Genomic DNA, 288,358 nt, shown 5'->3' with positions numbered 1-288,358 from the left:
GATATTCATGTCTGCAGAGAGGCCCAAGACTAGACCTATGCCAACCTCAGACAGGAAGAAACTTTTTTGTCTCCGGAGGGCTGCCAGAATCGAATAAGGTGCCTATGCATTCGGTTGAAGTAGTTGTGTATGGGCATTAGGTCCATCTGGGATGGATTCTCCTCTCCTGTACACTCCAGATATCTTTTTTGCAGACCTTCATGACCATCTCCAGAACATCTGATTTTATGGATGGTTTTTCTACTATTCATCCTCCAAACACAAAAAAAAATAGTTTTGGTAAACTGAGCCTCAAGTGTTTGGCATTACTACTTCTGATAAACTACAGATCCAAGAGCTCAAAGCAAAAAAAAAAAAAAAAAAGAACTTAGAAAAAAAGATTGCATGCTGAAGGCTAAAAGTGGTAACTAGGAAGCCACATCCAAACTTATAAATATTACATGCTAGGTAGGCCTAATGCAAATAAATACATTAAAGAAACATACATAATTAAGAACATTGGTTCATCATGTGCATCTTTTTGAGACCAAAGAACCAGCCTTTTCTGTTGCGGGTCCTACAATTTGAAATGCCCCTACATGAAATAATCCAGATTCTTGCCTGCACAAAGTTTTAAGAAGTTGTTTAAAAACACCTATTTATTTCTGTTGGCTTTTTCTGATTCAGACTGATTTGTTTGTGTTTTTTTTGTTTTTAATTTTTTTTTTAAATTGTGTCTGTGCCTGACCTTATTTTACTGATTAATTTTGTCCATTTATTTAGTTTTAAGTCTGATGCATGTTTCAACGTATTATATTTTATGTTTTTTTAATTGTTTAAATGTCATGCTTTGATTTTTCAAAAGCCTTTTTAATGTATTTTATATTCTACTTAATTATGTCTGCACTGGATGTGAGCCACCTAGAACTGTTATATATAATATAAATGTTAAAATAAATACATAAAACATTTACCATACTGGGTCAGTATCCGTTTCTCTACCACAGATTCCATCATGCGCAGCCCCTCTCCTCGGGGTTGCTTATGTCACTACTTCAGAGATTCAACTCGGGCTTTCCCCATTCCGTGGGACAGCCTACGTCATCACACCACAGCCTCCTTCGCTACGCAGCTCCGCCCCTCGGGACTGCCTCTGCTGCGTACCTCCAGACGTTCCTGTCTTGCGCTCCCCACTCCTCGGGGCCTGCCTAGAGCTTCTCTTTCAAAGGTTCCTGCTCTGGCACTTGCATCTCCAGTTCTGCCTGTATACTGTGGGTTCCCTCTGAACTGTGTCTCTTACCCCGCTCCTCGGGATCCCCCACAGTACTCTCTCTACTAGCTCCTGCGATCATGTGGCTGTGACGCAGGACGCTCTGTTCCTTTACTCACTACTGTACCTCTTGCTGCAGCTGACCTCGCCTCCCGACGGTGAGGACCTGTGGGGCTCCTCCCCGCAGGTGGTATCAACCCTCACTTCGGGCCAAGGGTCCACGAAACCCACGAATCCTAACAATTTCAAGGTATTTTTTTTTTATTTGTATATACAACTTTCTTTGCCATTGACAGGGATAACATGGAATCTTACTCAACTCAATCTGTTCTTTACTTACAGGCACATGGGCCACATTTGTTTTTATGGGAATCTCTCTAATAGGATGCCCTAACTCCCCTGCTATTTTAGTATTGGTTCAAAAAATCCAAAACTTCATTGGCGCAATGGTCCAGCTTGTTTAGACTGAAACTTTACTATTTATGGCTATGTTTAAGACGTTTATACCCCTTAGCATGCCTAGCTTATTATGTTCAAACCATTTTGATATTTTGGTTTGCTTTATGAACTTATTAAATGTCATCCGTGCATGCGGGTATAGTTCTCTTTAAACAAAGCCCTATGCATTCATGAAAGCTTGTGAACTACCTCTGTTGATTATTTGTATGTCAGACCAATAAAAGGCATCACAGAACACAAAGAATTCTGATTTCCCCCAGGCCAATATGGCTACCATCCCTGACCCCTGCATAACCAGTGATAAAGGGTCCATTACTCTGGGAGGCTGCGATGTACTGGCAATCTGCTTTCCATTTTATGTCTGTAATTAAAGTACTTACTACACCTGGCACGTAGTGCTTAGATTATGAAATATACTTCCAATGGAAATTACTCTGGCCATTTCAATAAGCATTTTGAAAATTAAAGAAAATGGAAGTGTTGTGTCATTGCCCAGAGTTAGAAAGAGAGACAGAGAAGATAACACAGGTTTACTTCAGAGCTCATGGACTGCTCAAGTTGCTTACAGAGATGCAGACCAAGTGGGTCCCATAAAGCACGCTGTTAAAACAGACTATAAGAACATAAGAAAATGCCATACTGGGTCAGACCAAGGGTCCATCAAGCCCAGCATCCTGTTTCCAACAGTGGCCAATCCAGGCCATAAGAACCTGGCAAGTACCCAAAAACCAAGTCTATTCCATGTTACTGTTGCTAGTAATGGCAGTGGCTATTCTCTAAGTGAACTTAATAGCAGGTAATGGACTTCTCCTCCAAGAACTTATCCAATCCTTTTTTAAACACAGCTATACTAACTGCACTGACCACATCCCCTGGTAACAAATTCCAGAGTTTAACTGTGCGTTGAATAAAAAAGAACTTTCTCCGATTAGTTTTAAATGTGCCACATGCTAACTTCATGGAGTGCCCCCTAGTCTTTCTACTATCCGAAAGAGTAAATAACCGATTCACATCTACCAGTTCTAGACCTCTCATGATTTTAAACACCTCTATCATATCCCCCCTCAGTCGTCTCTTCTCCAAGCTGAAAAGTCCTAACCTCTTTAGTCTTTCCTCGTAGGGAAGCAGTTCCATTCCCCTTATCATTTTGGTAGCCCTTCTCTGTACCTTCTCCATCGCAATTATATCTTTTTTTAGATGCGGCGACCAGAACTGTACACAGTATTCAAGGTGTGGTCTCACCATGGAGCGATACAGCGGCATTATGACATTTTCCGTTTTATTCACCATTCCCTTTCTAATAATTCCCAACATTCTGTTTGCTTTTCTGACTGCCGCAGCACACTGAACCGACGATTTCAATGTGTTATCCACTATGACACCTAGATCTCTTTCTTGGGTTGTAGCACCTAATATGGAACCTAACATTGTGTAATTATAGCATGGGTTATTTTTCCCTATATGCATTACCTTGCACTTATCCACATTAAATTTCATCTGCCATTTGGATGCCCAATTTTCCAGCCTCACAAGGTCTTCCTGCAATTTATCACAATCTGCTTGTGATTTAACTACTCTGAACAATTTTGTGTCATCTGCAAATTTGATTATCTCACTCGTCGTATTTCTTTCCAGATCATTTATAAATATATTGAAAAGTAAGGGTCCCAATACAGATCCCTGAGGCACTCCACTGTCCACTCCCTTCCACTGAGAAAATTGTCCATTTAATCCTACTCTCTGTTTCCTGTCTTTTAGCCAGTTTGCAATCCATGAAAGGACATCGCCACCTATCCCATGACTTTTTATTTTTCCTAGAAGCCTCTCATGAGGAACCTTGTCAAACACCTTCTGAAAATCCAAGTATACTATATCTACCGGTTCACCTTTATCCACATGTTTATTAACTCCTTCAAAAAAGTGAAGCAGATTTGTGAGGCAAGACTTGCCTTGGGTAAAGCCATGCTGACTTTGTTCCATTAAACCATGTCTTTCTATATGTTCTATGACTTTGATGTTTAGAACACTTTCCACTATTTTTCCTGGCACTGAAGTGAGGCTAACCGGTCTGTAGTTTCCCGGATCACCCCTGGAGCCCTTTTTAAATATTGGGGTTACATTTGCTATCCTCCAGTCTTCAGGTACAATGGATGATTTTAGTGATAAGTTACAAATTTTTACTAATAGGTCTGAAATTTCATTTTTTAGTTCCTTCAGCACTCTGGGGTGTATACCATCCGGTCCAGGTGATTTACTACTCTTCAGTTTGTCAATCAGGCCTACCACATCTTCTAGGTTCACCGTGATTTGATTCAGTCCATCTGAATCTTTACCCATGAAAACCTTCTCCATTACGGGTACCTCCCCAACATCCTCTTCAGTAAACACCGAAGCAAAGAAATCATTTAATCTTTCCGCGATGGCCTTATCTTCTCAAAGTGCCCCTTTAACCCCTCGATCATCTAACGGTCCAACTGACTCCCTCACAGGCTTTCTGCTTCGGATATATTTTAAAAAGTTTTTACTGTGAGTTTTTGCCTCTACTGCCAACTTCTTTTCAAATTCTCTCTTAGCCTGTCTTATCAATGTTTTACATTTAACTTGCCAATGTTTATGCTTTATCCTATTTTCTTCTGTTGGATCCTTCTTCCAATTTTTGAATGAAGATCTTTTGGCTAGAATAGCTTCTTTCACCTCCCCTTTTAACCATGCCGGTAATCGTTTTGCCTTTTTTCCACCTTTCTTAATGTGTGGAATACATCTGGACTGTGCTTCTAGGATGGTATTTTTTAACAATGACCACGCCTCTTGGACATTTTTTACTTTTGTAGCTGCTCCTTTCAGTTTTTCTCTAACAATTTTTCTCATTTTATCAAAGTTTCCCTTTTGAAAGTTTAGCACGAGAGCTGTGGATTTGCACACTGTTCCTTTTCCAGTCATTAAATCAAATTTGATCATATTATGATCACTATTGCCAAGCGGCCCCATCACCGTTACCTCTCTCACCAAGTCCTGTGCTCCACTGAGAATTAGATCTAAAATTGCTCCCTCTCTCGTCGGTTCCTGAACCAATTGCTCCATAAAGCTATCATTTATTCCATCCAGGAACGTTATCTCTCTAGTGTGACCCAATGATACATTTACCCAGTCAATATTGGGGTAATTGAAGTCTCCCATTATTACTGCACTACCAATTTGGTTAGCTTCCCTAATTTCTCTTACCATTTCACTGTCCGTCTCACCATCTTGACCAGGTGGGCGGTAGTAAACCCCTATCACTAGTCTTCCCCGACACACAAGGGATTTCTACCCATAAAGATTCAATTTTGTATTTAGTCTCATGCAGGATGTTTATCCTGTTGGACTCTATGCCATCCCGGACATAAAGCGCCACACCTCCTCCCGGGTGCTCCTCTCTGTCACTGCGATATAATTTGTACCCCGGTATAGCACTGTCCCATTGGTTATCCTCTTTCCACCATGTCTCTGAGATGCCAATTAAGTCTATGTCATCATTTACTGCTACTCTGCTACTCTGTAATAGACAAAGTCTATTACAGTATAAACCATCAAAAGATTGTCCACAACTCGTTTGTGTCTTAAAACAGTCAGTGGCTACAAATATAATTTCATCATCGATACGATGCCATTGGCATGTATTAGCACTCCATGAGATTTTTAAAGAGACACCGCTCATTGTCACTACGCGTGGCGCCAACATCAGAGACAAGCTGGTACATGCTCAATTTGCCACAAAAGTTCACGTTCCAGTTAGAGGACATTATAAGTGCGGTCAATGTTCTCATTGCATAAACTGCATTGAAGGCTTAAGCTGGCAAGAACCAGTGACAGGGTATTTGATACACCGCAAATATAATACAACATGCAACTCAGACTACGTGGTTTATGCAATCATTTGCCCATGCCCAGGTTTATATATTGGCAGGACCACCCGCAAAATAAGAGTGAGGCTGAATGAACATAAATCAAAATTAAACACGTCCACTTTATCTGCTCCAATTGTTGCACATTGTGAACAGCATGGACACTCGTATAGTACTTTGAAATGGACAGTTATAGATCACATACCTATCACGTCGAGAGGAGGGAACCGGGAAGGTTTGTTGAATAAACGTGAAGCGTTTTGGATCTTCACTTTGAACACGCAAGCCCCTCAGGGAATGAATGAGGCTCTTGATTGGGGCTCTTTAGTTTGAATGAATACGCGATGACGTCGCGGCGATGTGGGTTGTGATTGGTTATCACATCATCTGTGCCTCTAGCTTAAAAAGCTTGGATCGTTGGTGAGAGGTTTGCAGAGAGTAAGAGCGCTACATGGCGTCTGGAAAACTTTTGCCTTGACAGAAAGAGCGCTGTATGGCGTCTGGAAAACTTTTGCCTTGACAGATGATTTTCAGCTAACGCGGTATACCTGACTGCTCTAAAAAGAACATATCCCCTGAAGAAAGGTTCCGGCGCGAACCAGAAACGTAGCTACGTCGGGTGGATTAACATCGTCAGATAAGTCGGGACTTTGAAATTACATTGAAGGAGGCATTAGAATTTTATAAATAACATTTAAGAAAAATTGGTTTTAAGGGATAAAAAAATTGTGTTGCAGTTTTCACTAGGGTTTGCACAGAATTTAAAAAAAACCCATAGGTGGAGGAGGTTTGGTTGATGATTATACTTGAAAATCTAACAGACCTTATGCTGGGCTGAGAAACCGATATATGAAACCCTTCCTCTACCTTTTCAAAAATTTTGTTGTTGAAGTATTGGGTAATGTGCAAGGGTCTCACGACACTTTGCAGTTTACCTTTTAAAATAACATGCAAATCAAGACTTGATCGTGAGCAAAGAATTATTTTTGATATTTGGTAAAAAATTAAAATACACTGGGGGTTTGTTTATATATTAGATTATCATTTACTGCTATACATTCTAATTCTCCCATCTTACTTCTTAGACTTCTGGCATTAGCATACAAACATTTCAAAGTTTGTTTTTTGTTTGTATTATCATTCTGCTTTTTAATTGATAGGGATAAGTTTGAATTTTTTAGCTCAGGTGAGGTTTTAGTTACAGGCACTTGGACTGCTTTTCTAATTATTGGAACCTCACTGTCGGGATGCCCTAATTCTAATGCATCATTAGTATCCTTTAAAGATACCTCTCTCCGAACCATGCGCTGCTGAGCGACTGTCGGCTTTCCCCTTTGTTCTAGTTTAAAAGCTGCTCTATCTCCTTTTTAAAGGTTAGCGCCAGCAGTCTGGTTCCACCCTGGTTATGGTGGAGCCCATCCCTTCGGAAGAGACTCCCCCTTCCCCAAAAGGTTCCCCAGTTCCTAACAAAACTGAATCCCTCTTCCTTGCACCATCGTCTCATCCACGCATTGAGACTCCGGAGCTCTGCCTGCCTCTGGTGACCTGCGCGTGGAACAGGGAGCATTTCAGAGAATGCTACCCTGGAGGTTCTGGATTTAAGCTTTCTACCTAAGAGCCTAAATTTGGCTTCCAGAACCTCCCTCCCACATTTTCCTATGTCGTTGGTGCCCACATGTACCACGACAGCCGGCTCCTCCCCAGCACTGTCTAAAATCCTATCTAGGTGACGCGTGAGGTCCGCCACCTTCGCACCAGGTAGGCATGTTACCAGGCGATCCTCACGCCCACCAGCCACCCAGCTATCTACATTCCTAATAATCGAATCACCAACTATGACAGCCGACCTAACCCTTCCCTCCTGGGCAGTAGGCCTTGGGGAGATATCCTCAGTGCGAAAGGACAATGCATCACCTGGAGAGCAGGTCCTTGCTACAGGATCCTTTCCTGCTGCACCTGGTTGGTGCTCTCCCATCATGAGACCTTCTTCCTCCAAGGCAGCACCAGGGCTGCCAGTCTGAAGTTGGGACTTGACTACTATGTCCCTGAAGGTCTCATCTATATACCTCTCTGTCTGCCTCAGCTCCTCCAGGTCTGCCACTCTAGCCTCCAGAGATCGGACTCGTTCTCTGAGAGCCAGGAGCTCTTTGCATCGCATGCACATATATAACTTCTCACCGGTGGGTAAAAAATCATACATGTGACACTCGATGCAAAAGACTGGGAAGCCCCCCTCTTGCTGCTGGACTGCTGCCTTCATCTCAATTTTGATCAGTTCAGACTATGTGCTCAGCGAGAAGGTAACCTGGTATCCACCTAGTGACTGCAGCTAATATTTACTTGTTAGACTAAATATGCAACAGGAAAATCCATACCTATTCACTGCATATGCATAATGAGGTAAATTTTCACACGCTTGGTGGGAGTTACATAGGTAGAATGGCTGAATCTGCCGAAGGGGACTTTCAGCTAGATAAAGGTGCACGCATGCTTTCACCGCGTATGGACTTTTAGCCTTAGTAAAGAGAAGCATTCCTGGGACTATCAGGGGAGAAAACTATGCATGTTTATTGGGAGGTCCATAATCCAAACATTTGGCTGGATAACTCAAAAGTTGGGAGGAGCTGAGTTAGTTGGCTAACTTATTTGGCCAACTCTGATCAGAGTTTGAAAATCTGGTTGGTTTGTCCAGGACGAAAGGCATGCACATACTTTTGGCTTACTGAACATTTACCCAATATAATAACTAATGTGGTTATCTTCATTCGGTTTTACTTCCATCCCTTACTATTTAATCCCTTGCATGCTGGGAGATACACAGACAAAAAGGGGGAAAATTTCCATTAAATTACAGTCATCAAAGGTAAAATAGCATGAAAAAACAGAAGTGAATACATATGCAATTTGCAGAGAATTGGACAGACTTTCCCTAAATCGGATGTGCGAGACCAGTGCTACCTCTATTAGGTAGCAAAAAAGGGGAGCCTAGAATGACAGGCTGCAGGGGGTGGCAACTGGCAACAACCACCAGCAGACCTCCACCTCGGTCATCCTTCCCCCTACTCTGCTCCCACCCCCCATCCCCACTATATACTTACTCTGCGGTGGAGCAGTCCCAGACCCCTCGCTATGCACGGGGTGTAACAGCAGCAACAAGCCCTCCCTCTCTGGGTTTGGGGTTTGCAAGTGAGCACATACGCTCCCTACGCAGAGGGAGGGAGGGATGACTGCTGGTCCTCTGCCACTGCTGCTATTGCCATTCACTGATATTAAAGGGACTGCCCCATGGCAGAGCAAGAGGATGTGTGGAGTACCAGGGAGTACCAAATACTGATGCTGCCTAGGACAACAAAATTCCCTGCACTCACCCTGTGGAGGAATTACTAAAGGCTAAACAGTATCACTTATTATTATTGATGTTCCTTGACTGACTAAATAATAGATGATGATCAAGAGATATGCGTCTGTCATTTGCATGAAAACAAGGAGGAGTTCTTTTATTTCTGAAAAATGACTGGCTGAACTTCAGAAGGCTCTTTCCCTTCTTTTGGTTTGTTACAGACAAATTAGGCTCATTTAAACAAGATTGCACTTGATGAACCAGACTAACTCATTTATCTAACTATGAATTAGCCCTGCTGCAGAAACGAGACACACTGGCAGCAAATTATTTCCAGGTTGGCAGAGCAGTGAGGTACATCTGTGGGACTTCTGTTATAGTGCATCCTAAGCTTAGGCGGATGAGAAACCTGGTTGTTAGATTTTAGATCAAGGAACTCCTGATCCCGCCTAGAGGTGGGAACAGGTAATGATAGCAAACGTTATTCTTCCTTTAAATGGGGGAACTATGATGCAGGAAAAATCCTGGAACATGTTTAAGACCTCTGTTAAACAAGTCACTTTGGAAGTCAATCTTCAAAGGATATAGATACCTAAATCTGGACAGAGAAAATAAATTGCAGGTCTAAATTTAGACTGCTAAGATTTAAGCTCCTAAATCTAGGTGAATTTTCAGCTGAAAATCACCATACATTGATGTAATCGAAAAGATTAGACCCTGAGAAGTTTTTCAGAATTGATCCTTTTATCTTCCTGTGCCTTTGGGACCCATTTAAACACAAGGCATCCATCTTAATCTGACTTTCCAAATCGGCAAACTAATCTTTTATCTTTACTACACTACAGCATGGAGGTATGACGACTGCATTAACTACATTCATCAGAGGGATAACTATGTTAGTCTGGTGTAGCAAAAAATGACAGGAGTCAGGTGGCACCTTATTGACTAACCAATTTATTGAAGTATTAGCTTTCAAGGACAGTGTCCACCTTCCTCGGATACATTCAGAAAAGCACAGCAAACAGAAACCTACTGCTCAATATTGAGCTGCAATTGCCCTATAATATTTACAGCACTGAAACAATATAAAACTGGCCATGCTGTGCTAGAGTGCATAAATGACTACATGTGCCCTGTTACATTACACCTCTGGCAGACAACCACAACAACCTTGCTTTATATTATGGCACTGAAACATGGCAGCAGCATAGCACATCTGCACTACCTGTGCCAAGAGACAATAAGGGCCAGATTTTCAAAGGGGTACGCGCGTACCCCCGAAAACCTGGCCGAAGTACCCCCTGCGCACGCCGAGCCAATGTTGAGTAGGCTTGGCGGCGCGCGCAAGCCCCAGGACGCGCCTAAGTCCCGGGGCTTTGCTAGGGGGGGCATGTCGGGGGGAGTGTCGCAGCGGCGCTTCATTTGGGGGCGGGGCGGGGGCATGGCCGAGGCCTCCGAAATGGCTCCCGGGCCTGGGAATCGCGCGCCAGCAGCCCCTACCCCCCCCCCCCCCTCTTGTTGTACAAGTTACGCCCAAAGCAGGCGTAACTTGTACAACAAGAGGTAGGGGGGGGTTAGATAGGGCTGGGGGGGTGAGTTAGGTAGGGGAAGGTGGGGGGAAGCGGAAGGAAAGTTCCCTCTGAGGCTGCTCCGATTTCAGAGCGGCCTCGGAGGGAACAGAGGCAGGCTGCGCGGCTCGGCGCACGCAGGCTGCTGATTTTGGGCAGCCTTGCGCGCACCGACCCCAGATTTTAATGGCTACGTGCGTATCTATTAAAATCCCGTGTACTCTTGTTTGCGCCTGGTGCGTGAACAAAAGTATGCGCGGGTGCAGATTTATAAAATCTACCCCTAAGTGTATTACCTCCACTATATTAGTACAGCAGCAGGGAGCCCCTGCAATCAGCAGACAATGAAGGAGTGAATAAATTTATGTTAAGTATCAGACACTTAATGTTAATGTATTCACTACTTCCCTGCCTGCTGATTGGTCCCTCCAGAGTCACGTGTTAGTGAAAGGACCAATCCCCTTTCAGAAGGTTGTACGGTAAGGTTTTCTCCAGCAGGAGTTCCCCAGTGGGAGAGAGGATTTAGGAGGTTGAGGAGTTGCATGGCCCAATTTAATTTTCTCAGAAAAGCGAGAGGGGGCTGAGAATAGGACCGATCCGGACCTGGACCTGCTAGCCGACTTTGCTTTAAAAAAGTGAGTCAGACAGACCTACTAGTTGACTTCATTTAAAAGGTGAGGGGAGAGCTGGGAGAACCCCCAGACCAGGACTGTCTGGCCTGCTGGGCCAGACTTCAGTTTTGTGAGAGAGAGTAGTGGTTTGGCATGCTGGAGAGATCAGAGAACTTGGGTTTGTTTGAGGTTTTTCTTTTTAATGCAGTTGGCATGCAAATACAACACAAGTCAAAAAAGCAAGCTTTTTCAGTTTAGCATACTTTTTTTTTTTACTCCTGGTTTATTTCCATGGCATTAGCTTACTATATCCTGCAAGAACCATGCTTTTTAACACCCACATTAAATAAAACCTGCACTGCAATCTAATTCCAATTTTAGTGTGGGTTTTACTATATCAATCCCTATGTTATAAACCCTCAAACGGGCTATAACTTTTCAGGGAGGAATCTGTGCAGGGGTTTTATGCTACAGAATATAGCCTTAAGCATCAGTCCCAACAAAATTGAAGAAAACGTGTTTTAGAATAGTTGTATTATGGGAGAAGTTCTTCATTAGTTCAGTAGAGTTAGGCGCATGCATTCTGCAGAAAGGATATGCATTCGTTTGAATTGAAAGTACAAAATGTGACAATTGGGCCCATTTTTGTTTTATTTGACATGAACCAATTTAAAAAAAATTAAAAATCTAGAAGATTTTTTATTTTTGGAAAACAGTGCATACTTTTCCCAATAATGAAAAAAGACAAAAAATTACTCTATAACAAAAATGAACAAAAAAAAAAAATCTCTAGACAAATAAATGAAACAATAACAAAAGGTTAGTGGGCACATCCCTATTGTGCAGTCAAGGAACAGTGACATCTGCTGGGTGACATCATTAGTTAACTGCAGTACAGAGCTGCTAGGATTCTCTCTGTCCTTTTATCCTAAGGTTTCTTATGTTTAATTCCTGTTATGAAGTAATGAGAACTACAGGAGTTGAATGGCAAGCAGTTTTGGGCTCTGTGTCTTCTCGAAACACAATATCAAACAGCATCACTACCATAAGACAAAATAGTTTGTTTTTCTTTCTTTAAATCTGAAACACTATTACTACCAGCTTCCTGCGGGTGATAATTTGCAGCCAACCTTAGCACACAACTGTGTGCTACCCACATGGAAGTAAGACTGCAGTGCTATCTGCTTGAAAGCTATTTTGCATCTATCTGCCACACAATTGTTTGACCTCACAAACAGGTTCTCCGGCACCCCAGCCCACTCCTTTCCCCTCCCCCCCAAAATTATTGCCCTCAGCAAGTCTGGCTTATAACTTAACAACAACAGTGCATAGACAAAGCTCATGTCAGCAGCATTTAGATGAAAAAAATTCTTTTACAAGCTTTTCTTCTTTCATGTAATGTGAAAAGCCTAACACTCAGCTGTTCAGTTTGTCAATCCATGTAAGGCTTTATTTTAAAGTAAAATACATACATTGGGCCTGATTTTTTTGTATTTTTTATTTATGAAACTTTACAATATTTTAACAAAGCATTAGAACTTTGCTAGAAAATATGTGGACATTTGTATAAGGTCATACGAGAAAGGTAACATAAAAATGATTAATAGCAAAAGAAATACTAAAATCCATAACTAAGTCTTACACCGGATGAAGGGGAGTCTATGAAAATCAAGGAGACAATAAGAATACTTTATAGTAAATAGAATAGCATGTTGCGGACTGTAAAACTGACAAACCCATAATAATAATTAATTGGCAACTGGAGATGAAGTTAAAGGTCTTCTAGAGTCCAAAAATACTTTCAATTGTTCGGGGGCAAAAAATGAAACAGTCAGTATTATATCTGAAAAAACAACCTAAAGAGAGAGCCTCCAGTCTAAAAGCAAGAAAGCTCCTCCTTCTCTCCCGAGTCACACATGCAGAGTCGGGAGTAAAGAGGATAGGCTCCTGAAATACTTTCGTATCACACTGCTCAGATCTTGAGTAGATATAAAGGAAACTAGCAATGTAGACTGTTCTATATTTCAGGGGTAGAACTCTGAAGGAAATTTTGCAAATTCTGAATTTCAGAAAAAGATTCATTGGAGACTTCTTGATATACAGCAGAAATATTCCCAGGTAAGCAATACAACTTTTTAACAGAAGGCAATTGGTCAGGCTGATATTTTAAAACCTCCCAAAAAATATTTTTTTAAAAGTAAGATGTGGAATTTCCCCCATAACCTTAAGAAAATGTAAGAAACGTAAATTTAAATATCTCGTGTGATTCTCAAGGTATTCTAATCTGCCTAGAAAGCACGCTGTGATCCTTTACAATCACAGAGTTGAAAGACTGAATATCCTTAATTTCAGTTTCAATAGCCGCAACCTTTAAGGTGAATTTTGAAAGCCTAGTGCGCACCAAAACCGGGAGATATGCGCACAAGTTGGGCCGGTGCGGGCTGAGCAGATTTTAAAAGCCATCCGTGTCTGCACGTATCTCCTGCTGCGTGCACAAATGCAAAGTTCCAAAAAAGGGTGGGGTGAGGGTGTGGGTGTGGTCTGGGAAGGCATAGGCGTTCCGGGATTTCACCTTGAAATATGCGTGAACTGGACGAACTTGAAATGAAGTGCTAAAACTGGGAATGGCATCGGCGGCCATGTCTTTTAAAATCCCCCCACTTACGTGCTAGAAGCGGCATCTGCTCACATAGGCATGCGTCTGCTTAAAATTGTTTGCACAAGTGCAGGCAGTCAGGCTATTTTAGAACATGCGAGCATATACGCAAGTGTGTTATAAAATGGCCGTGTCCTTAGCTGCGGGCTGACGAACACACACACGTGTGTGCCTGCATGCCTGTTTCTGTCCCTGTGTTTAAAGTAGACAGTTGGCCATCATAGTTGTCAACCAATCAAATTTAGAGGATAAGGCATTAGTCTTAGAAGAACAAATATTTAAAAACTTTGCAAAGCCTGCTGTTAATTCCCAGAAGGAATCTAGTGTCACAACCGCCGGCCTTAAGTGAAGGACTCATCCTTGGAATTGCCCCGAGAAGAGCAGCACATTCCTCATGGTGACATACCCACAGCGCTCTTACCTACACATATTTTGGATGGACTAACCCCCGTTTATGCATCAGGAGTTATGGACGCGCGTTGAAGTGCACGTTGAGCCGTGCGCTGAGACCAACACACAGTATTGCATTGGCCTGTCTGCGTGTATGGGATAAAAGCTTAGTAAATCAGGCCTTTGGGGTGGAGGCAGGGACACCAAGCTATAATAAGCTCGAACCCAATTTACTAGAGTTCAAAAAAAGGTTAAAAACCTGGCTCTTCAGGCAAGCTTTCCAATAGGCACCTCCTCCTGACTTTCAGAGCCAAACATTGCAGGGTGTCACCAACACCTTGCCACTTAATTTTCATACCGTACTTGCTTATTCGCAATTCTAACAGTCATTATTCACCTTTATATAACCGTCTACTGCAGACCATATTCGCTACTAAAGTTCTTTGTAAAAAAGGTTAAATCTGTTAAATGCTATTGTTACATTCTATGTTACTTGTAATAATGTTCAATGGTTTATTGTTATTGTTCCATGTTCTATGTAAAAAAACCCAGGTCTAACTTCCCAGACCAGGGCAACCTCTTTCGTTACTTGTAAACCGGACTGATTTGTATTGCATACAGGAATTCCGGTATATAAAAATTTAAAATAAATAAATAAAATAAATAATGCATTGCAGTAATGAAAGCTAGCAAACCGAAAAGCTTGGAGTATTGTCCGGAAATCACTTGCCTCTAACAAAGGCCTAAGATTCTTAAGGAGTTTGATTTTTTAAAAAGTTGCTTTTCTTACAGCATTGACTTGTGGTCGCATGGAAAGATTAGAGTTAATGATGACATCAAGATTTTTAACTTGAGGGTCTAAAGGAATCTGATGATCCTCAAACACAAAATAAAGGTGGCATATCTGGTGTTGGACCAGTTTCCAGGCTCATAATTTAATTTTTCTCCAGATTCAAAATTTTATTGTGAAACAGCCTTGCTTTAACTGATGACAAACAGAATGAAACCATTTGAACTGTATCCGACCAGGTGGAGGAAACTAGGAAAAAGAAATAGATGTCATCTGTGTGCACCCGGTAATGGACACCCAAGCACGAGAACAATCTATATATCAGGGCAAAATAGATATTGAATAGGGTGGGAGAGAGTGAAGAGCCCTGAGACACACCAGTATCAATGTTATGCCATGATTAAGTCGATGAACCAATTCTAATCTATTGTTGACAATGAGATATGTAAAAACGAAACCAGTCTAAAACTGTACCAGAAATGCCACATTCTTGTAATCGATGGATTAAGATCTGATGATACAACATGTCAAGCGCTTCTGAAACATCTAATAATATGAGCACAAATTGTTTACCTGTATTGAAGCCTCTATGAATTACATCTAGACAATATAAACAAGGTTGCTTTGAATTCTTAGACTAATGGTCGCAGTCACATTTTGGGCCATTTCTCATCTTCAATTTGTACAGCAGGTGTCTGCATTGTCCATGCCCTGTGCATATTCTATTAGGGCTATCCATTGTCTTTGGGATGAGTCAAAGCAAGGAACCTTAGTTGTAGGGGCAAGAATGAGATGTATATTCACTTCATTGCATGCATCCCACAATTCCGGCCATTGGATAATGGGTTTGTCCCAGCAACACTGATTGTGGCTACTGATTCCCAGAATGGCTGGTATAATTTTAAAAGAAAAAGAATACCTTCTAACAACCTATTCCATGCTGGAGAAATAAGTGACCTTCATAAAACAGATATCTTATTATGTTTATGTGCTTGGCTTTCTATTTCATTTAAGAATTTTGTTTTACTTGCAACTGATAAAAATTTTAAAAGCATGAAGTAGGAGGTGCCGGAGAGAGGAGATTCCTGACTGAGCCCTTTATTACCTGCTGGAGGAGAAGGTGGGGTGAGACGTGGTTCTCTGGCCCCAAACGGACTCACAGCTTCAACTTTTTCCTGCCGCTGATGTCATCAAGGGGCGACTGGCTTTTTGCTTAAAAGCCAGCCCCCTGCAGCGATTCTCCGAGGTGCCGGAGAGAGGAGATTCCTGACTGAGCCCTTTATTACTTGCTGGAGGAGAAGGTGGGGTGAGACGCGGTTCTCTGGCCCCAAACAGACCCACAGCTTCAACTTTTTCCTGCCGCTGATGTCATCAAGGGGCAACTGGCTTCTTGCTTAAAAGCCAGTCCCCTGCGGCGCTTGCCGATGCCGGCGCGTCGCCAAAGGGGTGCGTGGCTTTGTTGGAATTTTCTGGCTCAATCTCAAACCCTCAACTTCGGGCACCAGCAAAATCGTGAGTAAATGGTATAAATGATTTATTATATATATCTATCTCCTCAGACTTCTAACCTCCCTCCAGGAAAGAAAGCATTTTTTAGGAGTGTGTGTTGAAGAAAGAGTTTGGATTTTTTCCTTATAAACTAATATGCCTCATACAAAAAGGAAGGCAAAAATAAGGGAGATGACCACATCATCTCCCCTGACAGTGCCTTCCCAATTACAGATACCTGCTTTATTCTCTCCAGCACATGATATAGAACCCGGTGAGAGGGCTATTGAAGAATTAGACAGAGCGGATGCCTATTCTTCCAGCCGAAACATCTCTGAGCCCCGGGGCTCCGAGAACCCCTCCCCCACCTCAGTCAATTTCTTCAGACCTTTTAAATTCACAGATTGATCAAAAGGATGTGAGAGGAGGAGACTTGGCCAAAGAGGGAATTGGAGAAGTTAGAGAAGAAAGTGCTATCTCTCTACAATTGGAAAATCCTGTACAAATAACGTTGGAATCTCTTTGGCCTGCTATCAAATCACTAGAAAAGGCTATTCTCAATTTAACCAAAATAACAACTGAATCTAAACAGCGATTCATAGATATTGAAACTCATATTTCAATATTGGAAACAGGAAAAGAACAAATGGAGGCCAGAATGGTTAAATTGGAAAGTTGCCATCAAAGACTAAGACTCTTTATGATAAAAGATTGGAATCTATTGAAAATTCATTAAAATATTTAAATCTCAGAGTATTAAATTTTCCCAGACATACATTAATAACACCACAAGATATGTTCAAAGAATATCTGAGTCAAACATTGAATATGCCACAGCAGGTTCTTCCTGCCTTCTCTAAAATATATTACATTACAGCTAAGGAAGTATTATCAAATGGTAAACCAGGAGATAACTCCTTAAATTTAACAGCTATAATCGAGGCTACTCCTGAGACCAGTATAAATACTAGAGCAACGTTGCATGTCTCTTTTGTTTTTGCCTCAGATAGGGATGCGGTTTTTCGCCTCTACATGCGAAACAGATCTAAATCTTTCCATGGAGAAAAAGTTTGGATATATCCAGACTTTTCTAGAGCAACTCAAGTAAGGAGGAAGAAATTTCTCGCAGTTAAACAAGAAGTGGAGAGTAAAGGTGGCAAAATGATTATAAAATTTCCATGTCGATGCGAATTACTGTTTCAAAATCAGAAATATGTTTTCTTTGAAATTTCACAGCTACGATCTTTTCTAGATTCCCAAGCCCAAACATCTTTGGCTAATGGATCAGAGCAAAAGTAGAAATTCATGTGTTCTCCTAATTTTCAATTGTTTGTTAGGGTTTCCTTCAATTGCCTTTATCCGCTTTTAATTTTCCTTTTCTTTTCTTGGAGATTTCCTCTATAATACAGATCAAAGTTGCTTTTCTGGTTTAAATTTGTACAATGATATATATTATATTACAATGTATCTGTATTTCATTGAATTATTGTTTGTGTGTGTAATATTTGAAATTGCATAAATAAAAAATTTAAAAAATAAAAATAAATAAAAGCGTGAAGTATAAAATAAGGATTAGTATCTGCAAAGACCGATGATTATATATTTAGAAGCAATTTATCTACAATGGGGCAGATTTTAAAAGGTACGCCCGATTTTATAACATGCGCACGCAGCCGCACGCATGTTATAAAATCAGGGGTCAGCGCGTGCAAGGGGGTGCACACTAGTGCACCTTGCGCACGCCGAGCCCTCGGGGAGACCAGCTGGCTTTCCCCGTTCCCTCCGAGGCCGCTCTGAAATCTGAGTGGCCTCGGAGGGAACTTTCCTTCCCCCCCCCCACCTGTCCCGCCCCCCAGCCCGGAAAAAAAAAACCCCCATACCTTTATCGCACAAGTTACGCCTGACAGAGGCAGGTGTAACTTGCGCGCGCCAGCTGACTGCCGGCGCACGATTTCCCGGCACAGCAGCCATTCGAAGGCTTCTGGGCACGCCCCCTCCCCAGCCCCTTTTGCAAGTCCCGGGTCTTACACGCATGGCTGGGCCCTTTGAAAATTGGCCCGGTGCACGTAAGGCCCAGCTACGCGCGTGTTTTTAAATCCAGCCCTAAGTGGCTATGGTGGCTCTTTTTTCTGCACACTCTATTTTTGCAGGCCAGTGACAAATATTTTCTTGTTTTGCTAGATATGAGCTTTAATGACAGTTCCTTATTTAAGGTATCAGCTTTGTTCACCCACCAGAGGCCTAAAAGTTTTCAGTGAATTGAACACATACTAATGAGACAATGCATATTATCCATGATATTACTAATGAATAAATCTGTACTCTTTCCATGCCAGCTAGATTGGGTAACATGATCTAGCATAAACTATAGACTAATGAGATAACATTTCAATTTTATTTCATAATTAAAGTGCTATTCTTCTCCGTGACACATAAAATTACTCGGGGGGGGGGGGGATCAATCTGTTTCTCAGTGGGGCTCGATCATTTTGAAATGACCCTCACCCTATTTTATTGGTCTCAATGGCATACACAGTAGGGATGTGCTTTCGTTGTAAACACTGAAACAATAATTGTTTTCAAAATGAAATGAAAGAGAAAAAACAAACAAGATTTTGTCTTTTTGTTTTTCGTTTTAGTGCTTGTTAAATGGTTTTTGCTAACACTAAAAGCATTTAGTGCACGTGAAAACCATTTCACATACACTAAAACATAAAGCAAAGAAAGAATCACAATGAAACAAACACAAACCTGCTTAATGAAACAAAATGAAAAAAAAAAAATTCCCTGCATACCCTTAACATAGTTTATAATAAAAATACCCCAAAATACGCTCCTTGCACAGAGCTTTTAACCCCCTCCCCCTGAAAGGCACCGCTCTTTTACCACCACTTCCCAATTCCATATCATTATTAATTTACCCCTCCAGTCCAAGATCCTACTGCCTACACACATCCTCTGTGTACAGTTTCTTATCCAATTTTTTGTACTGATATTTGCACATTACCACCTACGCTATCTTCCATTGAAAAACATACTGCAATGTACAGTACAATATAACACCAACGCATTAAAGCTGCAAATTTAATCTTTTAATATTAACTAATTTAGAGTTTGAGTGTCCAATAAATCCCAGAAATCCATCTCTCCTGGACATATCATGGGTAGTGGAAAGAAAGAAAACATCACAAGCAATCATACTTGTTTATATTCCTGGTCTTCCTAGTAACTTCCCTTCTTGCAGGTTGAAGCCAGCAGAGCTGTAGCCAGGCCATTTGGCACTTACGGCCATGTAAAAATGTGCACCCTCACCCTGAACACAACATCCAACTCCACAAGCTGGGAGACTCTGCTACTTGGAGGGGGCTTTCATTTTTGTGTTTATTTTACCCCAGCAGTTTCCTCCTGCTCCTTTGGGCTTCCAGCTCAATCGGAACCAGTACAGGGATCCTGGCAACATCATGAGCCTTCATTCAAAAACTGAACTGGAACCCCCCCCCCCCCCTTCCCAGAAGGGAGACCCTGCATGCCATGCAACCCCAAAGAAATAGAAACATTGCCTCCTGTACTGTGCAAAACCAAAGATATCATGAGCTGCACATTCCCAAAGCCGACATATTCCATTCACTAAACTGAATATAAAATGCTTTTATCTGTCCTTGCTTTCTGGACATTTTATTTTTGTAATCACTTTTGGCACTCATTTCCTCTTCTTGGTCTCCTAACTCCTTTATAGGGTCTCCTGTTCTTTTTCTGTTTTATTTCTCTCCTCCGGTCTTCTTCAGGTCCTCCCCTACACCTCTGTCTAATACTGATCTTTCCATTTACTTTTCTTTTGTCTTCATTCTTTTTATCTCTGTCTCTCTATCCACTCACCTAAATATCATCCCCCTTCTCTCCCCTCCAGTTCTCTGTGCCAATCCTATACCTTGCCAACTCCCTCCTGTCACTCTGTCATCTCCCCCTCCTTTTACCATCTCCAGCTGTCTGGCCCCTTGAATTTCTCCTCAACAGCTGCATCCTTTCTTGTTCTCTTGATACCCCCTCACCCCCAAATCCTCCTTCTCACCCTCCCCTCTCTCATCTTCCACCGTCATCTGCCAACAAGTCATACCTTCCACTCTTCTCTAGGGCCAGGTGAACCATACAGCCTTGCTCCCCCCCCTCTCCACATACAACTAAAAATTGTGCATTTATAATAACAGATTTTACATGAGAAAGGACTTTTTGAAAATATAATTTACAGAATGTATATTATATTTACATGCACTACTGTGGTACCAACCAGAAAACCTTGCAAAAAAGTAAAACAAGACACTTGGAACCCATATGGTATTAGGTCTATGGTAACACATGTTGGGTGTGGGTTTGGCCCCGGGAAAGCCACGAGTAAACTGAATTTCAATTACAATATGGTAAACCTTCCATAAAAAAGCAGCCCTAACTGCTAGCACTCAAACAGTAACAATTCTACCTATGAAAAAGCATGAGACAGATTTGCACACTTTGGAACCCCAGGGCATGCAAATCTATCATATGCATATTCATTGTGGCAAGCCTGAAAACTCGACTTGGTTAGGTGTGCCTGCAGGCGAGGGTTAGGAAACACTGAGCTAAGGCGTGTGTTTTTGCTTACACAGAGACAGAATCACAGAGAGATTGCCACCTTGTGCACGTGAGTGTACCAAATTGAATGTACTCCTAGCTAGGATATGCTCGTTTGCCACTTAGCGACTGAAGCTAACCTGTGCATGGGTTACCTGAATATAAACCCACCCCCCCTCTCTGGTTTTGTTGAATTGAGAGTTTCTGTGATTGACCAGACTTTGTTAAAATTGGAACATTTAGACCTCATCTATATATTGTCTTGTTCACAGATTCCCTCACACCATTGGTCTTATGAAAATGATAATGAAGTCAATCATTCCATGAGGAAGAAAGGAATTCCTGCAACAAAGGCCTCTCAAAGGACTTCTCTCAAAGGCATTCAGAGTAGCACTCAGTGCACTGACCACCACGAGACACCTGAGAAACAAAATTAAACGTCTACATTAAAGAAAGGATCAGTTTTCATCTGAGGTACCACTGATAGGACCCGAGGAATATGGACAAATTGGGACCTCTTCTTTTTTCAATGTAATCATACAGACGGAAAACTAAAAATAAATTGACCATCCTGATATATCACAAACAGAATCTTTTTACATTGGGAGAAGGGAGGGGGCCCCAAGTTTACCACTCCATTAGGTGAGTGGGACTTGAGTTAACCGATTGTGTGCTGATCTCCAGTGCTAAGTGGCTACGTTAACAAATCTAGCTGTTCAAAAGTTGACCGACTAACCAATATTCAGCTGCACTTCATCCAGATAAGTGGCACTGAATATTTGGAGAAGATAACCTCAGACTGGTACCTTTTACTGCTTTTAGGAGAGATATTCCCAAAGCAGTTACGGGCGAGGTGGGTAAACTACAAGTGCAGACTTGATTTTCCAATCTATATGCATTATTTCCCAGGCAAACTCTGTCCGCAGAAGAAGCAGGTGGAAAATCCATGGGTCCTTTGTACCCAGGAACAATTTTCCAGCTGAAATAATGTATGCAATTTTCCTTTTAAAATTAGATGCAAGGCCTGTGGGTGCAAAGTATCCAAAGACTTTATACCTATGCAGACTGAAGATTGTCTCCTGTGTCTAGTCTAAGGCGCTAAAAGGTACATGAATGAACTGGTCAACGAAACAGAAAAGGAGACAAACATGATCTGGAGAACTGAGAAGCAGCAAACATATAATACCGTAATCTCAGCAGATGGGACAACTCGAAGGAATTAGCCCAGGATTCCAGAGCCTTTCACCTCTAGGTTGACTGTGTAAATGCAGCCCAGTTCAGTGGTAAGTGAAAAAGACATGACACACCTGAAAGCTGACTGATGGCCTACGTAAAATGAAATTGCTGGTCTCAGTCCTCTTCCCACTCGACAAGCATCCACATCACCAAAACCACCATCACAAGGTGGCACTACTTGGCACAACTGTTGGCGATCTCGGAATTGTGGTGAAGGAAGGTGCAGGTGTGCGGACCTGGAGGTGGTCCCTCCAGAGCAGGGCGCAGACACATTGCCAAGGCAGCTTGGGGAGCCTTGCACTGCCACTGCCCGTGCAAAACCTGTTCTGTTTCTACTGCAGTTAACCTGCCACAAGAACTAAATGTACTAGAGAAAGGAATTTGTGTTTTTAAATGATGGTCTCAGGAGAGAAGCAAAAGTTAATAAACATTTTGTCTTTGTTCGCTGTGTCTTTCTAACCTCAGAAAACTGCTTCAATAAAATGTAAAAGAAGAAAAGAGCTGTATCTCATACTGAACTTTCAGATGTAAACTTAAGAAATATAAGAAATGCCATACTGGGTCAGACCAAGGGTCCATCAAGCCCAGTGTCCTCTTTCCAACAGTGGCCAATCCAAGTCAAAGTACCTGGCAAGTACCCAAACATTAGATAATTTAGCAATTTAATGCTCCTCTGGTTCTTCCTTTCCCTCTCCCCATCCACTCACACGAACAGACTCTTCTCTACTCTCCCCCCCCCCCCCCCCCCCCCCCCCCCAAAAAAAAAGGATTATGTGGCATATGGTGAACAATTATCTAAAATGAGCTGATCTCAGAGTCTTACTACTGTATCTTGACATAACTCAGTATGGAGATCAGCACTCTTGGTTTATTGTGCAATACTAGTTCAATCTGCGAGATCAAATACATGATTATATATTGAATTAGGATTAAAGTTTCTCAGGATAGGATAGTACAAGTTGTCCTCATTCATCTCTTGATTTTATGAGTTGCTTTGCTATATATACAGTTCCCCTATCCAACGGAGTAAAGCTTTCTTTGCAGCTTATTTTACGATTCTCATTACAGATCCTGTTCTTGCACATTGGCTGCCGGGTTATTATTTGCTTTTTCATGTGTGTGTTATTATTCCAGCTTGCAGTTACAACCTTCAAATTTTCATTACAGCTTTCCTTACACTACATCAGCCATAAGGATGAATTATACAAACATCTCCTGTTGCATTCCAGATTTATTGCACAGACTGCTCGGAGTGTAGCATTTTCCTGAGTACATATATACAGTATATGATTTTATTTTCCATGTTAAAAAGAAGCACGCATTCTCTCACTGGGAGGTTATTAGAGGTACTACAAAACCTTCACAAGGGGGAGGAGCCACTGCTGGCCTGATCTAGTAGATGTGCTCAGGTGACATCTCAAGGTAGTGGCCTTGAAAAACATTACTAACATGACCTGCAATAGAATGGAGTAGGCAGGGTCAACAGGGCAGACTGGGTGAGCTAAATTATCCTTACTGCAGACATCCATGTCACTCTGCTGCTTCGATCATTCTCTCCTAGAAAGGGTCGACTTATGTTCTATATACTCCAGTTGCTCAGTATGATCCCTGCTATATCCTGAAGCTGGTCCTCATGGGATATGGAGTTCATAAAGAAGAGAAATTTATTGCCAAAACAAATAGAGCTAAAGCAAAATAAAAAAAGTCTAATGGAGAATCATGCATTAGAGCTTTTGATTTCTTTATTATGTTCATCTCGGGATTTCTCCTACATTATCTGTGCATTCAATTGCCTTAGTGCAATACCCTAGCAGGCCTTGCCCAGACTGGGAGACTCTGGCTGTTACTGTCTGTCTTATGTTGTGGGCTGAGCAAGGAGGTAGCTACATGACCATACAGAGTGAAACTTAGTATGGAAGTTCTAGAGTGGTGAACCCAACGTTCCAATAACTAGTCTAGATGTATCATTTTTTTGTGAAAAAGGATATTTGGAGTACCAATTAGAATGTTAACTGTCAATACATGTCTTAACAAGCTCTTTAAATGCGCCAGTCAACAATTACTTATCAAGCTCCTTGGCTTTGATCAGAAGTGAACTACCTGAAATTCCAGAAACTGGCAAAGTCCTGGATGTTCGATTAGGATATATCAGTTTATAATTTTATAGTAGAAAAATATTGTAATATTTTGATTTATATTTTTATGGTTAGTGATGGGTTCTGTTTTATATTTTTCTTGGAATAATTGTTTTAGTTTTATCTCAGTTTTACCTCCCCAACTCAACTATTAAGCCGTTACAGATGATACAGAATGCGGCAGCCAGAACTCTGACCAATACCAAGCGAGGAGAACATATTACTCCCATCCTCCATTATCTACACTGGTTACCAGTTAACTACAGAGTTCTACATAAATCACTCTCTATAATACACAAATCCATCCATAATCACCTGCAACTTGATCTCGAAATCCCACTCAAACCTCATACGTCAATCAGACCGATTAGAGAAATCCATAAAGGCACTCTACAAGCCCCTCCTACCAAAGCCACGCGCCTCATTTCGACCAAAGACCGAGCCTTCTCAATAGCAGGCCCAGCCATGTGGAACAACATCCCTTCAGACCTCAGGCTGGAACCTTGCCTACTTACATTCAAGAAAAAACTCAAGACTTGGCTGTTCCGACAAGCCTTCCCAGATCCATCGGACACACAATAGATGATTAACACTTTGACATCCTTTAACTCCCACAAGCACAAGTCTCTTCTAATCTAGCACTAACCATGTTACCGTGTTGGTTTTTATGTTTACTTAACTTTATGCCTTCTTAGGCCTTTCTTTCCAGCTGCTTAAGCTTCCAAGTTTTTACCATCCCTGTTGAATGTAACTTTGATTCTTCTGTTTATCCACTTATTTAAATATGTATTTTCTGTTACTATCCCCTTGTTCGATGTAAACCGACCTGATATGGTATTTAACCATGAAGGTCGGTATAGAAAAATACTAAATAAATAAATCTCTATTTTATGATATGTATATGTGTGCAGGAGTGTATAAGAAACTCCCTCAGAACATCTTAAAGGACCAGCCACAGCTATCTGGCCCAGTCCTCCTTAAGAACCAACTCAGCATGAGATTTTGGGCCAGGGAGAATCCCTGAAGCCTTGGATAAGAAGGCAGAGCCCAGAAGGCTGGGGAAATCCCAGAGAAAAGGCAGGAAGTTAGCTTAAGTAAGAACTGCATATATTGTATTGTTGTGAGACTGCTAAGTGGCCTCTGTGCTATACTTTTGGGTTTTTAATTGTAAATAGTGTGTGTGGAATCAGCTGGAGTTTGGCCTCCTTTTTGTACTTCTAGCTGTTTCCAAACTCATGGCTGTGCCTAAGCAACCACAATATGCCTGCTGGCAATTTTATAAAAGGAAGAAAATCTTAATATTGTGCCTTTATGTTTTACAATGGGTTCTGTTGTTTTGTGATGTTATTATGATTTATTTTATACTGAAATAATTGTTTTAGTAGGTTTGTCTATTTTATGAATTTATGTTTTGTTTTTTAATTAGATAAGGGCAGGGGGCCAATTTAAAAGTTTTCAGGAACTTCAGGCTGCATTTTACCTTGAAGATCACACATATTTTGTGTATTCACAATTGCAAAGTGCTATTACACTGCGACCAGAGTGTGAGGGGACACTGCGCCTCTGTACAGGTTTAGAAGAGCAAGTTTGCTTACCGTAAACTGTGTTTTCTGTAGATAGCAGATGACTTAGCCATGCTGTCTGGGTACGTCTTCCGTGCCACTAGGTGATGGAGCTCTCTCTAAGTCTAGTAAAATCTTCCAGCCAGGGGCTCCCTTCTGCCTGTTGCTAGGATTGCCTCAGGTTCCTCAGTCAGTATCAAAGCAAGTAAGTTATGTTAGAACTGTCCGGGGAGGCGGGCGGGCCAGCATGGCTAATTCATCTGCTATCTACAGAAAACACCGTTTACGGTAAGCAAACTTGCTTTTTTCACGTAGATAAGCATCTAAATTAGCCATGCTGTCTGGGAGTCCCCAGCTGACGTATTGAGCAGTTTTGTTACGTTCAGAGTGCTTGATGTGCTCAATACTAGAGGTAATGGCGGACAGTTCCTATGAAGGCTTCTTGTTTGTGGATTTTGTACTCTTCTGGAGGATAGTCCGACCCATTAATGCGTCATCCGCTGATTGTTTGTTCAAACAATAGTGGGATGTGAAAGTGTGTAACGAGGACCATGTCGCTGCTTTACAGATATCTGTGATTGGTACTTCATGGAGGTTGGCTATGGAAGCTGCCATTGCGCATACCTGATGTGCTTTTGGTGCTGCAGGTAACGTCTGTGATATTTGAGCATAGCAAAACTGAATGCAGTTAGTTATCCATGTGGATAAAGTTGTTTTGTTACTGGCCATCCTTGTGAATTTAGAGTGATGAGGTTTTGGATGAAACATAGGTAAGGTGATAGTCTGGTTAATATGAAAACTGGATATCACCTTTGGCAGAAATTTCGGGTGTATCCATAAGGTCACTTTGTCATGGTAAAATTGAAGATAAGGAGGGAAATAAACCAGGGAGTGCAATTCACTTATCCGTCTCGCTGAAGTTAATGACACCAAAAAGAGCACCTTCCAAGAGAGGTAACGAAGGTGACAGGTTTCTAAAGATTCGAACGGTGGAAGCATGAGTTGTTCGAGAACTGTGTTAATATCCCACAGTACTAGTGGTTTTTGTAAAGGTGGACATAAGCATAGTACTCCTTTCATGAATCTCGAAACTAAAGTATGACATGAAATAGGGTCTCCATTAAGAGGGATGTGGTAAGCTGCAATAGCGCTTAAATGTACCCGTAAAGAAGAAGTGGCGAGTCCGTCACTGTATAGCAAATGAAGGTACGAGAGAAGTTGTTCCGGAGAGCAAGTGAATGGATCTGTTCCTGTTGATAAGCACCAGGAAGTATAGCGAATCCATTTTCTTTGGTAATTTAATCTTGTGGAAAGTTTTCTTGAGGACAGTAGTATGTCCTGGAGAGCAGGAGAGATGCTCAAATGCTGATATGCGAGCCTCTCAACCTCCATGCTGTAAGATGCAGGGAAGAGTGAAGGGGATGTAGTAGTGATCCATTGTCCTGTGTAAGAAGGCGATCGCTGTCCCCTAGAGGTACTGGATTGTAAATCGATAGGCGTAGGAGGTAGCTGTACCATGGTTGCCTTGGCCATGCAGGTGCTATGAGTATCAGATCTGCTTGGTCCTCGATACATCTCTGAATTGTTCGAGCGATGAGAGGTATCTGAGGAAATGCGTATAGGAGATTGTTTTTCCAACTGATTAAAAAGGCATCCGCAGTGAGTCTGAGTCTGTGCGGGCTCGGGTAAATGGAGCAAAAGGTCTTGATCTTCATGTTGATTTCTGTTGCAAAGACATCTATGGATGGGAGACCCCATACCGAGAATATGTGACTGATCACTTTTGGATTTAGCTCCCATTTCTAGGGATGAAAAATCCTGCTGAATCTGTCTGCTCTGGAATTGTGAATGCCTGGCAGATAAGTTGCCTGCAGGGAAATGAGTCTGCAGTGGGCCCATTCCAGAATCTGAACAGTTTCTTTGCAGAGGTTCTAAGAACCGGACCCTCTTTCTTTCTTTGTTGATGTAAAACATTGTAACTTGATTGTCCGTGTGAATCATTACAATTTTTCCCCGAAGGTAGCTTTCGAAGGCTCGAAGGGCGTAACGTACTGCTCTCAGTTCCAAGAGGTAGATGTGAAGTGTCTGTATGAAGTCCATTGACCTTGTGTCTGTAAGTGGTTCAAGTGTGCTCCCCATCCTGTGGGGGACGCATGTGTGTTAGTATGAACTGATGTCGTAATGGGCGTAAGGGGGAGCCCGTTTGTAGCGTTCCTGGAAGTATCCACCATTCCAGGTCTTGTTTCATACTATTGGTTAATGAAATGGGGGTTGACAATGGTTGGAGAAATTGATCCCATTGATGTTTCAAGCCCCATTGTAGACGGCGCATATGGAGGCGCGTATTTGGAACCACGTAAATGGATGCAGCCATATGGCCAAGAATTATGAGGACCTGGCGTGCTGGCACTGTCGTAGTGTGAAGAAGAGTTGTAGCTAACGTTGAAAGAGTTAACGCTCTCGGATGCAGTAGGAATGCTTTCTCTTGGACTGTGTCTATGAAAAAGTATAACAACGCAGTGTATTGTGACTGCCAGTGAATCCAAAGCATCTCAGACCCTGTGCAAATAAACTGTGAACAGGGCTTTCTCAGCTGATCTTTGCTTATATCCTGGACTCTGCAAACATACATTATAGTTTACTTTTGTCTTTCATATTATATTTTATCTGAAATCAGAGGGCCTAACCTTAGAGGGGATGAGATTGTTGTGCATTTTACTTATTTGTCTCCTCGAGCAGAACTCCCAACACTCTTTCTAGGAAGCAAGAGGGTTACAGGTATCATTGGTGCTAATTGAGAAGAATTACACAGGGGCAGATGTCATCATTGGCTGCAGACCAGAGCTTGTGGTTGCTGCAGCAGGTGCACATGTTTCCAATCAGGAGTCATTACTGGGATAGAATAGACGTAGTTACCTACATTTTAAAGACAACCTGGAGCTTCCAGGAGACATACTGAGTATTTTCTTCCCAACAGAGAGTATAGACTAATTCCATAGCTTCCTGCTAATGCCATAACTCCCTGTTGACGAGGGCTCAGACCAGAAGTAGGGACAGACCAGAAGTAGGGACATCTTTAGACTGCTGCAAACAATACAATTACACCAGGCCCTACAGTTGGAGGGGCTCCACAGAAGTCACATCGCATAGGCCTAAAGACAGCCCTGCAGTGCAGACCACCTGCAGATGAAAGATATGGCTTTCACAGATCGGGTGGAGTGAAGGGAGCTGGCCAAAAGAAGAGCCGAGGAGAAGGAGAGCATATCTGCCAAATTTCATATCAACCTCTGCACTTCTTCCCTCCTTTCCAGCACGTTCCCCAGCACAACACCCCATTCCACCCCAACACTGGGTCCACTCCTATCTCCAATGCTAATCCATGTTTCTCTTCCCCTCCTAACCACACTAATAGGAGGAGAGCAGCATTTCTTATCTGCTTCTAGTCTCCTTTACTGCATGGCTTGGAATATGTAGGGACCCTCAGATCTCACACTATTTTCACAGATGCCACTGGCTAAGCACAACCTCAGATTGGGACAGATACTGCATGGTAGGAGGAGGCTAGGCTACCTTTAGCTGTGAATTGTTGCTTTCCTCTACCAGCAAGTTGGGGAGGATCTGATATCAAGGGCTTGAGGTGAAAAGTAGTGAGGACCTGGCATTGTTGGGCAAGGAGGGAGGGGGGAGTAAAATGCAGAAAAAATGAAAGGGACAGGAGAGCAAATGGGTGGGAAAGGCAAGGGATCAAGCTGGATAGAGGAGAGGGGAATGTGGATTGAACTGGAAGGAGGAGTGAGAGAGATGAGTGACATGGGGAGAGATAATATATTGAGAAAGATTCAGGGATGGGGATAAGAGATGGAAAGATGAAGGAGAAATAGGAATAAGGAAGGCAAGAGATAGGGAGAGATGGAGAAACGGGGATAGAGAGAGGGGGCTATGAGAAAAGAGAAACAGGGATGGGAAAGGAGGGCATAAGATGAAAAGATGAGAGTCCAGAAATCTGAGACATGGAAGAAAAAATAGAGGAAAAGAAGCATCAGGAAGAAGACAAGAAACAGGCTGGAGTAATTGAAGAGAGGCTGTGCTATGTAAGGGAAGAAGGGAATAAGTTAAAGATGGCCAGCTTGAGAGGGAGAGGATAAGGAAGGCTGGAAAAGGAGAAAAGTAGAGGAAAAGAGAAGGGAAGGATGACAGAGAATCTAGGGCTCCCTCTTAGCTCTTTAGATAGATGTAATATTTACAGGACCAGGACCCAAAGTGAAAGCTCTCAAGCACAACAAATAAACTATTCTTTTCACTGTGTGACCTCTGAATAACTTTTTGGATCAATATAAAAAGTTTAATAACAGACAGTATTATATTGTATTATATTTTCTGCTTATTATTCCTTTATGTATAATATATTGGATTTTTTATATTGTACTATTTATTATTGCCGATTTTGTTTCGATGATGCTGTATTTTGTTAAATGTTAATAGGGGTGTGCACTTTTTTCATTTTTGTTTCCATTGTTTTTTCATTTTGCTCATGGTTTATTTCTAAATGTAAAGGAATGAAAAACACAAAAAACCAAAAAGTGAAAAGAGGAGGGCTGGAGTCCTACCTCCCCTGTCAAAAAAAAAATCTTCACAGGCATGACAAAAACACTTTTTTTTTTTTTTTTTTTTTTTTTTTTAAATTAAAAAATTCCACCCAGGCCTGCCTGCTCACTCCTCCAAAGCCCCCTGGGCTCATCTTACTCCCATCTATGGGTCTTTAGATATCCAAGGGGGGCAGAAGCGATCCCCTCATCGCTCCTGTCCTGCCTGGTCCATAGTCAAAATGGTGCCAGGTGGTCCTGGGGCTGGCGTCAATTTGTTGTACTGATGTAGAGAGATTTCTACATGCAACAAAGTGGCACCAGCTTCAGGGCTAGCTGGTATCCTCGGAGCTAGCTGATGCCATTTTGAATAAGGCTCAAAGGAGGCAGGAGTGACAGGAGATTGTTCCTGCCCATTTGGATTTCTAAAGACACACAGATGGGGTAAGTTGGTCTGGAGGGGGTGTAGGGGAGGGTGTGATCAGGTCCCAGTGGGGGGGGGGGTTACATTTTTTTTATTTTGTGATGTTAGTGCAGGGTATTTTTTGGCTAGTAAGGGGACCAGGGCTGGTGGCTCCTTTGGAAAATGAGATGAAATAAAAATGAAGAAAATTGTATTCATTTTGCTTTCAAAACGCAATGAAAGCACCTCTCTAGCTGTTAACAGTGTTGAGCTTCTGAGGAAAATTGACTTATAGTTTGTTGGTTGATTGATTAAATAGAATGACTGGAATTCGACACTGTCCGGGTATGTTTAGAAGACTTGGCTCTCATTATAAAAGACAGGAAAAACAAGGAAAGCTGACTTCAGGAGGTCTGTGTGTCATCACCCCTGCAGAAGCAGCCAATTCATGTCCCAGATGCCCTGTCATCATATGCACAAGCTAATGGGAATGGTACAGGAGGATTCGCTCTCTCCTTATCATGAGCGGGTAATGAGGTGTGCAGCCAAATTCAGGTTCACAGAAATCTGTCAGGAGTCATGATGCAAATACATCTGCTATGTTGCCCACAAGAATTAGCACACTTTACACAGGCTACCCAAGCTGGGATCCGAACCAGGAGGTGAAAGGCTCTGAAAAACTGCAACCATTCCCCTGAGCCATTAGGCTGCCCACATAGGAGTTGATGAGAAAAACTGAACTGGGAATCATCTTCGTTAAAAAAAAAACAACCACCTAAGAAAAATTTTTTTTAAAATCAGTGAAGAAAACAAACTATCCATTTTAAAATTGTGTCATTCATAAATCCCTGTGGCCCTCTGTCATATCAGTTAGTAGTCTGTGCACTTTATTTTTAAATAACTCGTTTGAAGATGACTGAATAACAGATCATTCAAAATTTTAATTACTTGGATTATAAAAATGTTTCCCTTGACTTCGAAATAAAGGCATTATTGTTTCACATGTCGTCTCTCGGTTCCAGCAGTTCTAGCTTGAGCTTACTCTCACATAAACATTCATATTTGCCCGTTAGGTATTTATACAAGGTTATTATTAACCTCCCCCCTTAACTTCCAAATTTTGTAGTTAATATCCCCAGCCTGTATATAATAAATATGCCCATTCCCTTATAATGTCTTTCCCTCTTCTGACATGATCATTATTATTAGTAGTATTATTACAGTTCTTAGCTGATGGCTTTGTCAAACATGACTTAATAAAAGGCAGTGGTAAAGATAGTTACAATATCCACTTGAGTAGGTGGGAGAGTAGCAATCAAACCAGAAAGGAGAAAGAAAAAAAGGAGAAGCTAAGTATAATTAGACAAGAAGGATGATTTTTAGGTGAGTTTTAGAACACTGAGAGGAGTAGTAGGAATGTTGAATGGTAGGTGGGTCCTATTGGATGGAAGAAGCCATGCAGAAAACGTGACCTTCACTTCATGACATAGCCAGCGTTGGTGTCGTGATTGAAGCTCCTTGAGACCAAACAGAGAGAAAAATTGCAGAGTCTACGAAAAGTCACTCCTGGAGTGCTGTGCCCTGCCCTGCCACCTTATTATTCATATTATGGGGGTCAGTTTTCAAATGGTTTGTCCAGCTAAGTTTGGAACTTAGCCAGCCACATAGTGGGTTTTCAGAATTCCTGCTCGCTGACTGCCTCCAAGTTATCAGACTAAGTTGTTAGCCCAGCCCTGGAATGCCATAAATAAGTGTGGTTTTCAGGGTAACCACAATGAAGACGCAGGGAATAGATCTGCATAGAATGGAGGCAGTGCTTGCAAATATACCCCATGCATATTCATTGTGGATACCCTGGAAAATAGATGTGTTTGTGGCACTCCAGGAACACAGTTGCCTACCCTTGTGTTAGCTGGGGTCGTTCAGAAGAGACATTATGTTAGCCGGATAAGTTGCCTGCTCCCCGCGCTGCTGAATATCAGGTTTACTGTTATGAGGCGGTATAGGGCATAGCAGATATATGCAGCGCTGCACAGAGGCACGTCGTGGTCAATCTTTACTTCTTGGTACTTATCATTAGTCAAGACAGACAGGACATATAGCAAAAACAAATCAGAGGCTTTGAGTTAGCAAAGCAAGGGCGTGACTGAGGAAATTTGAAGTAGGTGATTACATGTGGGGTTAAAATGAGGATTTTGATCAATATTTAAAGGAAAACCCCGATTATAGATCAGCCTGTTCCTATTTATTTATTATTAGCCATTTTTATGAAGAGATTCACCCAAAGCAATGTACAGCAAGTTAAATCAGTCATTGGAAGATTAAGATAAGGTAATAGTCACATTATACAATCATGTCAGCAGAGTACACATTAGGACATGAACCTAGACATTCATGAGCAGGACATAAGGTAGCAATTACAAACCAATAGGGGTAGAACATATAAATGTACATAAAACAAGATGGGGTCCATATTCAGTAAGACGTTTAGTGGGCAAGTTATCTGGCTACAGGTAGCCAGATAACTTTTCCCGTATATTCAGTGAGATAATTGTCCCGTTTAATATACTTGTTTAAAATTATCCGACTAACCATAGCCAGATAACATTACACATAACTGGATATTCTTTATGAATATTGCCGGATATATATAATCTATATCTAGAAATCAAAAATGAAGGCAATGTGTGTGTATATATATATATATATATAATATAGTTATTCAGCAATGGTTAGCCACCTAACTTGAGACTTAACCAGATATATTCAAAAAACGAATATAATCCGATTAAATTACACCGAAGAAATAAAAAATCCTGATATGCCCTGTTTCCCCCCGCCTCCCTCCCACCACAACCCTTTCCCTTCTCCCACTCACCCCCCGCCCAGTACCTTTATTTAGAGTTGACGGCCAGGCATAAAGATAGATACACAGGCTAGAGTCACCATCGTCCCACAGGACAAAGTTGCCAGATTGACAGAGGCCTTAGCCAGCATTGGCAGGGCAAGGAAGTTTACCCCGAGGGCGTTTCAATCCCTCATGAGGCTCCTAAAAACTTTGCCTGCTGGGCCATGCTGATGGGGAGGGTTTCCATTTGCTGGCTGGCTATGGCCACAGCAGGTATAGTAAAGAAGAATCCACGTATTTGTGTCTCTTAAGGTCCATTAAGCTCTGGAATATTTCCTATATGATGTTAATGGACTGACAACGTGGTAGGACCCACCCAGACCCAATTGTGAGCTAGAATTCTTCCCGGATTGGGCATCAGATCTAGGACGTCTTGGTGCACTGAGGTTATGGCCTCCTGACTGGCATGCGTCTGGGACCTCCAGGGACTTAACCTTTCTGGTATTGTTCCCCATAGACGTGGCTCTAAGGATTTGAGGAAAAGATCTTTGTAACACGATGGTGGTCCAAAAGATGCAAACAGAATGCATTGCAATGGCAGGGCTATTCCCCAAAACCCACATTGTTTGGTACTGCATCGTCACCAGGCACATGCAGCAACGCGAGCAGGCCCATCAGGTGACAGGAAGGACTAGGAGGAAGATCAACAAAGGTATGCAAGTCTTCATGCCTATTCTCCAGAGCCTCTCTGACCTGATAAATGAAAGCTGCTCAGGGTTGCTCCGACCAGATGGACTGCATTTGTCAGACACTATCCTGGATATATATTTAATAGCGCCTTACAAAATAGCTCAGACGCCCTAATAAGCTCAGTACAGCCGCAGTTCTTAGTGGGTGGGAGGGGCCCCCTTTTGCAAATGAGAAATCATTTCTTGCGGGGCTGCGGCAGGATGGCCTGCTTGCCAGGCAAATTCACAGAGAAGACAGCAGATACAGTGGCACACGGTGAATGCCTGCAGTGGTTTCTACAGCCGCTAGCAGCGGAACGCATGATGCAAGCTGAATGCACACTCACAGCTTGAGTGGCACTTGGGGAAGGATGGCAACCACTTTAGTACTTGAACTCCCTGTCTCTTTATAGAGCATGGACACTTGAGCAATGCAGGTGAGTAACCTGGACCCAGCGCAATGGCTTCTACTGCCAGGTAGACAGGCAGACAATAGTCAGAGGCGGAGGTAGATCAGTGGGTCTCTCTCTTGCTGGTTCAAGTTTCACAGTTTTGGTTGTTGCAGTATGGCTTGATGGTTTATAGTTGCACGTTTTCAGTAATTGCTCCATGCAAGACTGCAGCCCTCATTGTTATTGTTGAGAATGTAAACCGAATTGATCAATAATTCTGTTATTGGAAAGTCGGTATAGAAAAATGCTAAATAAATAAATAAATATCCCCATACAGAAGTTTTATTTCGACCTCAGACTGTTTGGTTTATTGATTGGGGAGAGTCTGGGGCAACGTGATAAGGGAGCAGTGGAGTCCTCAGTGCACATGTTGAGACTTTTGAAAAGTAAAGGATGTGTAGAGTCCTTGCATTACAGTGTTCAAGGACTAATTGAAGACTTGCCTGATTGAAAAATGTCCTTCTTGTGTGCACACATTACAATCCAATGGAGAAAAGTCTGTAGTGTGTGCGGTATTAATGCAACTTTATGCCTGATTTTAGAGTCCCATGCGCAAAAGCAATCATGGATGGTCAAAAAAAAATCGGGGAATAGGCTCAACATTTTCTGGTACCATCACAAATTTGATGAGATATGTTGGAATAATGTAACATACAGGTATTGCACGATTTCTCTTCCACATTTTCTCTCATAACATGCAGCAAAAATTCTGTTAGAAAAACACTGTTTTTGTAAGTTTTATTAATGCAGTTATAAGAGAGACTCCAACTAAAAAATCTGTTTGCAAGAGCTATTGGCTCATTTCTTAAATTCAGCAACATAAGTACAAAGTCTGCACAAACAAAATAATTGACTAAGGAGTGATTTTTTTTTTTTTATAAAACATCTTTGCCTAAGAGCTGATAAAAAGCAGACATGCACTACGGTTAGTAAGCTTACAAAAAATGACTGAAAGAAAGCCACTTTCATCTTTTCTAACCAAATTATCCAGAAAAGAAAATTTCAGGTTTGTGAAATTGCATAAAAGATTTCCGGTTGTTATAACAGGGAACTGAACCAGGTTTGAAAATCCTGCAATTGTGCTGCAGAACCAGTCCAAATGTCAATAGAATCAATACATCTTTAGCAAAGAAAGATGTAATCATGAAAAGGTAATGAAACTGGCCAGTGCAACTCATACAAATTTGCAACATCAGGAGCCATGGCTGTCCCTTTAGTCTGTGAATAAAAAATCTCAAAGCAAAAAAAGTATTAACCAAAACCAATATTTAGAACATCACACATGAACTGTGCTAGAATACGAGAGGGTTCCTTTCTATCCACCAGTGAATATGAAGTATAAAAATCTACCCACAGAAAAGGCAAGTGCAAGTGACTGCATGGATTTTGTATGCGCAACAAGCTTCAAGGCAAAAGCATGTGAGTATTTTCTCTTTGAAAACTCCGGCAAGGCTCATGATTAAAGAATACACACAATCTTTGTTCTAATGAAGACAGTTTGAAAATTCCCCCCTCTCCGTCCAAAGTTACCAAACAAGCTTGTTCTGGTACAGAAGGTAACATATGCAAAATAACGATCTCATGTGGAAAATCAGGTATGCATGATGGGACTATCGGTACAAAAGGCTTCAAGAATATGAGAACCAAAACTGAAAGAGGCTCCAGAACCGACCCCTTTCCAGATACTACAAGGGTCTGGGATGCTGCAAGAACTAGCTGTTTGCTGGGGTTTTTTTTTTTGATACTTATTAATATGTGTGAAAAAGAATATAAATTCAATAAATTATGGGGCAGACTTTTTCACATATTTGTATAGAGGATTGGAGAATTATTCTGTTTATTTTTCCCATAGTGCTGCCAGACCTCTGCAGCATCCTCAAACCCAGCCTGCCCAGGGAATGGAAGATCTGACCTGGCAGCCAAAATCAGGTTCTCCACATGGCAGGGTGCAGTCAATCTGGCCTGGCCAGTGTACATCATATTTTAGAATTTGGTTCCCTCTAAGGGGATCCCTTATTTAAGAAATGTTTCAATTTGAATTCTTTGCCATTAAGTATGTGCATTGATGACCTCTTCATGTTTCCTCACTTTTATGAGCTGGGTTGTAAGGATTTTTATATTTGTGAGTTTCCTTGTAATTGCATCAGTGCTAAAAGCACAGACTTGATTTATGATGGCCAGAGGATGTTTTTTAATTAACATTTTTTTTATTAATGTCAGTAAATCAACAATAAGAAATCATACATAATAAAAAAGGAAATATATCAGAAAAATCCAAATACACAAAGATAAATGTATTCCATGATAAATCCATCATAAGGGGGAGAACATACAATATTAATGCCCAAACCAAACAGAAATTGAATAAATCATTCCTCTAATAATAACTTCCAGTCACACAATCTTTCCTTAGAATCCTCTTTGACTCTTTAAAAATTCAGAAAGTTGACTATCCGATTTTGCTGGTGGCTGAAAAGAAGCGGTGAGTATCGCTTTACTGGGTAATTTGGGGAGGAAGAGTGAGATTGCGGAGTAAACTAATCTTTAGTTTGTGTGTTTCATTAAAAAGAAAAGGTAGGTAATTCTAATTGTGTTTGCCTGTTAAAAAGAAAAGAAAAGGTAGGTCATTCTATGTGTCTCTCTTTCCCTCCCACATACTTCTAAGCAAATTCTTTAATTTATAGTCTCTTATTCCATTTAAAACAAAAAGTGACATTTTTACACCAAAAGTCAATCAGGAAACAAGGGAATGACCCAGTCCTTATCAGTAGTTTAATTGTCTCCTTGAGGTCTTTTCCAAATTAATATTAAATGCACCTTATTAATTTAAAGAACTTTAGTTTACTCATACCTATTCCTTTAGCAACCTAACCCCTAGATTCATCAAAATGTGTTAATGTATTGATAACGCCCTTGTTAAGAAAAAGGAGTGTGTTTAGGAAAATTCTAGAATTACTGCACCATGTGGTAACTTACTGCTTTGCACTGGTAAACTTATCACACCTTTTTTTTTTTTTTTTTTTTTTTTTTTTTTTTAAGAGAGAGACTGACTATCTACAAGGCCCTCATAGTAGTGATGTGAAGTATTTATATCTGTACAGGAGGGCCATCTAATAGGTCGAGGTGAGGTGTTGGTGGTGCTTTAGGGGCCACTTTCTCATGTAGAGTGAGATGTACGAACAGCACAGTACACACCTTGGTGAAGATTTGACGTCCTTTGAAGTGAGGAAAATCTCACAAAGATTAAATTTCTACTGTGTTCTCTCACCCTAGCTTGATGGACTCTATAACAGGGTACCATCAAGCTAGGGTGAGATAAAATGTCATCTTTGTGAGACTTTTCTCACTCCAAATGATGTCAAATCTTCACCAAGGTGTACTGTGCTATTTGTACGTCTCACTCTACATGAGAAAGTGGTCCCTAAACCCTAAAGCACCACCAACACCTCACCCCTCCTATAGAGATATAAATACTTCGCTACTATGCAGGCCTTGTAGATAGTCTCTCTCTCTCTCTCTCAAATTGTGTTATGGGCATATCACACAGCCTAATGCCTGGAAAAAAGGTGTAGTTATTTCAAGCATTAAAATTGTGTGAGAGCATGTGTTATGGTGCAATATTGCCTAAATCCCATCCCTCCCAAAAATTTGCATTACTGTTCTTATCACATGCATTAACAGATTTTGATGAATGATCCTATGAATTAAGAACACAAAATTAAGATGCAGACTCTAGTCCAACAGCAAGATGGCGGCCTTCTAGTCTTTTGCACTGAATGCCACATATATGATTATCTACCAAATGGTGAGAGGTTGTATGTCTGCACCCAGTGCAAAGAGCTACTGGCTCTCAGAGAATGAGTCCAATCTCTGAAGGCTAAAGTGGCAGATCTGGAGGACCTGAAGCAGACAAGTTATATAGAGGAGACCTTCAGGGACATAGTAGCCAAGTCCCAACTCCAGTCTGGCAGGAGGAGCAAGGTCACTCGAATGGAAAGCATCAACTTGGTGTAGTAAGAAATGATCCTGTAGGTAGTATGCCCTCCAGGTGATGCATTATACTCTCACACAGAGGATGGGTCTCCAAGGGCTTGTGCCCATGAGAAAAGAGTTAGGTCGTCCATCATAATTGGTGATTCGATAATTAGCAATGTAGATAGCTGGGTGGCTGATGGACATGAGGGTCACTTGGTAACTTGCATGACTGGTGTGAAAGCAATGAACCTCACAAGTAATCTAAATAGAATTTTAGACAGTGCTGAGGAGGAACTAGCTGTCGTGGTGCATATGGGCACCAATGATATGGGAAAGTATGGGATGGAGATTCTGAAAGCCAAATTTAGGCTCTTAGGTAGAAAGCTGAAATCCAGAACCTCCAGGGTAGCATTCTCTGAAATGCTCCTTCATGTGTAGGACCCCAGAGGAAGGCAGATCTCTGGAGTCTCAATGCATGGATGAGGTGATGATGCAGGGAAAAGGGCTTTAGTTTTGTTAGGAACTGAGCAACATTTTGGGCAAAGGGGAGCCTAGTCTGAAAGGACTGGCTCCATCTTAACTGAAGTAGAACCAGGCTGCTGGCACTAACCTTTAAATAGGAGAGAGAGCCGTTTTTAAACTAGAACAAGGGGGAAAGTCTTCAGTCACTCAACAGCGCATGGTTCAGAGGGAGGTATCTTCAAAGGATCCTAATGAAACAGGAGATGTAGGGCATCCCAACACAGAGGTTCCAATAAAAGCAAAAGTAGTCCATGTGCCTATAAGTTCGAAGAGGGCTGAAAACATGGCTAAACTAGGTTGTTACCGTAAGCGAGGTACACAGCAGATACACTCTCAACATTTTAATTGTGTGTGTAGATTTTTGTTTTGTTATGTTTTAGTTTTATTTTAGCTGATGTGTATTATGATATTGATTTATATTGCTTTGAGTGATTCTTAAACAGGAAGAGAGAGATTCATAAATGCCTTTTAAACAAATAAAAGATTCCATATTATCCCAGTCAACTGATCAGGTTGTTAATACAAACAAAACACACACTTTGAAGTGTCTGTATACCAGTGCCAGAAGTCTAAGAAGTAAGATGGGAGAGTTAGAGCGTATAGCACTGAATGAAGAGGTAGACATAATTGGCATCTCAGAGAACTGGTAAAAGGAAGATAACCAATGGGACACTGCTAAACCAGGGTACATGTTATACTGCAATGATAGGGTGAATCAACTTGGAGGTGAGGTTGGCGCTTTACTTTCAGGATGGCATAGATTCCAAATTTTTGGGAGGGGTGGGATTTAGGAAATATTGCGCCAACAGTACAAAGATCCCACAGGAGACTAAATCTTTATGGGTGGAAATTGCATGTGTGATGGGGAAGATACTACCAGGTGGGGATATACTACCACCATCCACCTGGCCAAAATGAAAAGAAGGACAATGAAATGCTAATGAAAATTAGGGAAGCTAACAAATTTGGCAGCATACTAATAATGGGAGATTTCAATTACCCTAATATTGAGAGGGTAAATGACATCTCAGAACATGTTAGGTAAATAAAAAGTTTCTAGATGGAATAAATTACTATTTCATGGAGCAGCTGGTCTGGGAATGGACAAGATGGGGAGCTATTTTAGACCTAATTCTTAGAGGAATACAGGATGTGGTGCTGCTTGGCCACAGTGATCATAATGCAATTAAATTTGAATTAATGACTGGAGGGAGGACATTAAGCATAATCTACTGATCTATTTTAACTTTCAAAAGGAAGACTGATAAAATGAGTAAAATAGGTAGAAATAAATTAAAAGGTTCAGCTACAAAGGTGAAGCATTTACATCAGGTGTGGATATTGTTTAAAAATACCATCTTGGAAGCCCAGACCAGATGTATTCCATGCATTAGAAATGGTAGAAGGAAGGACAGCATGGTTAAAAGATGAGATGAAAGAGGCTATTTTATCCGAAAAGACATTCAATTTTTGAAATAATGATCCAACTGAAGAAAATAGGTAAAAGCATAAGCATTGTCATGTTAGATGTAAAATATTGATAAGGTAGGCAAAAAAGGTAATTTGAAAAGAAGCTGACCATAGATGCAAAAAAACCAAAATCTTTTAAAAATATATCCGCAGTAGGAATCCTATAAGGAAGTCAGTTGGACTATTAGATCATCGAGGGATTCAAGGGGCATTTAGGAAATACAAGGCCATAGCAGAAAGACTAAATTAATTTTTTTTATTTAGTGTTTACTGAAGAGGATGTTAGGGAGGTACCTGTGCTGAAAACGATACTTAATGGTGATATTTTGGAAGAAGTGAAACAAATCACAGTGAACCTGGATGATGTAATAGGGCAGACTGATAAAGATTAGCAAATCATCTGGACCAAATGGTTTATACCCCAGACTTCTGAAAGAATTAACAAATAAATTGCAGATCTATTACTAGTAATTTGTAACCTATCATTAAAATTGTCTATTGAATCTGAAGAGTGGAGTGGCCAATGCAACACCAATCTTTAAAAAGGGCTTAAAGGATGATCCAAGAATCCATAGACTGCTGAGCTTCACTTCAGTGCCAGAATAGTAGAAACTAGTCTAAGGAATAAAATCACAGAACATTTAGAAAAGCATTGTGCCCCCCGCCTCCTTGGTCTGGACTATGAATTACCCCAAAGCTTGGGATGGGGAGTACCACATGAGAAATTATATTTACTAATATGATTTATCTTCAGGTTTGTAGCTTGAGTAGGGGATGAGACAGGGTCCCAGGCATCTCAATACCACAATTCTGTGGTACCTTCCTAAAGAACCTCTCACTGCAGACCAGATAATCTCATCACATCAGAATAAAACAGTAATTAACCCTTTTACTAGTACTGTGTAGGTAAGCAGCAACAACCAGAACATTAACTAGAAAAAGTACAGTAGTGAAGTATAATATAAATTTGAAGTTTTATTTTAAATCAAGCAATGCAAAAATAACACTGGGTATGGCCTGTTAGCCAGGGCATATGGATAATAAAAAAAAAAGGAACGCTAACAGAGAAAGGGTGGGAGAAAAGCAGTGAAGAACACAGCTTTCAAAAATTATCTTTACTCCTGAGTACTCAAAAAGGGGGGGGGGGGGGGACAGATCTACCCCAATGTCAACAGTTTGTAAAGGGTGCATCTGTCCCAAACCCAAAATTGTATGGGGAAAAAAAGCAATCAAGAAAATGAAGAAGTCCCTCTTGATGGTGGAGCTGGCTAGATGACAAACCAAATAGATGGGCACTGCAGTGCGTGAAAGGTCTCTCTTTCCTGGGGAGCTTCCCCCAATGGTTTACTTGGTATTAAACAGAAATCTTGCACAGTTTCAGTCTCTTTCAGAAAGACCCAGGTCCACCAGCTTTTCTTTCCCAGGACCTGCCACAGCAAGGGTTTATGCTTGACTTTGGCTGAAATGCTAAAGCAGTTAAGATGAGATACTGAAGTTGTCACAAAAGGCAAGAAAATAAACCTGCTCTCCCCTTCTGCTAAGATACTCTCTGGGCAAAGTTTAAATTATTTAACTCAGTCTCTTAAGAGGGTGATCCAGCCATATGCTCCTGGGCCTGGACATCTCTGGAAAGCAAGTCTCTCAGTTTCTCATCTCCTGGCTTCTCTGTCCCTTGTTGGGATTTTACATGTAGCTCAGCTATGAAGCACAAACAGCTGTCTGTCCCTCTATTTCCTCAGAGCACAGACTTTGTCTCTCACTCTTGATAATTAGCTCTTCCGGAAAAGACCGGATTGTAGGGCTGCCAGATACACTCCTCTCTTCCTGGCTCCAACTCCTGGCCATCCCACCCTGCACACACAAAGCCAGCCAAATTGCACCTTTTTTACCTTAAATGGTCTCCCAGCATTCCTTTGGTTTCCTCTTCTGGGCAGGCTAAACAGTTCAGCCCTTTTCCCAAATTGTTAACACTGTGAGTGCTAGATGTTGTCTCTTGCGGAACATTTGTCATTCACAGGAGAGCACACAGAGGGTTTTGATGTATTTTTATATTCCTCCACCTTGGATGTGGCAGCTTGCAGTCTCTGTAGGGTTGAAAACCCCTTTTTGACAGGTCCAAAACACATCACTCAGATCCAGATGCAGCTTGGTTCACATTGTAAGGCTCCAGCACATGATAAGCTCGTGGGGACAGGAACTTGGTTTATAGTAACTTGTTATACTTAGTTTAATAGGACACAGCCAGCATGGACTTAAACACGAGAAGTCTTTTCTCATCAATCTGCTACATTTTTTGAAAGAATTAATAAGCGTGGATAATGGTGATCCACTGGATATAGTGTATTTGAATTTTCAGAAGAGATTGACAGAATCCCCCATTACTAATGCCTGAGAAAAATAAAAAATCAAGGGATAAAAGGCTATGTCCTATTGTGAATTACAAACTGGTTAAAAGATAAGAAACAGAGTGTAAAAACAAATGGTCAGTTTTCTCAGTGGAGAAATGTAAACAGTGGAGTGCCTCAGGGATCTGTACTGGGACTGGTGCCTTTTAATTTATTTATAAATGATCTCAAAAGGGGAACAACGAGTGAGGTGATAACATTTGCATACAACATAAAATTATTCCAAGTAGTGAATTCACAAGTGGATTGTGAGAAATTGCAGGAATAGAGAAACTGGGAGACTGGGCATCCAAATGGCAGACGAAATTTAATGTTAAGAAATGCAATGATGCACACAGGGAATAGTAACCCATACTGTAGTCACATGATGATAGATTCCATATTAGGAATTACAGCCCAGGAAAAGGATCTGAGTGTCATCGTGGACAATATCTTGAAATCCTTGGCTCAGTGTATGGCAGTGATCCAAGAAGCAAACAGAATGTTAAGAATTATTAGGAAAGGAATTGAGAATAAAATGGATCATGTCATCATACCTTTGTATCATTACATGTTGAAACAGCACCTAGAGAACTGTCTGGTTCCATATCTCAAAAAAGATATAGCTGAAGTGGAAAAGGTACAGACAAGGAGGATTAAAGTGATAATGGGGATGGAACGGCTCAAGAAGTTAGGGCTGTTTACTTTGGAAAAGAGATTGTTGAGGTGAGGTTTATAAAACCATGAGTGGAAGACAACTAGTAAATGTGAATTGTTTATTTACTCTTTCAAATACAAACATTAGGGGACACTATGAAGTTAGTTAGCAGAACATTAAAACACATTAGAGAACTTTTTTTTCTACTCAACACACAAACTCTGGAATTCATTGCTGAAGAATGTGGTAAAGGCAGCTAGCACAGATGAGTTTAAAAAAGGTTTGGACAAGTTCTTGGAACAGAAGTCCATAAACTGTTATTTACCTAATAGACTTGGGAAAAGCCACCACTTTATCCCTGAGCATTAGCAGCATGGGATTCTGCCAGGTACTTATCACCTGGATTGGCCACTATTGGAAATAGGATAGGGGGCTTGATGGACCCTCACTCTGACCCAGTATAGCAATTCTTAATCTCTTATGTTTCTATAGCTAAAATAAAAAAATATATAGATACCTATCATGTTGATAGTAAATGCAGCATTTACATGGGAACATAAAAGAGAATATGGCACCCAATGTAAGCACCTGAGATTTTAACATCAAACTTTGCGTCTACATGCCTGAGTTTCTATAGTAACATTTGGAAATATTCACATTATTTGTCCATGAAATTTCTTATCACATCTGGGAAAAAATGTGAAAATTCAATTTGTGATTCTAACCATAAAGTTACCAGTAAAGTTGTTTTCCCTAATGATTCAGGCAATAAATCTAAAGAAACTTCCACGATAGATGTAACCTGCTTACTATCGTTAGTGACTGGAAATTCATCCATCTTTTTCATAGACTACTTTCTCCCTCTATTAGGCAAGTAATAAGCAGGAACAATAGGTAAAAGAGCAGTCTCAGGGACTTCCAATACTTCTTTTAAATAACTCGTAAATAAATCAATACCTGAAACAGCCTCCACTGGAAAATGTACCAAACGTAGATTTCTTTTCTTTAAAGCATTTTCCCGTCTCCTATGAAGTATAATATTCGTTTTAATGAATGCAGTACACATATCCTGAGATGAAGAAAGTGTGGTTTCAAGAGATGATACTTTCATTGCATTTATCCACAACTGCCTCGTATTTAATGATCCTGTCCTGATGAGGCGTGCCTAAAGTACTTGGCACCGGGGTGGATACTTCCTTTGGCCCCGATTCAGCTCTCCATCGCTCCTCCCCATTCACTTCTCCACCCCTCCTCGCCCAGTGATCTCCGGTTCCCCTCTCCCTCACACACCCCTGCACATGTACACACAGTTGCCACCCTCACACCCATACACACACTCTAACTCACACACAGACACAAACACACTCTCTCCCACTTCTTACCCCGCTCCCCATCAGAAGCACAGCAGCAGTTTCCTCCTTCAGACGGGGATTCTTCGTTTTTCTTGAGGCGGCACGGGGGGGGGGCTGGTGTGGTTCTACTTCCCGGATCTTCGGTGGGGAGCTCTGCTGTTGCTCTTCCTCCTGCTTCGGGCCGCGACTGCATGACCTTTCCTTCTTCCCGCCCACGCGGATCCACCACTTCCTCTTCCGGGCCGCGGGGAGAAGAAAAAGCTGTGCGGTTGCCGGCTCCAGACCCGTGAGGCTCTAGGCGGCAGCCCAGTGATCCCAGCGCTCGCGGCCCGGAGGCCTCTCTCTTCTGTCGCGAGCAGGATGGGCTCCGTTCGCGGCCGCTGACCTCCCGCTCCTGGCGATCACCCGGGGTGAACTGCAGCCCCCCCCCCCCCCCCCCCGTCCTCAAACTTTACAGCCACTCCATGCTGAAGTTCAATTTTTGCTGCTACTAAAGCTTCAAGCCTAGCAAGGACTTCCAATAAAATGTCCAAACTTTTCTGATGAGACTGATCTTCAGGCAAAAAAAAGCTTCTGAATCTTGTAATTTTGTCCCAACAGTCAAAAGTTGGTATTTTGTTTTGTTTTGCTCTTTTTAACATAAGTCTAAAGAAAAACCAAACAAAGACAGGAAGTCCCAAGGTTGTTTCAATCTTTCCACAGAATACAGATTTAGTCTGAATCACCTTGTCTTCCATCTCTGGAGAAACACAGCGCGCTTGATCTTCAGAAACAGTTACACCAGCCTGGTCATAAACTGAGACTGGCTGTGTCGTGGAAATGTATTGGTTCTGAGAAAGCTGTCACAGTCGGCATTCATTTAAAGTCTCACAGCAGTTGGAGAGCTTCTCCTGAAGAGCTGTTTGAATCACAATACTTTCCTATGCTTCCGTGTTATAATCCTGATGCAGGCATACCTTGTCAAAACGCGGTGGAATAGTTTATTGAAAATTAACCCCTTTTATCTACAGAGTTTCTGCAAAAGCTGCGCTGTGATTCAGCATATCGACTGACACTTTCTGGGAAATGTTGATTTCTTTTGAATTTTTAAGTCATGTTTTTCTTTTTAAACACTTCATTTTTGCATTGCTTAAAAATAATTTTTGCACTTTATTTAAAAATATATAGCCTGCCTATCTACAATTCTAAGCAACTTAAAAGAAAGTACTAAAGTTAATATTCAAAAGTGTTTTTCTAACTAACTTCTAAGTTAGCCAAACCCAGAAATATGAAATCCCTGTTCTTTTCACCAATGAAATTTTAATCAGCTAAGTTATTACAAGACTAAAATGTAACTAGATAAAATGAGAGGCAGGGCACTGAAGGAAAAGTGACATCAACATTAGGAGTTGGGGCAGCTTCCCCGCGATGCAGAATTTAAATCGAAACATGGATTCATGTCAGAACCCCTATGATAAGTGCAATTTTGCATTAAGGGACATATGCTGGTGTGGAAGAAAAATGATGGAATAAAACTGGACCTATGATTATAAAGAAGAAATGCATAAGGCAAATCCAGTGAAAAGTGTTACAGTTCTTCCATAGGTGAAGGTCCAAAATATTTTATGTACACTGTGCTCTTACATTGTGAGTTATGAATAGCGTCTTTTTCTATTGCTCCCAGCTGAGCGAGACAGATTAGTGGGATGTCCCCTTCTGTCTCTTGGCTATTTACAGCAGATCATTCTGTTGCTGAATCCTCTCTCTACTTAGGAAACTGTACCAATACCAGTAAGTGTTCAGGAGATACAGAATGGCTCTGAATTTAATATTTTTTTTTTTAATTGGTGAATTTACATTCCAGAGCAGATTATATTCAGCCCTAAAAACATAGCCATTGCATTTATTAGCCTGTTCTCCTTGGTTATTTACTGTACATATACTGTATATATTTTCAAGTGATATTAGCTATTAATAGACTGCCCCAAATATCCTGACCCAGCATATTTTTCCTACAAGCTTCAATTTCACGTCCCCTGTTCAGCTCCTGTTTAGGAGTACTTGCTTTCCTAATCACAGTTTGTTTATTTATTTATACTTTTTTGTATTTTATTAAAATGTATTGATCGCTAACGCCAGAGCCCAAAGAGATTTACACATCAACATACATAATCAATTTTGCAGTATATCTAGCACATTCCCTTTCACAGGATTCATGGATTAACTAAAATACTGAATTTATGGAGAAGCAAGCTCCAGGACCAGGCGCATAGCCTTAGATGCAGAAACGCTTTCCTTTATGGAGAAAGAAGACTTGTGAGAGAGACAAAAATAAATGAGTTTATAGACAGGTTGTACCTCATCAGCGAGGGAAGCTTACTAGAAATGTTGGCCCATTATGTGTGACAGATATAGGATGAGAGAAAAGATTTATTAATTGTTGACTGCTGAGAGGCATGGAGACCCCATTTTCACCAGGACATAGACTGACGTGTGACAACAGAAAATCAAACAGAGAAGGAGTGATAGATAGCTTAATTATCAATGATGGCATTCTTATACATTATTTCACGCAGGGGACTATTTTACCTTTTTGGTAACAAGTATAGAATCTACTAATATGTTCCCTTAAGAATTTTCTACCAATTATCAGAACAGCTGGGAGACATTGAGTAACAATTATGATAACATTTATCATCATAGAAAAAGCAATAGCAGAAGCAATTAACATTCTTCTCTCACAAGCTATGGAAAAGCAGTCATCTGCCCAACAGAGCAATACTGTTTCTCACCCCAGACTTCCTTAAATATCACCTACAAAGGGATGTCCAATCCCTGATGATACTAGGGGATCCTGGGGGTCAGCCAAACTTCCTTCCATCTCCTCGAGGAAGAACTTGGCATCTTGCTTCTGGTCTGTGATGTTAGTTCCTCGGTGGTTTCTCTCTCTCAGAATACTTCTTAGTGTGCCGTCTCTATACCCTTTCAGCTCCTAGTGCTTCCTTGGGAACTGCGCAGGCAGGGTAGCTTCCAAAAGTTCCATATGCCATGCATAAGACAGGGGTGAGGGTTTACATTTGGAATGCATTTTTTATTTAATTATTCGCCTTTCCAAATTTGAGCTGAAGGTAAAGGACAATCAGGTACAGTAGGTAGTTTCCTTCCCCAAAGGGGCTTACAGTCTAAGGGGCCTATTTACTGAAGGTCTTCTCCCCTTGTGTGTCTAGGAGAAAAATGCTTAGTAAATAGGGCCTGAAGTTTGTACCTGAGGCAATGGAGGATTAAGCAACTTGCCCAATGCCACACGACATGTCTGGATGAAGTGGGATTTGAGCCCTGGCTTTATCAGAGTCTCAGTCTGCTGCTCCAACCACTAGGCTATTCCTCCGCTTCTAAATATATTGCACATGTTTGTCAAATTCTCTTATCAATCTCAGTCAAAGCTTGCATTTCAGCAAATTATCATAAAATATGTGGTTGAAGCTTAAAGAGCATTTTGCACAAACTTTTAACAAAGTTTTAGGACTTTACTCATGATAGGAATTGAGGGCAAGGGGAGAATGTTGACCACAAGACGTTTCTGAACTTTGTTTATGTGCCCACTGTCTCAGCTCTTCAGGAAAGGTCAATTAGGAATTTTCTATCTTCTTTTAAACATTATTTTCTTGCTTCTTACTGCAAAACCCATAGTAGCAGCTAAAGCATAGGCAACTATCTAAATTCCTCAGGGTCAAAGGAATTTAGGCGCCATCAGCTAGAAAGGAGTTTTCAGGAGTCTGTCACTCAGAGAGATCCAAGGATCCTTCAGAAGGAATGGATTCACATGCATTCCTGCGAGGAGGAGGGGGAATGTGAACCGTGGCACCCATCCAGAGCAAACCACTGAAAGATGATCAGGAAATACTGCAGGAAGTGGAATTAGAAGTAAATATCTGAATTAAGTTAAGAAAAGTGGGACTGCTTTCTATGCCATCTAAATCATGTGAAGTATTCTATTCCACCTATTTTAGGAAGGGCCTCCAAAAGCGGCCCTGCAATTGGGAAAGGCTGTGGAAACAGAAAATCAATGTAAACCATCAGTAAAGAGTCACAGCATTATTGGAACTGGAATACACAATGGATTGCATTAAACCACGACTTGTATACTGTTATTCAGATCTATTTAAAATCAGCTATCAGTAACAACATCCAGTGTCCAGCGTGATTATTACTGTAGACCTTAAGAACCATGGGAGCAATGCTCAGGGCCTTGCTGAGAAGTCTCCCCCACCTCCTACAGGGAACCCTGGAAAGAGAAGGGCTTAAGGGAATGATGGGAGGTTACGACAGCGTAAGCCCTTGCAGCGGCAGTGGTCCTTGGACTGAGGTGAGGACATCAGTCCAGGGGTTACACTTGCAAGGATCCAGTGGTTTCTTACGTTCCTGTAAAGGGATGGAAGAGGATGCACATGTACATGTTTAGTGAACCCATTTTGTCTTGAGTTTTGCACTTCATGATATTTCAAGAGCACTTTCATAAATTTTTTAAAACTTGCCTTGAATTCCTCAGCCATGAATCCAGCATTTTGGCTTTCTCTAGCTAAAAGAGTTGGAGACCACTGGGCAAAGAATTTTTTTGTACCAAAAGAATGTCTGCCAAAAGCAGTAGGATCTCAGATTTCTCCCTTCCACAATGGTTTGAAAGATTTTTCAATTATTAGAGCATAGAATTAACCTCCCAAAAAAGGAACACTTCCAACCACTATTCTCCTGTCAGTGGAAATCTCTGCTACTTGGATCAGACTCAAGCAGGAAGTTGTCACCAACATAACGGGAAACCCAATGGTCTGAATATTAGAATGATGGCCATGCAGAAATCCTGTTAAATATGCTGCATTCAGAGCTAAGAAGTCTGATTAATGGGCATGCCAGACATTTGGCTGCACTAATTCTTAGGGGATGTTGGTCTCTGGCCTGGAAAGGACAGGTCTCACCTGTACTTACATTAGACCTCTGTATATTTCTCCGGAACATTCTAAGATTTAAATACTTAGAAGACTTTTCCAAATTTTCTACTCTTCTTGAAATTACAGTTTCTCCTTGTATTAATGCAGTTTGAGTGTTCTGAATTTGAGATATTTTGAGTTCAAATTCTTCAATTTTAAATGTATGTGCCAAAACCTCCGGTTTTAGTGAAGCAAATTGACTTTGAGAATCTTTTAAGGCTGACGTCAATGAAACAATTTAACTTTCTAAGGTAGATAGGGCCTTCCACAAAGAGTCCATTGTTACAACGAAGGTTTAATGAAAAAGTTACCATTGGGGTTTTCCATCTTTACTCTGGGACTCTTCCAAGAATTCTCTCCCTGCTAGGGTAGGTTTCCTCGTTGGAGTTCCCAACTGACCTGCCTCCAATCTTCCCAATGTTAGAACTGGCTGCAGTGTAGATGTCCAGATTCCACTGCGGCTGTCGCGAGACGCAATTTCGGCTGGGGGGGGCCTCTCTCAAAGACGGTCCTATCGGCTTCAGGCGCCCTCCGCCCTGCCTGATCACCCGGTCTCTCAGCTGCATCATGCGATGGTGGCAAGGGAGTCATTGGGGCTCCAGGGCTCAGAGATGTTTCCTCCCAGGGTGCAGGAGTCTGCTTACCTCCTGCCCCAGTGGTGCCAGTCTCCAGAGCTTGATCCGCAGCGGTGCAGAAGCCCTCAATCCTTGTCCGGATCATTGCCGACTGAGGGGTAGTCGAGGTAGCGTCCCTCAGTTGGCCTTTTCTCTTTGTGTGAGGCATGTTCAAAAGGTAATAAAAATATATGTGACACCATTTTGGTTCTTCCCCTCCAGAACGTTCTAAGTTTAAATGCTAGCGCTGGTATATAAAATATTTCTCTCAAATATTGCTGCTTAACAGGCTGAAGCTGACTGTATCATGTTTTAGTCATAGCTCATGGGAACTATTACCAGTTTAACCAAGGTACAGTATTTGCCAAGAGAGGATTTGATAGACCACATTGCACATGTGCCTGACTTGGGATTGGTTTCTTTTTGGTGGTGTTTGTAGAATTCTGTTCCTTTGTACATTCAAAGCATTCCAGCATTTGTAAGTTTATTTTCACAGCAGAAAAATTAGCAGTCTCCAAAATGTTATAAAGCTTTTCACTAGGAGTTCAAGTTAAGACCTGGAAAAACCTGCCCCTAGTGACTAAGCATTATGCACTCAGTATAAGAAGGGCTTGTTAGGGCAAAATGCTTATCCTGTACCAAAGGACTATTTCAAGAAAACGGGCAATGTTCTGCAGCACTCAGAGGATAACTTTCAAACAAATGTGTTTGGTGGCACATACTAGTGTCTATGGTCGCAAGCATATATAGAAAGGGGTAGATTTTAGAAAAGCACGCCCGTGCGTACTTTTGTTCGCGCACCAGGTGCAAACAAAAGTATGCCAGATTTTATAAGATACGCATGTAGCCGTGTGTATCTTATAAAATCCAGGGTCGGCGCGCGCAAGGGGGTGCACATTTGTGCACTTTGCGCGTGCTGCCCGTTCCCTCCGAGGCCGCTCCGAAATCGGAGCGGCCTCGGAGGAAACTTTCCTTCGGCCTCCCCCCACCTTCCCCAAACTAATCCACCCCCCCAGCCCTATCTACACCCCCCCTACCTTTATTGCGAAAATTACACCTGCCCACCGGTCGGCCACTGCCGCGCGATTCCCCGGCCTGGGAGTGATTTCGGAGGCCTTGGCCATGCCCCCGAAACGCCCCGGGCTGGAACCATGCCCCCCAGAATGCCCCAAACATCACGCCACCCTCCGACACGCCCCCCCAGCAAAGCCCCGGGACTTACGCGCGCTGCCGAGCCTATGCAAAATAGGCTCGGCGTGCGCAGGGGGGGTTTTAAAGGGTTACGTGCATAATTTATGCACGTAACCCTTTTAAAATCTACCCCAAAGTTTTTATAAGTCTCGCATATCTCATGCATGAGTTATAAAATACTTAGATCTGCTTACAGCTATATACACACGCATATGCTGTCGCACATATTTGTTTGAAAGATTTATAAACTATCCATATTTCTACCCTGCAGCAAATGCACATATTTAGGCTTACACGCAAATACATGCAATGCATTTAAACCATTTATATCAATACATTGAACATGCATACTTTTCCTACCTATTTTAAAAATATATGCATGCATATTTTATGCACATAAGTAAAGTAGGACTTACTCGCATAAATCGGTCAATTTAAAACATGCACATGTAAATGAAAACATCCAATTTACAAATCAGTCCGCCAGTTCATCCAGTCCTTCTCCAGCTCATCGAGATTTTCTGGTTCTTCAGCCTGAATTCCCTCCAGTTCACCCAGACTTCCCACCCAGTCAGTCCTACACAATAAACACGTTTATTGTCACTTACGCCAGATAATTAGCAGGTGCAAAAATACACCAGTAAGTTGTAAAATGTACATGCATCTTTCAAAATAGCAACTTACATGCATAAATGTTGGCCCTGCTCTGGAATGCCCCTAGACTGCCCCTTTTTTAACACACATATATGTACTTGTGAAGGTAAAAATGTGTGTATTTTTTTACTTTTATGGAATACGTGAGTAGACACTACTTACTCACATATATGCTAATTTTTACACTTGTAAAGTTTTGAAAATCCATCCCATAGTCTTTACTAAATACAGTATATTAACTTAGTAATATTCAGTGGCCTTCCAGCTCTTACCTAAATGTGTCTCTCAATTCCTGCAGAGCTTTATCAGCTCACAGAACATAGGTCTCCCTCAAAGGTACCAGCATTGGGCCACAGGTGTTCCTAGTTGACCCAAATTATAATAAAGATACGTTTAAAATAATTTTGCTTTCTGAAAAAGTACAATCATTTAACCCATAGCTCCTGTGCACATTGTAGCTTTACACATTCATAATGAGAATTTCAGCACAGGAATCCTCTGACCAACTTTACTGAAATGTGAATTTAAAAGCAGCAGCAGTTGAAAATCTTTTCAGATCATTCAGTTGGCTGTCATTTCCCAGCCTCGGAGATCCTCATTTTCCTAAGTTTTGTTCTCTTCCTAAGTGCTCGATATTTTTGAGAGTTCCTTCTACTAAACTTCTCTCACCGTTTTATCTAAGTTCTGTAACTTGCAAGGCAGACATGCTGGTCCTCATCAGAACCCTGTACAAGAATCATAGTAGCAGATGGTTACAACCACAGCCATTGCCTACAATTGAAACAAAAGCTGATGAAAGTTGATTTTTAACAACAGGGACAGGACCATAATAAAAAGTGAACAATTTTTATTTTCTGAAAGTGCAGAATGATTAGAAATACAAATATCAGGGCTGTGAGACAGTGCCCCTAGTGTTCCTCTATTTAAATGTGCAGGACCAGGCTAGATGGCTGGTCCACCTTAAAATCCTTAAGGAGAGTATGCGGGGCATAGCCAGAGACTGAGGAATAAGAGCTGGGATCCAGGTGGGATAACCAGACCAGGCCCAGATCTCCAAGAGGAAGGCAGCTCCTGTAACATAACACTGTCCAAACACTGAGCTGAGTGTCAGAAAGCTCTGTTAATAAAGCTGGGATTTAACAATCTGTAGTTATTTAGAATAGTTGTGGGTGGATCCTTGAACCAGTGGCAGATGACCACGCCCTCGGGGAAATCCCGAGAGGGGCCACTGGTCAGGCTTAGTGTAGGAGACAGAATCACACTAGTTCTTTTATTAGACAATATAGTAAACCACCAAAGGTGGCAGTAGTGAGCTGGAAGCGCCTGGCTGGACTGTAGTCCCTCAGGTTCTGGAACAGCGATCTCAAGGTGGCTGAGCTGTAGAGAAACTAAGAAAGTGAGTAGGCAAAGCATGCGGCGTTCAGGAACAAGTCCTTGATGGTAACACTCCCACAATAGTCTCTTAAGGCAGCCCAGGAGCTGGTATACATTAGGCCCTCAAGGAGCGAGTACCTGGTTCCAGGGCACGCTCTGAGAGTTAGATACAGACTCGCTGATGTTAAGCAATAAAGACTTCTTAGAAGCAATATATTAAACCACCAAAAGTGGCAGTAGTGAGCTGGAAGCGCCCAGCTGGGCTGTAGTCCCTCAGGTATTGGAACAGCAATCCCAGGGTGGCTGAGCTGTAGGGAAACTAAGAAAGTGAGTAGGCAGTATATGCAGAGTTCTGAAACAAGTCCTTGATGGTAACACTCACACAATAGTCTCTTGAGGCAGCCCAGGAGATGGTATGCATTAGGCCCTCGAGGAGCGAGTATCTGGACCCAGGGAAAGCTCTGAGAGATAGATGGAAACTCACTAATGTTGTAAGCAGCGTTGACTTCTTAGCAGAAGTGGTATTCAGGAGCAAGTCTGAGACGTGGGCCCTCGAGGAGCGAGTACCGGTTCCGGACTGTGACCTGCAAAGAAAAAGAGAGAGCAAGGCCCCCGAGGAGCGGGTACCTCTAGTGAAGTCCAAGGAGGCAGAGTAGCTGGGTTTGCGGAGAGCGAATCCCATCCGCAGTGACCAGGAGGAAGCGAACCCTTGCTAACTCGTCTTGTTAGCGAAAACTGAGACCTTAAATATCTGGAGCTGGTGATGTCATCTCAGGGGGATGCCCCTGAGGTTCACGCTAATGCTGGTACATTAGTCGGGCCGCGTGCGCCCTTAGGTATCTGGTCAACATGGCGGCTTGCAGCGTCCAGCCGGTCCGGGAACGCCGGAGGAGGACGGCCTGGAGATGCCGCAGCAGCTAGCCTTCCATCAACCCCGAAGGAAGTGACCAATGAGGTAAGGTGGGCGGAGCAGAGACGTCGGACTGCGACGGACACAACACTGAGACGAACTTGAACTGTGAGTACTGAGGGAAGCAGTACTGAACTGTAAGGAAAGAGAGTACCACATTGTGTGATGGTGAAGCTATAATAAAAGTATTTTCAGAAAGGCTAGAATCAGACTAGTTTGTCTCCAGGCCTGTGGGAATCACCGTTCATTCCCACAAGGACATTGGAAAAAAAAAAAAAAGAAGAAGCCTAGGAATAAAACTAAAAGAGCCAAGAACCAGGCAAACTGATATACTGAAGAATCCAGTTAATGCTGCTGCCTTGAAGGGTATCTCCTTTCTTCTAACAATAAATGTCACTCAACAAAGCTCTATGGAATCCATGATCCACTCTGGGACTTCCTGATCAAATTTGCTCAGTATACTAATTAAAATAACTTTTATTTTACACACACTTCATAAACAAAATGGCTTATGAACATCAAGCTGTGCCCTGCCTACTCATGACATCAAACAATCTGTTAATAATTGTCTGGTGCTGTCATGAGCTGGAAGAACACAGCTGGAGTTGCATAAATCATTCCCTCTGTGCAGTTACAATCTGTGGAAGTGAGCTTTAGCCAGCAAACTGTGCAAATATGACCTGGATGCACTGGAGCAGATGCACATGCAAGCCAAGCCATCTCATTTTTCACAGAGCAATCTGCATTCCCATTCATGTCAAAGTTTTACACGTCTTCGGTGATCAGCGCGAGTTGATGCTGTTTAAGTAAAGTGTCTGCATTTATCACAACATCCGGCAGAGATGTCATCAAGATAGGGGGGGGAGGTAGAAAACTAAGTGCAGTATCAACTCAGCCTGCCAGGAAAACAATGCTGCAATAATGCCACTCATACCCACCCAAATCCAGCCTACGAAATGTGCTAGTCAAGGTCACCTCGTTCGGCAGTGACAGCGAGCAGATGAGGGGATTAAAGCTGTTGTTTATGGTGCACACATCTTTGATGCAAAGTCAAAATGCAACTGGCCTTGCTCTTGCTGCATGACATTTCCAGAGGGTACAACTTGTTCTGGTTTCTTTCATACAAAAGGCCTAGGAAGCTGAGCTCTGGTCATCACAAAATGTTAAAGCAGCAACTATGTTGAAAACTACTGTATTTGAAGACAAAAAATTAATATTATATGTATATATATATATATATATATACATACACACACATATATACATATATATAATAAACTCACTAGGACATTTTTGACAGATTCATCCATTTCTTCCATAATCATTATTTGTTTTCTGCAGTTAAGTTCTTAATCTGCACCACCCTGTTTTCAAGGATAACAGCCAAAATGTCAAATTCTTCTTTTTTGAGACCCATCTGTGCCTTCTTAGATCTTGCAGCTTGTAATCAGGCCAGTCTTTGTGCTGTCTGCAGCAGGCAATATTTTTCTCAAGGCTGCAGCCTATCAAAGGGATTCTGATGGTGTAACATGCGGACAGGGCTAGCTTGGTTCATCTGCAGCCACCACAGGAGGCTCTAACTGAAAAGCATGCCAACTAACTTTCTAAGAGTCACAGTGCCATGTTGTCCATTCTCTTAATAAATCTGATTCACTCAAAATGATTTGGGCTCACAGATATGTCCACAAATACTGATGTTTGCTATGGACATTTATACTATTATTATTAATATTTACAAATGGTGTCAACAACAGAACATAACTTTTTATCACTTTACAGGAACTTGTAATGCCCATCCCCCATAATATCCCCAATTTTGGTTGCTCAGGGTTTTCATTCTGCCAGGTCGGATTCTCTGTCATATAACCAAGCAGTATCTCAAGTACTTGTAGTAACCCCCAGTTCATTGCATGGACTGCCAAAGTACTTGCCATCACAAAACACGTCATGAAAACGTCATTGCACTTCTACATAATTGTTCAATGCTGCTCCCCAAGGGGAGGAGTTAGCAATTTGTAATACTCCATAGGCGGAGTTAATGAGCTGTTGTGGGTTGGTTCCCACAGAGTGGCAGTCCGTATGATACCGCTCTAGTAGTGTAAGGAATAAACACTTAATGGAAATTGGTGAATCCTTGGGCCAATGGCAGATGACAGCGCCCCCAGGAGGATATCCTGAGAGGGACCACCGGCTAGGCTGGAGTACGGAGACAAACACAGATAGTTCTTTATTAGACTGGAAGTAGAACCAACAGAGGTGGCAGTAGTGAGCTGATGTGCCCGGCAGGGCTGAAGTCCCTCAAATACTGGACCTGCGATCTCTGGGTGCTGAGCTGTAGAAAGAGACTATAGGTAGTGAGTAGACTGGGTATGCTGGATACATAACCAGTAGTAGATACACTCACAATTGTATATATCTGTAATGGTTTCTATGCAACAGAGAATCTTCAGTATATTCAGGAACAGGAGCCGTAGGCAAGTACTGGTTCCTATATGCAGTCTGGAATAAGAACTCACGATCTCCGTACCTGTGATAACGTCATAAACAGAAGAGAGTCTACAGTGATTAGGAACATAGGCCCTCGTGGAGCGAGAACCAGTTCCTATCTATAATAGAACTCACAGTGTTCACATCTGCGATCGCTTCCAGGCAGTAAGGAGTCTTCTGAGCATTCAGGGACGTAGGCCCTCGAGGAGCGAGTACTGGATCCCATCTTAGCAATCTGAAATCAAGAAGAGAGCGCGGAGCCCCCGAGGAGCGGGTACCCCTGGTAAGTACAAGAAGGCAGAGTAGCTTGGGCGAATCGTAACCAGGAAGAGTATGATTCGAGTCCTTGCTAACTCGATTCATAGTTCAAGCAAAAGGCCTTTTAAGTTGGAAGCGGATGACGTCACTACGGGGGGGACGCTCCCGCGGTTCGTGCCCTTGCCGGTACAAACTCTGGAGCGCATGCGCACGCCCTTACATCATCAGGAACATGGCGGATCCGCAGCGTCAGGCCAGCCCGGGGATTCCGGAGAGACGCAGAAGGGAGACGCCGCGGCAGCAGTTGTCCCTCAGACCTGGAGGGAGTCGCCACACAGGTAGAGAGGGTGGAGCGAGGGCGAAGAGCAGGCACGAACACAACAATAATGTTGCAACTCTGCACTAGAAATATCTCCTCTGTCTCTATAGATATTAGCTATACTTGAAGAGAGATCTCAAGACATATTCTCCCACTCAAGGAACAGCAGGAACTCCAAAAATGTTGTCTGTATGCCACATCTGCTAGCACTGATACAAAAATACTTTATCACCCAGAGCTTTTCCTCAGACGGTACATGACAGTACCTAGCACTGGATTAATGGCCTCAAAACACAAAGCTGCAAGCTTGCCTTCATGCAATGCGGCACCAAAGTATTACTGCTGTCTTGGTCCTGAAGCAAGGCACCAATTATGCGCTTTGCTGCAGCAATTCTAGCCCCAAGCACAGGTGCAGGACTAACTACTGATGGACAGAGTCAATACCATACCTGGGAACTTTGGAGTTGTGGTCACCCTGGGGGAGAGGTAGGAATGGAATGTGTATCCGCTTTCTTTCTACCACCCCCACCGTTTCTCTCTCTTTCTTCCACCCACCACTATCACCTGCCCCTCCTCCAGAGATGATTCCAGCATACTTCCCCTTCTCTCTCTCTCCCTGACCCCAGCATCTTCTTTTTCCCACCCCCTATAACTCTCTGCTCCATGACTTATGCATCCTCGTTCTACTCTTAGCTGAGTGAGTCCCCAAGTCCTGAAATCACAGCTGCAGACTGAGTTTTTGTGTGTGTTGAGCCCTTCCAGTTTCTCCCCATATGCTGCTCACAGTGACTGATCCAGACTCACCCCACTTCTGTTCTCTGCAAGTTTACTGAGGAAGGGGGGTGGCTGAGCTGTATCCAGAGATACCCTGAGGTTTCTAGTATTTCCCCCAAGACCCTGCAACTGAAGGAAATTCCCTGAGTCTCAGGGTGAAATCCTGAGAGTTCCCAGCTATGGTCGATACCCTTGCCTGAGGTCAGCATGGTAAAAAGGAGCAGAGACTATGCAAACATGGCATGCAGTGCAGGAGAGGAGAGAAATGAGGGTGTAGCTGGGTGTTACTGATTGCCAGCTAGCCCAGGCACTGGGTTACTGCCCAAAAGGAGCCTGGAGAACTGCATTCAAACCTGCCCCCTCCCAATGTCTGTTAGTGACTGGAGCTTTAGCACGAGAAGCACCAGGCCACTGGGGAGGGAAACTCAGGGATTAAGTGGGAAACTGGCATTAGGAAGGGAAGGATAAAGGCCTAGAGAGGGGGACTTAGGTGTGGTAGGGATTCCAAGAGAGGGGACATAATGGACTGGGCAATGCACTGAGGGCCTGGGTGGGAGAGAGAGCAGGGACTCTGGGATTTGGTGAAGTGAGCAGATGTCAGTAGGAAGTGGAGGATTGGGTGGGAGAGTGGGAAATTGGGGATGCGGGAAGTGAAGAGTCAGGGATTAGGTGCAGTTGGGGGTGAGTGGGGTACTAATGGAGAGTGGAAGGAAGAGAGATTCAGGACTGGGGTGTGGGGATGAGGCCTCGGAAAGAGAAAATGGTATTCAGGGATTGGATGGGAGGGTGACAAGGATCTGGTACATTGAGTGGTGGAGAGCAGCCCCCAGCTGGGAAGAGAAGACTTTGGGTACTGGGCGAGAGCAAGTGAGGGACTGAGTGGAACAGAAGGAACTCGGGGATTGTAGGGATCAGAGATTGGGTCCTAGGGATGGCAGGAGAAAAAGATACCTGGGGAGGAGACAGCAGAGATTAGGGAATTAGGTTGGGGGAGATCAAAGTGGGAATTGAGTCAGAGGAAGGGGAAAGGAAATCCATGTGATATAGAAAACAAAAAGGAGGAGTTAGACCTGGCATAGCATATTAGGACACATATGGTGAAGTACAGCACTTCCTTATAAGAAAACGCAGAAACAGATAAAACGTGACAGCAGAAAAAGACCATATGGCCTATCTAGTCTGCCCATAGACACCAACTACTCAGCTCACAGTCCCTCCCTCCCTCAGAGATCCCCTTGAATGAGGCGTTACCTCCATACTCCTTGCTCCCAGTACAAGTTCCCTGCATTGGGAGTCAGAGGAAGTCTCCAGAGTTGCTGTCTGAATGAAAGTCAACAGGAGCTCATTTGTTTTTCTTTTAGAGAAGTGTTTCTGCTTGAAAAATTTTTTAAAAAAGATCTGTACCGAGTAAATCAGTGCCTATAACTGGGAAGTGCAGGTAGGGTCCCTGCTCCAAAGAGTGCGTGGTTGCCGAAGAAGCCCCCAGTTCTATGCGCAGGTTTGCACTGACTGTGATTTTTGGACTGTAGTGTGTATTGTCTTTATGACTTTTTATGGATTGCACCGTACCACAAGTATATACTGTTTGCCAAGTTATTCATGTGCATCAAATACCTAAGTATAAGGATTTATTTTTTTGGGCAATACCAGGTGCGTTACTCCTACTGGAAAGTATTACAAGAGTTTCCACCAGCCCCAGGGTCTTCAAGGACTTATCGATCCCCTCGTTTCCATCCACCACTCTGCCCTCCCTCCAATCAAGAAACAACCCCGGGAGGGTGGGTCACAACCCCCCCACCCCCGAACTCCCCGGTGAGGAGAGCAGTTACACTCCTACTGCTGGCAAACAAATGAGACCAGATTATGTTAATGCTCCTGTTTCCATTTTAAAAATCCTGGTTCTTAGTGAATGTGATTTTCAATTCATTAATTGCAACCCTGTCTCTTAAATACCGAATCCAAGGTTCATTAATCTCCCTCTCTCAAAGAGACAACCCGGCGTTTGATTATTATTCAGCAGCCGCAGCCTCTAAAAGCCAGGCCCTGCCTGGCCATGCAAGCTGTGCTCTCAGCATTCAAATTTCTTCAAACTGACCTAGAAAGAAGACACAGAGATCAGCTGGTGCATTAAACACACTAATTGACAATTAATGGCTGTATTTCCGACTTGCTTATTATTTATTCAGGATCCCTGGTGACCAAGACACTGGCACCATTTCCATTATACATGTAACAACAGCAAACTGTAAGAAAGAGGAGGGAGGCCGGGTACCCTCAAAGGGCTGCTTGAGACACTTCTGGCTTTTCTGAGAGAATTTTTTAATAACCATTTTCAGTATTTTTCCTAAAAAAAAAAACCCTCTGAACATTTTACATGTGGGCCTACAACTCCCGAGGGATGTAAAGAGGTCACGTTTCAAAAGAGCCAATACATGCCGTTTGGACACGACGTCCTCAGCTTTTTTTCCCATAGAAACGTGAAAAACCTGTTAGCACATCTGGCCCTATAGCAATTAACCATGTCTATTTCAGCTGGAATTCTCTGCAGCCGACCTCCTGGACGGTCATCCAGGCTGAATGAACACTGAACACCCTCCAGCATTCGGATTTCGCTCGATTTTCAGGGAAGCTTCACCAGGCCCATTTGGTGTCAGGCCTCGCATTGCTACCCAGAGGCCAGCATTTTTCACCTCTGCAATCTTCAGACAGAGAGCACAGCTTGTCAGTCAAGAGGCACGAGTAACAGAATATGCATATCTGCTAGTTGATGGCTAAAAAGACAAATACTTTTTTTTTTTTTTTTTTTTTAATGATATATACCTATGCAATGCCAAAACTTCCCCAACCACAGACAACGAAAACAAGAGAAATGAAAACCAAGTGAGCTAGCGATTAGAGCAATGGGCTGAGATTAGAACCAGGGTTCAAATCCCACGTCCCTCACTGATATTTCTTTGTGACCTTGGAAAAGTCACTTTATCTTCTGTTGCTCAGGGCACTTCCTTTAAGGTGAATTTTCAGAACATTATGCATGTGAAAATGAGCAGGTATGCTCGTAAGTAGCCTCTGCTTGCGCATTCTGCATTTTATAAAAGTCCACAATACACGCGTATTCCCACTTTCACATGCACATATATGGATGTAAAAAAAAGATGGCATTCCCAGGCAGGGCCAACAGTTATGCATGTAAGTTGCTATTTTAAAAGACACTTGCATGCGAGCTTTTTCTAATTTACTCCCGTATTTTTACACATGCTAGTTTATCTAGCCTAAGTGATATTAACCATGCTTATTGTGTAATACTGACGCGGCGGACCTCAAGCTGAAGAACCAGGAGGGCCTCGATAAGCTGCAGAAAGTCTGGGCAAACAAGTGAACTAATGGATACAAGCGGTGGTTTCATCGACACGCACATGTTATAAAATGCAGCCGCTTAGGAACAAAATCGGGACTTAACGCGGGTAATTCCTATTCTACTTTCACACATACAATGTACGCACATATATTTTTAAAACAGGTGGGTAACGCACATGCGTTCGATGCATGGATATGCGTGGTTTCAATGCATTGCATGCATTTGCGCATAAGCCTAAATACGCACATATGTTGAGGGGTAGAGATCCGTGTATATCATATGCGAGTGTTATAAAATACTTTAGTAAATCTGCGCATGGCCACATACACGTGTATATGCCACTGCACACAGTTGTTTGAAAGTTAGCCTCCCTAATCATAGGTTCTTTAGGGCAGAGACTTATTGTACGTGAATTACTAATAATGCTGTAAGTCACCTTGAGTGTTATTTGGAAAGGCAGGCTAAAAATCTGTATTATTAACTACAGAAAATGCATGCCTATTAATTTCCCTTGTAGGCCCGGCATTCAACATTTTCAAGTTTTAGTAAGACTAAAATCAAAAGCTTGATCTTATGTCTATTAACTCCCTGCTAAGAAATGGACATAGGGCAAGCATATAGGATGCCTGCAACTTGAAAAGCTCAGGTGCCATGCTACTGATCCATTTGTACAATTTAAACATTCCCTAATTCCTTCCCCTCGCTGCAAGTCAGTGGATATAAATGTGGGTCAGATGCCTTCCCTGTGAATATAAATCTTACACTCTGTATCAATGAATTATATACACTCTAATTGTATTGTTTCTGATCTGCAACAGCAGTAGCTGTGAAACTAGAAAAAGTAACAGCAAAGTTCTCCTGTGAAAAAATACTGTGGAACGCACCCGACTTCTCCCCTAAATTCACACATACCTAACCTCATGGTTTATTCATCTCTCTCACGGGTTTTATAATACAATGCAGACCACCAAAATGTTGCAGGTTTCTGAGCAAAATAGGTGTGGGCCTTCCACGATTGACTACAGGCAGTCTGCAGATGGAAAGCAGAGAAATCTGCGGTCTCTTCCTGCATCTCCGTTACACTCCTATAGTCAAAATCTAGAACGTTATACTACCTACCAAATAGCTCTCTCCTCCAGGCATCAGCCAGACACCCACCCTATGGCAGGCCACTTGAGTAAGCTCTGAAAGCCAAGAAGGTAGAGGAATTAGTGCAAAAAAAACCCCAAAGATGAGGCTCTTTGATCTTGTGTCCTGCTAAATGCTGCTGCATAATTAATATGTGATGAGAGGATCTGCACGTTTACAGTGGCTCATAATGCCTGAACCCCTGAACACTTCCTGGCTCTGACAGTACAGTAGAAGATAACATCCAACAATTGTTTGCTACAGCCTGAGCAGGCTGTGTGATACCCACAAGGATGGAGAACGCAGGATAGAGAACAAGTGTAACGTAGAGATTTGGGGAAAGTGAAACGCTAGCAATACAATACTCAAAATCTTGTCTACCAAGTTATTTTCCACATTCTGTACTACAGGGTGAATTATCAAAAATTAAACTTATATGCACATAAGTAGCCTCTACTTGCATATTCCATATTTTATGAAAGTCCAAATTACACAAAAGTTTCGCTTTCACGTGCACATATATGCACATAAAATGGGGCGGTCTAAGGGCATTTTAGGGCGAGGCCAACACTTACACACATAAGCTGCTATTTTAAAAGACACACGTGTAGATTTGCCAACTTATTTGCATAATTTTACACCTAATGATTATGTGGAGAAAATTATATTAATCCTGTTTATTATGTAATACTGAGAAGGTGGGAGATCTTGATGAACTGGGGGGAACCAGGAGGGTCTTAATGACCTGGAGAAGGACTAGACAAATTGGTGGACTAATTGGTAAAATGGTCATTTCCTTGATGCATGCAGGTTTTAAAATACACCGATAAGTCCTACTTTATTATCACATGTAAAATATAAGTGCATATATTTAAAAAATAGGTAGGAAAAGGATGCACATTCAATGCATTAATATATGTTCTTTCAATGCTTTGCATTTATTCGTACATTTGCACATATGTTGGGGGTAGAGATATGCATATTTTATAAAACGCGTATATATCATACACACGTGTTAGAAAATACTAGTGTAGATCTGCTCGTGGTCATATAAGCATACATATGCCACCTCACACATTTGTTTGAAAGTTATCCTCCCTGTATTTATACTAATTCATTCTGCAGGAAAAAAAAAACAGGAGAAACAGGAAGGAATTTATTGGTGAAACCAAAATAAAATCATGCAGACCATCTAGCTCTTTGCTACTGCACAGGGAGTATTTGCAAAAGTAACTGTTTTCACCAACAATGAAAATTCATTACTTTGTAGACTCTTGTTTTAAAGTTGCCACACCTGATATGGTATTGTTTTATTGGAAATTACACTTCTGTAATTCTTGCACACCTTTCCCCCCCCCCCAGTATGACTGAATGAACCATTTGTGGCCTAGCTGGTATTCCCAGATGGGTCCAGTTTGAATTTCTATGAAGATTTCCGCAGGTCTAGCCTGGCTTGGAACAAAAGTTGCCTCAGCATTTGGCGAGAGCCAGCTTGCATTTGCCCACCTTGCCAGGTGAAAAATGAACAGGATGATTCCTCTTAACCTAAGTCACCGTATTACCCAACCTATAGCTTTTAACCACAATCATCCAAAAATAGAACATGAGCATCCAATTCCCAGACCACTTGTTCCCTGTCAAGCTACGTCAAAAATAGGAATGGGAGTCAAAGTAAGATGGGTTGGTTTGATAGTGTCCCACAGGAAATCCAACCTGGCTTACTCCTCTTTTATTTTCTCACTTAACAACTTTCCCTCCAGTTCAATCTCCATTTAAGATCAGTAACACTCAAAACATCCCTTATTTTTGCATCTAATGTAATCAAATATAGGGCAGCTACTAAACTGGTCAATGGTCTTAATCATAAAGCAAATGGGGGGGGGGTGGAAAGTTCTAAAGATGTACACTCTGGAGGAAAGGAGGGTAAAGAGAGATATGTGAGAGACATTTAAATACCTCCAAGGAATAAATGCACAGGAGGCTGGCCTCTTTCAAAGGAAAGGAGGTTCTGAAATGAGGGGTCAGGAGATGAGGGTGAAAGGGGTTAGACTCAGATCTAAGGAAAGATTTATTTATAAAAAGGGTGGTGGTGACAGAGAGTATCTGAATTCAAGAAAACATTGGACAAGCATAGGGGACCATGGAGGATGAAGATAGGACTATAAAGCTGGGCAGACTGGATAGGCCATATGGTCTTCATCTGTCATCATGTTCTATGACCCACATATTCAGTGTCCCTTAGCTGTTTAAGTTCAGACTTAGCTCGTATGAACAGAACAGTACACTCTTGTGAAGATTTGATGTCCTTCAGAGTGAGGAAACTCTCACAAAGATGAGATTTGTACAATGTTGTCTCAACCTAGCTTGATAGACTCTCTACCTGGGTAACATCAGGTGTAGTTATTTGCTGCACTAAAACTGTGCGATATGGCTTCGCAAATTGCAAAGCCAGCCAGCCACTTGGCCAGAAATCCCGCCCCAAACTCCACCCCTTTTCTAAATTAGCATCGCATCATGGCATGAATATGCTAATGGTGTGTGCGTAACTGCTTTGAAAATTCACCCCTCCGAGTTTTAGCCACTTCACCCTCCATTGCCACAGGTAGAAAGTGTGAGCCCAACTGGGGACAGGGAAATAACCACAGTGCTGGAATGCAATCTGCTTTGAAGTGCCTGAAAAGCGTAATAGAAATCAAATAAATCAATAAAATAAATAGTGCTTTTTTTTTTTTTTAACATGCAAAATCTAACAGAATTAAAACTAAAAGTTTATACTAGCATTATTCCCCTCTGTACAGGGCATGCATTATTCTGTCAGGGTTAAAAGACCTCAACTGTAAAGGCCCTGCCTGTAAAGGGATAGTGCTAACAGGAGCCTATGGTGGTGTCAGAGGGATGGCTCAGACATTTCCTGAAACAGAACAGCTCAGCTTTACTTTGTGGTCCCCAAATGTTACAGAATAACTAAGGCAAGGATTGAGAAGAAAAGGGATGCCTCCTCCAGACCAAACCAAATATATATTAGCCTTAGACTGGATTCCATGCATTGCTGCTCTGCCCGTGGGTTAGGGTTTCTTTCAGAACATTCTCTCTCCAGTGAAGCTCCAAGGAATTTTTGATAAATCCAAAAGCTGACTCGTTTAGCCAGCTGCATGTGGATCGTCCCAAGATAACTCTACTAGCGTAAGGGAAAGAATTTGAGGTTTAGACACTAACCGCATTTGAAAATAGCAAGCGTAATCTTATGCAATAAGTACATTCAAGACACCAGTGAAGATGAATCTTATTTATTCATAAATAAGAATATTGAAATATTTCTGTAAGGAGAAAAAGAAGGATCTTAAATTTACATTCCTTTGCTTCTTTACTGCCATCGAGCAACTTACGACTCCTACCATGATAAACCATGACAGAAACGCACAATCTTAGCGCTATGGCATGCAAGGCTAAGCAGTTTGGTGTCAGCCGAATTAGACTCTCAGAAGTAGCACACGAGACTTGCCAGCTTTAAAGCCCTAAGGAGAATGTTTCAGAAGACGGGAATTGGACGTCCTCAGGGCCAGATATAAGGAACGGGCAAAACAGCCAGTTAAGGGGCTGAATATACAAAACCTTGGGGGTAGATTTTCAAAGGGTTAAGCGCGTAACCCCAAAAACCTGCTCCTGCGCACGCCGAGCCTATTTTGCATAAGCTCGGTGGCGTGTGCAAGCCCCGGGACATGCGTATGTCCCGGGGCTTTGAAAAAGGGGTGGGGTTGTGGGCGTGGTGCCGATCTGGGGGCGGGACTGAGGCCTCCTGCACAGCGGCTGTGCCGGGGGTTGGCGCGCCGGCAGCCAGCCGGTGCTCACAAGATACGCCTGCCAGAGGCAGGCGTAAATAAGTAAAACAAGGTGGGGGGGGATTTAGGTAGGGCTGGGTTAGATAGGGGAAGGGAGAGGAAGGTGGGGGGAGCAGAAAAAAAGTTCCCTACGAGACATTTCGGAGTGGCATTGGAGGGAACGGGGAAAGCCATCGGGGCTCCCCTTGGGCTCGGCGCACGTAAGGTGCACCCCTTTGCGCCTGCCGACCCTGGATTTTATAACATGTGCGCGCACAAATGTACCCCGCGCGCGCAGATTTTAAAATCTGCCCCTTGCCGTTTAGACAGATAACTCAAAGTTATCTTTCTAAATGGCTTTTGAATATCGACCTCTGGGTTTTTTCCACAGTAAAATTAAGGTTTGGGCAAACAATGCACTATTTCCAACTTTACCATATGTCAAATTACTTTGCGATGCGGAATAGCCTGGCAAATGGCATTTGCAGCCCAGCTTTTGTAATTTGCAAGTCAAATTACGCTGTCACCTCACAACCGCTTCAGGTCAAATTCAAGAGAGCCTCTGGTGATCCTTGTAAGTCTTGTCCCAGAATGAAAGCACATGAAATGTCAATCACAGAACAAAAATGCTATGGATAAACCCAGACCTTGGTTACTGGAGAAAACGTACTTGTTGCCTGTGACAGCCTATTTATCGAACCACGATTTGCATTACTGTGTTTTGTTTCGGCTCTCTCGTTACTTGCAGGGGAGGCTTATTTACTTATAAAACCTGTTACTGCCCATTGCAGGTTGATAACTAGACCCTTGTAATTTATATAATTCAAATTATCCAATGCATTTGGCTGTGGAATGTTATGTTACTTTTTTAATTTTTTAATTTTGAGTTTGGGCACTAAATATCTATCTTCAAAACGGATGAATGATCTAAAAAGGACTGCTTAAGCCACTTTAAAGTAATATACTATCTTTCTACAGTAACACCTCCTCTCCCACCCCAACCCTTAGTGCATGCATCTTAAGAACATTATAATCTGTATATTAACAAGAAATTAATCTACAAGCTTTGATTCAGGTCGATGACGTTACTGTGCAAGGAGTAGTAGGAATAACCCTGTAATTGACAAGGCCTCTCTGGCACTGACATCTGCACGTTTTACCCCAAGAATATGAGGCTACCATTACCCATTCGGGGAGGCAAGGAGAGCAGGTTCTATTTCCAAACATTGCAGAAACACAATATATCGAGGGGGGCGCGGGGAGGGCCAACTCCGGTCCTCGAGGGTCACAAACGGGACCGGTTTTCAGCATCTCCAAAACGAATATGCATGAGATGGCTTTGCGTGCACTGCCTTCACTGTATGCAAATCTATCTGATGAATATTCATTGTGGATATCCTGACAATATAGACCTGTTTGTGGCTCCCAAGCTCCAGAGTTGGCCATCTCTGCAAATATATATCATCTCTAAAGAAAGAAGAAGGAACCGTCTGTCCACAAGGGCCACTAACTAGAAGGATTTTCAGGATATCCTATCTTATGCATATGCATTAGGATTTGCAAGCTCAGTCTCTCTTGTGCATATTCAGTAAAGATATCCTGACAACCCAACTGGTGTGCAGCCTTTGAAGACTGCCCTGCTTTAAAGAAAAGAGCATTAGAATAAGGCACAGATCACCAAACTGACCAATCTTTTACCTTTTTTGGGGTGGAAGCATCAACACACACAAGCAAACTGTCCAAGATCATGGGTGTGTTTTGGGGGCTAGCCTTGATTTATTTTTTTTTAATTCCCATTGCAAGGCTTTCTAGAATCTGTAATCCGGTTTTATTACTAGGAAAGGCAAGACATGTGATATCCGGACAGCCTCGAGAAGGTAGCTATAGCTGGAGGGATCTTCAATCACAGAGGCAGCCTCATGTCATTTTGAAAGTCCCGTTTCAAAATTTTTTTAATATTGAGAAATTTCCAAAAGGGTTTGAAAAAAAGAATTGAGAAACCAACACCAGCTTACTGGTTCCTTCTGATCCAGAGCGAGTGGAGGAGTAGCCTAGTGGTTCGATCAGTAAATTACAACAACGAACCAGGGAAGTTGGGGTTCAGATCCCACTTCTTCCACAGATGCTTATTGTGATCTTGGGCAAGTCACTCACCCTTTTCTATTTCCTCAGGCACCACTCATCGGGGTGGGCAGTTCCAGTCCTTGAGTGCCACCAACAGGTCTGGTTTTCAGGATATCCATAATGAATATGCATGAGGTAGATTGGCATAAGAACATAAGAACATGCCATACTGGGTCAGACCAAGGGTCCATCAAGCCCAGTATTCTGTTTCCAACAGTGGCCAATCCAGGTCACAAGTACCTGGGAAGTACCACAAGTACCTGGCATGCACTGCCTCTGTTGTATGCAAATCTCTCTCATGCATATCCATTATGGATATCCTGAAATCCAGACCTGTTTGTGGTCCTCAAGGACCTGAGTTGCCTACCTCTGACTTAGATCGTAAGCCCTCTGAGGTAGGGACCTACCAATTATATCTGATTGCACCCACAGATTTGGAAAGGTGAGTAATAAAATCCTAATGATGGATTGTGTTATCCTTATTCTATAAACGTGACTGTGGGAGTGATCTCCCCAGTGTCTTTTACTGGAAAATGAGAGACAGTTCTTGCTAGAGAGATTTGCTCACTTTTTCCACAGAAAATACCATGTCACTAGAATTTGATAAGAGTTCATGATTTCTAGAGCTATCTTTCTGCACTGGGAGCTTAACAAGATGTCGCAAAACAGGGACTACCAGTAGAATTTAACTTTTGGCCTATAAACTGATGCAACTCCCTACCCCCCATTTCAACAGTACTTTACTTATTTTTTTACAGGGACCTTGATTTTTGCCATTGCTAAATTTATCACTTAATAGGCAAAATATTTCCCATGGCTGTTCCCCCCCCCCTCAGGCACCAACACAGCAAGCAAATTAAAGTTTACATGGATACTTACTCCCATTCCTTCCGCCTTGCTTGTGGCGTGCTCTGCATCTTGTGGGCCTCGTGTGCCTTGATGATATCCCGCTGCTCGATCAACCCGCCTCTTCTGCGTTTGATAATATGGGGGCTCACCGGCATCTCGGGGTCAGCGCCCGACGTGGGCACCTGGAACATGCTACTCCCCTCGAAGGGGAAGTGAGTCTCCGTCTCTCTGGCCCGCAGCTCGTACAAGGCATCGTAACTGGCAGTCCGCGAAACAATAGTCTCCGAGAGCGTCTCAGGGTCCAGCAGATTGCAGGAGCGGGTGGCTTGCGTCAGCCCAAGGCGGTGCTTGCGCCAGGCCTCGGCCTCAGGAAGTGCCAGGACATACCTCTGAGACTCAGCCTCCAACTCGGGTATCCCAAGGGTCGCTGCCGGGTCCGGCTCGGTCAGAGCATGGGCGCTGGTGGAGCATGAGCTTAATTCCAACATTTTTGGCACCATCAGAACAACACATCGCTCTGGCTAGGGAAAATTGAAAAAAAAACAAAAACAAAACACACAAGTGAGAGAATTTAGCAAATGAAAAAATTAAGAAGGACCCGCAGGGAGAGCGAGATGCTACCACCAGGCTCACTCCCATCTCGGGAGTGAAAGAGACAGAGCGGCATCCTTGTCGCATGGCAAGTAAATTTAAATATTTCTGGGTATTATAGCCCTAGAATGCAATTTATATTCTGACAAATTTCAGGCCAAAATAATTAATAAGGTTTTTATTTAAAAAAAAAATAAATAAATGAATAAAATAAAGACAAAAACATTCTGGTCTTCCTTGAACATCTCAAGCAGGTGGTTGTTTGGAGTCTGCCCCACACATGTCCTGCTGAACTGGATTTTGTAAACATGGGTGAAAACAGGGGTTACTTACAAGACATAGGGCACCTATGATGGACAGCCTCGAAGATGCAAAATTATTCCTACTGTTGGCACAGACCAGTCACAAATGTGCCTTAGGCCTGGTGGCAAGCATCAAGCCCTGGGCAGCAAGGTCTTAATTTAGTCTCTCTCTATAGGTTTCTCACAAAAATTCAAGTACAGTAACAAAGAGCATCATCGCTCTTTAAGTCCCTTCACCCTCCACTGCTTCAGGTACAAACTTAAGACAGTGAGTTCCCAGAGGACAGAAATACCTACACTGCCTGAAGGTAATCTGCTTTGAAGTGCCTGAAAAAGCAGAATATAAATGAAAAGCAACTAAATAAAAATAAATAAATGTAGCCTGTGTCACTTCCGCATGGCATTCAACCTAAACCACTACTGTAAATCTTGTAACAGCCAGGGTTAAAGTTATCAGCATTTTTATTACAAAAATCATGATATGGAAGATAATGAGCACTCAGCTGGCTTGTAGAGTCCCGAACTGCTAATGCTTTGGCAAAGCTCAAGCAATTGGCATGCAGAAGGAACGGGTCTGAATGTATGTTTCCCCTAGTCATTTGTAGTCTCTCTATATAATGGGCTGGGTTTTCAAAAGGTTACGCATGCCGGGCGCCTATTTTAAAAAGGCGGTCCGGGGGCGGGGTCAGGCTCTCGGCACAGCGGCCATATTTGCTGCTGTGCCGGGGATCGCCCGCCGGCAGTCGGCTGGCAAATGCAAATTGCACCTGCCTAAAAGGTAAAACTAAATTTTTGAGGGGGGTTAGTGTAGGGCTAGGGGGGGGGGGGAAGGGATGGGAAGGTCAAGTTAGGGGGGAGGGAACGGGTAATGGAGCACGGCTCGGCGCATGCAAGGTGCACAATTGTGCACCCCCTTGCGCGTGCCGACCCCTGATTTTATAACTTGCGCGTGCCTGCGCACCCAAGTTATAAAATTGGGTGTACATGTTCGCGCGCTACTACGCCCACGCGCAACCTTTTAAAATCTACCCCAATATGCTTAGGGCTCTTGGTGCGGCGTGAGGAGTCTGTTGGAGACTGTAGAGGGGGTGCTGTAGTGGTGTCGGCCAAAAGGGAGCGCTATGTGCCACCCAATGCGCCTAGTTTGAAAAGCCACAGCACCGAAAGGAAGGAAAGGGACTGTTGGCCTAGAAGAGAGAGGACGCTGGTGCATGCTACTTGCCAACCTGTGGGATCAAAAAGAAGCAGGCAAGGCCAAAACTTTAAGGATATGAGGGGTAAAAGGGGGAAGTGTTCAGATCAGGACCGGGGTGGGGGTGGGGAGGGCAAATGACAGTTGCCTGGCTAGGTGAGAGGTAGGGAGGAAAGCATTGGGATCCATACGTTTCTGGTGAATATTCGTTAGATGACAGCTAGTAATATGAGAGAATAACAGTCCATTCCTTAGACAGAGCACTATGACCCCAATCACTGAACACACAAACTGTCAAGAGGATCTGTCCCCATATGGTGAGGATTAGGCTTTCTAACTTATTTTGTGGGTTCGTCACATGGACCCAATGGGAAGCAAGGGGGCAGAATACTTTTATTTTTTTTGGCTATTCAGGGAGGGCATCTCCTATCCTCCACTCCATGTACCTGGTCCCCCTATTTCTCAGTTAGTGCTGGCACATACTCCACTTACAGGCTTCACCAACACTCCAAACTTCGTTTTTCCTGGATTTTCCAGCCAACAACTGTGTTCATGTTAGCAGAGGCTAAACAGTCAGTACTGAATAGCCAGAGTTCAGGGAATGCAGAGTCATAGGAAAAGATACACTGTAATACAACTATCTGGTACATCAAGGGTTAAAGTACCATACTCCCAGTCCCCTCTCTACAGCTTCTGGGACAGAGTGTACATCCCTAATATCCCTCTGGTCGCACACATCTGACCCCAAGGGCTACTCACAACCTCCTGTCCTCAGGAACCTGTCTTCCTTTGTCCTGGGCCTCACACTTGAACAATGTGCAGGATTCCCCCATCTCCTCCACGCTCAGGTTCTCCGTGGGGTACCCCTCACCCGAGAACGCCCTTTCATCTCCTCATCCAGGCTCTCTCTTTCTTAGGGGAAGGAATCACCGCTCCTCTTCCCAGTCAGTTTCTCAACGGGAGGAATCTCAGGCTCTCCATTCCTCAGCCTTGAGCCTTTTCACTGGAGGGGAAAAACCCCTGCTGGGCCCCACCAGCCCACAGGCTGGCGACTCCAGGACAACTGCATCCTTGCAGGCCCCTCTCCTCCCCAGCTCCATCCTAGAAAGGGCAGCACCTGTCAAACTGAGTGAGAATTTATACCTTCCTAGGCCACTCCCTCACCAATCAGAAACCTTAATAACGTTCAGGTTACAGGACTGCAATGCAATATAATCCACAGCTCAGCACTCTGCTCGATGCCTTCCGGTGGCCATCCCGCTGAACTGCAGGCCCAATCAATAAACCCTCAGATCAAGGGCACCCCCAGGGTCCCTCCCATCCAAAATGCCTTGAAATAGTAACTCGTGGACACAAGGGGTGATCCCGTCACGTCAGCATCACAAGGAGCGGTTCCATCATGAAGGCAATAGTAAGGAATCCCAGCGGCTCTCCCACAGTAGCCTGTGCACACAGTTGTCTTTCCCACATGTGCAGAACATCTCAAAAGCCGGGTGCTCATGAAAAGAAGCCAAACAGGACTATCTGTCCAAATCCGATATCAAGCACCAAAATGAAGAAGTCAGCGGATGTTTTAATTAACTCATTAAAGCCAGTTCTGAACGATGTCTGTCTTTCCCCCAGTCACACAGTCCTCTTTCCTGATCAACCTGACAACTGCCATCCTCCCCCATCCCCCTGCCCGTGCTCCACTTTGCTCCCAGTGTCCCTCCCTTACATTTCTTTTTATATACAGATCACTAGTTAAGGTTTACACTATCTTTAGCCAGCACTGGAAAACTTAACATTTTCACATCAACACACAGAAGCAGGGTTAGCCCAATGGCCCAGTAGTCCAGCTGTGCAAGAGATTTGTGTTCAGTTCCTGCTTAGGCTAGCAGGTCCTGGAAAAGCTGCACAGGCGGCACTCACACCCGCTAAGGCAGGGGTGGCCAGCTCTGGTCCTCAAGAGCCACAAACAGGCCTGGTTTTAGGGTGTCCACAATGAGACTGCATGAGATAGATCCGCATACAATGGAAGCAGGGCTTGCAAATCTATCTCCTGCATAATTCATTGTGGATATCCTGAAAACCAGGCCCGTTTCTGGCGCTAGAATACCGGAGTTGTCCTCCCCCTGCCACCGGCTGGCTCCAAAGTGCACTTGTGCCCTGTTCTTCAGGGACCTGCAGTCTGCGACTGGATTGTCACTGTGATGGTTTGTCTGGATGAGGAGGGGACGAGAGACAGAGTCAAATGGAGTAAAACAGAGGCTTGCTCAGTCCCAGCTGGAGCAGTTCTGAGTCAGCAGGAAACGGAAAAGAAAAGGAGCAAGTTGCCAAAATAACAAACAAACCCCACTACCTTGAAAACTAAGAAAGCTTTTGAATTATTCTAAGTAAATTGCTGGCTACTATTATTTCATGTTCTGTTAGAAACCTTTTGGAAATGATCAACGCGATCAGAATTAGAAAGTGAGGAGTTCATTCTCTCCTCACCTACTGTCACAGAGAGATGACTACTGGTATTTTAAATGGCAACAATAGAGTAACTAATGCAAAGGGCAAGTACCTACTCTGTGGAACTGCTCCCCGAGTCCAAAGATAGTATTTTCCTGGAATCACAAGGACACGTCATGCAAACGGTCATGTAGCACTTTAAAAGGTTTCCCACATTTACAGCACTAGAAATGTCAGAACTCTGCTCTGCTTGAGGTACAGAACCACCAACCAATTGCATGAACCAGCAGCTCTCGCCAGCCCATACAACTGTGGACAGAGCTGGCACAAGGTTGTTTGCCTTCATCCAGCATTTAGAAAAGAGAGGAGAGGAGCATGAGCTAGGCAAAGTGAAAATGTAGTCCAGTCCAAACAAGTTATGGTAAGCAGAGCCTTACAACCCCAGTGCCTGAAAGGAAACACTGAGTTACCGGCTAAATCCAACCAAGGAAGAGGCAGCTTGGCAGCCCCCGTACCATACCCCTCTCTCACTCACACACACACACACACATTCTCTCTCACACATACACACATAAATAAAAGAAACCAGTGGAGTGTCTGTGCTACCTATAAATCTGATTACGGAATCAGAAAAATTATTTGCCAACTATTGAGAGATCACACATAGAAAATACAGTTTCCAACAAACAGAGATACAAAGAAAACAACATTTATTATTATTTTCTTTTTGCTAGTATTGGCAGGAACCAAATCTTCCAAGCTAAAAGATTCAAAAGCACTTTAAGCTAGGGATCAATTATTCAACTGCTTAACTGGCCAACTTTAAGTTAGCTGGTTATCTCTCTCATTTTCAAAATTCCTCCCCCACCCCACTGAACAATTACATTGAACCACTTAAATGCACAAGGTGGCCAAATTTAGCCAGGTAAAAAAAAAGGGTGGTGTCTTGCTGGGACAGGCCTAACCAATTTCCAGCTCTAACTGCCTAAGTTTAGCTGTAAGGGATGTGCATTTGGATAGTCTGAATACACTATTTTCCAAAAAGAATAACCCTAGAAATTCAACCACCACACCCCAAAAATTAGATTGTGTTGGAAAATGGACCAAAAATGAATGACCTGAACTGAACACAAAAATAAAAGGCTGCACATCCTTATTATCCAGGCAATCCCAACTGCATAAATAGCGGTCCTAAGTCTAGTCAAAGCTTAACTGGCTATGTGCAGGCAAATCTTCAGCCCAAAACCTACCTAGGTGGGTTTGGCTGAAAATTTGACTAAAGATAATTAGCTAAAATTAGCTAATTATCTGTGCCGCTTAGTGGCTTTTGGAAAATTGACCCCCAAACTGATGATAATTATTACAAAGTATAGCACACACATATAAAACTTACTGCTAAAAGGGAGCTAACAGGGACATAAACTTTCAAAGAGGCTCATAGGATGCCCATTGATGCATGTGTGTCGCTGTGCACCCAGGAACATGGCAATTTTACAACACACGTGTGTATCTTATAAAATAGCCTGGGTGCGCCCGATTTTGCATCTGGATAAGAGCCACACAAGTGGGGGAATTTTATAACCGGCGTGCATCCTCTCCATGACCAGTTTCACCAATCTGTCCGCCAATTCACCCAGGGTAGCGCTAGGTCTTCCAAACCCCCCCAGTTACCCCAGGCCCTTTAAACCCCCTCAGGGATGGCTTTTTTTCTTTAAACTTACACCTCCTTCATAGCAGAAGTAAAGTTATGCAGCACTGGGCCTGGCACGTGCACAGGTGCGCGAGTATTTGCACGTCTGTCTCTCGGCCCCGCCCCGGAATGCCCGTGCCCCACCCAAACCATGCCCCTTTCTGAATCTGAGATTTTTGCACATTGGGAGATGCGTCCACATGTAGGCGGCTTTTAAAATCCACTAGGCGTGCACATCTCTCAATTTTGGCGCTCGCCAGGCTTTTAAAAATTTACCTCACAACTTTTAAGAGCACCATATAAGTGTATTGGGAGGCACAAAAAGAAAAAAATGTGTTATACTCCATAAGTAACTCCAACAAAGAGGCAATGTAATCAGCAAGTGAAAACAACACTATAGACAAAGAGATAGAGGTGTGCAACAATAGAATATAAAAGGGAAAGAAGTGGCTTTCCGGCTGCAGTTTTATATATCTTTTAGCCCAGACCTCAAAGATTATCCACCTGCACCTGACTGGGATCAAATCGGAACAGCACTGGGAGCATGGGCACTTCCATTAGTGAGAATGCTACCTGTATCTTACTGTCCCTCATCTACATCTATGATGGAGGGTGCTGTGCTGTGAGAGCCACTACATTTGAAAACTATGGTGGGTGAGTCTGCACCGAGGAGTGTTCTGGGGAATGAACGCTACCAGGAAGGGGTTGTCTCAGAAGTTGGCACTTCTAAATTTTGTTCTTCAATTTCCATTGGGATCACCCCACTTTGGAAAAGGGCACTGGTGAGACCTGAAGTAATTACTTTTCAGTTAACTCCTTACAATCCAGTGGGGTGCAAGATCCCAAGCAGCATGGTTTTACCAAATTACCAAACAGTACAGTGGCATCAAAACCCCAAGGTATAGAGTGTGGGGTATGGCAAAGAGCACAGTGGCATAAAAACTCCAAGGAAATCAGGAAAGGAGTAAAGGGCACCAACAACAGTGGCATGAACAGTCAAAGGCACTCAAAGAGCAACAATAACAGCCTCATGAATACCCCAAGGCATTGTGAAGGCACAGAATGGTACCAGGTATGACAGGGGTTCTTCAAGCCACCATGAAACAGCCAGGAGCTGGCTGAGCTATAACAGTTAAACTACATAAAACAAAAGCAGAAGCCCCTTCAAAAATACCAAAAGACAAGGGGGAATTTCTATAAAATTAACAAAACTCAAACAGATTTTTCATACAAATACTATAGAACTCAGCATCAGAACAATGGCATTTCATTAGTTTACATCCACCACCTCTCACCACACAATGGGCCTCAAGTGGTATCAGCAGTACCCACCTTCAGTTTCATTCATAAGCCGGTTCATTAAATGCTGTATAAAAAGCTAGTTTATTAAAAATTCTATATGAAAAAGCAATAAGATCTTTCATATACCCACTGAAACAAATAAACAAAATATTAAGAAAGAAATGCACTCATCTTATGTAGACAGGCCATTTACAACTTCCCAGCTGACTCACAGAAAAGGAAAACCCAACATGAGCTCACGTTTCTGCGGACACCACCGCCTGCCTCAAGGCTGACCACTCAAATCGGAACAGGCACAAAGTTTAATTTGTTTAAACGCCCATCAGAAGGACTGCATATCAAAAACGGCGACTGACCTCGGCAATGCATCAGAAAAAATGGCGACTGATCTCGGCAATATATCAGTAAAAACGGCGACTGATCTCGGCAATGCATCAGTAAAAATGGCAACTGACCTCGGCAATGCATCAGTAAAAACGGCGACTGATCTCGGCACTACATCAGTAAAAACAGCGACTGATCTTGGCAATGCATCAGTAAAAATGGCGAAACTAGCCGGATAAGTCTAAAAATAAAAGCTCTACTTAGCTGGGTAAGTCTGAAAACACTCCCCATCTGGCTAAGTCAGTAGTCATTTTTGAAAAACGGATCTTAAGTTTATAGAGGGAAAGGCTGCTTTGCTGTTGGGAGCTTTTCTTTATTTTGTTTTTCTGTTTTTGTCTCCTACCCATCCCACCTTCTATTCTTATTATATAGACTAAACCACTAATTAGGATGTTGGATTGCACAGAATAACCTGACATTGGTTGGCAGAGAAACGTAAGCAAGTACTTTAGATTAATTGTTAGTCATTTATAAAAACAAAGTTCAGGAGGAGCTTAATTAGTAATAACATAATAGATCTTTCAGGTAATTATTTTTAGTTGGTCTGTTCTTATGTACTGAAGGCAACAGGATTCTTTATAGACTATACACCAGATGGCTAAAAAGCACACACATTTTCTAAACTAAAATATACATTGTTGTAAAGGAGTGCATGTTAAACCCTCCTTAAAAGCCCAGGACTAGGCATTTAGCCTGCTTTACATTAACGCAGCCCAGAAGGGATTCCTGGCTGCAGGGCATTTCACATGGATAAGAAGTCACGCTCCAGAGAGGAACACAGGCCCTAGATGAAAGTAGAAGAAAGAGTTATGCTAAACTACTTACCTGTAAGCTGCTGTTGTCCTGTTTCTAATTCTGCTGAGGTAAGCAGGCTTCTGTTTTGTTAATTTGCTTGCAAATAATAAAACTCTGTAGAAGAGTAGCCAGAGTCCATACTGCTTTATCCTCCAGCAAGCCAAAGACTGCTAACACTATGTTAACAATTACTCTGTACTTCATAATTACATGTGAGCAAGCAAACAGACCTATACAAAGGGAATCAATGTGTAAGTACTAGATTTCACAGAAAGGAAGCCAGCTAATTGAACTTGCATGTCTGCTGAGGTCAAGATAGTGATTTGGTAGGTCTCTTTTTTCATTTTTTTCTAAAGGTCTCAAAGTCCTAAGATGAGCAGAAGGATGGCTGGGAAACATTGCACCAAAGCAGCTGCCACCAGAGTTAATACTTCTGCCTCCATCCACACAGAAATCTTGAGCCACAGTGAGAAACCAGTTCAGGGTTAAAGATACCAGAGGTTAACTCACTCATAAAACAGGTGGCAGAGCTGAGAGAGGAGGCAGTGAGGCTCAGAAGCATCCATGACAAAAAGGACTACAACAATGAATGGAATGCTTCTTGAGGCATCTAAGATGAAAAACTCCAGTGGAGAAGGAGAAACTGGACCACAAGATGGCAGCTGGACAGAGATTACTAAAACCAGTAGAATCCTCAACCAGAACCCACCTTTTCTTGAGCTGAAGATCCAGTATGCAGCCCAGGAAATAGAAATGGAGAAACTATCCCAGGATGAGGAGGAACCTAAGCTCATGTGCTCCAAAGCTGCAAGGTCAGCAACCACTATGTCTAGGAAGCAAAGCTAATGATGCTGGTGACTCTTTTCTGAGGGGCATGGGAGGTGACTTTCTGCTAACCAGATGTAACAAGCTACTATAAACCAAGTTCCTGCCCACACAAGCTTATCATGTGTTGGTGTTGCGACCGTTGCTGCTCGATGCCCTCACTCCGCCCTCTTTACCTCTGTGGCGACTCCCTCCGGGTCTGATGGAAGGCTGGCTATCACGGCATCTCCATGCTGTCTCTCTCCGGCGTACCCAGACCGGCTTGATGTTGCAGATCCGCCATGTTGCCTGAAGACCTAGGGCGCGCGCGCTCTGATTGAAATACCAGCAAGAGCGCGAACCTCAGGGGTGTTCCCCTGAGATGATGTCATCTGCTTCCAATATTTAAAGGTCTCTATTTCACTATCTAAGTGAGTTAGCAAGGAAGGGGATTGCTTTGGCTACACCTCCCAAATTACTCTGCCTCCTCGGACTTACCAGGGGTACCTGCTCCTCGGGGGCCTCGCTCTTTTCTTTACTTTCAGATTATACAGATAGAAACCGGTACTCGCTCCTCAAGGGCCCATGTTCCTGGACACACTGAAGATTCTCTAGTGCCTGGAAGCTATCGCTGTTACATACAATTGTGAGTTACCATCGCTCTTTCAGAGCTTTCCCTGGAACCAGGTACTCGCTTCCTCGAGGGCCTAAACCTTTCTAGCACTGAGCTTCCTTGAGACCTTGTGAGTTTTGTCATCTAGTTCTGTTCATGAACTCTGCCTACTCGCTTTCTACAGTTTCTCAACAGCTCAGCCATCCTGGATCGCTGTTCCAGTACCTGAGGGACTACAGCCCTGCCGGGCATATCAGCTCACTACTGCCACATCTGGTGGTTTCAAAAACCTGTTTAATAAAAGAACTAATGTGTGTCTGTCTCCATACTCAAGCCTAGCCGATGGTCGCTCTCGGGATATCCTCTCAGGGGCATGGTCATCTGCCACCGGCCCAGGGATCCACCCACAACTATATCAGATTGCTGACTCCTCCTTCTTTAGGAGCCAATAAGAACAGATTGCAACTCCGCAGTCTAACTAACAGCAGATTTATTACAGATTGCTACTCCCAGCTCTAACACAGAGCTTTCCTAACAGATTCCTAACAGTCGTAGCCTTACAGTGTGGACCAAGCTGTGTCTGGATCTGGGGATGATGTTTTAAGGACTACTGAACAGAGATGGGATCCACCTATCAAAGATGGGGTGAGGCGTCTTTGAGGACAGATTAGAAAACCTAATGAGGAGGGCTTTTAGCTAGAATCATCAAGAATGAGTGAACAAGGTGCTCAGGTAATTAAAACATTTAATACTTGAAGAGTAATAAGAATAAAGGACAACATCTGGAAAGCTATGTACACTAATGCTCATAATATGGGAAATAAGAGTCTCGGAACTAGCAGCAGTCATGGAAGAGGCTGATTTGGATGTAGTGGCTGTCACACAGACATGGAACACAGAAAACCATGACTGTGATATAATTATACCAGGCTACGATCTATTTAGGAAGGATAGGGTAGGAAGAAAGGGAGGAAGAGTAGAGCTATATTTATATATAAAAATATTAAAACAACATAACTGCAGGATTTATGAGGTAAGGAGGAGACACTGTGGGTTAATCTGGAAAGAGGGAATGGAACATCTATTTATATTGGTGTAATATACAGACTTCCATCACAGTCAGAAGAAATGGATAGAGATTTAATGGAGGATATTCACAGGATTGCCATGAAAAGGGAGATTCTATTGCTAGGGGATTTCAGTCTGCTGACTGGAATATCCCAGCTGTATTCTTTTTTAGAAATAGGGAGATCATGGATTCTCTGCAGAATTAAACTGTTCCATCAACTGGTAACAGAACCCACACAGGAGGGGGTGATACTGGACTTGGTGCTTACCAATTGGAATGCTTTTGATGTCGTAGTGGTGGTTATCTGGGATCCAGTGAACACTGGATGATGTGGCTCAGTATTAAAGTACAGGAAGTGATGGCTCATGCTAAGGTAAGGGTCCTAGACTCCAGGAAAACTAATTTTGTTAAAATGGAAGAGTACCTCAAAATGTCATTAGCTAGATGGGAGGGTCTATGGGAAGTAGAAGAGCAGTGGGCAAAACTAAAATCAAATATTGTAACCTTTTTGTTAGAAAAGTAAACAAAAGGAAGAGAGGTTACTATGATTTAATAAAGAAGTAGCTGAAAAGGTAAGAAAAAAAAAGGTTAGCATTCATAAACTACAAGAAATTGCAACATGGCCAGGTTTGGGATGCAATCCTTCGTCAGGGACCGCAGCACACTCATGCAGACTGCCATGTTTTGAGGCTGGCAGCACCGCATTGTTGAAGAGACCCAGAAGCTTTCTTCATTTAATATGCTGCGACCCAACGAAGGATTGCATCCGAAACCTGGCCATGTTGGGAACAACGAGCAGCTAAGAATTTGTTTGCCTTAACTATATGTGGTTCTTTATGAGCATCTACGGTGCTGACATATATTGAGATTGAAATATGATTAGAATACAGCATAAGTTTAGGGCGGCATTATAAACAATTTATTTCCCACTGTAATATTTTATGGGTGAAGCATTTAAAAATTAAAAAAAAAAAACGGGTGGATGGTGGTATGTTGATGATTACAATAAGTCTACTTAGGTAACCTGGATGGTACCTTCAAAATAGCATTACATATGAAACTATCACCTTCCTCTCTAAAAAGCTTTTCAGAGGGATTTCTCATAGCAAAACCAACAAATTTTGAATACACCATATTAGGTATTGACATGTAGATTTCGATTGTGGTGTTGTATTTGGATTACCCTACATTAGCAGTTTGGTTTGTTTGGTAACTCTCTTTTGTAAAGCAGGAAAGTTTTTCCTCTGCCTTTCCCATTATTGTTGATCGAGGTTAAGCATCTACCTCATGATCTGTTACAATTTAGTTTTACACAGCCACTATGAAACTATAAGTGTCTAAGGAAAGGAGTTTTTCTTTTTACAATGAAGTTAATATTCAGAAATTCCTACAATGGAAGGTTAAAGTTAGGCAGGTAAGTTATTATGGATTTTCAGTGGGAGAAGCATCCCACTGAATATCATCAATTAAAGTTGTTTAGCAAATTTTAGCTGGATAACTAAGCTTATGTGGATATATTCAAACATAGCTGGATAGGTACCGACCAAATTTTTAAAAAAAGTTTGAGACAGCAGACTTATGACCCAAAACTCCCCACCCAAATACTACTCAACCACTTCCAGCTGGTGAGCCTGTGCTCCCCACCCTCTGAGGCGCTCCAAAATGTTTTGAAATGGCAGGGGCCAAAAGGCCAAAGGAGGCTGATCAGCCTGCCCCCCGCCCTCCACACACAAAGATCTCATTAATTTTGGAATAAAAAAGGCCTTCTCCTCCCTACTCGCCCCTCCCACCCTTTCCACAACTCCCACCTCTTCCTACCTCCCAAGCCAGTCCCAACTCTCCCACTGCTGCCAGCTGTCTGTAAATGGCTGAGGCCACTAAACTTTAAGGAGCAATTGGTTCAGGAACCAGCAAGAGAGGGAGCTATTTTACATTTAATTCTTAGTGGAAAGCAGGATTTGTTGAGAGAGGTAACGGTGGTGGGGCCACTTGGCAACAGTGATCATAATATGATCAAATTTAAACTAATAACTGGAAGGGGGACAATAAGTAAATCTGCAGCTCTAACACTAAACTTTCAAAAGGGACACTTTGATAAAATGAGGAAAATAGTTAGAAAAAAACTAAAAGGTGCAGCTGCAAAGGTTAAAAGTATTCAACAGGCATGGACATTATTTAAAAATACAATCCTAGAGGCGTAGTCCATATGTATTCCACACATTAAGAAAGGTGGAAGGAAGGCAAAACAATTACCATCATGGTTAAAAGGTGAGGTGAAAGAGGCTATTTTAGCCAAAAAAACATCCTTCAAAAATTGGAAGAAGGATCCATCTGAAGAAAATAGGATAAAACATAAGCATTGTCAAGTTAAGTGTAAAATAATTGATAAGACAGGCGAAGAGAGAATTTGAAATGAAATTGGCCATAGAGGCAAAAACTCATAATAAAAACTTTTTAAAATATATCCAAAGCAAGAAACCTGTGAGGGAGTCGGTTGGACCATTAGATGACCGAGGGGTTAAAGGGGCTCTTAGGGAAGATAAGGACATTGCAGAAAGACTAAATGAATTCTTTGCTTCTGTGTTTATGAATGAGGATGTTGGGGAGATACCAGTTCTGGAGATGGTTTTCAGGGGTGATGAGTCAGGAGAACTGAACGAAATCACTGTGAACCTGGAAGATGTAGTAGGCCAGATTGACAAACTAAAGAGAAGCAAATCACCTGGACTGGATGGTATGCATCCTAGGGTACTGAAGGAACTCAAAAATGAAATTTCTGATCTATTAGTTAAAATTTGTAACCTATCATTAAAATCATCCATTGTACCTGAAGACTGGAGGGTGGCCAATGTAACCCCAATATTTAAAAAAGGCTCCAGGGGCAATCTGGGTAACTATAGACCAGTGAGCCTGACTTCAGTGCCGGGAAAAATAGTGGAAATTATTCTCAAGATCAAAATCTTAGAGCTTATAGAAAGACATGGTTTAATGGAATACAGTCAACATGGATTTACCCAAGGGAAGTCTTGCCTAACAAATCTGCTTCATTTTTTTGAAGGGGTTAATAAACATGTGGATAAAGGTGAACCAGTAGATGTAGTGTATTTGGGTTTTCAGAAGGCGTTTGACAAAGTCTCTCATGAGAGGCTTCTAAGAAAACTAAAAATTCATGGGATAAGAGGCGATGTCCTTTCGTGGATTACAAACTGGTTAAAAGACAGGAAACAGAGAGTAGGATTAAATGGTCAATTTTCTCAGTGGAAAAGGGTAAACAGTGGAGTGCCTCAGGGATCTGTACTTGGACCGGTGCTTTTCAATATATATATAAATGATCTGGAAAGGAATACGACGAGTGAGGTTATCAAATTTGTGGATGATACAAAATTATTCAGAGTAGTTAAATCACAAGCGGATTGTGATACATTACAGAAGGACCTTGCAAGACTGGAAGATTGGGCATCCAAATGGCAGATGAAATTTAATGTGGACAAGTGCAAGGTGTTGCATATAGGGAAAAATAACCCTTGCTGTAGTTACACGATGTTAGGTTCCATATTAGGAGCTACCACCCAGGAAAAAGATCTAGGCATCATAGTGGATAATACTTTAAAACTGTCGGCTCAGTGTGCTGCAGCTGTCAAAAAAGCAAACAGAATGTTAGGAATTATTAGGAAGGGAATGGTTAATAAAAAGGAAAATGTCATAATGCCTCTATATCAATCCATGGTGAGACTGCACCTTGAATACTGTGTACAATTCTGGTAACCGCATCTCAAAAAAGATATAGTTGCAATGGAGAAGGTACAGAGAAGGGCAACCAAAATGATAAAGGGGAAGGAACAGCTCCCCTATGAGGAAAGGCTGAAGAGGCTAGGGCTGTTCAGCTTGGAGAAGAGACAGCTGAGGGGGGATATGATAGAGGTCTTTAAGATCATGAGAGGTCTTGAACAGGTAGATGTGACTCGGTTATTTACACTTTCGAATAATAGAAGGACTAGGGGGCATTCCATGAAGTTAGCAAGTAGCACATTTAAGACTAATCGGAGAAAATTATTTTTCACTCAACGCACAATAAAGCTCTGGAATTTGTTGCCAGAGGATGTGGTTAGTGCAGTTAGTGTAGCTGGTTTCAAAAAAGGTTTGGATAAGTTCTTGGAGGAGAAGTCCATTAATGGCTATTAATCAAGTTTACTTAGGGAATAGCCACTGCTATTAATTGCATCAGTAGCATGGGATCTTCTTAGTGTTTGGGTAATTGCCAAGTTCTTGTGGCCTGGTTTGGCCTCTGTTAGAAACAGGATGCTGGGCTTGATGGACCCTTGGTCTGACCCAGCATGGCAATTTCTTATGTTCTTATGACCTCAAAATGTATAACAAGTGTAAAACTACAACAAATCACTTCCCTTAAGGGTGAGTTAGTGTTAAATAGTAAGTACAGCGTGATGTTCCATAATAAGAGATCATCTCTCCCATGGCGTTAAATGGCTTGACAACACAGCGCAATCAGAGATCACTACAGAGCAAAAAAGAGGATTAAAAGATAAAAGACAATGCCATACAATAAGGAAGCACTCCAGCACAGATAAAATGTGGTTTATTGCTAAGTACAGTGTCATACAATAAGCAATCACCTCCTTCGCAAAAGAGATGGTATCCAACAGGTGGTATCTATCCAGCAAGAGTGCCCTTAGCAATAGGCAAAATTAAAATTATCTGTTGAATAGTAAGAGGATTTTCCCAGCATGGATGACATGGGGTTAACTGGTAATTGCTGTGTAATATGATAAGGAATTATGTCCTCTGTAGCTGAAGAAAGAAGTGGTAGGTGCAGCGTAATATAGCCAGGAATTGTTCCCAACACAGATACAACAGAGACAGAGAACAATAAGATAGTGTGTTCCCAGATTGTGGGTTTGTGACATTGTTCACTGGATGAATCATACAAAAGGTGAAGGCTGGTTTTTAAAAAAGAGCTTTAGTGACACATTCACATCTTCCATCATTACCCATGATAAAGAAGACAATGTATAACCTGTAACAGGAGGGAACTGGTCAAACACTGCAGCCGTTCACCTCAGAGCCTTTGGATCGAGTCTGGTTCCCTCATTTGGAACTCTTCGGTTCCGTACAGTAGAGCAGTCCAGTTGTCCCTCACGAAAGCTGCACACAGCAGCATGTTGTTAATATTCTTTTAACAGATTGTTTCATTACCAGGTAATCACTTAATAGGGCTCAACTATATTTCATTTACATTTATATTCTGGGTTTTTCCAACAATTGTTGGTATAAGGTGAAGTACAACATGGAAAAATTACAAAAAATGTTTTTGTTTGATCTCACTCAGAGAGGTCCTTAAGACCCCATGGATGCTTTGCTGCCAGCATGGACTCTACCACCATTTGCCTGACTTGAAGATCTACTCACTGCGCTGGTAACTGGTTAACTTAAACTCCCGCACAGCATGCTATGCACAACATTAAATGGCTTAATCAAGCAGGCAGCTCTGCTAATTATGAAAACATAGGCATGTTAATTCCAATTAGATGCACAGGTGAGTTTGAAGACATTGTATAATCATTTTGTTTTCCGCTAGTTATTTCCTAGTAGCAGTCATGCCAGAGTATAAGGAAGATTACAGTACTTCTCAGGTGACAGAAATCAGGCTTTGGCCCGGTGCCCACATCACCAACCAAGACATGTAATAAGCCCCCAGTGTAGTGCCTGCCATGTGCTCTTACTCAAAACCGTTCCTTGTAGCTCACAAATTAATGCGGTCTTTATTCTCTTTATTGAATTCTGTCACCGTTGCTCTCTCAACACTGCCTCTCCCACAAGGCTATTCCAAGCATCCACCACCCTTTTCTGTTGTGTGTTTTTCTGCAAGGCCTAATAAAGTTTAAGTTATCCAGTTTTTCTTAGATAACAACTTAGGCAGTCTTCTTTCGAGTAAAGAACTTTTATTATTGAGAGGAGTAATAGGAAAGAAACTCAGAAAAGTACATTTAAAACACTGCACAGTCATTTTTCTGAGGTACTGGAATCAGATCTCCACCAGCTGCCTGTAAAGTAGCAGAGAAAAGAAGCCAGTCCAATGTTTCTTTGTTCTAAGCAAAACTTTATACCCTTCTTATCTCTGTACGCCCATTTCCCCACTGCCCTTATTTGGTATTACTTCTGGCAGTTTCTCTGGTATCTGTAACAGTCCTGAGCCCTGAGCACAGGTCACCACAGTGCTTTGTTATTTACGTGTTACTTAGCATACTTATAGAATCTCTTGATGGGATTGGGGTTAAAAGGTCTCAGACCCATGCATAGGGAAAGATAGGAAATAGAAAAGGCTAAGATCAAAGGTACTGTAAAAACAATTAGAATACAGGTTGTTTCCTGAGACCTTTGAACTGCATCTGGGTCTTATATATTCACACCCCCATATACCTCTCACACAGATAAGCCCCCTACACAGCCTTCTCTACACACACGCCCGCATGCCGCATGTGCACACACAACTTCAGTTACTCACTCCCAGCCCATAACATCTACACACAACTGAGTGAGGGGAACATAAGAACATAAGAAATTGCCATGCTGGGTCAGACCAAGGGTCCAACAAGCCCAGCATCCTGTTTCCAACAGAGGCCAAATCAGGCCACAAGAACCTGGCAATTACCCAAACACTAAGAAGATCCCATGCTACTGATGCAATTAATAGCAGTGGCTATTCCCTAAGTAAACTTGATTAATAGCAGTTAATGGACTTCTCCTCCAAGAACTTATCCAACCCTTTTTTGAGCCCAGCTACACTAACTGCACTGACCACATCCTCTGGCAACAAATTCCAGAGCTTTATTGTGCGTTGAGTGAAAGAATTTTCTCCGATTAGTCTTAAATGTGCTACTTGCTAACTTCATGGAATGGCCCCCTAGTCCTTCTATTATTCGAAAGTGTAAATAACCGAGTCACATCTACTTGTTCAAGACCATGCACACACTCCCCTAGTTCCCTCCCTCCCAGACATGCACACACACCCAATTCATTCCTATTACCACTCACCCCAGCCCCATTTACACACACACACACTCACACACAAATATCCCCTCAAGCCAACACAAACAGGGGGGAGTCTGTGGAGATTGTAAAGGGAAAAAAAGAGTCCACCCCTCAGCACACACACCCTCACTCTCATCTTCCCACAACATACACAGACCCTCCCGCCCCCACCCCATTTGCATGCACATCAGGGATGAGGGGGAAATGAAGAGTGCAGTGGAGGAGAGGGAGAATGTGCGCACGCACACACTGACACCCCCACACTTGCATAGGGAAGGAGGAGAAGAGGGAGGGAGGATGGGTGGAAGAAGGGGATGGGTTCTCCCCTCAACACTCACTTCCCAATATCACTTATGCGTTCGCAGCACATACACACCAGCCTCACGCAGGTGGGGAGGAGAAGGGTAAGGGGAGAATGTGGTGAGTGTAAGAGGGAAAATTTCCCCTCACACCCCACCCAACAACACATACCACCTACACCATCACATGCATGAACCTCACCCTTCACCATATATCTCACCCCCCACAACCTCACCGCTACCACAACCCCTCAACCTCACACATCTTCTGCAAGCTTTCTGACCTACATTCTCCCCCCCTCGAAGCCCCCCCCCCCCCCACACACACACACCTACCTCATTCCTCTATCCCCAACAGAGCAAGTACAAGACACCGGTAATGCATACTTTGAACTGATGGCGTCATAAAACTCACTTTTTGAGGTTGCCATGCAATTAGCACTCTCTCTTTTTTGAGGGGGGAAATAAAGGTGGTTTGGGGAGGGGAATTCTATAGAGGTCTCCCTGCCCTTTCATTAGCATCACTTGCCCTATCCAGCTTGCATTTTCCACCTAGACATGAAAATGGAATCTAGCGTGGAGAGCCCACTGAAGAGCTTGGTGAGCAAAGCGAGCAGGAGCATAGCCTCTAGTAAAATAATAAAAAATAAAATAATAAGTAGCATCTTATTTATTTTATTTGATTTATATTCTATTTTTCAGGCACTTTCACAGCAGATTACATTCAGAAACTGTAGGTATTTCCCTATTTCCAGAGGGCTTACAATATATAACTACTGTAGCAAGCTACTATAAACCAGGTTCCTGTCCTCATGAGTTTATCATGTGTTGGAGCCTTACAATATGGACTGAGCTGCGCCTGGATCTCAGTGATGTGTTTTGGACCTGTCAAAAAGGTATTTTCAACCCTGCAGAGTCTACAACTACAGCCAAGGTGAAGGAATATAAAAATATGTTAAAAACCCCTGTGTCTCTCCTGTGAATGACAAATGTTCTGAAAGAACCAGCATTCGGCATTCACTGTTAACAAGCTGGGAAAGGGATGATACTGTTTAGCCTGCCCAGACAACAGCACTACATAGCCAGCAGAAGAGGAAGCCAAAGGAATGCTGGAAGCCCATTTAAGGTAGAAAAGGTGCAATTTGGCTGGCTGTAGCTGTGTGTGGGGGGCAGTGACAGCCAGGAGTTAGAGACAGGAGTTGGAGCTAGGATCCAGGAACAGAGGAGTGCATCTGGCAGCCCTGCAATCAGTTCTTCACCTTAAGAGCTAATTATCGAGAGGGTGAGTCAGAAGTCTGCACTCTGAGGAAACAGAGGGACAGACAGCTGTTCTTGCTTCATAGCCAAGCTATATGTAAAATACCAACAAGGGACAGAGGAGCCAGGAGCTGAGAGACTTCCTTTCCAGAGATATCCAGGCCTAGGAGCACATTGCTTGATTTAAAATAAGAAAATTGCAAGTTTATATTATACTTCACTACTGTACTTGTCCCATTTACTGTCTACATATTACTATTAAAAAGGTTAATTACTGTTTTATCCTCGGGTGATGATATTATCTGGTCTATGTTACCATGAGGGAGAGGCTGTTTGGGAAGGGCACAGAATTGTGGAATCAGGGTGACCAGTACCCTGTCTCATCCCCCACTCAAGCTACAAACCTGAAGATAAATCATATTAGTAAATATAATTTCTCATGAGATATTCCCCATCCTGAGCATAGGGGCAATTCGTAGTCTGGACCAAGGAGGGGAGGTACACTAAAGTTGGAGAAATTTTCAAAAGCCATTCACCCATGTAAAGTGCACTTAACATGGGTAAATCCTATGGCATATATTGTAGCAATTTTCAAAAGCCCACTTACTCAGGTAAAATGCATTCACAAGTGTAAAACCCAGTTTTAAGTGTGTAAATGTTTTTCAAAATCATGCGTTAAGTTTGTGTCTGAGGCAATGTGAGGCAATGGAGGAACCTCCCTCCCCCCAATAGGGATTGAGCGGCTTTAGATAATCCTTTACATACTTTTCTTTACATGCCAGCCAAAAGAAAGGGGCAGCTCTGAATCTAACCCTCGGACCTTCCAGCTTTACCCAGGTCAGGCAGTATAGCTTGGATGGGTTTGCCAGTTTTCCCTTCAGGCACCTCTCAGGGTGCCTGCCCGGCTGCGGGCTTGGTGAGAGAGCGACAGCGCAGCTTGGGGATAAAGTTTGGCTGAGCCTCCCTGGACCGTACCTGAGGCACCTAAGACTTCGAGCTGGTTTGCAGAAATGATTAAAAGACGTATATAAATACGTAAATAAATAGTGTAATTCACACAGAGGGCTTCCCTCAGATGCAAATGCACAAGGTCTCTTCAGGGAACAAATGCTTAACATTTCCCTCACATGGCCTCTGGCATGCAAGCTCTCACAATCTCACACAGACTGCTCACAGGAGACACTCTAATAAAGTCTCTTGGCCACAGACACACCCTAGCACGGCTATCTAAGCCCCTCTGTCATACCTCTGCAGGCCAGGTAGTACCTTAGGTGGCCATGGTTTAAGCACCTCACATGCAGGCAATCCCCCTTGTCCCTCTTGTAGAACTACAAAATGACTCAAGATCATAAGAGATCAGTTGGCTCAGTCCTGGGTCTGCCTCTCTGTATGGATGAATTACAGCATTGGACTAATTATGGGCTGGCTTGGCCTGTCCTTTGTAACCGGATGTCATCTGACTGCACCCGCTTCAGTTACGATGCCCCTTCCTGCACCCACTAGCCTTGAACGTTTTCTTCACCACTCCCATCAGCTGTCTCTCTCTGTTCTCTTCCACTCTCCTCTAACTCACTATGGAAAATGATACTCAAACAGGAACAAACTGAAAGACGTTTCTATTATAAACAGAACAGATCATTTCAAAATAAAGCAAAGCCATTAAAAACCGAACAGGTGGTTAGTCTTCAATAGATACTTGTGGCTGGCAGATACAGAGTAAATATTTTGGCTATACTGTATTTTGTCCAATGTGCACATAGTTAGTTTTCCTCAAGAACATACAACCAAGTGCACTATAAGAAGGAAGAAAGTCAAACCACATGTGGCAGCTTGCCAGATGTCTACTCCCAAGTGAAGAAGGTATCTATAACTGAGGCTGGGAACACACCACACAACTGCAATCATTTGCATCTTCTTGGGTTGTTTTACTATGTAGAAGGCTGGGGAGCTAGGTCCACCCTGTCGTCGTTAACATGGCCTCACCTTCTGCAGGTTAGGGGTGCATTTGGTTGCTAGGTCCTGGGGGAGGAGAGAATGGGCGAGGGGTGGCTAGTTTAAAAGAGTTAGGAATTCCCTGATTGGCCAAGCCATGGCGGTTGCCGGATGAGAGGCAGCGGCTTGGCTTGCCTGCTCTGGCGGGAATCCTCTCAGTTTCCTCGTGCCGGCGTTTGGCACGGGATTTTCTCCCACCCTCCCTTCCTGGGGCACTGTCGGATTTGTAACTGTAAAGTGGTAATTGGTTTATGCCGCAGATGGTGGTGGTAAACCTGAGCCTCAGTCATTCCAATGTGCAAATTACAAAAGTTTTCTGTCTGGTGGGATGGCAGCTGGGGAGGGAGCGGTACTGCTTGAAGCCGCTGGTGGGCAGTGTGGTCACTGATCGGCTGGAGGTCCTATCCTGTTGGGACGTGGCAGGTAGGACCTGGTGGCAGTGGGGGAGGGGGGAGCGGCACAGGACTACTGTTGAGATGTTGGGGAGGGAGTGTTTGACATCACTGGGACAAGGTGGTGAGTTGTCATAAGGCTGTACAAATGGGGAGGGGGGGGTTGAAATTATGGAGGGGGTGCTCATGTGTTTGTTCAAACTCTGGTTTTGTATCTTTCCACAAACTGCGGCCTTTTGTTACCTAATATTGGTGTCTGTGTATTTAGGGGAATGAGGGGAGAATGCTGAGGTGTCCCCCACCTGCCCATGTTATTGTATTTTAATTTTGGTAATTTTATGAAAAGCGTTTGCAGTGATACCGAAAAGTTATAATAAAGTTATTATTTGTACAGTTACAGTGGGTACTTTTTTTGTGTCTCCCTCAGAAGGATAAGAGGCCAAGTCAAACATAACAGGATCTGAACTTGACAACTCTGGATTCATAGAGATCTATGTATTTATTTTATTATTTTAAGGGTTTATATACAACAATTATAAAACATGTTCTAGGCGGTGCACAACCTTTCACTCAAACAAAAATACAAACAAATATTTAAAACATCAAACTTACACCAATTCCTTTAAAACATCTCACAACAAAATTCTATGCTCTGCAATCATTATCAGATTCCAATCGCTTCATAGAGATGTTACAGATCGCTGAGCTATCCCCTCCAGTCACACACTTAAGTCATATTAAAATGAGATTTGTGATCTCTGATATTTTCCAAGTAGAGGACTACTCCTTCTTGACAACAGTTGCAACATACAGCACATGGCATGGTTGATATCACCCATGACATGCTTGGCAATCTCTGTCTCAAAAGCAGTGGAATGAAATGAGATAGCAGCAGGTAATGGTATAGCAGGCTATGCTAGCAAAGTTCACACATCCCCTACTTGGCTCTTAGACGTTATATCATTCACCCTGGACCAGATTTAGGCACAGGCAACATAGGTAATTGCCTAGAGCACCAGATTTTCAAGGTGCTAGAGAGGAGCCTGTTCCCCATTGCTTGAAGCCTGGGCACTGGTGCTGCTTTAGAGGGTTACCACCATGGCACTCTGCCCTCCTCCCCTCTCCCCCTTGATTTCTGGTCCTGCTATGGGCACCAGAATCTTAGATCTGACCCTGCATTAACCCACATTTATTGAAAACGCACGGACTGAAAATAGATTCTTTGTGAATTCACCCACCTGTATGATTTTCAGCACTGGGCCTCAGATGAGTTTAGACTGCCCATTATCCTGCATTGCACAAAATCGTGGGATGGTTCTGCAATGGAAAGAAATATTTAATTTTAAGCCCAGGTTTAGACCAGTAAGATTCTTGCACTCCAAAAGTTACCCAGACAAAGCTTTTTGAATATCAGACATTAAAATGTCCACAATCAATTCCTCTTTTCCTCTGTCGCGCTGTTCGGTTATCCTCATTTCCCTTCAGCATACTCACCATTATCTGCTCATTCTGTGTGTGTCCTACAAATGATCCAGCAGCCCCCAATCTCTCAAAATTTCCTTCTCCCTTTCATCCCCATTTCTGTTAAATCCTCTCTCTTTCCAATTCTGAAGCTGCCAGCCTTCCCTGAACCACGGTGATCTCTCAGGCCATTAGCCCTTCTCTCTCCTCTCCTGCATAGCACAACTCATGGGGTGCTCGGTCTCCTTGCTCAGCTTGCTGACTTCTGCAATCACCTGTGTTCCCATCAGTCAGGATCCTTGAGATCACTTTTTCAGCTATAGACCATGTCTTTCATTTTTCACACTGCGGCTGTTTGACTTTCTTTCATTTTTGCTCTCATATAGATACATCTGCAACATTTGACTAGATGGATCATCATAAGAACATAAGAAATTGCCATACTGGGTCAGACCAAGGATCCATCAAGCCCAGCATCTTGTTTCTAACAGTGGCCAATCCAGGCTACAAGTACCTGACAAGTACCTAAAAACTAAGTATATCCCATGCTACTGATGCCAGTAGTAGCAGAGGCCATTCCCTAAGTTAACTTGATTAATAGCAGTTAATGAACTTCTCCAAGAACTTATCCAAATCTTTTTTAAACCCAGCTACTCTAACTGCACTAACCATATCCTCTGGCAACAAATTCCAGAGTTTAATTGTGCATTGAGTGAAAAAGAATTTTCTCCAATTAGTTTTAAATGTGCTACTTAATAACTTCATGGAGTACCCCCTAGTCCTTCTATTATTCGAAAGAGTAAATAACCAATTCACATTTACCTGTTCTAGACTTCTCATGCTTTTAAAGACCTCTATCATATCCCTTCTCCAAGCTAAACAGCCCTAACCTCTTTAGCCTTTCTTCATAGAGGAGCTGATACATCCCCTTTATCATTTTGGTCGCCCTTCTCTGTACCTTCTCCAGTACAATTATATCTTTTTTGAGATGCGGTGACCAGAATTGTACACAGTACTCAAGGTGCTGTCTCACCATGGAGCGATACAGAGACATTATGACATTTTCTGTTTTATTCACCATTCACTTCCTAATAATTTCTAACATTCTGTTTGCTTTTTTGATCCCCACAGCACATTGAGCTGACAATTTCAATGTATTATCCACTAGGACATCTGGATCTCTTTCCTGGATGGTAACTCCTAATGTGGAGCCTAACATCGTGTAACAACAGCAAGGGTTATTTTTCCCTATATGTATCACCTTGCACTTGCCACATTAAATTTTATCTGCCATTTGGATGCCCAATCTTCCAGTTTCACAAGGTCCTCCTGCAATTTATCACAATCCACTTGTGATTTAACTAATCTGAATAATTTTGTATCATCTGCAAATTTGAATACCTCACTCATCGCGTTCATTTCCAGATCATTTATAAATATATTGAAAAGCACCGATCCAAAGACAGATCCCTGAGGCACTCCACTGTTTACCCTTTTCCACTGAGAAAATTAACCATTTAATCCCATTTTCTGTTTCCTGTCTTTTAACCAGTTTGTAATCTATGAAAGGACATTACCTCCTATTCCATGACTTTTTAGTTTTCTTAAAGGCCTCTCATGAGGGACTTTGTCAAATGCCTTCTGAAAATCCTGATAGACTACATCTACTGGTTCACCTTTATCCACATGTTTATTAACCCCTTTTTTATCACGCATTGTATTTATGTTCTTATGTATTGCATATTATATATTTCATTTAACATCTTGTAAACCGTTTTGATGGCTTCACCGAATTATGATATACAAAATCAGTAAATAAATAAAAATTAAAAAATGAAGCAGATTTGTAATGCAAGACTTCCCTTGAGTAAATCCATATTGACTGTGTTCCATTAAACCATGTCTTTGTATATGCTTTGTGATTTTGATCTTTAGAATAGTTTCCACTATTTTTCCCAGCACTGAAGTCAGGCTCACTGGTCTATAGTTTCTCGGATTGCCCCTAGAGCCCTTTAATAAAAATTGGAGTTACATTGGCCACCCTCCAGTCTTCAGGTTTAATGGATGATTTTAATGATAGGTTACAAATTTTAACTAATAGAGCTAAAATTTCATTTTTGAATTCCATCAGAACCCTGGGGTGCATACCATCCAGTCCAGGTGATTTGCTACTCTTAAGTTCATCAATTTGGCCTACTACATCTTCCAGGTTCACAGTGATTTCGTTCAGTTCATCTGACTCAATACCCTTGAAAACCATCTCTGGAACCGGTATCTCCCCAACATCCTCATTAGTAAACATAGAAGCATTTTTTATTCTTTCCAAAGGATTGTGAGTTCGGTTCTTTTTTTGTTATTCTTTTCCTGTATATTCTTTTCCCTACATGAAAACTCTCCGATCAGGAAAAGGCACCAATTAATCATGAAAAGGAAAAAAAAAGCAGAAATACCAAATATTTTTGTTTAGTATTCACTGAAGGAAGAGTTAGAAAAGGCAGATAGCAGGATGTAGATGCCTCTCCAGTATTCACAGAAGATATTTTGCTTGGAACTTACAACAGTGAAAATATACAAGGCAAAGGGGACCAGACGGGATACATCCCAGGATATTAAAAGAGCTTACAGAGGTTCTCTCAGCTCCACTGTTGAAGACCAGAATGGTTCCAGAGAACTGGAAATGCCCTCCCTTTTAATAAAAGTAGGACCACAGAAATTTGGTAATTACATCCTTCTCAGTCTGACCTTAATGGATAAATTTATGGAGTCACTATTAAAGGAGAAGATGGTGGAATATCTTGACTCAAGCAAGTTACAGGATTTAAAGCAGCATGGTTTTACCACAGGAAACTCATATAAAACTAATTTTATCATTTGTTTTCACAGGGTGTCCGAAGAATTAAACGAGGAGTGAGAGATTTAGATTTTAAAGCAGCTTGTGACATAGTTACTCACAAGAGGCCAGTAATGTGGTGCAAACTAGAAGTTGGTCAACTGGGTTAGAAACCAAAATGAGTAATAAGCAACAGAGGGTAAAAATGAATGGAGTTTACTTGAGTAAAAAGGAAGGTTATAGTGGAGTGCCTCAAGAATCAGTCCCGGTTAAGGGTACGTGATATTGATATAGAATTGTTAGAAAAGATGTATTACTTTGTTGATGGTACAAAGATCTATAACAGGGTAGGATACTCCAAATGGAGTAAGTAAAATGAGGAATGATTAAAGAAAACTAGAGGAGTGGTCAAGAATTTGGCACTTAAGATTTAATGCAAGCAAGGTGACAGTCCTGCATTTATTTTTCTATTCTCTAATTTCTGACATATGTGTAGCTGGTCCCCCATTTCGATGCTTTGTCCTATACTAGGGGTGCCACAAGTCCAGGTTCAAGTCTGGATGGGGAGGAAGACTTCTCTTCCGGGGCCCCTGGTGCTGTAGATCACAATCTCAGTGATCATTTCAATAAATCAAACACAAACATATCACCTTTCCTCATAAAACAAAGTCAAGCAATATAAATCATTCATAACAGTGAGGAAATCATACTAATGAAAAACATATTTCAAAAGAGATGTCAAATAAAATACCACCTAATAAATAAGAATAAGGATTTTAAAAAATCCTTTAAACATTTCCCCCAAATCAATCAAATATTTAACAGCAGACATATCAATCACCCAATAATTAAAACTAATATGGGTTTTAAAAAAAATTTCCCCCCCCCCCCCCCCCCTTCCCATACCTGGAATCCTTTCATTTCCTGTTACCCTGAGATTGTAGACTCTCTTTTTCACAGACATACAAACAAGCAAGTTCCCAATCTCTTTTTTTCACAGGCAGACACACAAGCAGACTCCCAGTCTCTTTCATTCACAGATACACACACAAGCAGGCTCCCAATCTCTCTCTCTCTTTTTCACAGGCACACACGCAAGCAGGCTCCCAGTCTCTCTCAATCACAGATACACACATAAGCAGGCTCCCAATCTCTCTCTCTCTCTCTTTTTCACAGGCACACACACAAGCAGGCTCCCAATCTCTCTCTCTCTCTCTTTTTCACAGGCACACACACAAGCAGGCTCCCAATCTCTCTCTCTCTCTTTTTCACAGGCACACACACAAGCAGGCTCCCAATCTCTCTCTCTCTTTTTCACAGGCACACACACAAGCAGGCTCCCAATCTCTCTCTCTCTTTTTCACAGGCACACACACAAGCAGGCTCCCAATCTCTCTCTCTCTCTTTTCACAGGCACACACACAAGCAGGCTCCCAATCTCTCTCTCTCTTTTTCACAGGTACACACACAAGCAGGCTCCCAATCTCTCTCTCTCTTTTTCACAGGCACACACACAAGTTATCCCACTCTCACTAGTGAGGATATTTTCAATCAGGACGAAGGTGCAAGAACAAGAAAAGAAGTGAGCAGATTAAGGATAGATGGAGAAACCATTTGTTTTTTTATTGATCATTGGATATATGCAGATTCTTATTTTTGTCATCTTGATTTGGATCCTCTACTTTAAGTTACAGTAAAGATTATCTTTTAGTTGAACACCAACTACGGACTCCAGTGTTTTCTTTGAGTGTTTCCCATGTGGACTTAATAGGGGAGATGGATGGACCCTTTTGTGATTCCTGGTTTCTCTCTGTGGTGATAATTTTGGTTTCCCTGCTCTTATTTTTCGCTATTTGGAACCTTCTGGAACTATTTGAGATAGTGTGAAATGATCATTGAGGTTGAGATAGACAGCCACAGGGGCCCCAGAAGAGAAGTAGTCTTCTCCGCCTGGACTTAAACCTGGACCTGTAGCACCCATAGTATAGGATAAATCACCAAAATGGGGGACTGGCTTCATACATTGGCACCTGATAGGGATCTGCTGGCGCAGATATTTTTGACTCTGTGGAAAAAGAAATCCCCAGTTTTCTATGTGACTTGTGTGGATTTATAATATTCTTTGACTTAGTGCGGCACTGGACCAAGATGGCCGATTCCCACCACAGGAGGAAGAAGATGGCATTTTTGTGCCAATAAACCAAGAAGAAGGATGTGATGCACAGGTATGGCAGAGTGTCATCACTCTGCAGCCACTCAGTGCAATCTAACTTTTGTGGACAGAGGAAGACTCCGCCCCACCATGAGGAATAGGGGATATCTGTTCTGCTTGCCATAGCCTTACAGTGACTGAGCACCAGCCAGATCATTTGGAAATGCCATGGTGTGGGTTTTTGATGGCTGACCTGGTCAATCGTCAATCAGACGAGGACAACAAGCTGGCTTGACTGGAGGACAGAAGGAGCTGATTGACCCGTGAGAGAAACCAAAATGGGGGCCTGGCTACACATTTTTCCATGTTCTGACTTGATGCTGTGCCTGTCTGGTTGGTCAGTCAAGAGTTTAAAGACAGTTGCCCGACAAGAGTTTAAAGACAGTTTTCATATTGTCCTGCTTTTTCCATCACCTTGTCTGTTTTGATTGCTTTCCGCACTCCACCTTTTATTCTACTGCTAAAAATTCAGCTGTGCTTGAACCTCTGTCTCTTTCATGACACCTCCAAATTGTTAGTACTTACTACTTACCCTTGCCCAAAGCAGGATTTGATTTTTGATATTCTTTTTACTTTGCCTTCCTGTTGACACCCTGGGTGCAGAACCCTGCTGCCAGTCTGACATATTGCAAGTCCAAATTCATACTGACATCACCCCACTTTTTAGGTGTTATTTACAGAAAGTGGTGGAAAATACCTTCTCTGTTGACACCAGTTTCTGTCTTTGTCCTTTTTCATCTTATGTACACAACTTTCCATTGCTAGGAAAATTATGCTTATACGTTCCATGGCATTGGCAATTGCAAAATTGGCCTGTGTGTCAGCTATATCAGATGCAGCAATACAGCATCCATTCCCACATAAGCTCACACTTTCCATCTACGTGACACATATAAACTGACCAGCAATGGAAAGTTGTATGTGTAAGTTGAAAAAGCACATGGACAGAAATCAGCAAGGACATATACACATACAGACACATTCCATTTCTTAGACACACACTGCCTCCTTTCTTCAGACACATTTCCTTTTTAATTATTTATTTATTATATTGTTACAAATAATCACTTCAAATATCATTCATTTCAAATACAACATTTGAAATTCAATCTCTTCAACTGCAACATAATAAAGAAATCAAATAAAACAAATGGAAAATAAACATTTCAAATATACTTATGTTGAACTACCATCATTATTAGGTTAAATTTTTCATCAGGAGTATAAATGCTAAGTCTGAGAATCAATGGAAAAGATATATGGAGAAATTTTAACCTGAAATTATCTTACAGAATTAGGTACATTATCACAGTTATTTATTTATATTGCCTGACACCTAGGTTACCACTGGGGAAGAGGTAATTGGTTCTCTAGCAACTATGAATTGGGTCAGTTGTTCCACCAAATTAAAACAAAAGGATTCATTACCTCTTTTAATTAAACATCTGCATGGATATTTCAAGAGAAAAGAAAAACCCAAAGTTAAAACTCTGGGTTTTAATGCCAGGAATTCTCTTCGCTTACTACGAGTAGATGTGCAAGATCTGGGAAAATTTTTACATCTTGTCCCATATAAGAAATCGGAAATTTTTGAAAGTAGTGCTTCATTAATTTGGTAATATCCCCAGTGGTTACTAATGATATAATTAAAGTATTCCTGTCAAGAACCTGTAAAGTCGAGTCTTCCAGAAAACCAGTAAGGTTTTCTGGAATAGTCACTACTAGATCAGAAGATCTCTTTTTAACAAAGAAACATGAATTAACAGAGGGAATTTCATTTTCAGAAAAACCAAGTATCTCAGACAAAAATCTCTTTAAAGATGAAAATGCAGTTTCACCTACAATTTTGGGGAAATTAACAATCCTAACATTTAAATGTCTAACATTATTTTCAAGATATTCTAAACGTTTGGAACATATTAAATAATCACTAATAAGCTTATTGTTCACAGAGTTAACCACTTCTATCTTTCGTTCTATTTCATCAACTCTAGTAGTAAGACCAATTACTTAATTCTGCATAGTAGAAACCTGTTGTTGTAAATTAGAAGCAACATTATCAAGTTTCCCTTCCAACCTATTCACAGTGGCATTCAAACCACTTACCAAGTCCCAGATGGCTCCCAATGTAACTGTCTCTGGCCTTGTTGTTAATGGCCTTACTTCCACGGCATTCTCGGGTTGGGGAGATCGTTGTTGTGGACCTATAGGGGATGATGAGGGTTCCCCTGTTTCAAGAGGAACATCCTCAACTCCTTCCCTTCCCGATATCAAGGCGGGGGTTACTCCCCCAGATGCACCTCCTCATCGGTGCATCTGGGGGAGTAACCTCATCGGTTACTCCCCCAGATGCACCTCCTCATCGGTGGGCAAAGATTCAGTTCCTCCACCTGTTCCTCGTTGGAAGGGAGACGGACGGTAGATAGGACTGAGGGAATCCTCTTCCTGGGAGGCCGCTTGTTCTCCTTCCAAGAGGCCTCCAAAGGATTCCTCGGGGTCCTCTTTTTTAAACTGTGTCATAAAGCGGTCTATTTCTAGTTGTAAAAGGGGAGGCAGGGGTGCTGAGGGAAACACCCTTACCTTCCCTTTCCTTTTGGCAGGCATATTAAACTATAAGCAACAAAATCTAACCAGCACAATAGACGCTTTAAGGAGTACCTGTTTTCCAATGATCTCAGTTGTGGAGAATCAAACAAAGGGCTTCTTCCCTTATCCGTCTTAATCCGGACTAAGCCGGACAAAGCCGTGCGCACCCCTTGGGTGCGCACGGCTTTGGTGACGCGCCGGTGGCGGTGATGCGCCGCAGCTGCGGCGTTTTTGTTGCTCGCGGCTCCTCCCACTCACATCAGCAGGGGCGGGGAGTTGGTCCGGTCCCGGAAGAGGGACCCAGCAGTCTGGTCTCCGGCTCTCCTTGACGCCACTGCGGCATTTTTGTTGCTCGCAGCTCCTCCCACTCACATCAGCAGGGGCGGGGAGTTGGTCTGGTCCCGGAAGAGGGGCCCAGCAGTCTGGTCTCCAGCTCTCCTTGACGCCGCCGCGGCGTTTTTGTTGCTCGCGGCTCCTCCCACTCACATCAGCAGGGGCGGGGAGTTGGTCCGGTCCCGGAAGAGGGACCCAGCAGTCTGGTCTCCGGCTCTCCTTGACGCTACCGCGGCGTTTTTGTTGCTCGCGGCTCCTTCCACTCACATCAGCAGGGGCGGGGAGTTGGTCCGGTCCCAGAAGAGGGACCCAGCAGTCTGGTCTCCGGCTCTCCTTGACGCCGCCGCGGCGTTTTTGTTGCTCGCGGCTCCTCCCACTCACATCAGCAGGGGCGGGGAGTTGGTCCGGTCCCGGAAGAGGGACCCAGCAGTCTGGTCTCCGGCTCTCCTTGACGCCGCCGAGGTGTTTTTGTTGCTCGCGGCTCCTCCCACTCACATCAGCAGGGGCGGGGAGTTGGTCCGGTCCCGGAAGAGGGACCCAGCAGTCTGGTCTCCCACATTTCCTTTTTAATGCACCCGCCAATATGACAATATACACAGACATCTTCTAATTTATATACACAAAAATACCCACACAAACAGCAGAATCACTGTCACAAACATACACATACATACAGACACATGTAAATTCAAACTCTCTTCAAATATATACACCCACAACTTTTTTTTTCCTGTGCACACACAGGAACGGCCTTCCTCTCACACAAAGAACCATCCACAACTCTTGCCTGTCATACACACACAAAATTGAGCTTTCTCTCACGCACATACAGAGAGTTTCACTCTCATTCACGCCCACAAACACAAGCTCCCCAAACACATACACACAATCACATTTTGGAAATTTCTTCTCAATATTAATAATTAATTAATTAATAGTGGGGGTGGAAGGGAAATAGAACCAAAAGGTTACTAAGAGCCAAGAGTAACGGATAAGTATGAGAAAAAAAAAAGTGCGAAACTTGCTGGGCAGACTGGATGGGCCGTTTGGTCTTCTTCTGCCGTCATTTCTATGTTTCTATAATATAAAGAATGCCTTTGTAAATTTTGTATACTGCATGGGGTACGTTTTTTCAAACTTGCTCATTAACTCCATTGTCTATCCACTTCAAAATATTTGTCTTGGTCATTTTATCAATTAAATTCATGGACACACTCCCATTTACCACAATTGACAGATTTCAAGATGCAATCTTACAGTTCTTTCATTTCCAAGAAAGTAAATCTTGCACCTCAACTGCCACACTGTGGGTCTGCACGTCTTATTTCATTACATTATCCTTTTTGAAATAAGTTTCTTATCGCCTTTCCATGCACCATGCTACTTCAGTTTTTCCTATTTTAGAAGTACCTTAGGGACAGGCCGGTAGATCAGCGGCCATTTTCCGCACTGCCATGCAAAGCATCTTGATTTGATTTCCAAGTCAGATCATTTTCCACTCCCTGGGCCAGCTGGCGGTGGCAGTGCTGTTGAGGCAGCATTCACAGCCACTGGGGTGAGGGGGAGGAGGGAAGAAGTCCAAATCATCAGGCCATAGCAATAACTAGTGGTTGAACTTAGGGCCCAATCTGGGGACTCTTCACCACAATGACTGGGCCTAGTTGGGAAGGGATACAAAACAAGGGAAAGTGAATAACAGTTCATGGCACTAAATCCCAGCCCCAGTTACGATGGAGTTTGGAAGGCCAAAGAAAAGCAGAAGGTAATTGCCAGGGCCCCAGAAAAAAATATCTTCAGCACTTTCTTTTCTTTCCCTGCATCTTTGATGTCTTTGCCTTTCTTTCTCTTTTCCCTCTCATTGACGGCTATTAGGAACTAAAATACCTTTTTATTCCATTCCTATTTATTCCATTTTGTCAGGAACCTAGGATAATGGCACCATGAGAAGCCGAAAAAATAATGAGATGTTGACTGATCTCCATTGGGAGGGGAGGGAGAAGCAGTATGTATGCTGTGCTCAATTTGTGCACTAAGGACAGCTATATATAGGGAGAACAGTGTTTAGTAGCATTGATAAAAGGGATATACTGTCAGCTCTCCAGACTTTTTAATAATGTAAGTGTCTTGTTGCTGGTGGAACAGTCTATAAGAAATAACTAGAGAACATATAAATATTATTTGGGGTTATAATTAGCAAAAAAAAAAAAAAAAAAAAGGCGAGAGGGACTTAGCATGTTTTCACTCCAAATTCAAAACCTCCTGTTCTCAAGAGCCTTATAAAAGTCATAAAGCTTAAATTAAACACACTCATTTCTTGGTGAATCACTCTGAAGCCTGCATAGAGAATGTAATCACACCTAAAACCTCACAATAGATATACACCCTTATAAAACAGATCATGACAGATATATGCCCTTATAAAACAGAAAACACAGATATATGTAAATAAATCTGTATCTATACACACATAACTAGACCATACTACCTAATTTATTGCTCCATTTTACATATTTCTGACAGTCATATTAGGAAAATGAATTCATGTGCAATACAATTTTGAAAAACATTCTCACTATATGCATGTCGGAAGTCACTGAGAATATTCAGCATTAGTAGAAAATGAATTATAAATAGGTTATTTGCATAGAAAGCCAGGTGTTCACAATGAAAAGACAAATTTAATAAGGCTTCATGTCATTGGCCCAAACTCAGTTTGTAACAACCATTTGAAAATGAACAGAATAACCACATTTAACCTTGAAAAAGTAGTTAACTTAGTACAGAGGGTCACCAAACTCAGTCCTCAAGAGCAGCAACCCAGTCGGGTTTTCCGGATTGCCATAAATAATATGCATGAGATCTGGTTGCAGGCAGATAGATTTTATGGATATTCATTACAGCAATCCTAAAAACTTGACTGGGTCACAGCCCTTGAGGAATGAGTTTAGGAACCCCTCACCTATTACCTTTATGGTCAAAATGAATTTACATAAATTTAAAAAAAAAACAGTAGGATTGTGATACCCTTGGAGTGGTCTAAGACAGGAGAAGGTCGGAGAACAGACCAGGCTGGAGTCTGTTCTGTTTTTCAACAGTTTAATTACAAAATGTTCAGCAAGACAAAATCAAAATGGCTTCTTACCTCAGCAGACTGACAATGCAAGAACAATTTTCAACAAGAGCACAGCACTCCATTACAGCTTCCTTCTTCTCCCTGGGGCCTCTCTAACTCTCTCAGGGCCTCACCTTTGTATCCCTTACCTCAGGGAAATGCCCCCATCTGAGGATCCCTTTCCTGTCTGTCTTAAGGTAGACCGGGCCAGATAGCTGGAGCCGGTCCATTAAGGCAGTCTGAGGCTCTCTGTCACATACTCTATCACAAGGATGAAGGAAGTGGTCATTAGTCATTACCAGCACCACTCATCAGCTGCATTACAGGCATTTCAAAGGCCATGGCTTGCTTGTGAAAACATTGTTCCTTTTTTCAATTAGATCAATAGTGAAAAGTGTTTGCTGGGGCTATCTTAAGTTACTCAGAGAAACTCCTAGATTTCAATTTCCCATCCTGGTGACTGGTGAAATGTTATCCGAGTAACTTTTTATCTGGGCAAAATTATTTAGATAAAAAGAAGCAGAGAGTAGTGTGATGTGGGGGAGTGTTCTGGGGTACATCCTACATTTATCCATAGAGTACTGATAAATTTATGTGGGCATGGATCATCGAGGAAATCACAGGCCTAAACAAGAAACTTTAAGTGGTTATATTCAGTGGCAGACTTACCTGAGCAAATCCAACTGAATATCCCAGCTAAAGATATCTGAGCAGCTTTCCACTCGCTGAACTGTTTAATATGGACTTCAATAGGCCTAATATACTATCTGTACATGCACATATACGCAAAGACATTCACACTTGTATTATAGCTATTTTTCTACTCGTTGTTATTACTACGGGATAACAAGCAATGTACTCATAGACCAAATGATTTATAATGATCTAGAATAGAGAAGTGGAGATTTCATCTAGCACGAAGGTATGCAGTCAAATGGAAAAGGAAGACAGAAAATGTTCATAACAGTTAAATGGGCCTTTGGTACAACATATCTATTAAAGACTGCCTGCCTACCTGAATACGATGGGAGTTATTTAAATATAACATGTTTTCCCATCCTCCCCTTTTAGCAGGTTCATTTTATTCTCATGAAGGATTCACCTCCTTTTTACACACACACAATGATTCCAACGCCCCCTGCCACCTACCCAGCACATCAAGCCCATTGATTATATTCAGGAGAGAATTTCAAAGTAACAAAAGCAGAGAATTATTTCCTGGCACTGACTCTTCATCCCCAGCACACAAATTTCACTTGTTCAAATGGGTAGGAAGCCAAGCCATGAAATGTAAACCTTTCATAAGTCTCAATTATGAGATCTAAAATCATTTATTATTTAATAAATCATATTTGGCAGTCTCAACGCTCTTCTATTTCTCTGACATATATCATATCATTGACAAAACAAAGTCTATATTCCTGTGCCTGCTACATTCCATGCAGTGACTACTAGTTCACAGACTATTGACTCCCTCATAGTTAGCAATAACTCTACACCATTTCCAAGATAAGTGGCTCTCCTGCTGGGGGATACAGAGATAGCAAGTGTTGCTAGCTCCCTGCTAGGAGATTCCCTTCCATATTTTAAGAGATTCTTCAGACAATGTGATAGCACTTTCAGACAAACTCTAAACTGTAAATGGCCTGGTTCTGGTAATACTCTAAAGCAAATTTATAATTTCAAAACTGATTGTCTAGAAAGACCTTTAAGTGTGCTCCATTAAAAGGCATGCAACATTTTGAAACTAAAACTGCCGAAGGAGAGCCAGCACCTAAGGGTCAAGCTGCAATATACATAGGGGGTCTCAGATCTGTGTGTCTGATCCAAAAGGGCTGGAGGAGGTTGGGCATGGCGCAGAGAAGACAAGCTCAGTCTGGAGGGAAGGAAGACCGCGGCGGCTGCTATCGCAGCTACCTTGCCAGACAAAAGAAGGGCATCAAGGGTAAAACCTCAGAAGAGGATTCACTTCAGCCCTCCTGCCGTCTGGGGCATGGGGGTTAAAAAAAAAAAAAAAAAAAGAAAATTAAAATAAAAGTTCTGAAGAAAACAAAAACGAAACAAATAGGAAAACCATGCAGAGACATGACTTTGGGAATGCTTTGTAGAAGAGGACGGTCGAGTTATTATGTTACATGCTGAACACATATTTATGACTCAATACACTTTTCTGCTTGTTGCAACATATTCAAGCCTTTGTGTCAATGCTACAAAGTAGAGAGGCCTATGCTGTTTCAGAATAAAACATTTTATTCAAGACTGTTCATGTGACCATGTGAAGCCTTAGGTAGGATCCTGATGCTTAAGGGAGGCAGTTAGAAGCAGCGAAATGTCAGCGAGCGACTCCATTCCCAAAGAACACCTCTTCCTCCCACCTCTTATGCTAGTTGGCCCAAAGCAAGACAGGCAGACAGACACAGACATGGAAAAAATACCAGAGAAGGTACCAATTAGTTCAGTTCGCACCAACCATTCTGGTGTAAATTCGAGCAGAGGAACGTGGACTGCCTATTGCTATATGTAAAGTCAAGGTGAATGTTACATTTGGTAGAGGAGAAGGTGGACACGTAGACACACGAAGACCGATAAATCTCAGCTGTCTGTGTGTGTGGTAGGGAGCATATGCAGGGTATATCTGAGTGGGATTGTTCCCAGGAATGTCTTCCAGAGTAAATCAATAGGAATTGTTTGGGCAAATTTGTTCTTCAAAAATATTGACCTGAAGCTTCTGATTTTCAAGCTTGTCCAAGAAATTCACATTTTCTTCCAGTGAGCCAGGTTTGGTGACGTTTTGATCCTTCTTTGGAGAAATATGTTGCTCTCAGATAAATGAACGGATGGACAAATGGACAGACAGATCTATTTAACATAATTCTTTCCAACATTATATATGTTGGAATGTATAAAAAGGAAGATAGATATAATACCATGGGTCATTGTTACTTCATTGTATAAATTAGTTTTCCTTACAAAAATGCTGGAATTTCAACCCCTGTGTTACAATTTCCATTAGACCCTTAGACAGCCAACAAACATAGCAATATGATTGGATAATGGTAATTATATATGCATGTCAGTATCCAGTAAACTCACATTTAGTCTATGCAGTACAATTAGTTTTTCCATGTTTTATTATTAGCAGCTATTCCACCATAGCAATAAGACACTCCAGGACATGCATTCATGAGGATTACTGTACTTCTCAGGTGTCTTGAGACATTCAGCCAAATTCTACCTGAGGTATACAATAAGCCCACATAATTGCATGACCTGTTGTGTTTTTCTGCTTTATTAAAATTTGCTGTGTTGAAGAAATCCAGCTGAATACAGTTGATTTAGATACTTTTGCTAAAATGCGTACATGTTGCTTAGTGCAAGATGAAATGCAGCAGGTTGCTGAAATTCTTAGAGCTGATTAGCACTAAACTGGAAGCAGTTACTCACGCCAAGTTATGCACTGGCATCATTGCCAACTTTCTGGGATAGACAAAGAAATATCATACATGTTAGCAAAGGTCTGCTATTCCAATATATTTAGTTGTCCCATTTATTTTTCAGGTTTACTCCACTATTCTCTTCCTGTTCCTCTCTGTCCAAATCTCAGCAGGATTGGCTTGCAGAATTATGTTCTTTTCAAAAAGTTAATAATCTTTTTAATCTGCAGACCATTTTAGATGACTATTATTCAACAGTTAACTCAAAGTATAACAACATTTATTTCACCAATCCAAGAACCAAATACCGGTTAAACGGCATCACAGTACAAACTTTGGAACCAGATCAAATAACAGTTCAGTCACAATCTATTTATTTGTGGGGACCATTTCACCCTACACAAGTCTCTTGCATTCTGTCACTTTAACAAAGTAAATAAGTAAAATAACCACTACTTCAACAGACTTTGATCTACAAAAGAAATGGCAGAGAGCAAATCTCTGAAAGCTGTTAGATGGTAAATTTGAGATAAGAAGGAGGGAGCTGTCTTAATCCTCCCATACAAAACAATGGAAACCAGGAATATTTAGAAGAATACAATTTAAGATTACCCAATGGAGAAGCCTTTGAATGGCTATAGGCCTGCACTCCAGTCCTCAAGCTGCACTGACCATACCCAGTGGCCTAGAGGCAGATGAGCCAAATCAAGGGGCCTAGCCCAAGCCTGAGACCCAAACACTAACTGAACCAAATTACCACACGCTAGTCCTTTATAACCACCACAAAGCCTGGCGCAATATTAATGCTGTGAATGTATGTAGAATCAGAGGGGCCTGGAGAGGTCAAGGCATTCATCTGAAACAAATGTGCAAGCCAAACCAAAAATGCCCAGTTTGGGTTTTGTTTATTTCAAATGAAAAAGAAATCTTTAATTGGGTTCAAAAACTCAAACATTTTTGCCCAATAGTTGCCTAGAGATTTTTTAAAAGCCATCATCCCATGGCCCCCACACTTCCATAGGGCTGCTCAAAGGATGAAAAGGGCAGAAGCAATCCCCAGTCACTCCCTACCCTACAGGTCCTCTAAAAATGGCACCAGTTTCAGGGCCAGCAAGCACCATGTTTTACAGCTGTAAGTAGCATGCCATAGAGTAATAAGCACTATTTCAAAATACCATCACAACACTCCGAAGATAGCTCTAGCCTAGTATATTATTTTGACAGTGAGACCTCATATATTATGGCGGGCTATTGATTCGTTTGCCCTTGAACGCCAATATCTATAATGTACGGTGATATAATTGTGGCTTCACCGTAACAAAATGTTATAATCATCGGTCTCTCTGCCAATTGTTAATGGTAAGTCCTCGTGTCAAAAGTACACAAGATTATAAAGGGCAGTAGAAAGGGTGAACACTTATCGTGGCACAATGTGCAGATGTGCAGCAGGATTAAAGCTCTGGCGATGGCCCGACACGGCTCGTGTTTCTGGAAACCTTCTTCAGGGGCCGCCGTATGCCAGTACTGTAATATAATACAACTAGATTAAGACTAGAAAGAAGAGATTTTTAACACAACCTGCTAAGCTGCTCAGTACCTACTTTTTTCCAAAACTGCCAGTGTGTTCTGTTACGGGGCTGCAGCGATATTCGGGCAGCAGGATCTGCCATTTTAGACTGCCTGTTTTGTACCTACCTTTGAGGGAGGAAACAATTGATGCTGACGTCAAACCACTTAACTCAAATGGATAAACTAAATGAGTGACGACCATTCCACAGATTCATTAAGACCAAGAGGTGATTCAGATAATAACGTAAAGATCCACCATTGTTCTCGGAGATTCAGTAATTGATTGCTGTCACCACCGCGGGAACTCGGCGTTATTTGTTCCAGGATTGTCCATCGGAGTTGGTCAAAAGAGTGACCTAATGTAATACAGTGGCTAACCATAGGTGCCTCCAAGTTTGCGGTATTAAGGCGGCTACGATGTTCGACCAGCCGCGTTTTAATTTTCCTGCTTGTGCGTCCAACATATGTTAATTGGCACGGACACTGAATCAAGTAAACCACCGATGTGGAATTGCAGGTTGTTTCTGATCTTTTATAATAAATCTTGCCTGTGCGGGGGTGTTGCCATGATGATCCCTCCATTGTGGTGGCACACATACCGCAACTCCCACATCCAATGTGATTACCTTGCTGGATGACTGTATTTTGATCAGTGATTGCCGCGTGCACTACAAAGTCCTTCAAATTTTTGCTTCGTTGATATGCAAACAAAGGGTACTCAGAAAAAATGTGATGCAGTTGCAAAACATGCCAATGTCTTTTTATGCTTTGCATAATTAAATAAGATTTGTCAGAATGTGTGAGTACACAAATGTCAGTGGTGACAGGAGCCTGAATTTTATATTCCAACAACCCTGATCGTGGGGAGTCCTACATTATATGGAATACCTAAAGTCCATAAATCATCAACCGACCCTCCTTTGAGACCCATAGTTTCCAGTAATGGGTCTTTACTGGAACCATTAGCCATCTTTCTCGACAAATTTTTGAAACCTTATGTCCAGAAGATGAAGTCATACATTCAAGACACTACAGCAACCTTAAAAGAGTTGGCGAATTTTACAGTATTGAGGGAACCCATAACTTTAGTCACGATGGATGTGGTCTCATTATACACGAATGTGTCTCATGTCACAGCTCTTTCTACCATAGAGGAAACTCTTAAAAATAATATGGTAGGCTCCAGAATCCCGTTCTGGTTCATATATGAGGTAGCCAAATTAGTCATTCAAAACAATTATTTTTCATTCAATACCCAATTTTATTTACAAATCCACGGCATAGCAATGGGGTCTTCAGCAGCCCCTTCAATTGCCAATTTGGTCATGGATAGACTCGAAAGACTTCACATATATAGTTCCCATTGGTTCAGCGCTGTGGCTCTTTGGATCCGTTATATAGACGATCTCCTCATTTTTTGGAAACGAGACAACTTTTCTGTTCAAGAATTTTTTGTTTGGATAAACACTGTAGACAGTGATTTGAAATTTACTACACAACATAGCAATACACAGATATCATTTTTAGATATTTCCATTTTCATTCATGATCAACATTTACATACTTCCATTCATCGCAAAGATACAGAAAGAAACAATCTTCTCAGATATCACAGTTTTCACCCCAGAGCATTTAAACAAGGCCTCCCTGTTAGCCAATTTTTTAGGCTTAGACGCCTATGTTCATTTGATCTCGACTTTAAAACTCAAGCAGGAAATCTTGCAGAGAGATTTTTTTCTAGGGGATACCCATACAGTGCAGTATATAAAGCCTTCAAAAGAGCGTGGCACTCCCCACGATCAGGGTTGTTGGAATATAAAATTCAGGCTCCTGTCACCACTGACATTTGTGTACTCACACATTCTGACAAATCTTATTTAATTATGCAAAGCATAAAAAGACATTGGCATGTTTTGCAACTGCATCACATTTTTTCTGAGTACCCTTTGTTTGCATATCAACGAAGCAAAAATTTGAAGGACTTTGTAGTGCACGCGGCAATCACTGATCAAAATACAGTCATCCAGCAAGGTAATCACATTGGATGTGGGAGTTGCGGTATGTGTGCCACCACAATGGAGGGATCATCATGGCAACACCCCCGCACAGGCAAGATTTATTATAAAAGATCAGAAACAACCTGCAATTCCACATCGGTGGTTTACTTGATTCAGTGTCCGTGCCAATTAACATATGTTGGACGCACAAGCAGGAAAATTAAAACGCGGCTGGTCGAACATCGTAGCCGCCTTAATACCGCAAACTTGGAGGCACCTATGGTTAGCCACTGTATTACATTAGGTCACTCTTTTGACCAACTCCGATGGACAATCCTGGAACAAATAACGCCGAGTTCCCGCGGTGGTGACAGCAATCAATTACTGAATCTCCGAGAACAATGGTGGATCTTTACGTTATTATCTGAATCACCTCTTGGTCTTAATGAATCTGTGGAATGGTCGTCACTCATTTAGTTTATCCATTTGAGTTAAGTGGTTTGACGTCAGCATCAATTGTTTCCTCCCTCAAAGGTAGGTACAAAACAGGCAGTCTAAAATGGCAGATCCTGCTGCCCGAATATCGCTGCAGCCCCGTAACAGAACACACTGGCAGTTTTGGAAAAAAGTAGGTACTGAGCAGCTTAGCAGGTTGTGTTAAAAATCTCTTCTTTCTAGTCTTAATCTAGTTGTATTATATTACAGTACTGGCATACGGCGGCCCCTGAAGAAGGTTTCCAGAAACACGAGCCGTGTCGGGCCATCGCCAGAGCTTTAATCCTGCTGCACATCTGCACATTGTGCCACGATAAGTGTTCACCCTTTCTACTGCCCTTTATAATCTTGTGTACTTTTGACACGAGGACTTACCATTAACAATTGGCAGAGAGACCGATGATTATAACATTTTGTTACGGTGAAGCCACAATTATATCACCGTACATTATAGATATTGGCGTTCAAGGGCAAACGAATCAATAGCCCGCCATAATATATGAGGTCTCACTGTCAAAATAATATACTAGGCTAGAGCTATCTTCGGAGTGTTGTGATGGTATTTTGAAATAGTGCGTTAGAAGAATCCATCAGAATTTTGACAGTTGTAATTTCAAAGTTCATAGAGTAATAAGGACATAAAACAAGCTTTAAACATGTTTTGAAGTGCCAAAAAAGCAGAATATAAATACAATAAAGAGATTTAAAAATGGTGCCAACTGGCAACATTTTTAAAGAAAAACCGGCAAGGCAAGAACCACTGGGGATCGCTGCTGCCCCTTCCAACAACGCCATGGAAGGGGGAAGAGGATGCTAGGGACTTTGAGAGAGGGAGGCCTTTTCTTTTTAAATTTAAATGTTTATTTTAGTTCATCAAACAAACCAAACTGAAAAACCTTAACAGGTGAGTTTTCAAAGGAGTAAATGTGACATACTATCGTAGCAGTTTTAAAAAGCCATTTGCCAGAATTAAGTGCACTCAATGTGAGCAAAACCTATGGATAATTCAATGGCACATATTGTAGAAATTTTCAAAAGCCCGCTTACACGAGTAAAGCGCATTTACATTTGTAAAACCCCAGTTTTATGTGTGTAAATCCTTTTGAAAATTAGACACTTAATGAACCGAATCCCCCCAAAAATGAGCTCCAAAACGAAAAGAACCAAAACAAAAATATTGCTTCTGCACTTCCCTACTTAGTGTGATTGATTTTACTGTTATTTAAGGTTATTGGTTTGTTTGATTTAGGCAGAAACCTGGAAAGGCTGCTTTGTAATAGGGAGGAGATTCTTTGACTATGCTCAAGAGTTTTCCATGCTAAGGGCTCTATTAATAGGGATATTTAAACCAGGTCTCTCTCTCCTTTTAGTGAATTTCAATGACTACTAAAAAAAAACACTTATGTATAAAGGCAACCTAATAATCTTTATAGGATATTATTTTGTCATTCTTTTTATAGCTTTATAGAACAGATTTAAAGTTAGCAGAAAAGTAGGGTTATGTGTAGATTATGTATTCAGATTCTTCAGCTGTAGGGCATTGCTGTGCGGAGTTCAATTGTTTTTCTTATGGGAGAAGAGTAATGAGCAAATTTCCAGACAGCTCTCATTGTTGATACAGCAAAGAGGTAAAAGCAAAAGAAAAAGAAAAATTTCATTCTAATTATTCCAATTTTTTTCATACAAAATATAATTGCACTGTACGCAGTTGTTGCATAGAGCTGTTCACATATATGTCAATGTGTCTATGAGGCAGGCTTCTGTGAAGTCCAAAATATGCACATGTTGGGTGTCGCTGTTGCTAGCAGCATGTCATTGTGGGTGCATTTATTTAATGGATTGGTATAACAGCCACTAAGATGTTGACATTCAGCGGGCTGGTGAGCAGGACAGCTACCTGGGTAATTTTACCTTGATATTCAGTGGCAACCTAGCTGCTGAATATACCCAGCTAAAATTCCCTGGGTAACTTGTTCTGGCCAGACACATCTGGAGCTGGCCGGATCAATTTTAGCCATGCCCACAGAATGCCCTCTTCTCCGCTTCTTTTTTTCCAGCTACATTTTAGCCAGGCAATGACTAAAAGAGAGGTAATGTAACAAAAGCACATCCAAAATGCTGCTCGTTATACACAAAAACACTGTCAGGGAAATTTTCCAAGGAAAATCTAAATGTATCATACTAGCATAGCAATTTTCAAAAACCCATTTACCCACATTAAGTGCACGTAACGCGGGTAAAACCTATTGACAATTCAATAGCATATAAACATACACAAGCAGAAAAGACAGAGGTGCCAGTAATAGGCATTGAAATATGGAACAAAGAAGCAGTCACAATACAATATCTCTAGCAGGACTGGCTTCTGTGAGCGCTTTCTTTCCAAAAATGTGTCAACTTCTTCATGGCTGCCAGTTGCCTACATGCCTGTGTGCACCTAGTCACCCTGTACAGAGCAGCAGAGTCAGGAGATGCAAAGGAGATTTCTTAAAAAAAATCATTGGCCAGAGCAATAAGCATTATCAGAGGCTGAAAATACAGATTAGCTATGCCCACTGCTCACTAGTGACAGATGTGTTGACCAGGTTTCCTGGGTCCTAGTATGATACCCATATATTCATTTGGACAGGGTTTCAGATAATGAAGCTAATGCACTTTGTAGCAAAACCGACATGATTCTCCGTTTGACTCAGCCTAAAAAACTCACATAAAGTGGGGGGGGGGGGGGGTTTTCAGATTTTCTGAGATAAGCAGGGCCTCTGAACCAGGGTTTTTTTTAAAATTTAGGATGTAATCTTAAATCAAGAAATATTTTTTGACAGAAATTCTAAATCCTGAATGCATGTGAAGCAAATCCATAGATATTAAAATCACTATTTGTTTTAGTAATTTGCATGCACACAAATTCAGTTTTTATCATCTTTATTTTACATTTTCAATATTCCTTCAACAAAACATAACATTATCATTATACAGCCAAGGAACAAGTTTCCCTCTTCCCAAACCCCCCACCTCTGTCCAATGCCTGATCCCCCTCCATGACATTAACTAACAAAACTTAACTTGTCCATAGCTTGCTTCTCAGTCCAAAGAGTTTAATGATTCATGCCAAGAGAGAAAGATAGTAACATCCTCAGTTTCGTAGCTTCACCTTTTCATGCTAAGTCAAACAAAGCGCGCCTTGCTCTAACATTTAAAGATTGAATATAATCTTGCCAAATGTCTAGAAACAAGTCATATTTTTTGATGTAGAGTTCTTAGCTGACAAATACTCTTTGACTGTTAACTTGTGTATTCGTAGTTTCCAATGTATAATTGTAGGTCGATCTGAAGATATCCATTTTTCCAGTGTAGACCTTTTAGCAACAAGGAAAGACTTCTTCAAGAAAAATACTTGGCTCTTTGTAACATTAATGTTGAGTTCATCCATATGATCAAAGGGACATAACATGGAGGACATAGGAATTATGAGCTGACATAGCTTCCCAAGATAGGTGAGTACTTCCTTCCAAAATATCTGGATTCGGGAGCCCAGATTCAGTGAAATAAAGATCCTTTCATCACCTCGCATTTTAGACATAGATCTAACTTACACATCTGTGCTTTAAATGACCAAAAGCGGAAAACATACATATGCCACAGTAATTTAAATTGCGTCCCTCTTAACAATATGGTCTCAGAGGTCTGACTGATGCTCTCAAGACATTTTTGTACAATTTGTATTGTGATTGGCACATCCAACTTTTGTATCCATTTGGTAACTAGATCTTGCAATGTTCCTGGTGTATTTAACGCTATAATAGCTTTGATCAGCAATGCACATGATGTCCTTTTACCTGCCTTCCCTAACAGGATTTCTTCATAAGCCTCCAGATCCACGGAACCAATTTTAAGTGATAAATCTGATTTCACAAAATGCCTAATCTGTAAATAGGCATAAAAGTCTTTATTGACCAATTCAAATTTATCCTGCAGATCATCAAAAGAGCAAAACATACTCTGATCCTTCTGAAAAAAAAGAGATTGTTATTGTTTGTAAGGTTTTGGGTAGACCCTTGGACACTGTGGCAGATGACCACGCCCACGGGGGGAAGTCCCGTGAGGGGCCACAGGTCAGGCTCAGCTTAGGACACACAACACAGATAGATCTTTTATTAACAGTATTGAGGAGCCACCAGAGGTGGCAGTAGTGAGCAGAGATGAAGGCCAGCTGGGCTTGTAGTCCCTCAGGGCTCTGGAAAAGCGATCCCACATGGCTGTGCTGTAGTGAAGAGAAACTGAGATAGTGAGTACAATGAAGTATATGCAGGGTTCTGGAATAGAGCCTCGTTGGCTGAGTACTCACACAGCGGTTTCCCTCGGTAGGGAACACAGGAGCTGAGGTAAAGGCAGGCCCTCGAGGAGCGAGTGCCTGGTTCCAGGGAACAGCTCTGAGAAAAGTAGATGGTAACTCACTGATGGTGTAGGCAGCGGTATCTTCCAGGCAGAAGTGAAGTCCAGGCAGCGAGTCCAGGAACATGGGCCCTCAAGGAGCGAGTACCTGGTTCCAGACAGCGACCTGAAAGAGAAGAGAGAGGCCCCCGAGGAGCAGGTACCCCAAATAGAGTAAGTCCAATAATGGAGAGGCAGAATAGCTAGGTACGGAGAGCGAATCCCATCCGTAAGGAGTTCACCAGTATGAATACCTGTTGCTAACTCGATTAGCTAGCAGTAGTGTCGGCTTTTTGTATCCGGGAATGCGTGACGTCATCACAGGGGGACGCCCCTGAGGTTCGCACCAAAGAAAGTATTTGAAGCAGGGCCGCGCGGCGTGCGCGCCCTAAGGCAGCTGGACAGCATGGCGGAGGCAGCGCCCAAGCCGGACCGGGGACGCCGGAGAGGACGGCAGCAGATGCCGCGGCAGCCAAACATCCGTCAACCGCGGGAGGAGTCACCAGAGGGCGGAGTGGAGATGTCAGGCAGTGACAGTCGTAACAATGAGGTCTATTTTAAAAGCGTTGCTCACGCAAAAATGCCCACATACTCATGCATGTGGGCCGTGCGTGAGCAATGTGGATTTTAAAAGCTGTGACTTACGCACGCAGATACCCATGCACTTGCCAAAATAAGGCTGCAGAAAAGTGGCAGGGCATGGGCATTCTGAGGCAGGGACAACCATTACGCACGTAACTCCGTACTTTAAAACCGCGCAAGTTTATCCCTGTTCCTGGTGAGGAGCAAGTCTGCAGATCTCATATTTTAGGGCTTACAGGACAGGGTGAGGGGTGCGGGATGAAGAACCACAGGAGTCTGGAACACCTCGATATTGACCGGGCAAACTGGTGGACTAACTGTAAAAACTGGGAATGTCCCTCACACAAACATGTTTTAAAATCCGCTGACATACGCGTGTTAAAGCCGGCAAAGTCTTATGGAAGATACGTGAAGTAGGTTTGCTCGAGTAACCTCTTAACATTAGGAGCATAATTACACACGGTAGGCGTATTTTAAAACATACATGCAGGAGCACGAGTATGATTTAAAATTCCAGCGTTTCTCCGCTCGATTGCCGATGTGTGCGTTTACGAGAGCAAGCACGCTCATTTTAAAATTTGCCTGAAAATTTCTAAAACCCCCTAAAACTTTCAATCTAAAAATACTAAAAAGTTACCTGTTTCAGGTTTATGTGCAACAGGTGTGAAATTTCAGTTTAAAGTTACTTGCCGTTTTTTGAGCTGGAGATAATCTAACATGTACCAGAGTTGATGAAAGGTGAATAAAGTGGTTTTTTCATACTCCTCAGGCTCCAAAAGAACTACTAACGGATTTTTGAGAACCGCTGCAGACCATTTCATTCTAATTTTATTAAGCTTGTGAATCGCTTTTTTAAAATAAGCACCAAGCAATGCACAACACTTGACAGCACAAATGAAACACCAAACATTGTAAAATAGAGGTCAATATTCAGGCGGTTTGTCCGGCTAAGTTTTGGACTTAGCCGGACAAACCATGGGTCTTAGTCTAACCAATCAGACTCTTTGGGGTAATGATTCTCCTGCTTCAGTGGTACGGTGGCAATAGTAAGTAATGGGATTTCTGCTGGTAGGGAGTGAGTCACCGTAAGATGTCTTCACCAACGTGAAGACGGAAAGAGAAAAATGTTGCTCTTCTCACGGCTTGGTCTTCTCAAAGGAAACAAGGGACTGAACCCACCCAAGCAATCTCCCAGGGACTGAGTGGGAAGCCAGAGTCTTGAAAGCAATAATTAGATAGATTACAATTGCATTTAAAATAACTTTAGATGTTGTTTTAAATGCAATTAAGCAGAATTATCAATAAATTTCTATTAACAGTTTCAATATCAACATTTAACACTTTTCCCTTTGCTGATATAGGTAATAATATAAACCTTACTAAGAGAACTGATTCTTTCAGATAATCAGATAAGTACAGTTTTATTATAATCTGTGGTGCTTTACCTGTAAATAGAACACTACTTAATGTTTCTTTAAAAAATAGGAGTCTTTGTGTTACATTTTTGTCTTTCAGGAGCAGCTGAGCACTGATTTCAGATGGAATTTCAGGTAGGTTAAGACAAGGTATATGCCATTGTTTATCTATCTCTGTATGTTTTTAGTTACTCTGGGCTCTTTTAAATGTTTTCCAGTCTTTGTGAGTCTTGAGTTCTCCTGCAATGTACGATTTTTCCTTTACTTTATTAACACAGTTACTTATGTCTGTCCCTGTTTATTATATGGCTCTCTCTCACTTTCTGTAATGTTGTCAGTGGTACAATCTAGCTGGACTTTGAGGAGTGGCAAAACTTAGCTGACAAGCTGGCAAAAAGCAACCCCGTCCTCTCTTCCCGTGTTGAGCCACTGGGCTGGAGAAATGCTGGTACCGGGTGCAGTTGAAATAGCTGAGTGGAGCTCCTTCTCCAAGGTCTGTGTGGAGAGCTTCGCCTCCTGGCTTGCTTCTTCACCTATCTAAGCTTTAATTAAAATAATAGAGAGTGTTCCTTCAGTACTATATCCCCGCTTATCTTCCGAAGATGTACTAGACAGGAGTTCCCTAAATGTGTGTCCACGAAGGCTAGCTCATTTTGTATATAAAAAAAAAACAATTATTAAATTTCCCTATTCTCACTAGAGCACAGAGGAAATTTGGGGATCAATGTGAGAGAAATAAACTCTCTCACTCACACACTTTCCTTTCTGCTCACAAATCTGGCAAACTCAGTTATTTTTGCCTGAACTGCTGCTGTAGAGTGGAGTATATGAGGACGGCTTGGAGTCTGGAAGTGCCCCTTCTGAATGCACGCGAGTAACATAAATCTGTTGCCAGCTCTCTTGTGCTGAACTTATTCTCACTGTTCTATCACAGAGTTACAAACAGTCAAAATTCTCTCTCTTTCCTACATCAACTGTGTATTCTCTTCCTACAAGTCAAGGATTATTCTCAGTTTAAGAATGGTTCTCAAATCCACACTATAATTTATTACACAGGTTTCAATATTAAGGAATCTGGCATCTAAAGCCCGTGACCCCTTTCACAGGTAATTCTTCTCTTATTTATAATTTTTTCTCACCTGGGAAAATGTTAATTTAAGCCTTACAGCTGTACAATATTTAAGCAAAGGAGAGATCACCGAAATTAACAAGTAACTGACTTTTCTGAATTTACTGCTTACCTTTGACTCTAGTTTCAGAAACACTTTGCTACACCCTCACATTCACACAAAACTCTTCCACAGAATGGTCTGCCTGGCCTCTCTGTGCTCAATGCCAGTGATTTTCTGGCACTTGAGAGCAGTCTCTGAAGAGATAAGGTCTGGCACCCCTTCTGCCCCCTCAATCAATCAAAGCCAGACTGACTGACTTCCCAACTGCCACCCTTCAGTGAGATCAGTACTCTAGGGATGACCTCAGCTTAAATAGTTCCCAAGGCTACTTTTGTTATGCTTGGGCTCCGGTCAGGAGTCGTGAACACCACCCGGCAGGGTGGCTCCAGGTGGAGAGAGACAGGAAGCTCGAACAGAGTCAGGTACCAGGCTGGGTCAGGGCAGGCAGCAAGAATCAGAGTCTGGGTTCAGGCTGGGTCAGGGCAGGCGGCAAGTGGCAGTGTCTAAGTACAGGCTGGGTCAGGGCAGGCGGCAGTCAGTAGTGTCTGGGTCCAGGCTGGGTCAGGGCACAGTAAGCAAGGCAGGGCAGGTCAGAAGGCCCGTAGGCCACACACACACACACGGAAGGCCCGTAGGCCACACACCAATAGCGGGGCAAGGCAGGTCAGAAGGCCCGTAGGCCACACACACACACACGGAAGGCCCGTAGGCCACACACCAATAGCGGGGCAAGGCAGGTCAGAAGGCCCGTAGGCCACACACACACACACGGAAGGCCCGTAGGCCACACACCAATAGCGGGGCAAGGCAGGTCAGAAGGCCCGTAGGCCACACACACACACACGGAAGGCCCGTAGGCCAGGTATGGAAATCAAGGAAGAAGGCCAAAAGGCCGCACAAGGCAAGGCAAGGAAAGGAAAGGCCCGAAGGCCACGCAAGGCAAGGCAAGGCAAGGATAGGCCCGAAGGCCGCGCAAGGCAAGGCAAGGCAAGGCAAGGCAAGGATAGGCCCGAAGGCCGCGCAAGGCAAGGCAAGGATAGGCCCGAAGGCCACGCAAGGCAAGGCAAGGCAAGGATAGGCCCGAAGGCCACGCAAGGCAAGGCAAGGATAGGCCCGAAGGCCGCGCAAGGCAAGGCAAGGCAAGGATAGGCCCGAAGGCCACGCAAGGCAGGCTAGAGCAGGGAGCCCAGGTGAGCTCGATGCCGAAGCACCGAGGCAACTGTCAGGCAGGGTTAAGAGGGCACACCCAGAGCATAGAGTGGACATAGGAGATGGACTGGGCCTGTCAGGAAAGCCAGCCCTAGAGGGACCCCTGGTGGTGAGGCGGTAGCACAGCAGCCACAGCCGTAACAGTACCCCCCCCTCAAGGCCTCCCCCTCCTCCTGGATCCCATCTGTGCAGGAGGTAATCAAGAATAACGGGAGACCACTCCGGGGGTGATGCGGCAGGGTCAACTCCTTCCCGAGGAAATAAGGCAGTCCATAACCCCACCTGGGGTGATAAGGCAGACACAACCCCAACCTGGGGCAGAAAAATAGTCCATAACCCCTCCTGGGACAAGGCGGCAGGGTTAGACCCCTCCTGGGGTAGCAGAGGCGGTGCAGATTTCCATAACCCCTCCTGGGGTGACAAGGGGAACACAAACCCCACCTGGGGCAGAGAAATAGTCCGTAACCCTTCTTGAGGCGATAGTAGGACCGGTCCGGACCCTTCCAAGGTCGGCATTAAGACCGGTACAGGCCCCTCCAGGGGCGGCAGCTGGGCCAGTACAGCAGGCTCGGATCCTACTCGGGCAATTTGTAGCAGGCTCGGACCCCTCTCGGGGCGTTGTAGCAGGCTCGGACCCCTCTCGGGGCGTTGTAGCAGGCTCGGACCCCTCTCGGGGCGATGAAGCAGGCTCGGACCCCTCTCGGGGCGATGAAGCAGGCTCGGACCCCTCTCGGGGCGTTGTAGCAGGCTCGGACCCCTCTCGGGGCGATGAAGCAGGCTCGAACCCCTCTCGGGGCGATGAAGCAGGCTCGGACCCCTCTCGGGGCATTGTAGCAGGCTCGGGCCCCTCTCGGGGCGATGAAGCAGGCTCGGACCCCTCTCGGGGCGATGAAGCAGGCTCGGACCCCTCTCGGGGCGTTGTAACAGGCTCGGTCCCCTCTCGGGGCGATGAAGCAGGCTCGGACCCCTCTCGGGGCATTGTAGCAGGCTCGGACCCCTCTCGGGGCGTTGTAGCAGGCTCGGACCCCTCTCGGGGCGATGAAGCAGGCTCGGACCCCTCTCGGGGCGATGAAGCAGGCTCGGACCCCTCTCGGGGCGATGAAGCAGGCTCGAACCCCTCTCGGGGCGATGAAGCAGGCTCGAACCCCTCTCGGGGCATTGTAGCAGGCTCGGACCCCTCTCGGGGCGTTGTAGCAGGCTCGGACCCCTCTCGGGGCGATGAAGCAGGTTCGGACCCCTCTCGGGGCGATGAAGCAGGCTCGAACCCCTCTCGGGGCGATGAAGCAGGCTCGGACCCCTCTCGGGGCGTCAGCAGGACCGGTATGGACCCCTCCAGGGGTGGCAGCAGGACCGGTATGGACCCCTCCCGGGGTGGCAGCAGGACCAGTTCAGCAGACTCCGATGGCTGACTCAGGAAGTCTGTCAGTAGGACTGGTTCGGACCCCTCTGAAGACGGCAGCAGGGCCGGTTCGGCAGGCTCAGATGGCAGAGTTAGAAAGTCTGTCAGCAGGGCTGGTGCGGACCCCTCCGAGGACGGCAGCAGGGCCGGTTCAGCAGACTCAGGCTCTTCTCGGGGTAGTGCAGCAGGTTCAGATGGCAGAGTAGCCTGGTTAAAGGTAGTGTGCATGGAAGACACAGATTGTACTGCCGTGGGCTTGATACCTCGAGCCAAAGTCTGATGCTCCTGATTTTGTTTCTGGAGGAGCAGTTTAGAGAAGGCACAGGCAGTTCTAGGACGTCTAGGGAAGGTGCTCGTTAGTGTCCACTTGGCAGCTGTGGGAAGCTGAGCCCTGCTAGAGTTAATCAGCTCTCTCCGTTGTAGAGAAACCTGTTCCCGAGGCTCTAGCACTGGTCTCACAGAAGCCTTCTTGGCCAGGTAAGTCCTGGGTTTTTCTACCCACAAACTGCCAGCAAAAATGTCTGTTTTAGTTGAGCCAGAAACAGAATACTGGTTAGGAGAGCTGATAGCTTTTTCTAATTGCACAGCTGGTCCTAGAGCAGAACAACAGGGGCAGGGCTTGCCTGGAGGTAACAAACACGGGAGACAGGAGCATTTCCACCACCCTGGTTTAGGAGCCAGACAGTTCAAACACTCCTGATAGACAGAGACATTTTTCTTGTTGCAGTTATTGCATGACCAGTGTTCCTGACCAACAAGTTCACAGGCTAGACAGTTCTGATAGCTTGGATAATTCAAAGTCTGACAGGAATGGCAGGTATAAAACTTTAAAGAAGGAGGCATCTTGAATTAGTGAAAAGTTGACTCACCGGCAGGACACAGACCTATCTCTTCCCCTGGAAAATGTGATGGCTTCGGCATACTGTTACGCTTGGGCTCCGGTCAGGAGTCGTGAACACCACCCGGCAGGGTGGCTCCAGGTGGAGAGAGACAGGAAGCTCGAACAGAGTCAGGTACCAGGCTGGGTCAGGGCAGGCAGCAAGAATCAGAGTCTGGGTTCAGGCTGGGTCAGGGCAGGCGGCAAGTGGCAGTGTCTAAGTACAGGCTGGGTCAGGGCAGGCGGCAGTCAGTAGTGTCTGGGTCCAGGCTGGGTCAGGGCACAGTAAGCAAGGCAGGGCAGGTCAGAAGGCCCGTAGGCCACACACACACACACACGGAAGGCCCGTAGGCCACACACCAATAGCGGGGCAAGGCAGGTCAGAAGGCCCGTAGGCCACACACACACACACGGAAGGCCCGTAGGCCACACACCAATAGCAGGGCAAGGCAGGTCAGAAGGCCCGTAGGCCACACACACACACACGGAAGGCCCGTAGGCCACACACCAATAGCGGGGCAAGGCAGGTCAGAAGGCCCGTAGGCCACACACACACACACGGAAGGCCCGTAGGCCACACACCAATAGCGGGGCAAGGCAGGTCAGAAGGCCATAGGCCACACACACACACACGGAAGGCCCGTAGGCCAGGTATGGAAATCAAGGAAGAAGGCCAAAAGGCCGCACAAGGCAAGGCAAGGAAAGGAAAGGCCCGAAGGCCACGCAAGGCAAGGCAAGGCAAGGATAGGCCCGAAGGCCGCGCAAGGCAAGGCAAGGCAAGGCAAGGCAAGGATAGGCCCGAAGGCCGCGCAAGGCAAGGCAAGGATAGGCCCGAAGGCCACGCAAGGCAAGGCAAGGCAAGGATAGGCCCGAAGGCCACGCAAGGCAAGGCAAGGATAGGCCCGAAGGCCGCGCAAGGCAAGGCAAGGCAAGGATAGGCCCGAAGGCCACGCAAGGCAGGCTAGAGCAGGGAGCCCAGGTGAGCTCGATGCCGAAGCACCGAGGCAACTGTCAGGCAGGGTTAAGAGGGCACACCCAGAGCATAGAGTGGACATAGGAGATGGACTGGGCCTGTCAGGAAAGCCAGCCCTAGAGGGACCCCTGGTGGTGAGGCGGTAGCACAGCAGCCACAGCCGTAACAACTTTATGGACTGAAAGTAGGTTTAAATTTGTTCTAAACTCCCCCCTTCTTTCTATGAAAGTTGGAGGAATAAACGTTTGGGAATGTTTGAGCCTAATTACACATCTGGATCCCTTGATTAGTGGAGAACTCAAATGTGTTATTCCATCAGGCTCTTCACAGTATATTTTCAGCAAGTGCACACAAGAAGCTCATTAACCTGCACACTGACAGGAATTTTCCACAGCATTAGCCTTAGCATTGCTGCCTTTGTAAAAGGAGAGTAAAAATCATAAGTACATAAGAAAATGCCATATTGGGTCAGACCAAGGGTCCATCAAGCCCAGCATCCTGTTTTCAACAGTGGCCAATCCAGGCTATAAGAACCTGGCAAGTACCCAAAAACTAAGTCTATTCCATTTTACTATTGCTAGTAATAGCAGTGGCTATTTTCTAAGTTAACTTAATTAATAGCAGGTAATGGACTTCTCCTCCAAGAACTTATCCAATCCTTTTTTAAACACAGCTATACTAACTGCACTAACCACATCCTCTGGCAACAAATTCCAGAGTTTAATTGTGCGTTGAGTAAAAAAGAACTTTCTCCGATTAGTTTTAAATGTGCCCCATGCTAACTTCATGGAGTGCCCCCTAGTCTTTCTACTATCCGAAAGAGTAAATAACCGATTCATATCTACCCGTTCTAGACCTCTCATGATTTTAAACATCTCTATCATATCCCCCCCTCAGCCATCTCTTCTCCAAGCTGAAAAGTCCTAACCTCTTTAGTCTTTCCTCATAGGGGAGCTGTTCCATTCCCCTTATCATTTTGGTAGCCCTCCTCTGTACCTTCTCCATTGCAATTATATCTTTTTTGAGATGCGGTGACCAGAATTGTATACACGCTTCAAGGTGCGATCTCACCATGGAGCGATACAGAGGCATTATGACATTTTCCGTTTTATTCACCATTCCCTTTCTAATAATTCCCAACATTCTGTTTGCTTTTTTGTCTGCCGCAGCACACTGAACCGACGATTTCAATGTGTTATCCACTATGACGCCTAGATCTCTTTCTTGGGTTGTAGCACCTAATATGGAACCCAACATTGTGTAATTATAGCATGGGTTATTTTTCCCTATATGCATCACCTTGCACTTATCCACATTAAATTTCATCTGCCATTTGGATGCCCAATTTTCCAGTCTTCCTGCAATTTATCACAATCTGCTTGTGATTTAACTACTCTGAACAATTTTGTGTCATCTGCAAATTTGATTATCTCACTCGTCGTATTTCTTTCCAGATCATTTATAAATATATTAAAAAGTAAGGGTCCCAATACAGATCCCTGAGGCACTCCACTGTCCACTCCCTTCCACTGAGAAAATTGTCCATTTAATCCTACTCTCTGTTTCCTGTCTTTTAGCCAGTTTGCAATCCATGAAAGGACATCACCACCTATCCCATGACTTTTTACTTTTCCTAGAAGCCTCTCATGAAGAACTTTGTCAAACGCCTTCTGAAAATCCAAGTATACTACATCTACCGGTTCACCTTTATCCACATGTTTATTAACTCCTTCAAAAAAGTGAAGCAGATTTGTGAGGCAAGACTTGCCCTGGGTAAAGCCATGCTGACTTTGTTCCATTAAACCATGTCTTTCTATATGTTCTGTGATTTTGATGTTTAGAACACTTTCCACTATTTGTCCTGGCACTGAAGTCAGGCTAACCGGTCTGTAGTTTTCCGGATCGCCCCTGGAGCCCTTTTTAAATATTGGGGTTATATTTGCTATCCTCCAGTCTTCAGGTACAATGGATGATTTTAATGATAGGTTACAAATTTTTACTAATAGGTCTGAAATTTCATTTTTGAGTTCCTTCAGAACTCTGGGGTGTATACCATCTGGTCCAGGTGATTTACTACTCTTCAGTTTGTCAATCAGGCCTACCACATCTTCTAGGTTCACCGTGATTTGATTCAGTCCATCTGAATCATTACCCATGAAAACCTTCTCCATTACGGGTACCTCCCCAACATCCTCTTCAGTAAACACCGAAGCAAAGAAATCATTTAATCTTTCTGCGATGGCCTTATCTTCTCTAAGTGCCCCTTTAACCCCTTGATCATCTAACGGTCCAGCTGACTCCCTCACAGGCTTTCTGCTTCGGATATATTTTAAAAAGTTTTTACTGTGAGTTTTTGCCTTTACAGCCAACTTCTTTTCAAATTCTCTCTTAGCCTGTCTTATCAATGTCTTACATTTAACTTGCCAATGTTTATGCTTTATCCTATTTTCTTCTGTTGGATCCTTCTTCCAATTTTTGAATGAAGATCTTTTGGCTAAAATAGCTTCTTTCACCTCCCCTTTTAACCATGCCAGTAATCGTTTTGCCTTCTTTCCACCTTTCTTAATAAGTGGAATACATCTGGACTGACAGCTCTGCTTCTCCTTAGCTCACTCTTTTTAGTTCCACCCCTTTGCAGCTGAAAGAAACTCTAGCAGCTGCCTGCACATCAGCTGATTATCGCCTCACCTCTCCCAAGTCTTCTAAGTTCCCTGGAGCTTTTCTTTTTCTGCCAGCATTGACATCAGCTCTGGGACACTTCAGCCTCATTTCTCTTTACTCCTGGGCTGTGACAGCCCCAACCAGAGGCTCCCCAGGGAACAGGTAAATATAAAATATACATAAATATGTGTATATACCTCCTCCTTCTTTAATTTTTAATCTCTTCCTGCCTATCTGAACGGCTCCAATTTATCTGGCTGTTTAGCCAGATAAAAGTTAGCTGGATAGTTGAAGGCATTCCAGCGTAGAGTTAGCTGGATAATTTATTGGAGGATGAGGCCTTGTCTGACACCACATTACCGAGTGAGATGGTAGATGTGGTTAAGGCAGTCATGCATCAGATTGGGGAAAAAATTAACTCCAGCCTGAACATGAAGTTAGAGAAGGTGGTGGACAGAGTGTTGCAACTAAGTCTCTACAGTAGGTGAGGCTAATATACCCACAGAAAATGGCGGCCCTAGAACACGGACACTAAAACTCCATCACTACGGAGACATTCTATATGGGAAAGAGTTTATTTCTTTCAGGATTTCTCCATTGAATTTCAGCATAAATGCCAAGGATTTGCAGATATTAGAAGAGAACTGAGCAAAGAGGTATCCCCAATGCGTTGATGTACCCCACCCGTCTATAGGTCCAACTTGATAGCAAGGTCTCCCTCTGAGAACGTGAAGGATGCCGGAGCCTTTCTGCAGAAGCTGAGACGTGCAGGTGGTGGCAACACTTAATTCAGCATCGTACATCCTTAGAATTGTTTTCATAGAGGAGCAATTGATTTATTGTGTGCATGAAGGTCATATGTATGAGTGTACTTACATTTCCCTAGAGGGTGGAGGGAGCAGGGGACCCAGTGTGGGATAATATCAATGCTTCTATGGGGAATGCTTTGGGGATTTTTATTTTATACTGATTTTTCCTTGTCGAAAGTGACATCTTGTGTTCCTTCACCTGGAGGGAAGCATTGCTCTGTGAACTCGTGGGGTTTGGTGGCTGCGTGAAGGAGTGCGATGGCATCAGGGCTGATGTTAGAACATAATCTTGCTGCAGCAAAGAGAGGAGTGGAGCGTGCGCTCAACTATCTTTTACTGATTTGTTATGTGTGCAGCAGCAGCAGCGGCGGAGTCCTGGGAGGACATCTGCAGAACTGATCCGGCAATGTCACTGTTTGGGCTGTTGTTTTTGGGAAGATTGGGGTGCAAGAGGGGGGGATAAGGGGTTAACAGCGGGATATGGGTTACTAGTGGGTATGATTTTAGGGGAGAGAGGTGGGGATTTGGATACTGAGTTAAAGGTTCTTACAGACACCAGGATTTCTTCTACCCAGTTGGGCTTTGTTTGGGTGTGGGGGAGAGAGAAGGGAGGGTTAGGTTTGACAGCAATGGGGTCAGCCTCTCACTGTTCTGTGGCTGCAGTGATTTGGGGGGATGTTCTTAATGTTCACTAGTGACGGGGGGGGGAGAGTTGGTTTTTGGAGAAGGATTTCTCAGAAATGGAGGAGAGTGCAGTGTACTGCAAATACAGTTATGCTGGTTTGGCAGTGCAATAATGGCTGATGCAATGGTTTGGTTAATGTCATCTCGTTCAACATGAAGGGTATTGGTTCATAAGCTAAGAGGGAAAGGATTCTGAATTTTTTGAACTCTAAAGGTCTATGGTGGCCCTGCTAAAGGTGACACCCCTGACACACGTGGAGCATCAGAAGTTACAGTGGGAATGGGTGGGTCGGGTGTTTTACTCCTCCTACAACTCCAAGAGCCATGGTATTTGCACATTAATCCAGAAGGCCTTTCTTCTCAATGTTACTAGAACGCTGAATGACCCAGACGGTCATTTTGTAGCTAACGAATGCTCCACATACAGGAAACAGTTTGTCCTGGCCAATGTGTATGGCCCGAATGAAAGCCAGCAGAGATATTATAGACAGTTGAATACTTTTGAGGCTCTCTCTTCTTTTCCTTACATTGTGGGTGGGGATTGGAATGTTTGCCTAGATCCAGACTTGGATAATTCTTCTTATAGTAGGCAGAGGAGCTCAGGGCTCTGATGGATATCTGGAGGGCTCACTATCCAACAGGCACAGATTATACTTATTTTTCGCAGTGCCACAATTCTTATAGTCTTATCAACTTCTTTGTATGTGCGGCAGCGCTTGCAGGTATGGCTGGCCAGTTGGACATGGACTTTCCAATTCTCAGATCATCAGCCAATTTTAATGCCTCTGGCCGTGTCCCAGGATTTGCAAGGTACTGAATCGTGGTGTCTTAATACTTCCCTTTTGGGTAATGATCAGTTCCTCACCCTGATATCAAATGCTATTAAAGAATTTCAGGACGTGCATATGGGTGCAGAGCAAACTCCTATTATATTGTGGGAAACGTTTAAGGCTGTTGCGACCGTCACTTCCCGATGGCTTCACTCCGCCTACTTTTCCTTTTCTGCAACTCCTCCTGCTCCTCATGGGTGCCTGGCTGCTGCAGCATCTGCCTGCTGTCCTCGGACCAGCTTGGGTGCTGCCTCCCGCCATGCTCTCCAGGTACCTTAGGATGCGCGCGCCACGTGGCCCTCATTCTTATATCCTCATTGGCGTGTTCCTCAAGGGCGTCCACCTGTGATGACGTCATGCTGCCCGGATATTTAAGCCTACTGTTTATTGTTAGCCATTGAGTTAGCAAGGGTAATCTTACGGATGGGATTCGCTCTCCATACCCAGCTACTCTGCCTTCCAACTTCCATTGGACTCTTTCTGCTAACGGGGTACCCGCTCCTCGGGAGCCTCTTTGCTTCTTTCAGGTCGCTATCAGGTAACCGGTACTCGCTCCTCGAGGGCCCATGTTCCCTGACTCGCTGCCTGCATCTATCTCCTCTTCTACTTGGAAGAATTCGCTACAGACACCATTGTGTGCATGAAGGTCATATGTATGAGTGTACTTACATTTCCCTAGGGGGTGGTGGGAGCTGGGGACACAGTCTCTCTACCTCCAGGGATCTGATACTCGCTCCTCGAGGGCCAGCTCTCCCTATCTTTGGTTTCTCCATATTTGGGACTCTGTGAATGTTCTATTGTACTCATTTTCTCAGTTCTCTCCACTACAGCACTGCTACCGGAGGAACCGCTGTTCCAGCACCCTGGGGATTACTCGCCCAGCCGGGCTACATCTTCTACTCACTACTGCCACCTCTGGTGGCTTCTCAAACTGTCTAAATAAAGAACTATCTGTCAGGTCGATACAGTACAGTGCGCTCCGGCGGAGCACACAGTTAACCCGCGATTGGACAGCGTTTTCGACGCGCTAGCTTTACCCCTTATTCAGTAAGGGGTAATAGCACGTCGAAAACATGCATCCAACCCCCCTGAACCTAATAGCGCCCACAACATGCAAATGCATGTTGATGGCCCTATTAGGTATTCCCACGCAATTCAGTAAGTAAAATGTGCAGCCAAGCCGCACATTTTACTTTATGAAATTAGCGCCTACCCAAAGGTAGGCGCTAATTTCTATTGGCACAGGGAATGTGTACAGAAAAGCAGTAAAAACTGTTTTTCTGTGCACCCTCTGACTTAATATCCTGGCGATATTAAATTGGAGGTCCAGAAAGTTAAAAAAAAAAAAAAAAAAAGAAAAAAAATTTGAAATAGGCCTGCGGCTCGCGGGTTGAAAACCGGACGCTCAATTTTGCCGGCGCCCGGTTTCCGAACCCGTGGCTGTCAGTGGGCTCGAGAACCGACGCCGGCAAAATTGAGCGTCGGCTGTCAAACTCACTGACAGCCACCGCTCCTGTCCAAAAAGAGGCACTAGTGTCCCTAGCGCCTCTTTTTACCACCAGCCCTAATTTAAATAAATTAAATTACTGTATCGCGCGATTTTTACTGTATCAGCCCGTGTGTTTGGTGTCCAGAGCTGAGCCTGACCTGTGGTCCCTCACGGGACTCCCCCCCCATGGGCGTGGTCAGCTGCACAGTGTCCAAGGGTCCACCCAAACCTCACTAACTCTAACAAAAGCCATGTTAAGAGGCAAGATTATCAGCTTCGCTAGTCAGTTTAAAAAGGAGAGACTCCAACGTGAACTGTCCTTGAAGAGATGCTTTAAAGAATTAGAGACTAGGCATAAGGCCTCCTGCTTTCCTAGGGTGTAGAAAGCTCTTCAGAAATGCAGAGCTGAGCTCCAGGGCCTTCACATTTTTGGTACTGAAAAGACCTTTAAATTTACCAGAGAAAAGTTCTATGAACATGGAAACAAGACAGGAGCTCTGCTGGCTAAAGACCTGCATAAGAGGTCCTTGCTGGGCTCTAGCCTTGGGATCTATGATAAGCAAGGTATGCACCATCTTGGCGAGATCAATAAGATTTTTTTTCAGGAATGTTACCAAGATTTGTTTTCCGATCATGGGATGCTTGGTTTGGAGCAGATGAACATGTTTTTGAGCAAAATAGCTCTTCCTGGACTCACAGACAGGCAGTCAGACTCTGGATGTAGATGATTGGAAGAAAATCTGCAGGGACACACACAAAATTTCTATCTGTAGTCATAGAGTGGAGCATTGATCAAACTCATACATCGCACTTACAGATGTCCCCTCTTATACAGATTTTTTTCCCAGGCCTTCAAGATTATGCTAAGGAGAGGGTTCATATGCAGCGGTCATGCCCACTTGTGGAGTCCTTTTGGAGGAAGGTAGAGAGTATGATTTCCACTGTCTTGGGGGTAGAATTTGCTCTCACATCTTATCTATGCCTCCTTGGACATTGGGAAGAGCATTGTTTAGTTACTTCCAAAAGGATCCTTGCAACACATCTGATTCTTGCAGGCAGATATACTATTGCTAGTATGTGGAACCTACCAACCTCTATAATATTGTAGCATACGAAGGTGCATTAAATTGCATTGATAGAAAAACTTACCTATATGCTTAGATACAATGGGCCAGATCTTAAAAAATATGCACGGGCAAAGATTTGTTCGCTCAACCTGGCGTGAACAAATCTACGCACAATTTTATAACATGCATGCGCAGCCGCGTCCATGTTATAAAATCCGGGGTCGGTGCATGCAAGGGGATGCACACCTGTGCACCTTGCGCACGCCGAGCCCAAGGGGAGCCCCGATGGCTTTCCCCGTTCCCTCCAAGGCCGCTCTGAAATCGGTGCGGCCTTGGAGGGAACTTTTTTTGCGATCCCCCCCACCTTCCCCTCCCTTCCCCTATCTAGCCCACCCCCCAGACCTAACTATTCACCTATTTCAAAGCAGGTTGAAAAAGCTAGTTCATAACCTTGTAGGCAACATTTTGCTACAACTATGCCTCAACTGGTAAAGTTTAAACAGCACTGGCAAAAAACATCCAAAAGAATAACCCCTTCATGTTCAACACGTGCAAAAGTGCTTAGTGAAAAAATATATGCACCATTTACTGAATCTTAATAGATCGCCACGTACAAGCATTAAACAGCCCTACAAAGGGTCTCGCTTCACTAATATAAGACTTCTTCAGGATATTATAACAACTTACTTGTGGCACGCATGTTCTGAAACTCATTTTCAAAACTTGGCTAGCATAGTGTCAGTGTCGCCAAAAGTGCCTTACATTCTTTTTCTCATTTTGGATTATTGCTAATTTCTTGTATATTTTTTGTTGTTGTTGCTGTTGTTGTATTTTATTGCTACATTGAAATGCCAAGCCTTTTTTTTTTTTTTTTACTTGGCTACATATTATAAAACGTTATAAATAGTAAGAAAAAAAAAAACAAAACAAGAACTGCCACGACTAACAGGAATTGAGTTAGCATGGGGCACATTTAAAACTAATCGGAGAAAGTTCTTTTTTACTCAACGCACAATTAAACTCTGGAATTTGTTGCCAGAGGATGTGGTTAGTGCAGTTAGTATAGCTGTGTTTAAAAAAGGATTGGATAAGTTCTTGGAGGAGAAGTCCATTACCTGCTATTAAGTTCACTTAGAGAATAGCCACTGCCATTAGCAATGGTAACATGGAATAGACTTAGTTTTTGGGTACTTGCCAGGTTCTTATGACCTGGATTGGCCACTGTTGGAAACAGGATGCTGGGCTTGAAGGACCCTTGGTCTGACCCAGTATGGCATTTTCTTATGTTCTTATGAAACTCTGAGCCAGCCTGCCAAAATTTCTAAACAACAAAATCATACATTTTAGAATTTAACGCATCACCGTTGTAGAACCAAATCCATGGTAGCCCCACTGCTCTACCAGAATGAGTGATGAATTTCAATCTGAGTTAAAAGAAAAAAAAATAGCACAGTTTCGAGTATTATATCTCTTCTGCTTTTATTAGGTCCAGCAGTTCTGTTTGATAAAATAAGTGATAGGGCCCTCCTGAAACATTTGTGCCATGTAACTATCCTTTCTGGTAATATGGTATAGGCCAGATTTATCAAATCTTTGTGACAGGCAAACCTTTGCAGTAAGATTAATGCTGTAGTCAACCTTTCTGGTCATTTATCATCTCCCTCTTCTACCGCACTAATGAAACACAAATGGGGAGAAAGGTTGATTGTACTTGGGAATATTCATCAGTTTTAAGCTGAGGCCCCATAGAATTTATCAAACAATAGTGACAGCACTACAATCACAAGCCTGTGCTAGAACGCTACTTCTGCAAGCCAAGTGTTAATCCTGGTGTAAGACACAGCTGTAGGACTGTGCGCATCCAGAATTCTCTGTTTTTGGTTTTGTTTTGTTTTTTTACATAGAAAGCAACACATTGATTCTGGTGTTGTCTGTCTGACCTGCTGGGAACAGCTACCCAGCACCGACTGTGCAACCAGAAGAAGGTTTGCTCTTACTCTTTTTCAGATGATGCATCAACTAAGAGTTCCCCAGTTTTATAAGATGGAGTGACTTAGGGGGTCATTTTCTAAAGGGATCGCACGCAAAAAGGGACTTTTCGCGTGCAATAGGTAAATCGGGGCGGACTCCGCAACGACTTCCCTGACGGCGAAAAGGTAGAACACCTTATCACTGCCAGTAGCGCGCCCAATAGCACCACCTTTCACGGTGGCGCTATTGGGTGCGAAAGCCGGCAGCGATAACACTGCGGAGGTACGAAAGCTGCCTGCCCCCCCCCCCGCGCCCCGGTACTGCCGAATTCACAGAGCCGCAATAGTTTAAAAAATCCAGCTCTTAGTGATTAAAACAATGGACTGAGAACCAAAGAAAACAGGGTTCAAATCAATCTTCCACTACTCTTTTTGACCTTGAGCAAGTCACTTTATTGCCCATTGCCTCGGGTAGCCAGTTAGATGGTAAGGTGTTCTTCTACAGGAAGAGACTTTTTGTACCTGAATTTTAATAATGCTCTAAGTTGCCTTGAGTATTGTATAAGAACATAAGAAAATGCCATACTGGGTCAGACCAAGGGGCCATCAAGCCCAGTATCCTGTCTCCAACCTGGCAAATACCCAAAAACTAAGGGGTAGATTTTCAAAAAAACGCGAATAGGCGTACTTTTGCTGGCGCATCAGGCGCAAGCAAAAGTACGCTGGATTTTAGTGGATACGCGTGGAGCCGCGCATATCCACTAAAATCCTGGATCGGCGCGCGCAAGGCTATGAATTCTGTATAGCCGGCGCGCGCCGAGCCGCGCTGCCTACTCCCGTTCCCTCCAAGGCCGCTCCGAAATCGGAGCGGCCTTGGAGGGAATCTTCTAACGCCCTCCCCTCATCTTCCCCTCCCTTCCTCTATCTAACCCACCCGCCCGGCCCTGTCTACACCCCCCCTTACCTTTCTCCGGGGATTTACGCCTCCCGGAGGGAGAAGTAAATCCCCGCGCGCCAGCGGGCCTCTTGCGCGCTGGGCCGCGACCTGGGGGCGGGTACGGAGGGCGCGGCCACGCCCCCGGACCGCCCCGGGCCGTAGCCACGCCCCCGCCCCCAAAACACTGCTGACACGCCCCCGAAACGCCGCGACGATCGGGCCCGCCCCCCGACATGCCCCCCTCGGAGAACCCCGGGACTTACGCGAGTCCCGGGGCTCTGCGCGCGCCGGTAGGCCTATGTAAAATAGGCTCACCGGCGCGCAGGGCCCTGCTCGCCTAAATCCGCCCGGTTTTGGGCGGATTTAGGCGAGCAGGGCTCTGAAAATCCGCCCCTAAGTCTATCCTATGTTACTGTTGCTAGTAACAGCAGTGGCTATTTTCTAAGTCAGCTTAATTAATAGCAGGTAATGGACTTCTCCTCCAAGAACTTATCCAATCCTTTTTTAAACCCAGTTACATTAACTGCACTAACCCACATCCCCTGGGAACAAATTCCACAGTTTAACTGTGCTTTGAGTGAAAAATAATTTTCTCCAATTGGTTTTAAATGTGCCACATGCTAACTTCAGGGAGTGCCCCCTAGTCCTTCTATTATCCGAAAAAGTAAATAACTGATTCACATTTACCCATTCTAGACCTCTCATGATTTTAAAGACCTCTATCATATCCCCCCTCAGCCGTCTCTTCTCCAAGCTGAACAGTCCTAACCTCTTTATTTCCTCATAGGGGAGCTGTTCCATTCCTGTTATCATTTTGGTCGCCCTTCTCTGTACCTTCTCCATCGCAACTATATCTTCTTTGAGAAGTGGTGACCAGAATTGTACATAGTACTCAAGGTGCGGTCTCACCATGGAGCAATACAGAGGCATTATGACATTTTCCGTTTTATTCACCATTCCCTTTCTAATAATTCCCAACATTCTGTTTGCTTTTTTGACTGCCACAGCACACTGAACCAACTATTTCAATGTGTTATCCAGATCTCTTTCCTGGGTGGTAGCTCCTAATATGGAACCTAATATTGTGAACTATAGCATGGGTTATTTTTCCCTATATGCATCACCTTGCACTTATCCACATTAAATTTCATCTGCCATTTGGATGCCCAATTTTCCAGTCTCACAAGGTCTTCCTGCAATTTATCACAATCCGCTTATGATTTAACTACTCTGAATAATTTTATATCATCTGTAAATCTAATTACCTCACTTGTCGTATTTCTTTCCAGATCATTTATAAATATATTGAAAAGTACGGGTCCCAATACAGATCCCTGAGGCACTCCACTGCCCACTCACTTCCACTGAGAAAATTGTCCATTTAATCCTACTCTCTGTTTCCTGTCTTTTAACCAGTTTGTAATCCATGAAAGGACATCGCCACCTATCCCATGACTTTTTACTTTTCCTAGAAGCCTCTCATGAGGAACTTTGTCAAACGCCTTCTGAAAATCTACTGGTTCACCTTTATCCAGATGTTTATTAAGTGTAGGATAAAAATCCAAAACTTCTCTCTATACAATAGGCTTAGGAGGTAATTTTCAAAGGAGTTGTGTGTAAATATAGCATACTATCTGAGCAATTTTAAAAAGCCCACTTACACACACTGGGCCGGATTTTAAATGCCCTGCGCACGTAAATCCGGCCGGATTTATGCGTGCAGGGCCCTTGTGCGCCGGCGCGCCTGTTTTCCATAAGCCGCCGGCATGCGCACAGCCCCGGGACTCGCGTAAGTCCCGTGGCTTCATAAAAGGGGCGGGGAGGGGGCGTGTACGGGTTCAGGGGGGCGGTTCGGGGTGGGGCCAGGGGGCGTGGCGCCGGCCCGGGGGTGTGGTCGATGCCTCCAGACCAGCCCCTGGGTCGGGTGATGGCGCGCCAGCAGCCCGTTGGTGCGCGCAGATTTACGTCTGCTTTCAGCAGGCGTAAATCTGCCAACAAAAGGTAGAGGGGGTTTAGATAGGGCCGGGGGGGCGGGTTAGGTAGGGGAAGGGAGGGGAAGGTGCGAGGGGGGGTGGAAAGAAAGTTCCCTCCGAGGCCGCTCCGATTTTGGAGCGGCCTCGGAGGGAACAGGCAGCACGAGCCGGGCTCGGCGCGCGCAGGTTGCACAAATGTGCACCCCCTTGCGCGCGCCGAACCCGGATTTTATGAGATACGCACGTATCTTATAAAATCCAGCGTACATTTGTTCGCGCCTGGTGCACGAACAAAAGTACGCGCTCGCGCAAATTTATAAAATCTGCCTCATAAAGTGCATTTACTCATGTAAAACCCAGTTTTATACAGCTAAATGCATTTCAAATTCTGCTCCCCTCCCCCCAGCTTCAGTGTATTTTGGGGATCAGCAGTTGTAGCTCTGGCTGCAAGGAGCAGCTGTTTGCAGAGAATCACACGTACTTTGCAGAAACTGCCTGCTAGTAGGGCCATTCCTGGGTTTAGTGTTTGAATAAGTTCTCCTATCCCTGCTCAGTCTTGTCTTCAAAGTCTTTGCTGAGTGAGGTTAGGAAGAGAGAAGAACATGTTCTGTCTCACACCCAATAGTTAGATTGTGGCAGCTCTATGTTTTGAATATTTTTGGGAGCTTTTACTGAAGTTTTAAGCTTAGGAGGGAGTTTAAAAAGAGCATACAGCAACTTTTAAACTAAATCATGGGGAAAGTCAACATTTGCTCAGGAGCCATGGTTCAGAGTGAGGTATCTTCCAAAGGATACTTGCATAATAGCGAAGTTAAAATATCCCAATAGGTTGAGATAGAGACAGACCTCGCCCAGGCACATTTAAATAAAGAGCATACAGAGAAAAAGGATTCCAAATTACCCATTTCAACTGCTAGGCAGAGTAAACTTCTTAGGCTGGAGACATAATTCACACTGACTCCAGCCTTCTTTCTTAAAAGATTTCTCTTTATTAATCGCACCAGCATTCACCACATGTGGACTGCTTACCTCCAGCAGTGCATTCACAGCTTGACCTTGGGACAGAGATGTGTCAGGAGCTGCCTTCTCCTGGAGATGTGGGGCTTGTCTGTTCCCAGCTAGGCTCACATTATGCTTATTTCCAGGAAACTTTCCCACACAACTCTCTCTCTCTCTCTCTCTCTACGGCTTTTAAAGTAGACCAGGCTAGATGCCAGATCCCACACAGGTTAAGGAGGAGTTGAAAGGCCACTCCTTTACAGGCAGATTGTGAATATAATTAAAAACAATTATTTTGTACTGCCTGTGTGTGAATGCCAGAAATCTAAAAAATTAAACGACTGGACAGTTGGAATATTTGGCACTGAAGCAAGATGTAGCCATAATAGGCATCTCAGAGATTTAGTGGAATAATCAATGGGACACTGTAATACCAGGATACAAATCATATTAAAATGATAGGCCAGGTTAAATTAGTGGAGGGGTGGCACTATATGTTAGGGATGGCATAGAGTCATATGGGATCAAAGTATTCAGGAGATAAAATGCAATGTAGAATGCTTATTCTTGGGATAATGCAGCTTGGACTCTATCTACCCCTTGGAAACTGCCAGGTACTTGCAGCCTGGCTTGGCTACTGTAGAACCAGGATACTGGGCTTGATGGACCTTTGGTCTGACCCAGTATGGAAGCTCTTATGTTCTTATGAATCTCTATGGATAGAAATTCCATGTGTGATAGGGAAAGGTTTAGTGGTCAGGGCATACTATCAACTGCTTGATCACAAAGAAGGGATAAAAAGTGAAATTATAATAGAAATTAGGAAAGCTAACAAACTAGGCAATACAACAATCATGGGAGATTTCAGTTACTCAATATTGATTGGGTAAATGTCTCATCACAAAATGACAAGGAGGTAAAGTTTCTAGATGCCATAAAGGACTGCTTCATAGAGCAGCTGATCTTAGAACTGATGACAAGATCGAATCCTCAATGTGACACAGGATCTGATGCAAGAGGTAACAGTGATGAGGCTGCTTTGCAATAGTGATCATAATATAATCAAATTTTACATAACCATTGAAGGAAGAGAAGTAATAAGTAGAACTACTGCAGTTGCATTTAACTTTAAAAAGGGAGACTATAATAAAATGAGGAAATTAAAAAAGATACTAAAAAAAGTGGTTGCAAAAGTTAAAATTTTGCAGGAAGCATGGATGCTATTTAAAAATACAATCTTAGAAGCCCAGACTAAATGTATAACATCCATTTAAAAAGACAGAAAGAAAACCAAATGAATGCTAGCATGGTTAAATGTGAAGTGATAGAGATTATTAAAGCCAAAAAAGACATCTTTCAAAAACTGGAAATTTGATTCCAAAGAAGAAAGAGCATAAGCACCAACAAGCTATATGTAAAACATTAATAAGGCAGGCGAAAAGAGAATTTGAAAAGAAGTTTGCCGGGAAAGGCAAATACTCAAAATAAAAACGTTTTTACATATATTTGAAGCAAGAAGCCTGTGAGGAAGTTGGTTGGACCACTATATGACCGAGGACAAAAGGAGCACTTAGGGAAGAAAAAGCCATAGCAGAAAAAGTAAATACATTTTTTGCTTTGGTATTCACTGAAGAAGGTGTTGGGGAGATACCAAGGACAGAAAAATTCTTTGAGGGTGGATTCAGAGGAACTGAATCAAATCATAATGAACTGGAAGATTTAGTAGAGCAAATCAACAAATTAAAGAGTAAAAAATCACTGGGACCAAATGGTATACACCTAGGAAATTGCAGACTTATTACTAGTAATCTCTACTTCTCATTCAAATCAGTTATGGTACTGAGGATTGGAGGATAGCCAACATAATGCTTTTTTTTTTTTTTTTAAAGGCTCCAGGGATGATCCAGGAAACTACAGACTGCTTGTTAACTTTATTTTAGTATTGCATTTTCTTGTATGTGTATTCTGTTTTATTTCATTATATATATGTCATGTCTGTACATTGCTTTGAGTTATTTAATCTGGAAAGTGATTCAGAAATGGAATGAAATGGAAATGAAAAATGTACAACAAAATTATTGGCAATCGGGATAAATACAGACTAATAGGGCAGAGCCCAACATGGATTTAGCAAAGAGAAACCTTGCCTTACAAATATGTTAGATTTTTTCTTGAAGGGGATAACAAACACGTTGACAAGGATGAGTTGGTTGATATAGTGCATCTAGATTTTTCTTAGACGGCATTTGACAAATTCCCTCATGAGACACTCATCAGGAAATGAAAAAGTCATAGGATAAGTAGTAATGCCATTGTTACGCCCGTTGGTCGCAGACAGCTGCGACCACTAATGCTCACCTCTTTTAATACAGCCCTGACATCATTGGGGAAAATAGAGGCCTCCGCTAGCTACCGCCGACCTCCCTGGCATTCCCGGAACAGCGTGGGCACTGCTGACCGCCATCTTGCTCATGGGATCACTTAGGCGCACGCGCATGTGGGCCTATATTAAGCACGTCATTGCGGGAACCTCGGGGGCATCCCTCCGGATGACGTCCACACACTGTTGTACTTAAGCTGCCTGGCCCTGCCTATCAATGAGTTAGCAAGGAGTTCCCTCATTGCTGAATCTGCTTCTCTTGTACAGACTTCCTGTTCCAGTTCCTGCTCTTCGGCATGAGACGCTCTGGGTACCCGCTCCTCGGGAGCCCTTCCTCGTCCCTGGCTATCCGCTCCTTGGAGGGCCTTCTGCCTTGGACTGCGGTTTGTTCCTGTTCCCCAGGATCTCTCCTGGAGCTATCTCTCTGTGAGTACCTTGACTTCACTACTACTTCTGAACCAGTTTTACTGTGGGATCATCTCCGGTGTACATGTACCTTGGGCCACTACTGTGCCAGCACTACTGAGGAACCACCTCGGTGTACCCTGCGCTGCAGGTCATTGCCTCGTCATCGCTACAGAAATCTCTCCAGTGTACCCTGGGTCTCAGGCCTATTCCATGCCAGCTCCAGTGAGGAACCACCTCGGTGTACCTTGCCCTGCAGGTCATTGCCTCGTCATCGCTACAGAAATCTCTCCAGTGTATCCTGGGTCTCAGGCCTATTACGTGCCAGCTCTAGTGAGGAACCACCTTGGTGTACCCTGTGCTGCAGGTCATTGCCGCACATCGCCACTGTCCCTCGCCGGTGTACCTGTACCCAGGACACTACAACATCATCTTTGCATGAGGAATCCCTCGGTGTACCCTGTGCTGCAGACCACTACTGCATCTTATTTATTTAAAAAATTTTATATACCGTCGTTCGTGTTTACATCACAACGGTTTACAAAAAACATTCAAAGGAAATACATCAATGTAAAAAGAACTTTAGTAATCTAAAAGAAGCATAAAGCAATAACTTTAAAAGATATATACAGCATAGAAAAATCAAGTATGGTGGATTCTCGAAGTTAATGACCTATTGTAAATTGTCCGTATAGGCTTGCTCAAAGAGCCAGGTCTTTAAGTCTTTCTTAAATTTTTTTTAACTCTGTCTCCAGTCTTAGTTCTGCCGACATGGTATTCCAAATGCTTGACCCTGCAATAGAGATAACTCTTTCCCAGACTATTTATTTATTTATTTATTTAACATTTTTATATACCGCAATTCATGTAGCAAAGTTACATATCATTTCGGTTTATATTAAAACAACAACAAGCATATAAGAATGCAATTACATTACAACAGGGGAGTGAACTAGGATAAGAGAGGACATAAGTCTGATGGATTTTAAAATGAGGAAACGAGTAGTTGCTTGGCTTTAATCAAATGCTTGCTCGAATAGCCAGGTTTTTAGTCTCTTTTTGAAAGTGTTCGGGCATTGTTCTTGTCTTAGTTCTGGTGGTATGGAGTTCCATTCTGCGGGGCCTGCTGTGGATAAAGCTCTTTTGTTTAGAGAGGATTTGATGGGTGGCCAAATGAGCTGTGTTAACTGAAGGGACATTAAGGAACCCTTTGTTTGGTGATCTCAATGATCTGTGAGGATTGTGTAAGTGAACTGAAAAGTTTAACCAGTCAGTTTTTTGTCCATAAATGGCCTTATGCAAAATACAATATGTTTTGTACCATATTCTCTCTGTGATCGGAAGCCAATGAAGGCTGTTCTTCACTTTGGAGAGGCTACTTCGGTGTACCCCACTCTGCGGACCATTACCGGATATCCACATCTGAGACCTTCCCTCTGGGTGTACCCCTTCTCAGACTTTATCTCCTTCACCTGCAACCCCCTGCTCCGTGAGCTGTGCGTTTTCTACTTTTATAATAAAGACTTTATTCCACAGCTGTGTCTGACATCCACTGAGACCGCACCTCCCGACGGTGAGGCTCACAGGGCTCCTCCCTATGGGTGGTACCATCTCTCACTTCGGCCCAGGGCCCACACATCTACAAGTCATAACAGCCATATTGTGGATTGGTAACTGGCTAAAGGATAAGAAATAGAGAGTAGGACTGAATGATCATTTCTCTTAATGGAGAAAGGTAAACAGTGAAGTGCCCATACTGAGATTGCTTTTTAATATACTTGTAAATGATCTAGAAAAGGGAGTGAAGAGTGAGGTGATCAAATTGCAGATGACACATAATTAATAAAATTGTTAGATTGTGAGCCTATTGTGAGAAATTGGGGGACTGGACATCTAAATGGCAGATGGAATTTAATATAGACAAGTGCAAAATGATGCATGTAGGGAAGAATTATCCAAACTATAGGTACCTGATGATAGATTCCATATTGGATGACACCATACAGGAAAAGGACCTTGGAGTCATTGTGGACAATACTTTGAAATCCTCAGCCCAGTGCATGGCAATTGTCAAAAAGCAAATAAAATGATAAATATTATTAGGAAAGGAATGGAGATTAAAAACAGAGGATATCATAATGCCTTTGCATCAATCCATGGTTGACCACACTGAGTACTGTGTGCCATTCTGGTTGCCCCATCTTAAAAAAGTGGAACTAAAAAAGATAGAAGAACGGCGATCAAAATGATAGAGAGGCTGGAATGGCTTCCCAATGGGGAAAGGCTAAAGAGGTTAGGGCTGTTCAGCTTGGAGAAGAGACAGCTGAGAGGAATATGACAGAGGTCTATAAAATCTTTAGTAGGTGAAAAGGGCAAACAGGAAATGATAATTTACCTTTCAACTAATACTGTTTTATGTATGCTAATAAATAGCATACATAAAACAAATCTCAGAAAGTAGTTTTTGACTCAGTGCACAATTAAACTGTGGAATTTGTTGCCAGAGGAGATGATGAAAGCAGTTAGCATAGCTGGGCTTTAAAAAGAGTTATTTATTTATTTATTTAAGAGTTTTTATATACCGTCATTAAGTAATTCACTATCATAACGGTTTACAGATGGGCACCTATAACAAAGTAAAATATAGTTCATAAATAACATGGGTGGTGCCAGTAGAATTCGGTAACATATAAGAGTTTATATCAAAAGACATTGATTGTGGTTGGGTGTTTAATAGAGATTCATCTTGCTGGTTGACTACAGTTAAAAATAAGTTGAAACTAATTCCATTGAGCGCTGGAATTAAGGCGCTGGGTGCTTTGAGCTGCTTAACTTTAAATTGTTCTCTTTAATTGCCTGTGTCGCTCTCCTTCTTGAAGGCTTGTTTGAAGAGCCAGGTTTTGAGTTGTGTTTTGAAAATTTTATGATTGATCTGAAGTCTGAGGTCAAGGGGCATGGAGTTCCATCTACAAGATTTGGGAAAGCCACTGCTTATCCTTGGTTATGAGCAAGAAGAATTGGATCTGTTCTTTGGGATCCTGCTGGGTACTTGTGACCTGGATTGACCACTATCAGAGACAGAATCCTGGGCTTGATGGACTTTTGGTCTGACCCAGTATGGCATGTCTTATGTTTGTGCCTAATCTTCCTGCTCAAGAAAGAAGCAAGGGAAAAGTGGTGCGTTTCCTGCTCAATTATTCTTAGGATCTCTCAGTCCAAAAAATCCAAGTTACATCTGAGAAAAGAAATGGGAGTGTGAAAGATCAGCTGGAGAAAAGAGGAGAGACTGAAGGTCTCCTCACTGGGAGAACAGAGTGGAGCAGTGTGGAGATTGTGAAGTCAAGCAGGGCATCATAGGTATCATGGAAGGAGAGGACTATCTAAGACTGGCAATCCATTCCAGCCAGAGCAACCGATTGTCCAAATCCCTGGAGGAAAGAGATGAAGTGGAATTGGAATTTTTGGAACAATCATAGATGTAACTAGAAGAAAGCGTGTTTAGTGCCAGTCGATTACCATATTCCAAGTTTGACAGTAAACTTTTTTTTGGAACACTCCACCCAAGTGTCCCATCTGCTTATTGGCCCTTGTAGTCTTAGAGACAGGAAGACTGAGTTCATACCGCTGGAGAGACTTCTTGCAAAACATCTTGGGCCCTATAGGTATACCATACCCACCTATTCAGAAAATCCATTGAGCGGGACTTTGAAAGAACTAAGCCCTGGTACTATGTGTGACCACTAGAAGAGGGGCTGCATAATATAGCTCAAAGCTAGCAACCATGGCAAAAATCTTTCCCTGTATCATTGCCCAAGCTCTCTATCAGATCCCCCTGTGTTTCCTAAAATCTCCCATGCTCACAAGGCCAATTTACAAAAAGGCCTCATACTCTTTCATGCAGGGACGCTGTTAACTGGACCAAGCTAAGGCTCATCCAAAGATGCTGCTGTAGATGAGCTTCTGGGACCATACTGAACTCTTTTTCAGGTTCCTTCAGATAATCTATATGGTCCGCAAGTGTACTGCAACATCTTTAGATAATGTTTATATGTTGGTCCAAATAAAGGTATTACAACCCATAAATATATAGGGTTGCACTAATGTCAGTGGCATACCAAAAGTATTTGGCACATGGAGCAGATACTTCCTTTGGCAACCCTATATATATTTTTAAAATTTAAAACACACAGGAATATATATTATGTTTGCAAGTACATTTTTAAATAGTACACTAAGTACTATTGTCATAAGCAAATTGGAAATAAGAAAAATGCAGCACATTTATTTTTATACAAAAAACACAGGAAATCCAGTCTCACTCAGCCTATTCCCAGGACTCAAATAGCAACAAATTTACCCAGGAAAGAGTAGCATAACAAATATTACAACAGGCTCTAAGACCTCCTACTGAAAACAGAATAAGCCAGACTGCTATAGACCCCTACAGAGAAACTATATACACTAGCAGAACTCCTTACCTTGGTAAATCATACAGAACACAGAAAGATGAAAAAAATAAAATCAATAAAAATAAAAACATCGATCATAATAGTAAACCATTTTAATAAAGAATTAATATGTCAAAAAAGTTGTTGAATAGAACATCCAATATTAAAACCTCATAAATATCTTCATAAATTTCCCAAAACACCAATATTTCAAAACAGCAGACATCAAACAATATTCAGTAATGTTCCATATCTGGGATTTGATGATTTCCAGTCACCTTGAGATTGTCATGGATTGGGAGAAGGGGGCCATGGTCCGCCACACTCACCTGCTTTCCCAACGCCATTTGCCGCACTCCTGCAGGCTTGATGGTGCCTGCAGCAGGAGGCCTCTGACTGTGCCTTCCCCATCCTCTTAGGCGCATATGCATCTCTTTGAGATTTCAAGGGCCTGTAGCGGGAGATTCCCGTGGCGCCCTCTGATGATGTCAGGAGCTCCTCTCTCTAAAGGGCCCTCTCCAACACTCCACAGACATCTCAGCAATAGGGCAACTCCCTCGGAGAAGTGCATTGCCTCTGCATTCCTAGTTTCTGATCCTTGCTTCCTGATTCCACTGTGTGTCCTTTCCAAGTTCCTGTGCCCTGTTCCTGATTCCTGGCAGTCTGGTTTGTCTTCTGAGTTCTTGTCTTCGTGGTCAATCTTCCTTTCATCTGACTTCAGCGTATCATCTTGCTCCTGTGGTCCTTCGTCCTCCTTCTTCCTCTTCATTCTTCATCTCATCAGATGGGACTTCTGGCTTGACCTCAGATTGGACCTTGACGCTGCTTAACCACAGCCTGCTCACCGTTACTGATTGCATTCTGCCTGCTCCGACCACTGCTTGAACCACGACACCAAGTGAACTCCGCCCGCCTCTGACCACAGCCTGACCCTAACTCTGCCTGCTGCCTGTCCTGACTGCTACCCGTCCTGACTCCACTTTCTTCACTGTGCTGGCCTGCAACCTCTTCTATGCGACGGATCTTCACCTCCATAGAGGCCCGCGCCTGTCCAGCTGGCCCCAGCAACACCTGAGGGCTCAACACACACACACTCCCCCTCTTTCTCTCACACACTCAGCTCTCACTTACCCCTCCCCCTTTCTCTCATATGCACACAGGTTCTCATATACACACACAAATACACAACTCTCTGGCTCTTATATACACACAGGTTCTCATATACACACAACTCTCTGGCTCTTATATACACATAGGGGCGGATTTTAAAACGAGCGCGAACAGCCTACTTTTGTTTGCGCTCCAGGCGCAAACAAAAGTACGCTGGATTTTAGTAGATACGCGCGGAGCCGCGCGTATCCACTAAAATCCTGGATCGGCGCGCGCAAGGCTATGAATTTTGTATAGCCGGTGCGCGCCGAGCCGCGCAGCCTACCCCGTTCCCTCCAAGGCCGCTCCGAAATCGGAGCGGCCTCGGAGGGAACTTTCCTTTGCCCTCCCCTCACCTTCCCCTCCCTTCCCCTACCTAACCCACCCGCCCGGCCCTGTCTAAACCCCCTCCTTACCTTTGTCGGGGGATTTACGCCTCCCGGAGGGAGGCGTAAATCCCCGCGCGCCATCGGGCCTCCTGCGCGCCGGGCCGCGACCTGGGGGCGGGTACGGAGGGCGCGGCCACGCCCCCGGGCCGTAGCCACGCCCCCGTACCCATATTTTCTCATTCTCTCCTATCCCTACCTGATCCCTCTCACCTCTCCCCCTATCTTTCAAACCGATTTATGGAATCTAATGTGACATAAGACTGTGCCTTCGTAAGATTATTGATACTGTGTTAAGCCAGAAGTTTAATACATTATGGTTATTATAGCTAATGAAGTTAGCAGATTTACCTTTAATGCCATTATTTTTATTATTTGTATAGACTGTTGCTGTTAAATGGAAAGCCTGTTCCTGATTATTGTTCTACTATGTAAACTGTTATATATAAAGCCTGTTGCTAAGTTATTGTTCCCTGTAAACCGAAGTGATGTATAGCTATACGTACCTCGGTATAAAAGATTCAATAAATAAATAAATAAATAAATAATGTTATCATAACTACTCAAAAAAACACCCAAAAAGGCAAGCTGTAAAATTTCAATGAATTTCAAAAAGACAGCACACAGGCCTTATATACAAAGATTATAAACACAATTCCTCAAACCTTACACCTCAAGAGCCGGGACCCGCTGCGGGGAATCACTGTCATTATAGAAACAGTGTTACACAGTTCAATACTTTTTAAATATATTTTTGTTGCAAATAAAACTTTTTCTTCCAAAACTTTGTATATCAAAAAATTACTTAGCTTATTTATTATCTGGGCGAGATACGCAATTGAAGACTCTGCAGTCAAAAACCCGACGCTGGCAGCATTTCGAGAGTGCGCTCAACTTCTCTCTGCTTCAGGGGAACTCGCTGCCAGGAATCTAGGTGTCCTAATTGACTCATCATTAAGTATGAATGACCATATTAAAGCAGTAATACAAACCTCACACTATAAACTTAGGCTATTACAACATCTCAAACCTTTCCTTGATGTTGATGACGTTCGTACTGTCTTACAAGCACTTCTATTTTCAGGCATTGATTATTGCAACTCATTACTCCCAGGTCTTCCGACCTAATTCGTCTGCTTCAGATCATTCAAAATTTAGCTGCTCATTTACTAACACTCTAATCCCCGCGCGCCATCGGGCCTCCTGCGCGCCGGGCCGCGACCTGGGGGCGGGTACGGAGGGCGCGGCCACGCCCCCGGGCCGTAGCCATGCCCCCGTACCCGCCCCCAAAACGCTGCCGACACGCCCCCGAAACGCCGCGACGACCGGGCCCGCCCCCGACACGCCCCCGACACGCCCCCCTCCGAGAACCCCGGGACTTACGCGAGTCCCGGGGCTCTGCGCGCGCCGGGAGGCCTATGTAAAATAGGCTTCCCGGCGCGCAGGGCCCTGCTCGCGTAAATCCGCCCGGTTTTGGGCGGATTTACGCGAGCAGGGCTCTGAAAATCCGCCCCATAGGTTCTCATATACACACACACACACACACACACACACACACAACTCTCTGGCTCTCATATACACATAGGGGCGGATTTTCAGAGCCCTGCTCGCGTAAATCCGCCCAAAACCGGGCGGATTTACGCGAGCAGGGCCCTGCGCGCCGGGAAGCCTATTTTACATAGGCCTCCCGGCGCGCGCAGAGCCCCGGGACTCGCGTAAGTCCCGGGGTTCTCCGAGGGGGGCGTGTCGGGGGCGGGCCCGGTCGTCGCGGCGTTTCGGGGGCGTGTCGGCAGCGTTTTGGGGGCGGGTACGGGGGCATGGCTACGGCCCGGGGGCGTGGCCGCGCCCTCCGTAACCGCCCCCAGGTCGCGGCCCGGCGCGCAGGAGGCCCGCTGGCGCGCGGGGATTTACGCCTCCCTCCAGGAGGCGTAAATCCCCCGACAAAGGTAAGGGGGGGTTTAGACAGGGCCGGGCGGGTGGGTTAGGTAGGGGAAGGGAGGGGAAGGTGAGGGGAGGGCAAAGGAAAGTTCCCTCCGAGGCCGCTCCGATTTCGGAGCGGCCTTGGAGGGAACGGGGTAGGCTGCGCGGCTCGGCGCGCGCCGGCTATACAAAATTCATAGCCTTGCGCGCGCCGATCCAGGATTTTAGTGGATACGCGCGGCTCCGCGCGTATCTACTAAAATCCAGCGTACTTTTGTTTGCGCCTGGAGCGCAAACAAAAGTAGGCTATTCGCGCGCCTTTTAAAATCCGCCCCAAAGGTTCTCATATATACACACACACACACACAACTCTCTGGCTCTCATATATACACACACACACACACACAACTCTGGCTCTCATATACACACAACTCTCTGGCTCTCATATACACACAGGTTCTCATATACACACAACTCTCTGGCTCTCATATACAGACATTGCTCTCATTTAGCCATCTCCAACAGTCCTCTCCCAGACCCCCCCCCCCCCCCCACTCCCCAGATCTTGCTCCCAGTCCCCTTCTCCCACCTCCCAGTCCCCAGCAGTCTTGCTCCCCCACCCTCTCACTATCACTGAACATTTTCTGCTCAACTCAAATGCTACGCTGGTAGCACAGTCCTAAGAGAAACAGCCAGACAGACGGCATACTTCCTCCTGAGCCTGCTTCAGAGAGGTCCTGTCCTGCTCCCACACACCTTGCTGGCCTTCTTTTCACAAGGGGACAGGGGTAGAAGGCAAGGTCCCACTTTCTACCCTGTGCTGTGCTGCTGCTGGTCAGTCAGGCTAAGCCACCTGAGCTGCCACTTGCCCCATCAATGAAGCCTCCTATCTGCTCCGCAGACTGCAAACCACCTTCTTTTTTGGCCCTCTCTTTAGTGCTGGTACAATCAGGGGTGCAGTCGGCAGGCAACCACAAGCTGCCATTTTCCAATTGGCCACAGAGACACGCGGCTGAAAAAAAATAAAAAAAAACCCCAAAACAGCAAAACTTGAGGGCCATATTTCAACCCTCCTGATGGCATTCCCCCATGGCTATCACCGTGGATGGACCACCCCTCCCTTTGCACCCCACCCATAGTCCACTGACTAGTGTATTCATTATGTGAGGTCTGACTGGACTGCCTCAGTTATTTAAGAGTAGGAGCTACAAGAAGATGCATGCCCATGCTTCCTCAGGTAGCAAGGGCCCCTGTTTATTTATTTAGTTTTGCTTTAAATAAAAACTGTTTATGATGTTTGACAAAGGCTCATCTTAAGTCTAAAATGCTGTTTTCAAAGGACACAAAGCAGACCAGGACACAATTCAGCTCACAGCCTTAAAAATTTAAAAAAAAAAAGATAGTTTGGTATCCTATTTCCTGGGATGGGTAGAGTTGATACTGCTGGGTTCCCCCATAAAATGTTCTGGTTTCCTTACCCTTTGTAACTGTTCTTCTCTTGGCGTCAATGGAGATCAGAGGGCTTCTTGCCTCTCTTTGTATTCCTCCATTATGATACAGAAAGTTATGTGGTAAACCAGGGTTCTGCTTAGCCTTTTATATTCTCCAGGATGCGAGCTTCATTTTCAGGTAGCAACTGAGTTATCAATGCTATGCTAAGCAGTCATGCCAGAGCATGACAACGACGCTACCCTCACCCACGGTGCCATCTGACTTTGCTAAGGTTCACAGCTGATAGCCTCAAATGATATAAAGCTTAAGTGCTATTCCTTCCAGTTTGTCTTCTCAATAGTAGATATTCCTGGGAGCCAGTCAGGCATCATGTTGGATGCCAACGTATTTACTCCTTCCAGCTCTGAAATAAAAGCAATTCTGGCATCGTTTTTAACATTACTCTTTTTCTGTAAGCATGCTTCTGCATTGAAAGTCTACCTCCGTAAAAAAAAAAAAAAATTTCAAGTCCGCAGCCAGGATTCAATCAATGTTTTGACAGTCTCATTGTGTGACAGTTATTCATGCCGTCATCAAATCTTGATCAGACTGCAGCGCGATACCCTCTGATCTTCTGCAGAAGGGTAGGCGTCATTTCCAGCTGGTTAAGGCCTTGCTGCCAGAATTCTTACACGTAATCTACTAGAATTTTTTTTGTCTGAGGAATTAACCAAATTGTCTTACTGGCATGAGCATTTTCCATGCAGGCCTAATCTACTTAATGCAGCTGTAATGCAAACACCTCATGTTTCTCGGTTGCTACATTACCTGGGTTTCAATTTGCATTTCTCTTAGCACAAAAATGAATTAAATTATAGGCAAGCAAAATGCAACAGAAATAGTTCTCCAGAGCCTTACATCTATTTGCAAAATGTATATTATTTCCCACAAAGAAAATATGGCCTTGTGCTATAATCCTAAGGTTTTGCAAAGGCAGAGTCATGTCAGGCTGTCGTCACACCTCCTGCTATCATTTCTCTACGTTTTTCAGTGAAAACTGTACGAGCGCACACACATACACACAGGAAGGAGACTGGTAGGAGAAGGGAGACATCAGAAATTCATGGAGAAAATCATCTCCAAATAAATTTAGAACACAGTCTATGTGCTTTAATACCCACTGGTGGCATGTGAATGCTTTGAGAACACTCTCATCCTTATCAAAGTAGAATTTAATGAAAAACAAGGAAGGAAGTAAAAATCAATTATACTTGAATTCTCCAGTGGTTGTCAATTGTGTCCTATAGAAAATGACCTCACCCTCATCAATCTGAGGTTTTCTTCAGTAGGATCAATTCCAGGCCCATGGTTGGTCTTCACCCAAAGTTTGATCTTGATGGGTTCCCTCTGAGGAAGGTTTTCGTGCCTCTGGATGGACAGACAAACTGATAGACTTGGGTGCCACATAGATTTTCTGACTCAAGTTGAGCAAATAACTTGTTGAAAAACATTAAAAAGAGTCCAGGTGTTTCTGAGCTTTTCCAGGCAGATTTGTATGATTTTATAATTATGATTCATGATTTATATATCTTGATTTTATTGATTGTTTCATGAGGAATGGTGACATTTTTTGTTTTTCCATTGTTGCACTGTATAGAGTCTGGCGTGATACGTTTTACAGTTTAGTTTTTGTCTGCACATTTCTATTTATACTTTATATGGCTTTATTCTGTATTTGGTGAGAGTTTGTGTTCTACAGGCAAAGACTAAGATGAAGCATTCTTTTAGCATGTGGTTTCTCTGTAGGGATCTGTAGTAGCTTGGCCTATTCTGTTTTCCTGATAGGAGGTGTATTGATATTTTAGATTCTGGTGTAATATTTGTGGTATTCTTTTTCATAGGTGGGGTTGTTATTCTTTGAGTGTTGGCAAATAGTACTGTGTTGATACGGGAGGACCATGCCGAAATATAGAGGTGTGTACATATATATGTAAATTATATATGTAAATTATATTGTATATGTAATTGGGTACCCATGGGCCAGTATGGAGAAAAATTCCCCAGGCCACTATTTTCCCACAATCCGCCCCTGTCCATAGACATGGGAGACCATGCTTGCAGGTGGCCTATTGTGAGGTGATTATATAGCTGGGCCCATACACAACCAAACCCACAAGGAACAGTTCAAGAAGAGCACTGGCTTTCTATTGCAGCCTGTCTAGACAGGACAGCAGCTGGCCACCTCCTTCTAGGTAACAGAGTTATTTTTCCCCTCTGGGTTTCTCTCTCTCTTTCTCCTTCTCTCTTGTCTTAATCCCAGATCTCAGTCACCACCTCCCCACAGCCATCTTTGCCTCACCTTCATTCAGAGAAGATTTAAGTCTGAAATTCGGTCTTTCAGTATTTGTTCCTTGGTCCTATGAAGCTTCTGCTGTATCCGTAAGTTCTTGTTCTTCTCCTGAGGAACCTGCTTCCAGCATTTCCTGCACCTGCTCCTGCTCAGGGGAAGAAGGAAGGAACTCCATCTCCTCCTCCTGTCCACTCCCCCCGTTTATTCATCTCAGAGTCCACTCCCACAACTCCTCCCCTAGGGCCTGTTCTTGCTCCCCAATGGACCCTCCATAATGGTCCCCAGTTCATAGGAGGTGAGACCGATTTCTATTGACTTCTCCTTACTCTCTCTCTCCTTGCCCAGCCTGTTTCTCGCTTATCCACCAAAGTAGAGGAAGAGCTAGGGGTTAACACCTTTTCCTGTACCAACTCAAGTGGGGCCGAGACCCTACCATGACAGCACACAACTTTAATGCATTGATGTCATTTCTTTATGTCTCTCTACCCATAAAATTTCCCATCACTCTTACCCCAAATATGGAACTCGAATATTTCCTACCATACAAACTCCTAAATATCCCTTGGTATTCCAGGAGTTCTTATCACAGGCCCAGCACATGATGCCATAAATACTGCTGTGGATCAGCATTAGGTGTTCACGTGATTGTAACAGTCATGACGCTAAGTTTTACAGAAGCTTTTTTTTTGTACTAAGTAACTAATACTATACCAAGAGCATTATTAACTCACAAGATTCTAGAAATACATATCTGGGAGTATTTCTTGATTTTCTGACAAACGTTGTCAATTTGTAACCAATATATTCTGATAAACAGCTGGAAATTTTTCACACATGGGACAAAAAATAGGCAATTTGTTTATTTATTTATTTTGCAGTTTCTGGCCAATTAAATACTACTAGAAAGCTTTCAGGAAAATTTCACAGTTGCCCAATATAAAATATATCCCCTGTTTTGTGGAATGTTGGCAGAGTTGTGGTTTCAAGGTACTGCTGCTTCTCCCATTAATATTTAATTTGTTGATAACTTAAGCCAAAACGATAACAAATGCTTTTCATCATTTTTAGCTTTGCATTTGTATCAGTGCCAGCACATAAATAATGTATGAAATTAATAATACTGATTTCCTGAGGCCCCAGGTAATTTGGCTGTGTGCACACAGCCCTGAGTGCTACAGAAGGGAACAGGATTCGTCATTTATTGAAGAGGGGAAAAACAGATCTCTGCATGGCTGTCAAACATGAAATAATACGGACCTGGACATTTCCCTCATACCAGACAACATCCTTAACCTTTTAGGTACCAACGTTCCACAAGTGGAACATTTTTTCATATACTTTTAATTGCTTGCAAATTTTTTTATACCATATTTATACCATATTTGGGTCTAGTTAACTAAGATATGTAAAAAGGGGCATCAGGAAATAATTCCTTCAATGAGCAGGATCTAAAAAGGTTAATATCAAGAAACACATTCCAGTACATTCCACTACCAAGTAACCGACTGACTGCTAAGTAGGGATTTGGATGTTAGATTACTTATTCGCCTTCTCATACCTGAGCTCAAGGCTGGTTACAGCTCAGGAACGGTCGGCAGGTCCCCATCCTGAAACATGGGAGGAGGATGAAGTGGCTCACCCATGGCCACAAGGAGCATTGGTTCTCAGCCTAGTGATCTAACCACTGGGCTAGTCCTCCACCTGGCTTGTTATTGTTTGGTGTTTGTAATCCTTTTCCATACACTGAAAAGGATTAAACCACTATTACATTCTCAGGACTTCCGAACTGTGTTACAAGCCACAATCCTACCAAAAAATTGACTACTGTAACGCACTACTTCTGGGACTCCCGAAGAACACAATTCAACCCTTACAGATGTTGCAGAATGCTGCTGCTCGGTTACTTACGAACACTCGACGACATGAACACATTACACCAGCACTCATGTTCCTACATTGGCTCCCCGTATCCTACAGGATTACTGTTAAAGTTCTCTCGCTCATCCACAAATCCATTCACAACCAAGAGATGCAATGGTTTTCTGATCAGTTTATTTTTCACACTTCCAACAGACCAATCAGAACTATTCTCCAAGCGAAACTATCTACTCATCCTCTAAAACACATTAAACATGTATCCACCAGAGACCGCTCATTCTCAATAGCTGGTATCAAAATCTGGAACAACATGCCATTGGACCTGCGTCTTGAATCCTGCCACAAAACTTTCAAACAAAATCTCAAAACATGGTTGTTTGAACAAGCCTTCTATCAATGATTTATCTCTACCCTTAGACCCATATTTTCTCATTCTCTCCTATCCCTACCTGATCCCTCTCACCTCTCCCCCTATCTTTCAAACCGATTTATGGAATCTAATGTGACATAAGACTGTGCCTTCGTAAGATTATTGATACTGTGTTAAGCCAGAAGTTTAATACATTATGGTTATTATAGCTAATGAAGTTAGCAGATTTACCTTTAATGCCATTATTTTTATTATTTGTATAGACTGTTGCTGTTAAATGGAAAGCCTGTTCCTGATTATTGTTCTACTATGTAAACTGTTATATATAAAGCCTGTTGCTAAGTTATTGTTCCCTGTAAACCGAAGTGATGTATAGCTATACGTACCTCGGTATAAAAGATTCAATAAATAAATAAATAAATAAATAAATAAATAATGTTATCATAACTACTCAAAAAAACACCCAAAAAGGCAAGCTGTAAAATTTCAATGAATTTCAAAAAGACAGCACACAGGCCTTATATACAAAGATTATAAACACAATTCCTCAAACCTTACACCTCAAGAGCCGGGACCCGCTGCGGGGAAACACTGTCATTATAGAAACAGTGTTACACAGTTCAATACTTTTTAAATATATTTTTGTTGCAAATAAAACTTTTTCTTCCAAAACTTTGTATATCAAAAAATTACTTAGCTTATTTATTATCTGGGCGAGATAAGCAATTGAAGACTCTGCAGTCAAAAACCCGACGCTGGCAGCATTTCGAGAGTGCGCTCAACTTCTCTCTGCTTCAGGGGAACTCGCTGCCAGGAATCTAGGTGTCCTAATTGACTCATCATTAAGTATGAATGACCATATTAAAGCAGTAATACAAACCTCACACTATAAACTTAGGCTATTACAACATCTCAAACCTTTCCTTGATGTTGATGACGTTCGTACTGTCTTACAAGCACTTCTATTTTCAGGCATTGATTATTGCAACTCATTACTCCCAGGTCTTCCGACCTAATTCGTCTGCTTCAGATCATTCAAAATTTAGCTGCTCATTTACTAACACTCTAATTCATAAACATATCACTCCCATATTACAATCCCTCCATTGGCTTCCAATAACCTTTCGTATACAGTATAAATTGGCTAACATTGTACACTCCCTTATCATATAATTTACATTCACCATGGATTAATGCTATAATGAAAATACATGCCCCCTCTAGAGCAGCGCTTCTCAACCGGTGTGTCGCCAAACACCGGCAGGTGTGTCGTGTCTCCCAGTGTCCCACTGCCCCGTTGTACTTTCCATCTCTCTTTTTCCAGCCTCCATGGGCCAATTGGAAGCCTCCTTTCTTCCTACCCCCACAGCCCAATGGGAAGCCTCCTCCTTTCTACCTGCCAGCGGGAGTAGGAAGAAGGGAGGAAGCCTTTGATTGGCCGGTGAGGCAGGCATCAGAAAGCCCGGGGGTGGGGTGGGAGGAATAGAAGTGTTGAACTTCGACGAAGCAAGGCTGCCACGAGAGCCCATTCCCATGGCGGTGAAGAGGAAAACCCAACCCCGATGAAGCAAGGCCGCCATGGGAGCCCATTCCCGTGGCTGCAAAGAGGAAACCCGACCTCGACCAAGCAAGGCCGCCACAAGCTGTGGCGGCGAAGAGGAAACCCGACCCCGAATGAGGCCACCACGGGAGCCCATCCCCGTGATGGTGAAAAAGAAGGCCCGCCAGAGTAAAGCTGCGGCGGAACTGAAGCCCATCCCTGCAGTGAAGGAAGAATACTTTTTGGTGAGAGCTGGTGTGTCTGTATGTGAATGAGTGCCTGGGTGAGAGCTTGTGTGTGTGGGTGTGAATAGGTGCATGGATGAGAGCTTGTGTGTGTTGGTGTGAATGGAAGCCTGGGTGAGAGCTGGTGTGTGTAGGTGTGAATGGAAGCCTGGGTGAGAGCTTGTGTCTGTGGGTGTGAATGGATGCCTGGGTGAGAGCTTGTGTGTGTGGGTGCCTGGGTGAGAGCTTGTGTGTGTGGGTGTGAATAGGTGCATGGATGAGAGCTTGTGTGTGTTGGTGTGAATGGAAGCCTGGGTGAGAGCTGGTGTGTGTAGGTATGAATGGAAGCCTGGGTGAGAGCTGGTGTGTGTAGGTGTGAATGGAAGCCTGGGTGAGAGCTTGTGTGTGTGGGTGCCTGGGTGAGAGCTTGTGTGTGTGGGTGTGAATAGGTGCATGGATAAGAGCTTGTGTGTGTTGGTGTGAATGGAAGCCTGGGTGAGAGCTGGTGTGTGTAGGTGTGAATGGAAGCCTGGGTGAGAGCTTGTGTCTGTGGGTGTGAATGGATGCCTGGGTGAGAGCTTGTATGTGTGGGTGCCTGGGTGAGAGCTTGTGTGTGTGGGTGTGAATAGGTGCATGGATGAGAGCTTGTGTGTGTTGGTGTGAATGGAAGCCTGGGTGAGAGCTTGTGTCTGTGGGTGTGAATGGATGCCTGGGTGAGAGCTTGTGTGTGTGGGTGCCTGGGTGAGAGCTTGTGTGTGTGGGTGTGAATAGGTGCATGGATGAGAGCTTGTGTGTGTTGGTGTGAATGGAAGCCTGGGTGAGAGCTGGTGTGTGTAGGTATGAATGGAAGCCTGGGTGAGAGCTTGTGTCTGTGAATGGATGCATGGGTGAGAGCTTGTGTCTGTGGGTGTGAATGGGTACCAGGTACAGGTTAGTTTGTGTGCATTATTGCAAATCCTGAGAGTCTGTTAGGTGCTATATTTCTCTTTCCATTTCTCCAGGTTCGCACAGCATTCAGAGTGGCTTTTTTTGTTTTCCATTCCAGTTTCTGTCTCCATATTTATAATTTCTGGTTTTTCTGTACTTGGTGAAGGGTGAGGTATTTAACTAGCATATAGACATTTGTATCAATCTTATTTGTTGTGTTTTCTCAATAGGATATGCATTAGTGGTAAATTACTGTCTTTTCATAAGGAAGGCTATTGTGCCTGGTAGTAAAAGGAGTTTGTTTTGCTTTTACTGGGATGTCATCAGAACCAGAATATCTTTTTTTGTGTGGCGAGTTGTACAGGGTAATGCCCTAGATCTGTTCTGCACTCATTGCTGGGGTTGAGGGGATTCCTGTGGATGCAGAGTGCATGTTTACATTTAGCCCCGTGATTGTCACATGTTCAGTGTGTCACGCATGTGAGAACCATCTGTCAGGTGTGTCCCAGCCAAAAAAAGGTTGAGAACCACTGCTCTAGTGCACTGCGATCATCCCTTCAAAACCTTTTGGATATTCCTTCTCTGAAGTCAACTCATTTGGACGAAACCAGGGAACATGTTTTCTCAATAGCAGGCCCAACTCTTAAGGAGATCCAAAACTTGAAAAGACCAAGTTTTTTTTTAAAAGAGCCCTAAAGACCTATCTTTTTAAGCAAGCCTATGAAGGTTAAACGTAACTTGTGCTTTTTATTTTGGATTTTATTCTGTTCTTTTATTTGTTATGTAATTTTTCATTTTGCATTATTATAGCAATTGATATGTTTTAATGTTTATTTTGTTATGTTAACAAACTAACTGTGGATGTTATGTTGTACCTCCCCCCCGAAAATAGGAAGGGCAGATAAGAAATGTTTTAAAATAAATACATCCTACATTGTTAGAGGGTGCAAAATTTATTTGTAACAATCCCAGTGTCTGAATGGTAGTTAGGAAATTTAAGGCACACTATGCTTTGGGCAATCAAAGTGCCAGTTGAAATCTCCCAGCATTATCAGGTGGAGAGAGTCTACAGCCAGTTTGGTCACCAGGTCAGTAAGATCTTGATCAGTGTTCCCTCTGAGCTGCGCACATGAACATCCGTGCAAAACTTTTTCTGCAGGCACACACATCTTTTCCTCCCAGCACAGGAAGACCAGCAGAGCTTGGCTTGAAGAGAACAGGAGGCCGCGGGGGCCACAGTGGAGCTCATCCCACCATGGCATGAAGTGAAACATTGGCCAGCAAGGTCTGATGTTGAGCTCACCCCACCATGAGAGAGAGAGCCTGTGTGTGTGCATGTGAATGTTCTGTGTGTGTCTGTGTGAAAGCCCATGTCTATGTGAGAACCTATGTACATGTGTGTATGTGTGTCTGTGGGAGAACCTGTGTGCATGCATGTGTGCATGTCTGAGAACCTATGTGAGTATGTGTGTGTGAGAGAGAGGGGGAGACCATGTGTGTCACATTTTTGTGTGTGCATGCCTGTGAGAGCCTATAATTATGTGTGAGGGAGAGAGACCATGTGTATGTGAGAGAGGGAGTGTGTGAGAGAATGAATTGTGTGTGTTAGATAGAGAGAGGAAGATAAAGTCTCCTCCAATCCATGATAATCTGAGGGTGACTAGAAGTCAAAAGATCCCAGGTATGGAGAGCAAGAGATTTTATACTCCTTAGTAGTTGTAATTATTGGGTGTAATTTGATGTTTTTGTTTTGATATATTTTAGTAAGGTCCATATTCAAAAGCATTTAGCTAGGTAACTCAGAAGTGTTGAGAGAGAGAGAGAGAGAGAGAGAGAGAGAGAGAGAACCTCTGTATAGAAATCAATATATCACTCTCTATGGGGTAGATTTTAAAAGAAGCGCGCGCGGCTTATATGTGCGCGCGCATGCTTTAAAATCCGGGGTCGGCGCACACAAGGGGGTGCACAATTGTGCACCTTGTGCCCGCCGAGCCGCACTGCTTTCCTCTATTCCCTCCCCCCTAACCTAACCTTCCCACCCCTTCCCCTAACCTTCCCCCCCCCCCGTAGCCCTACTCTAACCCCTCCTGAGGCTGGCGCAAGTTACGAGCGATGGCAGCCTGCCGGCACACAATCCTCCGACACAGCGGCAATGGCTGCTATGTCAGACGCCTCTGGCCCCGCCCCACTCTGCCCCCGGACCACCCCTTTTGTAAAGCCCCGGGATTTACATGCGTCCTGGGGCTTTATGCGCGTCGCCGGGCCTTTTTAAAATAGGCCCGGCACGCATAACCCTTTTAAAATCCGGCCTATTTATACCAACTCGGTGTGGGGTAGATTTGGGGGTGGGGGTTATGTACATAGTCAGAGGTACGAACAGCAAACTTGACATCACTGAAGATTTTCTGTTGGAATTGATGAAAGGTACAAGAGGAGTTGATTTTTACAATTTACTTTCTACCTAGCTTGATGCACTCAATTTCTGTCCGTGTTTCTAGGGAATCTCATGGACTTCATGAGCCTGAGTGTAATTTGGCCTTGTAATGTTTATATTAAGAATGATGTGCTAGCCTCAAACATCTTCCCCAGTGGAGATCTAATATAATATTTACTGTTTTCTTGAGATTATATCTTGAACATATTTTCTGACAGTTTATTTCTGTATGTCTTGTGTCTTGTTTTCTTGCTGTTTAATATTGAAAAATTTGATAAAGAGATATTTATAATAAAAATGAAAAAAGACAGCTGGCTCTATTCAATAGTGCAGCTGCACTATTGACTCTGTTTCCAAAATGTTAGTGAGATACATTTATCAGGCTAACTTTGCTGTCCGGACAGTGACTGGATATGGACCCCTTTGTTTTTTTGGGGAACTATTAGAACATTTTTTAATTATTGGATGTTTTAATCATCAGATGTTTTGAACTATTTTATTGATGCTTGGAAAATATTAGAACAAATTTATGCAAGTTTTTTAAATTATTGGATGTTCTTAGGCTGTTTGGACATATTTATTCTTTTGATTAGTATGTTTTTATTATTATGAATGATGTTTTATCTCTCGATTTTATTGCTTGATGTTTTGAAAGGAATGACAATGTTTTTGTTTTTCCATTGTTGCATTGCATAATAGAGTTGGGCTTGTGGTTTCTGGTATAGTATTTGTTGGTCTTTACAGTCTGTATTTTAAAGGCCTTCTTACGTATCTGTTTCTTGCTGTGAAAATGATGGCACTTATCACTGGCTTTTAGGGCATTATAGTCATCTCTTCCTCATTTCTATTTTAAATAGAAGTTTGTTCTTTATTAATTTCACTTGTATGCAGAAAGCGGTTTTGAATCTTCTTGCAGAAAATATTTTTTCATTTACATATTTTTTCATAATTGCTATTAATATATTAGGCAATTATTTTAATGGATGAACTTAGCCAATGTTCCCTTTAAAGACTGGGCTGCTGTGAGCATAAAATTGGTAGGTTTTATGCATCAAAGAAAGTAGTGCTCACAGGGTAATGTAACCAAACATTTTTGCTCACGAGCAAAACGTTTTGTATACAGCAACCCAATCCTTAGAGGACACACTGGCTATGATGCCTTTTTATTGAACCAATGAAAGAAAAATCCAAAGATGTTTTAGTATATGAGTTTTCAAGACCGCATAGTTCCCTTTGTCAAATGAGGTAAATCCTATGAGATGCATGTGATCTTCAAAGTGCATACACTAGTGACTAGATCATCTTTGGATTATTCTTACCATCATTCAATAAAAAACAGATGTCACATCCTACAAAGAATCCAGTTTTGTCCAGGACCAACATGACCACTAGAACTCTACACCATCTTCTAGTATATAAAGCAAAAGAATAAAGCAAACCAACCCATAACGAAGGACCAGGAAAAGAGCAAAGAAGGAAAGGTGTGCAGAGGGCAGGCAAATGAGGTAGGTAATAACTGAAGGCAAAAAATAGAAACAATCAGAGAGAAAAAGGAGACTGAGCAAGAAAGTAAAAGTGGGTACAGGAGCAGACAGACGACAAGATAAAAGAAGCACAGACATCGTGATAGTTTCCAAGATTTGGCGCTCTATGATTTCAATAAAATGCTGCCTATATATTTATAACTAACATTCTGCAATGACCAGTTTCCAAATCCTCGTAACTAACAAAGCATCAAGTTGTGTGTCTCTGCGAAGCGAGGTGGCAGCAGTAGTGATCACGTCTACCTGAGACTCTCACTGGTTAAAAATATACAAATCCTTCTTTTACATGTGCATAGTGAAAATAGAATATGAAACTCAAGACATGTCACCTAACGGATATCATCAAACAGTAGGCTGGCATCCTTAAAAAATGATCATTCTAACACACACTTCTCTTCCTGACCTCACCTCGCTCCAAGGAAGCCTAAATTAATGTATTTTGTCAGGGACTGATATTAAAAGGTGTGATGGAGCACAACATTAGCATTCATGAACATTCTCTCCCGGCCATCCATCCATTTCTTCTTCAGTACCTTCCCCAAGGATACAGTGCAATTCTGATCTCTTATAACAGCAACCCTCTCCCTGTTTTGCATGAATGCAATATTTTAAATAATACGTGATATATTTACTCTCAAGACAGGACATTGCTAGAAATCCAATTTTTCATGACACCAAAGTCATATCCATCCCTCACTGTCGTTAGTTTAAAATCTTGGTTAACTCATTTTATCCCAAATTTTTTAAGAAGCTATTCTCTAAATAGGACAGTGGGACATAATGTGTTGATGTATATTGCTCTGTTCATGACACGAGATCTCCACATCGGCAAATCACTGATCATATACCACAGTCCCTTCCCCCCCATCTCCCTCCACCACAGCCATCAAGATTGCTAAGATCACAAGACACTGTCCTTTTCTTTGCTCCCTATGTAGGTTGAATCACCTACCTTCATTCTGCAATGATAGACTGATCCATTTCTAACTTGAATTTGTATCTCTGATTTCCTGCAAAAAAGCAGAACTACACTATAAAAGATCTAAGGTATACACTGGGATTCAACCAGGGCTGACCAGCCTATACCCCAAAAATGGAGCTCTTTGGTAACTAACTCCTGCCCTGTCTTGCTTTACGGTTTTCTCTGTCAGCTCTTCTATACTGGAACCCATTTCCACAGGATGGTCAAATGGCCTCTCTCATAGACCGGGCTGTAGAGATGTTCCATTTTTCACAATGAGCTACAGTTTTGGTGGCCTTTCTCTTCTGATCTATTACTTTACATGCTCTCAGTTATTTGTACTGCACTTTCATAAACGTGCCATATGTAAAAGTGCAGTAGTATAAAACAGAATGCAGTGCATCATTTGGTACTGACTGTGGGTAAGGTCCTCCTCACTTTTGTAGCCCTGTAACATGCCTTCCCCCTTACTACGTGGGCACATATGTACAGAACTTATTCTTCTTTCCAAATGCACTATTTATACCAAATATTTCCTGGCAGATTTGCCTTGTGAAGGAGGGATCTGTGCCCAATAACAGATATAAAAAAAATCTCAAATATTTTGCTGTATTTTACCCTGCGAAATAAATCTGTCATTTATATCTGTATTAAAAACAACCCAATACTAATATGCCCAAAACAAAACAAAAAAAAATTGTCATTTTCAGAGAGGAGATTCTAGTTCTTTCATTCTGTTCATTTACTACTTACTACTACTTCTGATTTCTATAGCATTGCTAGCCCCCCTGTATTTATTTATTTATTTATTTATTTCAGATTTTTGTATACCGGCATTCGAGACAGCAGTCACATCGTGCTGGTTCACATAAAACAGGGGTGCATAGTAAACATAACTATAACAATAGTGTTGAAAAGGCAGTTACATATAACAGGGTGATAAGAACTTGGCTGAGAAGGAAGAGAAAGGAAAGGTTATTGAAATTCACACAGGTAAACGATAGAAGATAAGGATGACCATGGTGTATTTGGAGATTAGCTAACCGAGTTGGAGATTAGTTAACCATGTTGGAGATTAGTTAACCATGGTATAGTTGGAGATTAGGGGTGGCTTGGCGGTGTTCTATCAGTTGGCGTCCGGGAAAGCTTGTGTGAATATCCAGGTCTTTAGTCTTTTTTTGAAAGTTGAGATGCATGGTTCTGTTCTTAGATTTGAGGGGATGGAGTTCCATAACGGTGGAATGGCTGTAGAGAAAGCCCGGTCTCTTAGTGTGCAGTGTCTGGTGGATTTGGACGGTGGTACCTGTAGAGATCCCCTGTATGCATCTCTTGTCGGTCTTGACGAATTGTGTAGTTGGAGAGGGATCTGTAGTTCAATGGGAGCCAGTTGGTTGATGTTTTTGTAAGTGGTAAGAATGGCCTTGTATATTATTCTAAAGTGTATAGGTAGCCAATGGAGGCTCTTTAGAATGGGGGTTATGTGGTCCCTTCTCCTGGTATTTGTCAGAATTCGTGCAGCTGCGTTTTGCACCATCTGAAGCGGTTTTGTATTAAAAAGCCCTCTTGCAAATTAACAAGTTGAAAAGCCCAGCCTGCCTGTTACATTAATATAAAGTATCCTACATTAAAAGGAATCAGATAGGGCTGTGCTTCTGCAGCTTTCAGGCTTCAGTTGCATTATTCTTCATAAATATATTATGAAAAGCTAAAACATAACTGTAGTACATAAAATTCGCTCTCTAAATTAGCATAAATTATCAAAAATAAATTACATTAAAAAATGCCTGAATCCGTTCCTATGTCAATACTGAATAAACGAGGCGATTTCTACACCCAGAAGTTCACCTACCTCCCTGTTCCCCTGCACTTCCTCCTTTTGGTATGTGCACACATACACACACTTTCTGCTCCGAGGCTGTAATTTCAATAGAAATGTATCCTTCGGTAGCCTTGAAAGAAAACTGTCAAAATTTGCCTTTCGTTTAGTAATCAGAGCAAACAAAACCCATCAGTATACTTTGGTTTTCTTATTGCTTTTTCTTTTATCCCCATGCTGAAGCTATTACATATTTGTTCGGATAAAATGCAGTTCCTAGTGGAATGCAGGGCAACGATTTACAGAGCAAAACCCAGTGAGGCACACACAGATGGATAGGCACTACATTTTGTGTCCATACCCCCAGACCAGATGGCTATGAAGGGACAGTAGCTGCCCAAGCATCAGAACGCCCACCTGTGCATGGTTTAAATGAAGGCGGAAGAGGCAACCCCGTCCCACGTGTACCTATAACTATTCCGGAAATAAAGCGGCTAAAGCTTTCTCTTGTTCATTCATTCTATGTCTTATTGCACCTACCAGTTTGTCTCTTCTGTGTTTATTCTGGTTCTTCCTAGGTTTACACATAGAACAGGGTTTAATTTCCAAAAATGAATAAATGTACGCTCAACTTAAAATTTAAAAGGAGCAGTAGTTATCCCAGATTCCCCACAAACTCTTTTTAGATCCAACAGAAGGGGGCGGCTTCCTAATTGTAATTGTTGATCAAATGAAAGATATTCCTAGCAAGCACTGGATTTAGAATGAGTTTTCAACCCAGCTGGCCTCACAGACAGTGCTGGACTACGAACTATCCTCTGTCCGCCCCTCCCCCCCGCCCTCACCTTGCAAGCTAAAGATCTCTTGAAGATGTCAAGAAATTTAAAACATCTTTTAAAGAATTTTTGCTTGCCCGTGCGTTTAATGTTTAAAATCGCGGAGAGAAGTTCTTGATATATGACATCTGATGTTTCAGCAATTTGGTTTTTTTTTTTTTTTGGTTTTTTTTTTAATTTTTATTATGATGTGAATTATTATCGTTATGATTTATATTTGGTTTCTGTGAAACCATGTGTTTGTAATGATTGATTTTATGTATGTAATTATGTTCATCGCCTAGGCCTTTGTTGTGTTAGGCGTTTAATACATTTTTTTAAATGAAAATGAAAAAATGAAATGCTGCTCAAAAGATGCAATAAATAAAAAAACGAATAATAACTTCAGAATCTAGTTTATAGTACGTCCATAAAGAGAAAACACTCTCAGGACAGAATGTCTGAATTAGACATGGTCTTTTGGTCCCCGTGCATCAGCTATCTCAATTTAATAAAATACAGAAAAACAATTTTTTGGAAGAGAATGAACAACCTTCAACAGGGAAAGAATGGATTATTGACTCCACTACAGTTCTAATTATCACACTGAAAAACAAGGAAAAGAAAAGGTGAAAAAATACTCAAAACAGAAACAGGATGGTAAGGCAGAAATCACACAATAACCTCCTACCAATGTAATGGTTATAAAAAGAAATGAGGCATGTGATCTTTTCTTTCGTACCAGGCTTATTCAAAGCATGCTCTGAGGCAGAGGTGGGAAACCTCTGGTCCTGAAGGGAAGCAAACCAATTGGGTTAAGAGGATATCCCTAATGACTGTGCAAGACATAGCTTTGCATACAGTGGAAGCAGGCTGCATCCACACATTTCTCCCATACATATTTATTAGGGATATCCTGAAAATTCTAGCGATTTGTGGCCCTTGAGGACTAAATGTTCCTCAAACCTGTTATAAAGAGAAATCTGGCATGCGGCAGGTATTGCACTCCAACCTACATTTGCTTGCGACACCATGCAAAATGTTCATATTTGAAGATTTCAGTTACAAGTAACTAGTTACCGTATCTTTCTTCCCCAATGATAAGATTATAAATGGCTTCCCAGTGGCAGAGCTTAGCAAGGGTTGTCTGAGAAGATGAAAAGAACGCACCAAAAGGTACCAATAGGGATTGTAAACCAAGAGGTCAGAAACAATGGGTCAAATTTTAAAAGTCTGCGAGCACAAAAAACGGGGGATACGCACGTGGCTGGGCCTTGCGCACGCCACGCACATCATACAAACGGCCCAGCCACGTGCATATCCCCCGATACGCACCGAAGTGCCAGGGGGTGAGGGGGACAACTGGCACAGCGGCCATTAGGCCCTGTCCTGGGGAAGCGCCCGCTAGCCGCCACGCGTAACTTACTTCTGCTCATCAGAGCAGGTAAGTTTAAAAACCCAAAAGAAAGCTAGGTAGGTAGGGATTAGGGGTCAGGAAGGAGAGGGGAAAAGGTAGGAAGGATAGTTAGGGGGATAGAAAAGTTCCCTCCCAGTCCGCTCCTTAATTGGAGCGGACTGGGAGGGAACTGGGGAAAAGTGGGATCGCATTGCCACGATCCCACGATTTTTAAAAAATCCCCCCTCCCCTTGCACTGATACAAAATCAGGCGCGCACATTATAAAATCAGTGCATCCGTGTGCATGCGCTGGTTTAAAAATCTACTGTAATTTGCTTAATGATTTTTTCCTCATTCCTTTTTCACAGAAAACATAAAAAAAAAAAAAAAGGACCCTTCGGTAGGAGGAGATAGACAACATTATCTGAGAAATAATGCAGTACACAATATGACAAGAACTCCATGTTTCAGCCCTAAATGTCTGATCAGGGATGACCAACCTGGTATTGGCAATGGATGCTGCCATGGTCACCCAAAGAATGGCTTATCAAAGGGGAGAAGATTTTCCTAAACACCACTATAGGGCCCATTTTTAAAACACACACTTTGCACCACTTCTCAACAGGAACGCATGTGCATATTTTCTCTTTGATAATTGCCTAAGGAAAAAATATTGGTAGAGACTTCCTCCTGCTTATTCTGCCGATACCACCCCCCACCCCCCAAAAAAGGCACATAAGGTTTGAAAATCCCAAACTACGCATGCCAGTGCCTCCACTGATCTAACCTCACCTCCGAGCCCACCTACTTTCCCCACAGGTAAAAGTACACACATTGTTGATCCCTGTGTAGATTTTTATCCTTGGAAAAAGCGGTCAGCTTCTCAGAAAGCCAATTTACCCAGGTGAGTGGCTTTTGAAAATTGCCCTCTGTATGGGTAATTTTATAAACAGCCACATAAAGTCGTGGCCTGTTCTACGTCTTCAGTTATATCGACTTTCAAAGTGAACTTACGCAAACGGCCCGCAGAAAGTGACACCTGCTCCTTTCTGCAGGGAAGGCTTTCTGGGAAAATATGCCCTCATATTTTACAAAATCAGAGTATGCCCAAAAATGCAAACCCCCATGCACTTAAGATTGCCTGCACAAAGGGTGCAGATAGAGCTCTGTTTTAGCAGCTGAAGTTCCCTTTCAAAATTATCCTGCATGGGCCTGATTTTCAAAGCTATTAACACATACAGACCTGGTTTTACCAGTTTAAATGGCTGCAGGGGCAGTGAAAGGCCTTACAGGTTGGGGGGAGGGGCACAAGCTCTGCCCCAGCTCCTCCCCCACTCCCACTGCCACTTTCTTATTTTATATTTGCAGTTAATGTCATTCTCTCTTATGTGCATTCTTTGCATAAATCATAGAGTATAATTATTCGTTGCCAGACCAACCAATAAAATGCTTCACTGGGGTCTTCTTTCTGCCTGTGGTCAGGAATGGCCTGTCTCTGAGGTAAATCAGCGTTACTAGCAGAAGAGTCAGTACTAAGCAACTATTCAGTACTGTATATGGAGAGAGAGAGAGAGAGAGGAGATCACAGAGCACCAGGAGATGTAATCAGAAACCAAGAAAATCTGACCTTAAGATACATAAACGTCCTAATAGTTTGAGGATCCCTTGCCTGATTAAAAAGAATATCCCAGCTCATGCGATATGTCATCCCAGCATTTACCACAACGTGTCTATTATATTTTCACCACTGTGTGCCAGTGAGGAAGCCCTGCAAAAAATACACTCAGGACCCATACGGTATTAGGCCTGTTGTAAAGTGTTTTAGGTTTTGGCTTGGTCCTCAGAAAGCTATAAGTAAACTGAACTACAATTACTATATAGTAACCCCCCCCCACACACACACACACCCCCCCCAAAAAACATTAACTGCCAACTTTCAAACAGTAAGAACCCTACCCAAGAAAACACAACACTGCAAATACTACTGCAGGCCCTAAAACACCTATACACATCGTATTAGGAAAACAGAACAAGTCAGGTTCCTATAGATCACTACACAGTAGCAGAATACCTCATTTCTGTCACACATGCAGCGCACAGACAGACCCTCACAGAATAATGAGTCTGTAAAGTACAAATGGAAACTTGCAGACAAGAACTGAACTGGAAACTGCAGCAAGCCAGACTGCCTTTGCAATGTAGCAATGGAAAAACAGAACCATCACCATTCCTCATAAAACATCAAACAATACAATCAAGAAATATAAAAGCATCTATCTTAATAATAAAACCATACTAATAAAAATAATTTCGAAACAGCTGACAAATAGACTAACATTCTATAATTGAATTGATATAAATATTTTTAGAGTTCCCAAAAATAAAAGCTCCTAACAATAATTAAAACTAATAAGGATAAAAGAAATTCCTCACTCTCCATACCTGGGAACTTTTTGATTTGCAGTTACCCTGAGATTGTTCTGGATTAGTGGGGGGAGGGGCTGCACACAAACTTTGTCCACTCGCTCTCATATACACACACACACACACATACATGCTCACTCTTCTCCCCCTCCTGAATGCACAAGCAGCAGCAGCCTCTTCCCACAGCACTGACTGGACTCCTCCTTCCTTCCAGCTGCAACTATTGCATCTCCTCCTTCCTACCCTCACAGGCCCATATGACACAACTTCCTCTTCTGGGCCCATACAGGAGGGAAGAACAAGGAGTCACAATCATTGCAGACTTGCCAGTGCTGTGCCAGCCCTACAACTCTGGTGCTCTAGGCAGCTGCCTTGTGCTTCCACTGGCCCTGCACTCGCTTCCACTCAAGACCCCCCCCCCCCCTCAAAAAAAAAAAGTAGTCACTCCCTCTCTCTTTCCCACCCTTTCCTACCTTACTTATACCCCCTTCTTTTCCCTTCCCTCTTACTCACATTTCCCCTTCTCTTCTCACTCACATTCCTTCCCTTTCTTCACCTCATTGACATCCTCCTTCCTTCTCATTCACTATCTCCTCTCACTCACCACTCTGCTCATCCCATCTCACGCACATCTCCCCATCCACTCCCCCTCTCACTCACTGATGCTCTCCAATCCCATCCCCTTACCAAAAATATACACATTCTCATTCTCTCTCTCTCACTGACTACCTTCAATCCTGTCCCTCTCCAGAATCTCTCATTCTCTCTCTCACTCCATCTCTTCTCTTCCCTTGAACCCCACGCAATGGGTTTTCTTCGGCAGCGAAGAACCTCTTCCTGTCAATGAGGGATAGGGAACCCGGCGGGTGCATCTCTGTCCCGCATCACCATGGGTCCTCTTTATGCCACTCCTCCTGCCCGCAGGGGATGGGAACCCATGTGCGCGTCTCTATCCCATACCGCCATAGGTCCTCTTCCTGCCCACTGGGGAGGGGGGGGGGGGGGAACCTGCGGGCATGTCAAAATCCTATACACCTGCAGGCCCCTCTTCTTGCTCCCGGGGGCAGGGGACCCTCATGGGCACATCATCATCCATTGTTGGCAGCAGCTTGAATTTTTGGAGAGGGCCATGGTTCCTGCAGCCCTTCCCTCTCCCCCCATTCTGACCCTTATAAAATAGCCCGGGGTTCAGTGGGCATAGAAATATTTGCATAACCCGGTTTCATGTGTCATTTTAAGTAAACTGGGGAGAGCATGCCGGGGAGGAGGGAGCAGAGTTGGGAGTTACACAACCTTTATTTTAAAAAGCATGCATGTAAGTTACCCTACTCAAGTTGCGCCCTCAATAGAGCAGGTGTAACTTTATTTACGTTATTTCTGGCACATACTAGGCTGCTTACCTGCAAACTTATCCATAAACATTCTTTGAAAATATGAGGTAAATACTGCACATAAAAGATAAGTGCAGACTTTACACACACAGACACACACACCCCTGATGGGTACAAATGGCTAAACGGTAGAAAGCCACAAAGCTGCAACATCTGAGCAAGAAGTAGGATCAAGACATTGCACACCAATGATGCCAAAAGACCCACAGGTAAGTAAGATATTATTAAACCTCCCTGCCTGGCTCCATTCTTATTCCACAACAATATATACTGTTGTGCACAGTTGTTTGAAATTATCCTTCAAAGTTTGTACGCGGGGCAATAGAATAGAAGAAGGAGCCCCAGCTAGACCCGAACGCTGGCTTCCCTGGTTCTCAGTCTGCTGCTCTAACCATTAAACTCCTCCTCCACTCCTTCTTGGGCTTCAGGCACAGAAAACCTAAAAGTTTCAGACAGGCAGCTTCTAACGTGTTTCGAGAAAGATTTCTCCCTTCCTCCCACTCACCAACTTCCCAGCCAGTAACTGGGTATTTCAGCTCTTTTACAAAAATCCCTCAGAGCAGTAGAATGGGCCAATTAGCAGCTGAAAACTAATGTTTTGCAGTTGTCAGCAGAAGGGCATTACGGGTGATATCTAGAAATCCTGGGAAGTTGTAGCAGGCCCAATTATTAGGCCAAGGTTTCACCATTCGTAAGGACTAAAAGGGCCAGATTCAAGACTCCGGCAGAAGGAAGTCAAAACGTGTAGAAAACTATACAGATGTGTTTTTCATTTCATTCTTTTTTTTTTTCATTTATTTTGGTTGTGTTGACTGTTTCATTTTATTTATCAAACAAATATGTAAACAAAAAAAAATAAACAAACAAATGTCATGGTCGGCCCCAACCCCTTTGCCTCTGCCAATGCCAAAAAAAGCCTCTCTGGGCTTGCCCACAATGGACCTGGACTTCTCCCTCAGTCATTTACTCCAGGGGTAGAAGTGATCCCCAGTCACTCATGCAGCTCATTTCGAAAAGGTGCTGGCCAGCCCAGAGGCCACACAACAAGATGGCACTGGCCTGATGGCCAGCTGGCGCCATTTTGAGACAATGACCTGGCAAGTCGGGAGTGACTTGGGTTTGTTCCTGTCCCTTGGACCCTCGGATAGGGTATGTGGCTGGAGAGTAGGAAGGGGGTACGGGGAAGTGTGGGGCAAACCGCGAGGGGCTTATTGGCAGGGTAATAGCTGGTGGGGAGGGTGATTCTGATGAAGATGGAAGGGTAGGGGCAGCCATAAGACCAGCACAGTTTTTTTTCACAGGGGCCAGCTGCTGATGCACATTGAAATAAAATTTAAAAAACCAAACTTAAAAACAAATTAAATTGTGTTTCAGAACATAAGAACATGCCATACTGGGTCAGACCAAGGGTCCATCAAGCCCAGCATCCTGTTTCCAACAGTGGCCAATCCAGGCCATAAGAACCTGGCAAGTACCCAAAAACTAAGTCTATTCCATGTAACCATTGCTAGTAATAGCAGTGGCTATTTTCTAAGTCAACTTAATTAATAGCAGGTAATGGACTTCTCCTCCAAGAGCTTATCCAATCCTTTTTTAAACACAGCTATACTAACTGCGGCGACCAGAATTGTACCAGAATTGTGTTTATTTGTCTTTGGTTTCATTTTCAAAACAAAAGCACATCCTTATAGAAAAAGCATACAGCTTACTTTGGGGGTCATTTATCAAAGTGCATTAAGGCGTTTTTCGCATGCGAAAACACCATAATGCATGGTGCGTTGCAAATTTAGAAAAGGGGAGGCGTTCTGGCCAAGTGGGTTGGCTTTGTGAAGCCATATTGCACAGTTTTAATGCAGGAAATAACTAAACCTTTTCCATTTGTGTGATATGGCTTTACTGCACTTTCTGATATGAGAGAGAGAGAGAGAGAGAGAGAGAGAGAGAGAGAGAGAACCTAGCTATAAGGCCCTTATAGTAGGTAGGTATTTATACCTCGATATGAGGCCCACCTAGTACCTCGAGGTGAGGTTTACGTAGTAGTGTAGAGGCTAGGGGCCACTTTGACATTCAGAGTGAGACATACGAACAGAACAGTACACTCTTGTGAAGATTTGAGGTCCTTCGGAGTGAGGAAACTCACCCAAAGATGAGATTTGTACAATGTTCTCTCAGCCTAGCTTGATGGACTCTCTACCTGGGTAACATAAGAAGTTGTCATTCTAGGTCAATCCGAGGGTCCATCAAGCCCAGCATCTTGTTTCTAACAGTGACTAATCTAGGTTACAAAGTACCTGGCAAGTACCCAAACATTAAGAAGATCCCATGTTACTAATGCCAATAATAGCAGAGGCTGTTCCCTAAGTCAATTTGATTAATAGAAAACAAGTGACCCCATTCCAGGGATCATGCCCATTTCTAGGAGATCCATGAAGGAGAAGAAGGTTGGAGAGTATCTGTCTAATACTGAAAGAGGAAGGAGAGGAGAATGTGGAGGAATAGGATTGAAAAGGTATGGAATGGGGACTTGATATTTTTATAACTAAATTGAAATAAATTCCTTATCTACCCAACCATGGGAAGGAATCTTAAAAAGTACTCAAATAACTGGATTAAAGAACAGATGAAATTATTCATTAAATTGGCCTGTGAGGGAGGATATAGAAAACTCCCTCAGAATACCTTTAGGGACCAGTCACAGTTATCTGACCCTGTCCTCCTCAAGAACCAACCCTGCAAGGGATTCTGGGGAAGGTAGGCTAGCCTCACCACGGTATAAGAGGTCAGGGCCCAGAGAAGTTGGGTAGGTCCCAGGGAACAGATTGAAAGCTGGGATACAGATGGGACAACTTATGTATGATACTTTTGAAGCTGCATTTGAGGACTGCTGAGGTAAGCAGCCTTTATACCTTTTTTGTTTTGTTTGTTCTGTAAATAAAACTGTGTGTGAAACTGCCAGAGTCTGTGTGCTTCCATTCCCCTGGCTGTTTCCCAAGCCAATGCTGCTCCCATCTACCACATGGCCATAACATCTTAATCAATATGAAGGAAGAATAAAAGGTCTCAAATTTATTGGAGATTCCAAGTGTAAAGATTAAACTGTAAATATCAAGAACTGTAAAGATCTTTTCAATTATTTTCATCACCTAATAGTAAAAGTTGAACTGGAAACCATACTAGTTCCTAGTATGCTCATTACTGCTGTTGTTACCTATGAGATCATTACTGCTGTTTGCCAGCAACTGTACAGTTGAATGAGAACTAAGCTCATCTCCCCCCTACTCGGGGAATCTTGGATATCAGATGAAATTATCATCAGGAAAGATTTTATTATTTAAGACTATGTTTGAGGTGTGGTTCCTGGGATCCTATCCGGGACAAGCAGCCCAGGGTTTACACAGATATTTGTTTTAGTTGCTCAGAATGTTCACCATTAAAGAGTTTTTCAGGTGTGAATATGTTCTCAACATACTTCTTAGTAAAGACAGAGGCAAAGAATTCATTCAATTTGTCTGCCATTTCCTTGATCTCCCTGAGAACCCTTTTTGCTTCTCTGTAATCTAACTGTCCAACTGACTCCCTTCACAGGCATTTTGCTTTGAATGCACTTGAAAAAAATGTATTATTAGTTTTTTTCCTCACTGGATCATTGAAGGAGAGATGAGAGTGTCTCTAACGGGTTTTTACTCAGGAATGGAGGGATTCCTTGGAGGAGGCTTTTCCTCATAGAAGGAGAGAGGATGCCCCATGCAGGGTTCATTTGGACCATGGATGGGAGGGAGGCAGCAAAGTATTATGACCAATGGTATCAAAAGCAGAGGAAATATCTAAATAAACCAGTATATAACTATTACCAGCATCCAGACCTCTTCTCACTGTGTCCAATAAAGAAGTTCTTAAAGGTTCTGCACTTAACTCCTTCCGAAAACTGAACTGAGAGGGATCAAGGATTTCCTGGTCTTCCAGAAAATTGAAAAGTTGAGTAGCAACAATTGACTCTAGCAACTTGGCCAAAAAGGGCAAAGGAGATATTAGGTCTATAGTTAGATGAATTGCTACGATGAGGACCTGATTTCTTTTAAAGAAGGAATCAGTCAAACTTGTATTAAACTGTAAGAACAACGCCTTCTAAAAGAGAATTGTTGGATACAACTGCCTGAGAGGGAGCCAACATCTCCTTAGCTGCTTTAAAGACTGCAGCATCACAGACATTAAAAGGATTACATGAAGAGTTAAGCTTAGCAATGCGCTGAGGAACTTCAATGAGGGGGAACAGTTATCACACAACTACTATATTAATTTTTTTTTTACTTTTGGTGGTCAGGGAGGGCTGCCTTGAGTGGCTGCCCCAAGGGTGAGCAAGAGGTCAGCTCTGACCTCCCCTCACACCTTTCTCAGGCACTTTTTTTCTTTTTAGGCACTGGCCTTTTAAAGCAATGGTGGTCTCGTGACATTGGGGCTGCCCTCGCGCCTAAAGGGCCAGTGCCACGTTGTTTTGCTGCGAAACAAAAGACCATGCTATACAGCTAGGATGTTTTTCAGGGTTGGCTTGATGAATCTAGGTCTAAGTTTGTGCCCGAGGCAATGGAGGCTGACGTGACTTGCCCATGGTCACAAGGAGCTGAAGTGGGATTTGAATCCTGGCTTCCTTAGTTCTCAGCCTGCTGCTCTAACCACTAAGCTACTTCTCTACTCCCTCCTCTCTTACCATCTCTTCCTGCCCTGAAAGGGCCAGAAGATGGTGAGATCAGAAAGTGCTCCATAATCCAGTTTCCTGCAGGGGAGGAGGGGAGGAGGTGAGGCTGGAGTTGACAAGTTCAGTTTTTTCTCTTCATAATTTGTGGTTACTTATTCCATATTTGGGGAGGGATTTTCTATATTCTCTGTATGTGACCAACATGAGATACCTGCTAACACGTAGTTTCTGTGTTGTCCAGCTTTTGTTTTGTTTTCCCAGTAGGAGTTTATTGCTAATAAATTTGGATTTTTAGCTTGCCTTTCCAAATAATGCTCCAGAAAGCTTGCAGCATTTTTAGAATTCATAAACAAACGCCTGCTCAAAAGAGGGTAAGTTATAAACAGCCTCGCTGGCGCACGTGTATGCGCATATGCCGGCTTGTGCCAAAGTACGCAGCCATTTTATAACATACACGCGTATATGCGCGCATTGTATAAAATAGGCTGAACACGCGTAGATGTGCGCAATTTTAAATGGGCATGCACATGTGCACGCAAATCCCGTTTCCACTGCGTAACTGGGGGGAATTTTAAGCAGGGCGCAAGTCCACGCCATTGCCAGTTTCACCAGTCCGTTCCCAGTTCACCCAAGCAAGGGATAGGACTTTCCAACCCCCCCCCCTCCCAGTTTAATCGTCTCCTTTCCCTCTGTTAGCCTCAACCCTTAAAACCCCACTGACTAGCGTAGCTATTTTTATTTTATTACTTACACACCATCCATAGCAGTAGTAAAGTGGCATGGCAGGGGACCCTGGCGCATGATGTGTGCGTAAATACGCGCACATTTCATGTTAAAGTCCCGGAACACCCACACTCCACCCCTTTTTTGAAAATTTGTGCACGTAACGGGAGATATACACATGCGCGGGGGGGGGGGGGGATTTTAAACCCCACTCGGTAAGCACCGGGCCCGACTTGTGTGCGTATCTCCCGCTTTTGGCGCACTCAGGGCTTTTAAAATTTGCCCCTATGCGTGTAACTAGGCAACAGGTGAAGGTCACAAGAAGAGTCTGTGGGGGAAGTGGAATTTGAACCCTGGTTCTCAGCTCGTTGCTCTTATCACCAGGCCACTCCTTCTCCCTGTTGGAAAGAACAGCAATGTTGTTCTAGGCCTCGGCGTAATATTTGAATTACCAGCTTTTTATAGATTAAGGTATTATTTGAGTTCTGGGAGTTAGCATTTTTTTTGGTATGGCAAGCTTGCTATATTATTTTTGAGTGACTTTTTTTTTGCAAGCTTTTGTGTTTCTTCAGAAAGAGCTTGATATAATGGAGGGATTTTGTGTCACTGTTACTGAGGTGACAAAAGAATGTATTTATTTATAATTTGCATTTATCATGCTCTAATACAGCCAAGTCTGCCGTAATTTACAATTAAAATAATTCATACATGTCATAGACAGCTCTCAAATAGAGTACACAATAAATATCCATCCTAAAACCAACTCCCACACAATTACAAACCCATCCATTGTACACTTTAAAATGATTAAACAGCCCTTTAATTATAACCACCCCTATTATATGACAACCCATTCCAACTCCCCACACTACCTCAAAAATATACAAACAAAACAAAAACAAAAAGCAAGCAACGATTCATGGGCTATTAAAAACCCGAGACTCTGCTCCATAAACCGGCCTCTGCATTATACTTTGCTATGAATGGGTTTTTTCATTGGAAGTATAGGGAACTATCTCCGTTAGGCCCGGCCATCCAGGTCACCCAGTTGTTTCAGAGACTCACTTCAGCAAATGCAGCATGAACTTATTTTAATTTAGGAATCTGTATATTTCAGGGGAGGGGGGGTTGCAGACTGCTCCTCCTCCCCCCCCCAAAATAAATCACAGGTGTCATATTCAGACACTGTGGCATGATTTCTGACACATTTATATTATGTATATGACACAAAGTTTAATTAGGGGGCTATTTTGAAAACTACATTGTAGAGCAAAATCTGTGGGTATTTTTAGTCAAGGGCTTTGCACCATTTCTCAAAGGGAAAATGTGGGCATACTTTCTATGTAAGAACTGCCCCAGGAACACGAGCCTGCAGACGTTTGCATCTGCTTTCCCTGCGGGTATTTCTTTCCTTCAAAACAACGCACGTAGTTTTGAAAATACAAAACACGCATTACTGCCCCTCCCCCCCCCCAAACCTAACCTTACTCCCAGGAACACCTCGCGAATATATTTATTTATTTAACAACTTTTTTATACCGGTATTCGTGGGTACATCAAATCGGTTTACATGTAACTGAGAGAAGTTACAAAAAACAGGGAAAGGGAGAAGGAGAGGGAGAGGGGAGCAGTGTGAAAGGTAGAGGGCAAAGTACAGAGGACGAAAAAGGACAGGTAGATTAATTAGAAGAAGACAATAATTTGCATGAAGCACAAATATAACATGGAACAAAGTTTGCATTTATACAAAATGACTTTATACAAAATGACAAAATTTATACAAATTATACAAAATGTATACAACAAAATGACAAAATGATTTATACAAAATGGCAAAATACAAAGTTTGCATTTATACAAAATGTATATACCCCAAAGTATATACATTGTGAAACATTGCATGATTTGTGATGCTTTTAAAATGGGTAATTTAAAAAAAAAAATAGTTTACCTGTAAACCAGTATTTACCAGCAAAAATGACTTTTGAAAGTTCAGCTATCTGTTTTTACAGGACTGTCCTGGGAAGAGTGGTTGTGGAGTCATGGTTGTTGATAATCAAACCTTGTCGGGATGGGGCCCACGGACCTAAAATTTTATTGGCGAATCGGGGGACTTAAGGCTCATGATTCACCTATGGTGCCCAATACCTTGCACTAGCCCTGGAGGGAGGAAATTCTCCAGGGGAGGTTAGGGGAAGGGGAAGGGAAGTTATTTAGGAGGTTGGGAAGTTCCCTCCCAGGCCGCTCCAAAATCAGAGCGGCCTGGGAGAGAACGGGGGAAGGCCGCAGGCGACGGCGCACGCAAGTTCCACTAATGTGCACCCCTTTGTGTGCGCCGACCCCCGATTTTATAACATGCGTGCATATTATAAACTTGGGCGTCCATGTGCGTGCGCCGGGTAGCGCGCGCACATGGACGCCCGCTCGTATATTTTTAAATCTACCCCAATATGCATTGCTGCAAACTTAACTCCAACCATCGTTGCTCGCCTAGGATATATAATCATAGGTCTGCCTCCCCACCATTACCATCCAAGTGGTCTTTCCAATCCATATGGGAGATTTGTACAATGGAGCACAGCATCTTTTTTCCATCTTTTTATGGATTTCCCTTTCTATGAGTATTTAAGATTAAAATATTTTTTCTTAAGTATTCTTTGATTGAAATGGTGGTCACCTGTAGCTGTTGATTCTTCAAACAACTTCAAAAACAAAAGGTTTTAAACATTTGTCCACATTTATGGATAAACATTCCAGTATCGATTCATTGGCTGAGATCATCAGTCGGCTGAATCATTTCAGTTCTTGTTCTTTTACCTTTGGAATATATGTGGTTTTATGTCTGTGCGCTAAAACACATGTAGGAAAAACAAGGGAGATGTTTTAGTACGAGTATATCAGGACACTGAAGTTGTTTGAAGAATGGAAGGCTACAGGCACCAATGGTTGTAGAATTTTGACTCACAAATCTGAAGAGCTAAGATTTTCATCATTGAACTTGTACATTCACATCCTGGGGGTGGTCGTCGAGAAAAAATATTACTTCAGCATGAGCAGTGGTGGATATACCAGCTGAATACAGTGGAGCCATTGAAACTCAGCAGCATTGAATGGGGACATTTTCTCTAAAATTAAGATTATTTTTTATCTCATTTTTGGAACACAATATTTAAGATGTTGGGTGCCTTCTCTGTGAATAATGTAAAAGGGATAACTCCTTTGTTGACAAATCTATTGGTCGTGTTTTTCATTTCACTAACAGGCAGACAGTTTTAAAATTTCAGCATTTGATTGGCTGTTTGAAAAATGAAACTGACAAATCGGCAACTCAGTATTAAAATGATGCCATCGGATTGGTCAGTATTCCTTTAAAAAAGAAAAGTCACCTCGGCTTCTGCATTGCTAGTTTGCAAACAACGAGTAGACGAGTTGGTCACATTAAAATTTTTGTTACATGGAATTGGTTAATTTCAAGGTAAGACCTGAAACTATGAGTTATCAATAATTTAAAATGAACGAAGATGCTAACTTGTATGTTTTCTCTTAAAGATCGTTTGTACTGAAGCTAATATAATAATGTCTGTTGGAAGTGGGAATTAAATAAAATTCCCTGATGCAGCCAATTTTGGCGAAACGCTGGCCATTGGATTATTGGATTATGTCACTACCTTACCCATATTGGAAGTTTTGCTTCAGCTAGAAGACACACTGAATCTTTATAAGCTGAAGTTTGCTATTTCACATTCTTTGAAGACACGTGGTCACAATAAAAGTAGGTTTTTTGATTAATGATTAAGAAGCCCAACTACTGTGGCAATTTATTGTCCTGTTGGTTTCTGAAGACTTTTTCCTCTTTTGTATAGATAATTTTTTAAAAAAATATTAAATATTGATTTAACCTTGGAGTTGATTATAGATTTAGGGTAGGTACTTTTTGGATGTTATGTACAATATAGTAGCCCATGTTAATGCCTTGAGCTGCCTGCTGCTGCAGGTACACTTCTAGCCAAAGTTTGATGCTAGAAACTTTTTTTTGATGCTCCCCTTCAGCTGCCCAGATAGCTAGTCTGCCTGCAAAGGACCCTGTCCTGGCTCATGACCTGAACTGAGATGGTCAAGTGGTAAACTGCCCGAGTTCAGAACATTTTCAAGCAGGCAGCATGTATTATCTTCTCTTCCCATAAGGGATGTCTCCTTTTCAGAAACCATTTTGTTATTTCAAGCAAAAGTCATCAGATTTCCAGCCATTTTCCATGCCATACATCCTGAAGCTGTACATATGAAATGCTTTCCAGGAGCTACAGTATGTCTGGTGACTTAGGATAGATACAGACAAAGAAAAGGTTATCAAGGAGTGTGACATAACTCACCAATAGCCCCCACTTTCCACTTGGGAAGTGACAAAGGATTCACATTGACCATGCAGGTCCCTTTGAAGGGAAGAACTTCCTCGTTATTGTAGATTCTTATTTGACGTGGCTCAAGTTGATTACAGCTCGAAGAATTACAGCATTTTGACAGTTGTTTGTAACTCATGGGCTACCCAACTGTCTCACATCTGATGATTTCAAAGATTTTATGCAAAGAAGTTGCTCATTCTTACATTTTGTCTATTGAGAGGTAAGGGGTCCCCTTCACTTATCCACCAGGTTAGATCAATGTGCCAAACCATGATCTTCATTCAAGCCAAGGGGACTTAAGAATTCTGACATTTCAGGAAAGGCAGATGACATGTAATAGAGATATGGCTTTTTCAGTGGTGGCACCTCTCCTCCCTTGGTGAATGGAGAAGGCACAATATTGAGAGTGCTAAACAAAAATGCATATTGCAACTGCATGAATACAAGAAATACTGCCAGGAAACCCAGAAAAATGCTGTCCTAGCTAGGACTGTGAAATCATTAAATTGCCCATTAGAACTTTTTGCAATAGTTAAACATTTAACAGGATTGAAAGTGATGAACCAACATCCAATGCCCGATTGTGATCCTATGGCAAACTTTTTTCAGGATAAAACTGATAAACTATGGGCCGGATTTTAAAAGCCCTGCGCGCATAAATCCGGCTGGATTTACGCGCGCCAGTGCGCCTATTTTGCATAGGCCGCCGGCGCGCACACAGCCCCGGGACGCGCGTAAGTCCCGGGACTTCGTAAAAGGGGCGGGGAGGGGCATGTCCAGGGGCGTGCCCGGGGTCAGGGGGCGGCTTGGGGCGGGACCAGGAGCGTGGCGCCAGCCCGGGGGCGTGGTCGAGGCCTCCGGACCAGCCCCCGGGTTGGGTGATGGCGCGCCAGCAGCCCGCTGGCCTGTGCAGATTTACACCTGCTTTCGGCAGGCGTAAATCTGCCAACAAAGGTAGGGAGGGGGTTTAGATAGGGCTGGGGGGTGGAAAGAAAGTTCCCTCCGAGGCCGCTCCGATTTCAGAGTGGCCTTGGAGGAAACAGGCAGCGCGCGCCGGGCTCAGCGCGCGCAAGTTGCACAAATGTGAGCGCCGACCCCGGATTTTATAAGATACACGCAGCTACGCATTTATCTTATAAAATCCAGCGTACTTTTGTTCGCACCTGGTGCGCGAACAAAAGTACGCGCTCGCGTAAATTTATAAAATCTACCCGTAAGGGTACAGTTTGACTCAAATAGAGTAGCTATGGTTTGCCCATTGATTAAAAATGTTAGTTGTACTTCATTCAGAAAAGTGACTTGATTGAACTAACATCTGTTATAAATTGTTTAAAACTGACACATTCTCTGTTGGATCTTTGTCCTTTCTCTTTTATTAAAAGCCTAAAAGATATCTCCTATAGTTATAGAGGTGAAATAGTTAATAGATTGCTCACTGCAGGTACTATTCTAGGTAGATTAAACAAAGGTAACTATGAAAATCCATCAGTGTCTTTGGAAGCTGTTTGCAATTTCCACTCTATTTCAAATATCCCTACCAATTGTAAAACAGTGGAGAAAAGTGCAACTGGAAAAGTTTAGAGGGGAAAATGCTTATTAGACACACACCAACATGCTTTTTGAAGAACCATGGGACTGAGATGTTGCTACGTTCTCTGACTGAACTGGATCAAGGTAAGTCAGGAGTTTGAGTGCAATTAGATTCCAGTGCAGCTTTTGACACTATCGCCCATAAGTCGCTGCTGTGCCAGCTAGAGCAAATTGGCATTCAAGGGTATTTCTGTGGTTTGAATCATTTTTAACAAATAGGCAATATCAAGTTCAGGGTAAGAGAAATGCCTCATCCTGGAGACATATTATCTCTAATGTCTCTCAAGCATCAGCACTGTCTTCCATTCTTTTTAATATTTTTATGTGATATTTGAAGGGGCTAGGAGTACTTTACTTTTTATATGCGGATGATATTAAGTTATTCTTACCATGTGTTGATGGTGTTTTTCCAACAATCCTCTTTGAGCTTCGCATGATGAAAATTAAAACATGGCTTACTGAAAATCATTTGATGCTTAATGTAAAAAAAAAAAATTCCTCGCTTTGGATAGGAAAGAGACAAACTGACCAAGGAATCAACAGCATAACATTTTCAGGAGAAATTCTAAATTTGGCAATAGAAGCCAGGAATTTAGTTGTAACTTTTGACTCACAGTTGACTTTTAAGCCTTATATAAGGCAGGTGGTTAAAAAAAAAAGTTTTTTTCTGGTCAGTATTACAAGCACTTTTATTTAATCAAGTTGATTACTATAATAGCTTAGTTGTTGGCTTGCACCAAGCAAGCATGAAAGCATTACATTAATACAGCATACTGCAATGCGGATTTTATTGGGACTAATGTGCTCGGATCATATCAGCCCAGTATTGTGCCAATTACATTGGCTATCTGTAAAATGGTGTGTGCAATATAAAATGTTAATCATTGATTTTTAAGTTGATGAATTTAGAAGATCCTTGCTCTCTCCCAGATAACCTGAAGAAATATACTCCAACAAAGGCAGTATGGTCCAATTTGGACAGCTTGCTGATGATACATTCTGTGCACGAACCACATGCAATAAAGCTTTCTCTCATGTTGCACCTGTGCTGTGGCATGCACTCCCAACTGAGCTGCACTTGGAAAGGGACCTGAAATCTTGTAGAAAAAATGTGAAGGCTTTATTTTACTACAGCAATTAACTCATTTTAAGGTGTTAATGTTGCGATTTTATTGATTGCCTATTTTTTTGTTTTACACAACTTGTGAATGTATTGTTGTAAACCGCGTTGAACCATTTCTTATATAGGAAGAACGTAAGTAAATAAATCTTTTCTGGCCTTGCAGCACCCACCTAAATGGGCTCTGGTGGACATAAAAGTTGGTTAATATCTGCCGACTCCACCAAGAAATATGTTCTGTAATAATTCCTGAAAAGATTGCATGCCAGTTTGTTAGCTGTACTCGCGTGTCAAGTTTTAGGCTTCTATTGAATTCTACTTTGAATAGAGGCCCCTGAAAGATCTGCCTTCACAATCGCATGCCAACGGGATTTCTATGTATCTGTTTCCATGGTTACTGAACCAGATGAAGAGGACAAGGATATGACTGGATCTCCAATGGATAAAATTCCTACCATATAAAGTGAAAGATTATTAGATTTGCTAAGAGAAACTATTTCAGTTTTACAACTTCTTAGAACTCAAAATGGAAAAATACACATTCATAAATAATATAGTTAAGCAAAGGGAGAGAGTACGAAACTCTCTCAGATATGCATTTTTTTTTCCTTTTTTCAGTGAAGGGATATCCATCTCCTATAAACTGCTTATGCCATCATGCCTTCTCTTGAATGATAATCGCATTCACAAATGTGCCGGGGCATTAACATCCCAGACTCCAGGCCTCTGTGCCCAGAGCCCTCAGTTACTTTTTAGCATGGAACTGCGGCAACTAACCCAAGGGGGGAAAAGTCCCCTGGTAATTGTGAATAAAGTGCTCTTGACACCAGGATCCCAGTCCTGGCTCCCAATGAGCCAGAGACCCAGAGCAGCAGAAGGAAAAAAAAAAAAAAAGACAAAAACAAGAACCCAGCTCATAGGAAATGACAGTGCATCCTTTTGGATGTGCACCTATCAATATCCCTTCAAAGATAAACCAACAATCTTATTTCTGGAGTCTGAATAAAAGAGAGGCCGCTGATCTTGGGGCTGACAGATCAAATTGCATTTTTCTTTAATTAAGCAAATTATCTTCAAAGAAAATCTTACAAATGTTTGCAGCTGCAGTGTGTAGGAGCACTCAGAATAGCATTTTTTCATTGTATTTTTGACAGACTTGCTATTACAAGGTTATATCAGTTAACCATGGTAGCTGTGGTAAGCCCTTAAAATTTAGCTGCTTTTTAATCAGAACGAGGTAAATATTCCATGTGCCTCTTTACGCTAAACGAGGAGGGGCTGATCAGTAACAATGTACATAACCAGAGTTCTCTATTAAACAGTACGGTCCCAGCATCACATTGGATGTTAATCAGAATCCTCAAATCTTTTCAGTCATGGCTTTGCTGTTTTAACACAAAGCTTCTTGATTTTTTTTTCGTAGGTGTCCTTTCTATTTGTCTTGACTAGACTGTAAGCTATAAGGAGCAGGCCCCGTCTCTTCTGTGTCCCTGTACAGCACTGTGTCCATCTGGTACATGCCACACAAATAATGATGGCAATAGCAATCATTTGTTTTAATGCTTTAACCTCTCCATTACACATTTTTATCCATGCAGGCTGGTTTAAAACTTGACACCATTAAAGTAAGGAAACTTTCCTTCCCAATATCTTGAAGATTGGTTCAGCTGCCTACAGGCACACAAGTTCTAAAGCTCCCAAGACCATCATCCTAGCCTCATCTTGCCCCCACCTCCCATGCTGGTCTTTGAATGCAAGGGCAAATGGAGGCCTAAGAAGCAGAGAACCAGGTACTTAATTTTTTTTTTACTTTGATAAACTCTGGAACAAGCTCACAGATCCTCCCAGCAGTTTCTTTACAAAATGCCAATAAGAGTGATACAGAGCACAGAACAGACCCCCCCCCCCCCCCAAGGCACTGTGAACCAATCTGCCTTTGGACTCCATCCATATAACCAAGCTTAACAAGCTCCATTATCTCCTTGACTGAAAGAAAGAATTATGAATGCCATGCTAGGGGAGATATCATTTCTGCATTTAGGTTCACTGACAAGCACTCAAAAGATTTTAAATTATTCCCCCAGAAGTCAGAAGTCTGGAGAATCATCTGGTCTTGTCATAATCTTAGTTTATATGCACAGATTTAATAATCTTTGTACCCTAACAAAAAAAGGTAACCAAAAGCATATCCAGCGTGTTACTAGAAGGCATGTGCATAGGGACTTGTTCTGGCCACATCTCCAGCAGTTACTACATTCCACCAGACACAGAAGTCAGTGTGGGTGATCATTTATTCAGCTCATAGTTGCCGATATAGGGAAATGCCAGTTTTGTATAACAAAAGCAATTTTTCCACTGGGAAACAAAGTTTTCTGTGGCTGTTTCTTTGTGCCTTTCTTCAGATTACCACTGAGATGCTACCAGTGAGAATCATGATCTGCTTTTGGTCTTCCTTAAGATGACTGACCTACCATATTGCTTTCTACAGGTATTGAAACATTGAAAGTAAAAACTCCCTAATAGTCATTTTTTTCCCAGTGGGCAATCCCAAGGAAGCAAAAATCTCCTTCCCCTGTACGTCTTCTCTTTCCTAACTGAAGATTTTACCCTGAAAGATGGGTATTGCTATGCTGAAAACTGTCATCTGTCTTTTGTACAGCCGCAGTGACAGAGAGCGTTTGGCTCAGCCTTTTCCTAGTACTCCCTGCAAGTGTTTGGTTAAGCAGCGTTAGATCTGGCTAGTATCTGAACAGGGGACTGCAGGAGAAGGACTAGAGATAGCCAGCTGACCTGGGACACGGACGATCCATAGCCAAGCAGCAAGAACTGGGCATACAAGAAGAAGTCGCAATGCTGATGGAGATCCTTCATTCAAGACAAAGTTATCAGCATTAAAAATCTTCACCACAGAACTGAATTTATCACCTGCTACCACAGCTCAAAAGCGTGTCAGCCTCTCAATACTACTGAAACAGTCATCATGCTATAGATTACCTAGCAAAAAAAAAAAGTAGATCAGCTATTCATGCTTTCTTGGAAAAGGAAATCCTCCCACATTCCCCTTTAAAAATAATCCCTTAGATAGTGTAAAGATAAAGGGAGTACAAGCTTGCCTGATTTTATTTTATACCTATGCACTGTCATAATAAGGATGGTCTCTATGGGAAGAAACAGCCAGGTTGGTTATTGGTAGACAGAGATACAGCTGTTACCTTTCATTTTTAATTCATGCCAGCCAAGTTCTGGTGGGGGAGGCTTAAAGGGAATCCAGTACTATTTTCTGCCACTCGCCAGGTTTTTCATATATTATAGGAGTTTATTATTAACAAGTTAAGGATGTTAAAAAATGCCTCTCCCAAGGAATTAAGAACTTGTATGTAAAAACTGGCAGGAAAAAGGAAAATGGACATTAGAACATATAGGAAATATGTACCATTTTAGGAACTCATGTTGAGGTATGGACTATGGATTACCAGTTTTGCAACAGTTTAAGTAAATTCAGTTGAAGTATTGTATTTCAAGCTGGAGGTCAGATCTGAAGATGTTGACAACCAGGATACTCTTTCAAGAAGCCATTGTCCTCTCTGTAGGCTGATAACCTCTATCCAAAAGTTCAACACGGCTCAGAACTACAGCAGGTAAATTACCTGTACAGTATCCCTCAGACCATCCCAGATTAGACTACAGCAGTCTTCTGAAACATCTTCAGATTCAGGAGCGGCGTCAGGCGTTATCCCTATAATTAAACTTTAAAGCCCTTTGACTCACTAGGCTGGAGCCAGCAACAGTTTTCCCAGTCCTCAATTCAAAGAGGGTAAAAGAAAACTATATAGCTACCCTAAATATCTCTCTCAGCTCTCTGCAAACAGCTTTTAAACTGGTACTCACCACCACCCTTGGTAGTCTCAGCAGACTGGGTAACTACCATCCTCCCACAGCCATTTGTTTAAAAGGAAACAATAGAGCTACTTTCAGATTACAAGAAGTAGGGAACAGGAAACTGTTCACTTCACTTTCAGTACTGTTGTGCTACCAGGCCCTCTATATACTGCATATCCTCCGCACCCACCTCTAAAGGACTGTCAAATACTTTAAGCTCTATGCTTTCAGGTTGATTAGCCAAGTCTGCTCCAGCTCTTAGTCCTGAAACTGGCTCCCACCCTTCCTCCTCCCAAGGCCAGTTCCCTTTCCTTTCTCATTGACCTGATCGGAATGCTTCCCGGCCTCTTTCCTGCCTGTCATCAGTTAGGTGATCTAAGCCTACCTTACAAGGCCTTTTGGGAAATGTAGTTCTGGCCCCTTCGAGATACCTTCCATCTTAAAGTAGCCTCATGGTTTTCCTTTCTGTTCTTTGGAGAGCAACTGTGATGATGGTGTATACCACAATTTCAAAATGCAGGCTAGGAGATACCAATAATTTGTAGGACCTGAAAACCTCTGGGAAGAAAAACTGCATCATAATCAAGATCTAGTTCAGATTACTATGGAGGGACAATCTTTACATGTTTCTCTATTGGCATCCCTTACTCAAATACTTATTTCTCAGTCATTTGGACACCAATAAAGTTGCCTTATATTGACTCTCAAGTCAAATAAGTGCTGGCATATTATAGAGATGTTAGAACATTGACTCAGGTGTGGTATCATTGTGCAGGATACAAGTACAAGTATCTTAGGAATTGATATAGAATTATCTTTCCAAATAAATTAATACAAATGGTCATCTTGAAATCTGTTCTCACTGACTTAGTTTCGCCCTGTAGTACAATGTTTTGGATATTTTGATCTCGTTAGCACTGAAACTCGGGGATGTACCACAAATTCAGGGGTCCTCAGCTGTTAGAATACTGCTGCTAGACTCTTGTTTGGTCTTAAAAATCTTCTTTGGTGACTCCAATAATATATAGATTGAACTGGCTTCCATTAGTCTACAGAGTTAATTTAAAATCTTGTCATTAGTATATCAGGCTTTATGTACTCGCAATCCACAGTATATCTTTGACTTATTTCCTTTTAAGACATCTCAAACTTTAAGATCATCCTAACAAGTTAGTAGTTCATTGGTTAACCTAGATAAGGTTGGAGCATACTCATCATTCTGTGGAACTCTCTTCCTCTTTTGATTTGAAATGAGAAAAATTATTTGACGTTTCTCAAGATTATAAAGGCTTGGATCTTTTAAAAAGCATATAGTGAAGAGTAGACATTGTGGGAGGTTTTCTTTGGGATTAGTTTCATGCAATTTTTTCACTTCTTAATTTTCATGTCATTTATTTAATATTTTAATATGCTTTCATCATGTTTTATTTTTAGGTATGAATTTGTATTTTGGGCTTTTAATGTTGTATTTTGTTTATATTTATGATTTTGCAATTTTTATTTTAGTTGTAAACCATTTTGATGATTTAAAATAATAATAATGAAACATTATTATTATTTCTTAACCATTATGTCCCAATTTTTTAAAGAAGCTGTGCTCTAAATAGGACATTATAACACACTGGGTTAAATTTTCATCTCTGTGAAACACAGTTTTCATCACATCAATATGAAGCAATACAAGTCAAGAAAAAAAAAAGTAAGTTGATCCATTAAATATGGGGCTCAGTGGTTCAGTGCCAAAGCCTGTGCACTTCCCATGTGGAAGATCCCCAAGTTCGATTACCAGACTGGGTCATCTGTATTGTAGGTCAGCAGGGTCTGGGGATGATGTGGAGGCAGCGGTTTGGGGGGAGGCGAGTCATGGTCATCATTAAGTTCAACACCTGGTGGCAGGATTTGGAGGATTCCAGAAGAACCCCTGATGCATAGCTCCAAGCTTTAGAACCATTGCTTAAATGACCAGACTGGTTACAGTGGGAGGATATTCAAAATAGGAGGAAAAATTGCAAGTGAAGACTCATAGCACCATGTGCTAACACTGGTTCCAACTGAGCTGGAAGAAAAAAAAAGGAACTACACCAAAATATCTCTCTATGTAAAGATATATTTTAGCTGAGTAGTTCCTCTTTTCTCCTTTATTTCTATATATTGGACCTAACGGACAGATTTATACTCTTTAAAGCTCTTTGCCCTATATGTAAGGAGGTCATAAATCTGTCACCAACTAATAAGATGTGCATCTTCAGATGCATGGCATTGATGTCAGGGCAGAGATGTAGTAATTTTCAGATACTCCCCCCATTGGAAGATGTCTACCGTGTAAGAGCTTCAATATAATGGAGGAGCCCAGCAGGTTCCTTGTTCTTTTCCTTCTGGTTCATTTTGGAAGGAGTCCAGGGCTCAAGACTAGAGTGCCTGCTGATTTATGAACTGTATTTGTGCAACTGTTTGGATTTCTGTTTCTGATATGGGTGTTACCAAAAGGTGGTCTACATTTTGTCAAATCATTACCATTCCAGACGTAGCTCAATAAACATTTTATATTTGGAGCAATCCCAAAGCTCTGCAACTGTGCAGTTTATTGCTAGAGGTATAGAAACGTTTCAGAGCCTTAAGAGCCTTGAAGCAAATCTTCTCCCCTGTCAGAAGGACCCGAGGGCCTCATCAGGTGCATGATGGCCCTGCAGCTCCTAGTTTTGCCTGTCATGAGTGGAGCATGAAACAGTCGCTACATATAATTAACTAAATCCATTCTCCTAAACTAGGGCAATCATATGCTGCAGTCATCCCTGCCTTGGGAAGAGATGTGATCAGGTCCATCAGGGGATGTATCAGGATCCCTGAGAAAGATCTAGAAACTTCTCCATAAGAGTGGGCATGGGAAATGTTGATAGTGGCGCTGTGGAGAGTCAGGATGCCAGAAGAATCTGGAAACACTGTTGGGAATCAGCAAGATCCTATATTCCCCTCTTCTGAACAAGACCATCATTCAATCTTCAACACTAAGCCATGGGGTTAGCAAAATGAAAAACTGCTGGTAATCCAGTGGACCAGTCTTATCAGTAACTTGGAGCACATTGGGATCCCATAGATCTGTGAGCAAGCCATCTGGGGGACGACATCCCTAATCAGCTGTTATTCACACTCACATGTGAGAGGAGTGACAACTCATGTTCTGGCATGGTGGCCAAGAAGTAACACATTGTTGGACTAACCACATCAGCTGGGCATTCATGGAAATGTTTCTACGCCAAGCAAAAGAATCTTCCCTGGGTTCTGCAGCCCAAACCTTGAACTAATTCCATTGGGAAGTATGCACCTCTAGCACACAGTAACAGGGGGAGAGAAGAGAGTGCCTGCTGACTGTAAATAGATTAAACTGTTATTTTTAACTTTTCTACAAAGTTCAGAAAAATAAAGGCAAAACTATGGAGAAAAACCAACTCAGTTTCTGGAGTGTGTCTGTAATCACATCTATTGTTCCCCCCATCAGGTATCCATTTCACAAACTACAAGACCCAGAATACCAGAGTCAGCCCTTCACCACTGCCACCTTTGTATCTGGGACAGAGGTGATTACACTTCAACAAGGTGCCCAGTGACTACATTTTAATAAAATAATGAAGAGATCTATAGCCTCTTTATGGTTAGTATATCCCCCAGGCTGACTGATTTAATGGAATATTGAAATATTTGTGTATGCTAAACAGTAACTTTATGAAAGGACTGCCAATCTGAAACATCCAATGAAGATCTCATTGGAGTTAGATGCACAAGCACGTTGAATGCATGTTCTACATATCATCTTCATTATCATTTGGTAAATACCAGAAAATATTTTAAGTCCCACTGCATACAGCCCTTTGAACAATTTCAGTATCTAAGGCCTGGATTCTCTAAGGTCGCAGACCTTAAAGAATCCGGCAGTAATGGGGGGCGGGGGGGGCGAAGCGGGGGGGGGGGCGGGCCTGCGAAAGCCGGCAGCCATCGCATCACTGCGGTGCACTGGCTGCCGGCTTTCGTACCAAATAACTACATGAAACTAGTGGTAAAAAGGTTCCTTACCTTTCGCCGCCAGCGATGTCTCCGCAGAGTCGGCCCCAACTCTGCCCCCATTTAGTGATCGCACGCGAAAAGGGACGTTTCGCGTGTGAAAAGTCTCTTTTCGCATGCGATCGCTTTTGAAAATGACCCCCTAAGAGACTACTTAGCTATATCTGGACATGGAATAAGTCCAAGTTATAGGATATAAAACTCAGCTCTGCCCAATTAAATACAAGTTGGAAAATGGGATGACTCAAAATTGCTATGAAATAGAAGCCTTAAAATACAGTATTCCTTGCAGAGAGGAAGCGAGGGAAGGGAAATGCCTGCTGCTACACTGAAGTCCCTACCAGCAGTGCTGAGGGGGCACCTTGGAGAAGGTGCCCTCTCCAGCAAGGTGTTCCTGGCCATCCAGGAATAACCACATGGGGAGAGGGACAGCAAATATCATGGAGGATATTAGGAAGCAAATATAAATATATAGTATATGGAGAGCTAAGTATAACTATATCTATACATATAGATAGATATCTCCCTGCAGAGTTCTTCTTCTATTTAAAAATAGTGATATATTGCAATAGATGTAAGAAATCCTCTAGAGAGAAAACATTACAGGTGGAAAAGACCTGGGAACTAGCCCCACTGCAGGATGAAGCTGCTGGGCAAAAAAAAATTCAATTTTATAACAGCAGTGTACCTCCTATCCTAAACTAATATTGCATGCACTTTATATTTATGTAAAGAAAAGTTCTTAGGACAGATGTCTCCTAAATTATGTGCCTTGATACTGTTAAAAAAAACCCCCCTAAAACTACAAACTACAAACCTTGGCAAGAAAGGTTTATGCAGATTCTCTCGATACACTGCCAACAGAGAGTAAGGGGGCTAGCCAGGATGAGACAAGATGAAAGCTGTAGAGCCTCTGAACAGGGCTCACTGCTCCTCCCATCGCCCTGCAACCCAAACAGAGGCCTGCACATAGACTGACACACACTAGGACGCCTACATATACACAATAGGAAACAATTACAAATAAAAAGCCTCAGCCTAATTCATTCAGTCAACTACTGCAGGTTTTTCTTTTTAGAACATTTTATGATACAAAAATTGAATTGCACAATATAATACTGTAATAAGTATCTAGTTTTTTTTTATTTTTACATATACTAGAAAGGCTTGGTGTGGTATTATGTAAAACAGTTAAGGGTCGGATGTACCAAAGGGTTTTTCCCATGTTGCATGTGTGAGAAAAACCATGCACTCTATAGGTTTCTTTGTGTCTATGAGGCAAATGCTCGGTACATGGGCCCTTTACAATGGACTGCGGCCTGGACAGAAATATGTTTACTGTAACAAACCCTAAACCTACCTTTCTCTAGTGATATTTTACTTTCCCTTTCCAACTAAATGGATGAAAGTTTGTACAATATAATTAATCCTTGATTAAAACAAAGAGCATTAATATGAAAAGCTTTGGCAGGATAAGTACCTATGAAACCCGCAGAATTTAAAAATAAATGAAAATGTGATGCAGTCATGACATTTATAAACAAGTGCTGGGAATTTCTCATATTAATAACCTTTATATTCACTAGCTAAAGCATTCCCTTCCAACCCATCACTCAAAGATTTAAAAAAAGAAATAATAATCTAATTAGGGCTATTCTGTATATAAAGAGATGAAAGAAAACAGTTTCTATACATAAATTCTACAGGTAAGGTAGGAATATTTCTTTACAAGTTGATTTCATAGAAGATGGCAGGTGAGTAAGGAAAAGTAGTAAGTTTTTCAATTTTCAGAAAATTTTCAGCTACCCACGTCTGATTTCTGTGCAACATTATAGAAAGCAAGATGAATCAAGAAAGGCACTGGAAGATAATCCCATGCCATGCTGAAAGTTATATAATAAGCAGGGTTAGACCAGGGCATCAGTTTCCCTTTGAAAACTGACATAAAATCTGCAGGTAAAATGTATCTGTAAATTTTACATTTCTCTGTACAATTTGAAAGTTACTCCCCAAGTCATTAAAAGCACTTCTGTTCCTTGAGTTTATGTAACTATCAGGACCTATTTTATTTTCACTGCATCTGTTCTTTGAAACTGTGGCTCTGTGCAGGATGTACCCTTTGCACAATCTTTTTGCATTGGCCCTTTGTTCAATGCATGTATGTAACCACCCAGCTCAATCAGTCATACAAAAATAAAAATTATTATTCAGGAAGTCCTCAGACTCCACAAAACTGGCTCCTGAAATCTGTGCCTTAAGTCAAAATATTGATTGCCCCACAATGACAGTGTTATAAATGGGTGATTTGTTCCAACACCAAGGACCAGTAACCCATTTTCACCAAAATAACCCAAAGTTTAGTAATATATAATCATACCTGGGAACTTTTGATTTCCAGTCACCCTGAGATTGCCATGGAGTAGCGAGATGGGGGAGGGTATTGACTCAAACTTTGTCTTACACATACACACTGTAATACACTCACTTGTTTACTCACACACATGCTCATTCTCACTCACTTCTCTCCTCTCTCTCACACACACACACACACATACTCTCTCTTCTCTCCTTTTCATAGCCTGATACACTCTCATTCATGCCTACCCTTGCTCTAGTCCTAGGCAAAGCCTCTATCGTGAGAATACTCCAGAGGATCATGGGGACAAAGAAAAGGGAAATCCTGTGGTTGGAAGTGTGAATAGTTGTTTTAAACAAATAAATAAATAATAATAATAAAACATTTTACCTGGAGGTTTGCAAGATGCCCCTTGCACTGGGTGCTTAGGCTGGAAACTGGTGCTGGCCCCTAAGTGGCATGGCCCTAGTGTTTGGGAGATGGTGAAAGGGGCACACCTGGGGGAGGGGGGTGGTGGTGATCCAAAAAAAAAAGCAAGAAGAGGGCCACCCATGGACCCCATCCCACTGGCGGTGAAGACAAGAAGAGGCCCGTGCATGATCCAAGGAGGGAGCCCGTTCAGCTGCTGCTTCTTTTCCTATGCCGGCCCCGCGGTATTCAAAAATCACAAGATCAACATGAAGGAAGTGCTAGCACCCTGAATTTTGAATACCACGGGGCTGGCACAGGAGAAGGAGCAGCAGCTGAAATGGGCTCCCTCCTGCTCCTGGTCAGATCATGCGCGGGTCTCTTCTTGTCTTCGCCGCCGGTGGGATGGGGTCCATTGGCGACGCTCGAGGCCTGCTTTCTTCCTCCGCACCTGGAGTTTTCAGGTGTTGACCCAGAGATTTGGCAATTCGTTCACAATTCCAGAGCCTCCGGGCCAAATCCGGAGAGTTCACAAGTATGTATATATAAATATCATAGACATTTTAAAGCATTACTTTTTTTTGCCTGAAAAGGAATGTGGCAAGGCATGCTTTCAAGACTTTGTACTGACACCGTTTTGAAGAGAGGAAGTCTCTGATGTCACCTTGCCAGGCCTCATGGTCATCAGCACACCAGTGAATGCCTGTTGGAAGACACTCAAGCATCTTAAAGTCAAAACACTTGTTGCAAGTTAGATAATGGGTGTCAACTTAGAAACCTTGTAGCTCGAAAAGCCGTTAAGTCAAGGACTTCCTGTACAGGATTCTTGTTACAGGAAGGACAGAATCAATCCAGGTTAGGCCCGCCAGTGAACTGGAAAACCCAGCATTCAGTATTCCAGCTGGTCTCTCTCTTCATATTATACTCAGTATACTGGAATTTGTGGTTCTCAGGGAAAACAAAATCTCTTTACTGGAGAAATTTATAGCAATAATAGTATTTACAGCAAACTGACCAAGTGCTATTTATTCTCTGCGGCCTTAAAACAGAGGTTTGATGTGATATATTAAAATGTATTAACTGCTTTTCTAGAAATTACTGCCAAAGACAGTAAACAAATATAAAACATGTTTAATAAACACAAGTTATTAACATAATAAAATTAAGTAAGGGGCTCCGAAAAGTCTCCCTTACTAATATGTATCCTTCCGTCTATAAGGTCAGAAATTAGAGGCGTCTCCCCCAGAGTTTCATTAAAACTGAGAAGCCCACGAGGTTCCTTGTTCTTTCTTTCTGGGAGAAGTCGCTGTTTGCAGGACAGTGAGCAGGAGCTCATCTCTATTTTGTTCAGGAGAATCTCCATTTTTCATAACTGTGAAAAGGAGGTCGGCACCGTATTGTGCAGGGAAAAGTCCCAGAGGGGGAGGCTCAGGCATCTCTAAAGAGGTCACTGTGAGGGAAGCTGGAAGAAAAAGGATTCCTCAGTGCAGAGCGTAATGAATGTCCATCGAGCCCAGCATTCCTGTCTCTGACGGGGGCCAGTCTGGGTCACAAGAACCCGGCAGGCCCCCGATAGTTGATCTCTTTCCTGTGTCTCAATCCGAAGGATAAGCGCCGGCTTTCCCAAATCTATCTAGCAAATAACTGTTTATGGACTTTTCTTTCAGGAACTTGTCCAGCCCTCTCATGAACCCATCAGGCCGATTCAGAAAAAGGCGCATAGGCCACTCCCCTGGGCGAGCGATTCAGGAGGTTGGCCTATGCAAATTGGGGTAGATTTTAAAAGAAGCGCGATCAGCCTACTTTTGCTTGCGCATCAGACTCAAACAAAAGTACGCTGGATTTTAGTAGATACGCGCGGAGCCGCGCGTATCCACTAAAATCCTGGATCGGCGCGCGCAAGGCTATCGATTTTGTATAGCCTGCGCGCGCCGAGCCGCGCTGCCTCCCCCCGTTCCCTCCAAGGCCGCTCCGAAATCGGAGCGGCCTCGGAGGGAACTTTCCTTTGCCCTCCCCTCACCTTACCCTCCCTTCCCCTACCTAACCCACCCACCCGGCCCTGTCTACACCCCCCCTTACCTTTGTCGGGGGATTTACGCCTCCCGGAGGGAGACGTAAATCCCCGCGCGCCAGCAGGCCTGCTGCGCGCCGGGCCGCGACCTGGGGGCGGGTACGGAGGGCGCGGCCACGCCCCCGGACCGCCCCGGGCCGTAGCCACGCCCCCGTACCCGCCCCCAAAACGCTGCCGACACGCCCCCGAAACGCCGCGACGACCGGGCCCGCCCCCCCGACACGCCCCCGACACGCCCCCCCTCCGAAAACCCCGGGACGTACGCGAGTCCCGGGGTCTGCGCGCGCCGGTAGGCCTATGTAAAATAGGCTTACCGGCGCGCAGGGCCCTGCTCGCGTAAATCCGCCCGGTTTTGGGCGGATTTACGCGAGCAGGGCTCTGAAAATCCGCCCCATTAGGGCCTGCGGTAAAAGGAGCGGCGGCTGTCAGCGGGTTTGACAGCTGACGCTCAATTTTGCCGGCGTCGGTTCTCAAACCCGCTGACAGCCACGGGTTCGGAAAATGGACGCCGGCATAATTGAGCATCCGTCTTCAGACCCGCGGGCTGTGGGCTGATTTTTAATTTTTACTTTTTTTTTTACTTTTGGGGCCTTCGACTTAATATCACCATGATATTAAGTCGGAGGGTGCATAGAAAAGCACTTTCCCGGTGCCAGCAGAAATTAACACCAGCCTTTTGGCAGGCGTTAATTTCTGAAAGTAAAATGTGCGGCTTGGCTGCACATTTTGCTTTCTGAATCGCGCAGGAATACCTAATAGGGCCATCAACATGTATTTGCATGTTGCGGGCGCTATTAGTTTCGGGGGGGGGGGGGGGGTTGGACGCGTGTTTGACGCACTATTACCCCTTAGTGAATAAGGGGTAAAGCTAGCGCGTCGAAAACGCGCATCCAAATGCGAGTTAACAGTGTGCTCCACCACCTGTATGTTAGTTGCCTTGACCACGTCGTCTGGCAACAAATTCCATAGCTTGATATTCCAGATTCCAAAGCTTCTTTGTGTGCGATGCGTGAAAAAATACTTATGATTTGTTTTAAATCTGCTAGCTTCATGGGGTGTTCCCTAGTCCTAGTGTTATTTGAAAGGGTAAATAACTATTCCCTATTTACCGATTCCACCCCACTCATAATTTTATAAATCTAAATCATTTCCCTTTGTCATCTCTTCTCCAAACTAAAAGAGCCATAAGAGAATTTTTCCATCTCCTTTTATCATGTTTGTCACCTTTCTCTGTACCTTTTCTATGTCCACTAGGTCTTTTTTGAAATGTGGTGACCAGAAATGCACACAATGTTCAAAGTGCAGTTGCACCAAGGATCTATAGAAAAACATTAGGATAGTCTCAGTTTTGTTCTCTGTTCCTTTCCAAACAATTCCTAACATTCTATTTGTCTTTTTGACCGCAGCTGCACCCTGAGCCGAAGATTTCAAGGTACTATCCACATGGACTCCGAAGTCGTTTACTGGGTGGTGAGTGCTGACTCCTAACATGGAACCCAACATCGTATACCTGTAACTGGGATTATCTTTCCCTTCATGAATTACTCTGCACTTGTCCACATTAAATTGAATCTGCCATTTAGAAGCCCAGTCTTCCAATCTCTCAAGGTCCTTCTGCAGTTCTTCACAATCCCATGCTGTTTTAACTACTTGAAACAATTTTGTGTCATCTGCAAATTTGGACACCTCACTTAGCGTTCCTTTCTTCGGATCATATGTAAATGTGCTAAATTGCACAGGTCCCAATACTCACCCCTGGGGCACTTCACTAACAACCTTTCTCCATTTGGAAACCTGATCATTTAGTCCTGCTCTGTTTCTTGTCTTTATTTCTTTGCTAATAGGTAATGAGGTATGTTGCATAATTTTGCGTCTCATTACTTCATTAACGTGAGTTTTGCATGTAAATTTGCAAACACTAACGTATGCATATTAAAAGTGATGTTGGTATGTAAATACAGGGACGGTAACTTTAAAATGAATGAGCAAGCGCCCATACACATACTGGAATTTTAAATCGTGCACACATATTCGCATATATGGTCCTTTTAATGCAAGTAAAAATTCACCTCCTAGTGTCTTGTTTGCAAGTTTAAGTGCACTTGAGTACTTTGGCCTGTAAGACCATAAATTATCTGAGTCAGGTTAATAATTTTGAGCAGAACTGTGAACACAAATATATAAATAATTTCCTCAATATTAAAACAATTTTAGCAAGTTTGCTTACTGTAAATGGTATTTTCTGTAGACAGCAGGATGAATTAGCAATGATATGTGGGTGACATCATCTAGTGGCACTGAACAGACTTGTCTTTTCACGCTAGTAGAGGTTTGAGCTCTACTGAGCATGTGTAGCAGTTCCCTTGTGAGTGTTGCCTTGTGAGCCCTCTTAGTCTATTTCATACCTAACTAGATGTGTAATCAACTCTCCAGGAAGGAGGGTGGGTATCTCATGACTAATTAATCCTAGGGGTGTGCATTTGTTTTCGCCGTATTGGCAATCCGCAACGTATATTGCACTATTCGTAGTATTCGTGGGGAAGCGAAACGTATCACGATTCCCCACAAATACACGAATCTTCGCCAAATTATACGGCCACCTAAATAAACATTTAAACAAACCCCCCACCCTCCTGAACCCTCCCTCCCCCCCAAGACTTACCAAAACTCCCTGGTGGTGCAGCGGGGAGTCCGGGAGCCATCCCCTGTACTCACACCCTCGGTGCCGGTTTCATCATGGCGCCGATAGCCTTTGTCACAGGGGCTACCAGTGCCATTGGTCAGCTCCTGTCACATGGTAGGAGCACAAGATGGCGCCGATGACCATGTGACAGGGGCTGACCAATGGCACCGGTAGCCCCTGTGACAAAGGCTATCGGCGCCATGATGAAACCGGCACTGAGGGTGTGAGAGTGCAGGGGATGGCTCCCGGACTCCCCGCTGGACCACCAGGGAGTTTTGGTAAGTCTTGGGGGGGTAAGGAGGGTGGGGGGTTGTAGTTAATTTTAATTTTAGCTGGGACACGAATAGAAATTGCCGTATTAATGCATCGGGGCGCTATATGGCCGAATGCAACGTATCTGCTCCCCGACGAATCCGAATCACGAATGCAACATATGGCGTCCCTCTACACATCCCTAATTAATCCTGCTATCTACAGAAAACAACATTTAAGGTAAGCAAAATTACTTTTTCTGTTGGAAAGCATATGTGGGGAGTCTCAAGCTGAGGGTTGCAGTAGAGTGTTACTGAAAAAGCAACCCATAAACCAAGTTATGCAACACTGCCTGCCCAAAGTTATTATCAGCACTTGAAAGATTGTCCATAGAGTAGTGAAATGTAAAGGTGTGTACAGGGTGTTATGGCCGCCAGCCGTGGCGTCCCGCGACCGGGGCCGGTCTACACTGTCATAGCCTCCGGCCACGGTGGTCCGTGCCCGGGGCCAAGTACCTTTCCGCGGCATAGGGCCACCTCAGAGGCTCCTGTGGGGGCAGGCTGCTCCCTTCGACGTTCTCCGCACGGCCGCTGCCGCTACTAGCTCAGCCGCATGGTCCTGCGATTCCGGGCTGACTCCTCCCCCCTCTGAGCTCCCTAGAGCCGTGCGCGTGGCTGAAGATTATAGTTAAAGGGGCCACGACAGGAAGTTGTTGTGGCTCCTTCCTGAAGATTTTCCTTGGCTCAGGTATTTAAGGTAAGGTCTGCTCCTCAGACCTTGCCTTGGTATTGAGGCTTCCGGTGGTTTGGGTTCAGTGCTGGTGTTCCTGGTTCCTGGTCTTCGTTCCGCTTCTGTTCTCCTCCCTCTTTGGACTGATTCTTGGCATCTGACCCTTGGACCGGCTGTCGTTCTTCTCTTGGCTTGATCCTGGACCGGCTGCGGACCAGTCTCCTGGTTTGCTCCTGGACTGGCTTCGGACCATTCTCCTGTATTGCTTCTGGAACGGATTTTGACTCTTCTCCTGGCTTTGACCCTCGGAATGGCTCCGGACCACTCTTCGGCTTCTACTCCTAGACTGACTCGACCAGCTGGAGGCACCAGCCATCTGGATTCCACGACCTGCAGGAGGAGCTTGCATCCAGACCAATCTAAGTCCCAGCGGCCAGGTTCCTATGGGCTCCTCCTGGGGGGACCGCGAGCTTCCAGGGCGAAGTCTTCGTTCAACTACTGAATCTTCAAGCCTTGCCATCTGACGGTAGGGACCTAAGAGGGTTGACTCTCTCTTTGGTAGCATTAACTTTACCTCAGAACAGGGGTCCACCTCTGGATTTGTAACACAGAGGACCACATGGCAGCTTTGCATATGTCTTCCAAAGGAACCTCTCACAAATGTAACAGTGCTGAATGCACTCTTCTATCCAATCTGACAAGGTGCGTTTAGAAACTGCCATACCCAGCCTGTTTGGGTCATAAGAGACAAAAATCTGTCAATGTGACAGAGTCCTTCTTTTGTAATAGGCCAGAGCCCTTTTGCAGCCAAAAGTGTGAAAATGATTCTCGTCGACATGGGCATGCAGTCAAGGAAGGAAGGTGGGCAACACAATGGAATGGTTAATTTGGAAGGCTGAGACCACTTTTGGAAGAAACTTCGAGTGAGTCCAAAAAATGACTCTGTTCTGGAAGAATTGTACATAAGGCGGGAAGTGGAGGAGAGTTTAAAACTCGCTAACTCTCCTGCCAAAGTGATTGCAACAAGGAATACTACTTTTCACATTAAGTACTTTAGGGACGCCATCACAAAGATTCAAACAGCAACTTCATAAGATGAGTAAGGACTATGTTCAGATCCCAGGGAAGAGGAGATTTACGCACGAGAGGCTTCAAGTGCGGTAGGCCTTTCATACATTTGTGACTAAAGGAAATGTCGAGATTGGATTATTGTCTACCAATATATGATAAGCTGCTATAGCAAAGAGGTAAACTTATACTGAAGGGGGTAGATTTTCAGACGAGCGCGAATAGCCTACTTTTGTTTGCGCTCCAGGCGCAAACAAAAGTACGCTGGATTTTAGTAGATACGCGCGTAGTCGCGCGTATCGGCTAAAATCCTGGATCGGCGCGCGCAAGGCTATCGATTTCGTATAGCCTGCGCGCGCCGAGCCGCACAGCCTACCCCCGTTCCCTCTTAGGCCGCTCCGAAATCGGAGCAGCCTAGAAGGGAACTTTCCTTTGCCCTCCCCTCACCTTCCCCTCCCTTCCCCTACCTAACCCACCCGCCCGGCCCTGTCTAAACCCCCATCCTACCTTTGTCTCCGGGAGGCGTAAATCCCCGCGCGCGAGCGGGACTCCTGCGCGCCGGGCCGCGACCTGGGGGTGGGTACGGAGGGCGCGGCCACGCCCCCGGACCGCCCCGGGCCGTAGCCACGCCCCGTACCCGCTCCCAAAACGCTGCCGACACGCCCCCGCAACGCCGCACGCTCCGGCCCCGCCCCCTGACACGCCTCCCGACACGCCCACTCCGAAAACCCCGGGACTTACGCGAGTCCCGGGGTTCTGCTCGCGCCGGTGAGCCTATGTAAAATAGGCTCACCGGCGCGCAGGGCCCTGCTCGCGTAAATCCGCCCGGTTTTGGGCGGATTTACGCGAGCAGGGCTCTGAAAATCCGCCCCTAGATGTGGAGAGTCCTAGTCAGGCAGGAGGTGCAGATAAGACAAGAGATAGTGTGGTTCACAGCATAAAGAGTCGAATCTGTTTTGAGTGCACCAATTTGAATATGCAGATGACATACTGTTTATGTTCCCCAAGTATACTATATGACAAGCTACACAAGATTTTTTATCCCTATGTCTTTGTTCTATAAGATCATGCTTAGCTCATAATTGGCTACTTTTAAATTTAGGAAAAACAGATTATTCTATTAATTTGTGTTCCTTTGGTTAGTGCTCCCTTGAAATTTGTTTTTGGAGATCTCACTGTTTCAGGGTGCAGGAACTTGTTCAGGCATCTCAAATCAAGGACAAGGTTTAGTTCCCCCAATTTCTTGGGGATGAGGATGTAAAGAGAATAGAAGCCCTGTGTATTCTGTCCGTCGGTGCCCTCGCCCTCTCTCCGCCCTCCTTACCTCTTTGGTGCCTCCCTCTCCGTCCGCGGGACGATTGGCTGCCGCGGTGTCCATTTGCCGAGGACCCTTGTGCGTTCCCAGACCGGCTCGACGCTGCAATCGCCATGTTTCTTGGAGGCCTAGGGGCGAGCGCGCGGCGCGGCCCCGATTGAAGTACCGGCATTGGCGCGAATCTCGGAGGCGTCCACCGAAGATGACATCACCCGCGACGGAAAGAAATATATGACAAGTGAAGTAATCAAATTTGCAGGTAATACAAAATCATTCAGAGTAGATAATTCACAAGCGGATTGTGATAAATTGCAGGAGAAGCTTGCAGGACTGGAAGATTGGGCATCCAAATGGCAGATGAAATTTAATGTGGACAAGTGCAAGGTGATACATATAGGGAAAAATAACACATGCTGTAGTTACAGAATGTTAGGTTCCATATTAGGAGCTACCATCCAGGATAAAGATCTAGGTGTCATAGTGTATAATACATTTAAATTGTCAGCTCAGTGTGCTGCGGCAGTCAAAAAAGCAAATGGAATGATAGGAATGGAATGGTGAATAAAACAGAAAATGTCATAATGCCTCTGTTACTCCATGGTGAGACCGCACCTTGAGTACTGTGTACAATTCTGATCACCACATTAATAGAAGGACTAGGGGGCACTACATGAAGTTACCAATTAGTATATTTAAAACTAATCAATGCACAATTAAGCTCTGGGATTTGTTGCCAGAGGATGTGGTTAGTGCAGTTAATGTGGCTGGGTTTAAAAAAGGTTTGGATAAGTTATTGGAGGAGAAGTCCATTACCTGCTATTAATCAAGCTGACTTAGAGAATGGCCTCTGCTATTAATTGCATCAGTAGCATGGGATCTTCTTAGTGTTTGGGTAATTGCCAGGTACTTGTAGCCTAGATTGGCCACTGTTGGAAACAGGATGCTGGGTGGGCTTGACCCAGTATGGCAACTTCTTCTGTTCTTCGGCTATTGTCGCCCACATATCATGGCTAATGCAGTCTGCTTATCAATGGAAAATATAAAGTAGAACCTGACTACCATTTAAAAAAATGTGTGTAAGAACTACTTGGGGAGAAAACAGATTGTAATAAACAAGTTATGCTGTAAAGGGATTTGTTATAAAATGAATAGACTGCAACATTTTCAGTATTAAGTGTAAGAACAAGTATGTAATTTTTTTATATTTATAGTTTTGTTTATCCAGTCATTGTGATAGCAATATCAGCCTACTCACGGAGAAAAATACCAAAAGTACCAGCACTTGGCCATTCCTTTCACAGCTCTGCTTCCCCAAGGCATTTTTTGCCTTAGTTATTTTTCCAATTTCCATGCAATGGATTTGTCAGCCTGTTTCTCAGTCACTCTTCCACGATACTGCAGTGCATGTCTCTATAACCTGAGGACTCCGTTATTAGATTAGAGGAGAGGAGACCTAACCTCCATGATGGATCAGCGCAGTGTCTTGCTTTTACGATCTTTTGAAGAAATCGCTCCACTAGCTTAAAGGCTCCCAGTACTACTCATGTAGCATGGCTCTTCCTGGCATTTCAGTGCACAGGGGCAGAGGTACTCTAGTGCCGTAAGACATTTACCACGCAGTAAGATCCTCACCCTGTGTATTGCTTAATTTATAGCAGCTGCCTACGTAAATATGGTAATAGACATGCAAATGATGAATAATGAACTGATTTGGCATTCTGCCAGGATCTACTAAAGTGCTGCAATATTTACTGTGTGATATTTAGGTTCGGGGGGAGGGGAACGTACTCACCAGCTGAAGGGTGACATTAAGTACAGGGAGTATAAAATCCCATACCTGACAGGATGACTTCTTTCACTAATGTGGAGCTTTTATTGTGTACCAACTGCAGCAACAGAGACAAAGAGGACAAAGAGATCAGGAGCAGCATCGGAGGCAGAGGAAAGACCTAGTCTGCATGCACATCATTGCAGAGGGGACCACACAGCCATCACAGCTAGGATTTTTTAGTCCCTACACCACTGTTCCCGCTAATGTTTTGTGGGCTCTGCACACAAAAAAAAGTTCTCGTGCTCAAGTTGGTGCACATTGTGTGCGGTGGTCTCTGAAAAACCCTTCTAGTTTCCTTTTTCTTGCATGTACTTGGTTCACAACCAGAGTGCAAGAGCACACATGTACAGCTTACAGGGAACATTGGGGCCTGCACCATTCTACTGGGCCCTTGACCCGCTCTGGTCTCTGAATGGCCTTTTTGCCTTTCCTCTATGGCACAGATCTAGAAGAAAAACATGCCAGGCTAGTGAAAGAATAACACCTGTAACCCCAAAGAAACCTTTCACAACAGTCTTAACAAAAATTTCCGTAAAAAATTATCTTGGATTCTAATATGTGAGGAAAGGAGGAAAAGACCTCAGAATTATAGCATGACTTGTTTGCCAAAGCTTAATATCATGATTTATTCAATCATTGGTCAATCACCTCTGTCCATCCACACACCTGTACTCTTTAATTACCAAAAGATTTTATGTATATTTTCTTCTTTTTTTTGTTTTTTAAAAATAAAATTGAAGACTTATCTTGACATTGCACTTCTATTTGATTCTTATATAGGTTTTCTTTATGAGATAAAATTGAGAACTTATTTTGACAATGCAGTTCCCTTCAACAGATCAGAAAGACGCAACAAAAAAACACCACAATCCTCTTCAATAGATCAGAAAGAGCAGAAAAACCATCAGAAAGACGGAGCAGGAAAACCGCCACGTTGGCCAAGCATTTCGCCAACTTGGTTGCCTCAGGGCGGACCTATTTATCTCTGATCCAAACACACTTCTAGTAGGAGCTACGCTCTCATACGCTGCAATGAACTGCTGTCTACACATAAAATCTTTTGGTGATTAAAGAGTACAGGTGTGTGGATGGACGGAAGTGTTTGACCAATGACTGAATAAATCACGACATTAAGTTTTGGCAAACACGTCATGCTATAATTCTGAGGACTTTTCCTCCTTTCCTCACATATTAGAATCCAGGATAATTCTTATAGAACATTTTTTAAGATTGTTGTGAAAGATTTCTTTGGGGTTACAGATCTAGAAGAAACATGGCTTTCCCTCCTCAGGTCATAGCAGAATGAGCCAATATTATGAACACCATCTGCTGGAGTAGTTAATTGCAGTTCCTGTACCTCTTTCTGGCAGCAGGGCCATGGTATACCTGGGCCTTCTAACCTGGCGAAAGCTGGTGCTCTCTCTCTCCCACAACTTGACATGTCCTATCATGGATCTCTTATAGGACTCTCTCCTCCCTCCTACCCTGCTAGCCTCCCTCCAGTACTGAATGAGTGGCTGTCAAGACCTGGCTTTTATTTATTTATTTATTTTTAAGGAAAGACTTTTCCATGATAGGCTAAGGATCTCCTTTGGTCATATAGAATGTACATAACTCCTGCCGTTTTGTAAATAAACCCCCATTCCCCCCCCCTTTTCCCAGCTTATCCTCTTAGTTCCAACTTACTGCCCTGCCCCGTCCCTTCCCTCCCCCCCCCCCCTGTTATAATATCAGTTACAATGTAAAGCCCTGTTGGCTGAATTTGCTGTTTTCTGGAAACCGATGTGATGTCTCGTGCGAATGTCGGTATAGAAAAATGTTAAATAAATAAAATAAATAAATGTATTATGTGGTTTTTTTTCCTCTTGATAAAAAGTTATCATACTGTAATGATGATATCATGTGGTAATGTCATAAAATTACTGCATGATATTTTTACATATTTTTAGCTTAGTGTATAGCACCATATCAACTGGCAGGTTGATTACAGTAACGATCCAAAATTATTATATTTTAGAAAGCCAGCCCCTACAGTATGAGAGGTCAGCTGGAGACACACGGGAGCCTATGAGTCATCCAAGGGGTGGTTTAAACCCCCCCCCCCCAAAAAAAAGGAAACAACATATAACACCAGGCAGAATCTCCACCTATTCCGGCTACCTTAGTGAGAGCCAGACATTCTCTGAGATCATTCAAACCTTGCCCCTTGATCAGGACACAGGCTTAAAAGCAACAGTACCTGATAGAAACCTCTAATGATCAGTGACTTTTTGGTTTGAGAATTTCCATAGCACACAAAACCAGGACGCTGTATAATAAAACAAAAATTACATACAGGTACAAGGTGTCCCTTTTCCAAAAAGAGTTTCAACCTTAGCAGTTACCTGAAGCAACCAGGAACATGACCAAGACACAGCAAGCAGTGGGAGAACCAGGATCTGACCCCTTTCCTGCTAGTTCCCAGCCCATTACTCTAACCACCAGACCAACCATCTCCTTGATCTATTTCTTCTTTACCCAAATACAATTTGCTTTAAGCCTTTTTTAATGAAAGGGGTGCATCTTTTATTATGCTTATACACTCCCTTTAAATATGTCCCTGCCTAAGCTCAGTATAAACGTGTACACCTTGCATTCATCCTGTGCATGTTTCCATGTGCGCTCACTCTACAGTTATACACCTTGCATTCATCCTGTGCATGTTTCCATGTGCGCTCACTCTACAGTTATACACCTTGCATTCATACTATGCATGTTTCCATGTGCTGCCTGCAGGGGGATTAAGAAGAGAGTCATCAGGGCCATGCCACAATTTATTGCCCATTTATGCCCATTGGGGCTCTGGTGGTAGAGTCTCTGACCTCACAAATGAGAGGTGTATGACGAGGTACAGAACCACTCAATGGAGGAGGAAGAGATGGTGTTCCTCCTTTCCCAACTGCTTTGGGATGATGATGAGCTGGAGACGGATGATCAGTAAATAGATACGTACCGAAAGCCTGCCAATAGGGAAAGTAAGGCCTGGTGCCTATAACTGTATATTTGTGTTTGCTACAAATGAAGAACAGCAGTAGGCAGGGAACCCAACAACAGACTCTATTTTTCTGTTTATTCTTCACTGCAAGTGAAGCCAAAGGGCCCAGAATAGACTACTTGAGGAATAGTTTGTTTTTCCAATACAAGCAGTGCCAAAGTGGGAAGGGCTCAAGGAACTTATCACTTGTTACTTTTCCTGTTTTCACGAATCGTGACAGAGATGATTTAACAGAGGAAGCATGGACTGTGTTGTAGAACGGATAACCCAACACAAAACATTGGGACATGGCACAGGATACTAGAGAACCAAAGAGGAAGCCTTGAATGAGAAGCGATATCCAGAGGTGCTCACACATCTATGGCTGGCAGCTGGGATATATTCTTAGGAGTATAGAAGAGAACCTGGGACTTATCCGCTGTTATCTACTATTTTACCATTCCCTCAAGAGTGAAAGAATGATAAACATCTGAACTAAAAAGCTACAGCTCAATAATTTTGCTTGGTTTAACTGTCAGCCAAATTATTTAAAGTAAGAGAGCCCGGATGTTAGCGCTGCAGCACACAGCTTATGGACTCCTGCTGTTAGTTGTAGTCGTAGGTACCTTCTGTTGGAAAGTCTGTCCTGTTTGAGGTGGTTAGCACTGACACAAAACATTCATTTACATGGAGACTCAAACTGTGGGCCTGATTTATAAAATCTTTTACCCCTAGGTTGGAAAGGAGAGAAAGCACTTTCTGAATCCAGCCTTCTGCATTTCCTCTCCAGCTGGCTTTCACTGAAGGACAACTCTCGGCACTGGTGTGCAATTGCTGTTTACCACCGTAGGATGGTGATTTGGCAGGAAATGGCATGACATGTCCTCATGTTGTGCATTTGTATAGAACAAGCTCGGGGAATTATTAAAATGAAGTGATGTAGAATTCACATTAAAAGGATTGCAGTTTTTCCATAGACTAGACTAAAGAAGTCTCTTTTTTTCCCCCCATCACTCTGTCTTGAAATCTCTCTGTTGACCTGTTCTTGGGTGGGCAATTTTCAAAGCCTTTTATCTGTGTAAAGTTGGCCTGTCTGAAAATTGCCCTCAATCTGTCTGGATAAATGTAGACGTGGTCTTCCAAGACGCGCGAATTTCTAGCTGGACTACAAGAAGGCATTCTCAAAGGTCGGGGGCGGGAAACCACACATGCACGACATTGTCAGATGTAGGTGCGCTGTTTTACCCCTATCTCTCACCCACTCAAAAGCAGCTTCATGCTTTACACCTCCTCTTAGAACACACATACTGTACGCTAATTTTCAAAAAGAAAAGCTACCCGTGTTTTTCTTTTTTGAAAAGTAGCATAAATTATGTGGGCTATCCGAAAATTGCTCCCACAAGATATTTTTGTCTACACTGGTGAAGATTTTGTTCAGAAAATGGCTGGACATAGCATGGAATTTGCTATCATAAGCAAACGAGAGTTAGAGATTTCTTCTGAAGATCTCAGTTGTGACATTCACAAATAATTACAAAAATCATTTTCAATCAAAGAAAGGAAGAGGTCCATATTCAGTCACTGGATAGCAAAGTTCGGGCTAGATTCATCAAACTATCGCATGCGATAGGAAGAGGGGCGTGTTTTGTGGTAATAGCTTATTTATCACAAAGTGCGCTATCTTAGCAATTCACATAGGTATTACCATAGAGTGAGATTACTTTTCACACTTTGCAGTAAGTGCCACAATTGTTGTAATTCCTACCTACAACCACTGAGAGAAAGAGAGAGAGAGAGAGAGAGAGCGAGAGACTAGCTATAAGGCCCTTCTAATAGTTAGCTATTTATATCTCTATATGAGGCCCACGTCGAGTAACTAGGTGGGCCTCATATAGAGGTATAAATACCTAACTAGCTAGTCTCTCTCTCTCTCCCTCCCCTCCCCCCCTCCCCCACCCCACCCACTGGTGGTAGGTAGCTTAAAAGACTAACAATGCTATATGTGAAAACATCGCAAAGTGTGATAAAGCCATATCGCACAGCTTAACGCAAATGAAAAGGGTGTAGTTATCAGCCACGTTAAAACTGTGCAATATGGCTTTGCAACTTGCGAAGCCAGCCCACTTGGCCAGAAATCCCGCCCCAAACTCCACCCCTTTTCTAAATTAGCATCGCACCATGCTGTTATGGTGCTTTTCGCATGCGAAAAACGCCTTAACGCATGCGAAAAGCCCATAACGCAGCTTGGAAAATAACCCCCTTAGATGGATAAACTTATCTGACCATCTCTGGAGGGATACTCCTTAGTACAGCTCTCTCATGACTGAATATAGCTGGCTATCTTAAAGTTAGTCGGTTAACTTTAGGACAGCTCTTTGGCCCGACTAGACTTAGCTAAGTCATCCAGCTAATTTATGTCCTCCCCAGAGTGCCCCTGGAACCCTCCTAAGTTATCTGGCTAAATTTTAGCTGGATAATAAGATAACCAATAAATATATTTTATTTATTTATTTATTTATTAGCTTTTATATATCGACATTCGTGGGTACATCATGCTGGTTTATAATATAACTGAAGGAGGAAATTAGAAAAAAAACAGGGGGGGGGGGGGGGGAGAGGGAGCAGATAGGAAGAGAGAAAATATAGCCAGCTAAGTGCCCAAATATTCATTTAGCCAGGTGAGGTCTGAATTATCCATCTAAATGCTTCTGAATATGGACCTCCATATGTCCAAAGTTAAAATCCATTGAGAAAGATTCTGTTGTCTATTTAAAAGTCTCCTTATACTGAAAAAGCTCTTTTTGCACCACAGAGTGTCTGACAGACCATAGCACTAGGGAATATACTGCAGATTTCCTCCCTACTACACAAGAATATTTTTCAAATTGTGACAGCTTTTGTCTGATCAACATACAGTAAATGTAACCCCTGTACAATACTCTTAGGGCACACAGGCACAGCTAAAATTTGTGGGGTTATCATGCACCCTATGGGGTTCCCAGGTTCTTCCGACTTGGGGGAAGACTTGCTCAAGACAAGACTCTGGAACTCTTATGCACTTTCAATAACAAACCATACAGATTTGTTGTTCCAAAAATAATCCTTCCTTGCAAATACACTGCAGTCCTGCACTGCAGTGAGATCCTGTCTAACTCCTGTGATTGCTCCTTTGAGAATCCACAAATATATCCCATGCATATTCACTGTGGATATCCCTGAAAACCAGATCTATTTGTGGTTCTCGAGGACCAGAGTTGGTCACCCTGCCCCAAGCACCCTAGCATTTCACTGCCTCTGGCCACTGCCTTTTGGGATTGTTTCGCTACCTTGAGTTCATTTATTTAGAGTTCATCAGATATGATCATTCTGAGGTCACTTTTCTGACTGGTAAACAACAATTTGTCACTTTTTTCTCCTCCTCCTCTTCCACTACTCTCTTGGAATTCTGCATCCCAAATATATGACTGCACTTTTTATTTGCTTTGACTTTTAGCTGCCAATCACTTGACTATATCTTGACCTTTCTTGGACCAGTCTTCATTTTGTCTACTCCCACCAGAAGTGCTCACTCACTTGAAGATATTAGTGTCATCAGACAAAACTTTCCTGATAATCTCTTTGCAACGTCACTTACAAATATACAGTATATTAAACAGTACTATGACTCCCAAGAAACCAACCAGGTCAATAGTGGTGATCAAGTACCCAAGTGGATGGATATTCAGACAACAACTTCACTAGTTTTGGTAGCTGTTTAGATTGTCACAAAGCTTTGTGCTAAGGGAATTTGGACGCTCATCTGTCTGGGATAGTAGAAGACCAATAAGCTTCTACAGCTGGGATATATCCTTAATAGTATAGACCAGAATAAATGGGCAGACAGGAAGGGCCAATTAGTCTTTATCTGTCACTAACTGGTGCCAGATATGTCCCTGAGGCATACACTGACAAACCCCCCTATAAACTCCATGACCCACTACCTCTTATTGTCTGTCAATCAACCAGCTTCTAACCCAGTCATCCACCATGGGGCCCATCCCTAGGCTGCTTGGTTTATGAGCCTCTTATACAAGACATTGTTATAATCTTTGCTGAAAGGCAAATCACATCCAGTGCACAGCCCCAATCCAGCCCTCTTTCTACCAAGTTAAGGAGACTGACCAAACCTATCCAACATGATTTCTCTTAAGCAAAACCATGCAGCCCCAAATCCCACAATTCACTCTACCCAAGACTCTGTTCTATTCTTTCCTTCAGTAGCATCTCTAACAATCTACCCACCACCAAGGCCAGACCAACTGGCCTGTAGCCACAAACCTTCCTCTCTGTGGCCGTCCCTATGAAGAGATATGACACCCATCTCTCTCCAGTCTTCCCAAATCACTCTTGTATCCAAAGACTAGCAGAATAGAACCATCAGAGCTGCCAGAACCTCTCTGAGCTCTCCCAATAACCCAGGGTGCATCTCATCCAGCTCCACTGTCTCACCCACCCTAAATACTTCTAATTCCATGCCAACCCCTTCCCCTGCAAACCGAGTGAAATTAATTTCACCAACACAAGCACCTCCATCAGCCATCCACGGTCCCCCTCCAATCTTCTCGTCATTGAATATCAAACAAAACCTATTCGGTGCATCCTCTTTCCCCATCATCTCTCCCAATTTTCAGTCACAAACGTCTACCCCCTCAGCACATCCAAAAAAGGTTCTTACCGCCCCAGGTTCCCTCCTGAGTCACTCTCTCCTCGGCTCATTGCCCTATGTCCAGGACAACGTCTCTGTTTTTCCTCAGTCTTCCTAGACATTCCTCGCTATCCTCCCCATCTGGCCATCATCTGAGTTAAATTAAGAATCTACCAGGACATTAGAGGCACTAACCCTGATTGTAAAACACCAGGTCTGGTACCTTGCCCTCTCCCATAGGAAATGAACCATGTTTTTATTCTTTATCATAAAGCAGAGCATTAAGAATGATCTTTATAACCATACCCCACTGCAAAGGGTCTAACATGCTAAGACATTAAGAAATAAACCACAGCTTTCTGCAAGAGAAATGAAGCTATGGTGTTCCCCTTTCTAAGCCCTGCCTCCATTATAGAGGGTTTGACATAGTAAAGTGCCGCAGCTGAAAATGGACCAGTATCATCTTGCTATTGCCAAGACTCTGACACACTAGAACATTAGTAATCAATCTGGCGTGTGTGCTAATTCTCCCCTTACAGACCATCTGTCATACAACAATACTAGAAAACGAAGTCAAATTATCTCAGCTTCAAAAGTTCTAAAGCTCCAAAGCACCTGGGTGCAAAGTGCAATTTGCCTGTCTACTATAGGGGAACTGACACACCTGAAGGGATGTCTTTTGGCACGTTAGTCCCTACTATACGAGAGAGACACTCGCACGCACTTGGCAAGGTTCGAATAGAGCTAGGTTAAAGCTAGCTAGGTCTTTCCATATGCCCTTGCTTTTTGAGTGATAATAAAAGAGTCCATCCTCTAGAGCAGTGGTTCTCAACCCTGTCCTGGGGACCCCCCCCAGCCAGTCGGGTTTTTAGGATATCCACAATGAATATGCATGAGAGAAAATTTGCATACACTGCCTCCATAACATGCAGTGCAGCAGAATTTTGAAGCCAAGGACTTACTGATCACTGGGTGCAGCATCATCAGTTTTGCGCCAGCTCCACATATGTGGATCCTGTCTACCTCTTCGTGATGCTTCTCGAGATCAGAGTCAGAATCAAATAAGCACTCAACACTTCCACCCACTTCTGCTGGCTCTCTACTACTCCTACTGCTCAGTTTCAAATTACAACCTGCCCAGCAGCATGCCAGGAACCTACACACTATTGCACATGGCTAATTATCATGCATGCTGAGATATGAGTTTTTGAGATAGACTTCGGCAAGTTATAATTTGAAGCAGGTTAGAGAGATAGTATGGGAAAGAGAGAGAGAGAAAGCATTTATAGCTCCATCAAATGATGTGGTTTCTGAAGACTTTAGACCCAGGCCAAGAGTTTTGACACCCCTTGATACATTTTGATATTGTAGGGCTGATTTAAAATGTAAGAAGCAGGACTACAAGTGCCACAAAAATCTAATTTCAAAACCCAGAAATGGACATAAATAATTCTCCATCCAGGATCTGGTTCACTTGTCAGCTCTACATGAAAGAAAACATAAGAAACAGAACATCAGAACAGATGAATGTGAGTGATGGAGCAGAGTCAGACACCCCTCCTGTCATCGAGGGACACCCAGGGTTCTAGTGTTCAGGATAGCCAGATTCATTTGCACATGTAACCCTTTCCTCAGTCGGGGGTCACCTTCCCAGCCCCAGAGAGCACTGCATTCACTCAACTAAGTGTGCATTCAGCAGCCTGTGGGTCTGTCCCGCAGACCAACACTCTCACATCTGCCTGCAGAGCCCTCCGCTAACCCGGCGCCAGCCTCCTCCTCTCAACGTGGCAGCAGGCCATGCCACAGCCCGACAGCAGGCCACGCAGAACTCGCAGCCATTCCTGGCCCCGCTCCCCTTAAGGCACACACACACTGACTGCCGGCAATTTAAAGGGTCAGCAGCGGGAGTCTGGCAGAGGGACCTCCTTATGACATCATAGGCTGTTCAGTATTTAAAGCCCTCTTGGATGTCCCTTCAATGTCCCTTGGCAATAGGTCAACTCCGTTAGAGATGTGCTTTATGTTCCTGGTTCCTGATCATTGCTTCCTGGTTCCTAATCCCACTGTGTGCCTTTCCTGAGTTCTGTTCCTGGTTCCTTGGCAGTCTGGTTTGTCTCCTGAGTTCTTGACTTCGAGGTCAGCCTTTCCTTCATCTGTCTTCAGCATCTCATCTTGCTCTCGTCCTCCCTCCTCCTCCTCCTCTTTGTTTCTTGCCTCTTCAGATTGGACTTGTTTGATTGCTGCCTGTCCTGCCCGCTGCTTGCCACGACTCCACTTCCTTCTCCATGCAGGCCTGCAACGACTTCATCTCGATGGATCCTTGATGGGCCTCCACAGAGGCCCGCACCTAAGACCAGCCGGCCCCGGTATCTTAGGGCTCAACCTAAGGGGAATGTGGGCTGGTATGGCGAAGCTCCAGTTGGGCCTCTGCTTCAGCTAGCTCCGCCTGCCAACAGGGGGGACCTGCAGGGCTCCTCCCTGCAGGTTGTGCCAACTCCCCCTTGGCCTAAGAGTCCACATCCGCAACACTGAGGTGGGAGAAAAGGTTTCTGGGTCCCAAGGAGTGTCAGTGAGGAAAGTCGTTTCCCTGATTCTTAGCCCATTAATCTAACCAGTAGGCTACTCCTTTTCCCTGCTAGAAAGAATATAATGCTATTATGACCCTGGTCCCAAAGGTGTGACTGTCAGGTCAGGTCTATGCAAGTAAATTACCTTAACCTCTATCTGTACTTAACATCTATCCATGCAGAACAATTGCTGATGTTCTTTCATGCAGCAGAGCTGAACAGGAGGTTTGCACCTTTGAGAGTTACAGTGAGTGCAGGCTCTTTTTGCCTTGCCTATCTGTTGGAAACAGAACTCTTTTGTGTTGCTGTTAGAGCCTACTGGTCTTTTTCCCCACAGAGAGTGTGGAAAGATTACTCTACTCCTGGGATTAAGAGCTTCTCCTTTCTGAAGTACCTCTGGGAGAATCACGGGGTCAACAGTCAAAGAAACAGCATGCGTAATGGAGGTCTTATTTTTCTCAACTACAAGAACTGAATAAGTAATTTGTGCTACTACCAATGAAACATGATGGATATTGTCAGGAATTAACTCTTTGTGCTAAGGGATTTGTTTTACTGCTATTCATCTGTGCTACTGTCTGAACTTTTTTTTTTTTTTTTTTTTACTGTGGATGCCTGTGTATTGTGAATTGTTGAAGATACCCTAATCTTTTGCTGAATAAAAAACTTAGCAATATTGGAACTATAAATAAAAAAATTATTGTTATCATCATCACTAATCCAAGGTCTGAACTGATTAGCTTTCCCAGGGGTTGGGTTCACCTGAGCTGGAAGTTGCCAATATAGCGATCTTATGCTAAAGAAGCCATTCCCTTAGGGGGATATTCTGCTCAGCCACAGAGGGGAAATATTTCCCTGTCCAGTAAAGAAATTATTCTGAGCTGAAAGAGGAGATGAGAGAAAAATGTAAGGGAAGAGGGAGGGAAAGGAGAAGGTGACGTCTCCTCCCTCCCTCTCTATTCCTTTTTCCTTCACTCTTTCCCCTCCCCCCCCCCCCCCCAAATACATATACAGACACACTCACTAAGAGGGAGTGGACAAGGGTCAGGAGAGAGGGAGAAGGTGAATAGTGCAAGGAGGTAAGAGTGCCCCCAACACACTTCTTCCTACACACCCACCCACGTACACAGCGGGGGAGATAGGGGGAGTGAGAGGGAAGGCAACACAGGGAATAGGGGTGAGGAAGGGAGAGAATGAGAGGCGTGGAAGAGAAGGATGGTGAGTGAGACAGACAGAACAGAGGAGAGGGGGAGAAAATGGAGAGTGGAAGGGGGAATTAGAGTGCCCTACACCCACATCCACTCATTCCTCACACCTAGTGAGGGGAGGGACTGATGGGAAGCAGGACAAAATGAAGAGTGCAAGGGGGGGTAAGAGTGCTCTCCCCACATGCACATATCACCACCTCCATGCACAGCTACACACGTCCCATGTACACAATCCCATCATCCATCACACACAGTATACCACACATCCCACACCATCTTCCATACTCTCCACACATACACTACCATTCCGCCATACACCCACACCCTTACCTCCCCTACACACACAGGGGTGAGGAGGTAGAAAAAAAAGTAGAGAGTGCTTGAAGAAAAAATTGCCCCCAGCCATAGATATAGCCCCTCCCTACTACCCCCAAAACTCTTTTGAACACATTTCCCAACTTACAGGTTTGGCAAGTGCCTAGCGTGTTGTGTTGTGTAGAAAAAGAAATAAAACATAATACACACATAGTACAAAACCCACCCCAACCTCAATACCAGTCTCACATACATAAATCAAAAGTACATTAAATACATCAGAAAATGAAAATAGATAAACAAAGTCCCATGCATAATGAGAAAAGGGACAAGAGCACTAATGTTGTATTTTCAATAAAAATGTATCCTTCCTTTATTAACTAATGAACATAAAATAAACGAACACTTTTCCATTACAACTCACTCTGCTTAAATATCAATGTACATTTAAAGACCAGCACTATATTATACTGCATCCTTCACATGAAACTTATATTCAACAAGCATAGAATCATCATTCACACAACTCTACAATTTGACATTATTATAGCACTGTTTAAACAATATGAACCCACATTCACAGATTTTAAGCATGCATACTAAGTAAACTTGCAATGTAACATATCTGATTCACTCTAGAAAAAAAAGATAATGGGTTTTTATTCAGATTTGTTATTTATAGAAACAATTCATGTAAATGACTCAAAAACGAAATGCCAAAGGACATTAATATGTGTTCTAACTTGTTACAATCCCAAAATCAGGGCTTCCCTGCACACACACAAAATACGTTTTACTATTTAAAAGTATGGTGGGCAATTTTCAAAACTGTCCATTTTGGTGCTTTACTTGTGGGCTTTATAACCACTTCTGAAAAGGGCATTTTAGAGTGGGCAATTTTCAAAAAGCCTTTTTACCTGGGTAAATAGATATCTACACAGATAAATCACTTTTGAAAATTATCCTTCTCATGTCCGATTATGTCTTTTTACAGGATTGATCTGGGATGGTTGGGTGGTGGGGGGTCATCATGATTGACTTTAATCATATAAATCTCAGGGGGGTGTGGCCTATGGACCTGTAAGTTAATGGGTGCAAGGCTGAAGGTTTGCCTAGGGTGCCTAATACCCTTGCACCAGCCTTGCAACCCTCATAAGTGAAGAGGATGAGGTTTCACCTCCAGCCAGGAGCAGAATCAAAATCCTGCTTGCAGGATGGAATTAGAAAATTTGTTCGGGTCCCAGTTCAGACAGAGTCCCAGAGAATTCCGAGGATCTCCTGCTAGGGAATGTGGGAGAAGAAAAATCCCCCTAGTGTTGCCAACAAGTGATTGTAAACTGCAGTCTGTGTCTTAGATTCTGTTCTTCTGTGTGGATATCACTGGAAGGACGCGTATTCATGGTCAAATCATAATCACGTCAAACGCTTCAGTAAACTTTAATTCTGGAAGAACCTCAACCAGTGCAGCTATGAGGTTTGTCTGTCAGGATGCCGAAGGATCCTGAAGGCCTTGGACACTGAATCCCATGGAACGTTCAGTGCTCCCTATGCTCCCAGATGTGCCCTTAGTCAGGAGAATAAATGGACCCAGGGTTTACACTGGATTACAGATGCAATTATCAAGACCAACAATACCACCCTATGTGAAGCCAAAGCTATCTGATCTGAGAGGCTCTGGAGGGTTGAGCTTACTAACTCTTGGATGGGAGACCACCATTGAAACCTAAATGCTGCCAAACGCAATGATAAAGCACTGCTGTATCTTGCCAAGAAAGTCACCATCACATGCTGGACTGCAACCACCGAAATCTCTGAAGGAGAGATAAGATGTATACCACCACCCCCTCCCCAAAGTCTCCTCAACTAAGTCTCCAGGACCATAAGCTAATGTAGTAATCAACCTGGATCTTAGACCAAATGTATGCACAGCTCCACATTTTCAGGTTATTCCAGAAAACAGTTAATCAAGGGTCCCAAGGTCTGATTTGGATAACTTTGGAGGCATATTCTATAGTGCTAACTTTAGGACAGCTCTTTGGCCCAACCAGACTAAGTCATTGGGCTAATTCTGAATAATCGGAGCTAGCCAGTTAACTTAGCTGGATAACTCAGCACCTCCCAGTACCACCCCTGGAATGCCCCTCACTTATTTGCTAATTTTTAGCTGCTTACCGTAATTTATTAGCCGGCTAGAATTTAGCCAGATGTGTATTCTAATATTAATTTGGCCAGCTTACTTCTGAGTGAGCCAGTTAAATGTTTTTGAATATGGACCTCTTTATGTATATGTAACCCTCCCCCCCCCCCCCCCCCTTCATGGAGTACATCGAATGTAGGGAGCCAGAAAGTTTCCTGGCCAGCTCTTCTACTTCTCTCACACATGCATCACAAGAGCCTCTGGAGACATCAGGGTTCATCCAGTGGTAGGGCAGGATCCCTTGTGCAATCGTGGATATTCCACGCGATCGTGGATAGTCCACGCGATTCAAACTCACCCCACCCTTCCTCACCACTGGTCAGTGGTATGTGCAGATGGAAAATCTTCTACTTGGGATGCAGGTAGCAATGAACCATGGAATCCCAGGATGATGTTAAAATAAAAGTTTAGTTAAAGTTTGAAAACTAAGATCCAGGTCAGTATGTCAAAAAATTAGAAATAACATTAAGAAAATCATAATCACAAAGACCATAGTCTCATTACCGTGCTACATCCCCAAATGAACCAGTGCCCAATTCAAAAATGCCTTCCTCTTGGAAGGAAGGGTTATCCTCTGTAGCATCCATCATAAGACAAGGGCCACGATGACAAAAAATCCCTTGCACCAGAAATCTCTTCAAGAACAGGCAACTCCAACAGTCTCTGACCACAAATCTCATCAAACCAGTAATAAATCCCCAAGTCTTCTCCTCTGCTGTTATCTGTGCACAAAAGTAGGAAAACCTTTAGCATTCAGCCCTTCAAGATACCGGGAGTTTGCCTCTCTCTCAGGAACTGGCCCCAAACCTTCCAAAACATCAACAATCTCCAAAACTCCACTCTCCTTGGGTACAATATAACCAGGGAAGCAGATAGAATCTTCTACATTAGTCCTTTTAGGGAGAGGCAATGACCCTAATCACATGCTCAGGGGGAATTTTATATCTTTGAGCCACAGCACCCAAAAAGGGAGGAATATAGTAGGGAGTCATGCTCATCGGAAGAGTGGACCCTTAGTGCTGTGGTGTGGTTGGCGCTGCCTAGCGAACAAGCCCACTAGGCCCACACCAACAGCTGGTGGGAATGCCCTGCAGTGGGACCGGCTGAAGCTTCACCTATACCAGCCACCTCCCCTGCAGTTTGAGCCCTTGGGTTCTGGAGGCCAGCAAGTCTTAGGTGGGTCTCTAGGGTGGTCCAGAGGCGAATGTCCAAAACTGAGCAAGGGTTGGGGCAGGCAGCAGACAGAGTAGGGCTGGGTCCAAAGCAAAGAGTCAGGTCCAGGTAGTGATCAAGGAAGGTCCGAATCCAGGCTAGGGTCAGTATCCAGAAAGTCAGGCCAAAGGGGACAGGAAACAAGAACAAAGACGAAACAGGGAGGGCACAAGGAGACAAGAGGAACAAGGCAAGGATGGGCAAGGAAACAGACAGGCAACATGAACTAGCAACACACTGGGACACAAGGCGCTCCAGGGGACCTGTTGCTGAGGCAAAGTGAGCTGTCAGGAGAGCCCTTATATAAGGCAATGCCAGTGATGTAATCAGTGCGTGCCATGGCTTATTTTCCATCGTGGGCCCTTTAAATAGGGAGATGTCAGGTGCGCGTATGCCTAGGGGCATCCAGGAGCAGCGATGATGGTGGCATCTTACCGCAAGGTGTGGCAGCATCCCACTGCTGGAGGGAGGAAGGCAGTCAGTCAACGTCAGAGGTTAGAGTAGCAGCTCGCGGGGATGTCTTGCAGGCACCAAATGTAACAGAGAAGACCCCAAAAATGCAAAAAACTTTAAGAGGCTCGAAAAAAAGGAAAAATTTAAAGTAACATAGGTGACCATCACATAGCCCCAACCTTGTGCTCACTATACATAAATTCTGTGGCCACTGGGGAACAGTTAGAGTCTGCTAATAAGGCATTGATAATTTCAAAGCTCAAAATCATCCTTTTCAGTGATTCAATGCCAAATTCCCATTAGTTCTATCCCTAGAATTTGATACAAGGTGAGGCTGTAATCATTTTATAATCCAAGGAATCACTGATATTAATATTGCATTTTTCTATGAGGTCCTGCTCAGAGTTGTAGGCTAAGATCAGTTGCTCAAAGTCCAAAACTTCCTGATGGTCATTTACAGGGATTCAAAAGATTTTGTCAAAGCATAGGATTAGTTATGTCTTTACTTAACTCTCTTGATTTGGCTAACCCGATTAATAATCTCTTTTAAACCATCCTCAATGGCTCTCTACTTCCAGCCATGCCTTCATTTCCTATCCAAATATCACCTAAAATCTTCTTTTACCAATTAGGGGCCGGTGGTTACATGGGTGATAGTGGCTTGGAAACAGGCAGAAAGAATAAGGAGGCAGACTCTGACTGTTTCCCTTTTGTGCAATTTCTTTACAGTGAAAACGAAGTGCAAAGCAAAACAAACAGATGATGCAGCTCAGTTTAAAGTTCAGGTAACACGGAGGTATCACACATAGCAGATTTTCTCATATAGTGGCTTCCTGCCTGCTCTCTGGGGCCTGTCCAACCTTCAAGGCCCTTATACTCTTGTAAAGGGCTCTTTCTTTCACCCAGGATTCCTTGTGGGTCTGGATCTTATGGAAGACCGGGTGAGACAGCTGTGCTTGGTCCCTTAAGGTGGTCTGAGGGAGCTTCCAATAAACTCCCTCACAGGGCCCTATTCATATTGGTTTTTTCTCCATTCTGTGCCTTGGAAAAACAATTTTATCTAGTATGATCTTAAATGTCTTCTGGTTTACCCATGCTACTTTTAGCATCATCATGTATAGTACAGCTTTGCGCCCGGCCCTGTGGCTCAGGGTGCAGCACAACAGACCAAGTCATGGGATATCTCAAGTTCAGAACCCCCAATCCATTAGCAGTAGTCAGGCTTATGCATGCTGTAGAGGTGGTATGCCCAGGAAAGAAAAAAAAAAGTTGTCTGCTTCTATAGTGGCAGCCATGCCAGTCAAAGAGCAGTTCTCAGGGTACCCTTCCAGACTTTGGGTCTAAGGTTACATACTGTTGCCTGCACGTGCCATTTGGGGAGGAGGCGGCAGAAACCAAATCTGGAAAATCCAGCATGGAATAAAAATGGAGGAGACTTCTTGAAACTTAGACCTCCCTCTATGGCCTAAAATCTAGTATCCTAGCTGTTATTTATTTATTTAATAATTTTTATATACCGAATTTTCATGCGAGCATATCAAATCGGTTTACAGTAGTTTGCAAATATTCATTTAAAAATATTTGCATTTCCAAAAGAAGAAAGGAAGTAGCCACATAGTTTCATAATGTACATAAAATAGTAAATTAAAATAGTAGGCTAAATAATCAAAAAATGTAATCAATTATAGAGACAGTATAGTAAGAGTAAAGATAATCAAGTCAAGAATATATACATTACCTTGGTATAACATCAGTAGTTTGAACTCATTCTGTTAACAGTTCTTGCAAGGCTTGTTTAAAAAGCCAAGGTTTAATGCCCTTTTTAAATAATTTGATATCTGCTTCTAATCATAGTTCCTGTGGAATAGAGTTCCATAGTTGGGATCCAGCAATAGAGATAGTTCTTTCTCTTATATTATTTAGATGGGCAATTTCAGGGGAAGGAATTGGCAACATACCTGTTCCGGTTGATCTAGTAATTCTAGAAGGGATGTGGAAATGAAGTGATGAAGTTAGCCATTCAATTTTTTCATTGTAAAGGGTTTTATGAATTAGGGACAAGATTTTATGCTGGGCCCTGTATTTGACAGGTAGCCAGTGGAGTTCCTTCAATATTGGGGTGATATGTTCGGATCTTCTAGTTCCTGTCAAAAGTCTGGCTGCTGAATTTTGCAGGAGTTGCAAAGGTCTAGTAACATTTGCGGGTAGGCCTAAAAATAATGAGTTGCAGTCTAATTTTGACAGGACAAGTGCCTGTAAAATGGTTCTAAAATCTTTTGGGAATAGGAGGGGTTTTAATCTTTTGAGGATATTTAATTTAAAATAACCATCGTTTATGATTTTTTAACACAAGATTTCATAGAGAATTCGCAATCTATGAGGATCCCTAGATCTGGTACTTCCATTTTTTGTTGCTTCTTGAATTTCAAGCTCTTTAGTCTTGCTTAATTGGGTGAGATGTAAGTATTTCAGTTTTATTAGTGTTAAGGGAGAGATTCATTTGGGTTAATACCTTTTCAATGGCAGATTGGTATATGTCCCAGAGTTTAAGAGTTTGGTCGATAGATTTTTGGATCGGTATTAGAATCTGAATGTCGTCAGCATAAATAAAATGAGTTAGTCCGAGGCCTGATAGAATTCTGCACAATGAGAGCATATAAATATTAAAAAGGATTGAGGATAGTGAGGATCCCTGAGGAACTCCATAGTGGAGATCGATTGGTTGGGATTCATTATCAAGAAATTTTACTTTGAAGGTTCTATTTTTTAAGTAGGAGTTAAACCATTTCAGTGCAGAGTCTTTGATGCCTATCTCGTTTAGTCTGTCAAGGAGGATTTTATGATTAACTGTGTCAAAGGCTGCTGAAATATCTAGCATGACTAGGAAGTAAATTTGGCTGTTATCGGCTCCTCTAAGGATAATATCTTGTAGTGAAGTTAAAAGGGTCTCAGTACTAAAATATTTTCGGAAACCATGTTGTGCCGGATACAGGATACTATGCTTCTCATGAAACTCTGTTAGTTGATTGTTTTTTACTTTCTCAAGAATTTTTGAAATAAAAGGTAAATTAGAAATGGGTCTTAGGTTTGAAAGATCATATGAATTGGATTGTGGGTTTTTTGTGATTGGTTTCACTATTGTGGATTTAAAAATGTGTGAGATATTTGCTTCAGAAATGGATAGGTTAATTATAACGGCAATAGGTTTGGAGACTATATTGGTGACTGTTTTTAGGAGGTTGGTTGAAATATGGTCAACTGGATGAGCAGCTGGGTTCATTAGCTGCTTGACCTCAAGGCTGTTACGCTTGACCCCAAAGGGTCCAAGTCTCTAAATATTCTTTTTTTGCCCACATTCCGAGGATATGCGACACATTATACAGAAACTAAGAAATTACGATTGTAAGCTGCCCTAAATTCCTTGGAAAAAGGAGGCATATAAATCTCAAATAGAAGAAAATAGAAAGAACCTCACATGTAGAGATATGCAAGTTTATTTCAAAGAGACTGTAAACAATTCAATAAACCTGTGAAAAATTCAAAAGGTTAATTCAATCTGTTCAGTGAACGTTTTTTAAAAGAAAAAGCATATTACACAAATCACTGGTCTCTTTATCCTACCTCCTCTGCATTTGCACACCCCACCTCCCACAGTTCTGCCCCCTCTCTCCCTCCACCCGCGGTGACACCAACCTCCTCCTTCCCATTTCCCACCAAGATTATTATGCCCCTCTCCCTCTGTGCCTGCATATGGTGGAGGGAAGTAGAAGGGGTAAGAGATCTGCTAGTGAGGTAAAGATGCTAGATGCTATTAATGACTGTTTCATGGACAATAAGCAATGTAATAATTCTATTTTGTATTCAGTGAAATAGAATGTTTAAATACATAAATGAAGCAGCAGGTTCTAGAACAAACAAGAGTGGGACTACTTTAGATCTTTTGCAAAATACCACAATGAAATTGGACTACAGCTAAAAAAAATGTGTTCATGTGACACCTATACTTAAGGATCGTTGTTGGCTTCCCTTTTACAGAATCAAGTTCAAAATTTTGATGATTGTCTTTATATGCTTATACAGAGGTTGCCCTATTTACTTCTCAGCTTTATTATCTTATTTCCCAGATAGGAATCTTCAGTACTTTCAGTTGGAACTTATTGCCATTCCACTCCCAACCCCGTTTGTTGTAAAGCTTGAATGTACTCTGCAGACTGCCTTCTGCTATGTAGCTCCAGATCTTTGGAATGCATTTCCTTTTGATCTGAGAGCAGAGCTCAAATTATTCAAACTTCCATAAAAGGAGCATAGCTTGGCTTTCCAGAGAGACCTTCAGCTTTTATGTTACCTTTTCCTTTCTCTCTTTTTATTTATGAATGTATTTTAAGTGACTGTTTTAGTTTTTTCTAATTTTCTTATATTCTTATTAATTGAGTTATTTATGTATGAAATGCTTTTATAAATATTTTGTTTTTAGATGTACACCACTTTGATATTAGTTTGAAAGACAGTAAATCAAATCAATAAACTAAACTAGTCCTTAGTGAAATGCAGGATCTGATGCAAAGGATAAAGGAGTTGGAACCACATGGCAAAAATGATCATAAGGCAATCAAATTTGACCTAATCAAATGGAAGGAGTATATCAAGTCAAACTACTGCTGTATCATGTCACTTTAAAAAGAAAGTCTACAATAAAATGAGGAAATTAGAAACAAATTAAATGGAGTGGTTGCAAAGATTAAACATTTGAAAAGGCATAGAGATTGTTTAAAAATACCATTTTTGAAGCCCAGATAAAACATATGCCACACATTATAAAAGGTCAAAGAAAAAACAAACAACTATCAGCATCATTAAATCATGAGATGAAAGAAGCTATTAAGGGAAAAAAAAGCATCTATCAAAAAAAAAATGGAGGGCAGTTTCAAATGAGAATAGGAAAAAATATAAGCAATGGTAAGTTAGATGAAAAACATTTATAAGGCAGATAGCATTTGAGAATAAATTTGCCATAGAGGAAAAAACTAATAAGAAAAACTTTCATGTACATTAAAAAACAAGAAACCTGTAACAGTCCATTAGACCACTAGGTGACTAGGCAGCAAAAGAGGTCCTTAAGGAGGTAAAGAAAAGAACAGAAAAACTAAGCTAGTTCTTTGCTTCAGCTTTTACAGAAAAGCATGCTGGGAGATACCCATATAGGAAATGATCTTTGAAGGTGATGATTTGGATAAACCGAAGCAAATATCTGTAAAAATGGAAGATATAATAGAGTAAGTAGGAGTAACCTAGTGGTTACAGCAGTGAGATACCAACCAGGGTTCAAATCCCACCACCGCTCCTTCTGATCTTGGGCAAGTCACTTTACCCTCCGTTACCTCAAGTACAAACTTACTGGGTGATGCATGATGTCAAGGTGGCTAGGATCTGGAAACACTCTCAGGAACAAGGCAAGAGCTGGGTTTATCTTCTACCTAGCCATCCTCCTCTCCCACAGGTTGAGCCCTTGAGTTCTGGGGGCCAGCAAGACTTGGTTACGATGGCTGAATGTCATAGCTGGTTATGGCTGGAAGCTGGGCTGGTTTTCTGCCTAGCCAACCCCTCCCCTACAGGTTGAGCCCTTGTAGTCTGGAGGCCAGCAAGACTTAACTGGATGAGGTGAGACAAGCTGGAAACGGCAGGGCAGACACAAGGTGGACATGGCAGGCAGACACAAGGTGGACGTTATGGACAGAGACAGACTGGAAGCAGAGTTCTGGGTATTGGAATGGGGAAGAAGCTGAGAATTAGATATAGGAACAGGCAATGAGCTAAGCACTGGATACTGGGGCAGGAGGGGTGCAGGAACTGGATACAAAACGTTGGACAGGATACTGAGCAGGGACTGAGACAGAATACAGACACAGGCTTGGGCAAGGCAAAGCAGGGATGCTAGGGACTGGACTGGTCAGGGCACAATAAGACCAAACAAGGTAGACTAAGGCAGGACTAGACAAGGACAACACAGAACAGAGAACACGGTAGCCCAAAGGCAGAAATACAGAAGGCCCATGGGCAGCCAAGAATAAGGCTCAGAGGTCACTAAGCAAGGAGAGGCCTGAGTAAGCCACAGAGCAAGATACTAGGAGACAAAAGGTCCAGAGGCCCAAAGGCAAAGTAATGCCTAGATAGGCTGCAAAACAAGGACCGAGGTACAGGAAGGCCCGGAGGTCACAAGGCATGGAGGTTGCCCTGACTCCTCAAGTAAAAAAATAAAATAATATCTATATTTCACACACAGCGATGCTCCCCCCCAAAGAAAAGTCATTTGTGATCATAGTGACAAACTACATTTCAATATTAAAATGCATCCTCTTCCCTCCCTCGAAAGGTATAAAAATAATCATTGGCATTCAGTGGGTACACTCCCTTCCTCCCTCCCCAAACAAAGGGTCAGTGGATGTTGCGGGAGTGGACCCTTGCACCGAGATAGAGTTGGCACAACACACAGGGAGGAGCCCTGTAGGACCCCACCGTCGGCAGGCATAGCTGGCTGGAACAGAGGCCCATCAGAAACTTCATCAAAACCCCTTAGGTTGAGCCCTCGGGAGCAAGGACCAGCTGGACTTAAGCGAGGGCCTATGAGGTGACATAGATCCATCGCATACGGTGTTACAGGTCAGCACAGAGAGAAGCGGAATCTGTATGGGCAATGGTCAGGACAGGTGGCAGGCAGCAGAGAATGGCGCATGCTGTGGGCGGAGGCAGAGTTCATTCAGTGTTGTGGTTCGGGCAGAGGTCTGGACAGGCAGAGTTCAAGCAAGACCATGATCAGGCAGTGGTCAAAGGCAGGTGGAGGTCATGCAGCATCAAGGTACAATCTGAAGTCAAAGCCAGGAGTCCATTCTGAAGGAGTGAGGAGAGGAAGAATAGCAGGACAGGTGAGACGCTGAAAACAGACGAGAGGAGGCAGACCATGCATATGAGAACTCGGGAGATGACCAGACTCGCGAAGAAACCAGGAACAGAACACAGGAACTCAACAGAACACACAGCAAAACAGCAACCAGGAATGTAGAGGCAAACCGCTACTCCAATAGAGTCGACATATTGCCGAGACGTCGGTTGTGTGTCCAAGCAGGCTTTATATACAGGAGTACTCTTCACCACGGTGGATTGCCCTCCGCAGGCCTTTTAAATCCAGACAAGTCAGGGGCGCGTGCGCCTAGATAGGCACTGCAGCAGGACCCATGGCAGCACCTCAGCAGGCAGCCATGCCTTGTCTGGAAGGATCTACTGCACTACGAGGAGGCTGATGAAATGGGCCCAGGCTGGAGGTAAGTGCAACAGGCCGCAGGATGGATCCACAGCCCACCAAGTGCAACATTGGGATTATCACAAAGGGTCATTGGGATTCAGGAAGCCCTCCCACACCCACCCACCCCCCATATCCCCAGGCAGTGCCCCACCCAACCCCTCGCCCGCACCCCCCAAACCTTATAAAGTAGATGAAGGCCTCATGAAGGGACCGGGGCATCCCGTAGCACCCAGCCCAGTTGATCCCATTTTTCAAAATGGCACCGACCCAACCTTGCTCCATCATGTACACAGTGAGGGGAATGGGTGGAATGTTGCTATTTTGCATCAGCTCCAGTAACTAGAAGAGCAAGGGCGACTATCCTCGTGCATAAATTGTGCCTTTTTCTCATCTCTTGTGGAGATAACTGCATTAGAAAGCATTACTTTGTTGATAGGAGGTGATCTGTAGCAGACCCCGTGGAAAACAGATCTTCATTCACCGGGATAGTAAATTAAATACATAGCAGGAGATACGTTTGCTGTGCAAAAATATTTTTCTTCTGGATGCCTGAAGAGTGCTCCAGGAGAGCGAGAATAAACCAATGCATCAAGAGCACATTTATCACAGAGTAGGCTGGATTACATTCTAGTACTGGAAATAATTTTTTCAAAAGTAAGATCTGAAGCTATCTGGACTTTGGCAACATCACGCTCCAGTGTCTGTTGACTTTCAGTTTGGTAGGCTTGAAAGATGCAATTTATGGCATTCACCTGTGGGTTTGGCTGTAGATTCAGAATTTAAACAGTATATAAAAACCAAGTGGAAAGAATATATGTGGCATTTAATACTGTGCATTTAGGGATCCCCAAATTATTTTGGAAAGTCGAGAAAGCAGTTTTGAGAGAAGAAATTATATCTTGCTAAACAGTGAAAGCAAGAGCCCTCTATGTATTGTGATATTGTGATAAGAACCTTCACTATTCCTGCGGTACTCATGCTGTAATCCTGTAATAATGTTCACCACCCTGCCTGCTCCTTAGCCCTCTGTTCCTTGATCTCCCACCCCTTTACCCTTTAAGATTGGATTTCAATTCCATTTTCACGCTATATCATTTAATTTAATAATTCCCTTAAGGTTTGATTGACTGCAATTAAGAACATAAGAAAATGCCATACTGGGTCAGACCAAGGGTCATCAAGCCCAGCATCCTGTTTCCAAAAGTGGCCAATCCAGGCCATAAGAACCTGGCAAGTACCCAAAAACTAAGTCTATTCCATGTCACCATTACTAATGGCAGTGGCTATTCTCTAAGTGAACTTAATAGCAGGTAATGGACTTCTCCTCCAAGAACTTATCCAATCCTTTTTTAAACACAGCTACACTAACTGCACTAACCACATCCTCTGGCAACAAATTCCAGAGTTTAATTGTGCGTTGAGTGAAAAAGAACTTTCTCCAAATTCACATCTACCCGTTCTAGACCTCTCATGATTTTAAACATCTCTATCATATCCCCCCTCAGCCATCTCTTCTCCAAGATGAAAAGTCTTAACCTCTTTAGTCTTTCCTCATAGGGGAGCTGTTCCATTCCCCTTATCATTTTGGTAGCCGTTCTCTGTACCTTCTCCATCGCAATTATATCTTTTTTGAGATGCGGCGACCAGAATTGTACACAGTATTCAAGGTATGGTCTCACCATGGAGCGATACAGAGGCATTATGACATTTTCCGTTTTATTCACCATTCCCCTTCTAATAATTCCCAACATTCTGTTTGCTGCCACAGCACACTGAACTGACGATTTCAATGTGTTATCCACTATGACACCTACATCTCTTTCTTGGGTTGTAGCACCTAATATGGAACCCAACATTGTGTAATTATAGCTTGGGTTATTTTTCCCTATATGCATCACGCTAAGTTATTACTCACGCTAAGTTATTTGATTTAAGTCCTTGTTAACACTAATTCTGTCTTATGTTAAGCTATTCTACCTTTCTTAGTTGTCCTGAATTCATCTCCCTGTTTATTGTAACTCTCTCATATATCACTGTTTGATGTGAACCGGTTCGATAAGACCTGTGTCTTGAATATCAGTATAGTAAAAAGAATTAAATAAATAAATAAATAAATATATATATATATATATATATATATATATATATATTTGTTTAGAAGAACAGTTAAAGCCACTGAGAAGTAGTGAGGGGCACAGAGCTAAGAGGACTGAACAGATAATCCTCCCCCCAACTCCACCTACAAGCTGGAAACTTAGAAACATGACAGCAGAAAAAGAGCTATGGCCCATCCAGTCTTCCCACCCATTCAATTAAGTTTAGCATTATAATTCTCATCCTTTCCCCTATATTCATCCCATGCTTTCTTCTCTCCACCACCTCCACTGGGAGGCTGTTCCATGCATCCACCACCCTTTCTCTCTCTAAAGAAATATTTCCTAAGATTACTCCTAAATCTGTTCTCTTTCAACCTCATCACATGACCCCTCATTCTAGAGCCTCCTTTCTGTTGAAAAAGGCTCCCCTCCTGTGCATGGAAACCTTTGAGATAGTTGAATGTCTCTATCATATCTCCCCTATTTCGTCTTTCCTCTAGGGTATACATGTTTAGATATTTAAGTCTATCCCCATGTGCTTTAGAACAAAGACCACTGACCATTTTAGTAGCCACTCTCTGGGATGACTCCAACTGGATTATGTCCTTTTGAAAGTGCGGTCTGCAGAATTGTGCACAGCAATCCAAGTGAGGTCTCACCAGAGACCTATACAGGGGCAATATCACCTCCTTTTTCTGCTGACCATTCCTCTCCCTGTGCAGCCAAGCATCTTTCTGGCTTTTACCATCAATTTATTCTCTTGTTTGGCCACCTTAAGATCATCAGATACAATTATCCCCAGATCCCACTCTTCATGCTTAGAAGAATTTCACCTCCAATACTTTCCCTTGGCTTTTTGCATCCTAAATGCATTACTCTGCATTTGTTTTTAGCATTGAATCTGCCAGACCTTGGACCATTCCTCAAGCTTCGCTAGATGTTTTTCATACTTTATTGGCTGTTACAGATTTTGGTATCATGAAAAAAAAAAAAAACCCTTTCCCTAAACCTTTCCATTACGTCACTCACAAAAATGTTGAAAAGAACAATCCAAGGACCGATCCCTGAAGCAAACCGCTATTTATTTATTTAGAATTGTTTTTGTATACCGACAACTGTTTGCACATCGTATCGGTTCACATAGAACTTAGAACTAAGACAGGAAAGCTGTCTTTTAGGCAAAGCCTTTACAAGGAACATGGATAACATAAAACGCATAAGAGATTAAACAGGTGCATGAATAGTAGCAGGGATAGGGAATGAAAGGTGCTAGGAGATAAACATTTTGAGCTAGGTGCTGGGTGTGGAATGCATACAAAGTAAAATGCATACAAAGTACTAGATACGAAAATTTAGGTTGAGAGGAGGGGGAAAGGTGCTGAGGGATAGGGGGAGGAGTAACAACCCCCTCCTGTAGGTATGCACTGTCTTTCTGACACCTCTTAGTGCTGTATTCCTGTATACCAGTGTTAGACACAGAATGCAAAGGACTCTGCCTATGTGCTGGAATGCAGCCAGCCAACACCCCAGACCCATTAGCTGATTGGTCTAATATATTCCCAAATCAGAAGCCCTGCATTTATCTAGAAATAACACTCTCAATATGTTCTGATTGGTCAGTATAAAGGTATAAAAGGTTCTGCGCATTACTAGAACTTTGAGTGACTGGGTATGGACCTGTCGCTCCCTGGAACAAACTTATCTGTACTTTGTTCCAGTACCTGTCTATCTCCTTTGTCTCTGTCTGTCTCATTAAAGTTTTATATTACATATTGCTTCAATGGTTTGTTTAAAAAATTAACACTCCTCAGAGAAAACTCCATTTACCACTGCCCTTTGTCACCTCCCGCTCAGCCAGTTTCTAACCCAGTCAGTCACTCCAGGATCCATACCGAGGGCGCACAATTTATTCAGAGGTCTTCTGTGCAGAACTGTGTAAAAGGCCCGGGGCTGAGCTGGGGGGTCTGCCCTGAATCCCCACTCAGCATTTACTTTTTCACTGTTTTAAGTTTTACTGTTTCACTGTTTTAAGGCAATGTTGGTCCCTTAAAGTTGGGGCTGCCGTTGCACCTAAAGGACTGCAAGCTGCATTGTTTTGTCCTCCGGTGTTTCACCCCAAAACAAAACAAAAACAAAACGTGTTAGAGCCACAATGTGTTTTTTGGGAGGGGGGGGGGAGGGACCCCACTATCATGGCGACCCTTGTCACACACACGATAGTGGGACCCCCTTCCCTGAAAAAAACATATCTTACTGGCTCTAAGTTTAGCCAAATAGCAGGATCTGAAAACTTCAGCTGGCTGACCGCCTCTGAGCTATCTGGCTAAGTAGTCAGCTGGATCAAATGTAGCCAGAGGCCTTCCAGGGTGGAGCTCAGCCAGATAACTTATACAGCTAATGCCGATCCTGCTGTAAAGCTTAGCCGGTTAAAGTTATCTGACAATCTTTAAGATAGATATATTCAGCACTTGAATATCCCAAAGTTAGCCAGATAAGTTTACCCAGCTAACTCTGCAGCTCAGGCAGGGGCTGAAAATGGATCTCAAATGTTTCTCATGGGTTGCTTGTCCCCCCACTTGAAGTAATTCTCACAAAACAAAATTATTCTCCGTAGGTCTGCTTTCAGTAACAACTCCAGCAAACTTCTGTTTCGCAGACTCTGTTGCAATTTCAATATCTTTCCTGGTAGCAGACACACAACCTCTACCCCAAAGCCCCAGCTTCGGCCCCTCTGGTTTCTCCTCTCAGGTTGTGAATCTTTCACAGGGACTTAGGATCGTCTGCTCAGGCTTCCTCACACGTCCATGCTCACAACTCAGAGTCCTTACAAAGTCCTCATGGCTTTTCTTTTTCGGGAAGAGAGGCTTCAGATCCCACGGATCCTCTGTTCCCAAGCAATAAATGCCTTTTCTTTTTTTTTTTTTTACCTTGTCTCCAAATGATTACATCGGCAGCCTCTCTGCTCCTCACTATTCTCTTGCTGAACTCCAGCTGCGATTTCTTCCTAAGCATATTCTGATTTTCACAAAACGTGTATCTGTCTTGTTCTGTCTCTCCTAGCACAGCAGCACACGCACCCCTACACAGCACGCCTGCCTCCTACGGTTTCTCTGCTTTTTTTTTTTTGTCCTTTCATGACATCAGTCAGGCCTTTGGCGTTCAACGTTCCCCTTAAAGAGACAGCAGCAGCCACTTCCACCAGTGCCTGAACACAACGCAAAACAATGTCCATTTTTTAAACTTTTTACAATATATTTCGGTCCTGTACAATTGGCTGCATTTTTTTTTTAATTCTAAAAAGTCACCGTTTTATAAAGCCACTGAATTTATTACTATGGACTCAAAGATATTCCATGAGATATTGATAAAAATGTGAGGGTGAAAATATTCAACAAGATCCATCGTAGCGGACACCTTCCCTTCACCCACCTACTTTGCCAACAATGTTTTACAAACGTTTTTCATGTACTTGGATAAAATATAATTCTCTAAGTCTGATGAATGTTTGTTGCTTATCCAGCATCCTGGAAACTATATTGACTGTCTGGTGTTAGCCTTGCCCACAGAGAGGGTAATTTTCAAAAAGGACTCCTGTAGGTGAAGTAATACTTCACCTGCAGAAAAAAATTGGACCTTTAGAAAATTGTGCTACCAATATACATGTAAAATTACACACATACACTCTGGATGTGCAGACCTTTACATGCGAAGAGGAGAGGCATTGCAGGAGGTGAAGTCCGACTGGGGTTGAAAATGTATGGAATGAATTTTCAAAGGGGTCATGCAAATAAAAGTAGCACATACCCACATAAGTACCTTGTACTTACATGCTGTTTTATAAACATCAAAATTATGCATGTATTTTCGGTTTCCCGCACACATTTACCTGTGCAAAACGGACAGAGCCAAGAGGAACACAAGCAAGTTGCTATTTTGTAAAGAGATTCATGCGAATATATCAGGCATCTTATTTGCCCAATTTTACACCTGCCAATTCTCTAGCACAGTCAGGAGCAGATTGGCCTAGCGGGGGATCGGGCATCCCCCGATGGGCCAGTCACACTGGTCACATGGTCTGCTTAGAGGGGCTGCTGCAGAAGAAGGTCCTGGCAGGGCCGTGACAGAGCGCAACCCGTCAGCAGCTTGATGAAGGGCTTGGCAGGGCCGCAATGGAGCTCTACACTCTGCGGCTCGAAGAGAAAGGCCTACAGAGGGCAGTTGCAGGGCCACTAGAAGCACTGACCGGCATGGCCAAGGCCAAGCAGAAAGGAGGCCTAAGGTATGTGTATATGAGAGAGAGCATCTGCATGTATATGAGAGAGCCTGCATATGTGCATGCATGAGGGAGAGTGCCTGTATGTACATGAGAGAGAAGGAGAACCTGAATGTGTGCATGAGATAGAGAGCACTTGCATATGTGCATGAGAAAGCGCACCTGCATGTGTGTTGAGAGACAGAAAGCACCTGTGTGTGATCCTGAATGTGGGTATGAGAGAGACAGAGAGAGCGAGCTCCTGCATGTGTGTATGAGAGAGAAGATGCCTGTGTGTGAAGGGGAGAGACAGAAGATAAAGTTAGTGTAGCCCCCCTTCCCCCAAATCCACAACAATCTCCTGATGAGTGGAAACCAAAAGTTCTTTATTTTATGGAGAGCTGAAATTTTTTATTAATCCTATTTTAAATTTTGGGGTGTTATTTCATGTGTCTGCTGTTTTGAAATATTTTAGTGGTATTTGGAAAATATTAGACCAAATTTATGTGACTTTTTAAAATTATTAGTTGTTTAAGGCCTCTTGACATGATATTGACAGGCTGATATTTTCATGCAATCCACCCCTAAGTGCAGTTGATGTCAGACTCATCTGTTGTCTGCTATTGGTTGGGTGGGAGGTCTGGGTGAACTGAGGGGAGTTCAAAGTGAAGAACCAGGAGGATCTTGATGGCCTGAAGAAGATCTGGGTAAACTCTTCCCTCTATCTGTGCAGGACTCACTTATATCAGGGTAGGGAAAATATCCGCTCTCTTGGTTTAAAGTGAAGTGGAGCTCGCAGATGGGCAGGGTCTTTATGATGGTCAAAACCTCTTCCAAGCTGATAAAATAGCAAAGTCTACGGCACAGAGAGTAAATCCTCTCTTTCTCTCTCCAGGATGGTGATCACCGGATGAGTGTCCCCAGTGATGTTGTTTTCTTTACTCACGGTTAACAGATCTTCAGAATCTCCTGGATCTTACACAGTCTCTTTAGTACACTCCCTGGATCCTTGATATACAGGAACCTCTTTGAAACAAGCAGTTCTCTTGCTTCTAACAGGAAGTAAAGGGAAGCCAAAAACTTTCCTCCTGGATCTTCTAACAAAAGTGTTCGTTCCAAAAGGAACAAAAACTAACAGCGGAGTAACAGCAGGTTACCACGTGTCAGGGGTGTATCTTCTAGTCCTGGGGGAATTCTGCACTACTGTGGAACGCAGAATTTGCGCAGAATTCCCTCTCTGCCCAGAAATTCAGTTTCTGCACAGAAGCAGATCCTACCCCGCTCACAGCGAAGAGAAAGGAGCCCCCAGCATGCTGCGTGGCAGTGAAGACAGAGATCCAAGTCCTGGCATACTGCGAGCGGAGCAGGCCCCGGTGAGTCTGCACATAGTGGTTGTGTGAGAGACTGAGAGGCTATGTGTTTAAGACTGCAAGCCGGGGTGTGAACATGAATGAGGGTGCATGTGTGTGTGCCAGAGAGAGGGAGTCTTTGTGAGGAGATTGTGAAGGAATGTGTATGTGTGTGAGATTGGGAACTGGTGTGAGTAAAAAAGGGAGTGTGCATACGTGAGGGTGTGAATATGCTTGTTTGTGAGAGAAGGAGCATGTGTGAGGGGATATGTGTGTGTGAGAGACAGGGAGTCAATGTGCAGGGGTGTGTGAGAGAGAGATAGGTGGCCTATGTGAGGGTGTATGCATGAGAGAGAAAGGGAGCCTGGGTTAGGGTATATGTGTGTCTGTGTATGAGAGAGAGAGAGAGAGAGGGTGCTGTGGAAGGGGTATATGTGTGTGAGAGAGGGAGCCAATGTGCAGGGATGTGTGTATGGGAGAGAGAGAAAGGGAGCCTGTGTGAGGGTGTGTGTGCGTGAGAGAGAAGAGGGAGCCTGTGTGAGGAGCAGTACTGAGAGAGGGGGTAAAACTCTAGAAGTGGAGATAGAGTGGAAGGGGTTGAGTCTAGCAGAGAAGGAGAGAGATAGTGGAGGGTGAAGGAGTTTGGGAGCCTGAGAAGGCAAAGTGAAAGGAGAACATAAGAACATGCCATACTAGGTCAGACCAAGGGTCCATCAAGCCCAGCATCCTGTTTCCAATAGTAGCCAATCCAGGCCATAAGAACCTGGCAAGTACCCAAAAACTAAAAACATAAGAAAATAAGAAATTGTCATGCTGGGTCAGACCAAGGGTCCATCAAGCCCAGCATCCTGTTTCCAACAGAGGCCAAACCACGCCACAAGAACCTGGCAATTACCCAAACACTAAGAAGATCCCATGCTACTGATGCAATTAATAGCAGTGGCTATTCCCTAAGTAAACTTGATTAATAGCCGTTAATGGACTTCTCCTCCAAGAACTTATCCAAACCTTTTTTGAACCCAACTACACTAACTGCACTAACCACATCCTCTGGCAACAAATTCTAGAGCTTAATTGTGCGTTGAGTGAAAAAGAATTTTCTTCGATTAGTTTTAAATGTGCCACATGCTAACTTCATAGAGTGCCCCCTAGTCTTTCTAGTATCTGAAAGAGTAAATAACCGATTCACATCTACCCGTTCTAGACCTCTCATAATTTTAAACACCTCTATCATATCCCCCCCTCAGCCGTCTCTTCTCCAAGCTGAAAAGTCCTAACCTCTTTAGTTTTTCCTCATAGGGGAGCTGTTCCATTCCCCTTATCATTTTGGTCGCCCTTCTCTGTACCTTCTCCATCGCAATTATATCTTTTTTGAGATGTGGCCACCAGAATTGTACACAGTATTCAAGGTGCAGTCTCACCATGGAGCGATACAGAGGCATTATGACATTTTCCATTTTATTCACCATTTCCTTTCTAATAATTCCCAACATTCTGTTTGCTTTTTTGACTGCCACAGCACAATGAACTGATTATTTCAATGTGTTATCCACTATGACGCCTAGATCTCTTTCTTGGGTGGTAGCACCTAATATAGAACCTAACATTGTGTAACTATAGCATGGGGTAATTTTTCCCTATATGCATCACTTTGCACTTATCCACATTAAATTTCATCTGTCATTTCAATGCCCAATTTTCCAGTCTCAGAAGATCTTCCTGCAATTTATCTCAATCTGCTTGTGATTTAACTACTCTGAATAATTTTGTATCATCTGCAAATTTGATTACCTCACTCATCGTATTTCTTTTCAGATCATTTATAAATATATTGAAAAGTAAGGGTCCCAATACAGATCCCTGAGGCACTCCACTGCCCACTCCCTTCCACTGAGAAAATTGTCCATTTAATTCTACTCTCTGTTTCCTGTCTTTTAGCCAGTTTGTAATCCATGAAAGGACATCACCACCTATCCCATGACTTTTTACTTTTCCTAGAAGCCTCTCATGAGGAACTTTGTCAAACGCCTTCTGAAAATCCAAGTACACTACATCTACCGGTTCACCTTTATCCACATGTTTATTAACTCCTTCAAAAAAGTGAAGCAGATTTGAGAGGCAAGACTTGCCTTGGGTAAAGCCATGCTGACTTTGTTCTTTCTATATGTTCTGTGATTTTGATGTTTAGAACACTTTCCACTATTTTTCCTGGCACTGAAGTCAGGCTAACCGGTCTGTAGTTTTCCGGATCGCCCCTGGAGCCCTTTTCAAATATTGGGGTTACATTAGCTATCATCCAGTCTTCAGGTACAATGGATGATTTTAATGATAGGTTACAAATTTTTACTAATAGGTCTGAAATTTCATTTTTTAGTTCCTTCAGAACTCTGGGGTGTATACAATCCGGTCCAGGTGATTTATTTCTCTTCAGTTTGTCAATCAGGCCTACCACATCTTCTAGGTTCACTGTGATTTGGTTCAGTCCATCTGAATCATTACCCATGAAAACCTTCTCCAGTACGGGTACCTCCCCAACATCCTCTTCAGTAAACACCGAAGCAAAGAAATCATTTAATCTTTCCGCGATGGCCTTATTTTCTCTAAGTGCCCCTTTAACCCCTTGATCATCTAATGGTCTAACTGACTCCCTCACAGGCTTTCTGCTTCGGATATACTTAAAAATGTTTTTACTATGAGTTTTTGTCTCTACGGCCAACTTCTTTTCAAATTCTCTCTTAGCCTGTCTTATCAATGTCATACATTTAACTTGCCAATGCTTATGCATTATCCTATTATCTACTGTTGGATCCTTCTTCCAGTTTTTGAATGAAGATCTTTTGGCTAAAATAGCTTCTTTCACCTCCCCTTTTTACCATGCCGGTAATCGTTTTGCCTTCTTTCCACCTTTTTTAATGTGTGGAATACATCTGGACTGTGTTTCTAGGATGGTGTTTTTTAACAATGACCACGCCTCTTGCACACTTTTTACCTTTGTAGCTGCTCCTTTCAGTTTTTTTCTAACAATTTTTCTCATTTTATAAAAGTTTCCCTTTTGAAAGTTTAGCACGAGAGCCGTGGATTTGCTTACTGTCCCCCTTCCAGTCATTAATTCAAATTTGATCATATTATGATCACTAATGCCAAGCGGCCCCACCACCGTTACCTGGCCAGGGGAGCAGGGAGATAGGGACATTCTTACAATGTACTTCTAGGGAAATTCTGCTCAAAATATTTAAAACTCTGCATCTTTAACTAATCATTTTTTTCTGTATTATATTTTAAATGAATTACTTAAAGATTGTCATGTATATTGTGTTGTTTTAAACAATGTAAACTATGAGTACTTGCCAGGTACTTGTGACTTGGATTGGCCACTGTTGGAAACAGGATATTGGGCTTGATGGACCCTTGGTCTGACCCAGTATGGCATATCTTATGTTTTTATACAGAATTTTGCAGAATTTTATTTTTTGTGCACAGAAATTTAAAATTGTGTGTGCAGAATTTTCAATTTTGTTGCGCACAATTCCCCCAGGAGTAATCTTCCTTATCACTGGGAGGTTGACATGCAGGGTTCCTCAATCCCTACATGTAAGACAGGCCCAGGTGTCTAGTGAGGCTCCTAAATAAAAGTATCAGAATTCCCCTAACTTAGACCCAGAGGGAACTCAGCCAGACAGGTTCCGTACTGGAAGAGGAAATTCCTCCCGACCCTGGTCAGGACCTTAGCCTGCCTTTATTGACTGGGCCTGCAAAACAAGAAAAGTTAAATCCTGGCAACTCTGTACCCTGTGCTAACCTAAATGGACTGCCTCCCACGCTGTGGCAAGGGCTCGTTACAGGTTGTTTCACGTGGGCTGGCCATTCCAGACCCCACAGAAGGAGGGGCTGTATTTGAATGGATCCTCCCTTCACTCTAACCTATTCTTTCTCGCTCTCTAGCTGATCAAAGGGCTCAACCAGGTTCTACTGGTAATTCAACCAGAGGGGTCCATTACATATAATTTACGGTTTTATGCAAGCAAGTTATATTTTTTTTCACTCAGAAAATATATGCACATACGTTTATAAAATAGGTAGGAAACTACATGCTTTCAATACATTATATGATATGCTTAGACCTGCTATATGGGAAAACTCATTGTTGGGACAAGTTTACCTTCATACGATACCATACGTGTAATGGCTATCGTGGTGGTGAGCCTAAAAAGATATAAGGCTTCTAAATCATTAGGTAACTTGTTATTTGCACATGTCCGATGGTGTGATGAGATCGTTCTTATTGGAGTCCACTGAAAAAGAATTTTTGATTAATGCCTGTGACTTAGCTCATGGTATCGCACTTATCTTATTACAGAAAACGTTGAAGCCGACATCACAATGTGATTCACAGGAATTCCCTTTAAAAATGGTGCCGCTTTCAGCGTTCTCGCGCCAATTAAAGGTACAGCACTAACCCTGTGTTGAGAGCCGCCAAATCTTCTAATAGTGAGTGTCATTTAAAACGCATAAGTGGGTGTTCTTGTCCCGACTAATGGTTAGTCAAAATTCTTGCTTAAACCTTTTTTTCAGTAGCCTGCGGCGATAGCCTTCTGCGTCGCTACCATCACCGCTAAGCAGTTCTGCTAGCAGGGTCAGCCTGCCACAGTGCCGCACCGCTCTCACACGGACAGTGAGACGGTTTGTCAATTTTGTATGTATGTATCTCTTCCTGTTCATAGTAACCTACATTTAAGTGTCTCTACACTATACTAAGGAGATTCTCATTTTTAAGCATATCTTGTGATTTTTTTTTACATGCTATACATTTGGGTTTGTTAAGCAGTATTCAATACATTATAGGCATTTGCACATAACTAAATATATGTGCATATATTAAGTGGTAGAAATATGCATGTTTTATCATCTGTGTATATTTGGGTACAGGCAGATTATAAAATATTGTGGTAGATATCCTTGTAGCCACAGACGTGTGCATATGGGGTGGTGTGGAGTTGTTTAAAAAGTTATCCTCTCTATGCATAAATTCTACTGGCAAAACTATGGGTGCAACTGTGTGCACATAGCTCTACCAGGATATTTTAGCATGCAGATTTATGCGCATAAGTCCCCTCTGATAATATGTGCATATTTGCTGGCTTAACGTATGCATGCTATTAGACATTCAGGAGGTAATTTTATAAGGTGACATGCCAAAGAGTTCATTTCAGAAGATTTCTACTTTGGCCTTGCCCCATATTGGTCAAGGGCTTGCTAATTAAGTGCTGTGAAATTCCTATGGCTTTTACCAAAGAACAAAAATGCAATAAGCAGCTCTTTCTTGATGATTTGTTGTCACATTGCTTTGGTTATAGTAAGTATTTTTTTAATTTGTTTCTTCAAGTTTTCACACTATACTTAAAGATAGATTTTTTTTTTTAATGTGAACTTTTGGGGAAAAATGTTAAAAATGGAAAAGGACATACAGTATATGTCTTCTGATTTTGCTGAATGTTTCCCAAGCTGTTCACTGAATATTATGTGCTAAAGAAGGTTTTTTAGAAGATACTATCCATTTTTCAAGCATATGTTGTTTTTTAACAAAATAATCTAATCCATGACAAGTCACAAGAAAATGTATTAGAAGCCACAAAGACTTTTCAAGTGATGTAGATAATCATAACCACTTTTAAAATGTTAGCAAGTGCGACTGAAGTTGTGTTACTTCACTTGTATTTCAGGTTCACAGAATAGTTCTGCTCAGTTCCTTCAACTCCCCAATTACTCTCACCCAAGATATCTCGGAGGTAGCCCTAGCCTTCCCCAGTGTCCTCTCCAGTGCAAAGACAGTGAAAAAGTGAAATCTCAGACTGCATGAGTGCTGGCTTTCCTTCTGCCTATTACTGGGGTTTCTGAAGTCTCCCCAGCAGAATGCCTCACCTGCTTTCACTTTGCTTCAGGTACATCTGATGGATTTTGGGAGGTTTTAAATGTTTTAAAATTTCAGTTTGGTTCAAAGTTGGTTATCTGGGCCTCTTATGTGAGATTTCAGCATACTAAAAAGAAAAAAGATTTGCTTAACCTTGGGGTGTGATTTAGGTGATTGATTTTTGCTTTTTCAGGTGTATTCTTTTTAAAAAGGTACTGAGTTTCCTGATCTGGGAGTAAGTGTACCCCTGCAAATCCTGTTCCAGTAAATCAGCCTTCCTAATTCTAATTTCTTGGGGATTAAAGGTTATTGCTGAGAAGGGCTGGGAGTGAGTTTCTCTGGATTCTCACTCACCCCATGGTCTTTATTTTCCCATACAGATTGTTTGTGGGGCAAGGACTCACAGCTTTGTCTATTACATAAAATTGCCCCCATCTTCAATTAAACTCCACCTATTAGCCCAACTGAGACTAATTCTTTTCCCTGGTTTTCCCAGCTGCTTTTTTATCTTTTCTGTCTGTCTTTGACTAGATTGTAAACTCCACAGAGCAGGGACCATCTCTTTTGTGTTTCCGTACAGTGCATCATACACCTTGTAGTGCCATGTATAATATACATATACAGAAATACGTATTCAATAGCAGTGGAAGTAGTTTTAAAGAACAATATGCTCCGATTTGTCTTGAAGTACTGCAACAGGTCCTTCTGGTGGCAGATCCTCTGGGAAAGTCATGGGGGTCACAAGCCTTTTCTTGTGAAGCAACCACATGTATGACTCAACATATGAAAGGCAGGGTATATAGCAGACTGAAGTATCATTTCATAAAGCCATGCTTTTCACATGTGGTCCTGAAACCAGGGCGCTGGGAAACACTAGAAAAAATTCCATTGCCACATAAAGAGATACAATATGATAGCATCTGGAGTATTCCTGCCCCATCTGTGCTATCCAGAATCACTGCACCAACCAAGGGGATACCCTCATTCACAAAGTACATCCGACTACTAGTGTACAAATGGTCTTCTCCCAATCTTTTTTCTTAAAAATTGTTGGGGGAGAGAGGTTACTTACTCACTAACTTTCATATAGCAACCGAAACCTGTCAGTTGAAACATGTAAACCGTTGTGATGGCGAAACCGAACGACGGTATATAAACCTCGACAAATAAATAAATAAAACAGAAAAACTAGCAAGAGAAGTTACTTAAAGTCAAAATGGCCAGATATGGGCTTGCCCTGTGCCTCAGGGAGGTGCTGTGCAGGTGCAGGTATTCTGCTCCCCAGGTGAGGTTTGCAGAGGCAGCATTCACAGTTGCCATGTGACAGTGATGCCCAGTGGCCAGATTTAGGCTCCTTGATTGCAGTTTCTGGAAGGAGCCCCTGCTGCATGGACCCCTGGACGGGGACTGTTGCTACACTGACCGGACTAAGTTGGGAAGGGGGATATAAAATAAATAGAGGAAACATCTTCAGATAGTTGCAAAAGACAACTCCCAAGTACTAGATCCTGGTCCTATGCCCAAAAGAAGCAGGAGAAACCCATTGGCTCAAGGAATTTTATTGTTAAGCATCCTGGCCAAAGTGCCATATGAAGACCATAAATAAAAGACTAGACTCGTTATACTTAGCAAGCTTGCACTGCATTTCTAGTGAAAGGGAGACAAAGACAGACTGGCGGAAAACCTTTTCGCCCAGTAAATGAAAAAACACAAGCCTAACGAGCACCCACTAAGAAGGTGGCTGTGCACCAATCAATCAGTCTGGAGAAGGACCTGCAGCTCCTCTGGCAAGCAATAAACATTCATACAGGAGTCGTCACTCTTCGTCTTGTCCAGCTGACTGCTTTCTCAGCAGGCTTTTACGTGAGCAGCATGGTCGTAGAGTTTCATTCATGCCAGAGCACTTTGCTTTTCTTTCCACGGGTTTTACACTTGAGCAAGGCTTGGAATTTATGGTGCATTTAGAGTTACAAAAGAGAGGCTGCACGATAACACCATACGTCACCTTTCCCGCACCTACCTACACACTGCCTGCAATTTGTGGATAGATACAGAGAGAATGTGAGGACCGGCAGCCCTTTCAAATAATACTCCAGCTGCTGGCCAGCTGAATCCAAGGCTGTCAGTTCCCCGCACATTTCTCCAGACCTTCTATCCTGAAAATACTAGACAGAAGGCTTCAGATTTTAGTCCTCTGTCGCCATCCCTGCGCCCGCTTGCAATGTCCCTGTTCTAGGAATAAAACACTGGCCTTCTGCATCTGATGTCTGCTCTCCAAGACACTGAGTCCTCAGAAAGCAGCATCAGCTTCTGTTTAAGAGAGGCAGGCATATAGCTGAAACAAACAAACATCGGCCTGCGCTGCAACTTCATTATGGACTTTTAAATAAGAGACCAATTCTTTTGGTCCAAGTCTGTAGGTTTATATTTTTGAGATTAAGCAATTACACTTCTGGGTCTTTCATTGCTGGTTACATTACACTCTTTTCGGCATTTCAACAAATAAGAGAAAACTGTGAGCAGACCTGGACACGGCCTAATCTTTTACATTTTATATCCCACATTAATAAGCAGAGAATTGGCTTTGGGTAAGTGATTGATTTGGGAGGCTCTATAGCAGTGGTTCCCAGCCCTGCCCTGGGGACCCCCCCAGCCAGTCCGGTTTTCAGGATATCCACAATGAATACGCATAAGAGAAAATTTGCATGCACTGCCTCCATAACATGCACATCTTCTCTCATGAATATTCATTGTGGATATCCTGAAAACCGAACTGGCTGGTGGGCCCCCAGGACAGGGTTGGGAACCACTGCTCTATAGGTTTTTACCATATTGTGGCATTGTGTTTCACTATCCCTTCACTACAACATGCGACAGTACTGTATGATTTTGCGATGCCTGCGTTTAAATCACCTTTTTTTCATGTTGGCTTCAGTTTCCTGTGCCATCAGTCACTCCTCGTTCACTAGCTCTCCTCTTTTCTTACATGTGAGCCAGAAAGGTAAATAGCTAGTTTTTAAATTGTTATTTTCCAAAGAAGGAATAAACAAAACCAACCTTCCCCCCCCCCCCCCCCAATGTGTAGTGATCCTGTTAGTCCCCTACTATAATATAGCTAGAAGAACATACCACTGGGGTGGGGAGAGACACAGTAGTAACCTATTGGGTTTGCAGCTCCCCCATGTGGAAATTCCACCCTCCCAATCCCCTCTAAAACTCAAATTATTTAAGTTTGGAATGCCCAGTCACTTGGGACTCAGTTAACCTTATCTAATTTTGCTCTTCAGTCTAATGGGAGAGGTTCCTGTCGAGCAAGAGGAATCGGATCATCAATGATCATAGGAGAGGATGACTTGCAGCCACCCTGACAAGAAGAAGGAAAAAGGGGAGAGGAGAGAGGAAATGGACCCCATCCAGGGCTCGTGTACATCTGCTGGAGATTTGGAGGAGTAAGAGGTATCATCCTAAGACTACAAGAGGAGAGAGTGGATACTGACACAGAGAGGAGGCAGGTGAGAAAAGATGAAATATCTTAAATTACATCTTTGATACTTCATCTTTATTGGGAGGGAAGTACCCAATGTGCCCTGTATCCAATGTGAGGGAAGGCACCAAATAATTGAAAGAACTAATTCAACTGATTTAACATTTGAACTTGAGGAAGAAGTCACAAACTTATTTTAAAAGCACTTGTGCCACCTTGAACGTGAAGTACACAACTGTAAAGACTTTAAATCATCAGTATAAGCAAAATGTTGGAAACCACCAAGTAACTCTCATGAGTTTCATTGAGCAGTAACTTTAGTACTCATCTAGGCTGTTATCGGTGCTGTGTGCTCGAGACTTTACCATGAGAAACCCAATTGCAATGCGAAGGGCCTTGAAAGTAAATCATTTTGGCATACAGTGATCCATTTAAAATATACTGTAAACCTGAGATATGGCCTCTGGGACTAATATCAGGGTTCAACCATCACATGGGTTACAGAGGAATGGATAGTCGAACAAGTAAGATGAAATTCTGACACTACTTTAGGAAAAAACCTTGGATAGATACAAAATCATAGCAAAGAGGGGAGAAGCAAAAAAAAAAAAAAAAGCCACCACTACAAGAATTGTCAAGGCAGAACAAAAGTAACGGTGTGGAAATACTAAGTAGCTAAGGAACTCAAAAGATGTGGACATCATAAGGTTGTTTCTTTTTTTTTTTTTTTTATAAACAATTTTTTATTGCATTTTAAACATAAAAGAACAAGAACAATACTGTCTGGGGCACACAGGCTGCACAGCTTTCGGACCCATGAAATGCTGGGTCAGAGCTTGTCCTGGGCAGGAGAGAATGGCTCAGATAAAATTCACCAGATCTCATAGTCAGCAACAACAACAACTTGATAAATTTCCAGCAAAGGTAGCAGAGAGCATTACCATCAATATGGGACCTCTTCTGGCAGGCGTCACTGGCATTGGACCAAGAGAAATGTAGAAAACTCTTAACAAAATTAAAATGCGTCACAGCAAAAAGGAAAAAAAAAAACCAAAAAACCAGGCTTCAAAGATACAGATAAATCAATCCATGAAAAAAAACCAACTTTAAAATCAAAACAAAAAAAAAGCAAACCTTAAAAGTGGCAGGCAAGGAACCACAGGAACAGAAAGCAGCTGAATACTGAAGCAACTGCAGAATTCCTACACTGGAAATGTGCAAGCTGTTAATAAAGTAGTCAAAAAAATAGTTTGCAGGTTCAGATTAAGTATTTTTAAGAAATGGGCGTTATCTAACCAAATCCACAGTAGATCACTGAAATCTGCAACAGGTTCACACAAAATCCATTGTGGACTCAGAGCAGTTTGCAGATCTCTCTTCCTTGGAAAGTAGTAATGGAGGAAGCCGGTCCTCCGATAGGCCATGGTGTAATGCCAAACAAGGTCTGCCAGGTCTGCCAACTGTGCAGAAGGCTCCTGCTCAGATCTCCTGTATTGGGCTGGAGGCGGCACCCTTGCATTCAGGAAGGGAGGAAAGATGGCTGCTGCTATTGCAACGATCTCTGCCAGCCCAAAGAACTGCACTGAAGATAAGGGTCAGAGCAGGAGATTTCCCTCCAGGCCTCCTGGCTGGGAAACTGACTTTTTTAGTAGGGACTATTAAGGGAGAGCAAATGGAATGGGGAGCCAATAGCTTCCTCGTGCTCCTTTGGGTTTCCAGCTCAACTCGAACTGAATTGTACTGGGCAATAGCATCATGAGCCTTCATTCACAACTACCCAGGGATTTTTCCTGTTTTATAATTCCCCACTCAATCCACCCCAACCATTGAAATAATCATCCTTTGTCAGGTGCCACAGAGCATGGCTACCTCCAGAACCTGGTACATGTGCATCCTTAATCTGGCCAGTAATTGTTACAACTGGGCAGTGAAAGACTCCTTTCCCATTCGGGTTGTGAATCTTGTTCTGCAGCATCCCCTGCCACCCCAGGGAGCAAAGCTGAGTCCACTTGTCAATTAGCTACCAGCCTGTCCCATAAAAAGGAGAAGGGCAGGGGTGTTCTTTTATATATTTCTAACTCCCTTTTGGGGCACATAAGAGTCTTTGATGCTAGTTTTGGAGCCTTACGCCAGTTTCTGTGGGTTCAAAGTCAAACAGTGCTCAAAGCACATGGTATAATGGACCAGGACCAGAGGCAAGAGCTGTATAGATTTCTTACTGGATAGGAAACAAATGTTCCAATTACTTCTTTCCCCTCTGTGAATCATCTGACTACACTCTGAAAACCCCATCTCCTCCACGCTTTCCTTGACTGACAGACTCATTCGAAAAGGTATCTTCAAAACAATAGAAAAATTTCTTTTCTTTTCTAGGGTTTCCGGCAGTCAACAGAAGAAGAATAAAAAGCCACAAAAAGGGATGAATTTCCCAGCAGAAAGCAGCACAGCAAAAACAAAAATTCACATCACAGTTTGTCAGGTAAGCATTCTAGCAGCATAGTCCTTCCTCAAATGATGATATTCAACTTACATCCCCTCTCAGAGAACTTACATCCCCTCACTTACAGCCCCTCACAGAATTCTTCGCTCCAACAGTACAATTCTTAATCCATTTGCATTCCCCATAAGGGACATTGTGGTCTTTAAGCTCCCTTAGGCTGCCATCGGGCACCATCTTGGAGCCTAATGATGACACTGACTTCCATGGTGATCTGACCCTATCAAGCTGGGTAGCTCATTAGCTTCTCCAGAAATTACTGCCCTAGGACTGGAAACATCTCAAGAATCCGCCTCAAAAATCACACCCTCCCCCACTCCTCCTTATATTGTAACATTGTGCACACCCCTAAACGTCCTCTCGCACATACTTCCTTAAAGAGATAGATAAATCCCCATCATAAACCTCTGCAACGGTGCATGCCCCTACTAACCCAAAAGCAGAGGTCGCATGGAAAATTGCAAAGCAACATAAAAGGCATATTTCTAGGGGCAAGGATCTGATTTATGACCTGGGCCACATTATTGTAAGCTCTAGAAAATTCGGAGCCAGCATATCCTAAGTGCACTGCAATCCTAATCTTCGGAAAAGCAAGGAGTGTTGCTTCAGTCTTCAGCATTGAAGGCAGTTATAGCTTTCCCACCAGGAGGAGAAAAATGAACAACTACGAGACCTAGGTTAAATAGCAACTGGGGGAGAGGTGGATATTTCTGCTTTACAGCCTGGAGCTGAAACCTTTACTGTCTGAGTAAAATCTGCATTTCAAAAAACCAGTGACTCACTGCACTGACTTCATTGGGTGGGCTGCAGTGATTCAAACCCTGTGAAGGAATAGTATTGATAAAAGCCATGAAAAGAATTCATTTAAAACTTGTACTGAAACAAAAACTGTGATAGCAAAAACAATGGACTTCATTGTCAGGAATTCAGTTTGTATCTTTCAATCCTGCATTTCAACTGGGGCAATACAACAGGAATTAAATTGGGCCTTATAAGCTCTATCTGCCATTATATTCCATGCCTCTGTGTTCCTCCTCCTCAAATGGAAAGAAGCAAGTGACATTGTACAGCAGGAAACAATTCAGAAATCATAAAGTTCTAGCATGCAGGATTAAGCACTTAAGAAAAAAAAAAGAAATCACACGAAACACAAAGCTCCCAGGACATCCCTGTCTTAGGAACAGACATAAGGACATAAGAGCCATGCTGGGTCAGACCGAGGTCCATGGAGCCCAGCATCCTGTCTCCGGCAGTGGCCAGTCCAGGTCACAAGTACCCGGCAGATCCCCAGAAGTTGATCTAATTCTTGTATCTCACTCCCAGAGATAAGCGCTGGCTTTCCCAAGTCTACCTGGCTAATAATTGTTTATGGACTTTTCCTTCAGGAGCTTGTCCAATCCTCTTTTGATCCCCACTATGTTAGTTGCTTTGTCTGTGTCCTGTGGCAACAGATTCCATACCTTGATTGTGCCACGAGTGAAAAAAAAATACGTCCTATGATTTATTTTAAATCTGCCAGTTGCTAGTTTCATGGATGTCCCCTAGTCCTAGTGTTGTTAGAAAGAATAAATTACTGTTCATTATTTACCCTTTCTACCCCACTCATGATTTTGTAAATTTCAGTCATATCCCCTTCTTTTCCATGCTAAAGAGCCCTAATCTGTTTAACCTGTCTCCATAAGGGAGCTTTTCCTTTCCTTTTATCATTTTTGTCACCCTTCTCTTTACCTTTTCTATGTCTGTTTTTTTGAAGTGGGTCAACCAGAATTGCACACAATACTCATTACTCAAGGTGCAGTCACATTATGAAGGTCGCTGTTTTGTTCTCTATTCCTTTCCAAATAATTCCTAACATTCTATTTACCTTTTAACCACTGCCAAACACTGAGCCCAAGATTTCAAGATACAGTCCACAAGGACACAGAGGTCCTTTTCCTAGGTGGTGACTCCTAACATGGAACCCAGCATCATATACCTGTAGTTGAGATTATTTTTCCCTACGTTCATTGCTTTCCAGTTGTCCACATTAATTGGGTCTTCCATATAGAAATCCATTCTCACAAGGTCCTTCTTCAGTTCTTCACTGCTGCTGTTTTAATGACGCAAAATTTTGTGTCATCTGCAAATTTGATCACCTTGTTCTTTATTCCTTTCTCCAGATCATTTATGAATTGCAAAATAGCACCAGTCACAATACAGACCCCTGGGGCACTCCACTGGCAACCTTTCTCCATTTGGAAAACTGACTATTTAATCTTATCAGTTTCCTTTTATCCAGTTACCAATCCATAACAGAATGCTGCCTCCAATCGCATGACATCCCAATTTCTTGAGGAGTCTCTCAAGAGAGACTTTGTCAAATGCCTTCGGAAATCCAAATACAGTATAGAAAACTAGCTTATCTTTATCTGCATGTTTATTTACACCCTCAATAGAATCTAGTAACTATTCCCTCAGTCAAGACAGCGAGACTAACCCAAGTAAGAGAAAGGACATGGTCTTTAGCATGGCCCACACTCTGGAACACAATGCCTTTGGAGACCAGATTACAGAGAGACCCCAAAACATTCAAGAGAAGTCTAAAGACATGGCTTTTTAAACAAGCCTTTTATAAAGAGACCGGAGAATAGAAAATACACTGGAATAAATAGAAAAGCACCGGCACACAGCACTATTCTCATAAATGTGCATTACAATATTTTAACAAATTGAGTACACAATGAATGTAACACAGTAAATGTGATTTTTTTGACCTGTAAAAGTACCTTCTAGGTACACCTGACCAGAACCTATATCACTAAACATTTGTATGTATTTTTATGATTTAATGTAACTGAAACTTAATGGCACCTGTTAGAATGTACTATAGTACGCTTACTCCAGACTTACTTATGTGCCTACATGTAAACCGTTGCGATGGCATATAACTTAGCAACGGTATAGAAAAGACTTTAAATAAATAAATAAATAAATAATGGTAAGGCAAGACTTACTTTTGCAAAAATCATGTTGATTCCCCCCCTATTAAATCAGGTCTATTTATGCGGTCTGTTATTTTGTTATTAAGAATAACTTCTACCATTTTGCCTGGCACTGACAGACTCACCATTCTTTAGTTTCCCAAATCACTTTTGAGCCCTTTTTAAAAATGTTTCCAGTGTGGACAAGACCCAGGCATCCCCCTCAGTAAAGACAGAGGAAAATAATTCATCTAGTTTTCTGCTATTTCTTTGTCCTCCAAGTACCCCCTTTACCCCTCGATCTAGCAGCCCAACTGACACCCTCAGGCTTTTTGCTTCAAATGTGTTTGAAAAAGTTTTGATTACTTGTTTTTACCTCTATGGCAAACGTCTTTTCAAATTCTCTCTTGGCCTGCTTAATTACTTTTTTACATCTAACCTGCCAGGGCTTATCCTCTTACCAGTTTTCCTCATTTGGGTCTTCTTTCCGTTTTTTTTTTTAATGATACCCTTTTGGCTTTAATTGCCTCTTTCGTCTCACTATTAAACCATGCCAGCAATCATCTGGATTTCCTTCAATTTTTTCTAAAGCATGGAATACATTTTGTCTGGGCCTCAAAGATGGTAATTTTAAACAGTGTCCACACCTCCTGCAAGTTTTAACCTTGTGGATTTCTCTTTTCAGTTTTTTTCTAACATATTTCCATATTATATCAGTCTTCCTTTTTGTGGTTAAATGCTATTATAGTAGTTTTTCTTAGTATTCACTCTCTAGTGATTACGTCAGATTTTATTACATTTTGATCACTGTTGCCAAACAGGTCCATTACCTTTATAACTTGCACCAGGTCCTGCATTCCACTGAGAACTAATGTGCCTCCTCTCGTTGGTTCCATGACAACTGCTGCATGAAGCAGTCATTGATTGCATCTAGGAACTCTACCTCCCTTGCATGTCCTGATGTGACATTTACCCAATCAATACTGAGGTAATTGAAGTCTCCCATGTGGACTCATGATCTCTCCCTTCTGGGAAGGTCCCAAAAGAACTGAGCATGTTTGGGAAATGGGATCCATGCTGAGCGCCCTGATCAAAGCTTGGCAACTCTACATGGTGCAGTATCTGCACAAATGCAAGTGAAAACTAAAAGCTTGGATGGATTCCACAGATCCAGAACAGGCAGTGGAAGACATGTAAGCAGCACCTCATACATTCCACTTAAAAAGCTTTGGACACTGCAGCCAAGACTTCGGCCACTTCTATAGCAGCCCAACAGTTTGCGTGGCTGCGAGCGAGTGGTCTCCAAGATGATGTGCCCTGTATTGGAGACAATTTATTAGGTGACAAAGTTTAAGAGAGAATTGTATGCACACTGCCTCGGAGGCTTTTTACATCTCCAAAAAGGGTAAATGTGTGAGTTATAGGCTTGTTCCCTCGCTCTGAAGTGTATAATACACTGTCAACTTTGCTTGAGTATGCAGCAATCTCATTATCCCTTTACAGATATACAAAGTCACTTTCCTGACATTATCAATATCTAGAGCTGGGGAGAAAGTACACCGAGCACGTTCATGCCATGTCATCAGCTCGAACCAAGGGCAAGAAGTTAAAAATGCTTGCCAACATTTCAGTCACTGCCCTGGCTCATGTAATGGTCAAAAACATTTACACAGCCAATGCCATAAGAATGAATGGGGTGGGTGGGAAGGAAATAAATAATGGAAATCATGAAAATATGATTAGAAAAGCTTTTATATTTATAATGATGTGAAAGAGAACATTTTACAGAGATTAGTGAAGGCTCACAAGTAGGCAAAATAGAAAAATAAATCCCTCTAATATCCTCACTGTGCTTTATCATTTCCTCACTCCCTGATGAGCAGCACTGCACATCAAAGAAGACCCAGTCCTTTCACAAACCATCTCTCTAGCTTCATAATTATGGAATAGAGAGAGATTTTCTTAGCATGAACAGACAGCTCCCAACAGTACTATACTCAGCAGTCTAGCATAAGAAAATTAAGGGAAGAGGGAAGCATATGGCCATCCAGGACTAAGCATGCAAACATGAACATTTATTTATTGAAGTATTTTTCATCCTCCTATATTGTACTTCACCTAGCACGACTACAATAAAACAAAATTATAAGACAGGCATTACAATAAAAACATAAAACGAACACAAAATAAAATGTAATGCAAATATATATTACAACAATCCATTATGACCATTCTGCATTGCACTATGCTATTAGCCAAAAGCTTCATGTATGCTTTCCTTTTTTTTAGCTGGAAGTTTCCTCCTGCTCCTTTGTATCTCCAGCTCAATAGAAACCAGGACTGGGATCCTGATGCCATGAGCCTTCATTCACAATTACCTAGTGATTTTTTCCCCCTGTTTCCCCTCTCTCCTCAATGTACTTAGTCTGGTTATTGCAGTGACAGTGCTGGGCCGGGGACCATGACCAGGGCTCTGCAATCATGGGCCCTGAATTTGACCACTAGGAGTCACCCTTGAGCAATAAAAAACAAAACAAAAAAGCCAAAAAAAACTGTCCTTATTAATAATGTGCTACCAATAGAAAGGAACAGTGATACAATTTTTGCAGAGCAAATCTATAACCACACTTTAGCGTGTCTTATGGGTGTCAGCAAGCCGGGAGAACGTACCAGACGTCTGTACACAAAGAGAAGTGGCCCGGTGCCAAAACTGTCTAATTTTTCAATAATTTTTCAATTGCATATAAAACAGTATTTATCATATGAACTGAATAAGTGCATCCCAAAAAAAGAGCACATGTTGACAAAGATAAAGTTACACGTCTGCATGGTAGTGCTTATGCAAAATCAACCCTTGTTTGATTTTGCATAAGTAAGTCAGGCAGAAAGGCCATGCCATCCCACCAGCTGCGGCCTTTTATGTTGGCAGCTCTGCCCCTCCTTTCAGTCGCTATGACCGAACAGCTATGTGAACTTCTGTGCGTTTTGCATAGCCACATTCCTTGACTCGTTTCTGCTGTCAGCTACTGGGCCATAGATGGGTTTTCTCTCAATTACCTGACTGACCAAGAGAAAGGTTGTAGTGCCTGCACCTCACCCTCAAGCGTTTCCCTGTCTTTTCCAGCTTGTCCATCTGGAACAACACTGCAGCACAGAATGCGTCCCCTGGTAGTGCCCTACACCAGTAAGCATCATCTATAAACTGTATATGTGCATAACATTTTTCATTATGGTAATAGGCTTCTAGTAGTTCACATGCCTCCGCAAGACCCCACCCGTTTCTAGAGGCCAGGCACTTCGGACACTACTGGGGGCTCTGTGCGTGGCTGGGTCCCTTCAAAAATGCGCACGGCACGCACAGGGCCTGGCCGCACGCGTCACTCCCAGTATTTATGCTCACTGCATGTGTTTTGCATGTCCTCCTTCACTTGCCCATGTAGAAGGTGAAAGTGCTGTGATCATATGGGGGGAGTGATTTTTGCAATAGCCCGCAAAAGGAAGTTGGCAAACACACACACAGTTACACCAGTTTTCAAAGCAAACTTGCATTCCTATGTTTGCTTTGAAAGTTACCCCATCAAAACTACCCTCCCACAAATTACACTGCTAATTCGTAAGCAAAAAAAAAAAAAGCCTGCTTTGGAAACGTATGCACATAAATCCAGATCCCTCCCCATCTCCTCCCTCCCAGTAAATATATATGTACACAGGTCATAGGCGTGCAAGCTTGCCCACATATAACAGACCATTTCCTCGGGTAAAGCACCATTTCAGCCGAGAGCATGCTTTTGTAAAATGACCCTCCCTATGTGCCCGAGTCTGTGCTGAGATTGTTCTTTGCGGTGCCATCCATGCTGCAGTCACATGGTCCTCAAGGTAGTTAACTGAACAGTTTGTACGCGTGGCATTTTTAGGTCTTCATCTCTTTCATCATCTGTGGTGGCCATGCACTAGTATTTTTGAGGCAGGATGGCTGTTACTTAGGGTTCTGATATTTGAACCCATGGTGTTCGCAGTTCATATATTTATTACACTTTCATGACTATTATGTTACCACATGCCACTCTCTGTTGGATAATCTCCTCCCCCCTTATTTGAAAGTATTACGTTGACTTGATGTAGCCAACGTCTTTGTTGTAACCACTCTAGGCTATTTCATAAAAGTTTAAGCATTCTTTTGTAGTAAATTTCTCCTTTTGTTACCTACAGACTGACATCCTTACGCTCAGGGGGGAGGAAGCAGCAGTACAAAGCAAACCTTTCCCAACACAAGGAAGAAGGTGGATCGACAAGTTAGTCTACACCTACTCTCCTGTTACAATCCAGCAAAATGCCAAAATTATCTTCGAAGAAAATAATTGTTTAAAAATCAGGCTGTACCTGCTGGGAACCAAAACACTGGGTTTTCAGGTGCAGTATAGGAACGGGTCATTTTTGGAATGCCTTGTTTTGCTTTTCACCAGGACTTCTTCCAAACTATAGTCCAATGTGCTAATCAAGGGGTTATTCAATACAGGCAGTCCTACGAGGGCCACAATCAGGCCTGATTAAAAGTATAACCAACATATGCAAATGAACCCAATTCTTAGATTAAATTGCATGCAAATGTATGTAAGATGAATATGTATTGTGGAGATGCTAAAAAAAAAAAGAAAACCCCCACGACACAGACCAGTTTATAGTTCTCAAGAACTGGAAATGAAGTGCAGTGCCTTTAACCATTGGACCACTCTCGTTCCTCAAGCATTGACCACCTGAATACACAAGAAACTGATCCCTAGCCATTAGGCTTCAAAGCTTTCACTGGAACAGGCTAAAACCCATGCAGTTGTGTCTTGCTCTTCCCACCTCAGGTTGGGATCTACAGAAATGCTGATTTCTTTCACAAACAGTTATCCGTGTTCTTTAAGAACAGGCCATGTCTGCGGGCCATGCAAGCATGTTTGTTTGCCACCACCACAGGATATTGATGTAGCACTACAAGACGTATGTAGTGCTCTACAGAAACACATAAGGCAGTCCCATCTCAGTGGAGCTTATAATCTACACAAGACAAATAAGAGCCTTTGGTTTAAAATCCACAGGGGCCAATTTTCAGAGAGTTTAGGCTCGTAACTTATGGAGTTAGATCCCTAAATTGGCCCTTATGAAAAATGTACTAGGGCTGAGTGCCTACTTTAACCAGGCTCCTACATAGGGGGTGGCTACGGGGCAAGAGTTAAGACAGGGAAACAAATTAGGAGCTTAGCACTGATTTTCAGAACTAGGCATCTAATTTAGGATCCTTAAACTAGGCACTACATTTAGGACTTAACTTAAGACCCTAAGTTTATGTGAATTTTCAGCAGAAAGCTTAGAACCCTAAGTTTGGCTGAAAATAAGCATCAAACTTAGGTAATTAACTGAGGAGCATACATTTAGCTCAACTCTTTTTGAATATTGGCCCCAATCAAGCCATGACTGGAGCTAACTAGCTTACAGAACCCCACTAGCAGACCCAAGGCAGGGTTCCAGGCTGGAACTTCCAGCAGCAATGTCCTGCCTGGTCATTGACCTGGAACTTTTCTGCTCATTTTCTCTCTTGCATTTGAAGAGAAAGGCAGAGACCACACTCGCCCTGACCTGACACCTTTTCTTTAGAAACTACTACTAGTGAGTTCTAAACTGAGGACAGAGACTAATTTTAAGCGAGTAGAACTGCAAAAAAACCCAAAAAACTCAGTCCTCTGCCCATCTAAAAGTCTATATAAGAAGCAAGCAGTCAAGTGGCTGCAGACTCTTAAGCCAACCTATACTTCAGAGCCAGAAAGGGTCCTCTGCAATTTTAGTGCCCCAGTTACCAAGCATTCCTCTCTTCAGCACAAAATGGGAGAAACCTTTAGCGAATAAACCCATTACAATTGCCAGACATCAAAACTTCCCTGCAAACCAGCAAACAAAAAGAACAAGAGGTCCATATTCAGACACAATCCAGCTCGCAAAGTTAGCCGGATAAACTTGTGATAAACTTATCCGGCTAACTTTGGAGGTAGATTCCATAGTGAAACTGCACTATTGGGTATAGCTGGCTAACTATAGCTTCCTAACTTTAGGACAGCTCTTTGGCCTGACCAAATTCAGCTGGCTAAGTCGTCCGGCTAACTCTGAATAGGAAGGCCCCTAACTTAGGAGGCTAGGATGTAGCCGGATATGTGCCCAAACATTCGTTTAGTTGGTTGACGTCTGAGTTAGCCGGCTAAATGCTTTTGAATATGGACCTTCAAATTCTTAGCTCAAGATTGAAACCAGCCAGCCTTTAAGTGTTCACCTCTAAAGTTTGCCACTGACATCAAGAATAAAACTAAATAGCTACTTTAAGTAAGACAAATTAATAGTGCTAAAAAAAAAAATAAGCATGCATTTTATTTGAAAAATAAATTTTAAAAATTCTAAATCTAGGAAAAAAGCAATTGCGATGTAAATCTGTGTTTTCTGATCTTTACTTTACTTGCAGTTCTACAGGGAGGGATAATGATGGCCTGCTGGAATTCAGTTCTCAATGGGATCATATATAGGCACTGGACTATTTTACATTTTTATTCCATGCTTACAGAATGATTCATTGTTGCATGTACAAGAGGTCACAATTTAAAGGATCAACTTGCCAGAATCTGCGCAGAGATCTTTATTCTGTTACTCCAAGTGGAGGCAAATCATCCAGTATTGATCATTTAAATGTGATAACAATAGCACAAAGCCCTATATTGTACATAGACCCACAGAATATGACAGCAGATAAGGACCATAATGCCCATCTAGTCTGCCCAGTTTTTTTGTTGCATGCATTATCGATAGAAGTTGACCTCTGACTTTCCCTTCACTTTCTACACAGTTGGGGAGCCTCTATGCTTTTACCATGCTATCTTGAATTCAGTTACTGTTTTTCCTTCCACCATCTCCACTGAAAGGCCATTCCATGCATCCACCTCCCTTTCTGTGAAAAAATATTTTCAGGATGTTCCAAGTCTACATTCATGGAGCATCTTATTTCTACTGAACAAGGCTCACTTCTTGTGCACTGTCTACACTTTTAAATGTCGCCGTCATATCCTCCCTCAGAGCGTGGATATACATACAATATAGGCAAGGTCCCCAGGCTTCTGCAGTTCCGTGGCCACGATAATGGCCACAGAATTCATCCCTTCTTGTGCCATTGGCCACTTGTGCCATCGAGGCCAACATCTCTTCTCTTCCCCTCAGCCCCCTCACTCACCTTCCCAAGTCAGCTTGGTGCTGGGAAGACTGTGGCATGGCAGGGCCTCCTCCTCTGCTGCCAGGGCTGAAGGGTCGTGCTTTGAACTAGAGTTGGTGTGGGGAGAGAATGAGAGGATTGTGGTAGGTACAGAGAGTGAGAAAATTGAAGGAGGTGTAATTTAGGAAACTGCAGGGGTTGTAGGGAGATAAGCGCTCCATGCCAGAAGGATCTTCCCTCTGATATCAGATCTCCTCCTCCTGCTCTGGGATTCACCCATTCCCCTTTCCTCTCCTTCTGAATCTTTCTCCCTCTGCGGCTTCATCCCCTCGCTCCCCCTCCTTCCTAAGATCCCTTCTCCTTCATGATCCCCTTCCCCCCCCCCCCTCTTCCCAGCAATGGTCATTAATTCGCCCCCAGCAGAAAAATAAAATCAAATAAATTAACCATATACAAGAAATATCAGAAAACAGCTCTATTTTTATACTGTAAAATACAAAAATGTAATATGCAAATCCATTCAAATATGCCTCATAATTGCCGCAGAATTTTAAACCTTTTGCTGCAGAACCTATCCTTGAGCTGCCACAGGAAACTGGGGGCTCTGAATACAGATCCTTAAATCTCTTGACAGAAGACTTTGGTGCAGACCCTACACCATTTTGGTGGCCCTTTTCTGGATCCTCTCTCTTCAGTTTATAGTCTTCGTTCAGAGGTCTTCAGAATTAACCACAAAACTCCAGGCAAGGTTTCATTAATCGTCTTAAATAGTGGCATTAATCAGTAATGTAATAAATGACAGCAGAAAGACCCAAATGCCCCATCCAGTCTGCCCAGCAAAGTCTTCAGGGATGTAACTGCCAACACATGATCACCTTTTTTCCTCCTAGCTAGGCCTCTATCTTATGCACACTAGTGTTCCTTGGACTCTGGCTCCTGCTGCTTTGCACTGTTTCACTACCTTGAGATCCCCTCACACAACCATCCACTATTCCCTTGGAATTCTTCACACAAAAATGCACATTTTGCTTTGAAATGTACCTTCGAAGCAGTCGAGCACAACTTGAGCTTTTTCAGATCACTTCTCATTCTATGTACTCCCTCAGGGGCATCTAACCCTGTGGCAGATCATAGGGGGTCATTTTCTAAAGCTAGCGCACGCGAAAAGGGGGCGAAGTCTGCCCCGGAAGAGGAGGAGTCGGGGCGGACGCCGCGAAGACAGCATGGACGGCAAAAAGATAAGGAGCCTTTTCGCTTCCAATTTCGCGCCCAATAGCACCACCTTTTACGATGGCGCTATTGGGTGGGAAAGCTGGCAGCGATTGCACCAGGGAGGTGCAATCGCTGCCGGCTATCGCAGGCCCGCCCCCCGCTTCGCCCCCCTGCACCACGCAATTTCACAACACCGCGGTGTTTTAGAAAATCTAGGCCTTAGTGTCCGCTGAAGAAAAAGACAAAAACAACAATTTCCCACGAAACCTTCAATAGTATCACTTATGAAGCTATCAAACACAGCCTGCCCCCAGACAGATGGTGGATGTAGTCCACTCTTAGCCTCCTTTTTCAGCATGAACTCCAATTACCACTATCCTTTCTTGTCCATCACTTAATTAGTTTCTAAACCAGCCCACCACCATGGGACCTATCCCCAGGATGCTTCTCAGCTATTATATAGAACAATATCAAAAGCTTTAGTTTGTATTTAAATAATTTATAATATGCTTATAATAGAAATCATGTTAAGCTGAGTGCAAGTTAAAACAAAAAAAACAATATATAAAACTCAGCTTCAATACATACGTATTTCATATATGGACATAAAAGTTTATATGCAAATTTCAGTTTAAAATGGCAGTAAAAGCTTCTTGAAAAAGCAGCGTTTCCATTTTTTTCAGAACAATTTATAATCAGTCAGTATCCTAAGATAATTTGGCAAATTGCTCCATAATAAAGGGGCTACAATTGAAATAGCACAATTCCAAGTTTCCGGAAGGCGGGCAATCATAATACAAGGAGATATTGGTGAGAGACTTGTCAGGGTTCAGCCCTGGACCTGAGTGTGAGCCCCTTCCTTCATAATAACAACTAGAAGAGGGGCTACGTAAATAATCAGATACAAAACATTATCACATAAAATTAAAGCTAACCGACTCTTAAAATGTAGCAATGAGGTGAGGATCTGCCTGCCCAATAAAACCATTTCTAAATTACCTCTTGGTTTTCCTGTGATCATTTTCTGGTGCTTTTGAGTTTTATTTTTTTATACAGTTCCTCTGAGCCTGCTTTTGGTTTGCTGTTGTGTTTCAGTGATAACCAGGATCACCACCAAATATTTTTCCTCAAGTGGCTTTGATATAGGATTTATTTATTATCAGATAAAATCACTCTGTTACCCTGCATTTTGTAAAAGTCTGCATTGCCCTTTCTAGATTTATCAACAGAGGCATTAAATGTGGTTTTATTTACTGATCATGTGAAAAGTGCACATCTTCAGCTAGGTCAACTTGTTTTTATGTATTTTTCATCAGTTCTTATGATCCACTTTCTAGAAGCAAGCCCCACTCAAAACATCATAGAACAAATGACAAAAAAATATAATGAAAATAAAAACTCACAAAAGGAATCAATGAACATCAAAACAAAATATCAAAACTCAAAAGGAAAACAATTAGAATCCATAGCAATGGGAAATATTAAACACATCCTGAAAAAAACTTACAATAAGATTACTTTTTATAAGTAAGCACAAACTCGATTAATCTACATTTAAGAACTCATAATAACCTAGTATCAAACATCTAACCAAAGAATCAAATTAAAAAAAAACCCAAAAACTAATAATCATAGAAATATAGCAAAAAATAAAAGCCATCTAGAAAAGCCAGGATTTAGTAAGTCACTGAAAGTATGAAAAACTGGATACTAGTCTGGTCTCGATTGAAATTGAGTTCCACAGTTGGGGTGCTAGATGCATAAAAGAGCATGAATGTGTGCTAATTAATTTAAGTTTCTGTACTGATGGCATATTCATTGAATTATCTGAACAAGTATTTTATTTTTAAAAACAAAAGAATAGGAAGGTCCATGACTTGCTATAATGTAGTGTTCAGATTATTTTGAATTGCTCTGCCAAAGTGTATGTGTTATTTTGACCATATTTTAAATTATCATATTACAGTACAAAATAGTGATTTTCATTATGTCAGGAGATTTTTCTATAATTGAACTGTTCTGTAAGTTTGTAGATGTATCATTTTCTGAATGGCAGCATAAGTCAGATGTAACCTTGATGGGTCTTTTAAATAAAAAAAATATCTATGTTACAAATCAGAAGAGAAGTTTCCATTCTCAGTGACTCTTGCAGAAGGACAGTGAATTTATTTTAAGTAGATATGTCACCTTACCTCACAGTAAGGGTATACATGGAAAAAAAATGTCAGTTTGCTTTTCGGTTTCATTCAGTTCAAATCAGAAGTTCATTCGTTTTATTTGGGTCATTTGTTTTGATTCCTTTCCATTAAAGTCAATGGGGAAGCAACACATCCTATTGTTGACACCTGGGTTTTCCATCCAAGTTTTATGAAACATGCAGGGAGACATCAGCAGCATGGGGAACGCCACCCTAAGATACCATGAGTGGCATGAACAGGGGCAAAGGGCACCAACAGTGACATGAACAGCACAAGCCACTATGAGAGGGACAAAGCAGCACAAATAGAGTCATGAACACCCCAAAGGAGGGGCAAAAGAACACCAGCAGTGGCATGAACACCCCAAAGCACCAAAGGAGGGGCAAGAGAACACCAGCAGTGGCATGAACACCCCCAAGGCATAAAGCAGGAGTAGGCAACTCTAGTCCTGGAGAGCCACAAACAGATCTGGTTTTCAGAATATCCACAATCAATATGCATGAGATACATTTGCATACAATGGAGGCAGTGCCTACAGATAAAGCTCATACATATTCATGGTGGATATCTTGAAAACCAGATCTGTTTGTGGCACTCCAGGATGAGTGCTGCTTACCCCTGGCATAGAGTAAGGGGTATGGCAGGAAGCACAGTGGCATCAACCCCCCCCCCCCCCATGGTAATGCTTTCTGACTGTGTGCACGCACAATTAATACAGTGGTGCAGTGTCTTTAAATCTTTCACACAGAGAAAGCAAGTTGCCCTCCATCACAGTCAGTCACACAGTGCAAGAGAAAAGTCACTCTCTCTTTTCTGTTTCTTACAGACCCTGGCACAAACTGTCTACCTGTTGAAGAAGAGAAGTGCAGCCTTATCCTGTTACTATACAGTTACGCTGAAACCTTCTGGCAGAGAAGTTACAGTTTTTTCAGCAGCTAACAGCACATCTAGGACACAGTGACTGTAAGGGCACGCCTTTTGTTTCTTCTCTAAATCTTAAGTTTTTTTCTAATCTTTTAACTCTGGAACTTTGCAGCAACGAGTTTCAGATTTTCTACCTTCTCTCTCTGAGATCCAACAAAGGAATGCGGGAGAACAAAAATGAACACTAGCTGCTCAAAGTGCACTTAGTTTCACTTTCGTCTAAAAATAAAATGATGAAGTCAATCCATGTTTGATGAGCGGCGTGAGAGCAAGCCCTTTTGCTGTGGCACAGTTGACGCAGCCTTGTAGGAAAACCTACGAAGCCTACCCCCAACCGCTGGCAAATGTGCCCTCATGTGGTACAGACTGGTGCCTTACCTATACCAGCTGCCTCCCCTGCAAGTTGAGCCCTTGGCTGGCAGCCAGCAGGTCTTAGGTGGGTCCCCAGGGGGATGGAGTGAGCAATAGTCCAGTGTCACACGGTAGAGAAAGTTTATGTGCCCCTGCATTACAATTACAAATATATGTGTAGGGCCAGCAGGCGCATTAGGTGAAGTCGGCGGTGCAGTTGTATGTGAGGGGCGACAGTTTTGAACACAGGTAAGTCGGGCGGAGAACGGAACTGAGTAGGTGTCTGTTGTGCCCTGATGTATTTGGTGTGGGCATTGTGACTGAGGCACCGGTAATGAGAAGCATGCGCTACCTGAAGGTGGGAGAGGGAGAAATCACGCGATATCAAGTGATGACTAGGGTAACTGGGCACCCTCGCACCGGAACTATGTGTGTGTGCACGGAAACATACATGCATGTGTACTTTCGGGGCAGAAATATGCAATATTTTAAAGACTGTGCAGTTCCCAGCACGTGGATTATAAAATGGTCGCATAAACCTTCTCGGGCCTGGTTATCCATGCAAATCGTGTACCACAGGCAGTTTTGAAAATTGGGTTCCCGAAATGCTAGAATCTTCTGTCTTCTCCTTTAAACCACTCTACAGGCGCGCCACAGTCCTTTTCACAGTCACTTTTTTTTTATTATGTTTTGCCTGTTTTGAATCATATTTTTTCTTCGTTTTTATTCTGTGTGGTTCTTTTTGTCTCCTTTTTTCCTCTCTAACATCTATTTCACAAATTATTACTTCTAAAGTCAGTGTGGAGGTGATTTTCACAGGTGGATTGTCTGTAGGTACCTTTTTACCTACAGACTTTACACTAATTTTCAAAATATGCTCCTATTTTCACTTTGAAAGTTATCCCAGGCAAAGCCCCCCCCCTCTCACATTGATACCTGCTAATGTTTGCAGATAGTTTTTTGGGGAAAATTTACATGTATATTTTTTAAAACGTAAAGTATGCACATTAATGTTAAGCCCACCCACCAGAATTCCTCTTTTATAAATGGATAAAAATACGTGCACATTTTAACCTGCATATCGAACAGGCAATTTTACCCTCCCTGTGTCTACACAACTAGGAACCTAGTTTCAGATTTGTGTAAATTTGATACCATAAAAGTAAGAGCTTAATCACTGATACACCCTACTGTGAACTATTCGCGCTTCATGATCTCCTGATCAATCCATTTTAAGATCGTTAATCAGGTTTTCAGAGCTCTGCAGAAACCAATGCCTGCCTATATTCTGTCAGACAATTCCACATACACTCTGGATGTTGCTGCTAAAACTCCCTTACTGTTTGATGGAGATTTTTTTTTTCATTTGTTTGCAAAAGCTGCTCCTCTGTTATGGGAGTCACTTCCATTTGAAATATGGTTCACTGGCTGCTATTTAACATTTTGTAAGAACGTAAAGGATTTTCTGTTCGAACAAGCCTTTTTTTTTTTTTTTTTTTTTTTACACTAAAATAGGCTGGCAGTGATGTACCATTTTAATTGCATGTTTTTCCCTATGTTTTCAATTGTTTGTGATTATATTATGATTGTTATAATTATTTTGTTTTACTTGATGTTGTACAGCACTGAGAGCAAGCCATTTGGGGATTGGCGAGCTTATAAATGCTTTTAAAGAAACACGTCTGAAGCCTATATATTTATTTATTCAGTAAAAAAAAAGAAGAGTAGAATATGGATGACCATCTCCAGTCCTCAATCTTCAATAGTAAGGCTCTTCAGCATGTGCACAATGAATATTTGTGAACTATATCTGCCGATTTTAGCTATATAAAAATCGGGGTTAATCTGCATATTTTTGTTACTCTGAAAATGAAATCTGCGACCATAAAAGATTGGAGTAGGCTATTCCTCGTGCGGAGGTACAGGCAGTAATGTTGTTATGGGTACTGACATTTAACATCTCTCAGTCATGTGGTTCCAAGTGCACGGTATTATTATTGCACTCTAAGTGTGATCGTGGCTGCGTGTCCATAAATCACGTACCTCTGTGCTGTAATTCTTCTACCTGCAGATATTGCTTTTGGCATTGGTGTAGGGATATACCCAGAAGAGCATAAAGTTGGAAAAGTTAATAAAGATCTTTGAGCCTGTGAAAGAATAGTCTGTGTTGGGCTCATAGCGAGTATTTATTCCGTACAGAAAATAAATGCCAGGCGACCTTCTGTTAGAGAGAAAGAAGGCCATCAGGGGGCTCATGACATCACAAGCCACAAAACCAAAGACCAAGTGGTTTGCTAAGTCACCAGAACCCGGTGATACAATGATTTCCTTTACAAGTGGGTACTTACTGTCTTAAGAATAGAGGGATTAAGACACTTAAAAAATACATAAAAAGGCTTCCGGTCAAGATGGTGGCAGGAAGTAGACGCTGAGAAGATCGCGTCCGAAAAATTTCCAGATTTCTTAGAGATATGCCTTCTAAAAGAAAAGGAAAGGTGAGGGTATACCCATCCGAGATAATACCCTCACCGATTCAGCAAGAAATTTTTCGATATTTGCTTTCACCTGCAACTCCAGGAACAGAGGATACCGCTGGACGCAGAGACCTGGGAGAGTCTCTGGTTCCTTTCGAGGAGGTTTCCCTGAGCCCAGATCTGAGGAGGCCACCGGAGCGAAGGGGTGATGAGAGTGACGCGATTGCTGACCCGGGAAATTGCATTGCTTCCGGGGTCACTCGCGGAACTGATGGGGGAGCTGGATCGGAGACGCCGGAGAAAACACCGCCTTCGACCCCCAGAGGGGTTTCCCGTGATGCAAGAAGCCCGGGACCCGGGAGAGCCACAGCAGCTGGTTCATCTGACCGAAGGCACGACTGTGACAACCCCAGATACTGCTGGTGCAGGAGTGGGAGAGACCAGTGTCGGCATCGGATTCAGAGGTGACCCCCCCCCCCCCCCGCCCCTCAGTAGTGACCTTAGAAGGTATCTGGGATTTAGTAATGGGATTCAGATCCGAAATGAAAGCTGTTTGCATAGAACTAAGCCAAGCTTCTTCCAAGCAACATCAAGAATTAAAAGTCTTAGAAGGGAAACTAACTGAGACTAATTGCAGGATAACCCAATTGGAAAAAAAAGAAGAAAAAACTTTGGAATTTAAAGCTGGAGTAGCCAAGAATCGATTTAGGCTAGAGAAGCGTATGGAGACTCTGGAGAATAATTCTAAAAGTTTAAACTTAAGATTTTTAAATTTTCCTCGTATTGTAGGAGAGTCACCGTACACCACTTTGAAAAAGTTCATGGTAGAGATACTAGGTTTCTCAGATTCAGATATGCCTGTGGTAAATTCTTGTTATTTTTTACCTGTTTCAAGAAGTAGAGAATCTAATATTCCTTTTCAAGGAGACTTAACCAACTTTTTGGAAAATTCTAATTTAGTGGTAATTGATAAAGGTACATTATTAGTTTCTCTACTTACAACTTTTGAAATAAATAAGGTTATGAAGGCTTATTTTAGGAAATACCCGGTTATCCACCATGACTCAAATGTAAAAATGTTTCCTGATTTAGCCATGGCTACACAACAAAGAAGGAAGGCCTTCTTGACCTTGCGTCAAGAAGCCATAAATTTGGGATATCATTTTCAACTACGGTTCCCGTGTAAATGTTTGATTAAAAAAAGGGATGAATGCAATATATTTTTTACACCTGAACATTTGGCAAGGTTCATACAACTTAAAGGACAACCCACTTCAACCCCAGATACATAGATAAAATTACAGGTGTTATCTTTGCTACCATCTTGTTTTTCTTTTAAAACTGGTGTATAATTTACTTCCTATTAATTTCAAGCCTCTAATTCAAATCATTGTATGTTATATTAAGATTTACCACATATATGCTTTTATTTTAGATATGATGTTTCCTTTTGTTTAAATGTTAAATGATATGTGTTAATATCTGCGATTTTGGTTATGAACTATTTTGGTTTGTAAAATTATTTGAAAATCCAATAAATAAAGAATTAAAAAAAAAAAAAAACATAAAAACAAGAGGTTTGGATTCCATCTAATGAGTGCCGAATGCACTTTCAATGGAACTCAATATACATAGAATTTTCCCCAAAATATATACACTGACACCCACAAGAAGAGATGACAATATCTGTTTCCCCTTTTCATTTATTTTTGGGGGGAGGGGTGGTTGCTTACGTTATAAGCTAGCTGTACCTATATTTTCAAAAAACAAAAACAAAAATTGGAAAACTTCCCAAACTGATCTCCCATCAGATGATTAAATCCCTGGGAAGCAGAGGAGAGCAATACGGAGTAGAACAACATCTTCGGTGAGCTGAGAAGGAATTTTGGGTTGGCCCTTTCCCATCCCACTTCACTGGTGGAATTCTGACATGCCCCTCCCGTGGACGTTCAGTCTCCCAGAAGGACATGGGGCCCACAGGGACTCCACCAGAAGGTGGGCACAGATAGGGTTCCTGCAATGAAAGCAAATGGAACGGGTGAATTCCAGAGCTCTACCTTCCCATTGCTGGAAGAAGGAAGGAAACTGAAGAAAAACAATGCACAAAGCCTCAAATATTTCTCAAGGTCAGGTTTTTTATTGTTTTAATTAAAAATAAAATAGTTCAGGGATTTGGAGCAGTGAGCTTTCTTTTCTTTATTCTGTTCCCTCAACAGACAACTAATTCGCCTGCATAATTCCTGTTATCCATCACTCGGCAAACAGTTTTCATGCAGGCAACAGAAGGTGAAAGTAGCGCACCCGGAGTAGTGTCACTCATTTTTCAATTTAAAATATTGCCTTTCGTGCTGTCCATCACCTTTTAGGTCAGTGTATGTATAGCCGCTTGCTGATCCCTTAGCTTGCTCTGCTACCCAAGGAACTGATGGGAAAGGGGAAAATGGGGCTCACAGGCACCGCTGCAGGGAGAGATACCAGACAGCTCTTCTACCGGAGAAAGGAGCCAGGGAGGAAAAGGAACACGAGGTCGGTCAAAGACACGGGGGAGAGGACAGAAAAACTGAAGAGAGGGAAAGGGGAGATGGTGATAGGCAGAAGCGGGAAGAGCAAAAGACATTATTCAGTGATTTCTGGCAGCAAATCTCGCTGTAGGCAGAGATGTAACTTTCCTGCAGGTAAGGCTCCTCTGTAAGGTAGTTGGAAAGACAAAAGGAAGAAACTCAAGTTGTTGGCGACCTCAAGGCTGGTGCAAGGATTCTGCCTGATCTAGGTGGCTTCAAAATTTGGGCAGACCTCCCCCCCTACGGACAGCACTGCTACTGATGCCTCCTTACTTCTGCTGATGTGCCCAGCCCTACCCACTGATGCTGATGCCTTTCACCAGACTGCCAGCCCCTCGCCAGCTTCTGCTAGGCCTCCACCATTGCTAACACATCTGCGCAGCAACTCGAAATGTGCACTGGGCACTTACACAGGTGCCTGAGTGCTGGGACTAAGTTGCCTTATGCTCACAGCTCCTGCAATGACGCGGCAACACCTCCTCCTCTTTTTCTGGAAGAAGACCCAGGAGGCAGGGTTGCAGCATCACAGAGACCACGCATGCCAGACCCCAGAGCCTGATCCATGGCTGCTCAGCTTGGCAATGAGGAAGAGGAAGGCTGCATTGAGAAACTGATGGGGCACTGCAGTGAGAGGGGGGGGGGGCCAGGAGTGAGGAACTGAGGGTGTGCTGCTGAGGGGGCAGCAGCAGCAGCAGAATGCAACGTTACCACCCCTTGCAGCTTGCCACCTGGGTCATGCCAGTCTTGAGGAGAAAAGAAACTTCATAAAGGCAGAAAGAGCCCAAGTTTGGATTTTGGACTTCAGGGAGACAGCGATGAGAGCTTACAGGGGAAAGAGGCAAAATGTAAGAGTAGGCGCAACACATCCACTCAAAATTACAGGATACAGCACTAAAAAAATAAAGAAGATAAAAAAATACTACCCGTGTCATCATGTATTACAGACAGAATTTTAAAGTATGCCTAGTTACAAAAAAAATAAGTATTGAATATTTTGAGAACTCAACTTCTTGTTAACGGACAACTGCAAGGTAACTCTGCAAGTATTTTAAGAAGTGGCTTGATCAGCTGGGCAACAGGGGGAAAAGGATATCAACTATGACTCAGGGTTGCATTGCTGATCGGTTCAAGGTTAACTGTGCCCTGATCACAGAAGGAGCTCTAAGATCCAGAAATGGAAGCCTAGGAGAAGCACTCCCTGCGAGTTGTAAGACAGGTCATAGGGTCAAAAAGTAATCGGAGGCAATCTGAACCATATATCAGCAGTCAAGAAAGCTGCAGGAACAAATATCTGCTCAGATCGTTCCCATGAGCGTGCCCACTTTAGATTTGAATAAGGAGATCCCCTTTCGGTTGGAAAGCTTTTGGGGGTCATTTTTTGAGAGTTCCTTTTGATAGATTCTTGTATGAGCAAATATTTGTTCCAACCACTTATAGATATTATCCAACGATTTTGAATTCACAGTTAAAAAAAAACCACTTTCCTTGTGTGACTCCCACCCAGATGGAGCGCATAAAGTACGAGAGCTTCTCAGGAAGGACTGAAAGGAAATACGGGTCATGCAGAAGGCATCTTGTCCCCGGGCCCAGAGACTACGAGCAGGAGTCCTTATCTGGAGAGCGTTCTCACTTCAGAATCCCCTCTATGGCCCTCTTGTTTCGCACTTGGGCTCACTCCAAAGATACATTCCAAACAAACAGAGCATTTATTTTCTGCTGTTTACCAGTGGTCAGAGTGTGCAGCGACATGAAAGTCACAGACTAGATCCAGGGTGGGCAATTCCAGTCCTCGAGGGCCACAAACCTGTCGAGGTTTTAGGATATCCTAATGAATATGCATGACATAGATTTGCATACAACTGAGGCAGCATGCATGCAAATCTCTCTCATGCATATTCATTAGGGATATCCTGAAAACCAGACTGGTTTGTGGCCCTCGAGGACCAGAACTGCCCACCCCTGGACTAGATCATGGTACCTAGGTTTACACTAGGCTGAGATAAGATGCAAGAAATACATGGGGAGGCCAATATCCAGCGATGTATCCGGCTAAGTGGCGGCCACTGAATATCCAGCTACGTTCAGCAGTCACCACTTATCCAGCTAAAGAGTTAGCTGGATATCTAGTGGATGGGCAGTGAGTGGGGCAGTACTACGTAACTAGCTAAGCTAAGCTGGACAAGTAGTGATAGTTGCAGCACAGCCCTGCTGCTGAATATCCCATGTAAGTTAGCCGGATACATTTTATGTAGCGTACGTAGACATACGTACGCTACATAAAAGACACTAAAGATGTTAGTGCTTCAATAACTATGTACAATTCTTCACCTTAGCTAGGAGAACCATTTGTACAAAAACCCACTTTTCTACCACTCGTGAAATCCTAATACCTGAAGTTGTTAGTGAACTCTGTCATCACGTCTCACACTCCACTGTTTAGTCGTTTCTCAACACTCACAACCTGTTACACAGCATCTTTTCTCCAGAATCAAGGAATTTTGCTCACTCCCAGAATCTTTTTCCGGCTCCCATCCAAGCGATAGTCGGGAACTTCCCCAGTGTCCTGGCCCTCCCCTTTCTGAGGCTCTCTACTCCAAACGACTTTCTCACCATGGACTCTCACCACAGCTCCACTCCACCTTCAGGACTCGGATTGGGTCCCCTGGTTGTCTCCCCTTCAGGAGACACCACCACTCCTTGGCTGCTTCTCCCTGACAGGAAAGACCTCAGGCCTCAAGCATTTCCCTTTGGGGGGGAAGCCCCTGCAGGGCCCTCTCACCTGAGTGCAACTCCAGGCTTAACTCACTCCCCAGACAGGTCCCCTCCAAAGCCACTCCTTGTACACTGAGGGATACATTCCCTCTACAGGACCTTATTCCCCAACCTTATGTGGGGCAGCAACCAGTTCCTATAGTTCAAATGCATTGTATAAATTTACCAGAAAAAATGCCATCTAGTGGTAATTCAGAATATTACACCCTTCATATATCTTAAAAGTTAACAGAGAGCCTCTCTTATTCCATTGCATTAATTACCATCTGTAGCACATCCAGGTGAAACCTAGAGGTCTCACCAGCGATGAAAAAGGACACTTTTGTGGGAGGACCCATCACATTTGGCAGAATAGATTCATATAGCTAGAATATCTACCGCACTCCAAGCCAAGTGTGAGAAAACAACTGGTAGTTTACAGCAAATTCCCTCTCTGCTATGCATGCTCATATCAATTAGGAAAATTAACTTTTCTAAAGAATTACATTATTGTATCTTCTTATTCATTCCTTCCTTAGCTCAGAGCTTTGTCAAAGTTAACTGAGGACTCAACTGGCTTCTATCTTTTGCTGTCTGAAACACTTAAAAAAATATCAAAGAACTTATTTCAGTGGCTGAAGAAGAAACGCTCGGCATACTGTAGTCTTTCACCAAGAAGAGAGTGGCACAAATATGTAAGGGTCCTAATGGAGGCTCCCACTAACTGAGGTCACCATATACATCCCCACAACACAAATGAACCAACAAAACGCCTCAGGAGGTCCAAGTGACAATATTTTGACTTGTGCATCATTGCCAGGACTTCTCGATCATTTTTATTTAACATTGTCCGTCAGGGGCCCTTTGTTTAATTATTTAGTGAAAGCAAAGAGAATTTCACCAAATGAGAACAGAGCTGGCAAGAGTCTCTTGATCACAAATAGAAAGCAACCCAATCCAGGAAATGGCAGTTTCTCTCTCTTTTTTTTTTTTTTTTGCATTAGACAAATAGTGAGCAATAGCTTTTCTTGGTCCTGTTTTTATCCTACTTTCCTTTAGAGAAACTTACTTTGGCTGTGTGTCTGCTTCCCCCACCCCCATTACTTTTGAACCATTCATCCAATTTCATTCAAATGTGTACCAAAAGATAGTTGCGTGCTCGTTGAGCCCAGCTCATCCTACATGTCCCATAGGAAACCAGCTCATTGAGTTCAGCACGCACTGCAATGCCATCAGGCATTTTCAGAGCTTGCCTGGCATTTTTGACTCTATGTATTGCCCAGTTTCCCGTAGGAGAAGAAACCCCATCTCCAGTGTTTAATAATGTACTTATTACACAGACAGTCACATATTGAACCTTGTCATAACCATGGGCAAATGTATGTGCCAAAGAAGGAAACGTTCCCACAATCAGGAGCAACGATGGAGGACAGGCAGTTACTCAGAGCCCTAAACCTGTTGGCACTCACCAAGGACAGAGCAAACAGAATCCCTTCTAACCCAAGAGGGTGTGATCTGTTTGCCTTGGTTTCTTTTTACTATAAAATGGTTACAAATTACCCAGGAGTGTCAATTTCTGGGAGACGGCTTTAATAGATGGTGAAAGACCCATCTCTTCTGACCCAAGAAACGTCATATCGTGTTCCTCCCGAGCAGGGAAAACCACTCGGAGCGTCACTGACAGACAGTGAGCAGGTCTGTGGCTGTCAAAAGAGCGCGCTAAATGCCCCTGGCTCGGGAAGAAATCCAATTGGCCATTGGCCAATGCATTGATTTTGCTCTCTCACCCCAGTAATATGTTCCGGCTGGGCCTCAGCAGGTGAACAAAAAGTGGTGTAGAAACAAGAAGAGCCCTTCTCCCCTCTCCAGCTCGAGGGCGAGTTGTGTAACGCGCTAGTTACTGTGGGAGGGGCACTTTAAGGGCAAAGCAGCTCCAAGACTCTGGACGGAAGAGGCAGAGAGCAATGGCACAGCTTGTTCCAAAGCTCAGCCTTGCTTACAGTTGTGCGTGGAGGAGGGCTGCTAACATTATTTTGGCTGATAAAAAAAAAAGAAACAAAGTCAACGCAAAGCGTGTGTGCTGAAGCAAAGTTCTTGGGTTTGGGGGTTTGTTTGTTTTTTACGCAAAATATGAGCTGTCCCAAGAGGCAGCTAGCAATGCTGGTATGGAGCTGCCAGAGGCTGTCCCTTTAAAAGTCCGGTTCTTACCAGGGAGTGGAAAGCAGGGCAGTTTAGCCAGGGCTGAAAGAAGGGTTTACATGTTGGAAGGAGAGCAAGAACTGCGAGCACCTCCAACACCTCGGCCAGTCCTGCGCTCAGCTGGTTTTTAGCATCTTAAATCGAGGGGCCTCCTTCGCCCCCACACTCCTATTTCCAGGACCCCTGTGCATTTCAAACTACTCTCTTGCCACAGTAAAAAGAAAAAAAAATGTCCGTCTTAAAAGCAGAGGGGGTGGGGGTAGCTTAATAAACTTCGGCCACCGCTAAGCTAACCGGGCGGAGGAGAGCTCTCTCCTCTCTTTAAACTTTAAAAGAAATCTCTGGGAAAGTGGTCTATAAATTCGTCCTTCACGCCAGACCATTTACACCCAGCCTGGCGAGGGAAAATCATGAATGGTCCGAGGACCGTTTTACCAGGAAAATCTTAGACTTGCACTACATCCCTTTTTTTTTTTTTAATTTTATTTATTTTTTGCTCAAAAAAAATGTGGGATTTTCAGAGCTCCCTCCTCCTGATTTCCCTTCCCCCACCACCCTAAAAAAAATAATAAAAAAAAAATACCAGCACACGGTGAAGCTTTGTCCATGAAATGCAACCTCAGATAAACCTCAACGCCGACGAAAGCAGTTCGGGGTAATTTTTTTTTTTTTTTTTGAAAGAACCAGAAACCTGCGAGGGCAACGGAGAGGATTTATTTCTGGTCACGAAAAACTGAAAGATTTGTTAAGCGGGCAATTCCGTGAAGCTGCCGAGTCCCCCCAACCCAACCCCAACAGGTAGCAGTGAGGCTCCAGAGCAAAGGCGCCCTCCGCAAGCCCGGCTCGGTCACAAAATAACCCTGCGCCTCCTCATCCTCCCGGATCCGCTACTTCTGGAAAGCGGAGGAGAAACGCGGGAGAAAGATAAGAGCAATTCGCAGAAAGGGAGAACGCCAAAAGCAGCCGCTTACCTTGGTTTAATGCAGGGCTTCGGCAGTCCGCTGGGCGAGGGTGTGTGGCATTATTCCCAGGAAATTATTTGCAGCGTATCAGGAGAAAAGAGAGAGAGAAAAGGGAGGAGGAGGAGGTTGAAAGAATGAAAGCAAGAAGGGGGCATTAAAAAGAAGAAAAGAGACAGTTAAAAACCTGTCTCCTGCCCACACAGTGGAAAAGAAATCACTGACAATCAGGGATGAGAACTCACACACATACCAGAGGGGGCAGACAGGGGAATAGACCGAGCAGGAGAGTGTAACTGAGCTAAATAAAACCAGAGAAGAAATGTCCCGACATGTAAAGCACAGTGGAAGGAGAAAGAAAGGGGGGAGGAGTGGCAGAGAAGGAGAGAAAGGAGTTTAGCACATTTTGCATTAATTAGTAAGCAGCTGCAAGCCACTTAAACTAGGTCAGGCTGGCTATTCGAGTTCACTGACCTATAGCGCATCCTTTGGTTAATTTTATCAAACTAATTTGTTTATCAGCCCAATCTAGTCGCCCCCCTACCCATCAAGAATAAACAAAAAGCTTTTTTTTTCTTTCAACTACTTCCTTCCTAAGGCTAATAGGAATGGGGGAGGGGATGGGGGCCTGGCCACTGGCACTGACCTATGGAAGAGGGGCAGCCCTGAGTGAGGAGGGTCTCCCGACCACAAAAATAGACTCTTCCTGCTTCCAGTCATCCCACAGGGTACCAGCCACCTCTCTGGTCCTGGAGTGCCACCAACAGAGCAAGGTCTCAGGACATCCACTATGAATGCGTGCCAGATAAATTTGCATACAATGGAGGCCAGGACCTCCAGGAGTTGCCTCAGCCTACACAGACTCTTGTTGATATTTAACCTTAATTTAAAGCTGCAGTCTGTGTAGACAATCTTGTCTTTAAATCAAACAAGTTTTCACCTTCCCACGTTCCTCCCGAACCACGAAAGGCATAGACAGATTTTATACTGACAAAGGGAGGTGATTTTATACTGACAAAGGGAGGTGGAGCTGAAGGAATGAGGGATAGAGTAGATTAATGAAAGGAGTAAAATGCTAGAGCATTTTACTCCTGATACTTCACTTTCAATGCATATCCAGCATAACTCTCTGCTTTTACGGCAGGAGAGAAAGACTGATACTTCACACATATCCAGCATAGCTCGCTGCTTCAACAGCAGGGGAGAAAGTCTGATACCTCACTTTCAATGCATATCCAGCATAACTCTCCGCTTCAAATGCAGGGGGAATGAAGAAAAGTGGATCTATATACAGACAACAACCAACAAGGACTGAATTATTTAGTCTGAATAAACAAATAAGCATGGGTGTAGCTTGCTTATTGCAGCGGTTACTACCCCTAACTAGATATTTCACTAGATGCAGTTCCAACACTGCTCTCTACGTTAATGGTGGGGGTGGAAGGGAAATAGAACCAAAAGTTTACTAAGAGCCAAGAGTAACAGATAAGTATCAGAAAAAAAAAGGTGTGAAACTTGCTGGGCAGACTGGATGGGCCGTTTGGTCTTCTTCTGCCATCATTTCTATGTTTTTATGTAAAAGGCTCAAAGCCTAGCACTCTTTTTGACTTTGGCCGTGTCACTGGTCCTGATTTACCTGCTTTTTCTCCCACTCAGACACAGAATGGGGGGGTGGGGGGTTTTCTGTTGGGAAAGCCTCAGATACCCACTTAGGTCCAGACATACTAAATATTTTTCCATAAATGCAAAATGGGGAAAAGCTCTTTAATACACCTAACCCTTAGATTATAACTCTTGGGAAGAGAGTAATTTGTTGTAGAGTGCTCTATAAACATTCAATAGAATCAAGAAAGAGGATGAAACTTGGAGGAGAGCTTGGTGTAGTGCGCTCGCTTGGGTTCCAGGCCCTTCTATTATGTGCGCCCAAAGAAATCCCACACACATTCTGCAGTGTCTAGGACTGCAATCTGTCTTTCCAATGACACAGATTCAGAAGCAGTTGGAATAGATGCTTTCAAAGGTCATTTTGTTCAAATGAAGGGAACTAAGAGTTGGAGAGCACCAGGAGACTTTTTTTTGTGTCTTTTTGTCTACCCCAGAGAAAGGAGAGCCTCTGTACAAATAAGGCTCAGTGTGCAGGCTAGAGGAAGGGGACAGGACATTCATTAAGCATAAAGATTAAGGTGCTCTTCTCAGGTGGAGGTGGGTCCTTCAGGTAGTGAAGTGTGGGATCTGGAAACAAGGTGAATGCAAAAGAACAGCAGTGAATCCTCCTCCCATTGCTGGAGATGATTTCCTAGCTCGGGGGTTGGAGTTCATGCCTGGATCAGCAAAGCAAAAAAAAAAAAACAAAACTATGTGAACACACTTCAGAGCAGAACGTGATCTTCCTTCTCCCGCATTCACGATGTTTGCTTTATAGCGGGCAGAAAGGTGCGTATCTAAACCGTCAGCAAGCAATTGCCTAAAAGACAGGCAGTACCTTGCTTCTTCGCCCTTGTTTTAAAGACTTGTTGCGCAGGATCTGTCTAGGATGTCCGTGGCCTCCAGGCAGCCTTTGCACCAACCTTGCAGAATTCCAGTCAGGAAATGTTATGCCCTCTCCCAAGTTTGCTTTGTCCTGAGTTGATGTCATGCAAATGTATGTCATGCTCTGTAATCCATCCCCGCTAAACGGTCCTCTAACTTACACATGCCAGACACAGACATATAGAGATGTGTATATATAGAGAGAGAGTTTAAAAACTCCAAAGATATTGAGCTGTTGGTGCTGCAGCTGCTGTCTGTGCAGAGAAATGGATCATGCTGGGACGCAGCTCATGGAGCTGCTACATCTGTTGGCACTCAAGGCAAAGAGAGGGGCGTAATGGAAAAAGGACCCCCGTAGTGGCTGCGCTGGATTGCTGGGGCCATCTGTGCCCTACCGTTGGGAAGGGTACAGTGTCTGTGATGAACGTGGGATCTCATTATTTCTCCCACTCCTCCACCTGAGCTGCCATGGTGGGAGCAAGGGACAATGGGAAGCTGGAAGAAACGCCAATAGGAGCCCGAGGCGGGTTTTAACTCTTTTATTGCCGCATTGCATGAAAATGGACTTCACGGGCTCTGCGCAGACTTTACGTGGCATTTAAATCCATCCCACAAGTGCCTTTCCTCCGCCCGTGTCTACCCGAAGCCGAGCCTTCCCAGAGCAGCATCTCAGCTACGTCACTCAGAAGACTTGGCCTTGCTGCCTCACAGCTCAACAAGTACTTTGGCCCGGGAAGGAATCCGAATGCTCTCCTTTTCTAGCTCCCATCATTTTGTGAAGCAGTAACAGAAGGCATCCCCTAGTGGGAGCAGCATGGATTCCCTCCAAACTTCCTTCAAACACAATAATAAATAAATAAATGAATGGATAAACAAACAGTGCCAGTTCTGGTATCCCTCCCACAAAATCTCATCCATGGCAGCAGTCCGGTCTTGCTATCGGCAGAGAGATAAGTAAACCACAGGGGGGGGGATCTTTCCAGAACAGCCCCTCGCCGTGGTGCCAGGCTCTTATCATGTGTATAGGTGCTTCAGAATTACAAAGCATGCACATTCTCCCTCCCTCCCCGTTGGCTGCCAGTTCCTTGCTTCTTTTGGTCTGAATTCCTAACGTGGCTTCCTGATAGGAGCTGACGCTCGGTGGAAAAGGCCCCACTTCAATAATTCAGATGGCATGGATTCTGTTTTGTCACCATGGCAACTAGCTTCCTGACTTTCAATTGTAAGCAGGACCTTAATAAAAAAAAAAAAAAAAAGAGGTGAGGGGGGGGGGGGGGGGGCAGGGAGACATCTTTCCTGGCTTCAGAAACTTTCCAGATATCCATATACACACGGGCATCTTCCCAGAGGATCGTGAAAGTTAGGCCCGATTCCAAAGCATTCTCATTCACAGTGCTACGAATGCTAGCACCATCGTTTTAGCTTTAATTCTGACTAAATCTTAGCCCTGTGGTCTTTTTGTTTTGTCTGGTGCTAGTGCCATTAAAAAAAAAAAAAAACGCGGAAGATTTTCATTCCCCTAGAAGCCTAGATTTAAATTAAGGCAGTATATAAGGTTAAACATATAGGAGCACGAATAATAATGCAGTAAATGCATGTAAAGCCCACCCCCTCCCCCTCTCTTTTCAGGGGAGGGAGGGGGAATCATACTTCAGAGATTGCTGAGCACTGACAAATTTGCAGCATCTGGAACCCCCCCCCAGAGATTCATGTTATAGGGCAGGGATAGTGAACTCCAGTCCTCGAGGGCCGCAAACAGGCCAGGTTTTCAGGATATTCACAATGAATATGCATGAGAAAGATCTGCATGCACTGCCTCCCTTGGATGCAAATCTTTCTCATTGTGGATATCCTGAAAACCTGGCCTGTTTGCGGCCCCCGCGGACTGGAGTTCGCCATCCCTGCTATAGGGGATAGGATAACCAGTGAGGCCCAGGGGATCACACTCAGTCACCTCAAAAGAAACCGTCTCACCACTTACCGTGTTCCAAAACAAGAATGAAGTTTACTGAATACGTATAAATGAATAGATCAGTTCAGCAGTACAAAAATATGATAGAAACAGTCCAAAGTGTAAAAGGCAGAAGCAGCTTCTTAGGCAGCCCACAAACCTCTACAATATGCACTGTGAGAAGCAATAACAGCTGGAAAGGGGGACTTCCCCTGATCCCTAAGGGTCTCCATCTCCTTCGGCATCCTCTCAGAAGGCAGGAATCCTCTTCCCAATGGATTTAGTGGGCGATATCTGCCTGTGCACTCGGCCTTCCAGAAACAACTTCCTTTCCTGTGGAACTGTGGAAAAGAAACTACTCGTGCAATGTTCCCCCAAGGCAGAGAGAGGCAAGACAGGAGACAAGATCACTTGCCCTCTCCCGTCCTGGAACCCTGACAACTTCCGCCAACACTCTAGCACTTCCACTTTTCATAACTTTGCACCACTGACCCACCTTTTCGGGAATGGCCCCTTCTATCAATCACAATATCAACTAATACAGGAGTGGCCAACTCCGGTCCTCAAGAGCCACGGAAAGGCCTGGTTTTCAGCATATCCACCATGAATATGCATGAAATACATTTGCACACAAAGGAGGCAGTGCATGCAAGTCTCTCTCACGCACATTCATGGTGGATATCCTGAAAACCAGGCCTGTTTGTGGCACTCCAGGAACGGAGTTGGCTACCTCGGGACCTCCCATCTCTGGAATGTTCCTAAATACAATCTATGGGGAAAACCTAGACCCCCCTCTATCACAAAATAACACCAACATACACTGGTGAAACAAATATACACAGGCAATACACATATTTGCTCCTTGGCAATATGCAATTGTAGGAAACGTGTATAAAAGCACAGAATGCACAACAGTGCAACCTGTGAATTCATGCAGTATGAAGATTACACAAGTACACGTGAAGGGCACAGACACACACGCAGTGCAAATACAGCAGACAAACACAAAAATGCACACATCTGGCACATCTGCAAGACACTATCACGGCAACCATCATCACATTAACAAGCATGCACACCTCCATAAACACAGAAAAAACATAGCACCAACACTATTAACATTAACATAGAAGCAGGTGCTGCAGCTTGGAAGAAAACACACCACAATGAACATTAAAAAAAACAAAAAACCAGCAAACCCGGGTGAAGCACAGAATAAGGGATTTTCCAGTCTATCACTCACAGCCAGAACACATAAAAAGAACAGAAATAGAATGGGGGCAATTTTCCAAGCCATTTACATACATTTATTATGAATGTTCATGTTGAAAACCACAGTGAACGCAAGGTGGGAGCTGCAGTATAGAAAAGTTGCTAAATAAATAAATAAATAAATAAATAAATAAAATAAATAAATAACGCCCGGTTTTATGCGTGTAAATGGCTATGTCCAACTGAGACAGGCTCCGTGTGAGTAGAAATGTGTGTGTGGCTTGGTTTTGTGTGTACTGCTAATGCACACTGGGGAGAGGTATTCCAGGGGTAGGAGGCTGGAGGGGGTGGAGTTGGGCTGGAGTTGCAACTTCCATGCATACTTTTAAAAAATTAAATAATGTGTTCTTTCAGTCTTAAGGTTTTATAATGCAGAACGTTTAGGGAATTATTTTTGCCTTGAGCTATTTCATGGAAAGATGGCAGAGAAATGGAAAAATAAATATATAAAATAACATAAAAGTCCTAGAAATAAAATGATAAAGACTGAAAAAAAAATGAATGATATAAACAATGTTTTTAATATACACGTCAACAAATATTTAAAAAATGGTTCAATAAGCTGTCTCAAAATAAAAACTCAACATGGCCAAAGTTTCATCAGAGACAGATTCTAGAACTTTATCAAAGAAAGGAATGCTAACCAAAAATAATAATGACAGTAAAAACAAAATGCCTTAAAAAGTCACTTAGCATTAGCAACCTTTGTTGTTGTGTACAGTGCTCACATTGTCTCCTTATCCAGTGCCAAACCCTGGTTTGCTCCTGGATTTTGTCAGTCATCTTACCCCATTCAATCAGTCAGTGATCAAAACTATTTAAGAAGATGAAAAACACCTTCAATATATTCATAACATGTATGTGTCTATTCCTAATCATATTGAAAAGCAGAATCTATTCAGTTTTTTAAATGGATTTATATAAAGTACCAATATAAAGATATATGAAATCAATGATATCAATAACAGAAATATTAATTAAAAGCTTTGTATGGCATGCTCTATGCAAGGTTATATATCTACACATCTTTCATGAAGAAACAAAATAAATAAAATAAATATGTAAAATAGTAGCAAATACTCATATTTAAAGTTACTGTATGCCTAGTATGATAGTATCTTCTGTTTAAAGCTAGACACTTTTAAGTTGGTGATCATCTGTCTCTCTGGTCGTTTCCCAACTCAGCTATTGTAATGCACTTTTTTTTACAGGCTCTGCCAGTAAAGCTGCTTCAATATTTTCAGCCTGTACAAAATATGGCAGCATGTGTTACTCTGAGAAGATCACGCTTGGAGATGACTACACCAATGTTCTGTAAAAGTCATTGGCCACGAATATCTGACAGAATCAGGCTCAAGGTGTTGGTTTTAAACACTTCAAGGGTAGTTTTCAAACAGCCTGCAAAGGGTTAAAGACCTATGGGTACAAAGTCTGCTCTGAAAATTGGTGGGTTTGGACATGCCACGCTTGGACATACCTGCAGAACGTGACAGCCTACTCGGAGCAAGTATAACATCCTGCAAGTAGATTTATACACACACTCCCAAAACTCAAACATGTGCACAGAAATACTTTCCTTGCCCTAGCTTTACCCCTGACTGCTTACTGTGAGTGTGTGTGGTGGGGGGAATGCATGGGCAATTGAGTTTCACAAGCACAGCCTCCAGGCTGATTGTGAAAGCACAAATCAGGACTTCATGCAAGTAACGTGCTTTGAAATTCAAGCCCTTCAGGAGCCAAAGGGAACTGGCCCAATACATCTGTCAGGGACCCTTGGTTGGTTTGCTTCAGGAATTACAGTCTTCACAAGAAGGTCTTCCAAATGGACCATCTGTTTGCCACTTTCATCTTGCCCATCTTCAGGCTAGAGCTTTCATAGTGATTGCATCACGTCTCTGAAACAATCTACCCAGGTATTTTAGATTTCAGCAAAATTACCTGCTTTTAAGGAAAAAAATTAAGACATGGTTATTTCCTATAAATTAATGCTCCTTGGTTTTTAAGAGCTGATCAGCAGCCCTTGGGAGGAATAAAAGATTTATAGAGATTGACAAATTATACCATGCATTTTAGCATCAATAGATCCACAAAGCTATTACTGAAAGGTTTTTATGATAGCAAATACCGTAGTTGATAATTCTGTTCTTGCTTGATCATTTAATTCATGTTTATGTTTTATTTTGTGAAAATACTGTTTTGCTTTAACATACATTTCATGATTATGAAGATTTTATTTTCTGTGATTTTTATTATTTATGATATATTATTTGCTGGGTGATTTTGATGTCGTTAGCTTTGTCTATACACCACTTTGGATGGTTTAATCAAACCAGAAAGTTGATTTAAAATAATATAATTAAATATATGTATAAAAAAACCAAAGCAGCTTGACACCATAGAGAGGGTAGATGGTTGAATGGTTTAAATTCCCATCTATCCATTAGAAGGACTCTGGTTCAACCTCCACCATAATTTTATACAATAACATATAAGTAATATTAATTTTATTTCCATGACCACCCCCCCCCCCCCATGCTAAATTATTAATGACTAGGTTGCTAATTAGTGTGCATGCTGGCTATTGCAAGAAATGGGCAAGAAAAGCAACTGCTTTGGGCACCAAACCAAAAGGGGCACTTTATCGTCCTTTTGAAGCAATCTGGGACTCTACGATCCTAAAAGACTTGCCCGGGGTGTTGCTTTATCCAGCGACTGCCCTGTGCTAAGCGACAGTGGTCTTTAGTGAAGCAGATGCAAATAAAGAAGCAAGACCGAACAGTAACAAGACAAGCTACACATACACACTGCAACATAAATTACATAACACATAGGCAAATAGAAATGTGGGCCAGGCCCTAAATCTGGTCTTCACGCCAATTAGATATGTGCCCTTTATTTAACCCTACATTTTGTCACTTAACCCCTACTTTTGCTTATGTGTGATTTTCTCCATTACAGCCAGAGTGTGGCGTAGGTTCTGGCTGCCTCTTTTAAGTAAATGTGTGAGGGAGGACCTCTAGGGGGAGTGTGCCCTGGTTCAGCAGAGTGGGAGTGTGTGATTTGTGTTTCTAGACTTGAGGATTCCTTCTGCATAATTCCCTTGTGAGTCCAGGCCACTATGGAAATAAGAGTGCCACCATTAGGGACCTGGGCAATGCCCAGTGGCAGGCTAGGGAGAGTCCTGGGCTACAATGTCTTTGCAGGAATTTCAAGGAAATTACTGAGTTGTACTACTAAGAAAGTTTTCTGTAAGAGGATGCAAGTATTGAGTACTGATACAAGTTTGTTGAATAAGAGATCTTATTTATTTTTCCTTTGCTGCTCATCTCTGCTGTTGATTCCTGTGATTCATCCTTTTGGTGATTTTTATTATTGTGCTATTGACTGCTAGTGACTCCCAGAAGGATATAACAGCTTTCTGTTTTGAAGATACCCTTTGAGTGAGATTTGATGAATTAATCCCAGGGTGTAGGTTCAAAGTGTGAGTCTGCCAGTCAAAGGAAGAAAAGGGAGGGTGACTGAGTTGTTGCTAGAGGAGTGCAGTCATATGTTCACAGAAGTGGAAGGGAGGAATTTGTACTTTCCTCATCCAGCATGGTAGAATGCAACCTCTGCCTCTGCGCCAGGTCCACTAGACCATATGGGTCAATCATTTTTGTGATTATTGAACCCACAGGGTCTGGTGTCAGGCTCAGGCACTCTTTTATTTTATGTGTCCCAGCAGGGAGTTACATAAATATATAATCCCTCCTTACTGTACAAGTCAGTATGGAGTTATCTGTAACTCTTCGGGGCAGGAACCCAGGCTAGCTGTACTAGCTCCCTTCCTTCCCAGGATGTAGGTTCCATAGACTTGGGGATGAAAGGAGTCCGCTCGGTTCCCCGTGCAGGGTGGCTAACTCTCTTTAGGTATCCCTGGTGCCAAATAACCACGCTGGAGTCACTGTATTAGTGTCCAATAAATAATTCCTTACTGAAGACAATAATTGGGAAATGGCACAACTCTTTGATCCACAGCAGCACAATGAAATAGTTTGTTACAATGTTCTCTCAAATCTGTGCAGGAATATCTCAGGGGAGTTCCTACCATATAGGGCTTGGAAAAATAGCCTCTCCGGGTTAGCAGAGTGTCCCTTAAACACCCCTTCCGAATGGCAAAAATATCCTACTCCTGTCTCTGCACAGAAAGCTAAATCACTTTCTCCCCCCAGGGTCTGAAGAATCACCTTTTGAATGGTAAACTTTGCCTTTACTCACTGTTAGATGATTCAAACCTTTTTTCTTATGCAGTCCTTGTTCTGTTCTTTGAATCCCTGATGGGAGGGGTGGGTGCCTTGGAGCAGGATTAGCAATGCTCCCAGCAGGAAGGAAGGGCAGTCAGAACGTCCAACCTGGATCTTGAAATTTGGCTTACAAAACTGAAGATAACTCGAGGGTGGCTCACAGCAGGTCACTGACACTCCCTTCCTCACCGAGGCAATGGGGAGCAGGTCTTCCCTAACCTGCCCAGGCCCAGACCCAGGGTTCCCCGTTCCCTGGGCCCAGGAGCCGAACAGGATCCAGCAAGGCCCCAGCACTTAAAAGGTGCAAGTTAAAAAAATACACCCAGAGGAATAACTCCCACCAGACAGAGGGGCAGAAACCCTCCCGACCCTGGCCAGATCCACCAATCAGGGCTTGCTTGGCTAAAACTGGCTGGGCCTGTAAAACAACAAAATCCAAACTCCTCTCTCCTTCCTGGTCTTAGAACTAACTCAGAGGGCTGCTTCCTGAGCTGCAGCAAGGGTGCGGTTATACGCTGTTAGAAAGGGGACGGCCATTCCAGACCCCGCAGAAGGAGGGGCTGTATTGGAATGGCTCCTCCCCACTAAACAGCCTACACTAGCTAGCTGACACCTGACACCCAAGCCTTAATGGTAACAGAACAAAGGGTTTGTTACAAATACAATCTAAACAATATCCCTATTCGTACCCATCTACAGATCCAGGTTACAGGATAGGTGAGTGAGGCACCTGCCTAGGGCACTGCACTCTTAAGGATGCAACAAATGATCATTTGGACTTTGAAGTGTTTTATAAAACTGTATAGTTTCATGTGGTGGGAGGGGGTGGGAATAGTTTTGAAACCTTACCTAGGGTAAAAAAAAAAAATACCTTGTCCTGCCTCTGCCAACACACACACAAAAATAACCAAAACAAACATTGCATATAAACTCATAAACATTCCAAACATATCTCTCCTCAAGCCAAGCACATCATTTAAAACGAAATCAAAATTCTACCTGCACAAACAAAATTCACAGAATATAAACATAATTCATGAACAGAGGATAACCACTTCACATCTCTCTGCGTCCACAGAAACTATGATTAAAATAACACACAAAACCTCTATATATGAGACACACAAAGCAACACACAGATACACACCTACGGTAAGGACATTAACGTATACAGCAGCACAGAGCAGAGACACAGATCCATGTTGCCCATTTTCTGCATGGGGCCCGAACATGTCTTTGATGATGATGTTGCCATGGTTACCCTCTCTGGTGGGGTAATAGCACACTCAGGGTTCTTGACTTAGCACTGGCGTCTTTCCTGCTTGCACTTGCATCAGATGGAGGCGACACTGAATCTCCTGCTAAATTCCTGATCCTCCCCACCTGCCACCTTTGCTCTTTTTAAGACGTAACCAGACTCTTCAGCATGCTTCGGTGGATTCCTTGTCTGGAGGGACGGCTGATCTTCTTGCTCGTTCCCTAGCGCATTAATTGTTCTGTTGCTGTTCTGAAAAGGATTATCCTGCCTGCCAGAAATGGAGGGATGAGAAATCCAGGCAAGAGGGAAGTGCAAAATGAATTTCAAATAAAATAGAAATGAAACGGTACAGATTACCATTTTCCGTACCCTTTGCAATTCCTTCTAGAAATGTCTGGACAGAAAGAGAGACTCGGGGACTGATTCACAGAGTTTCTTTTCCCATAGACACAGATTGGGGGGGAAAGGTTTGGTGAATCAGGCACCTAGTATTCTAGGAATATTTGTGGCAGTGGTATCTGAATGCTTTGCCACTCTTCCAATGAATAATTCTATCACCACACGTCATATCTAACCCTAGCTCAACACATGAGATTTTTCACTATATAAAAAATGTCCAAAAGTTAGTATAGAATCATAAAAGATCCAAAGAAGTCAGCATGAGTACTTTTTAAGGCCAAAGCCATCTTCCGCAGAGGATGAATTCTTTGTAATTGCTACAGTATGCTGCTGGTGCTTTTCATGCCTGGGTTGAACTGCTGCTGGAAACTCTTGTCGCACAAGCAGTGTACTGCCTGTTAGCAGGTCTTGGTGAGAGAGTAGGAAAAATCTCCAACTTTCAGAGGAATTTAATAGCATTAATTGCTTTAGTATTATTGGTAGATTGTTTCTTCTCACTTACCTTTACCCCATTCTCAGCCAGTGATGTTTTATTCACTTTGCCAGCAGTAGCATCAATGTTATATCCACTATCAAAATTAAGCATAGAGGCAGGGGAAAAACCTGATTTGTCACCTTCCCAAAAGGATACTTTCTGTATCGCGCGGGAATAACTAATAGGGCCATCAACATGCATTTGCAAGTTGCGGGTGCTATTAGTTTCGGGGGGGTTGGACGCGCGTTTTCAACGCGCTATTACCCCTTACTGAATAAGGGGTAGAGCTAGCGCATCGAAAACGTGCGTCCAAACGTGGGGTAACAGTGAGCTCCACTGGAGCACACTGTACTGTATCGGCCCGTAAATTTGGTGCTCATTGCTACTAAAAGCAGTATAGCCTTTTAATCTGCTTTAATCTGTTTAAGTGCATTAGGAAAGCTAGGGCTACTTTTCATTTAGAATTTGCTGTCAATAAACTAAGGTGTGTCTTAGCGAGGTACAGTTAATAGAGTACAAGGGGGAGGAACCCTCTCTCCAGGGGGAGGAGAATTGGTTCAAATTAGTATGAATAAGCTAAAGATAGCAACATTTAAGAAAGTTTGTTTTGGTTTTAAGTACCCTAACACTTAAAAGCCCTTCCACCACATCCCATCTCCCACCCGTCCTTGACCTTGTTTTTCTTGGGGCATTTGTATAAGGATAATTAAAACTGAGTAGTAAACAAGATATTTAGAAACTCCTTACCACAATACAAATGTTTTGCAGTAAAACAATCTACACTTAGCTGCTATCCTGTGTAACAATTGTGGTGCCTTGGTTTTAAGGCAGACCATCTGGAAGCTCAAGGCTTGTCCCATTTTGCCTTCAGCTGTCTGCAACAAAAAAGGAAATGTTTATGTTTTTAAAAAAAAACCTCCCCACCTATGCAGCATCCAGAATATCTACCCCCACTCCCACAGAAGGTTCGGAAACCCATGAATAAATGGTTTACAGTGGGCTCTGGAAGGGTAAGACTTGTAACAAAGAGACACCCACCTTCCCAAATGATATCCATTCATAAACATCAGTTTTATATTCCTTACTTTCTTCCTTAATCCTCTCTGCTTCGATACTTGAGCAGAATCCAACAGAAATCACAAAATGCTATCAAAATTCTATCAAACGCCCTAAGAGACCTGAAGAGAGACTCTATCATTAGAGGCTCTAACTTGGTGACTCAGTCTGAAGCACTCCAGGAGAGAGGGGGTGCCAGCCTGGCCATTTGGCTAGGGCCTACAATGTTCAAGGGGCCTACTTTTGTTGGGCAAAATTTTAAAAAAAGCTAAGGGCTGGATTTTCAAAAGGTTACGCACGTAACTGGTCCTGCGCGCACCAGACCTATTTAAAAAAGGCCCGGCAGCGCTCATAAACCCCCGGGATGCGTGTAAGTCCCGGGGCTTGAAAAGAGGGGCGGGGAGGGGGGGGGGAGGGGGAGGGCTGGGGTGGGGCGGAGTCAGCGGCTCCTGGCACTGTGGCCATTTGCCGCTGTGTCAGACATCGCCTGCCTGCAATCAGCTGGTGTGCGCAACTTGTGCTTGCCCAGAGGCAGGCGCAAAAGGTAAGATAATAATTTGGAGGGGTTTAGAGTAGGGCTGGGGGGGAAAGGTTAGGGGGAAGGGAAGTTCCAGGCCGCTCCAATTTCAGAGCGGCCTGGGAGGGAACGGAGAAAGGCAGCGAGGCTCGGTGTGCGGAAGGTGCACAATTGTGCACCCTCTTGCGTGCGCCAACCCTGGATTTTATAACATGTAGGCCGTGCACGCATGTTATAAAATCTACCCCTAAATATATCTATTTCAAACATGTATAAATAAAAATTTCAATTGTAATTAAAGAATTTGCTAACAAAAATGCTCGTAAAGCCTTCTTAAATAAATAAAAATTATTTGGGAAATTTAGAAACCGATTTCTCTTATTAAGTATCACATCAGAACCTTACATGGGGGCCTAATTCCTGCTCTCTACGGCCCTGGTCTGAGGGACACATAATAGTAAAATGCTTTCCAGGATCCTCAGCTGGCAGAAATACAAACCAGATGTCACTAGGATTAAGGAAGAAAGTAAGGAATATAAAACTGATGTTATCAACCATCTGGGGACCAATGACCTCGCTAGAAACAGCATCTTTAGAAGTAAAGAGAGATTTCCAGAACCTGGGAAAGAAGCTTGGTCACTTGGCACAAACTATTGCCATTTTGGAAGTTTTATCTGTTCACGGAAAGGGAAGGAAAAGGTTAAGTCATATAAATGGACAGCTGTGGGCGGGCAGTGGGTGTAACGGGGCAGAGCTACTTAGCCAGATAAGCCCCCTAGTGGCTAAATAGAGCCAAAGAAAAGGAAAACCCATGTTGACTGGGGTAACCACATAGCGCGACAGTTACCCTAACAATAGTATAAAATAATAATTTTTAAAAGAGAGATTGTTGGGCAGACTGGATGGACTGCTTGGGTCTTTTTCTTCTGACATTTTACTATGTTACTAGAAATAGATACGGATTTTGTCAGAATGAGCCAAGAAAAGAAAAATACATGAAAATTAACCCAATAAGAGGAAGGACCACTTTTTTTCTGGAGATGAGAGAAGACTTTGCACCAGCTTTTCTGGATTTGTTTCTCAGAGGCAGTACTTTTTAAAGGATGGCATGAGAAAAGCTTGCTGAGATACATTTATAATACGACTGTTCTAAAGGGATCCTTTTAAGGAAATTATGCTTTTATTCTTTGTTTTAATCAGTTTTAGTGTATTGACTCAGATTTGCAAAGTACAATAAAGGAGTTTCAGGGCAAACGCCAAGGCAACTCTAAATGTCTAAAAGAGCTGTTAGGAAGAAACTGCATCAAAGCATTATATGTTATGCATATTCCTAGGGGATCCTAATGTTAGAGCACAAGAAAGATCTCCAGGCCAGAATATCTTTCCATCTGTTGCCCTCCTGCATGTCTATCAATTGTGTAGGTACCTTGCCCATGTAGAATTAACTCCACCGAGATTCCCAGTGATCCTGCTGGTGCACAGAAATGTATCCTTTGCAGAACCCCCCCCCCCCCCCCCCCCCCCCCCCCCCGCTATAATCAACTCCTTCGAGTCACAAAGTGTGCCATCATCATGCCTCTGTTAATCAAGTCACAGCAAGATCAGATGGGGTCCCGCTTCCAGTTACAGCAGAACCCTAGGAGCACTGATGCATAGCATGGACCATTCATGGTAGTCCTTCCTTTTCCTGGCCACAGGGAAACACTGAAGCAGTACAAGAAGGGCCCAAATAAAGAGAAAAATCCTTTTTGGTTTATCTTTGTTGAGTCCAGAGGTTTTCTCCTGCTCCCTTACACTTCCAGCTCAGTTGGAACCGGTCTCTATGGGCCATGGTGCCAAGAGCCTTCATTTGTAACTAGCCAGGGGATTTTTCCCTAACTTTATATCCCTTCCCAACTCATCCAGCCCAATCATTGTGACAACCGTCCTTGGACAGTGGCCACACACCAGGGGCTCCTTCTAGAGCTCTGCGATTATGGGCCCGGAATCCGGCTGCCGGGTGTCACCCTTGCACAATGATTATGACACTTTCCCACCATAGGCCATGAGCACTACCTCCCCAGCCCCGGCTAACCTGAAGAGTGAAAGATCTGCCCTGGGAATGGAAGACTTGAGCCAGGAATCAAACCCAGACTCACCACATGACAGTATGTACACGATCGCTGAGCCACTGGACTAGCCCCTAAAAAATGTATTTTATTCAATCATTCAAAAATAGAGAAATCCAGACCTATTGTCTGGGTAGCGGGTGTGTGAGCCCTTTGTGCTGCGGCGTAGTTGACTCAGCCTCAAGGGCAAATCCATGAGGCCTACACTGGCAGCTGGCAAATGCACCCTGTAGCAGGACAGTCTGGAGCTTCATCTATGCCGGACACCTCTCCCACAGATGGAGCCCTTGGGTTCTGGTCGGCAAGCAGGACTAAGACAGGTCCCTAGGGTGGAGAAGAGAGCTCAAGTCCAAAGGCACATCAGGGTCAAGGCAGGCAGCAGATTAATGGAGTCAGAGACAGGCCAAGGTCAGGGCAGGTGGCTAGCAAGAGTGGTAGGTCCAAGCAAGGGGTCAGATCCAGGCAGCAGGCAATCATGGTCAGGTCCAGGCGGCAGGCAATTGTAGTCAGGTCGGAGCGAGAGATCAAGATCCAGACAGTCAGGCCAAGGGTGGACATAGACACAGAGAAGACACTGGACAAACTGACAGGACAAAGCAAGGCTGGATAAGGTGGGCTGGATGAGGAAGGCTGAAGAAGACAAGGCTGGAAGAGGCAAGGCTGAATGAGAATCAGAAACACAGGAACTGAGAATGCTGGACAACATGCACCGCAAGGCAGGAGACCCGTTGCTGAGGTAATGCTACGAGGCCCTTGCTTAAATAGGCTGGTCGGTCTGATGTCATCACCATTTCCCACTGCGGGGCCCATATAATGAGCGCATGCTTAAGGAGGTTCCAGGACAGGAGCAGTACGGCAGCACTGAGGAGATGGCAGCAACCAGGCCATGGGAGCGTGTTGATGGCATCTTGGGCCGCTCTTGGTGGCATCGGGGTGAGTACAGCGGCTCACAGGGC

General features: G+C 43.0%; 1 long non-coding RNA gene across 2 annotated transcripts; it reads right to left on the bottom strand.

Annotated features, from left to right (window-relative positions):
• Positions 1 to 70,202: 70,202 nt before the first annotated feature.
• Positions 70,203 to 271,899, bottom strand: LOC115100200. 2 transcript variants are annotated; one of them, XR_003858995.1, is made up of 3 exons: positions 271,567 to 271,899; positions 93,571 to 93,649; positions 70,203 to 70,688 (listed from the first exon to the last, which is right to left on the bottom strand). It is a non-coding gene; the product is annotated as an uncharacterized LOC115100200 (long non-coding RNA). The 2 variants fall into 2 exon arrangements; XR_003858994.1 differs by having other exon boundaries at positions 70,203 to 70,684.
• Positions 271,900 to 288,358: the final 16,459 nt, after the last annotated feature.

This window comes from Rhinatrema bivittatum, chromosome 10, assembly GCF_901001135.1.
Source record: "Rhinatrema bivittatum chromosome 10, aRhiBiv1.1, whole genome shotgun sequence".
Classification (NCBI taxonomy): Eukaryota; Metazoa; Chordata; class Amphibia; order Gymnophiona; family Rhinatrematidae; genus Rhinatrema; species Rhinatrema bivittatum.
This window is presented reverse-complemented; position numbering and strand designations above follow the sequence as displayed.